Genomic DNA, 240,643 nt, shown 5'->3' on the forward strand with positions numbered 1-240,643 from the left:
GTGAGATTTAAGGATTAAGAGCAGGGGCTCTCAGTCAGACTGGCTGCATTAGCAAACAGGGCTTGGCTGTTTACTAGCTGTGTGACCTTGGGAAAGCCCTTAACCTCTTCTGAGCCTTGGTTTCCTCCCGTGTGAAATAGGGATTAGAATGGCCACCTCACAGGGTTGCTGTGTAAATCAAATAGGGTCATTGCTCAGCATAGCACCTGGCATTGGTGGCCATCATGGCTCTGGTTGGTAGGAGCAACCTCTCACTCTCTTCCTTGGCGTCAGCTTCCAGGGTTTTCTAATCGGCCACACCTCGTGGGTCTTTGCTGTCCTCTGGGTGGCGCAGCCACAGCCAGGGTCTAAGCCTTCCTCACAAGGACATAAAGGGACTCTTTACCAACAGCAGCCAGCAAAACCATTTGGGCAGCTGGGCCTTCTACAGCCTTTGGTCTGTCCAGCTGGTGGGGAGAAGTGGGTGGCCTTTGTCATGGAGGCATCGGGAAGCCAGGAACTAGAGGATGGCATGGGAGGGAGGGGGCTGGCTACCTGGACATGACTGGCAGGCCCTAGGGCCTCTTCCCCTCCTAATGGTGCCTAGGACAGGCCCAGAAATACAGAGATGCTTCCTCAGTTGGTCAGTTACCTGATGGATAAATAATGAGGGTGGATACCCCGGGTCATCCCTTCCCTCCTAGACCACAGGTAGATGATTGTTCTTTTTGGCAAGAGTGATATGAATGTGAGCAGAAATACAGATTCTCAAAGCTGGGAGTTCCCAGGACCTGAGAGGTCCCTCTCTTTGCACAGATGGCTCCCATCTGAGGCCCACAGAGGGTCAGGGGCTTGCCAAGGTCATCAGTGTCCTCCAGGAAGCTGAATTCAGCAGACACTGTTCAGTCTTTGACTTTCTCTGCTGATCGCTCCTTCCCCTCGAAACACTCTCTTCTCCTGGCTCCTGTGACTTAACACTGTCGTATTTTTCTTCTTGGTCTCTGTTGTTTTTGCAGATTCAGCGTCCTTTCTACAGCCATTAGCTGCTCTGCTCTCCCAGGCCCTCCTCTCTTGTAGTAGATGCTCTTCCTGGATGATCTCATCTACCCCGTTGGCTCTAGTTCCCCCCTCTGTGCACATGGCTCATAAATGCATGTTTGTTGTCAGCCAGGCACTGTTCTAGGCCCTGGGGTTATAGTGATGAGCTGACAGAAGGTGCATGGGTGGAGAGGGGCAGGGGAAACAAGCAATAAACAAACAAGCAGAAAATATCAGATATGGTAAAGTGCTAAAATGAGCATGAAGCAGGGTGATATAGTAAAGGATGAGATACTTTATGTTGTCTGGTCAAAGCTTTGCCAAGGAGGTGATATTTAAGGGGAGGGCTGGTAAAAGATGAGGTCAGAGAGGTAGCTGGAGGGGGCAGTGGGTGAATCATGTAGGGCCTTGCAGGCCATGGTGAGGATTTTGGATTATATTCTGAGATGGGAGCCATTGGAGAGTTTTAAACAGAAGAGAGGGAATGCTGTTATTTCTCCTCAGCTCATTTGAGCCTTACATGAAGAGTTACTCTATATTGATTGTGAGCCTATTGTGCTCTGGTCACTGGAGTGGGGAGGAAATAGGTAGGTCTTCAAGGAGCTTCCAGGCACAGGCATAAGAGGCACAAACAAACCTGGAGTCAGGAGAGGGTTCAAAGGATGGAGATTTTGCATCCAGTTGACCAAGGAAGGCTTCCTGGAGGAAGCAGCTTTGAGAAGGGCCTCAGAGAGCAGATTATAATAGATATGTAGGAAGGGGAATGGGAAACATTGCTCTTCCAGGCAGAGGAACAGCCTGAACCAAGACACAAATGCCCCAAATGTGTGTAGAGAAGTCAGGGGAAAGGAGACAGAACCCGTGGGGGGAGTGAGAGCCTGGCTAGGTAGGTAGGGAGTCCGCGCTCTTCAGAGCAAGGCCCTGGACCTGGCCATTTATTTGCTGTGTGACCTTGAGCCAGTTGCATTACATTTCTGAGCCTCAGCTTCCTCATTCCTAAAAGGGAAATAAATGGTTAAATGCTGGGGGAGAGAGGGAAGGAGGGAGGATTCCAAGTGTTGGGGATGGGTGAGTAAGACCAGGATAATGCCTACAAAGGAAGAAAACAGTCGGGAGGGGCTGGGGTAGGGGGGAAGATAGTGGCTCAGCTGAGTTTGGGTTCCCTATGAGACATCCAGGAGGGATGAACAAAGGACATTTGTGGCCAGAGGCACAAAGCACGGGGTTGGGGGACAAAGGTAAAATTGTCAGTGTGCTTCTTTCATTCATTCTTTGAGTAAATCACTACAGAACCACCATAAGTATTGAGCCCAAAACACACAGCTGTGAACAAAACTGGACTCTGCTCCAGGAAGTTACCATCTTGTGGGGAGAGAGACCCACAAGCACTGATTACAGGATGATGAGAATTGTACAGTATGAACAATGTCATGAGGCACCGGCTGGCACAGAGGAGAGAGGCCAACCCCACTTCAGTGGAAGGAGTGGACACGTTTCTGCAAAGAGAAGACAGTTGAATTTGATCCCGAGGGTGATATCAGAGTTGGATGGGTGAATGAGGCAGAAGGGTACCCCACACAGGTCCCTGGGCTTCGTGACACACGTGCCCCCCTCCCTTCCGGAACTCAAGTCCAACAGGGAGACAGGCAGTCAGCAAGTGAGCCCAGTCTAGGGCAGTCCAGTGCGATGTGTAATAAGGAGACCAGTGGGACAGGGAGGAGGGATGATCAATTCCATCGCTGGGGTCCAGAGGAACCTCCAGAGAGGGTGGAGGAGACAAGAGGAAGGGCATTCCAGGTAGAGGGAATAGCCCGTGCAAAGGCTCAGAGGAGTGAGAGAAGCACAATGTTTTGCAGGAGGAGGTCTCAGCCAAACTGGAGGTGGGGTCTCTTGCTGAGCGCAGGTCAACAGGAGGATGAGAGGAGAGGCCTGACCTGTGTAACCTCTGGACAGGTAAGCAATAGGAAATGAAGAAAAAGGATTTGGGGTGCATGGCAGGGAAGGTTTTCCCAAGCTGCAGTCCCGTGGAATAGGTGTCATTGGCCCCAGGTCCTCTTCACTTGCTAATTATATTTGTCCTCTAGTGCTCAGCTTCAAAGCCACTTTCACCTGGGGATCTTAGGGTTGCCGCAGGTTACGTGTCCCCCCCTATTTTACCGTGGTTCCCTGCATGCACCACTGTCATCCTCTGTGGTTCCAGGTCCCAGGAGGGTTTCCCCAGGGCCATGGTGTCTCCCTAAGAGCATGGTCCACATCTGTGTTGCTCTTGGCAACATGTGATAGGCCTTTTTTTTTTTTTTGGCCGCACAGCGCAGCTTGTGGGATCTTACTTCCCCAATCAGGGATTGATGAACCCATGCCTCCTGCGATGGAAGCACGGGAGTCCTAACCACTGGACAACCAGGGAATCCCTGTGAAAGGCTTTAAGTAATTAGCTATTGAATGGATGAGGAAACAGGCTCAGACAGGTTGAGTAACTTGCCCAAGGTCACAGAGCTAATAAATGGCAGAGCTGGGAAACAAATTCAGTCTACCTAACTCCAAAGCACTACCTGACTCCAAAGCTTATGTTCTAATCACGGCTGTATTGTGCCTCCCAGCAGGGAAAGCAGATGGTGAATCCTGTAAACACCAACAAATTCAGTGTTTAATTTCTAGGAAATGAATTCCTGTTGTTAGTACCCGGCTCATCCAGTCTGGAGAAGACAGCCTCTCCCCCGTCCTAAAAACAGTTTCACTCCATCGGCTCAAGTGCTTTCTGGGGACCCAGATGTGTAGCATCTGGCAGGGAGGGGCAGGTTGAGCTCCAGGACCAGGGGATGCAGCCCTAAAAGTTTCTTGCAGAGTGTGGTCTGTCCTGCCACTCTGCTCCCAGGATTACTCCTCTAGGATGGAAACTCAGATGGGAGGCGGGGAGAGGATTTGAAAATGCCAGAAGCGTACGGTGTGAAATGGGCATGAGAGCGTCTGGATACTCCTGTCCTGGATGCTGCTGCAAACAGGAGACAGTGGATGGAAAGGAGCATGGATGGGAGTCTGAAGACTTGGTCTCTGCCTGTAATTCACGGTGTGACCTTGGGCAAGTGTCTTACCTTTTCTCTCCCTATCAGCACCATCAGGGAGTTGGAGTGGATGATTCCTAAGAGTCCTTCCTGCTGTGACACTCAGATCCTTCTTGAATCCCAGGGCTGACATTACTATCACCCCTCACACAACTCAGTGTGGCCGGTGGAGCGGCAGCATCACCTGGGAGCCTCTCTAAAATGCAGAATCTCAGGTCCTGCTCCAGAACCCCAGAATCAGAATCTGCATTTTATAAATTTATTTATTTTTATTTTATTTTATTTTTTTAATTTTTGGCTGCGTTGGGTCTTTGTTGCTGCGCGTTGGCTTTCTCTAGTTGCGGCGAGCGGGGGCTACTCCTCGTTGCGGTGCGCGGGTTTCTCATTGCGGTGGCGTCTCTTGTTGTGGAGCACGGGCTCTAGGCACGCGGGCTTCAGTAGTTGTGGCACGTGGGCTTCAGTAGTTGTGGATCGCGGGCTCCAGAGCGCAGGCTCGGTAGTTGTGGCACACGGGCTTAGTTGCTCCGCGGCATGTGGGATCTTCCTGGACCAGGGTTTAAACCCGTGTCCCCTGCAGGCGGATTCTTAACCACTGCGCCACCAAGGAAAGCCCAGAATCTGCATTTTAAATAAGATCTTAGGTAATGCATGTGCACGTTCTTAACCACCTTCCCACCCTTCTCTTCGGGCCGTGCTGGAAAAGCAGGCAGAGGATTGCGTGCTGAGTGCGGGATGAAGGTGTCTGTGCACCCTCCCATCACTGGACCTGGCAGAGAGAGACCCCATTCAGGTGAGAGTGATGGAGCCCAACTCATAACAGGGACCCAGCAGAGATTTTTTTGAATGTGTGCTGGCACATATGGTTAAATATTTGTGAATGCAGAAGGGAGTGGAACTGATTTGACTCGGCACCTTTTATGAGTGATGGAGCTCGGAATTGAGCAAGCCAGCTTCCAATTCTAGATCTATAGTGTCCTAGCTTTGGGGCCTTAGGCAAGCCATTTCTCTGAGCTTCAGATTCCTTCCCTGGGAAATTACTATAATAGCACCAACTTCAGAGGGTTGTGGTCGGACTTAAATGAGTTGACATAGGGGAAGTGCTTAGAACAGTGCCTGGGACTTCCCTGGTGGTCCAGTGGTTAAGACTCCGTGCTCCCAACGCAGGGGGCCCGGGTTAGATCCCTGATCAGGGAACTAGATCCTGCATGCCACAACTAAGAGCCCGCGTGCCACAACTAAAAAGATCCCACACACTGCAACTAATACCCGGCACAGCCAAATAAATAAATAAATATTAAAAAAAAAAACCTGCCTGGCGCATAGTAAGCTCTTAATAATGTTGGCCATTAATTTACTACTACTGCTATTCCAGCCCTTGCCCACACAGCACCGGGTACTGTCCCAACCCCTTCCTGGGATTGCATTAAGTTTCATGAGAACAGAGTCCCAAAATGACCCCTAGGGGGCGATATCACCCCTGTTGTAAAGACCCGGTTCTAGAACGGTGCTATCCAATAGGAATACAATTCAGGCCACAAATGTAATTTTAGATCTAGAAAATTTAGAGGTAGCCGCGTTTAAAAAAAGTGAAATTAATTTCAATTGTATATTTTACTTACTCAATATATCCAAAGTATTATCATGTAACTGATATAAAAATTATTAATGAGATATTTTACATTCTTTTTTGAACTAAGTCTTTGAAACCCAGGGTGTTTTACACTTAAAGCAGCACATCTCAGTGGCCACATTTCAAGCTCTCAATGCCCACATGTGGCCAATAGTGACTATTCTAGAGTTTCTCAGCGCTGGCTCTGAATCCCAGCTGTGCCACATATTGCCTGTGTGGCCTTGGGCTAGTCATGTCACCTCCGTGGATCTCAGTTTCTTCATCTGTAAAGTGGGGAAAACAACTCTGCCCCAAGGAGTAGTCTTAGGGGCAGATGGTGAGAGTTTAAAACTTCTTTGACCTCTTTCTCACAAGCATGGGAGAATTCAGTGAGAGCCTTTGTACAATGCATTTAGTCATTCAAGGTGGTCCCTTCCCTGTTGAAGGCTGGTAATTGACCCAGCGCAAGGCTTTGGAAACAAGCTTTACCTGTCTTTGACTTTTTAAAGATAACAAGCTTGCCAGTGATGAAGATAACCAGAGATCATCCAGACCAGTGGCTTCCAAACCTGGCTACATCCTAGAAACATGTGGGGAGCTTTGAATAATTACAGTGTCTGGGCTGTACCCCTCAGGGGTTGAAGCCTGGACATCTGTTTGTTTGTTTGTTTGTTTAACAGCATTTGTATTTTTTTAAAGTTCCCCCAGGTGATTCTGATGCACAGCAAGAGACTCCCTGATCTGGTCCAACCCTCTCATTTTCAAGATAGAGAAACTGAGGCCCAGATGAGGAACTGTCTTTTGTAAGGTCACAGAGAATTAGTGGCAGAACCAAGCTAAAGCCCAGGGCTCCCGTCTCTCAGTCCATTTCTCAGGGCCCATTCCTCACCAGTTCATGGAGCCTTTTATAAACACTTATTGACCTCTTGCTCTGGGCCAGCTGTCAGGACTATAGGAGCTAAATAAGATATGGTCCTGGCACTCAATGTCCAGGGATGGAGACAGTCCTGTGCGGCTTTGGGCATCCAGAAGAGGGGTATCTAACCCTGGGGAAGCTGTCCTGGGGAAAGCTTCGATAAGGCTTCATGGGGAGATGCCAGAGCTTAGTCCTGAAGGGTGACTTAATTTCCAGACAGAGACAAAGGTGTAGAGCAGGAAATAGCACTGGGACATGGTTATGGCAGCAGGATGCTGGCAGAAAAACAAGCAGATCTGTGCTGCTAGAGTGTGAAGGTCACAGCCAGCTAGGTTCAGAGGTGATGCTGGAAATGTAATTAAAGACCAGTTCATGAAGGGTCTCTTAAACCAAGCCATGGAGCTGAGACTTAATCCCGGGTGCAGTGTGAGCCACTGGAGGATTTTAAGGGAGTGACATGGTCAGAGTTTTAGTTAAAAGGAGGATTCTGGGGACTTCCCTGGTAGCTCAGTGGTTAAGACTCTGCGCTCCCAATGCAGGGGGGCTGGGTTTGATCCCTGGTCAGGGAACTAGATCCCATATGCATGCTGCAACTAAGAGTTCACATGCCACAACTAAGGAGCCCACGTGCCGCAACTAAGGAGCTGGTGAGCCGCAACTAAGACTCGGCACAACCAAATAAATAAATAAATTGTTAAAAAAATAAAAATAAAAATAAAAGGAGCATTCTGGGTGTGATGTGGTAACAGAATGGAAAGGAGTTGAGGCAGGGAGACCATTTAAGCCAGAGAAAATTTTGGCCTGAAACAAGACAGTGGCAACAGGGATAGAGAAGAAGGAAAAGAGCCAAGGCAGAGTTAGCTTTCGGCAGTGGAACTGATAGAGTTTAGTAATTCAGTGAAAGAGGGGACTATATCAGTCAGCTATGGCTGTGTAACAAGCCACCCTCAAACTCAGTGGATTAAAACAATAACAGTTATTACTACAACTCATGCATCTGGAGATTGACTGATTTAATCTGAAATGGGCTGGGCATTTTTGCTATATTAGCTGGGCTCACACATTCATCTACCCATCGGCTGAGGAGCTCTGTTCTCTGTGGGGATTTGCTGGGGCCTTTAGTGTGAGCAGCTCTGCTCCACATGTTTGTCTCCTCCTCTTGGGACCGGTGGCTAGCTCACACACGTTCTTCTCATGGAGATGGCAGAGTGCAAGCAGAAACATGCACAGTGTCTTGACTAGATTTGGAATCGGTTCACTGTCACCTCTGCCTCACTCTGTTGGCCATAGCAAGTCCATGCTGAGCCCAGAATCCAGGAGCAAGGAAATATACACCTCGTCTTGACAGGGTAAGATGGAGGCAGCATGGGGTAGTGGAAGCATTGAGCTGAGCTGGGAGGAAGGTGGAACTTTGTGATCTTGGGCAAGACACCCACCTCTCTAGGCCTTAGCAATCTCAGCTGATTAGATTGGATTATATCATTTTTTAAAATTAATTATTTATTTATTTATTTATTTTTAATTTTTGGCTGTGTTGGGTCTTCGTTGCTGCACGCAGGCTTTCTCTAGTTGCGGCAAGAGGGGGCTACTCTTCCCTGTGGTGCGCGGGCTTCTCATTGCGGTGGCTTCTCCGGTTGTGGAGCACAGGCTCTAGGCGCATGGGCTTCAGTAGTTGTGGCGCACAGGCTCAGTAGTTGTGGCGCACAGGCTCAGTTGCTCCGCGGCACGTGGGATCTTCCTAGACCAGGGATCGAGCCCGTGTCCCCTGCATTGGCAGGTGGATTCTTAACCACTGCGCCACCAGGGAAGTTCCTGTTATGAACAATTCTTGCACATGCCTTTTGGTGAACAGCTGTACATGTTTTTATTGGGTATATAACTGGGAGTAGAAGTTCTGGGCCAAAGGTTTGGCTACTTGTTTGTTTGTTTTTTTTTTAGCCATGAGACACATGGGATCCTAGTTCCCCGACCAGAGATCGAACCCGTGCCCCCTGCCCTGGAAGCATGGAGTCCCAACCACTGGACTACCAGGGAAGTCCCTTGGCTACTTTTTATTTTTTGACATTTTCCAGATTTTATAATTGGAGAAACTGAGGTGAAAGGTTGACTTGCTCAAGAAACTGATTAAATTTCAAAACTTGCATTCATTTACAGATAGGTAGACTGATTGATTGATAGACACACACTCACATTAAAACTTCTCAGTCTTCCTCTCTTATTTATTTCACCTGCATGACACCCCCGGGAGATAGACTTGATACCCTGATTTTACAGAGAAGACCCAGACTGTGGGAGGTCCCATGAGATAGAGAGAATGAGATGAAATAACGGCTGTGGATGTACTTTGTGGAAATCATTCTCAGATTTGTGGAGAATGATTTGCCCGTCTAGGGCTCACTCATCCGTACCACACAGCTTCCAGAGAAAGAACAGGCATGAATTCCTCTGTGGGGGATTGATTCTACTGCAACAAATCTTTATCACAGCCTTGGTTTTTTTTTTTTTTCCTCCAAAAGGATGGGACTGGCTTCTGAGAATACATGAAACCCATACATCCTGTTTGTTTCTGGCAAGGTTTTATGACTCGCTTAGTTAAAATAAAGATCCTTCCGAAAGGGGAGGTGACTGATCTCCCTGCAGGCTGGAGGAAGCCTTAGTTAAGAGTGATAAAAAGGACACCTGTGGTATGGCAGCCACTGTGCCTTCCTGGAATCCACACAGCAGTTCTGGGAAAAAGGTGCTGGGACCCCCATTTACAGATGGGAAGAAAAGCGCAGGAGGTGAAACGACTTGCCTCCATCCCACGGTAGGGATTGTTTGGTGGGAAGGAGCCGAAAATCCTCTGATTTCTTTCTCAGGGCCTGGTGTGTCCATTTGAACTGGCTCAACTAGGAAAAAGTGCAAGTTGCTACAAATGAAGTTTCCTGGGTCTAGGGGCTGCTCAGGGACATCTAAGGATAAGGAGTATCACTGGGCTTGGAAGGCTCCTTCCTCCTCTCCTAGGGCAGGTGGCTCCCCTCTCTCTGCTCCTTTCTGTGTCTGCTCCGTTCTCCTGCCTCTCTCTGCAGACCTGTTTTTGTTTTGTTTGGTTTGGTTTGTTTACTTATGGCTTTTCTGCTCCCCGCCGCCGCTTGTCCTGGTTTTGGTCATGGCTGTGACCCGACTCTCGCCCCAGCATCCTTAGCTTTCAATTTGCTTCCCCTCCATCATCTATCCACCCAGCTGCTTACAATCTCCAATCTAAATTCCCCAGAGAGAATCTGCTGGCTTGTTTTGACTCACATGTCCACCCTGGTCCAGTCAGCTGTGGTCAGAGGTGGTCTGTGGACCAAGTTGGGACTGGGACCCAGGTCTGTCTGCCTGCTTTTTCCCCTCCACCCCTCTGCAGAGATGCTGGAGCTGGAGGATGCATGGTATGGCTAGAATCTGTGTGATCTGGACTCCAGGGAAGATGCTGCTGGGCTCTGGAGAGGCTGAGGAGGGTCCTTGCTGCTGCTGTGATGGCTCTCAGAAGTGTGGTGGGCAGGGGAGAAGCTCCCTGGTATGGCTGGTAGTTCTGACAGTGGCAGACGTCACTCACTAAAATGGACAGTGATGCCTTGTTTCTAGTGAGGGAAGAGACCTTGTTGCCTGGAGACCTGAACATGGTTGGATACATCGTAGAGAAACCAGAGAAGTCATCATTTACTATGTTGGGCATTTGGATCCATGTTCTTACCAGTTCTCCCCAAACTCCGGTGAGGTGTGAAGTATCACCTCCATCACTGAGGCTCGGAGTGCTTAAGTGACTTACCCAATGGCCACAGCGAGGAAGTGGAGAAACGGGGATTGGGATCTGAGCCTGCCTGACCTAAAATGTATGCTTTTAGCTACTCCCCTCCAGCTCTGTTACCATGGTTACATTTGTTCAGGATGCTACAGTTACAGCACATCACATACATGATCTTATTGGAACTACTAAACACCCCTTTGGGGCAGCATAGCCATGCTAATGTTCCCATTTTACCAACGAAGAAACTGAGGGTCAAAGAGAAATCATGTCTTGCCCATGATTACCCCGCTGGTCAGTGGCAGAGATGGGATCAGAACCCAGATCTTTGGGACCAGGATGTATGGATAGGTATTAATGTATCAAAATCAATGTATCAGTGCTGGTAGTGTGGTTCCAATACTACCAATGCTGGTAGTGTGGTTCTCTTTTTTTATAATGTACAAAATTAAGAAAAATTACAAATATGTCATTCCCTACAAAAGAGTGTATATAAATCTATATAAAACATACTTACAGATTAAAGACTAACAATAAACATCCATGTACTCACCACCACCTTAAAAACCAGAACATCATTGATACCTTTAAAACCCTTCCACGGGGGCTTCCCTGGTGGCGCAGTGGTTGAGAATCTGCCTGCTAATGCAAGGGACACGGGTTCGAGCCCTGGTCTGGGAAGATCCCACATGCCGCGGAGCAACTGGGCCCGTGAGCCACAACTACTGAGCCTGCGCGTCTGGAGCCTGTGCTCCGCAACAAGAGAGGCCACGACAGTGAGAGGCCCGCGCACCGCAACGAAGAGTGGCCCCCGCTCACCGCAACTAGAGAAAGCCCTCGCACAGAAACGAAGACCCAACACAGCCAAAAATAAATAAATAAACAAATTTAAAAAAACAAAAAAACAAAAAACCCTTCCACAATGATTACATCCCCTCTTCCTTTCCCCTCTAGTGGTAACCACTATCCTGAATTTTATTTTATTATTATTATTTTTAATTATTTTATTTATTTTTGGCTACGTTGGGTCTTCTTTGCTGCACGCAGGCTTTCTCTAGTTGCAGCAAGTGGGGGCTACTCTTCGTTGTGGTGCGCAGGCTTCTCATCACGGTGGCTTCTCTTGTTGCAGAGCACGGACTCTAGGCACGCGGGCTTCAGTGGTTGCAGCACACAGGCTCAGTAGTTGTGGCGCACGGGTTTAGTTGCTCCGCGGTATGTGAGATCTTCCCGGACCAGGGATTAAACCTGTGTCCCTTGCATTGGCAGGCAGATTCTTAACCACTGCGCCACCAGGGAAGTCCCTTTATTTTTTATTTATTTATTTATTTTTGGCCGCACCACGCGGCTTGCGGGATCTTAGTTCCCCGACCAGGGATCAAACTCGGGCCCCCTGCAGTGAAAGCCCTGAGTCTTAACCACTGGACCACCAAGGAATTCCCCTGAATTTTATATTTAACATTTCCTTGCTTTTCCTTATGGCTTTGCCACATATGTTTATATCCTTAAACAGTTTGTTTCTTCTGGCATGTTTTTGACGTTGGCACTGTTATGTTTGTGAGAATCATCCACTTTGATGCGTGTGCTTTGGTTTGCTCAGTCTTGCTTCTCTGTAGCACCCGTCATAGGAATATGCCATATTCTGCCATTCTGCTGCTGATGGACGATTGGGTGGTTTCCAGTTGTTTGCTGTTACAGTCAGTACCACCGTAACTATTCTCGTTCCTCTCTGGTGGGGAACACATCAAAGAGTTTCTCTGTCTTATATACCTGGGAGTGAAATTACTGGGTCATGAGGTAGTCATTACATTTTTAGATTTACGACATAAGGCCAAATTGTTTGCTAACAAGGGTCCTCTAATTTATACTCTGCTAGTGGGAGGTGACAATTCCTGTTGCTCCACATCTTTACCAAACTGACATGACGTGATCAGATTAAAATTTTTTACCTATCTGCTGGATGAAGATGTTATCTCATTGTTGTTTGAATTTGTATTTTTTATCTTATTATTTGAAGTGTGATGGGAAAGAGGTGGTTGACTCTAGAGCTATAGTCTGTATCTCCAAAGGTAGCTGGATTGTGGGAAATTCCCCCCAAATTTGTTCCAGTTGGAGAAAGATGGCAGTCAGGAGATAGCCTCAGAATCGTGTGAATTCCTGCAAAGCTCCAGCCCAGCATTCCTGACCGAGGCAATTCACCCTGTCGTTCTTCCCAAGATGTCACCCACCAGCCTCTCAGGCCTTTCTGAGCCCACGCCTTTCACTGGAATGAGGTCATTGGAATCCCTGGAACCCAAGGAGTGACCGCCAGGGTTTGTGGGGCAAGCACACCAGCCTTCCGTGACAAATGACGGCACCTCGCTCACCCAGACCGTCTGGAGGGAAGAAAATTCCAAGCAGTCCAGCCCGACTTCACATTTTCCCTGTGAACCGAAGTGGGAGGAAATCTTCAGCCAGAGGCCTTTGGGGAGGAGCACGGGGCAAGGAGAGGGCTGGGGTGGCAGGAGGGAATCACTGTTTTCACTTATCACCATGAGATCCCAAACCAGCTTCTCTCCTAGAAGCAAACGTGCCTTAAGGCTTTGCTTCCTGAATTGAGGCAGTGTGAAGAAGAGTGGAAATTTCAGAGCTGGCCCTGGACCTGGTTTTTCCACTTGCACGTGGACAACCTTGGGCAGGTGACTTCACCTTTCTGAGCACTGATTGGTTTATTTGTAGGTTAGGGGTCCTAGGTGGAGTTGGCCCCAGGGCTAACTCAGTGCCTGGAACATACCAAGAGCCCCATGAAAGATAGTATGATAATATTCCTCAAACTTTGGGAATGTTTTAGAGCAGGTGGCTTAAGATGGGTTTTCTTAAACTGAAGCTGTTTCCCCTCCTCTAGGCAGATATTTTTTAAAGATGAAGCATGATTTTGGGAAGTGGGAGGGAAACTACCACATTCCACATTTAGCTTCTTAATGTTTTAAAATCAGTCAATCAATAGACATAGACTGAACCTTCCCAACAAAGCCCTGAGCCAAGCAGAATGAAGGAAATAGGATGATAATGATTCTTGACACTTCTCAGCATTTTAGTGGGTTTCAAAGACCGACCTTGCCCAGAGCAATGAAAGCTCCACAGCAGCCCTGGGTGGCATATGGGGTGGCTCCTGTTTGGGGAAGAATCTGAGACCTAAGGACTTGCCCAAGGTCATACAGGAAGGCTGGGGTAGAATAAGGATTAGAGCCCAGATTGCCCCAGTCCAAGCCAAACCCTCCCCTGTGCCCTGCTGCCTCCCACGCCCGGTGCCAGCCACCTCCTGAGCACTGTCCCCTACCCACCTCTGCTCTCTGCACTCCAGCCTCTGGGCCTTTACTCTTGCCTTTCCAGCCACCAGGAATGCCATCCCTCCCGACCTTGACTACTAAAACCCTTCTCCTTAATGTAGGCAACCAGTAGAACAATACACAGGCCTTAAGAATGATATTGTGGGGACTTCCCTGCTGGCACAGTGGTTAAGAATCCGCCTGCCAATGCAGGGGACATGGGTTCGATCCCTGGTCTGGGAAGATCCCACATGCCGCAGAGCAACTAAGCCCACGCGCCACAAATACTGAGCCTGCGCTCTAGAGCCTGCGAGCCACAACTACTGAGCCTGCGAGCCACAACTACTGAAGCCCGCGTGCCCTGAGCCCACGCTCCACAACAACAGAAGCTACCGCAATGAGAAGCCTGCGCACCCCAATGGAGAGTAGCCCCTGCTCGGCGCAACTAGAGAAAGCCCACACGCAGCAACGAAGACCCAACGCAGTCAATAAATAAATAAATAAAAATGAATAAAATTATTTAAAAAAAGAAAAACAAGGGACTTCCCGGGTGGTCCAGTGGTTAAGATTCCACGCTCCCAATGCGGGGGCATGGATTCGATCCCTGGCTGGGGAACTAAGATCCCGCATGCCCCACAGCGTGGCCTAAAAAATAATAATAATGAATAAATCAATCAATCAAAAACATACAAACTATGAAACAAATTCATACATAATAATTCTGATCACATTTTTAAAAAGTACGTGTATATATATATATTCTGCCTTGCCAGCTCCATCCCAGGGTCCTTGAAGCTACATGTCTGCTTCCCTTGCTGGGCTGTGAATGCTTTTAGGGCAAGACCTGTTTGCTAAGCTGACCTGGAAGAGATAAAATGAATCATAGGGATTCCTGGTGGAGTTGTAGCATTCCACACAAGGCAGGGGGAGACACAGTGGGGCTGTGGACGAGGCTAAGGGGTCTTGGCATTCTTCTTGCCAACCCCATATACCCAGGGGCTGCCTGCCAGGCCCCATGGACTTCAGACCCCAGGACTTGCCCCTGTCCCAAATACTGAAACCCAGATTCAAGTCCCGAGACACAGAGGAGAAAAGAAAATGATTCTTTAAGATTTTTTTTGTGACTAAATTTCCAGTTTTCATTTGGAAAGCCAAATGTATTTTCTGGATTTGGACTTTCACCATGAAAAATGCTCTGGGGTTTTTATTTTGGCAGTTAATTTCTTTGCTTAACGAAAAGGTGGTTTTGTTGTATTTTGTTTTGAGTCATGCATGCTCACTCTAGGAAATTTGGAAAACTCATATGAATAGAAGAAAGTTCACTGCCCCCTCCCCAATTCATAGAGAAATAAATTGTAACAATTTGGTATCTTTCCAAGTGGCCTCTGTGTGTGTGTGTGTGTGTGTGTGTGTGTGTAATTTTGTTTAGTTTCCATTGTTGCTGAATAAATAGTATGATTTCTGATTCACAATTTACAGAGCTGGTTTCATGTCCTTGTAACAAGCCTGTGATGCTTCCAACAGCTGTGACACTTTGCCCCCTCTGGGGATTGTGGAGGTGGGCACGTGGCCCTCCCCTGTATTCTCCTGACACTTGTGAGAGCGCCAGTTACGCTGCACCGCTGCCAGCACTAAACAGTATCCTTTTAATCTTAGAGTTAATCTCAAGTGTCTAAATTGTCCTTCTAGAACCTAACTCTACTTTTTTTTTTCCTTAACCCGCAGAACTTCTGAACACATGCCCTTCTCGATGAACCCACAGTGATCTCTTTGTTTTGCCTTCTCCCAGCTCATGCATTCTTCGAGTCTTGGTAACCGGAATGTTTTGTCTGGGCTCCAAACGTTCAGTGGGACAGGAACCAAAGTTAAGTACCTTATGACACATCCAGACGAACCTGAGAAAATTGTGAGCTGTTGACTGCACTTCCTCTCTGAATCAGCTGGTACTTCTTTTTGTCTCTAGTTTTAAAAGCTCCCCAGAGGGGACTTCCCTGGTGGCACAGTGGTTAAGAATCCACCTGCCAATGCAGGGGACACAGGTTCGATCCCTGGTCTGGGAAGATCCCACATGCAGTGGAGCAACTAAGCCCGTGCGCCACAACTACTGAGCCTGCGCTCTGGAGCCCACGAGCCACAAGTACTGAAGCCCTGCGCACCTAGAGCCCGTGCTCCGCAACAAGAGAAGCCACCGCAATGAGAAGCCTGCGCACCGCAACGAAGAGTAGCCCCCGCTCGCACAACTAGAGAAAGCCCAGGTGCAGCAACAAAGACCCAAACACAGCCAAAAATTAATTAATTAATTAATTAATTAATTAAAAAAAAAAAAAAGCTCCCCAGAGGCGACCTGAAATCCAGAATCTCAGAATAGGATGGAGGAAATTATTCTGAAGTTCTCATTAAACACATTTATCTCTCAAGCTTTGGAAGGAGCCAAAATGCCAAAGGCAAGAATTCCTGAGCACTGCCTACACTGTTTTGATATCCTGATAAATGTCTAACAAATCCAGCATGTGCCCTCTAGGCCTGACCAGTTGCTGGGCAAAGTTCCAGAACAGTGAGACATCTTGGGATTCATCTGGTTTAGGAAAGACCTTTAACTACCAGGTGGTAGTCACCTCAGTGTTCTTTAAATAGTCAAGTTTGGGGCTTCCCTGGTGGCGCAGTGGTTGAGAATCTGCCTGCCAATGCAGGGGACGTGGGTACGAGCCCTGGTCTGGGAAGATCCCACCTGCCGCGGAGCAACTAGGCCCATGAGCCACAACTACTGAGCCTGCGCGTCTGGAGCCTGTGCCCGCAACAAGAGAGGCCGCGATAGTGAAAGGCCCGTGCACCGCGATGAAGAGTGGCCCCCGCTTGCCGCAACTAGAGAAAGCCCTCGCACGAAACGAAGACCCAACACAGCCAAAAATAAATAAATAAATAAATAAATAAATAAATAAATAATCCTTCCCTCTACTTAAAAAAAGAAAAAAAAAAAAAGTCAAGTTTGGAGGTCTCTTCACTGGGGTCTGTTCTGGTGGCTGCCTCCCACTAGCGTGAAACAGAAGGATGACCTTATTCTGTGAGAGGACAACTGTGAAGGAAGGAGCTGCGTGTGTGAAAGTCTGTGGGAAGAGAGAGCCACCTACACTGTCCCCACCAAACCAGTCAGTGGAAGGCCTTCTGCAGGGAGCTCCCAACAGATCCCTGAATGCCACAGAAACTCCAGGGGCTTGGGATCCAGGGACCCTCCAAGCCCTCAAGATTTCTCTTGCTGTGGTCCTTTCCATCATCACACTGGCCACAGTCCTTTCCACCATCTTACCACCATGCTTACCACCATCTTCCTGACCAGGAAGCTCCACACCCCGGCCAACTATCTCATTGGCTCCCTGGCCATGACTGACCTCTTAGTTTCCATCTTGGTCATGCCCATCAGCATTGCATATACCACCACCCACACCTGGAGCTTTGGCCAACTCCTGTGTGACATCTGGCTGTCTTCTGACATCACGTGCTGCACAGCCTCCATCCTGCATCTCTGTGTCATTGCTCTGGACAGGTACTGGGCCATCACTGATGCCCTGGAGTATAGTAAACGCCGGACAACAGGCCATGCGGCCGCCATGATTGCCATCGTCTGGGCAATCTCCATCTGCGTCTCCATCCCACCACTCTTGGCGGCAGGCCAAAGCTCATGAAGAGATGTCGGACTGCCTGGTGAACACGTCTCAGATCTCCTACACCATCTATTCCACCTGTGGGGCCTTCTACATCCCGTCTGTGTTGCTCGTCATCCTCTATGGCCGGATCTACACGGCCGGCCGGAACCGCATCCTGAATCCGCCATCCCTCTACGGAAAGCGCTTTACCACAGCCCGTCTCATCACAGGCTCTGCGGGGTCCTCGCTCTGCTCGCTCAATCCCAGCCTTCACGAGGGGCACTCTCATTCCGCCGGTTCCCCTCTCTTTTTTAACCATGTGAAGATCAAGCTTGCGGATAGTGTCCTGGAGCGCAAGAGGATTTCTGCTGCCCGAGAGAGGAAAGCCACTAAAACCCTAGGGATCATTCTGGGGGCCTTTATCATCTGCTGACTGCCCTTCTTTGTTGCATCTCTGGTCCTCCCCATCTGCCAGGACTCGTGCTGGATCCACCCGGCGGCCCTTTTTGACTTTTTCACCTGGCTAGGCTATCTAAACTCCCTCATCAATCCAATAATCTATACTGTGTTTAACGAAGAGTTTCGGCAAGCATTTCAGAAAGTCATCCATTTCAGGAAAGCCTCTTAGTCTTGTTTGGTGGTGACTCTTGTTATCTTTTATGTCCTGTAACCCAACTGGAATTGTCTTTTTTATTTTTCCTGAGAGTTGGGTTAGTCCTGATATCTTGGGTTTTGGTTTAATCAATAGAATTGTTCAGCGTTCTTTTTTGCTGTTGTTTTCTTGACCTCTGAGCCACCAAAAGCTGGCCAGCTGTGTAAAATGGGACAAGACTTCACTTAGTATAATATTTTCACAGTTCATCCATGTTGGAAAGAATGTGACCACAGGTTTCCCCACTGATGCAATTCAGGCAGAAAGCTGCCTGACTCTTAGGAAGACCCCAGGCTCAAAGGGGGAGGCTTTCTGGTCTACGTAAGTTTTGTATGGAGCTTAAAAGAGGGTAGATGAGATTAATGACCTGAGTTGAAAGACAATTTGGAGTCACGTGGATGCATTTCCATTCCATGTGGCACCTTAATTGGAAATTAACACCCAAGTATCAATATTTCTTCCACTGAGTCCTTCTTAGATTGAATCTTCCTTAGTTGTTCATGGGGAGAGATTCAGCATTGGAGGTGCCAATGATACAGAGTGACAGAGAGATTCAGAAGCCAGGGGCAGGGGAGTGGGATGGTTGGAACCAGATAGCTACCCTGTGCCTCTCCTCCTTCCCCAGTTTCTCTGCACCATCTTAATGTTCTGAAGTTAAAACCCACAGTTAGGGCTTCCCTGGTGGCGCAGTGGTTGAGAATCTGCCTGCCAATGCAAGGGACATGGGTTCAAGCCCTGGTCTGGGAAGATCCCACCTGCCGTGGAGCAACTGGGCCCGTGAGCCACAACTACTGAGCCTGCGCTCCGCAACAAGAGAGGCCACGATAGTGAGAGGCCCGCGCACCACGATGAAGAGTGGCCCCTGCTCGCCGCAACTAGAGAAAGCCCTCGCACAGAAACGAAGACCCAACACAGCCAAAAATAAATAAATAAATTAAAAAAACAAAAACAAAAACCCCACAGTTAGCCCCATTGAAGTAGATTGACAGGATTTGCACCTACCAAGCTTGGAATACCATTCTGAATTTTTTTCCTGAATTATTTTTTTATATCCCATTCTCTTTAGAGATCTTAAGCTGTTGAGTATTGTCAAATAAAAAGCATGAGACATCATGATCAGCAAAGCCTCAAAGGGGTAATTTTTCCCCCCGTCCCTGGACATAGAAACCTTTCAATTCAATTCAGTCTCTGGCACCCTGTGCCAGAGTCCTGGTAGTTATTATTTCATTGGAGCCTCATAACAATGAAGTTGGTGTAACATGATGATTAGAGCTGAGGACCTAATGCCTCAGTTCAAATCCAAGTACTACCAATTTCTAGCTGGGTGACCTTGGACAGGTTTCTTAATCCCTCTTTGCCTCACTTTCCTCAAATGTAAAATGAGGAAAATAATAGGTATATTATTGTATATTTTAATACAGTGCTTGGCCTAAGAGCTCTTATCATTTTAGAGATACAGAAACTCACCCGCCCAGGGTCAAGCAATGTAAAAATAACAGCTGCTATGTATTGAGTGCCTGCAATGCTCCTTACATACAATTTCTGGTTTGCTTTTCATCCTCATTTTGCAATAGAGAAACTTGCCTATGGTTAGGGAAGATTTCATAAAGAGGTCACACACCAGCAGAGTCCCAGAAGATGAGCCTTTTTGGGATGGGAGACTAAGGAAGGGGAGGTGTGATGAAGCCTCGTGGGGGAGATGGGGCAGAGCAAAGGAAGGTAGGGAAGGTCACGCCAGGTGGAGAAAAGAGCAGGAACAGAGCCTGGGAGGCCTGTAATGCTCCGTGGGGTCTCTGGGCACAGGGAGAAGGAGAGTCAGGAATATGGAATATCAGAAAGGGAGAGAAAAGGAGGGATGCCAAGATAAGGGTAGGGGAGCACCCAGAGGAGTCTTGTGCTGACCTTGAAGTTTCTGCTGGACATCTCACAGTGTGGTCTCTGGACCATCTGCATCAGAATCTCCCAGGGGGACTCCGTCAACGTTGAATTTCTGGTCCCCAACTCAGACCCACTACATCAGAATCTCTGGCAGTGAAACCCAGGAATCTTTTTTTTTTTAATTTATTTATTTTATTATTTATTTATTTATTTATTTTTGGCTGTGTTGGGTCTTCGTTGCTGCACGCGGGCTTTTCTCTAGTTGCAGTGAGCGGGGGCTACTCTTCATTTTGGTGCGTGGGATTCTCATTGTGGCGGCTTCTCTTGTGGAGCATGGGCTCTAGGTGCGTGGGCTCCAGTAGCTGTGGCACACAGGCTCAGTAGTCGTGGCTCGCGGGCTCTAGAGCACAGGCTCAGTGGTTGTGATGCATGGGCTTAGTTGCTCCACGGCATGTGGGATCTTCCCGGACCAGGGCTCGAACCCGCGTCCCTTGCATTGGCAGGTGGATTCTTAACCACTGCGCCACCAGGGAAGCCCCCAGGAATCTTTTAAATAAACCTCTCTCCACTTCTTGCACTAGGTGATTTCTAGGCACTAGATTGTTCCCAAATTTCTAAAACCACTGTGTTAGTGACTTGCTCACCCCGTGGGGGCCCTCCCTGAGCCCAGAGACACATCTCAGCACGCTCACTGCTCCCCTCTGCTCCCCGCGTGCCCTTCCCTACTTTCCTTTAAGGCTGTGCTCTTCCCCACCTCCTCCGTCTCGCTTTGGGCCATCTGCCTGATCTGATCTGGGAAAGATCAGGAATCCAGAGACTGGACAGGGAACTATGTACATACAGTGTGTCTCAGTGGTTAAAGGCACAGGCTTTGAGGTCAGAAATACATGGGGTTGGATCCCGGTTCTGCCATTTATCAACTGTGTGACCTGAGGCAAGTCCCCTAATCTCTCTGCGCTCCAGTTTCTTCATCTGTTAAATGGAGTTGTCAGTATTTAAGCCATAGGATCTTTGTGAGGATTAAAAGAGGCAGTGATTTGCAAAATGCTTCACACAGTGCCTGGCACGTAAGTGCTCAGTAAAATGCCACCTGTTACTATTTGAGAACTTTGAGCCAATTACAAAAGAGGCTCAAAGGCCACCACCTCGAGGCCTTCCCTAACTGTCTAGAACAAAGGTTGGTAAACCTTTTAAAAACAGCTTTATTGGGACATAATTCATATACCATAAATTCACCCATTTAAACAGTACAATTCCATGCCTTTTAGTATTTTCACAGAGTTGTGGAACCATCACCACAATCAGTTTTCATCACCCCAAAAAGAAACCGTGCACCCTTTAGCCATCATTGCCCAACCTCTCTCTCCCTAGGCAATCAGTAATCTATTTTCTGTCACTGTAGATGGACTCTTCTGGATATTTCATACAAATGGAATCATACAATACGTGGTACTTTGTGACTGGCTTCTTTCTTTTTACAGTTGATCCATACTGTAGCATATATCACTATTACATTTCTTTTTTTTTTCTTTAATATTTATTTATTTATTTAGGTTGCGCCAGGTATTAGTTGTGGCACGTGGGCTTCTTAGTTGCAGCATGCATGCGGGACCTAGTTCCCTGACCAGGGAGCGAACCCGGGCCCCCTGCATTGGGAGCGTGGAGTCTTACCCACTGGACCACCAGGGAAGTCCCTACATTTCCTTTTATTGTCAGATAATATTCCATTGTATGACTATACCACATTTTATTTATTCATGTATCTATTGATGGACATTTGGGTTGTTTCCACTTTTTGGCTACTATGGATACTGCTGCTCTGAATTTTGTGGTATAAGTTTTTGTGTGGACATATGCTTTCATTTCTCTTAGGTATATAACTAGGAGTGGAGTTGCTGGGTCCTATGGTAACTCTATGTCTAACCTGTTGAGGAACTGCCAGACTTTTCCAAAGTGGCTGCACCATTTTACATTCCCGTTATCAGTGCGTGAGGGTTCCAGTTTGTTCACATCCTCACTCTTATTTGTTATTGTCTGTCTTTGATTATAGCCATTCTAGTGGGTGTGAAATGGTATCTACTTGTGATGGCAAACTTTTTTTTAAGGGCCAGATAGTAAATATTTTCAGCTTCACAGGTCATAGAATCTGTGTTTTAATTATTCAACTCTGCCATTGTAGCATGAAAGCAGCCATAGACAATACATAAATCAATGAGCTTGGCTATATTCCAATAGAATGTTATTTACTGAAATAAGTGGCAGCTCACAGGCTGTAGTCGGAAGACCTCTGATCCAGAAGAGCAGGCACCCCTCCCCTCCATCTACCCAGCCATCTCTATCCCCTTCTCTGACTTTATTATATTTATTACTGATGATGATATATATTAGTTCTTGCTTATTGTCTGTCTGCCACCTCTAGGGTGTCAGCTTCTTAAGGGTGGGGATCTTACTTATCATGTATCATTGTTTGATCTCCAACACACTTCAGTGCCTAGACATGGTAGACACTCAATAAGTATTTGTTTGAATGAATGAATGAAACACCATTTCCAGGTTTATAAATGACTTATTCTCAATGTCTTTGTCTTTAAAGTTTTAAGAGAAGGTGACTGGTTCCTGTGGCTGGAACCTCACGTATCATGAGATTTGGTGTCAGGTAGACCTAGGTCAGACTCAGGGCAGTTCTGTCCTGAGTGTAGCTGAGGCAAGAGGTGAGTGAGGAGGCTGGGTGACCCCAGTGTCCCCAAGGAGCCAGGGCTGGGCTGACCCCTTAGCCTGCACTCAGCCCAGGCCCTCTGCCCTTCTGCTCAGATGCCCCCTCCTCCACAGTTTCTACCCAGGGACCGTCAAAGGATAGGCCAGCTTAGGAGAAAGATCAGCTGTTTTCTGCTCTTTCTTATTACCTGAAAGCTGCCCATGCCTGGAGAACCGCACACTAATTAGGCCACATGAAGATCAGATTAAAAATAAACTTATTTCCCATGACCACAGAGGAAGCCGGTATTTGGGGCTTTACTCCTTCCCCCTCTGCCAACATCCTTGTCGTGCTCCTAATTCTTTCACAGTTAGTCACAAACACACGCACAGCATGATGGTGCTGATGCTGGGGGAGATCAGAGCCTTGTCTAGGACAGGAATTTGCTAATTTCTGACGTACGCAAGTGTGGCAGACACTGCAGGATTCCCGTCTAGCAGCCAATCCTGCTTCCTGCCATCAATCAGGTCAAACGGCAACATGCCAGTTCCCCCAGGAGGTGAATCCTGATTGGTTTAAACCAGTTGGAATACTTCCATTCCCTTTACTAGGGATTGGTCAAGGGATGGATATGTGACCCAGTTCTGGCCAATGGGATATAAGTAGGGAAACCAACGGGTCAGATCTGCCAGGGACCAAGGGGGTTCTCAGGATCTGCGAATTTAGGTACAAAATGGAGAAGTACCTTGCCAACCCGGAGAAGCTAGTTATTCAAGATATAAGGGGAAACAGAACACTGTAAATCAACTATACTTCAATTTTAAAAAATAAATAAATAAAATAAAAAGATATAAGGGAAAGTTGCTAGGGCCTTTGGAAAGATACTCCTTGCAGGAAAAGGGAGACATGCGAGGAAAAAAAAGTTCTTCCTTCTTGGGAGCTGTCCGGTGAGGATGGGAAGCTTGGGCAGCCATCCTGTGATCCTGCAGGAAAACATTGTGGATGCCCTGAGGATGGCAGAGGAGAAAAAGCAAGCCCACTTCCTTGACTGCATCACTGAGGCACCGAAGCTTCCCTGGGACTGCCTGTCCCAGATTACTTGTTAAGTGAGCAGTAACCATCCTTATGATTTAAACACTGTTCGCTGGATTTTTCTGTTACTTGCTACTGAACGCATCGAGACAGGTACCAGGAGGACACACGTCTCTCTTGCTACCCGGTCCTCTCATGGGTTGGATGGCAGCAAGTCTGGGCAGCACGAGGCACTCTCGGGTTGGCACGGGCTTGGCGCCTTGGGCAGGGAAGTGAGGACAGCCAGAGGATGTTTCTCAGTGTGAGCCAGCCAGTGTGGTAAACAGGTTATATTCATTGGCTGCTTTAAGAGGCAACCCAGGGATTTCCAGTGCAGCGCGAGTACTCCCTGAGGTCCATGGGCTCAGGGTGACTCATCTGAGGTCACACTCACACTAACTAGTTTGAATCCAGGTCCATCCCATCCAAAGTGCATGCTCTTTCTCTTCACAGCACTGTCTTGGTTACATCGTGAAGAAGGGATAACTCCTAGAACATTCTTGGTGACAGGGAGATCAGTGCCCATGAGACACCCAGGCCATCTTGGTCAGCACTGACTGTTCTTCCCACTGGGCCCAAATCTGATTTCCAGTAACTTCCATCTGCCCGTCCCTATCCTGCCTTTTTGAAACCTGGAGGCCAGGGCTGTGTCTCCTCAGGCTGATCAGCCTCAGGCCTCGTCAGAACTTAACGTAACCCAGGAAGGAATTGGCCCATATTGCACTTGTTGTCAAACTAAAGTGCCAAGTCTTATACACACCTAGTGCTTTTCAGCTGGCTACATTCTCCCGCCCCCTGGTCCCTGATTCTATCTCTGCACAATTGAGCCCAAGGGGAGGACTTTTCATTGATCCATGTTACATTTCTTCTTGTAGGTTCCTGCACATCATTCTGAAGATTAAGTGGGTTTTGAATCCTGATTCTGTCAGCCTCTATATGTGCTATCTCTCCCAGCTTTGTGGGATCCTCGTAGTAAATGCATCCCAAATATTAAAGACAGTTACATCTATAAGGGAGAGGGTCAGGGCCCTTGGACAACCTTCTCCGGGCTAGCACTGCCAAAGGTATTGGTACTACCCCCCCTCTTTTAGTCAGGGTTCTCCAGAGACATAGAACAAATAGGATGTGCATTTATATAGAAAGAGAATTATTTCAAGGAATTGACTTACACAATGTGGAGGCTTGATGAGTCCAAAATCTGATGGGGAGGATGACAGACTGGAGATTCAGACAAAAGGGTTCCACCTTGAGTCCAAAAGCAGTCTGGTGCAGAAGAGCCAATGTTGCTGGTGAAGCCCAAAGGCCATCTTCTGGAGAAGTCTCTCTTGCTTAGGGGACATCAGCCATTTTGTTCTATGCAGGCCTTCAACTGATTGGATGAGGCCCACCCACATTATGGAGAGCAATCTGCTTTACTCAAAGTCCACTGGCTTAAATGTCCATCTTATTCAAAATCACCCTCACAGAAACTTTCAGAATAATATCTGACCAAATGTCTGGGCAATGTGGTCCTGACAAACTGACACATAAAGTTAACCACCACCCCCCTCTTGCTGCCACAACCAGGCTCCCTGACAGCACATCCCTCTGGCCTATGATCTCTCATCTTGAGCCCCACAGGGACTCTCATTGATCTTTGTACTCTTAGTACCTGGCACGCAGCCAGTGCTCAATTAATGATAACAATAACTAGCATTTATTGAGCTCTTACTGTGAACCCAGGTGCTGCCCTAAGTATTTTATGAGCATTTAACTCATTTAACCCACATGAAGATGGTCCTTTTCCTATCCTCCAGATAAAATACTGGAAGTCCCAAGAAATTAGATAATTTGCCCAGTGTCACACTGCTAGTAAATGCTAGTAGAGCTAGAATTCTAACCCTATAGTTAGTTATACCTCAGAATTCACACTCAACCCCAGTGGATGTGGTCAGGGCCAAAATGGCATGCGGCTGTGAGGGAAAAGCACAGGTTTGGGAATCAGACAAACTGGGCTATGCATGCCAGCTCTTCCATTTACTTGCTTAATATCTCTCTGTGCCTCAGTTTGCTCTTCTGTATGGTGTGTATAACAATAACGCTAGCCTCACAGGGTGATTGGGACCTGGCACTGTGCCCAGGACTGTAGCATTCAAAACCAGGGAGAGTATTGAATGAGCCTGGGCCGTGGTATACTCACAAAGAATTTTTGTTGAGCACCTACTATATTCCAGGTGCTTTACAGACATTTTCTTAAGTAATCTTCATATCAGCTCTGGGAGGGATCTGTGTCCTTATCCCCCTTTTACAGATGCGGAAATGGAGTTCAGAGCACTCATGAATCACATAACCAGGCTGGGATTTGTCCCATTGTCCTTAGATATTGCTTAGATATCCCTCTATCCCAGGGATCATAAACTCAAGGGACTAAGGCTCAGAATGGTTAAGTAATTTGCACATTCATAAGTGAGTGAAGCTGACTGGTGTGATACAACTGGGAGGTGTGGGGACTCTGGTGACTGGAGCTCATATGCCCTAACTAAAGGCGGCAGCTACTACTCATCTCTCACTAACTCGTGCCATACAGAAATGTGTCAACTCTGCTGACTTTGAAGAGAGTAAGGAATTGGGATTTTTAATGCAATCCCCTTATTTTTAAATGTTGACAACTAACTTAAAAAACAAACCACTGTGCAACTATGCAGACAACAAAACAAACCTGTGAGCCAGATCTGGCCCCTGGGCTGCCAGATCCTCCCCAGGCTATTGGCTAATTTCTGATCCTCCCCAGGCTATTGGCTAATTTCTGTACCCTGTACTGCAGTTGGATCCCTCACAGAGCTCACAGTTTATCTGGGGACCAAAGTGCATAAGCAGATTAGAAAACCAGACAGCCTGTCCACCACTGTCCTGTCCCGTACCCCATCCTGTGTCCTACCCCCTCAGCTTCCTCAGATGCCATCCTAGCCACCTTCCTGTCACAGGAAGGGCTGGCTTGTGGGGGAGGGAAAGGGACAGTGCCCTGTTTACACTGCTCCTGGCAAGGAGCGGATGCAAGAAGTCCTCTGCATCTGGGAGTCTTAGGACAGTGCATTTACCTGCTTCCCCAGGGCCCTCTGCAGTCTGCTCCCAAGGGCAAGAGCCGGGATTCCAGACCTGGAGAATATCAGATGGGAGGGGACCTTCAAGGCCATCCAGGACAATCCCAATCAGATCACTAACATCAGAGAAGCAGCTCACATTTTTTTTTTTTTTTTTTAAATTTTATTTATTTATTTATTTATTTATTTATTTGGCTGTGTTGTGTCTTCGTTTCTGTGCGAGGGCTTTCTCTAGTTGTGGCAAGCGGGGGCCACTCTTCATCACGGTGCGCGGGCCTCTCACTATCGTGGCCTCTCTTGTTGCAGAGCACAGGCTCCAGACGCGCAGGCTCAGTGCAGCTCACATTTTGATTGCTTCATCCCCCAGCAACTCGGTGAGGTGGGAACCACTTATCCCCATTTTGCAGCTGGGGAGACTGAGGCTCAGAATGGTTAAGTAATTTGCACAGCAATTAAATTGCAAAGCCAAGATAAACATCTAATCATTGTGACCAAAAGCCAGTACTACTAGCTACCAGCCTGCACCACTTCCCTGAGCCACAGTCCCACTAGCTACTTGACTCCTTCCCATTCCTACCAAGTTATCCTCGAGCCTCTGCTTACACTTCCAGTGGCAGGGTACTCACTCCCTCTCTATGTTTTTAACCACAGCAACACTCCCAGCACTAACCAGGCACTAGGCCTCGCACTAGGCACTTTAAAAATGTTTTGTATCATTCTATCCTCGCAACAGTCCTGTGTGCTCCACATTATACCCATTTTACAGATGAGAGAACCAAGGCTTAACGTGATAAAGAAACTTGCCCAAGGTTACAAAACTAGTTAGGGACAGACTGGGATTCAAATTCAGGTCTGTTCGTTATGTAGCTCAGACTGAAAACTTCTTTTGGTTTTGGGGAAAGAAATATCTGTTCCCTTAAAGTAACAACCCTAATTCCTAGTTCTCCCATTTCTTTTCCCCAGATGCCCTCTTCAGATATTTGAAGGAAGATGCATGTACCCCATGAGTCTTTTTTATACCAGACTCAATATTCTGGCTCCTTCAACTGTTCCCCCATACTGTGTAGTTTTGTGGTCCCCCTTTCAGCTATTATTTTCTTCATCCTCCTATGAATGAGTTACACTTTCTCCATGTCCCTTTCAAAGTTCTGATCCCAAATGGAACTCGGAACTCCAGACATGGACAGGAGTATCACCTCCTTCATTGTACATACAGTGCTTCTATTAATACAGCCTCAAACCCAGTAAAGCATCTATGTTTGAAGCACTGCCCCATACACTTGTGATAGAGAGTGAATAAGCCAGCAACTTCCCTGCCCTCCTGGAATTTACATCCTTCCCATTGAGCTAAAGAAGGAGGCAGAGCCACAAGTCACTTAAGTGAACTTTATTTATTATTATTATTATTTTAAAATTTATTTTCTTTTTCTTTTTCAGTTTTTTGGCTGCGTCAGGTCTTCATTGCTGTGCACAGGCTTCTCTCTAGTTGTGGCATGCGGGCTCCAGATCACGTGGGCTCTGTAGTTTGCCGCACGCCGGCTCTCTTGTTGAGGCGTGCGAGGTCAGTAGTTGTGCGTGGGCTTAGTTGCCCCGCGGCATGTGGGATCTTAGTTCCCTGACCAGGGATTGAACCCGCGTCCCCTGCATTGGAAGGCGGATTCTTAACCACTGTACCACCAGGGAAGTTCCCGCTTAATGAACTTTAGACACAGATCCTAGAATGTCAGAGCTGGTAGGGCCCAATTTCTTCAGGTCCTTTTTTATAGATGAGGAACCTGAGCCCAGAGAGCGGCCGTGACAGACCCAAGATTCCACAGTGAGACAGAATCAGCTTCTGCCTTTTTCAGGACCTCAGGCACAGGTGAGCCCTGGGGTCTCAGAGGGGAATGTAGACTGAGATGAAAATGCCACCCTGGAGAATTTGGCTAAGGGCACCTACCCTAGGCTTCCTTCCTCAGAGCTGTCGGCAGAAATCCTGGTCTATTCCAGGTATGCCCACCAGGTGGCACAGGGGCACCAGAGAAAGGCACAGGAATCAACGATGAGTGGGCGCCTTCCTCATTCAGAGCAATTATTCCTAGCAAGTGGGAATAATGAGGTGGGAAGACTGCCTGCTTTGGGACAGCACTCAGGCAACTGTATACATTGTATACATATACAGAGGTGAATTCTGCCTCAAATAAGGAGATTGCCTTGGGGAATTGTTAAAAACTTGGATACAGGCGTCATGCAGACTTGGTAGGAAATCTAGCTCCCCATTGCTGCTTTATCATGTCACCTCTTGACACCTAGCTTCCAACACATAGAGTGGATGCAAGATAAGGTCCTCATTTCCCAGGGCTCTACACAGAGCCCGAGTTGCTTATGCCCTCTTCCTGACTGGTCCCTTTTCCAGGTGGATGGTGGGCAACTCCTGCTGGCAGAGACGTCTCTGTTAGAGGGCAGGGAGAAGATGAGGTTAATGGAATCTGACAGTCTCACAGCACAGCTTAGGCCTGGCAGCTCGTTCACCTCACATCGCACAGGAACCGCATGTGCAAAGGCTCTGGGGCTGGGAACTATGAATGTTTGGGGTCATGGGGGCCAAGGATGCCTGAGAGCAAAGAGAGGGTTGGAGAAGTAGGCTGGGCCTTGAGGGCTATACCAAATGATTGACTTTGAACTTTATCCTGGGAGCAATAGGGAGCTACTGAAAGTTACTCAGAAGGGGGATGACTTGGTTAGGTAAGTGTTGAGAGCCATCACCCTGACTGCAGGTGAAGGGAGGAATGGAGGTGGGGGAGCCTGGAGGCAGGGGAGCCTGGAGGCAGAGAGAGAGACCAACCAGGAGGCTGAGCAAATGAGAGCTGAGACTGGACTCGGTGATGGAGATGGTGGCGGGTTTTCCATCCACTCAGAGCTTCTGACCAGCTTAAGGCACACCATTAACACTTGTCTGTCTTGTCCAGGAGATAGTTCTCAGAGGGTAAGGGGCTGCCCAGACAGGAGGAGAAGGTGGTCCCTACAGTGGGCGTTTCCTAGAAGATCCTTGAGGAAAACAGACAGCCTAGGCTAATGAGAGAGACAAGATCCTGGGCCAGGGTGCAGGGAAGATGCAGTGTGGTCTAATGGTTAGAAACATACATCTCTCTCGTGTCCCAGCCTTGCCAGTTCTTAGCGGTGTGACCCTAGACAGGTCACTTTGCTTCTCTGATATTCAGTTTACTCATCCATAAAATGTGATTGCTAGTAGGGCTCACCCCTTGAAGCTGTTGTCAGGGCAAGGTAATATGTGAAGCTCAGTGCAGTGCTGGGTACCGAGGAAGCACCCAACACATGGAAGCCCAAGGGGGAGCTTCCGGTCCTCAACTCCCCTCAAAAACAGTCTTTTGCTGTGGCACGGTGGTCATTTTGGCTCTGCAGCACCTCATCAGGCCAGGGTGGCTCCAAAAACAGGCCAGCCTGGGCTGCACACCACACTGAATTAAGCCAAGGGAATTCCAGCCAGAAGCAAAGAAATGATGCTTTGGTCAGCCCAGGGCCACATTCCGGGGGAAATTACCATTTCTGTTCCACTTTTTGAAAAAATTTTATCTTTATTTATTTATTTATTTTAGCCACACAGCATGCAGGATCTTAGTTCCCTGACCAGGGATCAAACCCATGCCCCCTGCAGTGGAAGCACGGAGTCTTATCTGTTCCAATTTTTAAAGCATTAAAAATGATTCTCCGTACTCCAGGGGTCTCAGGTGAGATTCCTTATTTTAATTTTGTCAGTTTCTCCCTTATTTTGTGAGTGCTGGTGTAGTACAATCTTCCCATAGTTCCGGTCATTGTGGTAAGGGTTTTGTATCTATTCTTTCATGTAATCTTTATAGCAACTCTCTTAGGTAGGTACTATTTGTTATTGTCTTCACTGTATGGATGAAGAAACTGAGGCTTGAAGAGGTTAACAAATGTACCTGGGTCTGACACCAGCCCCTTTGCTTGTCCCCACGACACTTACCTGCCTTGTGCACAGGTCATCAGAAAGGCACTTAGGGCACCCGAACAATCTGCCCCCAGAGTTACCTAGTGAGTAGAATGCCAAGACTTGTCTGGACCAAAAGCCAATAAGAGAAATGACCATGGGATACAGGGCCCAGCAGTCATCATAAGTTTGATTGAGGCACAGTCCATTGTATTAGTTGGGGTCCCTTATATAATACATACCTCTGAGAGTTTAGTACAGGGAAAAAATTGTCTCTTCCAAATCACTGACCTGATTCTTCCAATCAGACTGTAGCAATAGCTAATTCTTATATAGAATTCACCACGTGACAGGCCTGTTATAAGAACTGAATATGCCTTGGCTCATTTAATCCTCCCAATGACCCTAAGAGAGGGGTATTATTATTATATCATCCCCATTTTTCAGATGAAAAACAGAAGCACATAGAAGTTAAATAACTGCCTTAGTAAGTGGTAGAGTTGGGCTTCAAAACAGCACAGTCTGGCTCTGGGGTTTGTGTGCTTAATCACATGCTTACTACTTCCCATATAATTTGTAACTCATCCTGTTTCCCTCTTTGCTTTGACTGCCAGGAAACTCAGAGCCATGGTTTTTGTTCTGTCACAGTTGCTGTCCTTAGAAAACTTGACCTAGCATTTCTGCTATTATTAGTCAATTTTTCACCTTTTTTCTCTCCTTCTCCACTGTCCTTTGGTCCAGGCTTTCATTACTCCTTGATTCTTGCTCTTTAATTATCCATCAAATAGGCTTGCAGCTGCAACGCAAAACCCTTTTTGGAATAGACAGGACATAATGCATCAGTGAGATGAACAGACTATTTCTGCCTAGCTGAACCAGGGGGACACAGTCGGTGCTAGACGGATGTCTTTTTTTTTTTTTTAATTTATTTATTTAGTTATTTATTTTTGGCTGTTTTGTGTCTTCGTTTCTGTGCGAGGGCTTTCTCTAGTTGCGGCGAGCGGGGGCCACTCTTCATCGCAGCGCGCGGGCCTCTCACTATTGCGGCCTCTCTTGTTGCGGAGCACAGGCTCCAGACGCGCAGGCTCAGTAGTTGTGGCTCACGGGCTCAGTTACTCCACGGCATGTGGGATCTTCCCAGACCAGGGCTCGAACCCGTGTCCCCTGCATTGGCAGGCAGATTCTCAACCACTGCGCCACCAGGGAAGCCCGATGGATGTCTTTTGAGCAACTTTTCTGTGACCAACATCATGCTTTGTGAGGTGGAGGACATAACAATGAACCCAAGTTGGTCCCAGTGTTAGTTATGTTATGCTAACTGCCGTAATAGAGAAATCCTGAGATCTCAATGCCTAAACACTAAATAGAAGTTGGTTCAATGTGGGTACCATTCAGTCAAGCGACTTGAGTGAAACCCAGCCTGACCAAGGCTCTGCTGTGTTCAACATGTGGTTTCCCAGGTTCACGTGGTGTTGGCTCCAGTTGGCAGATGGGAGAGAAATGAGAGAGCTTTGAGAAAGCATACATAGTTCTTAACTTGGATTTGGCCTGGACACGGCACACATTGTCTCTGCCCATATCCCATTGTCACGTGCTTAGTTGCAAGAGGTGCTGGAAAATGTAGTCTGGGCTGGCTGCTTTGCTCTGAAACAACTCTACACATGAAAGGAGAACAGCTCTGGTAAATAGCTGGCATTGTTCCAGTTCACAAGGACTTAAAATTATTGAACCCTTATAAAATGGCTAAGGATACCATGCGGTGTGTATTATGCCCAAGAGGAGGGAAATGTTCTTCCTGTGTTTACAAGGAACCACGAGCAAAATGAAGTATTTACATTTTAGACCAAACATATTTGTCCAACAGGGGAATGGATTATGATGGGAGAGAGAGAGTTCATCATGACAGGAAGTATTGAAGCAGAGGCTGAATTTTCACTTGGCTGAAGGCTCTAGAAGGAGTCAGGCTAGATGCCTCCTACTAGTCCTTCTAACTTTGAGCTTCTGTGCTAGGCTCCAGAGTCATCTCCGAGTGCCTATTTTGTGTCAAGTTCCAAGTGGGGTTTGGGGGACCCAAAGACAAAGGAGACAGGGTTCTGATTCTCAGGTTACTCACTGTAATGAGTTGAAATAGGACATCTGGGACGCAGGATAGTGGAATGGCCTGAGCTCTGGAAACAGGAGACTGGCGTTTAATTCCTAGCTGTGAGACATCGGAGAAGCCACTTGGCTTCTCTGGTTCTCAGTCTCCTCATTTATAAAATAGGGACAATAGTTATCTTCATAGGTTCTGAGGACTCAATGGTACAATTACATTTTAGAGCATTTGTAGCACAGCGCCTGGTAGGTAGTGAACACTTTATTTTATTTACAGTAATGTTTTTATGAAGGCCTTGGGTAAGTCACTTCAATTTTTCAAGCCTCAGTTTTCTCATCCGTAGGATGGAACTAACTTCCATCACGGGGTTGGAATCTTGCTGTGTTGTAGGGTCTGGGGTCTGCCTTTTCATCTCTCAGCTTCCCGAAGCGGTAAGCGGGTCGCATCACACCCAGTGGGTAAGTACGAGAAGATTACGGACCGCAATCGGCACCGTCCCGGACAGAGGAGGAACCTGAGCGAACCAGGACGCGATTTCCTGGCTGCGCTCCCAGGAAGGACGTTTGTGCTGGGTCCCATCCCCCGGCCGGTCCTGCTCAGGAAACGTGGAGAGAAAGCCAGGAACCAGGCCTGCCGGGCCCCGCGGCCCCTCCGCGCCTCCCCCCTCCGCTGCCCCCGACTGCAGGAAGCCGGCCGGCGGGAACGCCCTGCCCGGCGGGTGGGAACGGCCCCGCCGGCTTCCCAGGCCCGCGGGGGCGCGGCGCGGCGCGGCGCTGTCACTGCGGCAAGCGCGCCGCCTCCCGCGCCGCCCGCACTCCCGCTGCAGTCGGCCCATTAGCATTGCAGGAAAGTGCTACAGCCCCGGTCCCTCCCGGGCGCCGGAGCGGAGAGGCTGGGTCCCGAAGGCGCCTACGCCCCACCGGGCCCGGAGCCCACGCCGCGGGGGCTGGACTGGGGAGGGAGAGGTGTCCGACCCTTTCTTTTGGGAGGTGAGACGCTGAGGCCTGAGGGTTTGTAGGTGAGTGGCCCAAGGTCATGGCTAGTAAACAGCAGGGCCAGAATTCGACCCGTGGTCTGTTTGACTCTAGAGTTTGTGCCTTGAGTCTGTGGTCCTGGTCCAGGTTCTTGAGGGGCTTCAGGTTCTTGTGGAGGCCCAAGAACAGGAGGCCAGATTCTGGGGGTTACTGATGGCCTCCTAGAGGTCTGTGAACGCCTTGATTTTGTGTACAGCATCTTGTGTGTTGCATTTTTCCTCAGTTTCAAAGGTGTCAGTGACCCAAGAAAGGTCTTACCATAGCTTTCCAACGCCCATGGGTTCCCCTGTGGGGACACCAGCTTTGTCCATGCCTGAGCCTCCTCTGCAATCTATGTGGCATCTTAAAGTCTCTGCAGGGGAAGGACTTGGGGTCTCTACAGGATCCCAGGACCTTTCGCCTGGATCTTGAGAATCTTTTTATAGAATCCTGGGGTCTGTCTCTGAATTTGAGGTCCCCATGGGGCCCTGGTATCTCTTTCTGAGGTTCTGAGCATCTCACTATAAAGTCCTATGGTCCCCATGGTGTGAGTTCTAAACCTGGGCCTCAGGATGCCTATGAACCCTGAAATTGCAGGCAAAACTTTGTCGGTCTGTCTGTATACATGTATACATGGGAGATGTTTCATGGATTTCACCAGATTCTCAAAGGGGGCCCTGATCCCCCAATCTGGGAAAAACATTGCTTTTGAGCATCCCGTGTTAGACAGACCTTGCTCCCTTTCACCAATAAGAACCAGGGAAGAATAGGAGGGAGGAGATAAAAGACAGTGTTGTCTAGTAGAAGAATATGGGTGTGGAATCAGGTGTTCTGGGTTAAAATCCCAGCTTTTCCACTCAACAGCTGTGTGACATTGAACAAATTTCTTAACGTCTCTGAGCCTCAAGACCACCTCCTCTAGGAAGCCTTCCCTATATCCTGGATTCACTTAGGTCCCCACAACACATCCCCCAAGCTCTCATTGCACCTGGGCTGATACTTTGTGAGATTTTTATTTTTTTTTTAAATTTATTTTTGGCTGCGTTGGGTCTTCGTTGCTGTGTGCGGGCTTTCTCTACTTGTGGTGAGTGGGAGCTACTCTTCATGGCGGTGTGCAGGCTTCTCATTGCGGTGGCTTCTCTTGTTGCAGAGCACGGGCTCTAGGCGCCGGGCTTCAGTAGTTGTGGCTCGCGGGCTCCAGAGCGCAGGCTCAGTAGCTGTGGCGCACGGGCTTAGTTGCTCCATGGCATGTGGGATCTTCCCGGACCAGGGATTGAACCCGTGTCCCCTGCATTGGCAAGCCGATTCTTAACCACTGCGCCACCAGGGAAGTTCCACTTTGTGAGATTTAATGCAGTTAATTAATGAAGTAGTTAACTGTGCTTAATATTTTCTTGTCTCTCCACCCCACCAGTCTTAAGGTCTAAGAAGGCAGGGACCTTTGCTGTCTTACACATGTTAGGCTCTCAGTCATTTGTTATGAAATAAAAAAAAGAGTGAAGGAATGGAGGGACTGCCAGACACTGCACTAGGGGCAGAAAGGAATTAGAAACGAATAAGCATTGTTCCACTCCTCGAGGAGGTCCCAGGCTAGTGGGGGGTATAATATGAGTTTGTGCAAGGAAGACTGTCCTAAATGTGTTAATGGGGGATAAATATTAATGGGGATAAACACTAATGGGGATAAACACTAATGGGGAAAGCACCAAGAGATCCAAAGATGAGTGAGAATCAGTCTCAGAAGAGCTGATATAACGACTTCCCTTTGAATTATGTGTTACAACTTACAAAGTGCTTAACTTACGTAAAATATCCAGGTATGTCCTTACTCCACAGAGATGGGGAAACTGCTGCTGGGAAGAGTTCAGTGACTTGCCCGAGGCCACCCAGCGATCATGGCTGCCTAAGTGCACAGCACACTCACTTTGGAATTTAGCCCTCACCCTTTAGGAATTGAGTTTTGATGTTGTGAAGGTCTTGGTTTAGATCCCAATAGATGTGAGACTTTGGGCAGTTTACTTTACCTCCTTGAGCCTTGTTTTTCTAATCTGCAAGATAGGAATAATGACCTTCATAACCTATATGATGCTTGGTTTATAGTAAAGGATCCATAAGTGTTTGTTGAATGAATGAATGAAATACATGTGTTGGTGGGTGGTCTGAAATGTGAGAGGACTTAAAATTAGGCCATTTGGGGTGTGGTAGGAGAAATTGAGGGTGATTCTATCCCTTCCCACTCTTACTTTCTATGATTCCTGTGAGACTTAAGCATTGGCCTCAACCACATTGTTCTAATTTATTGTTTGGAAACCAACAAAAGTGAACCAGCGCGGGCTTGGTTAGCTTTCTTATTATATACATCTTTACTGCCTTTTTTCTGATGACCAAGTAATACATCCTCCTTGTAAAAAAATTTAAATTGCAGAAAGATATAATGAGGAGAAATGAAAGTGCAGGCAGGTTTAGGCACTGTAGCCATAAGATGCTGTCAGATTGTTACTCCTTGGGAGGTAGGGATGGGGCACAGGACAGGGAGCAAAAAAAGATTCTTCCTGTTTAAAGGTCTCTCCTACTGGCCTTGCTATGGTTCCTGGGAGTTCTGTTCAGAGTCTTGCCTCTGGCTATACCATTGAAAGTTCAAGTGCAGCTAAGGGCTGGGGAGGCGGGAGAAGATGAGAATTGTCTGGGCTGGGGCTTTCCCTGGAATGCCATGAAGAATGAGATGGAACCTGTAGAATTTTCTATGGCGTATGAACAGTTGGTTCAGATGCCCATTGCTGATACACCTTGTAGCTGTGTCTTCATCCTCTTTCTCCCTCTTAGCATTCAGTAGAGTCTTTTTTGAAAATTCCTGCTATACACACACACACACACACACACACACACGCAAAGAAAAGCAAAACAAAAAGAAAGGAAAAAAGGTGAAGGCATCGTATTTAGTTTCCTATAGTCTCCATTTTGTAATGCATATACTAAGCATATAAGTTATAATTATGGGATCCTACTACTTCTGTAATTCTGCAACTTACTCTTACTCTTTTTTTAATTTAACAATACCCAGTAGACACCTTTTCTTGCCTATTCATGAAAATCTATTCCATTCCTTTTACCAAATGAGCTTCTTATGGTTGGGACTATTACCTCCAGTCCAGAGGCCAGCACATGAGAGGCCTTACTGGGAGGCCATGTTGGAATAGTAACAGCAGCCACCATATCCTGGCATGAACTAGGTGCCAGGCTCTGAACTAAGCTCTTTCACATGTTATTTCATTTGATCCTCACAGCCCCTGAATGAAATAAGTACTATTGTTATTCACATTTTTCAGATGAGAAACTGAGGTGCAGAGACTTGAAAGCCCAAGGTCGCACAGCTGGTAAGTAATGGAGCTGAGATTTGAATCCTGATCTGTCCTGTGCCAAGGCTTTTGCTCTGAATGAATTAATAAGTGGCTGATCGGTTCATGGGTCGCAGAGAGAAGGTTCTGTCTTCAGAACCTCCCCTGTATGTCCTGGGTTCTCTCTTCCAAGTGTCTGCAATGCTTGGAATCAGCATATAGCAGGGACTCAGTAAAGGCCCTTTCTTTGCCTGCAGCAATCCTGTGGCCATGCCTTCCTTTCATGGGAAGTTGAATTTTTGAATCTCTTATTCTAGAAATAAGCTGCGATTTGTTAGGGGTTCTTGAGGACCAGCCCAGGCAATTCAGAACAGCCATTTGCCTGTCCCCCCTCGCAGGAAATTAATCAGAACCCCAAAGCCCTTTCCCTCTTCCCACAGGCCAGCACTATGGAAACTCCCAGTGCCTTGCTGCAGTTCTGCTAGAAGACTGCGGAGTTGCCAAGGGCAGTTTAACACAGATCCATCTCTCTGTAAGGAAAACGAGAGGAGAGAGGCACAAGGGAGAACCGGGTCAGCTCTGCTGCAAAGGATGAGAACTCGAAGGCGTCCCCAACCTGGAGGGGGGCTGAGTGACAGAGACACTCTGGGGTATCAGCTGTGACTCTGCAGAATCCACTTGGGGTCTAGAAACTGCAGTTTCTATTCCAATGGCAATGCTCTGCAGGGCCCCTTTCAGTGAGCCTCTTCCTCTCTCAGCACCTCACAGTCTTCCACTACGAAATGATTAGGTGGATTATCACTAGGGATGCTATCTGGTGTTAGGAACTAGACATAATATTGATGATAATAACAATAAGAAGAATGAAGGGCTTCCCTGGTGGCTCAGTGGTTGAGAATCCGCCTGCCAATGGAGGGGACATGGGTTCGAGCCCTGGTCCGGGAAGTTCCCACATGCCGCGGAGAAACTAAGCCTGTGCTCCACAACTACTGAGCCTGCGCTCTAGAGCCCGTGAGCCACAACTACTGAGCCCACATGCCACAACTACTGAAGCCCACATGCCTAGAGTCTGTGCTCCGCAACAAGAGAAGCCACCGCAGTGAGAAGCCTGCGCGCCGCAAGGAAGAGTAGCCCCCGCTCGCCGCAACTAGAGAAAGCCCGCGCCCAGCAATGAAGACCCAACGCAGCCAAAAATAAATAAATAAATAAAATTAAAAAAAAAAGAATGAAAAGAAGAATGACAGCTACATCGTTTGTGGAAAACTGTGCCTGGTGCTTTCCACACAGTGTCTTATGTAATTTTAAACCAAACACCACAAGGACTGTATTAATATGCCCATTTTACAGATGAGGAGAATGAGGCTCAAAGACAGCTAGTACGGGCCAGAACACGGGTATATAATCCCAGGGTTTTCTGGCATCAGAACCTGAGCTCCACAAACATGTGTGGGCTCTGACCTCAAGGAAGTGAGGAAGTGCTAAGAAACAAAGGGGAGGTCAGTTTGACACAAGTTAAAATGTGTTCATGCCCACATGAGAGTTAACACAATGCCTTGGGTATTCAGAGCAGGGAGAGTCAGCTTCTGGCTGGGGGAAACTAGGAAGAGTTGTAAACTGAGAAGAGACAGCAAGGGAAGAGCATGAGCAATGCGCAGATGTGGGAAAGCAGTGGGTGTGCTAGGGGAAGTTTGGATAAACTTTGTGTGTGTGTGTGTGTGTGTGTGTGTGTAAAGGTAGGAAGAGATCACACCAGGCCAGGCATTTGGCCTTTATTCCATAGGCAATAAGGAGCTTACACAAGAGATGTCTCAAGAGACCAGCTATGCTGCTGCAGTCAAAGAGGAAGCAGCCCTCAGAGCATCTGTGTCCGGGCTTGTGAATGCAACCCTGTGTCAGTATGTGGGAGGGCATCTGAGGGGAGAGTGTCTAGAGCTGTGTTCTGTACCATGCTGGATCTGGGTCTTGGGCTCTCTTCAAAGGCCCCCCCTCCCTTCTCTGGGCTCTAGGTACCTTGCACATAGTAGGTCCACAGGAAAATGTCATAGAGTTATTGGCGGGCCCTTTGAGATCATCTGGTCATTGCCCCTTCCAATTTTAATAAATTTATTTATTTCATTTATTTATTTTTGGCTGTGTTGGGTCTTCGTTGCTGCGCGCGGGCTCTCTCCAGTTGCGGAGAGCAGGGGCTACTCTTCACTGCGGTGGCTACTCTCGCTGCTAGAGCACCGGCTCTAGACCGCAGGCTCAGCAGTTGTGGCGCACGGGCTTAGCTGCTCTGCGGCATGTGGGATCTTCCAGGTCCAGGGATCGAACCCGTGTCCCCTGCATTGGCAGGCAGATTCCCAACCACTGCGCCACCAGGGAAGTCCGCCCCTTCCCATTTTAAAGAAGGCAAAAGGAGGGAACATAGATGGCAAAGGACTTGTCTAGGATCACACATGGAATTAATAGCAGAGCTGGGGACTCGAACTCATGCCTCCTGAGTTCAAGCTGAGCTCCTTTTCCACACTTTGCTGAGTAATAGAAATAGTATTTTTTGAGGGATTACTCCATACTAGGCCTTGGGCTAAATACCTTTACATGGATTATCTCATTTAATCCCACAATCCCCTGAGAGTGCCCCTTTTGAAAGCAGGACGTCTTGTCTTCCATTTCGATTTTCCACCGCGCGTAGCACAGGACCTGGGCACCTAGCTAGACAGGCGATAAAAACTTGGAAAAGTCCAAGTCCCGGGAAGGGGGAGAAGACAAAGGGGGCGGGACCGTCCATCAGCTCCGCCCCCACAAAGACCCCGCCTCCCAGGACGCTGACGTCACCTTCTGGCTCCGCCCCTCATTGTCAGTCTTGGGAGCCGGAGGAGGCGCCGGCCGCCGGGAGCCGAGCGCCGGAGCCCTTGGCGGGCGGGAGCGCGGGCCGTAGCCGCCGAGGTGAGGAGTCTGCGGGGAGGTGGCGGGAGCGCGGCGCGGGAGGCCGGGCGGGCGGGCGGAGAGAGGAGGACGCCCGGAGGAGGCGGCCTGCCCCGCCAAGGGGTCGGGGCACCCAGGGGTGACCGGGCAGAACCGGAGGGCGCACCCCGGCGAGGGCTGGGGGGGTGTGGAGTTGAGGTGGGGGTAGAGTTTGAGCGGAATTTCGGAGAAGGAGCTCGGAAAGGGAGATCTTTGGAGAGAGACCTTGAGAATTCTTTTGGAGTTGGAGATTTTTCCTTTGAAGGGGGAGGGAAGGTTCTGAGAGACTTCTTGGTGGGAGCGAGAATCTGAGGAGAAATGTTTGGGGCCAAGAGCTGAGCGGAGGAGAGTTTTAGGGTCGAGTTTGGGAGTTGGGGGGTGGGGAGGCGCGCGGGGCCCGGTGGGGGCGGGGAGCGGTGCGGCCGGGCGGGGGGCCGGGACCGCCGGGGAGGGGGCTGCGCGGGGCCCGTGGGCACCCGGGGAGGAAGGAAGTGATCTTACAGGAAGAGCCCGGGAGCTCCCGAGGAGGAGGAGGAGGAGAGGTGGAGAAGGAGGAGGAGGAGGGAGGTTTGGGAGCGCTCAGGCTGGCGTGCGGGCCGGGCTGCGGGGCCCGGCGGCGGGGACGCGGGATGGGCGAGGAGGGGGTCGCGCCGCGGCCGCCGCAGCTGTCCGCCCGCAGCGCCAGCCCGCGTCCCGGCCGATGCTGGTCTCGCAGCCAGACCGCTGGGCCGGGAAGGAATTCGAGGCATTCGCTTTGTTTAAGTTGCCAGTAGACAGTCCTTAGGACTAATTAATGGTGGAATCTGCTGGGGGACGCGGGCGAGCCGGGTCGGGGCCGCCCCCGCCCGCAGCCGCGGTGAACTTTCCGCAGCGCGAGCGGCCCGCCTCCCTGCGCGCCCCCACCCCTGCCCGGGCGGGGAAAGAGCCATGGCTTCCCGGAGCGCTGGAATGAAGTGCGGTTTCTGGGGCCGGTGGCCTCGGGCTGCGAGGGCTGCTGAGGGGAACCTGGCGTCCCGGAGCGACCGGGCTGGGGGTTCGGAACCCGCTGTAGAGCTCCCTGGGGTGCCTGCGGTTTCTGTTAATAACCTTGGAGGAGGCTCTGCGAGCCGAGAAAGACCATCTTGCTTTGGAGCATCTGTTTCTTCATCGCGTCAGCCCCTTTCCTAACACTGCAGAGCTTGTTGTGGCTTGTTTCGGAAATGCCGAGACCAGTGCTCACACTTGAGGGTGGGAGAGGGGAAGAGAATAGGCAGCCCCCACTTAACAAAAAAAAAAAAAAAAGAATCCCTGCAGTATGATCTCCAGAAAGCCCAAGAGACTGCAGATTCTCCGTCGCACCTTCACTGACTTGGATGACCTTGGGAAAGGAATTGTGCTTCTAGTGTTTAATCTGTCCATTAAGGAGAAAATACTATCTGGACCTGCCTGCCTTTTGCGGGTATTTTGAGAGGTGGGGTTTATTCAGGGCGTTTTACGGACTGCTGCAGTTCTGGCCTAAGGAGTTGGACTGGTGTCAGAGCCGGGGGAATTCAGATCACCTATTAAGATTTTACTACCTAAGATTAGGGAGGGAGGTGTTTGGATTTTAGGGGGATGTTTCCCTTCGGAGAATCTATACGGTGTGTTCCAGACGGCTTTCTGTTACTTTGCGTGCAGCTTTGGCGGCATTCATGTGGTTAAATTGAATAACCCCCATAGAAAAAAATTCTTTTCTTGTTAGAAATAATTATTTTGCTCAGAATTCCCCTTGGGGCAGATGAAGGTTTTGCTCAATTTACTCAGAAGAATTTTCCAGGTTTCTAAAATTAAATCACTTCTAAACATAGTAACTGAAGTTTGAAAAACTGGAAACGGTGGGATGGGAAGGGAGTTGATCTAGAGTATGAACAAGGAGCAAATACAGGTTCATTGTTGTCCTGTGATTACTAATAGGGATTGTGAATTAGCCTTGATTAATAGATATTTTCTTACTCTTAAATATTTAAGACCAAGAAAGGGAACTAATATTGTTGAGTTGCCTACTCTGTGCCCAGTAATTGTGCTACGTGGTATAGTTCTCATATAGTCTTCACAACAATGTTGTGAGGTGGTAGTTGGCATCCCTGTTTCACAGATGAGCAAACTGAGGGTGACTTTCCTAAGTGTATGCATACAACTAGTAAGAAGTGGAGCTGGAATTCAAACCCAAGTCTGTTTCTAAGGTCCACTCTGCATATTGGGTTGGGAGCCAGGAGGCCTAGTTTCCAGGCCTTTGACTCAGCCACTGGGTCACTATGGATGCTAAAATGAGTCAATTAAGTCTGTTCCCCAATAATATTACCTTTTCTTCCAGCAATGTTATCAGTAAGCTTTTGAGATATTCTAATTTTTTTGATAGAAAGACAAACATATAAGGCTGTGGTAGAGGTATGTTCTATATGCTTAGGTGCTTAATTTTTTTCTTATGATGGAAGCATTTGTATTACAATAAAGAGCATAGATTTCATTTATGTAATGGAAGATGATGGATAGCTAATGGTCCTTCTGCTGTAGAGGGCATCATTAAGGAGACATTCATAATCAGAAATGGAACCATTTTTCATGGAACACGGCTTTTTGGGACAGTGTTAGTTTATGAGTAGAGCACACACATTTAATACAGGTAGGACCCAAGTAGTCAAGCTGAAAGATTTGGTATAAACTTTGATGCGCATAATAGATGCTCAGTAAATATTGCTGGATGAATGAATGCATTCATTCTCTTTAAAAAAATCAGCTTTATTGAGGTATAATTTACATACGATAAGATTCACCAACCTGAAGTGTACAGTTTAATGAGTTTTGACAAATGCATACAGTTGTGTGATCACCACAACTGCCCTCATTTGTTTAAACTGTGTGTTATCTCTTAGGTGTTGGTTAGCAGAGTGATCGTTGGGAATGTTGTGAAGTTTCTATGTTCGGAATCAATACTGGTGAGATCAGAGTGAATACTAGAGAGTCAGTCTGCCAACTTTGTAGGAAACAGGGAAACCTTAGGTATCTAATGGTGAGGTGCATGAGAAGAGTAAGAGAGGTAGAGATGAGGACACTTGTCAGATCAGCAGAAAGATAAATTCATGAGGAACCGGGTTTTCATTACTTTTTAGGATAGGGGATACACTGTGGGGAAAATAAAAATTACCCGAAGATTTATTAACAACTTGAATTTCTATTTTTGTTTCTTTTTTGAAACAGTAGCTCTTGAAATATAAAACTTAACATCTTTGGCTATACTTAAGTGCTTTACACAATATGGTTGTTCAAATAATTCTTAAGGGTGGGGATGCTATAAAATGATTAAAGGCCTTGCCCTTCCACCTATGACAGAATATCCTTAGTGTTAATCTCTAACTTGTTTTAGCTAATATTCCACAAAGGGAATACATTAGGTAAGAATTGTGTCTTGCTGGGAAAACAGAGATTATTTTCTCCTTCTCATAATTTCTGAAGTCACTGAACCTGTCCCAATCTGCTTCAGCTCAAGTCCCTGTCTTAGAAAATGCTTGAAACTGCTGTATCTGACCTGCTAGAAGAAGCCCCAGTTTTATCTTTGACTCCTCATTTTTCTTTTTTTTGGCCGTGCCACGTGGCATGCAGGATCTTAGTTTCCCGATCAGGGACCAAAACCTGTGCCCCCTGCAATAGAAGCTCAGAGTCTTAACTACTGGACTGCCAGGGAAGTCCCTTTCTCGTTTTTCTTTATTCATTCTATATCTATATGTTGACTCTTACATAATCCTCTTCTCCCACCTATGAATGTTGAGAATGGAAACCCATCAACCATCGGCCCTCCATATACCATTAGGAAATGATAATTAAATTAAAATACCAGTCTACCAATTCAACATTTTGGGTGGTGATAGAGAGAAAATAACAACTATGAGGTAGTCATTATCTTCTTTATACATGGGGGAGCTGGGCTCAGAGCAGTTACTGTCGGAGCTGTGAGGGTCAGACCATTGGTTTCAGCTCAGATGTGATTGATGCTCAAGTTTAGGATCTTTCCGTTTCATTACACTGTTGTATTGGAGTTAGGGTGGCAAGCGAAGAGCTTGAAAATACCATATTAAAATATAAGCTAAAAGATAACGAGCATGGCTCACCTTAAATACCATATTAAAATATAAGCTAAAAGATAATGAGCATGGCTCACCTTAAATACCATATTAAAATATAAGCTAAAAGATAACGAGCATGGCTCACCTTTTTAGGCATTGCTGTTTTCATCTATTCCTTTTTTAATTTCTAGAGATACCTTCTCACATTCAAAGGAATTTATAGCTCATCCTTTATTGTATAACTCCCTTTCTAGACCCAGCATTTATTCTCTATAAACATGGTACTTTGTATTCACTGGCTGCTTGACTTATTTTATGAAAAAGCTCCTCCTCTTTTATATGGATCTGAAAGCTTCCACCAGGTTAATATGTCAATCAAGTCCTTCCATATTTGCATGTGCTCCTCTGTTCCCATTTTATCTGGACAGAGTAATATTTTTAAAACATATGTTACTAAAAACTTGCAAAAAATTAAAAAAATTTTTACAACTTTTAATTGAAGTATATAATATTTATATGTAGAAAAGTACACATAAGTGTACAACTTGATGATTTTTTTCACAAACTGAATATACTCACGTAACCAGCACCCAGATCAAGAAACAGCATTGCCAGGACCTAGAAGCCCCTGTTGAGTTCCCTTTGGGTTCTTGCTGCCTTTCCACCCACCCAGGGTAATCACCATCCTGACTACTTCTAACAGCATAGATCAGTTTTTGTACTTTTGTAAAAATGTTTGTAAAACATTTTTACAAAAGTACAAAACATTGTAAAAACAATGTTTTTACAAACAGTTTTTGTACTTTTGTAAAAATGGAATCATGCAGCATATACTCTTGGGTCTGGCTTCTTTTATTCAACAATGTGAGTATGCAGAAACTTTTAATGGTTTTCTTTGGGGCTTGGAATAAAATTCAAACTCTATCTTGGCCTATAATGCCTTGTATAACCTGGCCCCTATGTACCAACGTCTTATGTTAGTTTCACGGTCCGTTATGCTTCAGTCACCCTAGCTGCTTATTTATTTTTAAACACAAGTTCTTTCCTACCTCAGGACCTTTGTACATGTGGCTCTCTCTTGAATACTCTCTCCCCTGCTCTTTGGCTTCCTCCTTCAAGCTTCAGCTTATGATTCAGAGATACTTTCCCTCATCACTTTAAAAAAAAAAAAAAAAAATTTTATTTATTTATTTTTGGCCGCGTTGGGTCTTCGTTGCTGAGCGTGGGCTTTCTCTAGTTGCTACTCTTTGTTGTGGTGCGTGGGCTTCTTGGGTCTTCGTTGCTGAGCGTGGGCTTTCTCTAGTTGCTACTCTTTGTTGTGGTGCGTGGGCTTCTCATTGCGGTGGCTTCTCTTGTTGTGGAGCACGGGCTCTAGGTGCGCAGGCTTCAGTAGTGTGGCACGCGGGCTCAGTAGTTGTGGCTCGTGGGCTCTAGAGTGCAGGCTCAGTAGTTGTGGCGCACGGGCTTAGTTGCTCTAGTGGCATGTGGGATCTTCCCAGACCAGGGATCGAACCCATGTCCCCTGCATTGGCAGGCGGATTCTTAACCACTGCGCCACCAGGGAAGTCCCTTTCCCTCATCATTTTATCTTGCTAATCCTTTCCTGTTATTCCCTATTAACTGGCATCTGTTGCCTCCCTTTATAACACCTATTACAATTATAATGATGTATCTGCTTGCCTGATTATTATCTGTCTTCGCAACTAGACTTCATGGGAACAGGGAACTCATCTGCTTTGTTCACCAGTGTATATCTAGTACCTAACACAGTGAGTGACATGTAGTAGGTATTTAATAAATATTTAATGACCACATTCCCAATTCAGCAGCTTTATTTCCATTATCTTCTATCCTTTTCTTCTCTTATGCTGTTTAATTATTTCATTTTTTCCATCCTTTAAGACTCAGCTCAATTCCCCATCTTTGAAGTCTGTCCTGACTTTGCAATAGTAAGTCTCTCTTCTCTAAAATTTTGTGACATTTATTGCCGATACGCCTCATGTTCTTGGTTAAGTCACACTAGCATGTATCTTATGTCCTTAGTTGGGTCAGAAGCTTCTCACGTTCTCAAAAATCTTGCGGCTTGTTACGCTAGTACCCCTCATGTTCTTGATTAACTTTATTAGCTTGTATCTTAATTACCTAATTTTATCAGAAGCTTTTTGATTAGAAGCTAAGTTTGTCTTAGCTGGTACTCCCCTCAGTTCCTTTCACTGAGCTTTGCACATAGTAGGCCCTCGGTACAGTTTTAGATGATTGATCATAATGATGCTTATGTATAAGTAATAATATAATTTCTCAGGCTTATTAACATTTTAATTAGAATTCTGCTTAGTGTTTTCTCTAATCAAAAGGCTGAGAGTGCCCCAACTGCTTCAGGTGCTTAGGGTGTGAAAGTACAGGAGTCTAGTCCTGCTGCAGATACCTCTCTGGAATCTGTCACTGGAAAAGAACTATGCACAGTTTCTTCTTGGAATGAAGCTTAATCAAATGTTTGTCTAATGCTCTCAGATTGGAGCTATTAACTGAAATGAGATACTAGGTACTACCTCATTTGAATTACTCTGTTGAGTAACATTTTATTTTGATATCAACAATGAAAAATTTAAGCCAGTTAAATCTGCTTCAAGCTACCTTCTCTGACTTGCCAATAAGCTCTCTCAGTAGTTATTTTTTCTCTTTTATTAATGGTAGAAGAATGTATGTACTAATTTCATATGTACGTTGAGCCAATTTAAGTGCAAGTTTGAATTAGTAGTAACTGGGATGGTTTAACTTAATATACGTGTAACACAATTGAGTGATAAATGTAAACCTATTTTTTAAGAGATGCCTACTGTGTATTTTAAGTTTCTTTTTTTTTGGCCATGTGGATTATGGGATCTTAGTTCCCTGACCAGGGATCACACCCGCATCCCCTGCATTGGAAGGCGGATTCTTTACCACTGGACCACCGGGGAAGTTCCATGACTGCTTTTTAAAAACAAATATTCGAAGTTTACAAAATGAGTAGTCATATATTTATTTTAGTGAGATTTCCAAACTGAAATATTTGGTATACTTCTTTTGAACTTGTCTGTAGAGCGTATTTCATGTTCTTAATGCTGATAAGTGTTCATTTGGGGGGAGTTATATTTAACTTTTGGAGATAAGTCTGGTGAATGAAGTGAGTAGTCAACATTGTTTTTGGTCATAAATGAGATGTAATTCTAAAAGGTGGAGACTAGGATTTTTTTTGTGTATGAGGCTTGTCTTTGAGACTCTTACAAATGGAGTTTCAAAAAGGTTTTGAGCCTTGGTGGCATTGTTGAAAACGAGTCTTGCTTCCCAAGATGACTTGAATAACAGCACTCATTTTGAACCTCTATAAATAAAAATAATTGCTTGACTATAACTTGTTTAACTTGTATTATGATTGAACTGAAATTCTCTCTAATAAAGCATTATGTTGTATTAATATCAACATGGTTTTATTTGTAGCCTTTTAAAAATTAGTCCTTTTTTTGTCTAAAAAAGAAGTTTTTAAAAAGGGGGAGAAAGGAACATTTTTAGTTTGCTGAGAGGCACATCTGTATGGGAACAGATTTGAAGTTAATTACAGTTAAAAGGTATTTTCCTTTCCCACTTACCAAGGCATTATTTGTATAGGTTTTCTGCAGAGGCTAAAGAGTTTAGATAGAAAAATGACAGTATTTTCCTGTTTCTAAGTGTAAAACTCTGCTTTTATCCAGTTTCAAGCATTTAACTGGAAAAGTTAAATGCCGAACAAGATAATAGAAGTAATTTTTTGGCTCTTTAAATCCTGAAACAGCTTTATCATAAATGTGCTGTCTTTCTAATTACCTGGGGTAATTTATCTGGTTTAGGCCATCTGAGTGATTTATATCTAATATCAGTGAATAAACAGCTCATTTAAGTCTTATATCAGTACTTGAAAATTTTTCTAAGGATTCTTTCTTATTGAGGACTAATAATAAAGCCTAACATTTATTGACTGTGTGCCAGCCACAGTGCTTTTCATGTCTTTATTTAATCTTTCTCTTAACCTTTTGGGGTACTGTTAATTATCCCCATTTAACAGATGAAAAATCCTTAAGATATGAGCTCAGTTTGCCCACAGTCAACACAATTGGTGAATGCCAAGCTAGGATTTGACTCTGCGCTTGTTCTTGAAAATTACATTGCTCAAACCAGAACACAAAATGATTTTATGAACTGTGTGCATTTAAGGTCATTATTCCTTGAGTAAATGAGGTTGACGTTGGCTTATGTTTCTTAGGATAGAAAGAATACCATTTTTAGGTCATGATAAACTTAAAGATATAGTAAATGTCTTTAAAATGGAATACTGTTACAGAATACACAGAAGCTGGTTGAGCATAGAATATTTTACAAATGTAGTTACGCTGTTTGTGTAACAAAGCAATGGTCCCTGGTAGGTTTATATCAGGAATACCAGTTTTAATGCTTTTTGCCACAGCTGTACTGGAGTGCAATATGAGATAGTCTTAATATAATTTGATAAAATTATATACTTCCCAACATAAGCTAAATTTTTTTTCGGTAGGAACCTTGAGGACTGGTGATTATGTTAGACTTTTGTTTTAAGACTAGGTCGCAAGACAGTTTGAAAGAGACTATCAGGATCTTAAAGTAGTATGATGGAAAACTAGGTGGGTGGGTAGTGAGGCAGTTAATGGAACAGGGAGAAATAATAAGGTAACTGAGGTATAAAATTTCAGATCATAAAGAGAGGCAAGAGGAGTGGGATTTGAGCAGAAATATTAGAAGGTAGTGGTTGTTCACTAAATAGGTACAATCCACAGAGATGCAGAGAATCTTTAGGGAAGAGGAGTGGAGAGGAGACAAACACAGGTTTTAGTTACGTTTTTGGTCAGTTTCACATCAAATTTAAAAGCCAGGAATTTTGGGACTTCCCTGGTGGCCCAGTGGTTAAGAATCCGCCTGCTAATGTAAGGGACACAGGTTTGATCCCTGGTCGGGGAAGATCCCACATGCCGCGGGGCGACTAAGCCCATGCACCACAACTACTGAGCCTGCACGCCACAACTACTGAGCCCACATGCCAAAACTACTGAAGCCCGCGTGCCCTAGAGCCTGTGTGCCGCAACTACTGAGCCCAGGCACCTAGAGCCCTTGCTCCACAACAAGAGAAGCCACTGCAATGAGAGGACCCTGCGCACCGCAATGAAGAGTAGCCCCTACTTGCTGCAACTAGAGAAAGCCTGCACGCAGCAACGAAGACCCAATGCAGCCAAAAATAAATAAAATTTAAAAAAACCCTGTAGGGCTTCCCCAGTGGCGCAGTGGTTAAGAATCCTCCTGCCAATGCAGGGGACACGGGTTCAATCCCTGGTCCGGGGAGATCCCACATGCCACGGAGCAACTAAGCCTGTGTGTGCCACAACTGCTGAGCCTGCTCTGTAGAGCCCGTGAGCCACAACTACTGAAGCCTGCGCACCTAGAGCCCGTGCTCCGCAACAAGAGAAGCCACCACAATAAGAAGCCTGCACTGCAATGAAGAGTAGCCCCTGCTCGCTGCAGCTAGAGAAAGCCTGAGCGTAGCAACGAAGACCCAACGCAGCCAAAAATAAATAAATAAAACAAATAAATTTATATTAAAAAAAAACCCTCTAAAAAAAAAAAAAGCAGGAATTTTGTTAATTTTATTCAGTTTACAGTACTTGTTATATATTTGATCCAGGCCTAATTAATGTGGAGAAAAGAAAAAGGCAAAAGAAGTGCAGTATATAGCCCTTGTTCTTAAGGAATTTAAATTCTCATTGGGGAGACAGTACCTAGTTTTTAAAATAGTTCCATAACAGTCTTGGGCCATATATAAATGCCAAAATAGGGGATGTAGACTTGTGGTTCCAGAGCTTGGGTTTCATAAAACCAGTCATATTTCAAAAGAGGTTTTTGTTTTCCAAGTAAGGACATGAAAACGAAAAGCAGTCTTTTCATCTAATACCACCATTTTGTAAAAGATGTAACATTTATTTATTTTTATTTTTTATTTTTTTTTTAATTGGGGTATATTTGTTTCACATTGTTGTGTTAGTTTCTACTGTACAGAAAAGTGGAGTTCCCTGTGCTATACAGCAGGTTCTCAAGAGTTATCTATTTTATACATATTAATTAGTGTATATATGTCAATCCTAATCTCCCAGTTCATCCCACCCCCCCCCCTTTCCCCCCTTGGTGTCCATACGTTTGTCCTCTACATCTTTGTCTCTATTTCTGCCTTGCAACAGGTTCATCTGTACCATTTTTCTAGATTCCACATATATGTGTTAATATACGATACTTGTTTTTCTCTTTCTGACTTACTTCGCTCTGTATGACAGTCTCTAGGTCCATCCATGTCTCTACAAATGACCCAGTTTCGTTCCTTTTTATGGCTGAGTAATATTCTGTTGTTTATATGTACCACATCTTCTTTATCCATTCGTCTGTTGATGGACACTTAGGTTGCTTCCATGACCTGGCTATTGTAAATAGTGCTGCAATGAACATTGGGGTGCATGTGTCTTTTTGAATTATGGTTTTCTCAGGGTATATGCCCAGCAGTGGGATTGCTGGGTCATATGGTAATTCTATTTTTAGTTTTTTAAGGAACCTCCATACTGTTCTCCATAGTGGCTCTATCAATTTACATTCCCACCAACAGTGCAAGAGGGTTAAAGATGGAACATTTTAAAACAGAGAAATGAAAAGGCATCATCTCAGATGAAAGGAGTTTTTTATACTGAATAATTCAGCCTTATGAAAACTTTACTTAAGTTTTTTTTTGTGTGTGTGAAAATGCCATTGAATCTATGGTATAATGGTGACTGCTCTAGGAGGTCTGTTGTTATGCTGCTAATTTATGTCAAAGTGACAGATCATAGTTTACTGAGATTAGTCTGGGCTGAAGTGATCTGTGAGGGCTTCATGGAGGCAGTTAGACTAGAGTTTACAGTGATGGATGGATAGGATTTGAATAGGTGGAAAGGAAGGGGATAGTTTTTCAGGCCCGGGCAGAGCAAGAGAAAAGACACTGAGATTGGAACAAACTTGTATTATTGATTGGACCTGAGAATACTTGTCTGATCCTATAATAGAGTTTAGATTATGCACTAGGAGGAGATAAGATTAGTGAGGTAATGCTCGGTCAGATTATGAACAGTCTTGAAAGTTATACGGAGGAATTTGGACTTGATCTTGCCAACATTTGGGAATCATTGAAGGATTATAAATAGGGACATGACTTGATAAACTTGGAATTGTAGAGTGATTAATCAGGAGATATTATGTAGATTATTAGAAAGGAGGCCAGTTAAGAATTGTTGTAGAGGGGGGCTTCCTTGGTGGCACAGTGGTTAAGAATCTGCCTGCCAATGCAGTGGACATGAGTTCGAGCCCTGGTCCGGGAAGATCTCATATGCCGCGGAGCAGCTAAGCCTGTGCGCCACAACTACAGAGCCTGTGCTCTAGAGCCTGTGAGCCACAACTACTGGGCCCGCGTGCTGCAACTACTGAAGCCTTAGCGCCTAGAGCCTGTGCTCCGCAACAAGAGAAGCCACCGCAATGAGAAGCCTGCGCACCACAACGAAGCATAGCCCCCGCTCGGTGCAACTAGAGAAAGCCCACGTGTAGCAATGAAAGACCCAATGCAGCCAAAAAAAAAAAAAAAAAAAGAATTGTAGAAATTCAGGTGTGAACACTATTGAGACCTGAATTTAGGGAGTAAAAAAAAAAAAAGAGAGGGATATGTTGGAGAGAAGATTTGAAGAAGGAAGAGATAGGACTTAATAATGATGTAGAGAAAGAAAGAAATGATAACTCTAAGATTATAGGATTGGTAAAACTGAGGAGCATTTGTGATATTAGTTAACTGAAGTTGGGAAAAGGAGAAAGACATAGCCTTTTGCTTTGAATTCTCTGCTAACTACTTTACATCCATGTGTTTTTACAATTCCATTTATTTGAGATATGTTGAGAGTCTCTAATATTGCCCTGGGATTTAATTGGAAGTTAAAAGATTTCCTCTATTTTGGAAGTAGTGCTTATTTGGGAAAAAAAAAAAGTATGTTTCAAACCACTAAGTTCTTAGTTATGGAAATTATACCCCAATAAAAAAACATCATCATTAGTTAGATTATCAAGTGCAACAGAATTTTTGGAATGCTTTTTTTACTTTAGGATTTTTTAAAACAGAATTTGTCCTATGTAAATTAACAGCAGTGTAGCAGTAAACTGGTTCACCTTGGATGGCTTAGTTTGTAATGATATTAGGTAAAATAGTCTTCCAATTTCTGTTATTGCAGCATGTTTTAGTAGAATATATTACCTGCCATTTCTTTAGCATCTGCTCTGTATCAGATACCTGATGTCTGTTAACTCTTTAATCTTTACAACTACCTCATTAAATAGGTACTATTATTCCTACTTTATAGATGAGGAAACTGAAGCTCATAGGGGCTTAAGAAATATCCCTGGGGGACTGGTAGCGTTAGGACTCTAGATTACTGTGACACAAAACCTGTGTTCTTTATACTACTCTGTTTTTGGGTTAGACGTCGTAAGAATAGGAATGAAGTGTGGGTCAGTTGAGATAATTGATTAGGCAGTAATTCAAATCAGTGAAGTGCTACCCAAATTTAACTGGTGTTATCTATCCTTTTCCATCCTGTCTGTGTGGGTGGGGGTGGGATGGAGTCAGCTTAAAAGACCAAATAGGATCTGTAGCCCTAGTTCTAGTCAATTACATTCATTTATGTTTTGGATAATGTCTCTCTTATCCTTTTGTAGAGCTCTCAACAAATCCTTATTAAAAACAAATGTTTGATTCAGAAAACAAAAAAAATCCCCAATTTTGACACAGTTCAGCAAACTGCTAATCTTGGCAAATGAAATTAAAGGAAGTTTCAGGGTCCAGCTTCTGGGAAAGTGGGACTGAAGATCATTCTACTTGAAACTGTAGTTAGTACTGGAGACTCACTGTCAGTGATACTTAGCAATTTTTTGGTCTGTTCCTCTCTCTTCATTCCTCTATCATCTGCAGCCATAAAATTCTTTAGCTTACTCTTCATGTTTGCCATTGATAATTACTTCAAAGTTCTATTTTTACTATCTCCTCAACATTATAAATCTAAGCCCCATCCCTTTCCGCCTCATTCATGATGTTCCTTTACCAGCTGCTTCTACTGGGTCTGATAGAACCTGTGCACAAATGTGAGTCAAGTCCTAGGTTTTTAATCTTTTCTCCCAATATTTCCTCCATCTCTTAACCTATAACTGAAAACAACTCTTCTCTGTAATGAATACTGTTATTCCTGTTTTTGCTGGTTGAATACTCTTCAACTCCTTGGACAGCGGGAATCAATCAGTGTATGTTTTTCTGATTCTTTACTGTCGCTTCCAGACCACCGTTTTGCTGTTTTTGTGTGGCTTTTGATTTTTCAAAGCCCCTACCATCTGCTCTCTCCATTTCCATTGCATTTGTCTGGTGACTTTTAGGATCTACATGGATCACTATTCCTCTCCATCCCATTCCCTAGTATCCCCTTTGTTTAGTACCTCCCTCTTACCAGTTATTATCTTTCTCTTGTATTTTTAGCTTCACTCTTTATTGAGTCTTTCCTTTCACATTATAAATACACTGAGGTCTTTTCCATCCTAAAACAAAGAAATAAAATCCCTCTGCCTTTCTATATCTCAGAGTTATTTCTATTTTTTTTTCTTTCACTCTGAAACATCTTTAAAAAAAGGGCATTTTGTATGCAGCCTTTTCTTTTATGCTCACTTGCTCACACTTTAATACCTTTCCTGTCTTGTTTCTGTCCCTAACACTTTACTGTAAAGGCCCTTTCAGAAGATCCATTGTCCTTATATTCAGGCATTTTCATAGCCTTAATCTCTTAATCCCTAATCTCTCTGCAATGTTTAAGCTATTGATCATCTTCCTCCTTGAAGCTCTGTTCTTTGATTAGGAGTTAAAAATGTGTGTGTCTGGCTCCATCTAGCCTAGTAAGGCCATTTTGCCTGGAACTTGGCTTGTTGTTGGACTCTGGTGTTCATCTTGTAGCCTGTACTGACTAGCAGAGAAGGGGTGGAGCAGATTGGCCCTGTGCATTTTATAGGGCTCTGTACCCCTGTGGACTTCTAAGAAAATAATTGATTTGACTTGCAAGTCTTCCTTTTCTTTCTCTTTCTCCCTGATCCGTCTGTGGCTTGTGTGTAAAATGGATTCTAGTCTTGACTCTGGTTAAATACTTATAATACCTAAAAACAAACATGTCCTTTTTAGAGCAGACTTGTGGAAAGAGTGATATGAATTGAGTTCTTTGGTAAACTCATGTGAGATTTGAAATGCTCCAAAAAATTTGGGAAAGTTTAATGAATATCAATTAGTGACCTTAATGAGAAAAATTTTATGTCTTCTCTCTTATTTTGGTATGATTTGCATGGAAAGTTATTTCTGAAAAAACAGATCGGCTTCTATCACAGCAAAAATAACTAGACTGAGAATCTCAATATAATAGAATTTCTAAGCCCTACTTATTTTCAGGAGTATTTGCTATAATAACGCTGCGCTGTGACAGTTGCCAGGAGTTTATTAGGATTTTGACCTGACTTTGCCAAGACAGTTTCAGAAAGTTGCAGAGATAGCTGGGAAGGCATAGCATGAGCAAATGTGGGTTAGCCTAATACAAATGCAGTAGAGCAAATTTTTGAAATGACATGATTTTTTGAGAAGGAAACAGTACTGAGTAATGCCACTTTTTCTGTTGTAACACAGTCTTGTTGTGCTGTGTTAAACGAACGTTGAAGCCTTGCATCCTGAATTTTTTTTTAATCCTTAGAGGTTTTGAGTCATTCTCTGTCCTCTGATATTTGTCACATTGCCCTGTCAGGAAATGGAATGATTCAGCCTAGAGAGATGATAAAGAGCTTTGGACTGGGTCTGGAGGTTCTGGTTGAGTCTTTGTCATTACCTAGCTATACAAACTTGAGCAAGTTACTTTACAGTTTGGACTTCAGATTTGTCAAATGAGAAGGTGGAGTAATTAATTTCTAAGAAGACACTACCATTTTAATTTGAGGGGTTTTGCAATGTGTCATTTGACATGTAAGAAATACAATGTAGCTTGTATTCTTTGTGGTAGGTGTTGTCGCTGTTTTACACATGAGGACACTGAGGCACAGTTAAGTAACTTGTCTGTGCTCCTATTAAAAGTGACATATTGTCTGTGACTCCAGCTCTTCTGTCCCACATAAGTGTATCTGTTACATGTTAATCTCAGAATGCGTACAAATGATGGCATATGGTGGTGGGAACAAAGTAGAATTCAAATATTTGTTGAATGTTTGACTAGGTTATTTATTGTGTTGTTTCCTTAAGCCATGTGCTATTAATATCCTAACATAATTTTCATTACACATTACATTAGTATAGAAATATATACTCACAATTATTAACCAATATGCCTGGGTTTGAATTTCAGCTCTACCATATGATATTTGTGTAAACTTGGAAAGAAACTCTACCTCTTTGTGCCTCAGTTTACTCATCTGAAAAATGAGGTTAATTGTATCTGCCTCATGGCGTTGTGAGAAATAAAGGAGTTCACGCGAAGGATTTAGACTGACACGAAGTAAACATATAATCAGTGCTAGCTATTGTTATTATATTACGCTTTTAACTTTTCCAAGTACTTTAAATAACATTTCCTTCAAGTAACATTCCTATGAGGAAGGTAAGGTCTAGAGTTAGCATATTTAGTCCCATTTTACCAAGAAGAAATCCATGAAGAAACTTGTGTAAGGATACCAGAACAAAATTAAATGGAATAAAATTTAAAAGATTATCTAACCCCAATCTGAAAGAGAAAAAAAATGGTTTGGGATGAGTGTCATAATAGTCACCTCTCTTACAGAAGGAGGACAAACCTGAGGTGTTTGGAATGAGAAGGAAAATCATACCCAGCTACTCTTTTCTTCTGGTCCCTGATTCTCTTCCTGCTGTTAGAAGGGAGCTGGGGAGGATGTTGCTGCGTCATTCCTGTGTCCTAGTCTAGCCACCTAGCGAGCTGAGAGCATTTGAAGGGTATCGGATTTGCTGCGAACTGAGAAAAGAGCTTACCTTTTCTATGTTGGAAAACAAGGTAAAATGAGTGGGAGACGTGAGTTACCAGTGTGAGCTGTTGCTGTCATGTGAGTAGTTTTCATGGATTTAACTCTTGAACTGCTTCAGCTTAATACCACATCCCACTCTTTTGTCCTGTGTCAGTTTCCTGCACTTGTTTAGATCTAAGTGCTTCTGTGTGTGTGTGTGTGTGTGTGTGTTTTCTTTCCTTGCACAGCTTGTTATCTCTTAGCTGTCAGCACCTGATTTTGCTGCAGTATGTACTGCATGATCTCTGCATTGCTGTAACCAGATCGTGGTCAGACTTGCCCTTTCCGTCTTTTTGATGAAAAGATTTCTTTGCATCTCTCCCTCAGGGGTCTGCTGTAGTGTGCTGTAGCTTTGGAGGCTCTTCCCTACCCCTTGGAAAAATCTGAAGACAAAAGAATTTTTGAGAAGTCACCTTGTTTGGGGGTGTCTCTTGGCTAGGATTTCTCCTGTTAGCCTTCCCTTAGGTCTAATACATAGAAACAGTGTCTTCAGCAGATGTATATTGTGCCTGTTCACGTAAGAGACCACTATTCCTAGTCACAGGAAATGCAAAGTATGAACATTGAAGGATATTGAATTAGACTGAATAATGATTAAGGATAGATGAAGCAATATGTCTAGTAGTAGAAAACTTTAGGATCAGGCAGGCCTGGGCTTAATTCCCAGTTCTGCCTTTTATTGCCAGTGTGATCCTGGGCAAATTGCTTAAATTCCCCGAATCTCAGTTTTCCCATCTACAGAATAGATGTACTAATAATACCTGGTTCTTAGGGTTGTTTTAAGGATTAATTGAGAGAATGAATTTATGACACCGAACAGAATGCATAGGTATAGTCCTGTGAGCTGTTACTAACCTTTCTGAAGTTGAGTTCCTTGTTAAAATTGGTATTAGTACTTAGCTCAGGTATGTTGTAAAGATTAAATGAGGATAGAAAGATAGACATCTGGCACATAAATTTTACATGTGCAAGAAACATCTGAGGCAACTGAAATACTACAGGCAGTATTTCTTTGGAAGAAACAAATTAAAATGCTGCCCAGGTCATACCAACACCAGCACCTAGACAGTGCTACTTTAGCGGTCTATCTAGGTTACTCTTGCTGTGCTGAGCTAAATATGTGCATTTCTAATTGTATTTTGCCCTTGCTTCATTGTTTTCTCAGTTTATCTCAGAGTCCAGTCCCTTCTTTTTTATACATTATCATATTCTACTCATTCTCAAAGATAAGCTTAAGTTTCACCGTGAAGCTCTTTTAGATCACTCCAGAGAAATGATTTGTCCCACTTCTAAATGCCATTATGACACAGCTTGGACCGATATGTATAGCATTTTTGCTCCCATTATCTGCCTGGAGATAATCTAGATTAGACATCTTCTATGAAACCTTTCCTGACTCCATAATAAATCATCTTCTGTACTTTGTACACCTTTTGTTATGGATGTATCACATTGTGTTATAATTGTTTGTTTACCTTTGTATACTTATAATCTTATGAATATCATAAGAACAGAGTATCTCTGAATTCCCACTTTGTAGCATATGCCTTGCTCAATGAATATTGAGACTGATGCATTAACCTTGTGTTGGTATTTTTCTTTTTCCAACCCGAGAGGGAATGAGTGGGAAGTTCAATTTGGTGTCTCTCTGTGTGTTTTAAAACAACACAAACAAAAATATGTATTATGTAATTCACATACTATAAGATTCACAATTTGAAGGTGTGCAATTCACTTTTTAAAAAAGTATATTTACAGGGTTTGTGCCATCATCATCACTATCTAATTTCAGAACATTTTCATCACCCCAAAGAGAAACCCCATGCCCATTAGGAGCCACTGTCCATTCTCCCCTGCCTCCAGTCTCTGGCGCCCATGATCTCCTTTATATCTCTATGGATTTATCTCTTCTGGACATTTCATACAAATGAAATCATACAATATGTAGACTTTTTTGTCTGGCTTCTCTCACTTATTACAGTGTTTTCAAGGTTCATCCGTATTATGGCATGTATCAGTGCTTCATTCATTTTTAGAGCTGAATAGTATCCCATTGTATGAATATACCATATTTTGTTTATCTGTTCATCAGTTAGTAGACATTTGGGTTGTTTTAATTTTTGGCTATTATGAGTAAAGATTGCTGTACAAGTTTTTGTATGGATATAAGTTTTCTTTTCAGTATATACCTAGAGTAGAATTGCTGGATCATATGATAAATGTGGTTAACTTTTTGCAGAGCTACCAAATTTTTTTTCACAGCACCTGCACCATTTTGCATTCCCACAAACAAGGGCTCCAGTTTCTCCACATTCTCGCAAGACTTGTTATTGTGCTTCTTTTTGATTATAGCTATAAGGGTGGGTGTGAAGTGGTATCTCATTGTTTTGATTTGCATTTCCCTAATGACTAATGATGTTGGAGCATCGTTTCATGTGCTTATTGGCCATTTTGTATATCTTCTTTGGAGCAATGCCTGTGCAAATCCTTTGCCAATTTTTTAATAGGTTGTCTTTTTTTTCTTTTTTCTTTTTTTTTGGCCACCCCGCACGGCTTGTGGTATTTTAGTTCCCCAACCAGGGATTGAACCCGGGCCCTTGGCAGTGAGAGCGCCGAGTCCTAACCACTGGACTGCCAGGGAATTCCAATAGGTTGTCTTTCAATTGCTGAATTATAAGAGTTCTCTCTCTATTTTGGATACTAGTCTCTTATCAGATATATGATTTGCAAATATTTTCTGTGAGTTTTTGGACCTATTTGCCTAGAATTCGTTGCCCACCTCAATACATATATATGATATAGTAGAACTAGAGGTCGTGAAAGAGCATATATTGATTGAAGTGATTGCTATACTACAGGTAGCACTGCAGTTAGGCAGTTCTAGAAGCCTTGGGTTACAGGAAAGGTAGCAAACATTTGACTGGGAACTGGGGAATTTTGGGTTTTAGTCCTAGCATTGCCACACCCAGGTAGTATGACCTTCAGCATATCGTGTAATTTTTCAGGGTCTCAGTTTTCTCTTCTGTAAAGTGATTTGGACTAGATAGTCTTTAAGGTCACCACTAAAGTTGTTTGAGTTGGTAAGTTCCTTGGGGGCACATGTATTTTTTTTTTTTTTAAATTTACTTATTTATTTTATTTTTGGCTGTGTTGGGTCTTCGTTTCTGTGCGAGGGCTTTCTCGAGTTGTGGCAAGCGGGGGCCACTCTTCATCGCGGTGCGCGGGCCTCTCACTATCGCGGCCTCTCTTGTTGCGGAGCACAAGCTCCAGACGCGCAGGCCCAGCAATTGTGGCTCACGGGCCTAGTTGCTCCGCGGCATGTGGGGTCTTCCCAGACCAGGGCTCGAATCCGTGTCCCCTGCATTAGCAGGCAGATTCTCAACCACTGCGCCACCAGGGAAGCCCCACATGTATTTTTTTTATTCTTATTTTTATTTTATATTGGAGAATAGTTGATTAGCAGTGTTGTGTAGTTTCAGGTGTACAGCAAAGTGTTTCAGTTATACATATACATGTATCTATTGTTTTTCAAATTCTTTCCCTTTTTAGGTTGTTACATAATACTGAGTAGAGTTCCCTGTGCTATACAGTAGGTCCTTGTTGGTTATCTATTTTTATTTTTATTGAAGTATAGTTGATTTACAGTGCTGTGCCAATCTCTCCTGTACAGCGAAGTGACTCAGTTATACACAGACATTCTTTTTTTACATTCATTTCCATTATGGTTTATCACAAGATATTGAGTATAGTTCCCTGTGCTCTACATTAGGACCTTGTTGGGGGCACGTGCATTATAAGTCAGATTATACTCCATCTCACTTGTTCTTAAAAAGATCTACATTTTTTTACTCCCTTCCCACATGGTTTGTGTGTTTTTTGTTTTGTTTTTTTTAATTTGTCTTTTGGCTGCACCACACAGCATGTGGGATCTTAGTTCCCCAACCAGGGATCGAACCTGTGCCCTCTGTGTTGGAAGTGCGAGTCTTAACCACTGGACCGCCAGGGAAGTCCCCATGTTTTGTGCTTTTGCCGTCATATTTTATATCTTCATGTTTATCCCTTCACTGTTTATTGTGATAATAGTTGCTTCCTGCCAGTTTCCAGTTTGTTTTCAGTGAGACTTGCTCCACATGTGGGTGTATTTTTGATGTTTTCACTGGGGGAGGTGAGCCTCCTACTCCACCATCTTGATCTCCCCTCTATCTTATTTGTTAACACAGAACCCTTCTGCATGCTCTTACCTTTGGGGGAAAACTTTGTGTTTTTTTTTTCTCTTTGATCAAGGACCCTCTCTTTTTTTAAAACTAGTCATAATTAATTCTGACCACCTCCAGTCATATTAATAAACCTGGGTTTTGTTAAAGAATTTGTAGCTTAAAAGAGACTGTCAGAGATCTTTTAATCCAGTGTTCTCTATAACAGATGAATTAGAGGTTCAAAAAAGTTAGGTTCATGGATTTAACATCCCATTTGCTGGGTATTTACTATGATCCTGGCTCAGGCTGTGTAACTAGTTAGTGGCAGAATTGAGATGAGAATTGAGGTGTAGTATCAGGAATTTGCTAGTGTTTCAACTAAGGGCAACAATAATTTGTCTCCAAATTCTGATTCCTAATTAATGTGTAGCATCAAGTAGAACTAGCATATTTGTTACATACTTTAGGTGTAAATTGATGCATAGTTTTAATTTTTAATCATCTTTCCTTCAAGGGCCTGTTTTCAGCCTTAGAGAGTTACTTATGGCTCTAAGGTCTTGAAGTGGCTACCTGTGATTTATTATAACAATTCCAATCCAAGACCACTGGTTACAATTTCCAAAGCTATGTTCTTTCTGGTTACTTTCACTCCTGATGAAAATGATTTTATATTGGCACTGTGCCTCTTCCTGACCACCTGTTCCTGTTAATGTGATTTTTCCAGATTTTCAATGGAATATGCAGCTACATTAGAATCACAAATAAAACTTTCTTGAAAATCTCCAAAGTCTCTACCTAACCCCCCTCTCCAATAAATGGGTATGAGGATAGGCTGATGAAATTATTTGAATAGAAGTATAGCATATTCCCAAGGAGCCCACAGTTCCTTTGAAATATGCAATTTCAAAAACCAAAAAGTAACTAAAAATGAAAAACATAATCCACTTCATGGCAAAACCTGACCTGAACTAAAGTGAGGCTATTTATAATTTTATTTATCCTACTTAGTATGACTATTTAACTGTAAAAATATTAGTGTGTCTACCTACTGGGTGCTGCCCTGGTCCCTATTGTATTATCTTTCCAAAATCTAAAAAATTCTGAATTCCAAAATATATTTAGCCCAAAACATGGATCTGTATTTGTTTTGTCGGTGATAGTTCCTTGTTACATGGATTCTTTTGAAATAAACCCAGGGAGTCGAAATTTTATATTGGGCCTTCATTGGTTAATAAAGCCTGACAGCTAATTTCCACTACCGTTCTTTGTTTTTCAAAGGAACACTGCAGTGCCGTGTATTCATTATTATTGGGGTAGGTATTTTCTTTTGCTCTTTAAAATAGTTGAGAATTTTTATGGTTTCTTTTTTTCTTCTTGAGTTATTATTTTTTTGAAATTCTAAACCTACTGAACAGTTGAGTAAATAGTATTATGAGTACTCATATATCTTTCACCTACATCAGTGGTTCTCAAAGGGTTATTTACAGATTTCCGGGGGTACCCAAGACCCTTTAAGGGGATTTGCAAAGTGAAACTATTTTCATAATAATACTAAGACATCATTTGCCTTTTTCACTGTGGTGACATTTGTGCTGATGATATAAAAGCAATCAATGGTGGATAAAGCTGCTGGTGTATTAGCACAAATCAACGTAACAGTATCAAATTGCATTAGTAATAATTGTGTTTGCAACACACTTGCAGTAAAACAGAAATGCCAGTTTTACTTAAGAATGTCCTTGATAAAGCAGTAAAAATTATTAATTTTATTAAATCTTGAATCTTGAGTACACATCTTTCAATATTCTGTGTGATGAAATAGGAAGTTCTATGAAGTACTTCTTTGCATATCAAGGTACAGTGGTTATTTGAGGAAAAACACTAGTATGAGTGTTTGAGTTGCAAGCTAAGCTAACCTCTTTTTTCATGAATCATCATTTTTTACTTGACATAATGATCGACAGATAAACTGGTTATGCGGATTTGGGTATTTGGCAGACATTTTCTTGGAAATGAATGAGATGAAGCTTGTTACTTCAGGGAAAACAACTGACAGTATCTGTTGCCAATGATAGGATTAGAACTTTCAAGCAAAAATTAGAATTTGCATAATTTTATTTGCCACTGTGAGCTTGGCAGCTTCCCAATACTTAGTCTTTTTTGATGAGATTGATGATGATATTAACAAAAGTGATTTTTTGATATTGTACAATGAAATGTGTCAACATTTAAAAGATCTGCACATCTGTCAACTTAGTGAACCAGTATTTTCCAAATGACCAATGCATGGTTTTATAAGATCATGCTTGGGTAAAAGATCCATTCAAAGTGCAAGATAGGGGGCTTCCCCGGTGGCACAGAGGTTAAGAATCTGCCTGCCAATGCAGGGGACACGGGTTTGAGCTCTGGTCCAGGAAGATCCCACATGCCGCGGAGCAACTAAGCCCGTGCACCACAACTGCTGAGCCTGCGCTCTAGAGCCCATGAGCCACAACTACTGAGCCCGTGTGCCACAACTACGGAAGCCTGCACGCCTAGAGCCTGTGCTTCGCAATAAGAGAAGCCACCGCAATGAGAAGCCACCGCAATGAGAAGCCCGCGCACCGCAACGAAGAGTAGCCCCCACTCGCCGCAACTAGAGAAAAGCCCGCGCGCAGCAACGAAGACCCAACGCAGCCAAAAATAAATAAATAAATAAATTTATTTAAAAAAAATACTAAATCACTAATTACAAAACAAACAAACAAAAACATTGGCGTGCATGTATCCTTTCAGTATTTTTGTTTTTTCCAGATACACACCCAGAAGTGGAATTGCTGGATCATGTGGTAGTTCTATTTTTATTTTTAAAGGACCCTCCATACTGTTTTCCATAGTGGTTGCACCAATTTACATTCCCATCAACAGTGTACAAGGGTTCCCTTTTCTCTACATCCTCTCCAACAGTATAGTTTTTTTTGTTTGTTTTGTTTGTTTGTTTGTTTTTTTGGCTGTGCCATGCGGCATGTGGGATCTTAGTTCTCCAGCCAGAGATCTAACCCGCACTCCCTGCCTTGGAAGCATGGAGTCTTAACCCATGGACCACCAGGGAAGTCCCAGTATAGTTGTTTTTTGAGAGATATTGTCTTGAAGAACAGTAATAGATGAGAGATTGATATATAATTGAATAATATGTGGTCTCTGACATAAAAAATAACTACAATTGGCCTTCTGCATCTGCAAATTCAATCAACCACAAGTGGAAAATATTTGGGGAAAAAAATTCCAGAAAGTTCCAAAAAACAAAACTTGAATTTGCCATGCATGAGGCAACTATCTACATAGCATTTACATTGTGTTTACATAGCATTTACACTGTATTAGGGATTATAAGTGATCTAGAGATGATTTAAAGTATATGGGAGACTTCCCTGGTGGTCCAGTGGTTAAGAATCCATCTTTCAATGCAGGGGACATGGGTTTGATCCCAGGTCGGGGAACTAAGATCCCACATGCCTCGGGGCAACTAAGCCCACAGGCCACAACTACTGAGCCCGCGTGCTCTTGGAGCCTGAGCACCACAGCTAGAGAGAAGCCCGCGCCCTGCAATGAAAGATCCTGCATGCCGCAACTAAGACCTGGCGCAGCCAAATAAATAAATTTAAAAAAAAAGTATATGGGAGGATGTGTGTAGATTATATGCAAATACTATGCCTTTTATAAAAGAGACTTGAGCACTGGCAGATTTTTGGTATCCACAGGGTGGGTGATGGTCTTGGAATGACTGTACTAAGTTTGTATGGTGCCCTGCAGGTAGCTGCAATTAGTTGCACTTCATTGGTCAATAAAATGAGGTCACCTGACTGTGCAGAGGGGGTTCAAGCCTTCCTTAGCTTATGATCAAGTGTTGGACCTTTCAGAATATCAATTATGAACATGATAAATAAAAAAAGTAAGAAATTAGAATGATGCCTAGCCTAGTGCCTGACTCATAATAGGTACTTAATATTTGTTGACTTAATTAAATATGTAACTGGAAGGGTGTGCCAGAAAAGACTATACTTGAGGATTTATTGAGTGATTTAGTGCATTTAGTCTGCTAGGTGCTGCAGGAGGTAAAGAGGTAGAAAACAGTATTTATGCTCTTGAGGAGAACCTACAGCATTAGCTGAGAGGAAACAAACTCATTTAAAAAATATATTTATTTATTTATTTATTATTTGGCTGCACCGGGTCTTAGTTGCGGCACGTGGGATCTTTAGTTGTGGCATGCGGACTTCTTAGTTGCAGCATGTGGACTCTTGGTTGCAGCATGCATGCAGGATCTAGTTCCCCAACCAGGGATTGAACCCGGGCCCCTTGTATTGGGAGTGTGGAGTCTTACCCACCAGACCACCAGGGAAGTCCCCATTGCTGTCCTGATAAATATTTATTGACTGTTTCCTACATGCCAGGTAGTGTTTTAGGCACTGGGATACAGTGGTGAACAAAATTCTTGCCTTTATGGAGCTTACAGACTAGTTGGAAGAAATAAGCAGTAGACCTATATCAACAAAATAATTTCAGATAGATATAAAGGAAAATAAAACAGTTTGATACAGTAGGGAGTAATGGGAGGAGAGGAGTATACCTTTAGCTGGGATTGTCAGGAAGGCATCCTGAGGAAGTGACATTTGAACTGTGACTAGAATTACGAGGAGGCAGCAGCCATGGGAAGATCTGGGAGAAGGCAGAGGAAGCTGCAGGTACAAAGATCCTAAGGTTGTGATTGAGCTGGCCTTTGTGAGAACTCAAGGAGGCCGGTGTGTATGGAGGAAAGAGAGGGATCAGAGAGAGTGGTAAAAGAATATGATAGGAGACGAAGTAGGAGAAGAAGGCAGTGACCAGATTGTGTAAGGTTTTTATTTTTTTAATTTTTTATTTATTTACTTTTTGGTTGCGTTGGGTCTTCGTTGCTGCGTGTGGCCTTTCTCTAGTTGCAGTGAGTGGGGGCTACTCTTCGTTGTGGTGCGCAGGCTTCTCATTGCAGTGGCTTCTCTTGTTGCGGAGCACAGGCTCTAGGTGCGCGGGCTTCAGTAGTTGTGGCGCGTGGGCTCAGTAGTTGTGGCTCGTGGGCTCTAGAGCGCAGGCTCAGTAGTTGTGGTGCGCGGGCTTAGTTGCTCCGCGGCATGTGGGATCTTCCTGGACGAGGGATCGAACCCGTGTCCCCTGCATTAGCAGGCGGATTCTTAACCACCGTACCACCAGGGAAGTCCCAGGCTTTTTATTTTAAGTGATGGGAAACCATTGAGAAATACAAATTGTACTATATAAAACAATTGAAGGATTCAGGTCATCGATAACGACTTGATTTTAATATTAACTTGATATATCCTGAGGATACTGCCCTCTCCTTTCCTTTTTTTGCTGTTTTCCTTAAACAGATTTTTATTCAAAAACTGTTATATTCATAACATTGTACTAGTGGAAATACAAAGAAACAGTAAGTCCACACTACATCTTTGAAGAATTTTGCATTGTAGTTGGAGTGATATGGTGTAAATGCAAAAAATATGTCTATGAGTGCATTGTATAAGAGGACAATACGGGACTTCCCTGGTGGCGCAGTGGTTAAGAATCCACCTGCCAATGCATGGAACACGGGTTCAATCCCTGGTCCGGGAAGATCCCACATGCTGTCGAGCAACTAAGCCCATGTGCCACAACTACTGAGCCTGCACTCTAGAGCCCGCGAGCCACAACTACTGAGCCCACGTGCCACAACTACTGAAGCCCACGTGCCCTAGAGCCTGTGCTCCGCAACAAGAGAAGCAACCGCAATGAGAAGCCTGCACACCACAACGAAGAGTAGCCCCTGCTCGCCGCAACTAGAGAAAAGCCCAGGTGCAGCAACGAAGACCCAGTGCAGCCAAAAATAAATAAATAAATAAAATAAATTAAAAAAAAAAAAAGAGGACAATACATCTGTCATATAGTATATGAGTATATGCTAAACAGCAGAAGGTGCCCCAGAAGGGAGGAGTTAACGTGCAGTGGGTGTGGAAGACCTGCACTGAAGAGGAGATGGCATTGAATTGTTTCTTGAATAGATTTGATGAGATGGAGATCATTCCAGGCAGGGGAAATATCTGAGTAAAGGTAAAATGTGAAGGAATTTGTCCTCAGGAAATAATGAGTAGGTCTCTCCAGGGAAGGAAAAAGGTAATGGCTGGCATGCCTTGAGTAACAGACTAAGGAATTTAGACTGTAGTCTGTAGTTGTAGTGGGCGCTCCTCACAAATCTGATTTGTGTATTAGTCACTTGTATGCTAACTGTTTATCCAACTAATATTTATTGTCTACTGTGTGCACTTGTATTCTTTGAAATTCTAACAGCCTTGATCACTTGCAGATGTAAAATTGAGTTGTGATTCTGGTACATGGCTTGTACATAGATATAAAAACATGCAGAAAATGAATGAACTGGGAAAAAAGATTCTTGTAAGTGATCTTATTTCCTTAGGCAAGTTTGACGGGGTGGGATTTGTATCACTAGTAGGTGGTGAATAGTTGGAGGATTTTGTTGAGAGACGGGTTGGGGGAAATGTTGAAACTGTAGGAAGGCTATGCTGATGTTAAAATGTGTTACAAGATTCCAAGTCTCATTGTCATATTGATATTCTGGATCTTGATAGAGCAATGGTCATTTATGTCTGAGGGCTGCAAATAAGAGAATGGTGAGCCTAATGATGAGATTTTCCTATCTTGTTCGCTATTTAAAATACAACCACAGGGGACTTCCCTGGTGGTCCAATGGTTAAGACTCTGTGCTCCCAGTGCAGGTGGCCCGGGTTGGATCCCTGGTCAGGGAAGTAGATCCCGCATGCCACAACTAAGAGCCCACATGCTGCAACTAAAGATCCCACATGCCACAACGAAGATCCCACATGCCACAACGAAGATCCTGCGTGCCACAACTAAGACCCAGGGCAACCAAATAAATAAATAAATATTTTTAAAAAAGAAATGGATTGTTGGAAATAAAGATTGTTTAAAAAAAAATACAACCACATACACATACAGTACACAATCCCAGTAGCTCCTTAACTAATTCATTCCCTCTCTCTTTCTCCCTCCCTCCCTCTCCCTCTTTTTCTCCCTCTCCCCCTATCACCTACCCAAGCCCCACTGGCTTTAAAAAGATTTTTACCATTCCTGACCGATCTCAGCATACCAATCTCAGCAATGTCACGGATAAATGTACTTTATGGCATTAATTAGGACCACTGCTGTAGTCTTTTATTTAAGATTACTGAAAGTCTTTACTCGCTTATTTTCTCTTTAGCTTATGGAGGAAGCCAATATATAGGCTTACGCTGATAGTGTTTATCAGCTGTCCCTAAGAATTACAGCTTTTATAACTGGAAGAAATCATCTGGACTCTTTTTTTTCACCCCATTTTATAGATCTGACAACTGCTGTTCCTTAGCCTGAAGGAGGGAATTATTATTTGGATATAAAGGAACCTGTCTCTCCCCACACCCCAATGCATTGTGGTGAGGTCATTGTTGGTCCTCAAACAAAGCAAGATATTGATGTTTATATCCTAGTTCTCTGTCATCAAGAGACTTAATATTGCAGTTGGAGACGTAGGACTTAGACATAAAAAGATTGCTAATGGGTAAGCTACAACCTTTCTTTATTAAGGATAAATTAGTTAGAGTTTAGGACATTTACCTCTTTCCAAGCTTGAGATATAGTGGGACTTTTAATAATGCTGGCCTTAGAGGTTAAGAGTCTTACTTATATTAGGTGTTTATTCTGTCATCAAGGTTCAAATTACACTAATAATTATCTTTGTATAGCACTTTACAGTTTTTGAAGTGTTTCTATAGGCATTAACACGTTTGAATTTTAGGGCACCATTGTTAGGTGCAGGGACGAGAGCATTTGTCACTACTTTGTAGTTGAAACTTGAACTCAGATTTTCGTTCATATCCACCTCTTAGCGTGCTAAACAACACTGCTTCTGTGATTTCACTTGCTTTATATTCAGGTCTCCATAGTAATGAATTATGTTTTGATAAGTTCCATTTTGGAATAAACCCAGTATTTTTTAAACTGAAAAAGCTATATTTTCCATTACTTTTTATTATTCATAAGAATGAATAAAATGAATAAAATCAAGAATGAACTTGATTTTTTGTTTTTAAAAACTGAAGGACTGAAGAATTTGATATTAGGTGGTTTCTTGAGTTTGAATTAAAATATCCCATTTAACTCTCATTGATTCAGCAAACATTTATCAAATGTCTTTTATGTGTCAGGCTTAGTGCAGGGGGAGGGAGATGTTTGGGGTGGGGCGGGGTTGAGGGGGGAGCCTTAAGAATGAAAGTGTTATCATGAAAAAAGCAAGAATTTAAAGTCAAGTAGACCTGCATTCAAATCCCAGCCTGCTGCTTATTTATTAGTTGCAATTGCTTAACTTCTCAGAGTTTCAATTTCCTAATCTATAAAATGAGGATAATAATACCTATTTTGTAGGATCGTTTTGAGGATTAGGGTGATGTTTATAAAGCATGTAAAGTACGTGCTTTATAGGATATTATTTCCCATAACGAATGAATAGACAAGTGTGTGTGGTGAGAGCTGAGTTTTGACAGAAAGTGTTTGGCTGACCTAATGTAGAATAGAGTGAGGTGATTTTGGCTGCCAACATACTATGTTCTGCTTTTATTGAAACTTGCAGCTCTCACATTGGTGTTTGCCAACGTTGCATTTGACTTCTCATATAATAGAAGCCAAGTCATTCCCAAGGAGGGTAAGTCATTTGGAAACATCTGTAGGCTAGACCTTTAAAATTCTGTTGTAGTTTAGTTGGAAAAAAATCTCACGTTACCATAGGGTAGTGAAAGTCACGTGGCGGGGAGCCTCCCTGGGCTGACGCCTAGATTTAATTTTCTGAATGATGTAACCATCAAAAGGAAGAAGAATTACCAACCAGGGTGTAAAGTCCTATGACAGTAAGTATAGCTGGTAAACTGAATAGGATGAAAGACCAAGCCTGCTTTGTTTTCTTTTTTTTTTTTAATTTAATTAATTAATTTATTTATGTTTTTGGCTACGTTGGGTCTTCGTTGCTGCGTGCGGGCTTTCCCTACTTGCAGAGAGCGGGGACTACTCTTCGTTGCGCTGCGCGGGCTTCTCATTGCAGTGGCTTCTCTTGTTGTGGAGCACAGGCTTCAGTAGTTGTGGCTCGCGGGCTCTAGAGCGCAGGCTCAGTAGTTGTGCACGGGCTTAGTTGCTCCGCGGCATGTGGGATCTTCCCGGACCACGGTTCGAACCCATGTCCCTTGCACTGGAAGGCGGATCCTTAACCACTGTGCCACCAGGGAAGCCCCTGCTTTGTTTTCTGAAATGGTGCTTTATTCAATTATAAACATTTATCGAGTACCTACTGTATGCTAGGCACTGTTATGGTGCTAGGAATACAATGGTAGCAGGGTTCAGGACCCCCTTTTCTTTAAAAAAAATTTTTTTTTATGTGGACCATTTTTTTTAAAGTCTTTTTTGAATTTGTTACAGTATTGCTTCTGTGTTGCGTTTCGGTTTTTTGGCTGCCAGGCATGTGGGATCTTAGCTCCCCGACCAGGGATTGAACCCACACCCCCTGCATTGGAAGGTGAACTCTTAACTACTGGATCACCAGGGAAGTCTTCCTCACGACTCCTCCCCCCATTTTCTAATAGAACTTACATTCCAGTGAGGGAGAGGGTAAATAAATATAAAATATAATGAATCTCAGGTAATGCTAAGTACCATGAAGAGAAATAAAGCAGGGGAAACAAGTAGCAAGTTAGAGAAGGGGTGCCTATTTTTAGATAGGCTCTCTCTTTAGGTAGGATGACACAGAAGACTTATCTGAGAGGTTTCAGAATGAAGCCAGCGAATGACCCTCTAAGATAAGGAGCAAGGCTCTTTGGTATAAGGAGTGGAGATAGCTCTGACTTGAGAAGTTGCTTTAGAAGGTGGAAGGGAGGATTACCTTGTTAAGTGATTGAAATCAGCCCATATTAATTCTCAACTGTCTACTGAAGGGAAAGGAGTAGGTCTAGTTCTGTTGAAAATCAGCCTGCATGCCATCTTTGGAATACATACTGTAGATTACACCGCTCCAGAAAATGTACATTTAGGTGTCTAGGAGACCTAACAATTTTTTTCCCCTTATAGTATTTTTAAAAGTATAGTGTTTGGGCCATCTGTATCAGAATACAAATGCAAACTGATGTGCACAACAGGTCCAGTTAACCAGAATATTTGTGGATGGTAACTGGGAATTTGTGATTTTTAACAGGTAATTCCATATCCATACTGAGGTTTGAAAATTACTGTTTGTTATCTTGCTGATAGAAATCATCTTCATTTCAGGCTTAGTGGGTGGGCAGGCAAGTCCCTGCTTTTTTAAGATTCATTACTTTTCATAATCTGTGCTGGAGCTTGCGTTTCCTTTTGCCTTGATTTAGTTCTTGGCTTTAATCTCTGATATACTACAGCTTCCTTATTAAGGTGTGTTGATGTGACAGCAGAAAATGAAACTCTTGTCCTCTTTGCTTACATTATTTTGCATTTTCACCATCAGCCACATCCCTGGGAAGGAGCAACCACTGAACAAGAACACTGCGCTGGTTATATAGACTGATATGATTTAGAACAAAGCTTGCTTACGCTCAATACTGTTTTCATTTTCTGTTAATTGAAAATTCTAGTTTTTTGTGGTTAAAGTTTTTTATTTCTTTCATAGGTCTTTAAATCTCTAACATGCAAGATGCTAAATGAAAGAAAAAACAAACAGAATGAGGATATTGAGAAAGTATTTAATATGTTTAATAGTAGACACTCAGTAAATATTCAGTTTGATTTCAAGGGAGGGGATGGAAACAATCAACAATGGCAAATTTAAATCATCTGTAGATGGTCAAACCAGCTCCTAAAGAGGCATCACAGCCAACATTCTAGTGGGCACGGTGTAGAAGAAAGTGTGCACTGTTTCCCCCATGTTTAATTTTAGTGATACCACTGATGTTCATTGTCAGGTTGTGGGAAGACTGGTAGCTGGGAAGCCCGTCTGTCAGGACCCATCTCCAGGCCGGTGGTCAGGCTTAAGACTTTTGTACCTTGCCTTTTGGGTACTGTTATGGCTAATGTCTTCCTTTAGTAGGGACCTCTTGGAAAGAGGTTGAGCCTTTTAGAACTTGAAAAGGGTCTTTGAATGAATGAAAGTCTATACTTTTCATTTTACTGTTAAAGAAAAAGATTCAGAGAACTGAAAATTTCTCTAAGGCCTAGATACAGAATATGATCTGATAATGTGGTTTCTTTCAGTGGTGTCATACAATTGAGTCGTCTTTTAAAAATGTGCCCTCTTCCCCTAAAGGATGCCATCTTTCTATTTAGGGGTTCTTGTAGTCGTTCCATCCTAGTATTTGGTTGATTTTGATTTTGCCTGTCCAGTGATTGGGAGGCCCCATTAGGGTGTGAGTGGCAATTTGTATCTTGCTTTTAGTAAAAATTATGTAATGTTTAAGAGACAAGCTCTTTAATTTATTTAATTTAATTTATTTATTTTTGGCTGCGTTGGGTCTTCGTTGCTGCGCGCGAGCTTTCTCTAGTTGCGGTGAGCAGGGGCTACTGTTCGTTGCAGTGTGCAGGCTTTTCATTGCAGTGGCTTCTCTTGTTGTGGAGCATGGGCTCTAGGCACGTGGGCTTCATAGTTGTGGCTCGCGGGCTCAGTAGTTGTGGCTCACGGGCTCTAGCGCGCAGGCTCGGCAGTTGTGGTGCACGGGCTCAGTTGCTCCGCGGCATGTGGGATCTTCCTGGACCAGGGCTTGAACCTGTGTCCCTGACATTAGCAGGCTGATTCCCAACCACTGCGCCACCAGGGAAGTCCCTAAGAGACAAACTCTTAAAGTTAAGGCATTTGGAGGAGCAGTAACTGGTCCCCTGAATTCTCCTCCTCCAGTAACAGAGGAGGAGAATTCACAAAGAATTGGTCTCTTTGCTTGGTACCTTTTTTTCCTTTCTTTTCCCTCCCTTTTCCTTAGCTACTTGACTCCCATAAACTCAGTCTTCTGCAGAGGTATGGTGTGGCATAAGAGGCCTGAGTTGGGAGTCTGGATACATAGGTCTTAGGTTCAGTTTTGCTCCAAGCTTCCATTTCCTCTCTTCTGGTCATATTTTCTCCATCATTAAAATGAAAATCAGGGAATTCCCTGGCGGTCCAGTGGTTAGGACTCTGCACTTCCACTGCAGGGGGCATGGGTTCGATTCCTGGTTGGGGAACTAAGATCCCATAAGCTGCAAGGTGCGGCCAAAAAAATAAAAAATAAAATGAAAATTAGGACTGGATAATTGACCCCCAGGGATTTTTCCAGCTTTGATATTCTTTGATTTCATGAATCCTGGAAGGACCACAACTTGCAGTTTGCTTTGACACACAGCATAGATTCTGCACTGGAACTTTACCACAGTGCACCTTGGGTGGTCGCAGGCTAAAGTTTTCTTTTTTCAGGAGGAATGTTTCTGAGAGTGTGGATTTTATAGATAAGACAGTTTTTGTTTTGTTTTGTTTTAAAGAAATAAAAGGATAAAAATAGGAGTGAGAGAAGACTTGAAAGTTGGATCTGTGGGAAGTACATTATGTATATCCCAAGTAATTGTTTTACAATAGCAAATGCTTTGTTACATCTATATAGGGTGGCAGAGTATTGTGGCATTCTCCTGAGGCTATTGCAGGGAACAGGGGGCCATAAGGAAGTTCAAAGTCCATGTTAGTTTCCACCTTTGGAAAAGGAGTGTTGGTTTACCCCAGGGCCTGAGAGGAGGAGAGCTGCTGATGATTTGAGCACCTGTCTCAGCACTTTATGACTAGAAAATCTGCAGTTTAAGCCTGACTTGTTTGGCTTAAATTATGGAAGCTTGTTTCCCCTGAAAATGTCACTTCAACCCTAGGACAGACTAGTGATTCTTGTGGGATACTCAGAGCTCTTTGGGTATTTATCTGTCCCCAGAGCAGGCTTGATTGTTATGTTGTAAGGTGGTAAAATACAGTCTGCTCTGTACTGGAAACCATTCACCCTTATGCTTTATTCTTCTAAGTGGGTGGGGTTCCTTCTATTCCTGCCTGAATGAAAAGCATTTAGCCAACTTCCTGATCATGCCCTGTCTTGTCCTTCATTTTTTCTTTGCTTTTCATTATTCTTTGCTGCAGCTCAGCCCATCATCCATTTGCGGCTCTACACAAGACAGGAGCCACAAGCTTTGTACATGCTTATTATTAGAAAAGAAACTTAAAAAGCTTGAGTTAGGAAAGGGTTTTTGTCTCTTGCAGTAGTCACAGGATTAGGATGAAGGGGGAAGCTGGGGGACATCGGGAGACTTGGATCCAATAAAACACTGTAGATTAAATGAAGGATTTGAGGAAATGGAACTTCGGGTAGCTGACAGGGCAAAAATACTTGAGGAATGCTCCGGATTTGATAAATAGGTTATTTTTAGTTTGCAGAAAAAGAGTAGTTTCATTAGTGTAGTGGAATCTTGCAGTTGTGTTTGTAACCTAAACTAATCAGCTTAGGCTGTGCCAGAAAAGTGTCAGGTGGCATGCTAATATCCTCCTCACTTTTAGTATTGCCTGGTTTAACTCCTGCAGTCCTGTGCCTGGACCTCAGGGCAGTGGTAGTGGGGAGTAATTACCCTAATGCTTGCACTTGGGCTATAGATCTCTGCTGTGGGTGTAATGCAGTGCTTAAATCCAGTGTTCCCTTGTGGGACCCCAAGCATGACTTTGGGTGGTACTGCCTTAGAGTCTGACTTGCTGTTTTTCCAATTAATTTGGCATTCTCTATCCATTTCTCTTGGTTCCTGGTTATTTCATTCTGCTTTAAGTGATTTTTAATGGATTTTGAGCTCTCAGTTATCATTCACTCAGTTCACCTTTGTTGAGTTCGCACTCAAATGTGTGCCTGCCATTATTGTAGATGCTGTGTTCTTTGGTGTTTGTTTCTTAGAGACTCTAGATTTTATATGTTATTCTTTTGAAGAATGTCAGCTTGTTAATTACTTAAAGTATTTAATACCTTAAGTACTTAAATTAAAAAAGTATTTAAATTTTTAATTTTGGGAAAGACAGTTTATGTAAATTACAGGGTCAGAAAAACATGGCCCAGTTTTAGTTTGGGTACAGTATGCTCGTTTATATAGGAGATGGACCGTCTTAACTGGAAGATGTGACCTTTGCCCTTGAAGAATTTGCAATGGTGGGGAGAAAACAATAGACAGTACAAATTATTGAAGAAAATATAAAAACAAGTACAAACTAAATCAGTTGTGCATAACTGCCTGAGTATTGCAGGGCTGTTTGGTTAGTAGGGTTTATACCTCCCTGCCGGAGCAAGTTTTGCTCTTATTTCTTTAGCTTTATACACAAGGATGTCAGCTAGAAGCTTTTGAGTGTGGCTGTTTGTAGACTTGGGATTTTTCTCCTTGGGCTGGACTTATTTTTTGCTTAACATAAAAATCATATAACTGATTCTCATAGAGACAAGGAAAATTTAAGAGGTAGTCAGCTCAATAAAGCAAAAGCAGCTAGTGGACTGATCCATCTCACTTGGGGAGGCCAGGGGAGCAGAGGTAGTGATGTTCCTATGTCTCCTCCTTCTGGGCTCCGAAGAAAGAGGGTACATATTGAAAGCCCTCCTTTAGTTGATTTCCGTTTACCTTAGGTTGGCAAATTATTTAAAATATGAGCCTCAGTTTGCTCATTATATAAAATGGATTTGATAATACCTCCTTATAGACTTGTTATGAGGATTAATTGAGATTATGGGACTGAAAGTACTTTGAACTATGAAATAATGTATAAGCATTAGGTATTATTAGGAGGTATATTATTTGGGGAGGAGGAGGCATAGACTTTTGAGGCCTTCTGGTAGGACATCACTAGGGAGCCTTTCTGATGATTCTGGGTATTTTAGAATCTGGACTCCCTTTAGTTGGTATCAGTAAGGAAAATAGGGCTTCCCTGGTGGCGCAGTGGTTGAGAATCTGCCTGCCAATGCATGGGACACGGGTTCGAGCCCTGGTCTGGGAAGACCCCACATGCCGCGGAGCAACTAGGCCCGTGAGCCACAATTACTGAGCCTGCGCGTCTGGAGCCTGTGCTCCGCAACAAGAGAGGCCGCGATAGGGAGAGGCCCGCGCACCGCGATGAAGAGTGGCCCCCACTTGCCTCAATTAGAGAAAGCCCTCGCACAGAAACGAAGACCCAACACAGCCATAAATAAATAAATAAATAAATAAATAAATAAATAAAATTAAAAAAAAAATAAGGAAAATAATATTATTCAGTGTTATTTGAAAGGGGTGTATATGTGGGAAATGAATCATTCTTTCTTATAAGTCTATATAAGTATATCTGTACTTATAAGAACATAAGTATAGGCACTCATAGTTTTCAGCTATTTAGCTATTGAACATTTACTGAGTTATTATTATGTGCCAAGTGCTATGCATGTGCTTGGATTCAGAGATGATATACATAATCCTGGCCTTTTAAGAGCTCTAGGTTTGGTGGGAAGAGATAAACCAGTAGATAATTATAGTACAGAATGATAAGTGCTATGCTAGAGATAAACCTAGGGTCCTTCAAAAGGGCTTGTTCTTACTTGATTCCTCTCACTTTCGTCTCCAGACTGTTTAAAAACTGTAATAGATCTTAGCGGGGCCTGGAGAAATGAAGCAGTTTGCCTAAGGCCAAGCCCATAGCTAGCCAGTAATAAGCTAGAACTAGAATCTGAGTTGTCATACTCACTGTCTCTTTCAGCTATGTTCTTAGCTCCATCAGCACTGACCTCAATTTTTCCTCCCTTGTCCTGAATTCTTACTCTTCTAAGAGGTGCCTCTCGCCTTACTCCCCGCACCACCATCTTTCCAAGCTTCTGTTTTTATTACCTTGTTTCACAGTTACTATTGCAGTGGAAGTAGGAAGACCTGGGAGTCTTTTTTTTTTTTTTAATATTTATTTATTTATTTGGCTGTACTGGGTCTTAGTTGCCCCATGCGGGATCTTTGTTGCCCCGTGTGGGATCTTCGTTGCCATGTGCAGGGTCTTTAGTTGTGGCATGCGGGATCTTTAGTTGCGGCATGAGGAATCTTTTGGTTGTGGCAGGCAGGGTCTTTAGTTGCGGCATGTGGGGTCTTTAGTTGCGGCATGCGAACCCTTAGTTGCAGCATGTGGGATCTAGTTCCCTGACCAGGGATGGAACGTGGGTCCCCTGCATTGGGAGTGTGGAGTCTTAGCCACTGGCCCACCAGGGAAGTCCAAGACCTGGGAGTCTTGGTAGGTAGAAGCTTGTTGAGGTAGAAGAACGGTTCTTAGCATTGGCTGTACGTTAGGATTGCTTACAGAGCTTTTATAAAACACTGGTACCTAAGATTCTGATTTTTACTCTAATATTTGTTGGTTTGTTATTGAATGTATCTAAAGTACACAAAATTTTTAGTAAAATACTCAGTGAATTTTTATATGTGTAAATAGTCATGTGATGACTACTCACAGGGATTTACCTGGTGGCGCAGTGGTTAAGAATACACCTGCCAATGCAGGGGAGAAGGGTTCAATCCCTGGTCCGGGAAGATCCCACATGCCATGGAGCAACTAAGCCTGTGTGCCGCAACTACTGAGCCTGCATTTTAGAGCCTGCGAGCCACAACTACTGAAGCCTGCATGCCCTAGAGCCCACGTGCCGCATCTACTGAGCCCACGTCCCTCAACTGCTGAAGCCCGCGTGCTCTAGGGCCTGCGTGCGGCAACTACTGAGCTCACGTGCCGCAGCTACTGGAGCCCTTGCACCTAGAGCCCGTGCTCTGCAACAAGAGAAGCCGCCACAATGAGAAGCCTGTGCACCGCAACAAAGAGTAGCCCCCGCTCACCACAACTAGAGAAAGCCTGTGCACAGCAGTGAAGACCCAACGCAGCCAAAAAAAACCAAAAAAAACAAAAGACTACTCACATCAAGATATGCTCTGGATCAAAATATAGAACATTTCCAAAACTACAGAAGGCTCCCTCATGCTTCTTCCTCATCAGTTACTGGCTGCCCAAGTAATCACTTATTCTGACTTCTATTTCCATTGATTAGTTTTGTCTATTCTTGAGTTTCATATAAGTAGAATCAGATAGCATGCACTCTTTTTGGGTCTGGATTTTTTTGCTCAGGATCATGTCTGGGTATTCATCCATGTTGCATTCATTCATCTAGTATGTAATAGCTCATTGTTTGGATGTACCACAATTATTTATTTATTCTACTGTTACGGGACTTTTGGGACAGTTTTGGCTATATGACAAAGCTGCCATGAACATTCTTAGTCTTGTACATGTCTTTCTGGTAGACAGGCACTCATTTCTGTTGGATATATACCTAGGAATAGGATTGCTGGATCATATGCTCAGCTTTGGTAGATGCTGATAAAGAGTTTTATAGTTGTACCTAGGTGTCAGCATTAAAAAAAGTATTTTTTTAATTATGAAAATTTCAAACATTCGCAAAGCTGGAGAGGCTAATACAGTGAACCTGTATGTATCTATCTAGATTCAGTAATTTTCAAGATTTTACTACATTTGCTTCATTCCTTTTTTTTTCATTTGTTGAAGAATTTTAAAGCAAATCCCATATATCATGTAATTTTACCCCTACATACTTCAATATGCATCTTTAAATATGGACATTTTCTCACATAACCGTGCCATTATGAAATTTAATGATGTTAACAAATCCTTAATGTCTAAGTCCTAGGTCATAATCAAATTTCCTTGATTGTCTCAAAAATGTCTTTGCAGTTAGTTTGTTAGAATAAGGATCCACCCAGAGTCCACACATTAAGTTATGTTTCTTAAGTTTCTTTACATCTAGAGTGGTCCCTCTTCCCATGCTCCCCCATCCCCTGCCTTTTTCGAATCATTGACCTCTTATAGAAATTGAGTCAGTTATCAGACAGTAGTGATAGTTTTGAAAGGTCCCCAGGTTTTTCTAATATTTAGCCGGAGTTGAAAACCCCTCAGATAGAGTATTATCTCAGGACTATTCATAAAGAGAGGGTGAAGAGTAGGGGGTAGAATATAAATATTGTGTGGGTGATTGAAGTTATCATGACAGATTAGAGCTTGGACATCTTATACAATAGAAGTGGGATGTGGCAGTAGCAATGGTGATGTACCTCAAGGAAGAGTGTGGGAACTAGTTACTGAGTTCGCATTTGTCTATCCTCATTTTACTTTATTGTGTGAATCTTCTTGTTTAGTAGGAACTTCAAAGATTGATTCTCTAACCTAAGAATCAGAGACTCTGACAAGAAAAAGCAGATATGATTTCTTTCCTGTTGAAATTCTTTTCTTGTGGAACTGTAGACCATGAGATTTTCTTTTTTAATTAGCTGAACAAAATTGGAAATTAGAAAATAGGTCATTCATACCAATTGAGATACTTGAGGCGTAATGAAAGAAAACTGTAAGGGATTAAAAAATCAAGTTTGTACACAGCATAGGGAGGAAATGTTAAAATACCTATACTGGCCAAAGGCCGGTGTGTCCTAAGGGTGGCCACAATAAAGTACAACAGGTGATGGTTTCCTACACGAGGAAGCCCTAGGGTGGTTCCTTCTACTTTGTGCCAAGTACCTTCTAGCAATTAGCTATCGTATCACTCGATTCTCTTCACCTACTAGGGCCAAATTGTCCAAGTAATCTTATTTTAACTAACCTATCAGATGCGGGTGCTCAACAGAGTTTTTGTGGGAAAGTGATAATGTAGGTCACTGGCATGGATTGAAATGGTATATTCAGTTCAGGAAACCTAGGGAAGGTCAGAGCATAGGATTTGAGGTGTTGTGGGATCGTAGATCGTCGGAACTTAGAAGGGCCCTTGGGTTCTTGGATTTTACCCATCCCTCCCCGCAAGAAGGCTTTTTGTTATAGAGAATTTCAAACTTAAACAAAAGGAAACTTCATAACGAACTCCCATGTACCCACACACAATTGCAGCAGTTATAAACTATGGCTGATGTTGTTTCATCTATACCCTCATTCACTTAACCCCATCCTGTATTATTTTGAAGCAAATTCCAGACTTATCATCTGTAAGCATTTCGGTATGTATCTTTAAGAGTTAACAGCTTTTTAAATTTAAAAAAACCCACAACATCACATCAAAAATTTCACAAGAGGGACTTGCCTGGTGGTCCAGTGGTTAAGAATCCGTCTTCCAATGCAAGGGACACGGGTTTGATCCCTGTTCGGGGAACTAAGATCCCACATGCTGTGGGGCAGCTAAACCTGTGCGCTCTGGAATCCGCATGCCACAACTAGAGAGAAGCCCGCCTGCTGTAACAAAGAGTCCGCGTGCAGCAACAAAAGATCCCGCATGCCGCGGCGAAGGTCCCGTGTGCCACAACTAAGACCCAATGCAGCCAAATAAATAAATATTTTTAAAAAATTTAACAAGAATTCTTTAATGTCATCAGATATCTAGTCATTCAAATTCCAGTTGTTTTATCAATGTAATGATTCTGTTTTGTTTTTTACAGTTTGTTTGAATCTGGTCCATACATTGTGATTGATTGATATGTCTTTTAAGAATCTTTTAATCCATAGGGTCTCTCCTTCCACCCACCCTGCTTTTTTTAATATACAGGGTGTCTTAGTTATATGTTGCCGCATAACAAAATTTAGCAGCATAAAACAATATACATTTATTATATCACAGTTTCTGTGGGTTAGGAGCCTGGGCAGGGCTTAGCTGGGTCCCCTGTTTCAGGGTTGCAATCAGGGTGTCAGCCAGGGCTGCAATCACCTCAAGGTGTGCCTGGGGAAGGACCAGCTTCAGAGTTCTCTCAGTGGTCATTGGTAAGATTCAGTTCCTCCAGGGCATGGGACTGAGGCCCTCAGTTCCTTGCCAGTTGGTGGGTGGAGGCCACCTTCAGTTCTTGCCACATGGACCTCTCCAGCATAGCAGCTAGCTTCATCAAAGCAAGCAAGAGGTGGCGAGAGCAAGAGAGAGGCAACAAGAAAAAATTCAGTCTTTTATACCTAATCTCAGAAGTGACATCTCATAACTCTTGCCATATTCTCTTCATTAGAAGCAAGTCATTAGGTCCAGCCCACACTCAAGGAAGGAGCCCCCATAGAACATGGATACTAGGAGGTGGACATCACTGGGAGCCGTTTTAGAAGATCCCCCCCCCCCACCCCGCCCCGAGATGAACTTAAAGAGTCCAGGTCTGCTAGGTGTCAACATATTTGCCTTTTTACCACATTATTGATGCCACTGGGGAGAAAAGGGCCTTTAACTCCTGCATTCCATTTGCCTCTATCCGTGTAATAACTGTTATACAGTTTCCTTCTATGACGGTCTGATAAATGTCATGTTTATATATGTCAGTAACCAGAGGCAGTAGTTAAAAATCGTAGGTAGGATAGGTTGATTGGCTCTGAGCTTTTTTCACCTTGATCAAGAAATGAACCAGTCACCAGTCCTTAAAAAAATATAGACTATGTGTTTCACATTTTGCCAGGCCTATGGAGCTACAAAAGGAATATAAAAGGATAAGAAGATAGTCTATAATTATTGTGTGGTATGGACAATAAGTGCAAAAAATGAGAAATCAGCAATAAATCAATTCAGCCAATACTTTTTGAGTACTTTCTGTGTACAAAGCTCCATGTTAAGTGCTGTGGGGAATATAAAACTCAGTTAAGACAACCTTCTGCTCTCTCCTTAGGAGATGATATAAGATAAAGCTATAATGCAAAGTAGAGTGGAAATTGCTCAAGTAGGGAGACAAAGTGCTTTGAGAGTATAGGATAGAGAGGCTTAGAATGTCCAAGCCAAAAGGGCCCTTAGAGATCATCAGGTGTCATGGTCTTTACCATTTTGGGGACATGGAGCCATTTAGCCAGAGAAGTTCAAGAAACCTTGCTAAGATAAGGGAATCAAGTGGAATTAGAATATAAATTTTTCAGCTGCCAGGGACAGAGGGACTTGGGTTGGAAATAGGTAGCCTTGGGTCATAGAATAGAGTACTCCAGAGCTGGGGACTTTTTCAGTCAAACTTACACCTAAACTGGCCAAACGTAGACTCTGTAACTGCTTTGTGTACCTATAATATAACAATAACCATGTTTTATGGTGTGCAGAGTACTTTCACATACATTATTTCATTTGATCCTTTCAGTCTTGTAGTGAAGACAGATTGTTATTTTTGTCTTACAAATGAGGAAACTTTGAGTAAGAGTTTCTCTGAGTAAGAGAATTAGAATAATCCTACAAGGGTCCAGAACTAATAAATTGGAGAGTCAAGACTAGAACTCAGGATTCCATTGCCCTTTGTACAGCCCAGTATGTGTGTGAGTATGAGTGCTGTTTTGCTTTTTTTTAATACTGAAGACATTGACTTGAGACTTGTTGGCAAGCATGACTTACTAAAAGAGCATGATACAGAGACACAGCCTTAGCTGCAAGAAGGAACTTGGAGGGGGACCCAGGAGAACCTGGCAGGGAGCCTGACTGTTTCTGGAATCCTCCCTGCCCTTTCAGATGCTGCTTGGTTACACCTCTGGCCCCACCCATCCACCTCTCTTAGTACTTCTTTAAAACTCTTTCGGTTGGAACTGGGCAAGTTAATTTCTCAAGGTTCCTCTCCTTTTCCTGGTACAACATAGACAGAGGGAAAAAAGAAACTAAATAAACTTGTGCAGAGGATGTAAGGCTTAATCAGAATGGTAATGAGAAGAGAATTGAATTAACATTTATAGGATGTGTTTTATGATAGGCCTTATGTGCTTAGGCACTTAATGTATATTTTCATATAGCCCTTACAACACCCCCATGAAGTTTAGATATTATAATCTCTATATCCACTTGAAAACACTGAGATTGTGAAGTTTAGTCACCTAACCTGATATGTGACTGAATTATAGTGGGAACCCAGATTCTCTCACTCCCAAGACCGTTGCCATTATACTGTGTTGCCTGGGAAGCAGGCAGGGTGGACAGGGCGTGTGGAATGGAGACAAAGGGAAGTGCTCTAGGGGCTATAAAATGGAAAAAAAGCTTCTTGTTGGGGTAGAAATAACAGTGATCCCCAAATATGCCTTGAAGTTAAAATGGCAGCAGAAAACCTTTTAAACTCAGGCCCTTTAGTAAGAAAGCCCAGTGTTCTGTCTTGACAGCACTAAGTGAAAGAATATAGAAGGGTGTTTTTACCTTCCATTGTATGTAGTAAGGGAGATGAGATGTACATGTAAACAAAAACTTCTAGATACTCTGGGCATTTAGGAATCAGTCCAAGGGAAATGGCATCCTAAGTTGGGTGTGAAGGTGTGAAACCTTTGGGTGACTTGCAGCTTTGAGTGCAGCAGTACTCGGATGAGTGCCCCCATTAAACAGAAACAGAACAACTCTGCTTCCTCAGCCCTGCATTCTCCTTAATCCATCACCTTCACTTTCAAATAGCCAAACTTTTGTAAAAAGCTGTTTATACTCACTGCCTCACTCTGCTCACTCAGCCTGCTCTAGTCTGGCTTCTGCCCTTATCATTTCACTGCAACACCTCTTGCTAAGGTAACTAATGTCCTCCATGAAGCTGAATTCAGCAGATATTTTTCGTCTTTAATTTTCTCAGTGAAGTTGACACTGTTGGCCGCCCTTTTTTTCTGGAAGCACTCTCTTCTCTTGGCTCCAGTGACATAACACTCTCTTGTTCTTCCTCATAGTTCTCTGTTGTTTGTGCAGGCTCCCCTCTATTCTTCAGCTATTAAGTGTTCTTCTCTCCCTGGCTCTCCCCTCTCATAGTGGACACTCTCCCTGGGTGATCTCATCCACCCCATTGGCTTTAGTAGCCACACCTCTGTGCACATGACTCATAAATGCATGTCTCCAGCCTAGATCACTCCCCTGTGCTGTAGACTCATCTATTTATTGTCAGTCAGGCACTGTTCTAGGCCCTGGGGATATAGTGATGAGCTAGACAGGGAGTGTGGAGGAAGAGACAAGCAATAAACAAATAGACAAACTGTCAGATAAGGTTGAGTGCTAAGATGAGCATAAGCCAGGGTGATATGTTAGAGGGTGAGAGCTACTTTATATCGGCTGGTCAAGTCTTTATAGAGGTGGTAAAATTTAAGCTGACTCTTCAATGAACAAAAGGAGCCAGCTGTACGAAGGGAAAAGGGAACAGTGCAAAGGCCCTAAGGCAAGAATGAACAGTGTGTGTGCAAGGAACAGGAAGTGAGGAGGGGACCTGGTAGGAAATGAGGCCGGAGAAGTAGATAGGGGTCAGATCATGTAGGGCCTTGTAGGCTATGGTGAGGACTTCGGATTATTCTAAGTGAAAGGGAAAGCCATTAGAGATTTTGTTGTTTTTAAGCAGGATAGAGTCTTGTTCTGATTAAATTTTTAGAAATTAATTTGCCATTATTTGGAGAATGGGGACAGTTGGTAGTAGGGAGGCTTAAGGAGAGGCTATTGTAATTGGTAGGGTGAGAGTCCAGGAGCTTGGACTAGGGTGCTTAATAACAGTGTAGAGGGCAGAGGGACAGATTCGAGAAAATTTGGAAGTAGAGTTGATAGGACTTGCTGATGGATTTGCATGTGAGATGTGAGGGAAAGAAGAATCCAGGATGATTCCAGGTGTTTGGCCTGGACAGTTGGGTGAATGGTGTGGCTGTGGACTGAGATGGGGGAAGATTTGAAGAGGAATGGGTTTGGGGAGAGAAGAGTAAAAGGTGAAGGCCATCAAGCATATGAGAATACATGGATTTGTGATGTCGATTAGACGTCTAAGTAGAGATGTTAGGTAGCTTGTTGGATATGCTTTTGGAGTTCAGGGGGGTCAGTTCTGGAGGTAAAAGCTTTGGAAGTCATTGATATTAAGTCATGGGACTGGGTGAGATTACCCAAAGAAAGGAAGGGTACAGATAAAGAAAAGAGGTCCAGGACTGTCCCTTGTCGAGCAGAGGAGAAGGAGCCAGCAAACATGAATAAGGGTGAGCCAGTGGAGTAGGAAGAAGATCAGGAAAGTATGTTATCCTGGAAGCAAGGAAGAAGGTGTTTTGACGGAGAAAGAATGTTTATTTGTGTTAATGCTATCTAGAGGTCAAAGAGGTGACCTTAGAATTTGGCGATATTGAGGCCTTTGACCCTGATGAACAGTTCTAGTGGAATGTTGAGGATAGAAGCCTGGTTGGAGTGAACTGAGAGAATGAGAGGGGAGGAAATGAAGAGTGTAGACAACTCTTCCAGAGGTATTGCTTTGAAGAGAAGCAGAGACATTGGGGCTGCAGCAGCTGGAGGAAGTGAGCTCAAAAGAGAGTTTATTTCAGTTTTTTTTTTTGTCTTTTTTTTTTTTTTTAAATTATTTATTTATTTATTTATGGCCGTGTTGGGTCCTCGTTTCTGTGCGGGGGCTTTGTCTAGTTGCGGCAAGCGGGGGCCACTCTTCATCGCGGTGCGCGGGCCTCTCACTATCGCGGCCTCTCTTGTTGCGGAGCACAGGCTCCAAACGCACAGTCTCAGTAATTGTGGCTCACGGGCCTAGTTGCTCCGCGGCATGTGGGGTCTTCCCAGACCAGGGCTCGAACCCGTGTCCCCTGCATTGGCAGGCAGATTCTCAACCACTGCGCCACCAGGGAAGCCCCTGTCTTGTTTTTTAAGATGGGTAATTCTAGAATCTTGCTTCTCAAATGCGGCCTCTGGATCTAATCTGTCCGGGATCTACATATGCTAGTACTGTGTACGATTTGTACATAGCTTACTTCACACATGACTCACTATTTGGGTTCACCAACTTACTGGTCTACCATTTGAGAAGCCCACTGATCATATGCTTGGATGTTGCAGCAATGTCACCTTGCTACACAAATGTCTATATGCTTACTCTCAATTTCTGTACCTATAATGGTAACAGCTTGTGAGCCAGTGCCAGTTTGTGGACCACTCTTAAGAGTAGTGCCATTCTCAAGCATGTTTGTATGCTGATGGGTATGAGTCTGTAAAGAGAAAAATGATGATGTAAGAGAGAGTGGGGATAACTGCATATGAAGATAAGAGGGAATTGGATCCATAGTAGATATGAAAGGTTGTACTTTATATACCAGCGAAGAGTCTTCATTGTAGCAGTAGGGAAAGCAGAGTGCTCGTGTGTTGTTAGATTTGGAGTGGAAGATGACGGTTTGATGTTGCTTCTTGGTGGCAAAGTCATTAGCTGATGGGAGCTGGAGGCTTACTGAAAGGGAAGAAGATGTGAAAGAGTCATTTTGGGGGAATAGAAAAGTGAACCTACTAAGGGAAATGTAGCGGGATTGCTGGCAGCATTGAGGGGGCCCGTTTGAAATTTGTGGTGGTAAATTAAAATGATACCAGTCAATGTAGTTTTTCTCTAGAGATACAACGTAGTTTATAACTTTGCTGCTTTGGTGTAGGCCTGGAGAGGTTGTTAGTTTGGTTTAACAAGGATTGAAGTTTTACTAGTTGAATGTGAAAAATGAATTAAAGTTGTTTGCAAGGGACTGATTATGAGGGAAGTGAGGACACCAAGTGGGGGCATGGAATTCCGTTAAATTACTTAACCTTATAGTAGTATCTGTTCAATACTGATAATAGTATCTGTTTTGCAGAGTTGTTACAAGGATTAAATTAATTCATATAAATTACCTAAAACAGTGCTTGGTGCATAGTGAGTGCCCTGTATGCACCCAGTATTGTTAGCTATTATCTCTCCTGGACCACAGAACTAGCCTCCTTACTGATCTCTTGGCATCATCCTTACCTCCTTCCATCTGTTGTCCACACTAAAGCCAAAGTAATCTTTTTGAAATGTACACACGTTACATCTTTTTAACACTTAAATGACTTAAATTATTTGGGTAGTTTAATAATTTGGGCTCCAAAGGCCTGCATGGTATGGCCCTCTCCAGTCTCATCTCTTGTGTCTATTGGTTCTCCCTTCTTTGGTTACACAGATTTACTGTAGTTCTTCAAGCTCACTGTACTCCCTCTTCTACTTGGAACGTTCTTACCGCGAATTGGAGCCTTCCTAGACCTCCCCCAGTGGGTCACTTTCTATTAATTGTACTTCACAGATTTTATATTTAATATGATTCTTCAGTCAGTGCTTTTCTGTTGTACTATACAAAATGCCTCGAAGACAGTCTGTTTCTACTCACTGTTTTATCCCCAGTGCTTGTTCCAGAGCTTGATGCACTGTCAGTCAATATTAGAACGAATGAATGAATGAAAGAAAAAATGAACAAACTACCCATCGACCTCATGTAGGTTTGTGATGTTTGGACTGGGGATCAGGACTGACTTTTTTGAGGGTGAGATCTGAGAGATGATTCCTTAGAGAGGAGGTATAATGGAGAGGAGAAAGCAAAATTTGGAGCAGAAATAAGTAGGTGAGAATCCACTTATCAGTAATCACTTATCAGCTATGTGACTTCGAACCTTTAATTTTTCCTCATTTATAAACTAAACATGATGGTATTTTCCTGATAGGTTACCATGAAGATTAAATTAGGTAATAAAAGCCCTTTGGTTCCTTTCTCCTTAGGGTGATTTCTGTGACTTGCTGTTTAACTACATTTGCCATTACTTGCTGTAATCCTTGTGGCCCCTTGATACCCTAATTATAGACTTCTAGAGGTTAAAGGCAGCCAGCATGTTCTTCTGATTCAGCCAACTTTGTTAAAGCAGGTGAATAACCAACAATTTCAGGCATGTGGTTCTGTTGCCAAACCCCACAAACATGGGCTAATTGCAAGGAAGCCTGGTCTCAATTATAAACTACTAGTTAGGAAAGGAAACAGCAGAGCCAGGTGGCCTCCTTGAGGGCCTGCATTTACATAGATATGCTGATCACAAAGGAGTCTTATCAATTGTTTATTAATACTAAGTTCTTAAGTCCTTTCTTTCCAATTGCAATTTTGTTTATATTTTTGGGTCTGTGTTGGGTAAGGCTTCTTTAGTGAGGTGAAGAACCCTGAAGCTCAGAGATGGGATTACTGGATGCCAGTCCTGCCTCTGTTTCTAGCTTTCCTAAAAGGGTCACAAGTCTCTCAGTCTGTTTGCTCATCTGTCATATGGGGGATAAGAGTATCTTCTTCTCATCTTAAGAGGTACAGGGGTAAAAAGTTATCCTGGGAGAATTAAAAAAAGAAAGACATTATTTTAGTAGCCCTCCATCATAGATAAGTGTTGAAACCTCTATTATTAACACAATTTAAGAATTAATGACAGGACTTGAGAAAAGAGCACTTGCACTGGATTCTCTTCCCTGTGGGCAGGTGTATGGGTGGGGAGGAAGGGCGTGAGAAAAAGGCAGGGTTTACAGAAATGGACGTGTCTTTTGTAGCTGAACTCCAACATGGTAACCTGAGTGTGGGACGCTGGTCAGTGGTGGTGCCAGGTTAGCTGCTTTCGCCAATCCAGGTGGCACTAGGTTGACTCTCACCAAGCTGCTGGTACTCTTCAGCTCCAGACCACCAATTGGTCCCACCCCATCCTGCTAGCAGCCTGTTTACCAGGTTGGATTTTTGTTGAAGAGACTACATAGGGCAGAAAAAAATGTTAAAATCCCTCCTGGCTTTTTTCGCCAACAATCCTGAGAATGCTACCTCAGCAATTATAGGGGAAAACATGACGATCTCCTTGCTTCTCAGTACACACAGTGGGGCACTAGATTTGACTCTTAGCACTTTGGATATTATGGTTATCTCAGGTGTACATTTTTATCCTGCCCTCTCATTTTCTACCTTTATACTTTCTTCTTTGCTTATGTTTGAAAGAGTTAATTAGTAGATGAGGGGTGGCCTGGTCCAAAAGAATTGCAGGTAATGGTTTCTCTGTGATCCCTAGTCATTCTGGTTCTCTCTGATACCTATTTTTCTGATAACAGAAAGTAATCATTGCGTACACTTAGGTGAAAGGCCTGAGGGTGGTTTTTCTAGAGACTGCGGATGACCCAGTTATTTCAGTTTGATCTGCAAGTTTCATTGACTCTTTTCTCTGTCATCTCCATTCCGTTCTTAAGCCTGCCCATTCAGAGAATTTTAAAATTTCAGATGCTGCATTTCTGTTCTAAAATTTCCACTTAAATTTTTTTCAATTTCTCTGCTTTTAATAGATGTTATAATAGCTGCTTTAACATCCTTGTCTGATAATTCCAACATCTGGGTCATCTTAGAGTTGCCCTCTCCTGATTGTCTTTTCTCTTGCAAATGGGTTTAGTTCTTTTAGTTCTTTATGTAATTTGGGATTGTGTCCTGGACATGGATGCATGTGAATGTTATGTTGTGGAGACTCTGGTTTCTGTTGATGTTTTTGTTTTAACAGGTCGTTAAGTTGGTTAGACTCAAAATTGCACGTTCTGTCTCACCTGTGGTGGGTGGCAGTTCAAATCTCAGTCCAGTTCTTTTGTGCTTAGCTGAGGTCCTTGGACTCTGCCCCGTGCGGACATGGTTCAGAGGTCAGCTGGAGATTGGGCAGAGTGTCACACAGAACCTAGGCTCTCCATCTCAGGCTCTCTTCTTTCTTCTTATTGTCTGTGGCTTCTCTGGTCTCTCTGTCTTCTGGACAGAAAGCCTAGGGTTTAATTTTTAATTGGAACTTCAGCTGGACAACCCTCAGGTCAAAGCTCCAAAAATGGGGAATTCTTCCCCTGCCAGTCAGTTCTTCCAGTTTTTAACTTTTCTAAAATCTGCCAGCCATTGTTCACTTCAGATAGTTGTTTTTTATATTTTATTCAGAGTGTTTAGTTGTTTATCTGTGGGAGGAGTGTACTGGAAGCAGAACTCCCCACTAGCATTTTTATCTGTTATCAAAGTGTTTTGGGAACAAAAGTGATATACATTTAAGAGAGTTTTTTTTTTTTTTTTTTTTGGTTACATAAATTAACCCATTTAGGCTAGCAGTGTTTCAAATGGTGGTGCTTCTGCTGGTCCTTCAATTCCTTCACTCTTCTGATGGCAGACTTTACTGTGGCGGCAGAAATGGTGTAGGTCCAGGCACCACCAGCTACTGTTTCATGCAGGAGCCACAGTGCCAAATGCCCACAGCTCGTCTCTTCATCTTGGCTTTGCCGCAGAAGGAGCAAGTGTACTTGGCGTGCTGGCTGATTTCAATTTTCTTCACCATTTTCCTGAGGGAGGCACCATAATGGGTCCCATATTTACCCACGATTCTGACCTTCTTGGTGCGTTTAGCCATGTCGCCGCAACCTAGGTCCGAGCCCAGAGAGTAAGAGAGCTTTAATCTTCAATCAAATGAGGATGGACTGATGCATTTCCTTAATGTGGCTTGTGAACTATCTCAGGTGGACTCAACCGGGTTCACTTCAACCAGCTTTGCAGCCTTGGGCCAGTCTCTTCTCCTTGCTGGGACTCATTTTCTCCTCTGGAAGATGAGGCAGTTGGGCTCTTCCATGATCTGTAAGGGTCCTGTTATCTCTTCTTCTAGACAGAGAGCACATGCACACAGAACCCTCACTATCACCGCCAACAGTAATAGCCAGAAGCACCAGAGGAGATGCCTGGGGAAGTGATGTGGCTGGATCCACTGGGGTGAAAGGCTCTGAAGGGGCAGCACTACAGAGTTTGAGGATGTTTACAGTCATCCTTTGTTTCTGGGGACAGAGGACCAGTACACTGAGGATGCAAGAAGTAAATGACATTCAGAAGCGAAGGAAAGAAATCATTTGCCCTTAGAAATAAGGAAAGGCTGTATGATAGTTGAAAACAAATCAGGATCATCTGGAGTTCCTGTTTGTTTGATTTTTGGCAATGTATTCTATCCTGTTTTGAAGAGAATAGGCTTCTGGGCTTTATTACTATGCCAGCAAATTTGGCAGTTGGTGGATGGGGCAGCAGCTTTCAGTAGAGATGCTGCTGTCACTGTTAGTTTAGAATTTTTACGTAGGAAAGGTTCTAGGCTATGCAAAGGAAGGTGTGTGTGTGTGTGTGTGTGTGTGTGTGTGTGTGTGTGTGTGTAAGGTGGGTGGAGGGGCAGGACAGAAGGTCTGTGGGCCAGTCCTGATGCTGTTTGAATAGCAACCACACTTAATCTGCGTAGACTGATTCTTTTTCTGAAGTGTGTGGTGGGGGGGAGAGAGAGCTAAAGCTTCTGCCATGCCCACCCAAGCTATCCCTCGGGTGCTGCCCCTGGTACAGATCCTTTTTTCTACTTCTCTTCTAGCTGTTTTCATTGCTTATCAATAATTCTTCTCTCTTAGGTCTTAACTGGCTTGAGACTTCAAGCCCTTGTCTTTTTTAAAGCCAGTTTTAAAAAGCTATCATTTTATTACTACTTCATCTTAATTCTAGCCTTCTAGCTCCCTAGGAGGATGGAGGTAGGGGTAGATTCTGTATCTGTATGTATGTTACGGGGTTGGTGGTGGAGGTGCGGAAATTGGATTAAAGGGACCAACAGCTTTGGAAGGAGGTCACAGAGTGGTCTGTGGGATATGTAAGGGAGGGATGGGCAGTTGTGATGAAAGGAGGGGGATAGTGTGAGTGTAAGCCGATGTACAAAAGCTTTAGTTTTGCCACTAGCTTAGAAGACATTTTTCTGTTCTTCCTCAGGACTGGGATGGACAGAAGTTTGACCCAGATCTTCCACCTTCATTTACTCTTCTCCAATGTTAGGGGTAAGAGTCAATGGGTTAGGAGGCTTTTCAGCCCTCCTGGAGAAGGCTTATTACAAAACCAGGGGTAAAGTTTGCAGACAGGCTCTGTTTTTGTTCTAATTGATATTGAGTGGTTCAGGGCTATTTTGAGTACCAAGTCTAGAAGGCACCCAAGTGGGAGTCAGCATGATGACTTGGCTTTTTGTAGTTGGACAGACTTGGGTTTAAACCTGACTGTCACTTACTCACAAGCTGTGAGACCTTGGACAAGTCACTTGACTTGTTGAAATTTAGATTCTTCATCTATAAGGGGGTAACGTTATTGTGTTATTGTCTGGTGTAAAACATAAAACATATTGCCCAGGGTGTGGTGGATACTTCACAGATGTTTGGTTTTATTATTTTTTTTCCTTACGCATATTCCAGAACATCTTATTTTTAGTAGAATCCCAGCTTTAGCCCTAAGCAATTGTGTGACTCACCCTTTCCAAGCTTTAGTTTCCTTCCTTAAAATGAGGGCATTTAACTAGTTGATTTCTGAGATCCTTCCTGAATGTAAGCTGTCATACGAATTTTTAGACTGTTGAGGAATATATAGGTCTGTTGATTTCAGGAACGACAGTGTAGTCTATCCTGGGACCATATCATCCAGTAGGAAAGGGGAAGTCTCCTAGAGCCAAACTCCCTCTCTCCCCTGAGGAGAGAGTTAGCCAGCTTCCTTCAGAGTCAGGATCTGACTCTCCCTTATCTCTTATCTCCCTATCTCACCCAGATTCTCCCTTATCTCTTTCTGACACTGCAGTGTATGTGAAGGTTCTTTGGGATAGGCCTTTGGGTCAGCCCAGTCTTGGTGCAATTCATGTTTTACCTATCTTTTCCCTTCTGTTTATATTCTCTCCAGGTCAAGAGGCAACTGCCATTAAAAGATAGTGAGTGACTGTTGCCAAGACAACAAGCATCAGGGGAGCAGCCAGAAGCATTGACAGAAAGCTTAAATTACCTAAATGGTAAGTATGTTGTACAGTGTTGTGGAGCCACACTGACAGGATTGGGTGGTTTCTGAAGTCTCTACAATTTTACCACCATTACAAGAGAGGGAGGAAAGTCAGTATTTGTTGATGACCTATTCTGAACCAAATACTGTGCTAAGTACCTCACATGTTTTCTCATTCAATCCACCCAGCCAACCTTCAGAAATAGGCCTAGCTACCATTTACTGAATACTTACTATATGCTAGGCATAGTCCTGTTCGACAGACATTATCTCCCTTAATATTTACACCAGCCCTATGAGGTAAGTGCTGTTATTTTCACCACAAGGAATTGAGCTTAGAGAGGTTAAATGACTTCTTCAAGTTCATACAAGTAGTAGATGGTAGGACTAGATTTTAAACCTGGGTTATTTTCATTGCACTATAATGTTTCTCTTTTGTGAAAGTTACTTTTTGGTTGAGGCAGTGACTGACAACTAGTTCCTTTTCCTAACCCTTTCCGGATTGTGTATGCCAGTATCTTATTGGTGTTGTTGACTGAGGCAGTGGGGAGTACTAATGAAATAGAAGAAACTGGAGCAGTGAGTGGCCAGAGGACCTAGTGGTCTTGGTCATCAGCGGTAGCTGTATAATAGTTAGAACAAGGTTCTCTGGGAAGGAAGAGCAATGGGGCAACCAGAGAATGAGTCTGGGAAATGGGTTCTAGGCGTAGGAGTGATTGGACATAGGAAAGGAATCTTAGCAAGACCTCTCACTCTCATGGGAACCCCTCCTGGAAACAGGCATAGTTTGGGACAGGCTCTTCTTGAGGGAGTGGGAAACTTCGAGGCAAATTCTTGCCCTGTTAATTGGTTCAGGACTCTGGTTCTGTTCCTTTCCCTGGAGCATTTTTCCTACCCCAGGGAACTGGGTAGGTAATGAAATTCATTTTTGGTTGGGTGGAGTGGCAGCCCGTATTCATTAGTTCATTGATCTTTCTGAGGGTAGTTTAGTCTCTCTTTATTGGAGCACCAATGTTTTTTCAGTATACTTGGTGAATTTGGGAGGGGGCAGTAATCATTTTCATCAACAAAATTTATTACACATACCTCTTATACATAGAGTGTTTTGCTATATACTGGGACTTATGTTCTGATGGTACCATTTACCACGTGTCTAGCATGGTTCTTGGAGCTAAGTGTCCAGCCTTAAACAAAACAGGAAAAAATCCTTGTTCTCAAGGATTATATTCTAATGGGTAGAAATATTTTAAAAAATGAATAGCTAGATATAAATAAATAAGTAGATAAATAAACAACACCCATAGGTGATAGTTGTTCAGAAGAACCAAAGCAGGGTAAGGTGGTAATAGGGAGTGATGGGGAGCTGAGAGATTGTTACTTTATGTAAGGTCATCAGGGAAGGCCTCTGATGAGGTGATATTTTAAGCCAAGATCTGAAAGAAGTGAGGAACACACCCAGGGAGATACCTGGGAGAAAAGCATCCCAGGCAGAGGGAACAGCAAATGTAAAAGCCCTGAGGTATGAGTGTGACTTGTTCTGTCCAAGGACCGACAGGGCCGCCAGTGTGCTGGAGTGGAGTAGTCGGGAAAGAGCAGTAGGGGATGAGAGCAGAGAAGTAATGGGACTCAGATCACCTAGGGCCTGAGAGGTAAGACCTTTGGAGTGGATTTTATTTATTTTAAAAAATATTTATTTATTTATTTATTTCCTTCCTTCCTTCCTTCCTTCCTCTTCCTCCCTTCCTCCCTTCCTCCCTTCCTCCTTTCTTTCCCTGGGTCTCAGTTCCAGCACACAGGATCTTTCGTTGCAGTGCGCGGGCTTCTCTCCAGTTATGGCGCATGGGCTTCTCTCTAGTTGTGGCACGCTGGCTCCAGAGCTCATGGGCTCTGTAGTTGTGGTGTGTGGGCTTAGTTGCCCCGCGACACGTGGGATCTTAATTCCCTGACCAGGGATCGAACCAGCGTCCCCTGCATTGCAAGACGGATTCTTAACCACTGGAGCACCAGGGAAGTCCCTGGAGTGCATTTTATTCTGAGCGAGATGGGAGCCACTGGGGAGGGGACAGCAGAGGAGAGACATGATTTGACTTATGTTTTAAAAGGCTTACTCTGTTTGCTCTTGGGGAATAGACTGTGGAAGGTGGGGAAAAGTGGGCATCGGTGGAAGCAGGGAGACCAGGTAGGAAGCTTTTGCCTTCTGTCAGTAGTTAGGGCAGGGATGATGGTGGCTCAGACTAGGGTGGCAGTGCTGTGTAGCCAGAAAGGAATGGTTTCTGGACATATTTTTTTTGAAGCAGAGTCAAATTCTAATTCTCTCTGTAGAGATGTTTGATTTATCTGGAGTTAACCTCTAGGTCACATGGGCCTGAGGGTATCATTGGAAACTTGACAGTGATCTCTGGTAAAATTCTAAACCTGATTGAGCAAAGGATAAGAACACAGGGATGACCGTAGAAGTCACTAAGAGTAACTCAAGCTAACTGATAATTTTTTTTTCTTTAAGTTTTGCCATGATTTTACTTAAACTGTAAAATCAGTACAAGTTTGTTTTTGAAATATTAGAAAATAAAGGAAAAAAATCATACCATCCAGAGGTAATTACTATATATATGGCACTTTGGTGTATATTAGGGCAATTCATTTTTGAAAAGGTTCCTAGGCTGGGGGATCAGGAATATGCTACAAAGGTAATATGTCTTAAGTGCTAAAATTAGGTATTTAACATTTTCTCATGTGATCCCAAGACAAAGAAAATTTGGGGCTGGCTTGCATGCAAGTAATATACAAGTACTGATTAATGGATTGATGTTTATCTAGAGGGGTTGTTTTTAGTGGCATTCTGGACGGCTGTTCTTGGTTATATTTTGTTTAACAATTTGAAAATCAATTTGGATGAAGATACAGAAGAGACATGCCTATTAGATTAATAAATAGTGAGTGAATGCTTATAAACTGGAAGTTGTAGAAAATATTTAGACAATTGAAACTATTGATTGAAACTAACTTTCAAGTTGAAATGAAAAAAAAAAAAGGTAAATAATGTAAGCTTAAGATGGACCAATCAACCAAAAATATTAAACAAAAAATTTCAGAAATAAATAATTTATAAGTTTTGAATTGCATGCTATTCTGAGTAACATTATGAAATCTTGCTCCGTCCTTTTGTCCAGTTGACCCTTGAACAATGCGGGTTTGAACTGTGTGGGTCCATTTATATGCGGATGTTTTTCAATAGTAAGTACTACAGTACAACACGATCTGCAGTTGGTTGAATCTACGGGATGCAGAACTCAGGATACAGAGGAACTGCATGTATGGAGGAACTGCCTATATGAAGGGCCAAGTGTAAGTTATACATGGATTTTGAGTGCTCGGAAGGTCGTTGCCCCTAACCCTCACATTGTTCAAGGGTTAACTGTATAGGAAAAAACATAATACATATAGGGTTCTGTACTGTGTGCGGTTTCAGGCATCCACCAGGGGTCTTGAAACATATCCCCCGTGGGTAAGGGGGGATACTCTATCTAGAGGTTTTAGGGCTGTGCACTTTTTGTTGGGGGAGGGCCTGTTTGAAAAGGCTTCAGAAAATTGCAGTGACAGATGATCACCATCAGAATGGTGCAGGGGAGGCTTGGAAGGAAGAGGAAAAGGGAGAAAGGGGGAATTCTAAACTTGGTCCTAAAACATTACCACCTCAGCCTCTGCACTTGCTGTGAGATTTCAAGGGCTTCTATGTTGCACTCAATCATATCAGTTACCTGCTCTGCTCCTCCCCTTGTGCCTGTCATGTCAGTACTGCTGAGTTACTTAAAGTTCCCCAAATGCAGCATTGTTTTGTTTGCCTGCCCTCCCTTCCTTCCTCCCTGTAAACAATTACTTTATACCCTTTATGTACCACTGTTCAAAGTGCTGGAGAGACAGCAGTAAAAAACAGCTGCAAATACAAAAAAACATGTTTCTGATCTCATAGATCTTACAATCTAGTAAAAAGAGTCACACGGTAAATAAATTCTCAAGCAATTAAGTGGTAAAATGTGCTAAGAAGAAACAAGTAGAATATCTTACCTTAGAGCTGTCCGAAGATGAAATGAGCTGCCTTGGGAGGAAATGAGTACCCTTCCTGTCATTGAATAGGAGCTGAATGACTACTTGCTAGATAATTTCTTCATTGAGTGGGAGGTTGGATCAGATGATCTCTAAATCCTTTCCAACCTGGAGAATCTCTACAACTAGTTGGGCTCCCAACCCTGAGGTTTGCATATCTAAAATACATGAATTTGTGATTCTGGGAAAAATCATTTAAGTCCAGAAATTAAATAGAAACACTCAAGAAGTGCTGGTGAGATGTGGACAGCTGAAGGTTTTAAGACAGGTAACTAGAAATTGTCAGGAGGAAGCTGCTTTAAAATAGTTTTCCCATTTTCCTTTAGATCAGGGACTGGCAAACTGTGGTCCACAGGCCCATTGCCTATTTTTGTAAATAAAGTTTAGTTGAAACACAGCCATGTCATTTGCTTATGTATTGTGTATGGCTGCTTCACACTACAATGGCAGAGTTGAGTAGTTGGGACAGAGACCTTAGGCCTTACAAAGCCTAAAATATTTGCTATCAAACTAAGTTGTATACTTATATGGATACTATCAAACTTTACAGAAAAAGTTTGCTGATCCCCTACTTTTAATGACTGTTGGGAACAGGAAGGTGAATCATGGCAGCTGTGTTGGGGGAAAGGGCAGGGCAAGTTTGATTCTGTACTATTTCAGACCTTCCTGGCCCACTAGGACAGGAAAAAGAGCCAGCCTCCAAAATGCTGGATAGGGCCACTTGTAACTGGGTTCAAGACCTTTGGCAGAAAGGAGGTCTGAATGAGAGACAGTCAGTGATGTATCTTTCTAGTATGAGTTGGAACTGAGTTAGACACTGGTGTGTGTGTTGGGCGGGGGGAGGAAGTTGGCATTAAAGAATGGACTACTCATCCCTTTCTTCACTTTCCCATGATTTCTGAGGCTTAATATAAACAATTTCCTTCCCAGACCCCACTCTTGGGCACAATTAATCACTTCTTCTGAGCTTCTAGTGCACATACATCAGGTGGTGAAATGTACTAAGTGAAAAGAAGCAGGGTAAGAGGGCAGGGAGCAGAAGAGTGGGTGCTGTTTTGTGAGATGGTCAGGGAGGCCTCTTTTTTTTTATATATATATATAATTTTTATTTCTCACTTATACCTCAATAAAGCTGTTACAAAACATATATAATAAAAATATTAGGAAATAAATCCAGCAACATATAAAAACAAAATAACACATAATCAAGTTTGGTTTATCCTGTGAATGCAAGGTTGGTTTAACATTTCAAAAAATCACTTTAATTCACAATATTAATTGAATAAAGGAGAAAATCAACATGATCATTTAAGTTGATGCAAAAGAAAACCATTGGATAAAATTCCACACCCTACATGATTAAAAAGAAAAAAAAATCAGCTAATTAGAAATGGAAAGGTATGTCCTCAATCTGATGAATGACATTTACCAGAAAACCTCTAGTAAACATTATAAGTAACATTGAAATACTGAATCCTTCCCCCACCCAAGGTCAATAGCAAAGCAGTATGTCCACTCTCATCATTTTACTTCAACATTGTAACTGGGGAAAATAAATCTCACAATTTGGAAAGGAAAAGTCTAAATAGTCATTATTTGCAGAAGACATACCATATATGTAGAAAATCTAAAGGAATCTGCAACAGTTACTAGAAATGGTAAGTGATTTTAGCAATGTCACCTAATATAGTTAATTTTTTTTTTCAGGTGCACTTATTTATTTTTAAAATAAATATTTATTTATTTGTTTTTATTTATTTATTTTTGGCTGCATTGGGTCTTCGTTGCTGCGCGTGGGCTTTCTCTAGTTGCGGTGAGCAGGGGCTACTCTTCGTTGCGGTGCACGGGCTTCTCATTGTGGTGGCTTCTCTTGTTGTGGAGCACAGGCTCTAGGTGCACGGGCTTCAGTAGTTGTGGCTTGCGGGCTCTAGAGCGCAGGCTCAGTAGTTGTGGCGCACGGGCCTATTTCCTCCGCGGCATGTGGGATCCTTCCGGACCAGGGCTCGAACTCATGTCCCCTGCATTGGCAGGCGGATTCGTAACCACTGCGCCACCAGGGAAGTCAGGGAGGCCTCTTTATTCTTATTTTATAATTGGTTCTAGCTTTCTGATTCCTTGAAGGCAAGGGTTGGGTCTTAATGATCTCTCTCTAGAATTTGGCAAAATGCTGGGTGCATTATAGATGTTCCATAGATGTCTACTAAATAAATGCATTTTACCTGGATAAACATACTTGATGGGGAATGCAGGAAGACTGGAAAGAGAGGCATCTGTCTCTTCCCTTTGTGGATGGTCCTGCAGGTAGCAAAGCATTTCTTTCTCTGGCTGTGCTTAGGGCCAAAAGGTCAGAGATAAGTGAAACTCTAATCTCATTTTCGATCCATTTCCTTATTTACCCTGGGTAGAAGGGCTGATTTTAGTGAGTCTCTCTTTTTAGGAGGATTCTGCCTAGTGAAACTTACCTTAGGTATGCATAGGACTTTTCAAAGAGCTTTTGCTGACTTTAACTTTTGCTGTGAGGTAGGTGGGGTTGATATTCTTTTATTTTTTCAGAGGAAGGGTCTGAGACATGGAGAAGATCAATGACTTGGCCAAACAGGGTAGCATTCTTAAAGGAATATGGTCTTTGGAACTAGACTTGGGTTCACCATCTGGCTGTCCTTACTAGCTGTGTGACCTTGGGCAAGTTTGAGGGTACCGATCCCATACGGTTATTGTGAAGGCTGAGTAGAATAATAGTAATAGCTACTGTTTGTTGTGACTTATGTGCAAGGCATTCTGCTAAGTGCTTTACGTGCCGGGGGATTACATATTGTCTTTGTATGGATGAGAAAACCTCAGAGAAGTAATTTGTTCAAGTAGATAGATCTGGGATTCCTAGAGAAAGCATGTATAGTAAGTCCTTACGATATTGTCTGTAGTATAGTCATGCTCAATTTGGGGTTGTCCTTTATTTGTTCCCTTTATACCTTTCTGTTTTTATTGGTCTATGTATAATCAGAATGCCTCACTTCGTAAAAATGCTCAAGAATTTGTAGGGAAGTGCTTTTACACAATGGGAAGAGTCCTGGGTAGAGTCAGGAGACTAAAGTTCTTGGCTTTGCTAAGTTGCTGGAGAAATCTTGAGTCTCAGTTCCTTCATTTTCAAAATAAGGGGATTGGGCCAAACAGGCAGTTTTATTTTAAATAAAAGCGGTAGAACTCTTTCGTGACAGTCATTTGGGGCAAGACCAATATGTTAAGAAGCTAAAATCAGTTGCTTTGGTTGACTGAGTGAGAGAGGGAGCCTGACTCAGCCTGCTCAGACCTTCGCCCCTGCTCTCTTTTCCCAGGTGACTCTGGAAGGGGTTTGCTCAGTCTGGTTTGAAAGTCAGTGGACTAAATGATCTTTTAGCTGTGTTTTGGCTCTGAAATCCCATTCTAAGGAGTGGAAGAAGATCCAGAAATATTTTCTGCTTCAACACTTGCTCCAATAATTAGAACCTCTATGAGTGGTGTGGTTTTCTGGTATTTATGTCATATTTCCATGGCATAGACCTGAAAGCCAGATGGGTCATTGTCCAACTGGGAGAAGCACTGTGCAAGTGGCTTGGGGCTTGGGACGAGACCTTTCAGAGCATTACCACGGGACCTGATATCTGTGCTGGCTGTATCTGTTATTGTCAGTTGTTTTCTCCATTGTAATCCATGAGTAAGTAGCTCCTTGACATCATTTTTATTATTTTCTGTTAATGGTTAGTGCCAAAGGGCTGACCAGCCATTTAATAATTAGGGGGCTCATTCAGCCCTATTCATTCATCAAATTTTAAGCATTAATTTATGTGCTGGGCTTCCTGCTGGGTGCTGAGAATACAGTGGTGAAAAAGAAACAAGTTGGAGAGATAAAATGAGTAAATAAAACTTGAATACATTGTGATAAGTGCTGTGATGGGACCAATACAGCAGACTAAAGCTCAAGAGAGAGGCACCCTGATCTAGCCTAGGGTTTCAGGAAGGAGGTGCTCCAGGAGCTTCCAGGAGGAGGTATTGCCTAAGGTGGGATTTGAAGAAATGAGAAGGAAGTATTATCAAGCTAGTGAAGGCCTGGAGGTGAGAGAGAGTGCAAGGTTTGTGGAACGTCGAGAGTGAAGAGCTACGCGGGAGTTTGAAGACGAGGCTGAAGAGGTAGGCAGGGCGGATCGTGAGGACTTCACATGCCGTGTGGGGAGTGTGGGCTTTGTCCTGAGCAATAAGGCCCTTTAAAGGATTTTGAGTAGTGGCGTGTGATAACTCTCTTCTCTATATGTTTCAGTAAGTATTTGCTGTATATTCAGTGAGTTTTGCTTTTTCATTCCTTGTGCTACCCTGGTTGATTCATATCAGAGTCTTGAACAGAACATATAAAATTGGCACTAAAAGCCAAATGAATAAAAAAGCAGTGTAATTCCTGGACTCTACTAATTCAGAAATATAATTTATAGATGGGGCTGTACTTAAGTTTAACATTTTCGTCTCTAAAGAAGAGATTTGTTTACGTAGTATAAATAGACTTGCTGAGGAGAATGTTTCAGTTTGGGGTAAGCTGTTTTTTTGTTGTTGTTGTTTTTTAAACAGCTTAAGATATAATTTATGTATCATAAAGTTCCTCTCTTTAAAGTATACAATTTAATAACTGTCTAGCATACTTATGAGGATAAGCTGTTTTAAAGCTCTTTGGATTATAGAAGCATCATATATCATTTGTCCTCCAGTAACTGCTATGCCAGTACAGATCTTTTGTTATCTACTCATTTAAAAGTGGTTTATGGCTCCTGCTTAGTTCAATCCCCCATCCCCTCCACCCTGTGTATAAAATTGGTAGTTAAGAATTTTTTTTTGTTTTACTGTACCACTAGGCAAAAGGCCAAAAACAAGTTTTTTTTTGTATGTAGGAAAAGTAGATGGGAATAAGGGAAAAGGTTTCTTTCTTATAAAAAATATATAAATGTAGGTGTTTTTTTTCCTCTCCATTTTTGGGAATGAGGAAGCCTGTAAGCTGGAAGAAGGAGGAGAAGGGGAGACCAAAGGAGGCACAGGTGAGAAGACAGAGAAAGACAATACCTAGGGAAGCCGAGTGGTGGAGAGGGAAGAATAGTCAGGGAGCTGGGCGATGGAGAGGCTGAAGGAGGGAGGCAGGCCCTGTTATTTCCAACACCGTGGAGGCCTTGGTGTTTTTTAAAAGCTGAGCATTGGCTCCACCTGGTGGCTCTAGGCTTTAAGTGCAATTGATGGAGGAGATCTTGGGGTTGGAGAGAAGTGGCATTTAGCATCTCCTCAAATCCTGCTTAAGGTTGTTTCTCTTTTGCCCTGGGCTTTCTCATGGGATCATTGTTGAGTCCATTTTTCTCTCAAATGGAGGCTGTTTTTCTCTTATGGCTCAGACCTTGTTCCCTCCATCCTTTCTCCTAGGCTTAAATCTAATATCAGACTACATCACCCAGTGCCCTTATTGTTGCTGTCATATTGAACCCCAGGGTCACCGCCTCTCAGTTCTCGATGACTGTAGTTTCTTGTTTAATGTCACTATTTGCAGCACTAGTCCTGTTAATTTGTGGGCTTTCAATGTACAATTCAGGAATCCTTACAACACCTTTGCCTCTCAGTATTTCTCTCTTCCAGTGATCTCACCCCTCTCTGTACCTGGCATTCCCAGAATCATGCTTTAGTTTTTTAACTTTCAAAAAGTTAAGACTACTTTTTTGGAGCAGTTTTCGATTCACAGCAAAATTGAGGGGAAGGTACAGCAATCTCCCATATACCCCCTGTCCACTTCCCTCCTCAGGTTCCCCCCCCATTATCAACATCTCCCGTGTACGTACATTTGTTACAGTTGATGAACCTCCACACACATCATGTTCACCCAAAGTCCATAGTTTGCATTCGGGTTCACTCTTGGTGTTGTACATCCTGTGAGTTTGGACAAATGTATAATGACATGTATCCACCATTATAGTATCATACAGAGTAGCTTTACTGCCCTGAAAATCCTCTGTGCTCTGCCTACTCATACCTTAGTTCTTGACATTATCAATTACTGCAACTCCTTGATAATTTCAGTTCCCTGAGATCCCTCTCTGATTACCGTCTCCTGTCTTTCAAGCTCATTCCTCCTAGTACCCTGACTCCAACAATCCTTCAGTCCTCATTGGTACCTTCAATTCATTGGTCCTATTACATTTTCACTGTTCTTCACATGTTCTTGATGTTCGTGTTTCTCTTTACTGAAGCTCCCTTGTGCACACCTATAATTTCCTCACTCTTTTCTTGCTTTGTTACATTTGCAAACTTCCAACTCTATTTTCAGTCCAATTCTCTCTCTCCTCTGTGCCTTCATCTGGTCAGCAGAACAAGACTGAATATAAAAATACAACCTTGCTGATTGGTTTCACTTTAAATCATAACCATGAATTTCAAGTGGGCCCTTAATGTTGCCTGGCAATCATTCTGTTTTCCATTCACCTAGATGACCATTTCTGAAACCTGTACTACTCTACCCCCTGCCCTTGTCATCATTTTAAGATGATGATCTTGCTTTCTACTTCAGTGAAAAAGCAAAAACAGTCAGAAGAGAACTTTATTAGACTACTACCACCACACCTTCCGGAATTCCTACCTACCCACTAACACTTGTACCCATATACTCTGCCTTCCTGCCTCTTACCATAGATGAACTATCTGTGCTTTTTTTGTTGTTTTTGTAATATTATTTTTAAAAATTTGTCTTATTGAAGTATAGTTGATTTACAATGTTGTGTTAGTTTCTGATGTACAGCAAAGTGATTCAGTTACATATATATATGGTTTACTACAGGATATTGAATATAGTTCCCTGTGCTATACAGTCGGACCTTGTTGTTTATCCATTCTGTATATAATATTTTGCATCTTATCTGTGCTGCTATTGGCTGCATCATATGGCTGAGTATGTTTAGTTTTGTAAGAAACCACCAAACTGTCTTCTAAAAGTGGCTGTACCATTTTGCATTTTCACTAGCAAGGAGAGTTCCTGTTGTTCACATCCTTACTAGCATTTGGTGTAGTGGTAACTTTAAATTTGCATTTCCCTGATGACAGGTGATGTTGGAGCATCTTTTCGTATGCTTATTTGCCACCTGTAGATCTTCTTTAGTGAAGTGTCTGCTAAGGTCTTTGGCCCATTTTAAAATCAGATTTTCTTATTGTTATCAGATGTGTCCTTTGCAAGTTTTTTTTCCTTCAGTCTGTGGCTTGTCTTCTCATTCTCTTGACATTGTCTTGCAGAGCAGTTTTTAATTTTAATGAAGTTCATTTTATCAATTACTCCTTTCATGAATTGTACCTTTGGTGTTGTATCTAAGAAGTCATAGCCAAACCCAGGGTCACTAGGTATTCTCCTTATGATATCTTCTAGGTGTTTTATAGTTTTATGTATTACATTTAGGGCTGTGACCCATTTCAAGTTAGTGTTTGTGAAGGGTGTAAGGTCTGTGTCTATATTGATAGTTTTGCACGTGAATGTCTAATTTGTTCTAGCACCATTTGTTGAAAAGACTGTCTTTCTGTTGTATTGCCCTTGCTTCTTTGTCAAAGATCAGGTGACCGTATTTCTGTGGGTCTATTTCTGGGCTCTCTGTTCTGTTCCATTAATCTATTTGTCTTTTCTCTCACCAGTATCACACAGTCTTGAATATTGTAGCTTTTATAGTGAGTCTTGAAGTTGGGTAGCATCAGTTCTCCAACTCTGTTGTTCTCCTTCAATATAGCATTGGCTGTACTGGGTCTTTTGCCTCTCCATGTAAATTTTAGAATCCATTTGTCTATATCCACAAAATAACTTGCTAGGATTTTGATTGAGATTGCATTGAATCTAGAGGTCAAATTGGGAAGAACTGAATTTGGATAATATTGAGTGTTAGAATCCACGAACATGGAATATCTTTTTATTTATTTAATTCTTCATCAGAGTTTTGTGGTTTTCTTCATATAGATCTTGTACATATTTTGTGAGATTTATACCTGTGTATTTCATTTTAGGAGGTGCTAATACAAAGGGTATTGTGTTTTAAATTTTGAATTCCACGTGTTCATTGCTGGTATATACAGGAAATTGATTGACTTTTGTATGTTAACCTTATATCCTGCAACCTTGCTATAGTTATAATTGCTTATTAGTTCCAGGAGTTTTTTTGTTGATTCATTTAGATTTTCTACATAAGACAGTCATGTCATCTGTGAACAAAGACAGTTTTATTTCTTCTTTCCCAATCAGTATACCTTTTCTTCTCTTTTCTTGTCTTAGTGTGTTAGCTAGGACTTCAGTAAATTTTGAGAAGCTGTGATAGGAGGGGACATCCTTGCCTTGTTCTTGATCTTAGCGAGAAAGCTTTGGACTTCCCACAATTAGGTATGATGTTATCTGTAGGGTTTTTTGTAGATATTCTTTATCAAGTTGAAGAAGTTCCCCTCTGTTCCTAGTTTACTGAGAGTTTTTATTATGAATGGGTATTGAATTTTGTCAAGTGCTTTTTTGCATCTATTAATATGATCATGTGATTTTTCTTCTTTAACCTGTCAGTGTGGTGGATTTCATTTATTGATTTTTGAATACTGAACCAGCCCTGCATACCTGGGACAAATCACGCTTAGTTGTGGTGTATAATTATTTTTATACAGTGTTGGATTTCATTTACTAATATTTCATTAAGGATTTTTGCACCTGTGTTCATGAGAGATATTGGGCTGTAGTTTTCTTTTCTTGTAATGTCTTTGCTTTTGTTGTTAATGTAATGCTGGCATCAAAGGACAAGTTAGGAAGTATTCCCTTTGCTTCTATTTTTGGAAGAGGTTGTAGATACTTGGTATAATTTCTCGGTATAATTTCATCAGTGAAATGATGGGCCTGGTGCTTTCTGTTTTGCAAGGTTATTAAATATTGATTCAACTTATTTAATAGATACAGGTCTATTAAGATTGTCTTTTTCTTCTTGTGTGAGTTTTGGTAGATTGTGTCTTTCAAGAAATTGATTTCATCTAAGCTATCAAGTTTGTGTGCATAGAGTTATTCATAATATTCCTTTATTATCCTTTTAGGGTCCATGGGATCTGTAGTGATGTCCCTCTTTCATTTCTTTTTTTAAAAAAATATTTATTTCTTTATTTGGTTGTGCCAGGTCTTAGTTGCGACAGGTGGGCTCCTTAGTTGCGGCAGGTGGACTCCTTAGTTGTGGCATGCGAACTCTTAGTTGTGGCATGCATGTGGGATCTAGTTCCCTGACCAGGGATCAAACCTGGGCCCCCTGCATTGGGTTATTAGTAATTTGTGTTTTCTCTCTTTTTTTTCTTAGTTAGCCTGGCAAGAGGCTGATTGATTTTATTGATATTTTCAAAGAACCAGCTTTTGGTTTCATTGATTTTTTTTCTCTATTGATTTTCTGTTTTCGGTGTTATTGATTTCTACTCTAATTTTTATTATTTCTTTTCTTCAGCTTACTTTGGTTTTAATTTGTTCTTCTTTTTTCTAGTTCCCTAAGATAGGAGTTTATTGATTGTAGATCTTCATTCTTTACTAATATATTCATTCAGTGCTATAAATTTGCCTCTAAGCATTGCGTTTGATACACCCCACAACTTTTTATTTATTTATTTATTTATTTATTTATTTATGGCTGTGTTGGGTCTTCGTTTCTGTGCGAGGGCTTTCTCTAGTTGTGGCAAGCGGGGGCCACTCTTCATCGCGGTGCGCGGGCCTCTCACTATCGCGGCCTCTCTTGTTGCGGAGCATAGGCTCCAGACGCGCAGGCTCAGTAACTGTGGCTTACGGGCCCAGTTGCTCCGCGGCATGTGGGATCTTCCCAGACCAGGGCTCGAACCCGTGTCCCCTGCATTGGCAGGCAGATTCTCAACCACTGCGCCACCAGGGAAGCCCCCACCCCACAACTTTTGATAAAGTTGTATTTCGTTTTCATTTGGTTCAAAATACTTAAAACATTTCTCTTGAGATTTCTTCTTTGACCCATGTGTTATTTAGAAGTGTGTTGTTTAATCTCCACATATTTTGGAATTCCAGCTATCTTTCTGGTACTGATTTCTAGTTCCATTCCATTGTGGTCTGGGAGTAGACACTGTATAGTTTCTTTTAAATTTGTTTGGGTGTGTTTTATGACCCAGAATGTAGTCTGTCTTGGTGAATGTTCCATGTGAACTTGAGAAGAGTGTTTATTTTGTTGTTGGATGAAATAGTCTATAGATGTCCATCATATCCAGATGGTGTTGCTGAGTTCAGCTATGTCCTTACTGATTTTCTGCCTGCTGGATCTGTCCATTTATCATAGAGAGGTGTTGAACTCTCCAACTATAGCAATTGATTTATCTATTTCTCCTTGCAGTCCTATCAGTTTTTGCCTCACATATTTTGATGCACATACACATTAAGGACTATTGTCTTCTTGGAGAATTGACCCCTTTATCATTATGTGATACCCCCTTTACCCTTGATAACATTCCTTGTTCTGAAATCTGCTATCTGAAATTAATGTAGCTACTCCAGCTTTCTTTTGATTAGTGTTAGATGGTATATCTTTCTCGATCCTTTTACTTTTAATCTATATGTGTCTTTATTAAAGTTTAAAGTGGGTTTTAAAAAAAAATTTATTTATTTATTTTTGGCTGCATTGGGTCTTCGTTGCTGCACCTGGGCTTTCTCCAGTCGCGTGAGTGGGGGCTACTCTTCACCATGGTGCGCAGGCTTCTCACTGCGGTGGCTTCTCTTATTGCGGAGCATGGGCTCTAGGCGTGCGGGCTTCAGTAGTTGTGGCATTATTGCTATTATTATTTTTGAAAAATTATTATCTGTTAGATAAATTAAGAATAGGAACAATTAAAAATTTTATTTTACTTGGACTTATTCCTTCTGTAATGCTCGTCCTTTTTTTTATGTGTTTTGAGTTTTTGACCTATATCATTTTCCTTCTCACTGAAGAACTTATTTTAACATTTTTTGTAAGGTGGGTCAACTGGCAACAGATCCCCTCAGTTTTTATTTGTCCTAGAAAGTCTTTATTTCTCCTTCACTTTCGGAATTGACTTTTTTTAAATTTATTTTTTATTTTTGGCTGTGTCGGGTCTCACTTGCAGCATGTGGGATCTTCGTTGAGGCATGTGGGATCTTTTGTTGTGGCGCATGGGTTCTCTCTAGTTGTGGCGCATGGGTTTTCTCTCTCTAGTTGTGGCGCATGGGTTTTCTCTCTCTAGTTATGGCACACAGGCTCCAGAGCGCATGGGCTCTGCAGTTGTGGCATGTGAGCTCCAGAGCGCGTGGGCTCTGTAGTTTGCAGCACGCAGGCTCTCTAGTTGAGGCACACGGGCTCAGTAGTTGTGGCGCACGGGCTTAGTTGCCCTGTGGCATGTGGGATCTTAGTTCCCAACCAGGGATCAAACCCGCATCTCCTGCGTTGGAAGGTGGATTCTTTACCACTGGACCACCAGGGAAGTCCCTCTCCTTCACTTTTGAAGGATAATTTTGTGTAGGGTATAGCAATCTAGATTGGTGGTGTTTTTCTCTCAACATTTAAAATATTTCACTCTACTGTCTTGTCCCTTGCATGATTTCTGAGAAGTCAGATGTTAATTCTTATCTTTGTTCCTCTGTAGGTAAGGTGTTTTTTCCTCTGGGTTCTTTCAGGATTTTTCCTTTATCTTTGATTTTCTGTAGTGTGAATATGATATGCCTCGGTGTTTTTGTTTTTGTTTTTCTTTTTAGCATTTATCCTGCTTGGTGTTCTGAGCTTCCTGAATCTGTGGTTTGGTGCTGACATTAATTTGGGGAAATTCTGTCATTATTGCTTCAAATTTTTCTTCTCTTCCTTTCTTCTTCTAGTATTCCCGTTACGCATGTGTTACACTTCTTGTAGTTATCCCACACTTCTTGGATATTCTGTTCCATTTTTTTTGCAGTCTTTCTTTCTCTTTGCTTTTCAGGTTTAGAAGTTGCTACTGACATATCCTCAAGCTCAGAGATTCTTTACCAGCTGTGTCTAGTTTACTAATGAGACAATCAAAGGCATTTTTCATTTCTGTTGGTGTTTTTGATCTCTGACGTTTCTTTTTGATTCTTTTCTATAATTTCTATTTCTTTTCTTACATTACCCATATGTTCTTGCATGTTGTCTAATTTTTCCATTAGAGTCTTTAGCATATTAATCATAGTCGTTTTGAATTTCTGTCTGATAATTCTAACAGCTCTTCCATATCTGAGTCTGGTTCTGATGCTTGCTCTGTTTCTTTAAACTGTGTTTTTGTCTTTTAGTATGCCTTGTAATTTTTTGTTGAAAGCTGGACATGATGTCCTGGGTAAAAATAACTTAGGTAAGTAGGCCTTTAGTGATGTTGTGGTACACTGTTGGGGAAGGGGAAGTATCCTGTTGTCCCATGATTAGGTCTCAGTTTTTTAATAATCCTGGGCCCCTGGGCTACGAATTTCACAAGTGCTTCTCAGTGTCAGGTCCTACGTGCCACCCCTCTCCCTACCCCATCCCCTAGGTGGTACAGGATGGCTGGAGTTGGGCATATTCCTTCCACCATGTAGAAAGTTAGAGGTAGCTGGAGTTGGGTATTTTCCTTCCCCCAGGTTAGTTAGGCTCGGATAAGACTCTAATAGGTTAGACCCTGGTTTCAAAATGGTTAATTTACCCTCCTCCAGCTGGAAGCATGAGGGGATTTTTTCCCATCTTCACTGTGGGAACCTGGTACAGCTCCTGGAGGTAAAGCTCACAAAGTGTGGTGCATCCCCCACCTAAGACTGAGACACCCCCTGTTGTTTTTGACTCCCAGAGTTGTCCACCCTGAGCCTCGAGAAGTTTGTCAGTTGCAGTTTAGGTTTTCCTACCCTGGTATTAGTTCCCCTGGAGGTTTCTACTCCTGCATTTCTGCTCTGGTAAATTGCGTTCTCTGTATCCACTTGTCTGTTTAACTTTGGGGGAAGCAGTTTTCTCTGTAACCTCAGTTCTCTGATGGATCTAAGAAGAGTTGTTGATTTTGTTTGTTCAGCTTTTTACTTGTTAGGAAGAAGTGATGACTTTAGAAGCTCCTTACATGCTGGACCAGAAACTGGAAGTCTACCCTACCATCTCTATGTATTTTACTTCTTTCGTGCCTTAACGTTTTTAAAAATTATTTTTTATTTTGGCAAAAAATGCATTAACATAAAATGTATCATCTTAACCATTTTTAAATGTACACTTTTTTAGTAGTGTTAAGTATATATACACACTGTTGTCCAACCAATCTCTGGAACATTTTTTATCTTGCAGAACTGAAACTCTATACCCATTGAACAAGTCCCTATTTCCTGTTTCCCTCAGCCTCTGGCCATCACCATTCTACTTTGTTTCTATGAATTTGACTATTCCAGATACCTCATATACGTGAAATCATACAGTATTTGTCTTTTGTGACTGGATTATTTCACTTAGTACAACGTCCTCAAGGTGCATCCATGTTGAAGCGTCAGAATTTCCTTCCTTTTTAAGATTGAATAACATTTCATTGTATGTATAAACCACATTTTGTGTATCCATTCATCCACTGATGGACATTTAGGTTGCTTCCACCTTTTGGCTCTTGTGAAAAATGCTGCTATGAACGTAGGTATGGGGACTTCCCTGGCGGTCCAGTGGTTAGGACTCTGCGCTTCCACTGCAAGGGGCCTGGGTTCAATCCCTGGTTGGGGAAGTAAGATCCCGCAAGTTGCACGGCGTGGCCAAAAGAAAAATTAAAAACAACAGGTGTGCAAACATCCCTCTGAGATCATTCTTTCATTTTTTGGATATATATCCAGAAGTGGAATTGCTGGATCATATGGTAATTAGTTTTTAATTTTTTGAGGAACCACCATCATGTTTTTCCATAGTAGCTATAGCATTTTCCCACCAACAGTGTACAAGGGTTCCAGTTCTCCACATCTGTACACTTTTTGTTTTTTGATAGTAGTCGTCCTTGGATATCATCTTTGGAAAAATGTCTATTCAAGTCCTTTTCCCATTTTTAAATCAGGTTCTTTTTCGTTGTTAAGTTGTAGGAGTTCTTTATATATTCTGCTTATTAATGCCTTATCAGATATATGATTAATATCTATTCTTAACAAGGTCTAAAGTTAGTTATAATAACACTATCCTCTTCACAAAGAATGTAACATTCTAAGAACACTTGAATTCTGATTTCTCTCTTTATGATTTACATGTTATTGTTTAGTGTTTCAGTTCCACTTTGGGGAGAAGGAGCAGGATAAAACCAATCCCTAATTGATTTTTATTGTTTAACTGAATCAGTGCTTGTTTGGGTTAATTTCTTTTCCTTCTTGCATCTAATGCCTTCTTTAAATGATCAGTTTCTGTATTCTGAAGTATGTCTATCAATAGTTTTTTCAGTGATAAACACTTAAGTTTTTATCTTCCTTTTATTTGTTCTCAAAGTGTTTCTGACTAATATCTTTCTTTCATAGTTTCTCTTGGTATTTACTTCTAGGAGATTTACTTCTAGGTTACAGTTATTTTCTCTTAGAACTTTTAAAGATGTTATCATGTCTTTTATCTTCTTGACGTCCACTTGAAAGTTTCTGCTGAGAATTCAGTTCAGTTGTTATTTCTTCATAGAATATTTGCTCCCCCCCACCCTTATTGCTTTTAAAATATCTTGTGGTATTCTGCTGTATCCTTATGATGCTTCTAGGTGCAGATTTTATTTTTATCCTTCTTGGGTTGGACTTTGCTTCCTGAATATCGAACAGTTGGTCATGTAAATGAGGCATTTTTCTGTGTCTTTTTGCCATGCTGCCATTGGTGGCATTCTTCATTAGGGTGAAACTAGGCATCAGCCATAAAGAACCAGTGTTTTCCTGCAGGTTTAGTCAAATTCAGTCATTCAACAAATTTCAACACCTGCCATGTTCTAGGCACAAGAATTACATATGGGAACTCTTTACAACTGGGAGCTGAAGTGGAGATTTTAGATTTGCTGCCTGACATGCTTTCTGCTTTTCTTCTGTAGACTGATAATGGTCTCCAGCTGCCAAAGAAGGTTGTGGATGCCAAGAGAAAGGTAACCGTTTCTCATCCCCTCGAGTGGAATTGGGTGCCTCTAGGAGCCCACATTGGCTGGCAGTAGACATGGCTGAATTTACAAGCTACAAGGATACTGCTTCCAGCCGCCACCTGCGGTTTAAGTTACAGAGTCTAAGCCGCCGTCTTGATGAGTTGGAGGAAGCCACAAAAAACCTCCAGAAAGCAGAGGATGAGCTCCTGGATCTCCAGGACAAGGTGATTCAGGCGGAAGGCAGCAACTCCAGCATGTTGGCTGAGATTGAAGTGCTGCGTCAGCGAGTGCTGAGAATCGAAGGCAAAGATGAGGAAATTAAGAGAGCAGAGGATCTCTGTCAGCAGATGAAGGAGAAACTTGAAGAGGAGGAAAACCTCACCCGGGAGCTAAAATCTGAAATTGAGCGGCTTCAGAAACGAATGGCTGAACTGGAGAAGCTAGAGGAGGCCTTTAGCAGGAGCAAGAATGACTGTACCCAACTGTGTTTGAGCCTGAATGAGGAGAGAAACCTGACAAAGAAAATCTCCTCTGAGCTGGAAATGCTCAGGGTCAAAGTGAAAGAACTAGAATCTTCCGAGGACCGGCTGGATAAAACTGAGCAGAGTTTAGTGTCAGAGTTAGAAAAGCTGAAATCATTAACTCTGACCTTTGTAAGTGAGAGAAAATACTTGAATGAAAAGGAGAAAGAAAACGAGAAACTGATAAAAGAGCTCACTCAAAAATTGGAGCAGAACAAAAAAATGAACCGAGATTATACAAGGAATGCTTCTAATCTTCTGGAAAGGAATGACCTACGAATTGAGGATGGTATCTCTTCCACACTGCCATCCAAAGAATCAAGAAGGAAGGGCACTCTGGACTATCTAAAGCAGGTAGAGAATGAAACAAGAAACAAATCAGAAAATGAAAAGAACCGAAATCAGGAAGACAACAAAGTAAAAGACCTTAACCAAGAGATTGAGAAACTTAAGACACAAATCAAACATTTTGAATCTTTGGAGGAAGAGCTTAAGAAAATGAGGGCCAAAAATAATGACCTTCAGGATAATTACCTAAGTGAACAAAATAAAAACAAACTCTTAGCCAGCCAGCTGGAGGAGATAAAGCTACAAATCAAGAAACAGAAAGAATTAGAGAACGGAGAGGTAGAAGGGGAAGATGCTTTCCTGTCCAGCAAAGGCAGGCACGAGAGGACTAAGTTTAGAGGGCACGGGAATGAGGCACCTGTGTCCAAGCACACACCCCGGGAACTGTCCCCTCATCATAAGCGGGAAAGGCACCGAAACAGGGAATTTGTTCTCAACAATGAAAACTATCCTCTGAGCAACAGGCAGGTTTCCTCTCCCAGCTTTACCAACAGGAGGGCAGCCAAAGCTTCCAACACAGGGGCAGGTGCAGACAGTGGGACTCAGGAGACAAAGAGAACTGAAGATCGATTCGCATCTGGCTCCTCTCAGAGTGAAGGGAAGAAGTCCAGGGAGCAGCCGTCAGTGCTTAGCCGCTACCCGCCAGCTGCTCAGGAGCACAATAAAGTTTGGAAGGGCACTCCCAAGCCAGGTACTGAGAGTGGGCTGAAGGGGAAAGTAGAGAAGACAACACGAACATTTGGTGATACCACCCATGGATCTGCTCCCAATGACATACCAGGGAGAGGTGACAAGGCTTCTGACACCTCCACCGAGGCCCTCTTTGGCAAGAGGGGGCAGGTGCCTGGCAATGGAAGTCAATTAACTCAGGCTGCAGACTCTGGCAGTTCTAAGGCCATGGGAGCTCTGGCAACATCTAGAAGATCTTCCTCAGAAGGGCTCTCTAAGGGGAAAAAGGCTGCCAACAGCCCAGAGGCTGATACCAGTTTCCCAAATTCCAAGGCTCCACCTTTATCAAAGTATCCTTATAGCTCCAGAAGCCAAGAGAACATCCTTCAGGGCTTTTCAACCCCAAATAAAGAAGGAGTTGATCAACCCATAGCAGTTGTGATGGAAGACAGTAGTCAGCATGAGGCCCTGAGGTGTCGAGTCATCAAATCCAGTGGCAGAGAGAAGCCAGACTCAGATGACGATATGGACATGGTGTCTCTTGTTACTGCCAAATTAGTAAACACAACCATTACTCCAGAGCCCAAGCAACAGCCCAACTCTAGAGAAAAGGCCAAATCCCGAGGGGGACTTAGAACCTCCCACTTTGAGAATGATAAAGATGTGGGAACAGAAAATGAATCTGGGAAACCTGTCAGAGCCTCCACCAATGCTGTGGAGCTCCCAGAGGCCAATGGTGCCGGGGTAAAAAGCCAGCGGCCCTTTAGCCCCAGAGAGGCCTTGCGATCTAGAGCCATCATCAAACCTGTCATCATTGATAAGGATGTGAAAAAAGTCATGGGAGGATCTGGAACCGAGGCCACATTGGAAAAACAGAAGTCTCCTTCCAAACCAGGGCCAAACAAAGTGACAAGCAGTATAACTATCTACCCCTCTGACAGCAGCAGCCCGAGAGCCGCTCTAGGCGAGGCCCAGCGGGAGAGGCACACATACACCAGCAACATCCAGGTTGGGCCACCAGAGCTCACGTCGGTTAGTAACCATGTCAGCTCCCCCTTTGAGCTCTCCATTCACAAACATGACATCACCCTGCAGTTCACAGAAGCTGAAAGAATGGGAGATGGGGCCCCGAAGAACAGGCCGGAAACGGTGGTCTCTCGGAGCAGCATTATAATCAAGCCATCAGATCCTGTGGAGAGGAATAGCCATGCACCCACGGCGGAGACAATCAGGTGGAAAAGCCATAGTGGCCCTTTAGAAGCGGGCTCTTCAGATGCCAGACACGTTACTGTGAGAAATGCCTGGAAGAGTAGGCGAGACTTGAACTCTTTAGAAGACCCCCCAACTCGAATAGGTAAAAATGTGGAATCTACCAACACCTACATTCAGAGATCTTCCACAGACTATTCAGACCTTGAACAGCCCAGCTCCTACCTTTTTGAGCAGGGCACTCGAAGGGTAGGCAACTCAGGGGATGCCCCCGAGCTCTCCTCCAGAAGGACCCAAAGCAGCCTCACCGTGTCAGAGGCACTCACTCGTCGGAATCGGGTAGGAGATGCTATCACAGCTGAAGCCTGGAACCACTCGGCAGGCATGGTAAGTCCCACTTCTTTCCCTCTCTCCTGTTCTCCTTCCACTTTCCCCTTTTCTCCTTTACTTTCTTTTTTGTTCCCCTCTGCCCTGGCCTGTGTGACTCAGGATTATGGAGACTGTGGGGCTGGGAAACACTGAATAGAACTGGGTAGTTCAGAGAACTGTTGAAAATAAGGTGGATTTGGCCTTAAAGAAGAATGAAGTACCTTGAAGAAGGTATTTGGCAGAGAGCAGCATGAATTTCCAAAATCTTTTTCCCAATTTGTCCCCTTCATTTTGCCTTCATATATGAAGGCTACAAAAAAGGAGAGAGATGTGGCCTCTGTTCTCTTGGTTTGCCAGGGTCGCCAAAGGAGCTCGCTCCCCTTATAGCCCCACAGAGCAGTACCTAGAAGCATAAGAATCAGCTGCAGCTGTTGGGAGGTTCCGGGTAAAAGGAGGAAGCACAGTGACTTTCTGTAGAGCAGAGATGGAGCCAAGGAAATGAGTTCTTTGGCTGCCTCAGTTTAGACAGATCTTTGCCAGCTGCTGGCATGTAGGGGCTGAGGAGAGCTGGGGCTTATACTGGGCCTACTTGGATAAGCTTTATGCCCGAGCATCACTTTTTGTCCCAGACACCTATCTAGCCCATTATGTCATCAGTCTGAGGGGAGGGCTGGTTCAGTGTGGCTTGTTACTGGATAGACAAATCTAGAATCTTTCCTTATATGAGGGTCAGAGTGCCAGAACAACATATGAAGGGGAAGCCCCCAGGAGTGTCTTTTAGATGTGAGTCCTGTGATGAAGAAGGATATTTTTGACCTAGAGATTGTTCCCTTCTTTTATGATTTGTTTAAATATTTATTTATTTTTGGCTGTGTCGGGTCTTAGTTGCGGCATGCGGGATCTTTCGTTGCGGCGTGTGGGCTTCTCTCTAGTTGAGGTGCGCGGGCTCTAGAGCATGGAGGCTTAGTTGCCCCGTGGCATGTGGGATCTTAGTTCCCCAACCAGGGATCGAACCTGCGCCCCCTGCATTGGAAGGCGGATTCTTAACCACTGGACTACCAGAGAAGTCCCTGTTCCTTTCTTTTAAAAGGCAGGTGGTGACTGTGTGTTAAGTTGAAAAGCCCTGAGTCCTTACAGGGTACTTTAAATAAAGCACTTCCCCACCTGCTATCTTATTCAGTCTCTCCAACGGCCCTGGTGTGTGTGGGGGGATATTATCCCTATTTTTTAGATGTAGAAACTGAGGGTCAGCGACACAAAGGGTCTCTTCACCAAGGCCACCCAGGTGAATTACTGGAAGAGCTAAGATTTGAATCCAAGATTCTTGTCTCTAAATCCAATGCTCTTTTACCTTGCCAACCAGACTTTCTCACTCATATTCTTTGATCTGCATTAGCTGGGGAGGAGCAACAAGAACATTAAAAAGGCAGAATTCTGGTAGAAGAGGAGTGCAGAGAGTTGGATGAAGCTGAAACTGTGGATGTCTGAGAAATATAGGGTGAGGGGCACATATGAGATGAGATATGGTAGGAAAGGTATACGTGAGCTTTTTGGTAGTCTGTAGGTGGGAAGTAGGATAAGAGCTGTCCAGCTTCCTCTTCATACTTCCCTGCCTCTCCAGCGAGCAAATGGCTCTGACCCTGAGAGGCCTGCAGCCTGCACGTGCAACACTCCAGTAATGCTGGCCCCTACTTGGAGGTCCCACTCCAGTGGCCCTGTTCCCGGTCCTGTCCCTTTTTAGGGCTCCTGTTCAGCTGTGAGCCTCCCAGTCTACCCTAGGAGCTCTCAGCAGCTTGGAGTTGGTAGGTGGAACTTTTATATTGGCCAGTCCTTTGCAGTTCTGCTGTGGTCGGTCTGCACTCCATCTCCCTCTGTTAGAGAGGGCCATTGGGGTGGGGAGTGAGGGTGTCTTATTATTCACTGTATTGTTCTCTGCAGCTGACTTTTGTCATCTATTGGCACAGGAGGAAGGTGACGACTGCACACTCAGTGTCTACAGGCGACTGCACAACTCCCTCGAAAGGTCTGAACTGTCTGCAAAGCCGGGGCTGCCAGAGCCTGGGCGATCCCGGGCTGAGGAACGGTTACGGCCAAACAGGCCCTGTGCTGAGGAAGACTGAGCCAGCTGGGTGAGGTCTGCCGTCTCCTCTGCTCCTGCTTCTCAGCCCTTCTGCCTTCCTGCCCTGTGAAGGAACCAGGCCAGAAACCAGGCCTGGGCTGGGAGACTGGCAGAGAGCCAGGCTGTGGCTCATTTTTTGCCAGTTGGCCAGAGGGAATCAGAAACTACAAGCTGGACACGGTCACCCAGGGCCAGCCTTCCCTGATGCATGAGTCTTCTCTCCTTGTCCCTGTCCCCGTCCCCCAGGTAGGATGGGCCACTCTGGACCCCAAATGAGGAAAGACATAGAAACCCCTTGTATCCCCACCACACAGCAGCAGCCAAATCTCTTCTCTGCTCCTTGGTGGCTTCTGTGTCATAGGGCAACCCCTTCTGTGGTTAATGTTCTGATTTCTTAGTCTCCTCACCACATCCAGTTTATTCCTCATTTGCCCCAGGGGCCTATGCACCCACCAGCCATCAGCTCCATCTAGGGGGTTCCATTTCTTCCCCTGTGGAGTTCCTCAGACTTTTACAGGAGTTTAAACTTCAACCTTTAGGTTGAAGTTTCTCTGACTTGGTCCCCGGGCTGACCATTGTTTCCTGGGGGCAGAGCACACGGGTACCCACCTACTGGAATGACATCACCCCCCCCGCCCCAACCCCGGCTCTCTGTTCACCTTCCAAAGGCACCTGGAAGTGCACAAGCCTCATGCATCTCCTTCCCTGGGCAGCAACATGCTGCTGGCCTTGCCTGCTCCTCTCCTGTGGCTGGAGACTTCAGGCTGACTTCGTTGTTTTCTCCTTTGGAATACTCCCAGACTACCTGGGCCTGACCCAGCATACTCTGCCTTCTAGGAAGCGCCAGCACGGGGGAAAGTAGACAGGAAGAAGCGATTTCCCCTTAGTCACTCCACAAAGCAATGGCTCCATGAAAGGCAAGGACTTTGTTCCTCCTCCTCATCCCCCGTGGAGGAGGTATCGCACTTTACCAAGCTGATGCATTCCTACAGAAGTGGGCCCATGATTTCTGCAAACCAACTATCATTATGATGACTTCATTGGAGGAAAGGTAATACGTGCCCATCAAGGGCCCTAGATTCATACAATTCAAAATGCAGCAAACCTTCCAGGAAGCCACATAAAGAAAAATTGATTAGATTCCTTATACCAATCACGTGGGGAAAGAACCGTACATTCTTGGCACTGCTTTTTCTATAGCATTCTCAGTTCAAAGAAGGGATCCCCTTTCAAAGGCTACCTTTATGAAGCAGACACTGTTCCTTCATAGTGAAAGAGCATTAGAGTGGAAGTCAGGAAAGCTGAATTTTCTTCATGGCTTTGTACTTCCTTGCTATGTGACCTTGGGCAAGTCATTGTCCTCTTGGGGCCTCAGTTTCCTTATCTGTAAAATGAATTCTTTGAAATGGATGGTCTCTAAGGATCCTAAATCTGGCATTCTAAGATTTTTCTGTTTCCTCCCTGTGGGGGTGATTCTCACTTGTGGAAGGTATTGTCCAAATGGGTTTACATGTGTCCTTCCCATCACCTTTGTTTTTCTGGGCCTTATTCTTTCCAGTTCCCCGTGTTTTAATGTCATGAGGATGAACTCAGAGAAGTTCCCTTGGCCTCACTTTTCCAGTTTATAAAATGAAAGGGTGAGGTTAGATGGTCTCTGCGGCCCTTTTCAACACCAACCTTGCCCAGTGCCACACAGCAGGTCACATGCTTTCCACAGCACAAGGTGTGTATCTCCTGTTCCAGTGCTTCTTGAATCTTCTCTGCCTCCGCTCAGGGTGGGAACCAGCGTTCGCCCCTCCCTTGTCTGCATCAGATTTGGCGATCCTGGAGGAGGCTTGGGGAGCACCTACCTGACTTTCACGGACAGGAGTGTTTTGCTTATACTTCCATTTTCTGGAGTTTTGCCAATCTAAGGGTATTTGTCATGTGGCTTGCCTTTTCTTCACATTGCTGCCTCAGATACTCAAGATGCTGTTTTCAAAATCTCTTCCTGCTGCTTTTCCTGGGTCATTGGCTCAAGGCTGCAACCTCTCACTTGTAGCCTCCCTGCCATTCTTCTTAACTGGTTGTCAACCCTGAGAGTCCAAAGGAAACAGACCCCTGTGGCGGTCAACTGAGGCTATAGGAAATTAGGTCTGTGGTTTGTTGCTGGTGGAAACAGAAGGGCGCCAAACGATGCCTACAAAGATCTCGCCAGTAATTCTTGTCTTTTTGGGCGTTGGAGCCCTGGATTCTGGTGCTGTAGCTCCTGGTGCCAAAGTCTGGATCTTTCCACATTTTAGCAGCACCAACATCTGCCACCACCCAGAATGCTCTGTGGAAGAGGGACAGCTGTGGTGCCCTTTTGCTGGGGCTGCTGTCTTAAAATCTGAGTGCAATAGGGTTTGATTGTAACGGTTATTTCAGGATAAATATTTTGTTTCCTTAATCTGCACACTTTCTAGAGCCGCTGTAAAATAGATTTTATTTTTAAATGTCCTCAGCATTGCAGAAAATATATTTGTAATAGCAAGTGAACGCTAGAGGCTCAGTTCCTCTGGGCTTCAAATGGCTGGCAAGGCTGGCTGTCAGATTCCAAAGTTGGAAGGCCTGTTTCTGAAAAGCAACCTAGGTGTGACCGTCTGGACCCAGGCCTCACCATCAGGGGTCCTGGAGGAAACTTCCAAATGGGAGACCTGGTAGTTGAATTGTTGTCTAATCAAGCCAAACATTCCCTCTGTCCCAGCCAACAAACCCACTTTTATGACCAGCCTCTTCTGCAGCTTGGCTCTAACTCGGAATTTTACTGGCAGGTGTATGGTGTGTGGGAGGGTTCCTAGTAAGGTCTGGGAAGCTGGCACTCCAGAGCTGCTTGCTTGGAGGAAGTAGAGCTGGCTCAGTGCTAGGAGCTGGTCTCCTCCACCTGCCGCCGCCTGTCTCTCACCACTCTGGTACTAGAAACAACCAGAGAAAGCTGCAGGGACGGTGGGCAGAGAAGTCGTGGCTGTTTCTGCTTTTGCGTAGCAAGGAAACAGTTCCCGGGTGGGCCACAGGGATTTGCAGTGGGGCCAAGGATTCCAGCCTCGGCCACAGGCAGGCCTGCATGTGACGCCGTCACCCTCGTGGGGTGTGGTAGCGTCTGTGTTGGTCTTGGACTTGCCATCCTGGGGCAGTTTTAGTTCTTTATATTTAGTGGGTTAGTGCCATGTGCTATCACTTCCCAGTAAAGGAACAGGGACCCAGCCCCTGGGTCCCCAGCTGCCTTTGTTGGTGTGGGGTGATCGTTACTCTGACAAGACTGATTTGGAAGAGCTGCTTTTAGGGATTACCTTTTAAATACCCCAGGGTGGGGAACAACAGGGTTCTCCTCAAAGCCTCGCAACCAAGATCATAGGAAAGGGGCCCTACTTTCCTGCTGCTTCACAGCTCAGAACACGTACTGAATGGAATGTATTTTTAAGAGAATAAAGTCTATTTTTTTTTGTATTTTAAAGATTGGGAGGGCTAGGGAAGTAGCCCCCAAATAAACTCTTATTACATTATAGGCCCCCTTGCTAGGGGACACATCAGTATCTGTCAGTCCACACCTACTTGCTCAGGCAGGTGCTCTGGTCTCTCCCCTGCTCCTTGGAGTCTAGGTGCAGCAGCTTCTCCTACATTCCTGCTCCAAGCATGGGACCAAGGAGGCCAGACCCTGTCGCTGGAAACCAGGGCGAAGCCATGAGCAGTGACTCAGGGCTCCTTGGGTGCATGTGTATAGTTGAAGCTGCCTGTCTGCATGTATCCTCTGGCTCTAATGCTGTCTGTTGGCTCTGCAGCACAATATGTAACCAATAAAGCTCCCTAGTTTCCATGTGCTTTGTGTGAATGTGAGTCAGTCAGTGATGCCATTTTTCTTGATGTCATCTCTGTGTACAGCTGTTGCTATGCACTGGTGCAGCTAGTATATTTCATTTACATTTACTGAAAATACTCAGCCAATTACTGATTGCCGTAAGGACTGGAAACATAGCTGAGGCTTGGGAAAGGACATTTCCTCGGACTCATGTAACTGGACTTAGAATCATATAGCAGTTATTTCATTGCTACATTTTACTTTTAGGTTCTTCTATCATCACACACACACACACAAAACAATCAATCATCTGTGTCATCTCCCAAGCTGCCTATGTCGTTTATTTAAAAAACAAAAACTCTTCAAAGAAAGACCACAGACCACTGGATCAGACACCCTAACCTCCTGAGGTAACAATATTCATGGCAAAGCTAGGATTCAAATATAGGTTGTGGTCCAAAGTCAATATACTTTCTACTACATGCTCTTCTCACCTTTACATCATAGTTACACCACTTGCCCTGATCCTGGTGTGCAAATTTTTCCCATGGTTGTCACTCATTCCAGGACGAGGGAAAAAGCCCTCTCCATCTTCATCTTCCAGTCAGAACACCAATGTAATGTTCCTTAAATCTTACTAAGAATAAAACCTCATTTAAACTAATTATAGGGAAGAATTGACTAACAGGAGTAAAATCCAACTTCCAGAAGCAGATTATGTACATATACTTACAGTAACATAGTCTGTTAGGAACCCTTTGGAAGAAACAGGCACTGTTCCCTTTTTGTAAAAATGTTTTAACCTTACATGGCAGAAAGGACTTTGCAAATGTGATTAAGGATTTTGAGGTGGGAGAGAGATCTGGGTGGGCCTTAAATGAAATCACTAGTATCCTTATAAGAGGAAGATAAGATCTGACTACAGAACAAGAGAAGGTGATAATGGAAGCAGGGATTGGAGTAATGTGCTTTTAAGATGGAGGAAGGGGCCACAAGCCAAGGAATACAGTCACTAGAAGCTGAAAGAGGCAAGGAAATGGAATCTTCCTTCAGAGTCTGCTATGATAATTTGTTACAGCAGCAACAGGAAATTTCCACTAGGTTACCTAAACCCTTGATCTCCTTAAACTTTTATATCAATACCTTGGACAGAAGTGGAAAGTTAGCACATACCCATGGAGGGAATCTAGGGGAATAAAGCCAGGATGGTCTGCCAGAGGCCCACCCAAACTTTGTGTCAAGGCTTGTGTCTTATCTTGAAAATTCATTGTTTCCTAATATCCATATGCTTGACCTGCAGCTTCCTACCCCTGGCACACGGTCACCCCACAATCCCAATGGGGAAGTCTAGCCCCACAGACCAGGAAGCCCTTTGCTTCTATGGGAACCCCCCTCAATCCTGTCTTCTGACCAGACCAAACCATTTTCTCCTTTAATATAAACATCCTCTTTATTTAAACATGGATAAAACTGGCATTTTCAAAGGAGTAACACCCTGCCTTATATATAACTCGAACCCTAAGGGGAAACAAAAAGATAAGACTAATTTTCTATGAAGTTTTATTCTCAAAATATAAAAAACCACCACACACAAAGAGACTAAGATGTTCTCTCGCAGCACTTGCTTGCCTCAGTCCTAATTAAGAACAGACTCCCACACTAATGGACAAGTGCCTCCCTAGCTCTAAGTCACTTAAAGGAGGCAACCTCCTTGGCCACCTGACCACCAGGAGCTCTAGCAGTTGATCTGGAGCCCAGATGCCAGGGTGAGTTTCTCAGTGGAATCTAATATTGCTAGAAGAGCTTTGCTTATGCAGCAAAAGACACAAACACATCGGCCTCTTCCCTTGGAACACATCCATCTCACATGCTCGGGGACTGCTGTGCAGGGACGCCTGGTGTGGCCTGGCGAGGCAGGGTATACATGGCCCCCAAGAACTGGTCTGCAATCCTTCCTGCTTCTCTCAGCCCACTCAGCAGGGCACCATGGACCGTGGCTGGGTAGTTACGGATTGTATGTTCTCCAGCAAAGAAGAGTCGTGGAATAGGCTATTGCAGGAAAAAAAATTAGAGAAAATCAGCAGGCTGCAAATATGCCTTATTGTTGTGTTTGAACTGCCAAATTCCTATTGGCCTTTGAAGGCTCACTACCTGCCCTCCCCACCCCATTAATGGTCCATCATTCTCCCAAAAAGGGTCTCCCTTATCAGCAGGCATTCTCCTAGAACAAACAGAAGTAGAAATGGGGCAATAAAACTCAGCCCAGCCTTAGTTCTAGGGTGATGCTTAACTGCATCTGTGCTTATTTATCGGTTTAATTCCGGGGGATACCCAGTTGTAGAGCTTCCTTTGCCTAATGTATCCCCTACTAGAGGTGTGGTGTTCCCGACTACTCTGAACCAGAGAGAACACAGCACTTGTTCTCATTCTGGAACGCTTCTGCCTCTCAGCTTAGAGCAGGCCTTACTTACCACAGGGTCCTGAGAAACCCTGACTACTCATAAAGACGTTAGGTTATTTCTCAGGGGCACGTCCTGGAGGCCCCTAAGTAATTGGGATCCTGCAACAATCCTATGAGCCAGTACAAAATGGGGCACAATTAGAGATGGTTTTGTTTTTGTTTTTTCGGAACAAAAATCTGAATAAGGAAAAAGTAATTGGTTTTTACTCTGGACTCTTGCATTCTGAACACAGACTGTCTAGACTGACAAGGCCAACATGTAACAAATTAGACACAAATAATATTGCTCCTCCCTTTCCCTCTGCTCTTGGTTATCTGAAAGGGTCCAAGGGTCCAAGACTGACTAAAATCTAAAAAGAAAACCAGTGGCACTATTTTTACCCTGAAATCCTGGGATACTGGCCTGTTTCCAAATAAGCCCAGGTACAGTTTGCCAGTTTCTCACCTGTGGGGCACCTGGAATTGAGGGGCCAGGAGTGATTGGCTGAGCCATTAAGTCATAGTCATTTCCAGATGATCCTGCGGCTACATAGGAATAGGAGCCCCGGGCCCAGGGATCAGCACGCCAGCGAGACACCACAGTTTCCTTGGGCTAAAGGAGAAACCATGAGTGGAAGTTATTACTGGACACCAAGGACAAATCGGTCATTTCTGAAAGGTGGAAAAGCTGTGATGGGTGGGGATACAAGTGAGAGAAAGGCAACAGACACGAGAGTTAGCCAAGTGATGAATGCTGCTGCTATAAAATTAAAAAAATGCCTTCAGGCTGCAAGGAAGCCTCCAGATTGCCTTCTCAGCTATGAATCCAGAGATCTACCCAGGGATTGATCTCTATTCCCTTTTAAAATTCACATGAAGCATTAATATGCCTTCTCTCAAAGGAATCATAAGGGACTAAAAGTGTTCAATGGACCTAAAGAAAGAATAACAGAAAAAAGTACCAAGAGATTCTCTTGAGACTTCCCTTGGGGAGTTGGCCACTTCGTCTGAAAGGTGGTTGGGGAATGGGGGTGGGGATGATTCCACAAGTAGAGACAACAGACAACACAAGCAAAGAAATGAGGCAAATAGCCTTCTCGATCCCCTGGCCCATGTACTGGGGGCTTTTCTCAATCCCATACTTAGGGCATGAACTCTAAACATTAGCATTAATGTAAACCCAGCACACAGTTCTGGCTGAAACTGTCCTGACGAAGAATCTATGCTGCAACTCGAGACACATCAAACCCTGCTTTAGTCTAAACCCCAGATCCTCGCCTGCCCCCGCCCCTTACTTACTTACCTGGGGCACTGCACTGCTACCAAAAATCCCTTTGAGAATGGCCAGGCATCGGCCAACAATCACATCATCACTTATGTTTTCCATGATGCCAGCAGCTTCTCCTGCCACTAGTGCCAATAGTATTGGAGCTAGAGAAACAGAAAGGACAATTCCAGGGTTTTCCTACAGACTTTTCTCAAGTACCTCCTTATCAGGTCTCACATTATTCTTGGCTGTTTGAAATCTGATGACCAATAGACAGACATGCACCACTCATACTAGACACATGTTTCTGAGCCAGCAACTTGAATCCTATCCCCAGAAGGGTGCTGGCAAACCATAGTGAAGTGTGACTCATGTACTTCACTGCTTACAACCTGGCAGAATACAGAAGTCCTGAAGATATAACTTCAGATCTTGCTATCAAGTGTCCCTATATTTAGGCACAAATTCTTAGACATCTCCATGACCAGGGCTGCATCCTCTTAGCTGTCATCCCAGGCCCTTCCATACTCATCATCACCCTTACTCACCCATTTCGTGACTCTGTGTGCAACAGGCTTATGTGATAGCCACAGTACTAGATGCTAGGGATATAAAAACTATAAACTAGACTATATACTCCAGAGATCAACAACAACAAAAATAATCATAGAGATAATTACAAACTGTGATAAAAGCTATGAAAACACAGAATATAGAGAAAAGAATACAAGGACATAATTTCATTTGAGGCAGTGGGAATACATGTGTCCTGGAAAGTCTCTTTGAAATAGTGACATTTGGGCCAAGCCCTGAAGCTGCGTAGAGTATGCCACGTTGGGAAGGAAGAGAAGGAGAAAAAAGCGCCCCAGGCCCAGGGCACAGTACAATGCAGAGGACCCAAAGTAGAGGACAGCATGGTACATTTTAGGATTCCAGGAGGGCAGACAAGTGTGCCTGGAGGCTGGGGAGGGCATGGACGATGAAGAAGCTGAGAGAAAAGAAGGGTTATTCAGCCTTCATGATGGCCACGATAATGAAAGCCATCAAAAGAAAGAAGCGGGGATAGCAGTCAGTGGCTACTGGCAATTGAACAGGTATGAGGTAAGAGTGGCGTGGACTGGGAGGTAGGCAGTGGGAAGAAGTAAACAGGTCTGAGAGAGAGAGTGAGGCCCTGACAGGACTTGATGGCCTAGATCAGGAAAGAGAAAGAGCACTCAGCTGTTGTTGGAAACAATGTGCTCAGGGAGCAAATGGCTCCTCTGTGGAGTTAGTGGCCCTGGCCATGTGAAGGATGTTCAGTACCAGGCAGTGAGGAGTGATGGAAAGAACCACGTGTCAGTCAAACTGGTTAACTGATGTGTCTGCATTGTCAAGGCCAGGCCTCCTGATACTGCTGCAAAGGAGAATGTCTTACATCCTTTTCTTGGAATGAGGTAAGATCTAAATATACTTCTTTTAAAAAAAAAAGCTCTATATAGAACTAAGAGCAACCCAATTACAGAAGAATGTAAAACAGGAGGTAGGAGTTTGATAAATACATTCTAGGGAAAGTGATCAAAGATTCAGGGGCAAGTCAGATACAAAAGTCTGAGAATGAGGAATACAAGTTTCCCTTTCCAGGAAGCTTCCCTGGGCCTGACCCCCTGGCTGAGTTGATTTCTTCTTCTATGTTTTCTCTTGCAGTGCCCTGGGCTTTCACTCTCACTCCTCCACTTCCTGCCCCGTTCTGAGGCTGCCAACCTCCTTACTGTATCCCCCACTAGGTTGTTAGCTCCTTGAAGGCAGGTATAATATTCCTAATTCTCTATTCCTATAAGGATGTAGAAAGATTAAAACTAGAAAGCCGTTACCTTTATAGAGGTTCCAGAAGAGGAACAGCTCACCCCTACTGGCAGTCGTACTGCCAACATGTCCGAACAAATTGACACTTGGATCCCAGAATACCCGGTCAAAACACAACACGACCTATTGTAAAAAAGGAGCACATAAGCTGGTGACAGCGCTCAGAGAACATGGCTTTAAGCACAGCTGTGCCTCAACAGGAAGTACTTCTTCCTCAGACCTTACTAAATAAGTTCCTTCTAATCTACTCTCAGCATAAGCCTAGAAATCCCTATTATAAATGTACTACTTAGGAAGACATTTAGCACTCTCTTTTTATAGGCTTGGGTTTGAGAAGTGACCCCCGAAGACAGTCCTCATGGATACTTTATACATAATTAGGTACTAAAGTGAATGAACTGACAGGCCTCACCCTGATATCACAGAGTTGAGAGCACAGCAAAATGTTCAAAAACGCAAACCTCTCTCCTCTCTAAGTGGAGGGCAATCAGACTGGTATTTGTACACTGGGCATGTAGAGAGGTACCTAGGGCAAGTTACCTTGTTAAGGTTGCCAAATCCCATCCTTTGGACTGCAGATGTTTTCCACTCAGGAAGAGGCGGCACAAACTGAACAGCTGGTGGCTGCTGCTTCAACACACCCAAGGGAAGGGTACAGAGAACTGCATCACACTTATAAATAAACGTCTGGCTCGTGGAGCGGGTATTCACAGCTATCACTTCACATCCTAGAGAGAATAGAGGAAAAAGGCTTTATTGGTGATAAGGATGATACTGACAAGGGTATTGAACATTTAGCGCACAGTAGAATCTACAAGCTATCTCAGTTAATTCTTACTACAAGTCTGTGAAGTCAGTTCTGCTCATTTTCTACAAAAGAAAACTGAGGCAGAGGTGAAGTAACTTGTGTAAGGCCACACATGTAACAAGTGCCAGGATTTAAACCCAACAGTCAACCTCAGAGTCCTCGATCTCTACCACCATACTACCCTACCTTCCCGACTGATACACTGGGGATCTTTTGGACTAATAATAGGACCTTATCATTTACCAAAGTTAAGTAAATTTAGACCAAAATTAAGAGTAAAATGCCTATCCCGATAGAACCAATACCTCTCCACTGTGGTTAGGCGCTCACTAAGGACCAAAAGAAGAATGATATCAGAAGACTGTGGTGCCGATCTAAGGGATGCAGCCTAAAACCACAGAGCATGCTATCCTTGAGAATACACGGTGATGCTTAGCTTGCCAGGATGTGAATGAGCTCAAAGCTGACCACAGAAAAGGTACTGAAAGTAAGTTAATGTACTTTTCCCTCAATTGTGTTCAATTTTTTCTTCAATAAATGCCTCTTTACATAATTTCTGAAAAATACAGAGAAAGCTCAAAATAAGTATGAGAGCTCCATACATGCCCATTTTCTGTGGCCACAGAACTAGGGAAAATGACACAAAAGCTAGTCTCACTGTTCTCCACCTGCCTGCAAATGGCTATTTAAGGCTGTAGATCTTCTCAACACCAGCAGCTAGAAGCTGCCTCTGAAGGGAAAGCTAAAATCAAAAACTCTTTCACTGGTTGTTAAAAAAATTATCTGTGGTGATCTCAGCAACTCTAGAAAAGGGGCCATGGAGGGCAAGACTGGTGGCCACATCTCCACTAGTCACGAGAGCCCTTAGAGAGGAGGGGTGACTAGCTTTCTTAAGGAGTTCAAGACTATTAATTCCAAAGGTGGGTGGATGATGGGCTCTCTGCACTCCACATGAAATGTACCCTGAAAGCAGCAATAATGAGCACAGAGCCTACTGCCATAGGAATCACAGGGCAATTCCATCTCTGAAGTCAACCTATCAGCAAAACTGCTCCCAGAACGAGAAACCAGCCTAAGCAGTTAGCCCACCTGAATAGGAAAAGCCAAAGACCAAGACGCAGATGGTGAAATACAAGGGGTGGGTCCCACTGGAGCCCTAGGGGCCCAAATCCTGGTATTTAAGACCATACTTAGCAAAATTAGATCCAAACTCCCTGGCTGTTTACTATAATACCAAACTAATATGCACAAACTGGAGACTCTAAAAATTGCCCCAATTTTCTGGTTTATACTATGATGGGGTCAGAGCCTCTAAAGGCTCTACAGCCTCAGTACTTTTGTAAATGCAAAATTTTAAATTCAGGAATCATAGTTTATGAGACATCTATCAGGAAATGTACCTAAAATTTTTTCTGTAGGTCAAACTCAACAAAAGATCAGTACCATGTTTCAAAGTAAGAGATTTATCTTACCAGTAAAGACGTACCTGAAGCTGTGTAGCGAACCTGCCGAACTGCTGTGTTCAGTTTAATGTCCAGGCCTTCTGCTAAAGCCACAGGCACACATGAGTAGCCATTCCTCACTGTCAGGTGGCTGCCAGTAAACTCAAAGTCATCATCCTAAAGAAGACAGAAAAGGACATATTTTCACACTTTCTTAATCTAACTTATGCCATTTATGTTGAGTCCTATAAAATAACACTGAAAAAACACCAGCTTGTGGAAAGTCAATATTCTAAGACAGAAATTAAAGAATAATCACTCAGTCTTCCACTACAGCTGCCCCAAGAAACTAAAGGGAAAACGGAAAAAACACCAGAATGTTGCTAATGACTATCTCTGGGCAGTGAGATTAGGGCAGTTTCTTTTTTTCTGTGATAGACTTTTTATCATCACAGTCCTACACCACCAAGTCCAGACTACCCATGGCGGGCAGGAGACGGAAGGGAGCTTATTCAGTAAATTCAGATGATACCATAAATGTTTGTTTGGCTTTTGTATGCACTATAGATGTGGTCGGATATCAGATTCACCATCCTAATTACATTTTCTTCTACATAACAGCAAAATCAGTTTTTATGGCTTAAACTTACAGGTTTTAAAGTTGAGGAAGACTTCCAAAACTAAAGTTGGTCAAACCAGACGAAGGTAATCTAGGATTATAAAGACTCGCCCAAGATAATCCATAAAGAAGTCAAGATTTGGCCTGGAAGAATTCCCAAAATGATTTCATGTCTTTGAATTTACTGAAAAATTTTCCAAATAGAGAAACTTTTGAAGACTGGTTGATATTTCTAATTTCATGAAACTCCTGGGGAAAACATACCACGATTCTTAGGAATTAGATAAAAATATACTGGGTTGGTAGCACAACTCTCACCACTTAGTGACTGACTCATTTGTTCCCCATATGGATCAGTTCACATCACCCACATTCAAAATTTAATACGATTACAAATGAATACATATTGCAACATCAAATGATAGATCAGTGACTAGAGGTAATTTAGTATTTACATGAAAAACCATAAAGAAACTGGAAATTCTACAAGATTTGTACCACTAGCAAGTGCAATCCTTCCCATAATTCAAATTCTAAAGAATACCAGGACATAATCTGAAGATGAAGAAGTAAAAATAATTTTACTAGGAAAATGTATAATGAAAATGAAAATATGTAAGTAAAATATAATATTTACTTCTATACAATCTTAAGTCTGGCCAAAGTCTCAGATTTAGAGATTGGTCCATTCAGCATCTAAGAAACCTGGTAATTTCTCACCAGTTCAAAAGTAAATCACACTGAAACACTTAAGAATAATTTAACAAAAGATGTGTAAGACTGGTACACTGAGAACTATAAAGTATTGCGGAGATAAATTAAAGGAAACCTAAATAAATGGAGAGATATACCATGTTCAAGGATTAGAAGACTCACTATTGTTAAGATGACAATCCCAGAAGGTATTTTTTTTGTAGAGACTGATAAGCTGATTCTAAAACTTTATAGAAGATCTAGAATAGTCAAAACACTTTCAAGAAGGAACAAAGATGAAGAACTTACACTACCTGATTTCAAGACGTACTATAAAGCAACAGTAATCAAGACAGTGTGACAGTGGCATATGGATAGACAGATATTGAATGGAAGAACTGATTTTCAACAAAGGTGCCAAAACAAATAAAGAAAAAAGATGGTGCTAGAATAGTTAACTAGATAACCATATGGAAAAATATGAACCCTACCTCACCTCTCACTATACACAAAAATTTAACTCAAAATAGGTCATAGACCTAACATAAGAGCTAAGCTCACAAAACTTCAGGAAGAAAACAGGAGAAAATCTTTGCAGTCCCAGTTTAGACAAAGATTTTTCAGGACACAAAAAGCACAAAGCCTAAAAGAAAGAGTTGATAAACAGGACTTCATAAAATTAAAAACTTTTGCTCTTTGAAAGATACCATTTAGAAAATGAAAACGCCAGTTGTAGACTGGAAGAAAGTATTTTCAAAACAAAATCTGACAAAGGAACTGTATCCAGAATTTACAGACCATAATGAACTCTTACAAAAGGACAAACAACTGTTTTTTAAATTTAATTTTTTTAACTTTTTATTTTATATTGGAGTATAGTTGATTAACAATGTTGTGACAGTAGACTTTTTTAAATAGGCAAAAGCTTTGAACAGACTTTTCACCAAATAATCGACATATGAATGGCCAATAAGCACATGAAAAGATGCTTCACGTTACTAGTCATCACAGGAATGCAAATTAAAACCACAATGAAAAACTACTATACAACCATTAAAATGGTTAAAATTTTAAAAACTGGCGATACCAGGTGTTGGTGAGGTTATGGAGCAACTGGGGCTGGCATACACTACTGCTGATGAGAATGAGATGTGGAAAACCGTTTGGAAGTTTCTTATAAAGTTAAAAATCTACTTCCCGCAGACCCAAGAATTTTACTTCTAGATATTTACCCAAGAGAAAGACATGAACGTTCACAGTAGCTTCAATCATTTATAGCCAAAAACGAAACAACCTAAATGTCTGTCCATGTATCAGTGAATGGGTACATTCTGTGGCCGTATCCATACAATGGATATGAATATTACTAAACAACAAAAAGAAACAAACTATTGATATACACAACAACAACGAATCTCAAAATCAAAAAAGGCACACACAAAAGACTATATACTGTACAATTATATACTGTATGGTCCAATTTACATGCAATTCTAGAAAAAGCAAAACTATAGTGACAGAAAGCAAATCAGTGGTTGTGTAGGGCCAGGAGCAGGAGGGCTGGGGACTGACTGCAAAGGGACAAGAGAACTTTTCAGGGTGACAGAAATGTTCTGTATCTTAATTGTGGGCGTGGTGGTTCATGACTATGTAAGTCTGGCAAAACATCAAATTGCTCACTTAAAATAGGTGAGTGTTATTGAATATAAATTATATCTTAATAAAGCTGTTTAAAAACACACATACAAACAAATTAACAGTTTCTCTTAGGAGCCCTCTCAAAGACATGTGCAACAAAATACATGGTAAGGGAATTTTACCTGATCCCAATGTTTAAGGGAAAGTGTAGAGAGAGGTGTGGCATTAGCAAATTCAAGATTTGCAAAATGCCAGTCAAGTATTTGTCTGTCTCTTGACGAGAGATACACATCACTGCAAAATGAGAACAAAGGAACACAAGGTTATTAAAGGACATTACTACGATTCTCAATGGGCTGATGTGGATGATCTCAGTGGGACTATGCCTTATGTGAAGAAATTCTAAGTCAAAAAGCAGGACCTTATCTGTCTTATTAAGCCCTTTATTCCTGCTGCCTAGAGCAGGCCAAGCTTACTGCATAAAGCAAAGGCCTGACTGTAATTCCGGGAAAAAAAAAAGTCTTCTTTATACTGTTACCTTGCATTATAAAAGCTTACTTAAAAATTTTTTTTTTTTTTATATCTTGAATAAAGCATGGACTTTTTTTTTTTAAAGCAAGAATGGGTAGCATCCCTGCCTACAGAAAAGAGTAGATGTATGTGGAGGCCGGATGCAACATGCAGCACACTGTCACCATATAAGAGTTCACTATCAAAAACCCAATGGAAATAAAGTGTAATACTTTCCTAGTCCCCAGAATTATGAGAGTTTAAAGCAATACCACCTGCTACGCCACTCAAAGACAATTTTCATTCATGTACCAAATCTTATGGGAAAAGGCTATCTTTTAAAAAAAGATACCTAGATTCAAGTATCTAGGACACCGTTACACATTAAAATTTAAGAGCAGAGGATTAAGGAACCTGACAAATAGTCCTATGTGCGCAGATACCTTCCGTTCATTAAACAATTTACAATACATTCACTGAACATAAATAAAAGCCCAGGGTGCTTTGTAATTTTTCTTTTAAATCTAACAGAAGGAACAGTAAAAGCTATCTTTCTGAGCATTCGTGTTTTCCTTACCTTGGGGGATTGGCTTCCAATTCTTGAAGTTTTTCTTCTAGCTTTCCTTGTGTTTCAGCTAATTCATCATATTCCTGATAAAATTAAGAGAACTGGGTTGATCTTGATGGGTCAGAGACCCACCTAGTTATTTATACCACAAAGTGTAAGGCCTGGACCATATCCCTGTTCAGGTCAATCTACAAGTGTGCCTTAGCTGAAGGCTGGAGGTTGGGTCAAGGCTCAGGGATGGTTGTTCTTGGAGACAAGTTACAATGTTAGCCTAGAATTAAGACTGAGGGGGGTGGGGGCGGGGAGGTGGGGGAGGATGCAGAAGGAGGAAATAAAGAAAGATACTAGTATGCTACACAGTAAGGATGAAAAAGAATAGTGACTACCACTTCTGGTGCGTTTACTGTGTCCCTAGCATGGAATAAGCACTTCAGACCCCCTACAAGTGAGGTAGTACTAACACCATGTCACAGATGAGGTGACTAAGGAGTCTAAGGTCACATGGCTAGGAGATAGTAAGTTAGGGATTTCAACCAGACAGTTTGACTCCATTCAGTAACTCTGAAGTCCATGTTCATTATCATTATTTTAAATTGTCAGAGATAAACTATGACAGAGGGCTAAACTGAGATGTAGGTAAGCTAAAGGATGACACTGTGAAAACAAGGCAGGAATTCTGCAGAAAAAGGGGACAAAATTAACCCATTAAGTTCCCACAGCTCCTGTGTACCAAACCCTCTTCTTCCTACTACAGGCACCTGTGATTGGCTAGTGGCTCTCTCTTTTCCAAAGTTTCCTGGATCTATACTATTTCTTAGGATTCCAAGTAAAAATCAATGAGGCATGTATGTATACCATACCTTGCATAAGGCAGTTAGATCCCTGTGTTTGCTTTTCACTAAGAACTCAGCAGTGATATCTCTGGGTGGCTTGACTTCAGATGCTTCTTTGTATTGCTGATGGAGTTCTTTAATTTTCTCTTTTAAATTTACCATCTAAGAGGGAAAAATACAAATTTACCATCTAAGAGGGAAAAATAAAAATTTACCATTCCAGACAGTAATTCATCACCAAAGCATGTACTTTGGTTCCTCCCCTAAACTGCTATTATACCAAAACAGGGTTATACTGCAAGGTCTATGGAATTCTTAAATACCTCTTCCAAATCATGACATTAAAAAAAAAATTCTTTTAATGACATTTTAAAACAGGAAAAAATCCTATATGGCTCAACACAGAGGTATCACATCACTATCAGATAAGTAGGATTGGCTCTGTCTTCCAAAACAAATGGGAGAACTAGGAATGTCCCATTAATAAAAATATATAATTAATTAAAAATTAACTACCAGGAAAAACAAACTGTCTCCAATTAAACTTATTGCTTTGGGAAACAAACTGTCATGATTTGTTTTTTAAATATGTAAAAGGTCAAATCATCACACAAAGAACCTTAAAGAACCATTCCCAATGTTAGTTTTTTCGGATTTCTGGTGGTACTACACAAGACTAGGGTGAAGGTTAAAGCTTGAGACTGGGAGCTTCACACCAGCTGGCCATGTTCTAGCCACTCTTCTCACTTCATCCGTACCACAATCCATGAAGAAGGTGTGCCAGAGACCTCTTCATTTGACAAGATGAAGAAATGAGGTACAGTGAGAGAATGAGGCAAGAGTCCAGTCACAAGATGCACCAGATTTTGCATCATAAAGCCCCCAAGTTTGCAGCTGGCAGGATGAGGAGAAACAAATGGTTTCCCAGTCTGGAGCTAGGGCTCTGGAAGGTGGCATAAACAAGGGCCCCTTTATAGGTACCATTGGGGAATATCCCCATATTGGCACCTCAAGTGAAATAATTATGCCAATGAATTATGGTACTGGCTGCTGACATGTTGTCTTCATCAGTGGGAACTTAACCCCAGCACAGCTGATCTCCCTCTCATCCTAGACTTCAGCAGAGGGCACTAGGCCAGCTTTGCAACAGTCAACAGCAACCTGACACAGGAAAGATCTATTTCCCCCAGCAACAATTTACCAATAATGCCATACTGAAAGACTGACAGATAAACAGTGCCTTTTGCTAGTCATTATTTTCTTAACAATAATGAGCTGTGCAGACTTTCTCTCCCATGGAGAAAAAAAATCAGAAATGCTTTTAAAATTTCTAAATTAAAGGCCTTTTCCCCCTGATGCATCTTCAGCTATGAAAAAAATATAAAATTTCACCTTATTAAGAAGTTCTTTCAGTTCCTCCTGAGTTTTCACTATCTTCTTCCAATGTTCAATCTGCTCATCTTTGACATGCTTTTCTTGTAACCTGAAGAGACAATATATATGCTCTGGCCACACAGCCAGCCTTGCTGCATAAGACAGGTGCCCATCAGAAACATCTGATGGCATCAAGGCCCTCTAAAATTTCTAATACTTTGGAATAAGAAAGTTGGCTGGTGGCAAATTATTTTCTAGGCTATGTTAAATACAGTTAATTCAATACCATAAAAGACATGAATTTTACAATCGAGAGAGCCTTAAGGATCATGTAATTATTTTAAATAGCTTTACTTTTGGATTTAACTATTTCACAAGAAAATAAGTGAAAACTAGCTCAAATAAGATTTGATGAAAACTTTAAACATTAAATAGCAAATCTATAAACGGAATCCATAATACAACAAGCAGTATCAAAGTACTTACTGAATGACAACTTCCAATGCCTGGCCAAGGGACACAGGCTTATTGTTGAGGACATTGAAGTCTAGTTGATGACTAAGGTAAGATGTAGCTTCTAGCAACCGGTTAAACTCTTGCTCTACCATTTCATCTTTCTCTTTAGGAACCTGAAAATTTGAAGTATGGCAGAGTTGGTCCTTACACGACTAAACATACCCATCCATGAAAACACAAATGCTCTACAGTTTAAAAGGTCAAAATATGTATCTCAAAGGGGAAACCTTTGAGGACAATGATTCAAACTGTCTTTTCTATGAAGTGGTCAATTCCATTAAATGAGATATGAAATGTTTCAGCCCGGATATTTTCCTATTCTCATGATTTTGCCCTCAGAGCTGGGACTCTACCTCTATTAACAACCACAGGATTCACATTGGTGCTGAGTGAAGTCATGTGGAGCACAAGGTGCCCTGGAGTTGACATGCACTGAGATAAGCTGGGCTGACATGCAGACAACACACTGGAGAAGTCCCAGAGAACAAAGACTACGTCAACACACCTGAGCACCTTCCAGAATAAGGACAGGATGAAAAAATAAGAAGCCCAAGGTATCTGCTTCCCCTCAAAGACGACAATTTCAGGTAGGAGTAGGGAAGAGAGAAGTGAAATTCATGGCTATTAATAAGAACACAACAGCATCTTAATTCTTTCTCAGAGTAATAGTGTTTTATGGCACCAATTAAGTTCAGAGTTGAATATCCAATGCTCTTAGACGATGAGTGACTGAGGTACCAGGTATGGCTCACTACTGTGGAGTAAGAGAACAGATTGCAAAGCAGATCATCAAGCTGCAAGACCATGCTCCTAATCCCTGCTGTGCCCCTACCTAGTGATACCATCAGTTAGCTGACATAAATTTGCTACTGCTTAATTCAGCCCCAAAGTAAACTGTATCTACAATCCTATTGCTGAATTCATGGGAATAGCAAGAAGGAAAAAGCATGTCTAAGGCAAGCATCTCTTGCCATAAAAAGCTAGGCATCAGGACTTCCCTGGTGGTCCAGTGTTTAAGACTCCGTGCTCCCAATGCAGGGGGTCTGGGTTCAATCCCTGGTCAGGGAACTAGATCCCGCATGCCACAATGAAAGATCCCACACGCGGCAACGAAGATCCCGCATGCCACAACCAAGAGCCGGCACAGCCAAATAAATACATTAAAAAAAAAAAAAAGCTAGGCATCAACTGGGAAACGGGATTCAAAATTTGGATTTTCACTTTACCATCAACCTAAAATTGGTAACAAGAAAACAAAACATGAAAGTAAGTCCTAATAATCACTAAGGCTGAGGAAGAATGATCTACAATTAGAGGTAACTATTATGGACAAGATCATCACAGTAAAACTCTGCTCCTCATCTGCAACTCCTTCAGTTTTGCCCTTCCCAATTAAATGGATGCTTTCGAAGCACTAGCCTCTGCCCCTTCACTGATGAGTCACACAAGTAACTCTTATCAGATGAGCCATGGTATAGCAAAAAAGAATATGGTGAGAAGTATAATCTGCACCAAAGCAAAGGGAAAAGGACTGCAACTCTCCTTTGGAACTGTAAATTATGACAAGACACTATAACTAATTCAATCAAAATAATATTTTAAAGCATCAAGTTCTAAAAGATCACACATGAGAGAGATCAGGAAATCTTTATGAATTAGAGAATCCCCCTTAGCCTTAGAAATAGAAACCCCTGAGTACCTTTTGGTTTATGTTGAGAAATAAGGCAGTGAATCAGGCTTTGGATGCTTGGTGCCATTTATATATCAGGGTGATACCCAGGACTTGGTGGATCAAACACATCTGACCTACCCATTCAAGTCCAGGGCCAAAGAAAGGAGCTCTTGGTGACATCGCTACTTGTTCTGATTACACAGCTATCAGAGCTGATGGAAGTGACCTTCTTGTCAGGAATTTCATTTACTTTCCCATCAGTTACATGTACTCTATATATGATGGTCACATACAGAACAGCTCAAAGCAATGCTGAAATTTTACTTGGTGTTAATTCCCGCAGTGATGTTACAAAAGATGGTTCTAAATTTGGTGCTCCTTTAAAAAGGAAACAATCACATTTTCAATATGAAATCTACATAGTTATGAGATCTTCACTATCACAGATGCAATGTGAATGACTGCTTTTCCTGGAGTACAAATGGTGATATTTCTACATGTGGCTTCTAAAATGCCTAGCAGGAGGATGCTATAGCAGCAAGAGGGACCAGATCACATATCCCTCTACAATAGGACAGAAAGTGCCAATTCGCCAAGTTTGCAAATGGTACAGATTAAAGCTCTTCCAGTGTCAACTGGATGGCTTGCTTTAGACAAGCTCTAATCTTTACAGCTAGAGTGACAGTCACATAGGGAAGTTCATATTGAAAAAGTACACAGCACTCAAAGGCTCAGGATCTGGGGTCCAGGGTGTGTGGTACAGAAATATTTAAAGGGACACTGTCAAGGTTAGAGAGACCAAATTTGACCTTTTGTTTCTTCCCTCTGTTTGCTGAGCAGCCCACTTGATTCGTTACACTTTCCCCTTTAGTCCACCCACACCCCCCACAAAAAACTTGACTTTTTACATGCGCTTTCAATGACAAATACTCAAATGGCACCAGCCCAACATACAGGTGCAACTCTACAACAACAAACCAGTGTGAATGTATGATGGACGGGATCTTTGGAAGGGAAAGATTTAAGTTGCAAGCTTTTAATGGGTTACTGTAAACAGTGAGGAAAATGATTTGAAAAATTATGAAAGAAAAATACCTTGACAGTGTCCTTTTAACCAGTGCAGCAGAGAGAGAAATAAACTGTAAATAACAGCCCAACAGCCAAGCCAAGTTTAGTTTTGTAAGACGGCAGTAAAATCAAGGCTTTAAACACACAGCATGACAGAAGCATTGTGAGCTCAGAAGCAACTACCACAGAAATAAGGAACAGACTGTACAGAGACTAAAATGAGAGAGTCAAGGCACAGAAATGGGCAAAAGAAAGGCACTTTGGATGGGGGTGGGGGTGGGGGTGGTAAAGGGAGACGGTGCAGAAAGCAGAGAGGAATAAGCAAAATTCAATACAAGAGAAAAAGAACAACAATCAAACCAAACAAACAAACACCAAACCAAAAGATCACTGCCGAATCTGACTGATACCAGAATGACATGACTGCATCTCCAGGACACCCCCTCTAACTCGGGGCTCCAGTCAGCAGTCAGGTCCCATCCATTTTCTGCTAAGCAGTTATAGGAATGTTGTGAGTGACACCAGGGATAGCTTTGAAACCTGGATTTTTTCCCATTAATTTTAAAATCCCACTTTAAAATTAAAGAAATATTTGGAAAATAGTAAATAAAACACTTGTCCATTAGGACACCAATACTGACTGGGAGAAAACCAAAATGTGTTTTTGATGTATTTAAACCTTGAATCTGTTTCTAAAATTAATCTATTAGATATATTCTACTTGACACACTCAGACAATGACAAGAATTTTAGCAACTGACTACCTTAAGCACCCACTACATACCTGTTTCAGGTCATTTCTTTCCCTTTGGTGAGAACCCTTGGACTCTGTTAGTTCCACAAATAATTACGAAAGGATGTTGAAATATTGGCAATCTCTAAACATGTCACAATAATTTTAGTTTAACCTGACCATTCATTCTTTTTTTTAAAAAGTAAATTTATTTATTTATTTTTATTTTTGGCTGCGTTGGGTCTTCGTTGCTGCGCGGGCTTTTTCTAGTTGCTGCGAGCGGGGGCTACTCTTTGTTGTGGTGCGCAGGCTTCTCATTGTGGTGGCTTCTCTTGTGGAGCAGGGGCTCTAGGTGCGTGGGCTTCAGTCGTTGTGGCATGCGGGCTCAGTAGTTGTGGCTCACAGGCCCTAGAGCACAGGCTCAGTAGTTGTGACACATGGGCTTAGTTGCTCCGCGGCATGTGGGATCTTCCTGGACCAGGGATTGAACCTGTGTCCCCTGCATTGGCAGGCGGATTCTTAACCACTGCGCCACCAGGGAAGCCCTAACCTGACTGTTCTATTCTATAGTCTTAAATTGCATCCTCAGAAAGGAACTCAGCAAATGATTACCAAGGCTTAAGCACCACATTTTACGCAGCTGGATTTCTATATTACAACACAGTGACAAAACATAACAACAAATGAAGAAGCAGTCTTTCGGGAAAGGACCTTTGATACAGTTTCCTAGCAAAGAATCAAACAAAAAGGCTATTGCTTGAAACAGATTTTATGATTTTTCAAAACCATTTATTTCTCAATGAAAGGCTCCAAATAAATGGTTCCTTCAAGACTAAAAATTTGGTGAGTCTCACTCCTCTAAATGGGGTATAATCCTGACTGTTTTGATCCTATTATATGGAGCATCCATATATGGAGGATGGATTATATGGAGCATCCCTGAACATGGTCGGGGTGGGGAAGCCTGTGTGACTGGCTCATGCAGAATAAATTTTGGGAGAGCCAAGCAACTTTCTGGACAGGGTCCCTGATTCTGTAAGAAGTCATCTCAAAGGAAGGACAGCTCTCCTTAGTTCTACCTCTGGTTGCATTCTATCATCACAAGCTTGGTAGGTCTTCAAAAACATTGCTCATCTGTCATACTTCCAGTCTGCATAAGTTCTCTGGCAGCAGAGCAAAAATGGAGTTAAGTGTACCTAGGTTCCAGGTACTCAAAGTTCTGAGATTTAGCCAGAGAAATCCTCAGGAAGAATTACACATTGAAGAAAGTTGTAATGGCCAAATCTGGCCAACAGAGGCCACAGTCAACCTCCACCTCTCCCATCCCCATGCACTTCTACAATTACAGTAAAACGAAAGATTAGCTCCTTTGGTAAATCGTGGAAAAAGAAATTTACATCTGAGGAGTTTCTAACCCAGATTCCCAAATAGCTAAGGGAAATGAGATATTGTTATTAACCCTGAAGGGAGAATAAGGACAACAGGTATATCCTTAATTTAAATAAAATTCAACGTGATTCTATAAATGGAGACTGTTGCCTCCCTCTCCTTCTTTTACCTCATAAGGAATCTTTTAGGGGATGTAAATAACTGACTTTCCTAGAGCAGGGACTAAGCCCTGTGGAGAAGGCACACATGGCATGTCTAAGGAGTGCACTCCAGCAACTTCTAGCACGTAGCAGAGGTGCTCAGTAAATTCTTGTTAAATAAATTAATATAGGTTGGAAAAGAAAAGTCAGTATTATAACTATATTTGAAGGGAAAAAACTATTTTGCAACTTCAAAAACATTAAAGGAAGGCATGAGATTTCTACATTTATAAAAAGCAGGGATTGGCAGTCATGATTTTAAAGGGTAGAGAAAGACTGCCTTAAAGATACCAAAGATGTTTCCAAAAAGGAAGATGAAAACTGAAACGGCCAAGATGCCTCTGTCAAAAGTATAACCACCTAAGCACCACTCTCTATGAATAAAAGTGGAAACTTGCTAAGTTATGATAGGTACTGAGTGTATCCAACCAATGGTATTTGTAAGAAGACTGGCATGCGTTACCTTTCAAGTGTTATCTTTCTTCCTCATAACAGTTGAGCCATTCCCAAGTAAAACTCAGGTTCTGTTTCTCTAAGTAGTTACTGAGTCTTTGGATCTCACTTAATAATCACACACGCACGCACGCACGCACGCACACACACACACACACAGTCTCTCTCACATACTCAGTCACTTAAGATACCTCTTCATTACTCAAAAAAAGTCAAACACAAAACTAGAATCTAAAGCCCCCAAGTTACTAGCTGTATAGGAGATGCAGAAAACACTGACAGTCATTTCTCCAGTCTCCCCCACCAATCCATGTTTTCAGTCCTCTCACTGGTGACTCCCAAAATGCTCCTAAAATATGAATTACCCTATTTCCCAACCTTACCCATATCTATTTAAAACTGCATAATTCAGAGGATAACTCCATCATCAGTTAATCCGAGGGCACCTGCTTTATTAGCTCTGATTATTTTTATAGGCTTGGAAGATACTTCTATGTATAAGAATATCCTATAGTAGAACCAGATTAGAAAGCCCTGTTCTAGTCAACCAGAGCCATAAAATAAGCTTCCTTTGTCAAAAACAAACATACAAGCTCAACATCCTAGCTGTCAGTCCAGGACCAGAGAGAAGAGAGAGGCAAACTCTTTCAGGGATTCTTGTGACTGTTATTAAAACAATAATAAGGTAACAAAACAAAAACCACTTACTACATGATTTTTTTTCTATAGCAGCAAAATGGCTGAGTATGGTGATATGTCCTTAAGACAATATTACAAAGGATATTAATAACTCTGAGTTAACTGCTGGCCTTGTATAGGATGAAATAATTAATTTCTATGTACTAACAACAGAACCATCAAATCAATCACCTTCTTTTCCACTGAGGCTATCCACAGAGAATGGAGGAACACATCCCATTTTGTTCAACAGTTCACTGAAGAAAAATCAATGGCTGAGTGAATATCATCACTCTACATGGGTCTCCTTAGAATAACTATTAAAAGAAAGCTGTCTGAGAAGGAGACTCAGCTGATGCAGTCACACTGGCAGTTAGAACTGCACACTCACCCCTGCCCCCACCTTCCCTGAACTATCAGCCAGGCTGAACAGAACAAGTGTGGGTATTAAAGCTGGAACACCAGACAACGGACCTTGGCTCTACAACTTACTGACTATAATGACCTCAGGGAAACATATGCATGTGCTTTAGATTCTTCCCCTGCAAAATGGGAGAATGAAGCAACTGACTGAGTTATTCCTTAGATTTCTAAAGCCATGACACATATCTGTGATTATAAGCATAAATTAACCAGGCTATAAGCTCTTAGTACTTGTCATATAAGCCAAAAGCCAGTCTACTGGTCACTGGTTGTCCATTCCTACTCTGAGCTAGACTACTGGGAACAGCATGATTAAGAAATATTAATATGTCTTCTTATGTTTGATTAACTAACTTAAGGCAAGCAGAACTCAAAGCTGCAAAGAATTTTTTCCCAAATTTGAGAATGCTTAAAGAATCCTCCTTACCATTTGGCTGCTTCACCAAATACAAACAAACAAACCTAGAAAAATCCTATAAAGATCAGAGTTGAATGACAACAAAATGCTGAAAACCACACACCAGCTTAACAACTGTGTACCAAAATGTTACTCAAAGGGCTGGTCCTGGTGAGATAAGGAGCTTATGCCAGAACATAAACTAAATGCACCACTTCTTCCATTGACAAAGTCTTGCTACAAAAAAAAAAAAAAGTCATCATCTGAACAAACATCGTGGTTAAATGATGTGGTTTATTTACATTCTGGCACAAGATATTAATCTCATCCCATACTAGTAACCAACAGTTAGTTCATGGATTGGCAGCTGGCTGTAGGCCACACTTGAGCGAATATTGGTATGTTATTTAGAAACAAGTGTTTTAAAAAATGTTTTACAGCTTATCTAATACCAAGAAAGCAGACAATTTCTTTGGATATCTCTACTAGGAAAAAAAACCCTCACTTTTTACTGTTAGAAAGACTAAATGAACCTGCTCTACATTCAGGAAAGTCTAAAGAAAAAGATAGTGTCTCAGAGATCAGTGATAATCTTTGGTTTGGATTCCATTACTTCTTGAGGAGTAATGTAATATCTACTTCAGAGACCATGCTGCCTCAATGCAATTCTCTAAATTACTGTCTATCTACCTAAAACACCTATCTGGTCATGTCACTTCCCCTGCTCTCAACAAGACTGGAAAAATGGGAGTCCATTATAGTACTCTTTCTACTTTTGTATATGTTTGAAAATTTCTATAATAAAAAGGTGGGAAAAGATAATTATTTGTGTACAAGTACCACCAGACTGTGGGGTCTTACATGGCAGGGACTGTCTTATCTCTTTATCTTTTACAGGTCTTTGCAGGGTAAATAGAAGTTTATAGAATTGTTGAATTAACCTCTACTTCATCCTTTTCCTTTCTACTTTGTTTATTTTGCCAGAAGGCTGCCCGCCCTTTCCCCTCACCCCCAAAAAAGCCCTGGGAGGAAATATGGATCCAGAATGGTGGGGATGGGAACCAAAACATTTCCTAAAAGTTTGTACTTCTCTGATATGAACTGCATAAATCCTAAAGGTAGACAGGAAAAGGTGAGGATGTCCCATGGGACCTATCACACAAAATTCTAGAGTTGGAATCTTACCACTTTTCATAACAGTAGGCTAAACTGCCATATACATAGCAAACTTTCCCTTCCTTCAAATATAAAGATGATAGTGTGTTTATAGCCTGAGAATTGTAGACTCCCTCACTCCTAACAGGGGAGTTGGCAAAAATTCTGCTGAATACAAACTTTTGAGTTTCACAGACCCCTAAAAATTAGGACTGACTTACATAACCTATCATACAGCTGTTAAAACACTCTCACTCTCCCATACTGAATATCACTTCCATGCTACTACCATACCAGCCATAGGAAGCTCCTATGCCTCTGATCAACAAATACTTTAACCTACCTAAGCATCAGGTTAGTACCACCACTTTGCTATTAGCCCATCAAAAACTAAAAAACTTAACAGCCTAGCTAGCCTAACCTTCATTAAGTATTTAAAGATAAATGCCTCAACAGGCATGTATAACCCCTTCCTATATAGCTCAGAGTTAAGAAACAATCACAATAATGTCACATCATTTCTACTCTCAGTTCATATTTATATGTGTGTATATTCATTCACATATTTCCCCAAAATTGTTTTCGACTGAGCCAAAGAAATTGTGAAAAGTAGTTTGTTGTCAACTTACAGCTTGTCCATTAGCTTCATAAAGTGGGCATTTTTGCTTGATCTTGGCCAGTTCCATATTTACTTGCTTGCTAACCACAGCCATGGGATTCCCTCCTAGAAAAAACTCCAACAATTAAATTCAACATACCTATGAAGAGAGAACAAAAACCTCAATGCAAAAATATTTTTACTCAAAATTTAAAATATCAAAGCTTAGGGTACATGAATTATATATCAACAAAATGCCCAAAGTAAAATAAATATTTAAGTTAAGCATAAAGAAGAAAGCGAAACATTACCTATTACCAAAAATTAGTTAACATTACAGACCCTTCTAGATTTTATGTGCATAAAATTACAGACATATACATACAAAAGGATCATAACACATGCACTGTTTTGTGATCTTTTTTCAACTTAGCAACAAATGTGGACATAATTTCATGTTAATATGGAGCTACATAATTTTTAGTGGTTGTATAGGTCTCATTGTATAATAATTTAATCTTCTAATCTGCAGTTTCTAACATTCTGCTACGTCACTGTCCAGTTGTCTATTTTCTTAGGATAATTTCCTAGAACTGGATCCACTAGGTCAAAATCTATGTACATTTTAAATTATGCTCATATTGATGTATCTTTTCAGGAAGACTATTTGTCAATTTACCTCTCACTAATACTGAGAACAGTATCCTAACCAATATATTTTAAAATTGTATCTATGGCTTTAAAATATAAGATTAAACAGGGACTTCCCTGGTGGTGCAGTGGCTAAGAATCCGCCGGCCAATGCAAGCAACAAGGGTTTGATCCCTGGTCTGGGAAGATCCCACATGCCGCGAAGCAACTAAGCCTGTGCGCCACACTACTGAGCCTGCGCTCTAGAGCCCGTGAGCCACAACTACTGAGCCCGTGTGCCACAACTACCGAAGCCGGTGCACCTAGAGCCCGTGCTCCACAGCAAGAGATGCCACTGCAACGAGAAGCACGCGCACCGCAGCAAAGAGTAGCCCCCGCTCGCAGCAACTAGAGAAAGCCCGCGCGCAGCAACAAAGACCCAACGCAGCCAAAAAAAAGAAATACATACATACATATATATATATATGTAAGATTAAACAATTTTATGAGTCTCAGACCTTGTATTACAGCACAAAACTAAGAACTACTTACCAAGACCTGTTACTACCATGGCTCCAAGATCAGCTACATAGTTTCCTTTGCGAAATGTAGCAACTCGTCCACCCACACGATCCTGTTTTTCAGAAATTAAATGGCCAAAATCATAAATTCTAGTTTAACCATAATAACCTGGCAAGGTACCATCTCAGGGCTCTTTGATAACTTAAAAAGAAAGGTGTAGTTAGAGTTTACATGGAGTACGATGTGAGCACAAAGAGCAAATGAAGTTTAACTATTTGAGAGAATGGTAGGTAATGAATGACATATAAAAGGAACAGAATTAAGTGATGTGAGGTAGGAAACAATTTTGACACCCAGAAGACATACTTAGTTACTGCCACTATTAGCCACCTACTCCAATGTCTCTAACACCAGTTGTACAGGCTGAGCAAGGGCCACTCACATAGAAAACATTTGTTCACAAATTTCAACACTAAAGGCCATTTTTCTACCATCATGTTCTGACTCTTGCCCCACAGTGTCAAAGTCAGCTGTGAATGATTTGATAGATGACTTCTCTGACAAATGCCTCTCCAGTGCAGCCCCATGCCCGAGGGCAGAGTGTCTACTGAGCATGAACTGTTGACAATACCTCTCATTTCTATACAGGCCCAAGTGTTATCTTTGCTGACTGTAGATTTTCAAGTATGGGGAAATCTTACTGAGCTGCAGTGATACTTCAGTCATGGATTACATGAGAGTACTCTGTAAACTCCAAACAAATGGAAAAAAGCAAAACAAAACAAAAACCTGCACACATGGGTAGGAATCATAATGATCCCATTATTCCTTGCTGTATTCTTTGTACATAGGAGGCAGAGAGCACACAAATGTTTTCTGAATTAATGAATAAAATATTAAAGTAAAACTGTATCAGGAATTATTTAATTTTGATCTCCCCATACTCTATTTGAAAAGAACATTTTAAAAAATTAGGAATTTGTAAAAAGCAATTTAGATTGCCCTGCACAAAACATTTTGAAAGCTTTTATAAAATTTTAGATTGTTTAGGTTATGTGAGAAGTGTTTTGTTGTTGTTTGGTTTTTGTTTTTTTTAAATGGTAGGAGTCAAGGGAGGTCTTTAAGCCACTGAAAGATAATTAAATCTCAAAAATTACTCATGAAAATGATTTGAATAGTAACATCCTAATGGGATGTTCTTTTTTTCCACTCTGTGCCATCATCCCCATCCTCTTTCAGTTTCCATTTCTCTCTCTAGGACTAATGATAAGGAGCCAATATCTTGGCTTCACCAGGCTGTAAAAGATGGCTGCTGTCTGAGAAGCAACTCCTTTCTGTTTACAATCAAACAGAATACAATTCACTCTGTCCCACCACTAAAAATAACTGTACCCTGTAAAGGGTATGTCCGAGAAAGCCCCCTAATTGGAAGTTAGCTGCAAGAAACAATGACCTGAAAATATACATAAAAGGGCTATATGGATTATTTATAAACTCTAAATACTCACTGAGCACTTTTCAAAGTTTTACTGTCAAAAATGCTTTATCCAATGTAGTTAACACTATCAAAATACTTTGAGTATTATTTAAATCAGTTTGGTTTAGTTCAATTTGTATGATTCCTTAATTTGCAACAGATAATTTCCTTACCATATTTCCATTAGGCTGGGCTTCTAAACCCAAAATAAAATTCTTACCCTGGCTTCCAGGAGTGTGACATCCATTCCAAAACTTTGTAACTGACGAGCTGCTGCCAAGCCCGAGACCCCAGAGCCTATAATGATTACCTTTCCCGTCTTTTTAGCTAAAATTAAAAAATGAACAAAAATTAAAATACTTTGTTGTAGGTTTAAGAGCTTTTGTCATTTTATCAAGAAAATTTCTAGGTTCTTAACATGTTATGACGTCTCACAAAGTAAACAATTCAGAGTTATTTTCAAAATATGAAAACTATATGAATACAAATTAGCAAATATCTGAAACTTATAAACTTTAATTCAATGTTGAAAATTCATAAATGAAATCCTTTATCTTAAGATTTACTTTCTCATTACCTCAGCCATGTGCTTCAGCATCTGTGACCCTCGGTTAATTTATTATGAATAATCTCCCACATTTACCTCACAATTATACTTAGGACAATTTGAGCAGTCAACCAATCGATCCTTAAAGCTATTTTCTTTAAGCTCTACTTCTGCAGTCTTTAGTTTCCTTTTTTGAAAAATTATTAAAGCATAAATATAAATGTATTATAAATAAATAGATAGATAGATGTATTAATTCTCAAAATATCCCTATCTTCTGATTCCTGGCAGACATTATCCAGACACCATGAAAGGGGTAAAAAGCATTTAAAAAATAAAAATGCAACCTTTAGCATTGCATTAAAGAACTGGTTAATGACAGAAAACAAACTTCCTACTTTATAACTGATTTTTTCATTTTTAATAAATTTTATTTTTAATTGTTTCTTCTTAAATTGGAAATTCAGTATCTTTTACCAATTATTTATCAAACCAGAAATTATAGGAAATTCACATTTACAAAGAGATTTTACTTTAAATTTGACTTATAAGAAGATAAACTTGGGAATATTTTGACTCTAAATATGGATTTAGAAATCAAAATAAGATGCTAAAAAGCCTCCTGGAACCTAATTTAAAACCATAAAATTCATTGGCCAGGTCCTTACTTGGGAGGGGCTTTATCCTCTTATAGATGCCGAAGTTGATAAGACCGTGACGCTCTAAATAACTGTGAACTCGGTGGACAAGCACAGTATCACCTACAGAAAAATGAATTTAAAAACATGTTTATCTTTTTAGCACTTTAAATGGAAAACTCTTTTAACTCTTCTTCTACTTCTCCATCATGAAGTCATTCTATTCATCTTTTCTATAAGCTTCAAGTCATGTGACTCCTTTAGAAAAGTGATTCTTAGAACTATTAATCTGTGTGGTAGTCCAAAATGCATATCACATAATTTCGAATTTTTAAAAATGACATCCCATTACAGATGAAATGAAGGACAAAACCAACCCTTTTAAAAGTAGTATTATGCTCATTTACTTTGGCAAAAACTTTACAAGACTGCTGGTGGCAAGTGGGAAATGAGAAAGCCATATAGACAGCCAACTGAATGCCACCAAAGTACTCTATGGATTAAAGCTGGAACATAGGTCTGGAGAAATTATTAGCAATCTGTGAACTCACTCACCTGTCAATACAATCAAAAAGTTAGAAAAACAATTACAAACACACAAAATAGTTTTTTTTGTTTGTTTTTTTTTACAAAATAGTTTTGCTGCAAGGCTCATTTCTGCATAGCACAAGAAGATGAAAATTCATTATCAAGCAACCATGAGCTTCTGGAAGGAAGTATCCATTTTCAAATCCAGTTCAAAACCAGTCCTACTGAACACACTACTTACTGTTGTAAGGCGCTTCTAATTGTTGGAGAGTAGCCTCAAAGGTCAGCTGAATCTTTGGATTATCCAACCACAACTGCAACTGTATTTAAATGATAGAAACTGTATTACAATCAAATAGACATATACCATTTGATCACTTTAAAATATCTTTTTAACTTTAAGGCCTCAAATATAGGTTTTCCTTTCAGTGAAACAGTAAGGGTTATATTCCTGACAAAGAAACTAATGAAACACAAAACTATGTCAAATGAGTGAATTATTAAAGAAGCTAGGAGATATTTAGCCTGCCTAGTAACTTGCCAAGATCATACAGCTGGGGAGCAACAAGAATTTAAACCTGGGTTAGATAACTCCAGAGATCCTGAGTAGATACAAAATCAAATGATCAATCAGATATGTGGGGAGGTGTGTGTGCAAAGGATAACTCCTCAGTTTTGGGCTTGTACAACTAAATGAGTTGGTATGCCATTCACTGAATGAGGGACACTGAAATAAGAGATAATGAGTTAAGTTTCAAGACAACAAGAGGAGGTGAAAGACTGGCATCTGGACACATAGCTGGGGTTCAGAGGAGAGCTAAGGTTTAGAGCCACTTGCTTATGGGTGATAACTGAGGCCAAGTGTGTAGAAGAGGGCTCCTAGTGGGAAAGAACAGGGGAGAGAGGAGAGGACCTTAAGGAACTCTAACCAGTTCACATAGTGGCCTGTTGTTAAGGATAAGGCTATAAAGCATTCAGAGAAGACAACCAGGGAGGCAGGAGAAAAACTAGAATAATGTGTTAAGCTAAGGGAGCTGTGTATTTAGGAAAGGAGAAGTCAATTATTTTGAATACTGCTGAAAAAGCAGTAAGATGAGGAATAAAAAATATTATGGTACAATCAACGGGCTCTAACAAGAATTCTTTTCAAACTGAATATATATCTGCAAAATGCAAGACCAGCTGAATACCATCATACTTACGTCTTAGCTAAAAGTTAATAAAGACTGCTCCATAAACAAGTTTCAAAGAAGGAATTAAAGTGTAAATAAATTCAATTACAAAGAGATATGACCAAATCCATATGGACCCTCTGCTTTTCTCTGTGGCCACTGTCAAAGGAAAATGGAATTCCTCAAGCACACAGTGGGCCCAAGTCCACCACCCCTCAACACAAGCCTTCTTCCTCCTTCCATCTTATAATATAAAGGTCAGGTCATAGGTTCTAGTTGAATAATCCTAAAGTTGTGGTTTTAAAATCTGGAAGCAAAAGATGCAGTTTAACACGAGAGAACTGACACAATTCTTACAGGAAAGAATGACTTAAGTTCTGTTTTATAGCCAGAGACCACAACTCTAACCTGGGCTAGTCCTTCCCCAAATCTGGATTTCTGGTCACAGGTAATGAATCAGAGAAAATAGAGATCACTATAAATCCACCACTCAAATTCAAGTAAAAAGTAAAAACTCCCCTCAGGATGAAACAAAAAAATGACAATTTTGTCTGAAATCCACTTAGAACAAATGTTGACATGCTACACACAGAAGCTGATTCAATTATAAATCAGCCTCAGAAATGCACATTAAGAATTTTCCATTCACTTTTAAAAAATCACCCTATTTTCCTTCACAAAAAAGAACTTTTATTCTGTACTACAAAAACCTACCAATCACTCTAGATGAATGGCATTTAACAATCCAAATTTAGCAGTAGTTTTGCAATGTAATGGTCAAAATAAAGACGTTAGTGGTGGCTAAAAAGACATCTCTGAGCTATATCCAAAATAACTGAAATTACAACATGAATTTCTTCTACTTTGTATCACTCCAGAGTACAATGAATATGTTCTGAACAGTATATAAAGAATTTCTGATGAATAAAGGACATTAAAGAAAAATTCACAGAAGAAATACAAATGACTAATAAATGTGAAAAAGCAATCAGTCTAAGTAATCAAAGAAATGGAAAATAAATGAAATGATTTTGGTCTACTACAGCAGCACAGATTATCATCATTTTAATCACAAAAACAGGGCAGGGTAATGAGGGTGTCAACTGGGTCAGCCTCTCTGGGAAGCAATCTGACAACATGTATCAAATCTTTAAAAGCGTTCATACTTTTTGACCAGGTAGTTTTCCTTCTAGAACTCTATCCTAAGGAAATAACCAGAGATAAGAGTCAAGAATGTATAAAGCTGTTCAGAGCTTCATTATAATAAGCAAAAATGGACATTTCAATGCCTAACAGTTAAAGTATGACCCAACTGTCAGACAAAAAAATATTTTGCCAATATTAAAATCAATCATTTAGCCAGAGGAGGAAGATGAACTAGATGAGTAGAACAGAATAAGGGTTTCTCTTAACCTGGGAAGGAAAGACAAAGTGATTATTTTTAATGTATATTTTTAAAAAAAAGTCTATAAAGATTCTTATTGTGTGTTTATGAGGTTATGAGGAATGAAAAGGATCCAAAGAATGCATGGAAGTAGGATCGCAATTTTGTAAAAACAAAAATTAAATATACATTTAAAAAAATACCTGGAGGAAAAAAAACCTAATTTTTAACAGTGGTTATCTCGGAATAATAGTATTACAGATAACTTAAAAATTCTTTCCTCTCTTTCTATTTTTCCCCCCATATTCTATATAAAAGTAATATGTACCTTTTACAATTCAGGTGGAAAAAAGCTGACTGGAAACTTACTGTGCGGTTTCTAATGAACAGAAAAACCTTCTGGGTCTGCTGTGGTCCACTGATGATATCTGGAAAACAGGCTGCTTCTTGAGAAGTCATCCGGTCATGAGGAAGTCTACTCTGGAAAGCTGCACCCTCCACACCTAACGAAGAAAAGCAAAGGACTTCTGGGAAAAGTGCAAGTGAATACAAAACTAGGGATAATGATTATGCCTCAAACTCCTTTCTTGCCTGAAGAACCTCTGTAAAGCTTTGCCTTACTTGCAGACTGACCTCACTTCCTTTTTTAAAAAAACTTTCAATTTGCTCAAAAGCTGAAACATCCTTAGGATTTAGTCATTCTTTTGAGCTTAACATTCCAAAAATCAGTTTACTAATGAGTGAAACAATATACCTTATAAAGCACAAGGCATTTAGAATATTTTCTTCATCCACAAAAAAACTTTAAAATATTGGAGGATACTCTAATTAAAATTAGCATTATTGATAATATACAATAAATTTTAAAACTAAAGAACCAGAGTAAAGGAAAATACACTAACAAGAAAGCAAAAGAGGCTATGGAGTGAAAAACACAATCACATGCCTTCTTTTAGGACTACAGCAGGGAACATGAAGAGGACTCTAAGTTTTAATAACCAACACATGATCTCATCAATGGCACCATCCATCAATTCTCATAATTCAGTGCTGGCAAGCAGTGAGAGAAACTAAGTAGACTACAATGAAGAGAGAAAAGAAAGCAAGGAATTCGCCTTTTCTGGCAGAAACATTAGAAATGCTTTACTACATATTGCAAGTAAAATATTTTACTGCATATACTATATAGTAATATATATACATAGTATATATATAACTTATATAACAAGTATAATTCTTAAAATTGGGTATTAAATTGATATTTGTATAAGCTGATGGTTAAGTACATCTTTATAAGATGTCCTTAGAAACATTCACATATATTTTACTTTTATTTCTAAGATGATCTGTCCCTGGTGGTCTAGTGGTTAGGATTCAGCGCTCTCTAAGATGATCTTACAAATATATACTTAACCATCAGCTTCTGAACATATCAAGGCACAATTTAAAGAGTTTCAAAATTCAATACCACTGAAGTAATTATATAAGTAACAAGATAGGCACCAGATATCCATATTTAATCATTTTAAAGCACATAAAACAAGAAGTTGGAAACACTGATAATGGAAGCAACATTAAAGGAAAGGCATTAGTAAGATTTGGAGAATAAAAAGAACAAGGCAGAGACCTTCAATATGGCGGAGGAGTGAGACGTGGAGATCACCTTCCTCCCCACAAATACATCAGAAATACATCTACATGTGGAACAACTCCTACAGAACACCTACTGAACGACGGCAGAAGACCTCAGACATCCCAAAAGGCAAGAAACTCCCCACGTACCTGGCCATGCGGCTGACAGGGTCTTGGTGCTCCAGCCAGATGTCAGGCCTGTGCCTCTGAGGTGGGAGAGCCGAGTTCAGGACATTGGTCCACCAGAGACCTCCCAGCTCCACATAATATCAAACGGCGAGAGCTCTCCCAGAGATCTCCATCTCAACGCTAAGACCCAGCTCCACTCAACAACCAGCAATCTACAGTACTGGACACCTTATGCCAAACAACTAGCAAGACAGGAACACAACCCCACCCATTAGCAGAGAGGCTACCAAAAATCATAATAAGGTCACAGACACCCCAAAACACACCACCGGATGTGGTCCTGCCAACCAGAAAGACAAGATCCAGCCTCATCCACCAGAATACAGGCACCAGTCCCATCCACCAGGAAGCCTACACAACCCACTGATCCAACCTTAGCCACTAGGGGCAGACACCAAAAACAATGGGAACTATGAACCTGCAGCCTGCAAAAAGGAGACCCCAAACACAGTAAGTTAAGCAAAATGAGAAGACAGAGAAACACACAGCAGATGAAGGAGCAAGGTAAAAACGCACCAGACCAAACAAATGAAGAGGAAATAGGCAGTCTACCTGAAAAAGAATTCAGAGTAATGATAATAAAGATGATCCAAAATCTTGTAAATACAATGCAGAAAATACAAGAATCGTTTCACAAAGACCTAGAAGAACTAAAGAGCAAACAATGATGAACAACACAATAAATGAAATTAAAAATTCTCTACAAGGAATCAATAGCAGAATAACTGAGGTAGAAGAACAGATAAGTGACCTGGAAGATAAAATAGTGGAAATAACTACTGCAGAGCAGAATAAAGAAAAAAGAATGAAAAGAATTGAGGACAGTCTTAGAGACCTCTGGGACAACATTAAACGCACCAACATTCGAATTATAGGGGTCCCAGAAGAAGGAGAGAAAAAGAAACGGACTGAGAAAATACTTGAAGAGATTATAGTTGAAAACTTCCCTAATATGGGAAAGGAAATAGTCAATCAAGTCCAGGAAGCACAGAGAGTCCCATAAAGGATAAATCCAAGGAGAAACATGCCAAGACACATATTAATCAAACTGTCAAAAATTAAATACAAAGAAAAAATATTAAAAGCAGCAAGGGAAAAACAACAAATAACATACAAGGGAATCCCCATAAAGTTAACAGCTGATCTTTCAGCAGAAACTCTGCAAGCCAGAAGGGAGTGGCAAGACATATTTAAAGTGATGAAAGGGAAAAACCTACAACCAAGATTACTCTACCCAGCAAGGATCTCATTCAGATTTGATGGAGAAGTTAACACCTTTACAGACAAGCAAAAGCTAAGAGAATTCAGCACCACCAAACCAGCTTTACAACAAGTGCTAAAGGAACTTCTCTAGGCAGGAAACACAAGAGAAGGAAAAGACCTACAATAACAAACCAAAAACAATTAAGAAAACGGTAATAGGAACATACATATCGATAATTACCTTAAATGTAAATGGATTAAATGCTCCCACCAAAAGACACAGACTGGCTGAATGGATACAAAAACAAGACCCGTATATATGCTGTCTACAAGAGACCCACTTCACACCTAGGGACACATACACACTGTAAGTGAGGGGATGGAAAAAGATATTCCATGCAAATGGAAATCAAAAGAAAGCTGGAGTAGCTATTCTCACATCAGACAAAACAGACTTTAAAATAAAGACTATTACAAGAGACAAAGAAGGACACTACATAATGATAAAGGGATCAATCCAAGAAGAAGGTATAACAATTGTAAATATTTATGCACCCAACATAGGATCACCTCAATACATAAGGCAAATGCTAACAGCCATAAAAGGGGAAATCGACAGTAACACAATCATAGTAGGGGACTTTACCACCCCATTTTCACCAACAGACAGATCATCCAAAATGAAATAAGGAAACACAAGCTTTAAATGATACACTAAACAAGATGGACTTAATTGATATTTATAGGACATTCCATCCAAAAACAACAGAATACACTTTCTTCTCAAGTGCTCATGGAACATTCTCCAGGAAAGATCATATCTTGGGTCACAAATCAAGCCTTAGTAAATTTAAGAAAATTGAAATCATATCACGTATCTTTTCCGACCACAGTGCTATGAGACTAGATATCAATTACAGGGAAAAATCTGTAAAAAATACAAACACACAGAGGCTAAACAATACACTACTTAATAACCAAGAGATCACTGAAGAAATCAAAGGGGAAATCAAAAAATACCTAGAAACAAATGACAATGAAAACATGATGACCCAAAACCTATGGGATGCAGCAAAAGCAGTTCTAAGAGGGAAGTTTATGGCAATACAATCCTACCTCAAGAAACAAGAAACATCTCAAATAAACAACCTAACCTTACACCTAAAGCAATTAGAGAAAGAAGAACAAAAAAACCCCAAAGTTAGCAGAAGGAAAGAAATCATAAAGATCAGATCAGAAATAAATGAAAAAGAAATGAAGGAAACAATAGCAAAGATCAATAAAACTAAAAGCTGGTTCTTTCAGAAGATAAACAAAATCGATAAACCATTAGCCAGACTTATCAAGAAAAAAAGGCAGAAGACTCAAATCAATAGAATAAGAAATGAAAAAGGAGAAGTAACAACTGACACTGCAGAAATACAAAGGATCATGAGAGATTACTACAAGCAACTATATGCCAATAAAATGGACACCCTGGAAGAAATGGACAAATTGTTAGAAAAGCACAACCTTCCGAGACTGAACCAGGAAGAAATAGAAAATATAAACAGACCAATCATAAGCAGTGAAATTGAAACTGTGATTAAAAATCTTCCAACAAACAAAAGCCCAGGACCAGATGGCTTCACAGGCGAATTCTATCAAACATTTAGAGAAGAGCTAACATCTATCCTTCTCAAACTCTTACAAAATACAGCAGAGGGAGGAACACTCCCAAACTCATTCTACGAGGCCACCATCACCCTGATACCAAAACCAGACAAAGATGTCACAAAGAAAGAAAACTACAGGCCAATATCACTGATGAACATCGATGCAAAAATCCTCAACAAAATAATAGCAAACAGAATCCAACAGCACATTAAAAGAATCATACACCATGATCAAGTGGGGTTTATCCCAGGAATGCAGGGATTCTTCAGTATATGCAAATCAATCAATGTGATAAACCATATTAACAAACTGAAGGAGAAAAACCATATGATCATCTCAATAGATGCAGAAAAAGCTTTTGACAAAATTCAACACCCGTTTATGATAAAAACCCTCCAGAAAGTAGGCATAGAGGGAACTTACCTCAACATAATAAAGGCCATATATGACAAACCCACAGCCAACATCATTCCCAGTGGTGAAAAACTGAAACCATTTCCTCTAAGATCAGGAAAAAGACAAGGTTGTCCACTCTCACCACTATTATTCAATATAGTTTTGGAAGTTTTAGCCACAGCAATCAGAGAAGAAAAAGAAATAAAAAGATTCCAAATCAGAAAAGAAGAAGTAAAGCTGTCACTGTTTGCAGATGACATGATACTATACATAGAGAATCCTAAAGATGCTACCAGAAAACTACTAGAGCTAATCAATGAACGTGGTAAAGTAGCAGGATACAAAATTAATGCACAGAAATTTCTTGCATTCCTATACACTAATGATGAAAAATCTGAAAGAGAAATTAAGGAAACACTCCCACGTACCACTGTAACAAAAAGAATAAAATACCTAGGAATAAACCTACCTAAGGAGACAAAAGACCTATATGCAGAAAACTATAAGACACTGATGAAAGAAATTAAAGATGATACAAACAGATGGAGAGATATACCATGTTCTTGGATTGGAAGAACCAACATTGTGAAAATGACTATACTACCCAAAGCAATCTACAGATTCAATGCAATCCCTATCAAACTACCAATGGCATTTTTCACAGAACTAGAACAAAAAATTTCACAATTTGTATGGAAACACAAAAGACCCCAAATAGCGAAAGCAGTCTTGAGAAAGAAAAATGGAGCTGGAGGAATCAGGCTCCCTGACTTCAGACTATACTACAAAGCTACAGCAATCAGGACAGTATGGTACTGGCACAAAAACAGAAATATAGATCAATGAAACAGCATAGAAAGCCCAGAGACAAACCCACGCATATATGGTTACCTTATTTTTGATAAAGGAGGCAAGAATATACAGTGGAGAAAAGACAGCCTCTTCAATAAGTGGTGCTGGGAAAACTGGACAGCTATATGTAAAAGAATGAAATTAGAACACCCACTAACACCATACAAAAAAATAAACTCAAAATGGATTAAAGACCTAAATGTAAGGGCAGACACTATAAAACGCTTAGAGGAAAACCTAGGCAGAACACTCTATGACATAAATCACAGTAAGATCCTTTTTGACCCACCTCCTAGAGAAATGGAAATAAAAACAAAAATAAACAAATGGGACCTAATGAAACTTAAAAGCTTTTGCACAGCAAAGGAAACCATAAACAAGACCAAAAGACAACCCTCAGAATGGGAGAAAATATTTGCAAATGAAGCAACTGACAAAGGATTAATCTCCAAAATTTACAAGCAGCTCATGCAGCTCAATATCAAAAAAACAAACAACCCAATCCAAAAATGGGCAGAAGACCTAAATAGACATTTCTCCAAAGAAGATATACAGATTGCCAACAAACACATGAAAGGATGCTCAACATCACTAATCATTAGAGAAATGTAAATCAAAACTACAATGAGGTATCACCTCACACCAGTCAGAATGGCCATCATCAAAAAAATCTAGAAACAATAAATGCTGGAGAGGGTGTGGAGAAAAGGGAACCCTCTTGCACTGTTGGTGGGAATGTAAATTGATATAGCCACTATGGAGAACAGTATGGAGTTCTTAAAAACTAAAAATAGAACTACCATATGACCCAGCAATCCCACTACTGGGCATATACCCTGAGAAAACCATAATTCAAAAAGAGTCATGTACCACAATGTTCACTGCAGCTCTATTTACAATAGCCAGGTCATGGAAGCAACCTAAGTGTCCATCGACAGATGAATGGATAAAGAAGATGTGGCACATATATACAATGGAATATTACTCAGCCATAAAAGGAAACGAAATTGAGTTATTTGTAGTGAGGTGGATGGACCTAGAGATTGTCATATAGAGTGAAGTAAGTCAGAAAGAGAAAAATAAATACTGTATGCTAATATATATGGAATCTAAAAAAGAAAAAAAAAAAGGTTATGAAGAACCTAAGGGCAGGACAAGAATAAAGACACAGACGTAGAGAATGGACTTGAGGACACGGGGAGGGGAAAGGGTAAGCTGGGACGAAGTGAGAGAGTGGCATGTACTTATATATTCTATCAAATGGAAAACAGATAGCTAGTGGGAAGCAGCCACATAGCAGAGGGAGATCAGCTCGGTGCTTTGTGACCACCTAGAGGGGTGGGATGGGGGGGTGGGATAGGGAGGGTGGGAGGGAGATGCAAGAGGGAGGAGATATGGGGATATATGTATCTGTATAGCTGATTCACTTTGTTATAAAGCAGAAACTAACACACCATTGTAAAGCAATTATACTCCAATAAAGATGTTTAAAAAAAAAAAGAAGAAGAACAAGGCAGGTAAAGACGTAACTTAGAAAATTATAGCTAAGCTATTGAGGTGTTGTTTCCACAAAGACATCCAAACACTATCTAGGAAAAAATAATGGTTAACAAGAGGTTAACCAAAAATGTCTAATGCTACTGTGACTGTACATTAAGAAATACTGTTGTTGGAGACAAGAAGAAAAATTCATCCATTCACAGGAGATTATGAGGGCACAAATACTGTATTCACAACAGTAGATCAAATCAATAATCCTCACATTTAATGAATCTCAACCTAAAATTAAAGACTGTCAGGAGAATTAATTACTCCTTAAGGACAAAGATAATCAGTAACAGCCATACTGTGGAGGGTGAAGCATGAAATTAAGGCATGTAAAGAAGAAATGCTGACTATCAGACGTATAGGTTATTTCAGTAATTTGAAAGTTTCTAAAACTATACAGCTTTTTTTTTTGGCTGTGTTGGATCTTTGTTGCTGCACGCGGGCTTGCTCCGTGGCATGTGGGATCTTCCCGGACCAGGGATCAAACCCATGTCCCCTGCGTTGGCAGGCAGATTCTTAACCACTGCGCCACCAGGGAAGCCTCAACTATACAACTTTGATGTCCCCAGTCCTGTACCCCCAAATCAAAATAAATAAACAAAAATCAAAGCCAAGTCCCAAAACATGTCACATTTATAAGAAGCATTATCTACCCAATAATCCTGAGTATTTGGACCAAATACCTCTTAATAGGTTACTTCTTGGTATATTTCATGTGTATACTATTAATAAGACAACCAATGAACTCTGTAAACTCTACTTCTCCCTCCCAAAAATAGGGTAGTCTTCTTTCTTAGCTATATTATCTTCCATATATATGTTTAATAAGTGGTCAATGGACATCAATCCTACTGCAAAATACTATTGTCAATGACAGCCAGAAAAACCATGTGGGGAAATAGCACTAAATTTTACATTATATTTGGTTCCTCATTCCAAGTGTTCTTATCAACAGAAATCACTCCAATATAGTTGGCTAATTTGGGAAATAGGTAACAATTAAGAAATTTTATATCAGTCATATGACAGTTTTAAATTATCTTTGAATCAAACATCAAAAGTTTAACAAAAGGAATTAAAGAAGCCAAAAGTTGTAACATTAATGTATATGTGGAATAACACTGTTCTCCATCTCTATCTTCTATATAACATCTTAAAAAAACCCCAATTATTCTTAAAAATAAATTTTTAAAAAATGAAAAATGGTCCCTAAAAACTCAGTAATTTTTGCCTTCCTTCTGGTTTTTAGGGATGAAAATTACTATTTCAAAGAAGGAAACCATTATCAAAATCAAGGTGACAAGTGTGCAAGATTAAAAAATCTAACTTTTTTCCAAGGAAACAAAAAATGTTAATTTGGAACCTAAACTGCTCAGAAGCTAAATCAAAACATTCTTTCTATAAAATATTTCAAAATGAACTAACAAACCACTCTGGATAATCTAACTCAAGTATCTCCTTTAGAGGGAAGAACCTTACAGAATACAATTGTCTTCAGTATAATATCCTGATTAAAAGTAGCAGTAGTACATATAATTCAGAAGTATTTACACTTGGCTCTGGAATACAGTTTTATACTTTGGTGTTTGTGTGTACTTAACAGAGTCTGGTATTCTGGAAATCTAGAATGTTTCAAAGATGCTACCTTAATATTTTAAAAGCCCCAAGGCTGCCTACATACCAATCTTGCCCTCTGTTCAATTCCTCTTTCTCACCACTTCACACAGGAAATTTCCAGCATCACCTTTCAAAATGCAGTCATGCTAAAGCATAATTGCCTTTTCTAATGGTCTGATTGGCTCATGCTTTCTCTCTAAACACAGTAAAAGTAGTTAAATATTTAAGGGACTAATTTAGACCTTTCCGGATATATCAATTAGGCAGAAAAAAGGAGGGGGGAAGTGAGGATATAGGACCGCTATTCCATGAAATCATTTCCCCCCTGATTCTGATATGACACAGGTAGCATCTTGAATGAAGTAAGAGAGATATAACAGAAAAGAAGGCCTCCATGAGTTTCTTGCCTTTTTCCCCCTTTATTAACGTAGATAAAATTACTACAATTAGATTTCTAGCTAAAGAGGGAAAACAAGAGCCTGATAGGACGTACATATAAACTTCCTAAAATTAGTAAGTTTAGATGCACCATATCCAGTCCTACAATAGTTTAAAAATAAAAGAATAAAGAATAGGGGGAGAAGAGAGAAAAAGGAAAAAGAGGAGGATCCTATGATTTCTTATGCTTTAGATTTTTTATTTTTAGCACAAACGCACACTTTAAATGATTCTATGAGGGAGGGTGTAAGGAATAGTCTACGCATAATAAACGAGACCTCTGGGTTCTCACTCCTCCACAGTTGGGTATATTCCTGGTCGAGTCATTTAACTTTGTGTTTCAGGACCTGATAAAACAGGGGTGATACAAATACCACCTGTTTGAAGGCAGAAAGCTAGGCAAGATGATCTCAAGTTCCCTTCTAACTTTTAAGATTTAGGATGTAAACACCAACTTGGTATGATTTTTTAAAAGTCAAGATGTGATCCTGGTCCCAAGATACTCATGACGGTCATTTGGTTTTGTTAAGAGAATAACGTTGATCACTTATAAGCATACGTTTCTAACTCTGATCATCTCACAAATGCATGCTTCTGAACAAGGTGAAAATCTAAAGAAGAGATCTTGAAGGGTTCAGAATAGTCACCACCATTCCTGGAAACACTTAAAACTCATGTTCTACTAATATTAAGTCAGTAGCACCACAGTTCTATATGAAAGTCTGCTTTTACTTTCAGCAATACAACATGTTGTTTACTTAAGCAAAAGAGTAAACTTATTTATTACTCATGTAAAAACAAAACAAAAAGAAACAAGAAAACTCAATTTATTTCTTCAAGATTAAAGCTCTAAAGGCTATCCCTGACCCTCAACAGTTCCATGGAAGATCCAATTGTGCATCATTTGATGAAAAGCATTCTTGAAGATTGATCTGCCAGATACAGACTCTGAATGAGAATTTTAACTCCTCTAAGACAACCATGTACTGATTATCAACCTCCAATCCTTTGAATAGCATTTAAAGAAGTCTACTTCTAACATTCTGGATCCCCTAAGTACTAATTTCTGTATTAACATTGAACTATTTTTGATCCAAGAGAGTAAAATACAAATATTCCCTGGACCTGCTGTACACAAACTATAATAAACAAATAATTTTAAAGTAGACTTAAGAGTTCAAAAGTGACAAACTCCAAAAGTGATACCTATTCCAAGTCTATCAAAATGTATATATAAACTAGTTTTGAGCACTGGCACACAAAATAACATCCTTTAAGAGGTAAAGGATGAAATCCAGATATTCTACTTTGGATTCTTGGAACAAACTTTAACTGTTCCAGATGGGCCCCTATAAATCATTTAACCCTTTACTTTTTCCAAAAGTTAAAATCTCATAGTTTGGTCTGAAAAGAAACAGCACTTCAAGCAGACTTTTTAACAAAGATTAATTTTCATGTGAGAAACAAAATGTTTAAACTGCAAAATGATTAACTATGTAATGTTAACTGAAAAAACTGTATCCAATACCACTTAACAACCATTTCTCTTGCCCACATAGTTCCTCTGACTAATCCTAGAATGCCTTTCCATCCTGTTTTTCAGCCTATGGCTTCCCCTCTGTGTATAAAGTTATTTTTCTTTGTAAAGGTCCCATGATTTCTAAGTCTATGTTTTATATCATGTTTACTTTTACTATAAAGGCTGCTGGGGAGAAAAGTACCCGCCATCTCCTCAAAAACATGAAGAAGAGTGGAGGGCTGAGATCGGCCTGAGGACTTCAAAAGGTTTTGCTTGCCTTTGTTCTGGCTACACTTTCTCCTATTATACTACTCTGTCCTGTGGGTTAAAGCTCCCCTGCGCTTCTGGCTAAAATGTGGGTACTACAGCCAAAAACACTTGCAAGCATCAATCCCTGACTTGGCGGCTCTTGCTAAGTGGCAAGCATCTAATGCCACCCTCACCTGATGCTTGGCCGTCTCCATACCCTCCAGAACTGTCGTCTTGAAGTCCTCCTGCTTGCCCTGTGGAAGGAAAGAGGAGAACTCAGGGACCTTACTCCATAAATTGAGATAATATCTGGACATAAAGGCCTAATAGTTGGCGACTCACGAATTCACCACCAACTAGTAAACGCATATTCAGAAAGCTCCTTCTTCTGGAATCAAGGCCCAGGGAATCACATTATAGTCTTCCAAATTCTGGTCAGGAAACTTCAACTTTACATGCTGATTCTTGTTGAAAGGTAGGAGAACAAAGTATGTAGTATTTCTAATTGCTAAATCCTTGCTGTCAGTCTTAATAGTCAAGGTTGGATGGGGGAAAAGGGATTCCAAATGTCTTTTACTACTTGTTGCTAGGCTGAGAGTGGGTGTGACATGGGCTCTAGGATCTGGAGTTGCAACAATTCAGCATCCGCTCAATGTCTCTTAAACTTTACCTTTCTATCTAAAAAGAATATATATAAGACAACAAGCAAAAGACATAATTTTAATGAAAAATTCTCCCCTTGACTTCAAAGAAGGGATGATAACTAAGAGATTCAGTTCCAAAAGAAGTTTCATTCACTATACATACTAGACAGTGCCAGATCTGAACATGCCAGTGCTTCCTCAGTAACACTTTAATTAAACCACCATAAAACACCTCACAGTCATATGCCAAGTACTGTAGATAGACATAACACAAGGGGGAAGGCTGGAGCAGGCAAGATGGTGGGGGAGCTTCTACCTCAAGCTTCACAATAAGCCTGCTAAGAAATTTTCCTCATTGATTAATGTACAGAAATAACTTTAAGAAAAGTATCACAGCTTGAAAGTTCAACCTGAGAAAGTCAGGATAGATCATCTTCCAGACTCTTCCAAAAATCAATCACCAAGACAGATGCAATGATCCTCTTAAGCCTCTCGCCTCCTGATATACTATGGGAAAACTACAGTGTGATCTTTGGAAGATATGAAACACCATCCCCCAAAGATCTAAAACTGGACACTCTTCATTAAACAGTTTATTCTACAAGAATCTCAACTAGAAAGCAGATTGATTATTCTACCATTTGAGTTAAAAGGCAGCAGGAAAGTAAAACTAACATAGCCCCCTTACTGTAAGAATGATCCCTGGTCTGTGAGACCTAAAATGACATTTTCATTTTTAAGTATATGAAGGTATTCATACATAAATGATTTCTGACAATATTATAATGTGTTGCTAGATGGTATATGGTCTACTGAAAGTAGAATAGAATCCCATCCTAAAATTATTTCACATTGCTCTTGTATAAACGGTACTTTAGGTTCTAGAAGGTTATGCTTCTCAGACAAGGTACAAGGTATATGATTTGTTGTTTACAGCCTTTGGAAAGGGCATATAATTATGAAGAGATAACTCCAATTATGAAATCCAATCTGTAAACTTATCTTGAAAATGCAGGCTGTACATTTAAAATTATACTTTTAAAGTTTAAATTTAAAAATGTTCATTCTTAATAACTTATGGATTTATTCATTTAAAAGTCTTTCAGAGTTAAAAAGTTTCAGAGTTAAAAATTGTTGTCATTATTTTCTTTGGTTCCAAATAGAACCAAACTAGACCAGAAGATTAAGCTATTATTTTAGAAGCGGGGAAAGGGGCTGAAAACAATGAAAGAGTTTCCAAGAAGAACATTTAGGCATTAGGAATAATATAGCTCTTCTTTCTCAAATTATGTTTCTGGCTTCTTTAAGAAAGAATGAAAACAACAGTCTCTTCTAATGATGGCATCTCACCACTTCTTAATAAGTAAAAACAAAACCAAAAAACACTTTCAAGCTTGCCATTAAGACTGAATTATTTTACCCTTTCTATTTCTATCATTTTCCTTCTTCTCCCACTACATGTCATACAATATGCTATTTACTGTACTTATTTTTTTTTCCTGTCAATGTTTTTTCTTAATAGAAATATGGATTTCTTACCCCTGACTTATGTGCTCAAAAGGTCAACAAGGCTGCTCTTTTACAACAAGGTAAGGCAGTCTTTTTTGCTGTCTGCTTTTGAAAAGAGGTACTAACAAAATTCTTAGAAGGACACTGTCCTTTGATGAAAATACGCAGGAGAAACATGGAAAGTATTCAATACTCTGGAAAGATTTTTAAAAGGTATCTCTCATAGCAACAGAAAGTCAAAAAAGAAATGAAACTCTAAAATACTACTTAAGCAGAGAAACAGGAGAAAACCAAGCAGAAGATGATATAAACATGAAAGAAATGATGGAAAACAAAAAGTGCTTACAATTAAGTAAATGAACAATATATTTGTCTCTTGAATTGATGAATATTTATAACCTGCTTGAAAGTAAAGTTGCTATTTTCTCTCTAATCGCAGTATACTCATGAGTATTTTGAGGGTGCCTACTTCTCCAAAGACAGCGGAAAACAGCACCATTTTTATTAGTGGTATTCTAGACCAATTCTTCCTCTTTTTTTTTTTGCTTTACCAGCTCTCAGATTCTTTATTTTGCCAGCATGCTATAATGTTTAAAGCACAAAATCATGCAATACAATTGGCATAAGAAACAGTCTTATAATTACATATTAATTTCCTTTATTCTTTAACAGAATATTCATTTTATTAAAAACAGCACACATACAAATGTTTGCAGCTAACTTTCCATCCAGGTAGTGTCTCTGATTAGAACATATAAAATGCCATATTCATTTGCTCTTCGGGTCTTTCGGGCCTAGAACTCTGCTTCTGACAGTGGCACAAAGACATGGAACAGCAGGCAAATGTGGTTGTTATCTTCCATGAGCTCAAATTCAAAACAGAAGATGAAAATATACACAAGCAACTTTTTATTATCACCTTGATTTTGGCACTACTGAGCGAGCAGACTTCCTTTTGTTTTCACACACCCCCGCCGACAACACACACACAAAATCCTCAAGTTTGAAGTAGAGACCCTAATACAGTTTATTTGTGCATATCTTCTCCAAGTTGAAAATAAAATCTTTTCGGTTTATCTTACATAGCAGCCTTTCAGTTGTCCTCTAATAAATCTTCTACAGATCTGTTAAGTTATTCTTGAAGAACAGTTAGGTATTTTAGTTATAGTCACACTACTGAATTGCTTTTTCATCTTGATTCAAACTCTCAAGAGACCACTCTTTCAGCATCTTAAGAGGAAGTCTATTACGTTCAAATACTTTTATCTGGCAGGCATAGAGGTGAGAATCATTGGTGTGTTGTTCCCAGGAACATACTGAACAACATATTCATCCCATTTTGACTATTTAGTTTCTTGGAATCACATTAACTGATAACTTTGTAAACATTTTGAGGAATTACTAAATCTTCTAGGAAGCAATGCTCTTTAAACAGAAAATCAATTCATCAAAATTTATTTAATCAAAATTTTACCAAATTTACAGAATAAAAATAACTGCCAAGGATTGACTTCAATCGAACCTAACAAACTAGCAAAGGAAAAAAACATCTCAAAAGTTAAAACCATCTTTGAACACACAAGTTTGCACTATATTAACACACTAGTTGAGTTTCTTACTTAATCATCTCACAAATCTAATGTTTACTGAACACCCATCCAAACTGCCAAGCACAAAATCAAAAGTAGAAAAGGCTGAGTCCCTATTTTCAAAGGGCTTATAATCTAATTGGGGAAAGATGAAAAATATCCAGAAAGAAACTTTTTTTTTAAAGGAAACAAGAAACACACACTTGGGGGGATCAGGGAAGCTTTTCCGAACAAATCCAGAAATTTGGATAGACTGAGGTGGGGGGTGCGGGGGACGGTGAAACCACAGCATGGTCCAGAACATTTACAAAAGCAAGGAGAAAACCACAGACATGGTATGTACGAAGAATCGCACACAGCACCCTGCTTAATGAAGGAGATGATCTCAAAGAGCAGTGGGAGACACAAAGAATAAGCAAAACTGGGGCACTTTCAGGGCCAAAATTTAAACTTGATCTTAATAGTAATGCAGGAGAATAGTATTTTTACCAGGAAAGCAACAAAACAAGTGATATTTTAATCAGTTTGTACTAGATGGATTAGAGGAGAAAGGTGATCTAGATAAAGGAGATCCAGTCGAAAGACTACTGAAATAATTTAGATGAGAAGTGAAATCCAGCAGAAAAAAAAGGTGACAGTAAAAATGGACAAGGTGAAGAGGCTGTGCACAGGAAGACACATGACTTTACAAGAGACTTGATGAAAGAGATACGGGACTTTCAAGATGACTCCAAGCTTCCAAAGTTCAGGAGAATAGTAATACAATGGACAAAATGGGAAATCTGGGAGACAGGTTAGTAAAATTAAATGGAAATACTCTAAAGATGGTTGGAAATTAAAGACTAGAACTCACAAGTGAGAATGGGTATAAGAAATTTTAAATCAACATGGAGGTAAAAAATCTTGAAGCAGCTGTATGATTAATCTCATAAGGAAAGTCACAGTTTCAAAGAGGAATTGGTCAACATAAATGATAAAAAAAGTAAAAAATAAGAAAAAAAATTGAGAAAAATGAATTATTGGTGACCATCACCAAGTCGTGCTGCCTTCCTGTCCCTGCTGTAGTGAGAGGCGGCTTAAAAACACCTTCAAGTATACCACTCTTGCTTGATACATCTCTTTCCTGCTAACTTTTTGACTATGAATTTTGGCAGAAGAATAAATGATCTACAGCAGCTCAAAGAAACGCAAAGCAAAGTAAACTGGGCTCAGAAAGGTAGACTAAACTAGCCTGAAGGAAGAGCCTCGGGGGTTCCTCTGAAGCACATTAGAGGCATTTTAAAACACCTAACACCGATCAATACTCCCCAACAAAACTAACCAAAATGAAACCTCCAATTAGAGCAGCAATTCTAGGGTTACACTGTCGTTTAAAATAATGAACTGGGACTTCCCTGGTGGCGCGGTGTTTAAGAATCCACCTGCCAATGCAGGGGACACGGGTTCGAGCCCTGGTCCGGGAAGACCCTACATGCCACGGAGCAACTAAGCCCGTGCGCCGTAACCACTGAGCCTGTGTTCTAGAGCCTGTGAGCCACAACTACTGAGCCCGTGTGCCACAACTACTGAAGCCTGCACGCCTAGAGCCTGTGCTTCGCAACAAAAGAAGCCACCGCAATGAGAAGCCCACGCACAGCAACAAAGACCTAACACAGCAAATAAAATAAAATAAAATAAAATAAAGAACTAAAATAGATAGCCTTAAAGTCTAGAAAGCAGGGAAACAATGCTTCCTGAGGTAGGAGCCTGCCTGTAATTTTCTCTCTGTACCACTGGAGGAGCTGTAGCACTGCTTTGCTCCTGAACTTAACACTGGGGCAGAACTGAGAAGCTCAGTAGCAGGGATCCTATATAAAAGAAAGTAAAAGCCCTACAAGCTAGGGAAGAAAGCAAAGGTTTTGTAAGCCAACTGAAAGAACTGACTTTTTCACATGCTATTTCCCTCCACATTCCATAGATTTTCCTTACTTATTTTGTTGCAAAATCTTGGTTTGTAGTTTACTTTTCAAAATGTTGCAAAGAAAGCCCACAATTCAGATGCTATGTTATGTTGCTCAACTGCCAAGCTTAAGCTGTGTTTGAGTACAAGTAGTTTTTTAAAAACAAAGCTTATTTTTCTAGTTATTTACCTGTTTTTAAAAAGGCCAATATGGAACTTTATTCTGGAGCTGCTATTAAAAGAACCATTATAACTTTTCACAACTGATAACCATGAATGTATTTCCCAACAAGAGAGTCCCCTTTTCCTGCTTATGTAACAGTTTTTCAGAACTCTGGCTATCTATATCTTCCTGGGCTATGATTAGAGGCTCCTTCCATCTTAAACATGATTTGAGTCTACAATGCTATGAAAAACATACAACTTCTTAGGCTTTAATTAATCATATGTATTCGTCTATCTTCAAATATCAGAAGATGCTAAAAAACAGCAAAAGCAAAAATAATCCTATTTTCAAATGTTTAAAACCTCTGTGATCAGCAAATATGGCAAAATTTAATGTTATATCTTGATAGTTGATATATGGATTTACACTGTTATTCTCTGAGGAGAGAAAGTCTTTATTAGAAAGTACCAAGATTTGCCACTCCTCCTATGATTTAACATATAAAAGCTTAAAGAATTATCTATTTTGTAAAAAATGATCTATTCACATTATTGAAAATGGGCTACCACATACACTTCCCAGTTTCCAAAAGTGACAGAGTATGTATGTCAACCTAGTCCATTACCTAACCTGATTTCTTCCTGACTAGAACACTGATCTGATGCAACTAGAGATTACCATACTAAGTGAAGTCAGAAAGAGAAAGACAAATACCATATGATATCGCTTATACGTGGAATCTAAAATATGACACAAATGAACCTATCTAAGAAACAGAATCATGGACATAGAGAACAGACTGGTGGTTGCCAAGGGAAATGGGGTTGGGGGAAGGATGGAGTGGGAGGTTGGGGTTAGCAGATTTAAGCTTTTATATACAGAATGGATAAACAAGGTCCTACTGTATAGCACAGAGAACTATATTCAAAATCCTATGATAAACCATAATGGAAAAGAATATTTTAAAAAAGAATGTGTGTGTGTGTGTGTATATATATATACGTATAACTGAATCACTTTGCTGTGGAGCAGTAATTAACACAACACTGTAAATCACCTACACTTCAATAAAATAAATAAATTTAAAAAAACAACACCAACCCACCGTATTCCTGGTTCAACTGTGTTTAATAAATGCAAGACATCTGTACACAAAAGTGGAGCCCATATCTTCTCATATGATCCTCATATCAAGCCCCATTTTTCAGATGAGAAAATCCTCAAAGTATCCTGTTCTTCTATTATCCATGATCACACCAAATAAAGGATGGTAGCAAAAGAATACGAGGAGATTACAAAAATAAAGTTGCTCAGCTAAACAAATTACTATTTTGCCTTAATAAAAAATAAAGCAAAATAATCAATAAAATAAAATCATTAAGAAAAGCAGGTCAATCTCTAAAGACCAAACATAACTTGGTAGCATCTCATTCAATGGTTCTTATCAGCCAAAAGCATAAACAGTTAAAAATCAGGGCTCTCAAACTGCTTCATAAAAGCCTACCTTCATTCCTTCATGTTTAAAGTAAAACTTCCAAAATCCAATTTTGGGAAAAACATCTGAAAACAATTTCTGCAGTCTCACCATACTTTGTATATACTTTTATTGTATTGTTTCTTCATTGTTGTCAATTAATATCTGTAACCCTAAACTGGACTGTGAATTCTTAGCAGGAGGACTTAGTCTTCAGCCTTGAACCCTCAGAATCCAGCACCATGCCTGGAACAAAGCAGTCTAGTTTTACAATTAATGTATGTAGAATAAAGTGAATGAGGAGCTGCACATTTGAGAAAATCTTTTGTGTAGAAAATGTCTGTATAAAAATTTTCCCCTCCACACCAGCAATCCCCTACCTTGTTGGGTTTCTTTTTTTAAAATTTTTTTTAACTCTTCCTGTAAGTAAAGAAGGATCTGAAGACTTCCTTCCTTTCCACCCTTTCTGCCTCTAAGTCTCTCCACATTTTTACCCTGAAATGTAACATCTAAGAGTATTTTGCCTTCTATTATACATTTATGTATACATCTGTATCTCATACTAGGCTATAAATTGTCTGAAAGTGGGGACCATGTGTTGGATAGTAATATACATCTTAGTCCATTTTTAGTAATCTCTCAAAATACAAAAATTTTGTTGTATTGATCTAGGTTACCTTTTCGGCCTGTGACATTTTCCCCCAGCTCTCTAGTAAGTTATTCTGGAGCATAGTTCCAAATCAGAACACTGAAATGATGCTATACAAAAAAAAAAAAAAAGGTTGGAACTTCCCTGGTGGTGCAGTGGTTAAGAATCCGCTTGCCAATGCAGGGGATACGGGTTCAAGTCCTGGTCCGGGAAGATCCCACATGCCGCGGAGCAACTAAGCCCGTGCGCCACAACTACTGAGCCTGTGCTCTAGAGCCTGCAAGCCACAACTACTGAGCCCGCGTGCCACAACTACTGAAGCCCGCACGCCTAGAGCTCGTGCCCCACAATGAGAAGCCACTGCAATGAGAAGCAAGCGCACTGCAATGAGAAGCAAGCGCACTGCAACGAAGAGTAGCCCCCGCTCGCCGCAACTAGAGAAAGCCCGCGTGCAGCAACGAAGACCCAACACAGCCAAAAATAAATAAATAAATAAATTTATTAAAAAAAAAAAAAAGCAAGAAAATTAATCCTAGGTCTGTTTTCTAAATGTATACATCATACTTCATATGATGAGAAAATCAAATGATTTCAGGCACTTAGTTGACACTAGCAGGCCAAAATGGCAACATAAACAACTCTTCAGGGATCAATTTCCTAGCAACTTCTACTAAACCTACAAAAGAGGGTCTCCTGCTGGGTATGGGGGCTGTGCACTTGTAGGCATGGAGAGAGAAAAGGCTGGGATGTGCCACTTCAGAGTACTTACAGCCTGATAAACGAAAGTATTCACCTGAACTCTGACCATAACTATCCACGCTGCCAAATCCAGCACTTTTACTGACTGCAATCAGTATGACTGCCTCATAGGAGAGATGATCAGGGTACTTTATAAACAAAGAAATATGAAAATATAAGGACCACTGTACAAATATTGGGACCAACCACTGATTTTTTTCTTTTAAAGTAAGGTCCATCTTCAGCTCTCCTCTGGTCAAATTCTATTACACCGAGTTCTAAAGGATAGTCCAAAAGATTCTGCCTTTTAGATTTTTGCTAAAGCAAATAAAGCAACTCACCAAGTTTTAGGTCAATCTCTTGTCAACAGTATTTATCATCAAATTTCACTGAGTTTTAAGCTAAATTCTTCTACCCATACACGTACATTTTGTATATTTTATATAAATTTAGTATTTTTACTAATTCAGGTTGCATCTCCTTTTGTGTGATTTTTAAAAATACTTTCAATCTATAGCATGACTATTACATGAACAAGGCCTCCAAATTATTAAAACCACACAGAATTTTTTGTCATAGCAATCTCTCACATCTCATTGTTTTGTAATTTGTTTAAAAGCCTACATCTCTTTCAAACACATACACCAAACACATCCAAAATTACCATGCACAACAGAGAAGAGAGCAAATACTTTCCTTTGTTTATATTCTCACCAGAATCCTTATTTTAAACAAGGAGATAAAGTGATTCTTCCCACAGTCATTCAATAAAATGGAATATAATAAAGTCGTCACCAACCAGCTAACAATATCTAACAAAATTGATTTGAAGAGTTAATAATGGTTAATGGAAGCCTTTGAGTTTCATTAGAGTATTAGCACAGCACTGAGCCTGGAAAAATGGTACACATACAGACACATGCACATACATACACATATTTCAAACATACTTCTGACGTCTCTATTGAGAAATCCATTAACGTGAAGAAGTCTTAAGAAAGGCATCTTAAAAACCCATTTCAAATTTCATTTTATTTATTTTAGAGTAAGTTTCCATACAAATCTTAAGCTATACACAACTAAGCTACTTCTAACCCCAAATGTTAGAGTTCCTAAACAGTAATCCCAAACCAGAGTTCCTAAACAGTAATCCAATACAAAATTTAAATCCAGGAACTACTAGTGAGATTTTTCTGGAAAATTTCAACTGCTGAAAGGCAGCGAAGGGAAAAAAACTATGTTTTGTATGAAAACAAAAAAGCTAAGTGCTAGCAAATTAGTTAACTTAGTAAAACCTCACCGAGGAATAATCTAAGGTATACAGGGTAACAACTGAGTCAAGAAGGGAAGAAAGCTTTTCTCCAATAGAAAGCTACTTTAACAGAGCGGCCATTATTCTAAACCAGTATGTAAACTCCAACCGAGATTTTACTCTTATTTTATAGACGCTCCACTATTATGTGACACCACTAATAACCAAATACTCAATTCCAAAGACAACCTGTTCAGGCTCAGTTGCCACTTTTATCTTGATAGAAAAGGTACTGGAAAACCAAATAAAACCATTGTTTGTTAAAACAAATATATTCAGAAGTGTATAGTAAATATAAAAATACATGGAAATGTTTAAGAAAACAAATCAGGTGAATTTTAAACATAAGCAGCAATATTTAGTATGAAAAATACATTTACCCATGTGACTACCACAGAACTAAATGCCACATTGTTATAATTAAAAACTGACAAATCTACAGTGTTTAACCCAGAACAGAGAACTTTTTCCCAATTAAATAAATCCAAACAGAAAAAAACCCAAACCTCCTTTTTTTTTGGCCACGCCGTGCAGGCTTGCAGGATCTTAGTTCCCAGACCAGGGATCGAACCCGGGCCCAGGCAGTGAAAGCGCCGAGTCCTAACCACTGGACCACCAGGGAATTCCTGAAACCCAAACCTCGTTTCCCAAAAAATTCAACTTTGATATTGAGAACATTTTTCCATTGATCAAAATCCAGTAAACTCAATTATCAAAATAGCCTAAATCATCTCTCCAATCCCAGTCTCTTTACTCCTTTACTTTGCCCTTATAGAGCACATAGACTGATTTTTCCAAAACACGTATTTTGGTACAGCACCTTCACTCAAAAAACCTCAGTGTTACCCATGACCAGATCCTCCCAGTGCTTAAAGGACATCAAGTTCAAATTCCTTAGCCTGGTAACCAAGGCTCCAACCTTCCTTTCTGGCCTCCTCTTAGAACTCTCCTAGAGGAATCTTCTCCAGTCAAATCATTTTACCCACTGACTTCAGAATACCTTGTGCTTTCATAATTAACAAAATATTTTATTCTTCTTAAGATTAACACTTTGGAAAGCAAAGCAAAATTTTCTAAACATGTTTAAAAGCCGGTAAGAATGAAATGTATTCAAACCTTATATATTTTAAGAGAGTAAGTTAATGTCTAGTTATCACCTAAAATAACTGAAAAGATTTGGTAAAGAACCAGACCCACATCTTCTCTCAAGATTTTAAGATACGCATATGGCAAGGCTTCCATTCAATTTTTGAATGAAAACTTAAGTGAAAAAACTAGTTCGGATAAGACAAGAGATTTTGGAAACCCTGGACAGTTTCTACATACTTGAACTTCCCTGATAATATTTATTCACCATGAGGACCCAAACTATTTCTAAATTCTGCAGGCCAGTAAGCTACCACTACTTTTCCAGGCTAAGTATTCCCTAATTCACCCTACAAATGTTTAAAAAAATGTTTTTGAGTTGTTTTAGAGGAAAAATAACTTTATTTTCATAACCACAAATAATTGGTAAGTTTTGGCTGTTATCAGCACACCTCTGAGCACTGAAGATATCCTAAACTTAAGAAACAAAACTTTAACTTTCTCCAGAATATTAAATAGTTTAAAACTTAAACTAAACCACTGGATTAAAATTAACTAGAACATAATGGCATAAAGACAGTTCCCCAGATCCTAAATCCCTTTGCTAAGATATTTACTTTTGGGGACTTCCCTGGTGACGCAGTGGATAAGACTCCATGCTCCCAATGCAGGAGGCCCGGGTTTGATCCCTGGTCAGAGAACTAGATCCCACATGCATGCCACAACTAAGGACCCCGCGAGCTGCAACTAAGGAGCCCGCCTGCCGCAACTAAGACCCAGCGCAATCAAATAAATAAATAATAATTTTAAAAAAGATATTTACTCTTTGTAGGAACAATATCTGACATTTATGGAAGAAGGAAAACAAAATAAAAAGCCTCTTTCACAAAAAAGAAAACACCAAGACTTGGTTTAAAATTTTCAGAGGACAAAGTGTATATCAACTTGATACCTTATGGTAAATCAGTTTCTTACTGGAGACACTGACAACTACACAAAAAAAGAGGGTGAGGCAGTATCTGAGATATCTGATCATCTACTGAATAATAGAGTCCTTAAACTAAGAGATCAGCAGCCTCTGGAGCTATATAACAGCTATCAAAAGGATTATCCCCATGTATCTCATTAGCAAATCTACAGCAAAGGTAGAAAAAAAGAAAGGCAAGAATCAAAGTAGAATATAGAAGAAAGGAGTAGAGAGTCAAGGGAAGAGTTGGGAGTAAGGACAGAAAGAAGGGGAGAGAGCTAAATGTAAAAGACTAGGAAAAGGAGGAAAAAAAATCAACAAAAAGAGAGGAGGTGTTGTTGAGGTACATTTGCCTCAGGGACATTACTCCCAAAGGTAATATACCACTCCCAGTAAGTAACTGTCCGATAAGTTATTTTAAGAAAATTTTAGGAAAACCATTTTTAGAAAATCTGATTCCTGAGAAGATTTAAACCCAGAATCTATCTTTTTCTAAATGCTCTCAAACTGTATTCTTTTATTATATTTTATTACAATTACTGTAAATTATAAATTTTTATTTTTGAGTTTTAGCCAGAATCTGTTTGATAAGTTCTAAATCTAAGTTTAAATTAACACCTGATTGTAATGCTCTCTAAAAGAATTGGTGGGGTGAATGGGCCTGGTGCTACTGGAAATACAGAAAGTATTTTAAGGAGAAGAACTTAGTAAAAATTCAAACTCTTCAAAGAAGAGTTAAAGAGTAGCCATTAATGGCAGAAGATATGAAATATTAATTAAGATTCTACTTTTGTTTGGTCTCTCCAAAACAAAAGGGTATTCCTAATTGGTCTGGGTATCCTCAGTAGGACTCACTGAGGGGATGTTAGTGAGAATTCTTTTAAGATGTTTGAACCTCTGAAAACAGTACTATAGGCTCCAATAATCTTTCAATGTCATAGGGAAGATTGTGTGACCTTGGAATCTCTTCATAGCCTTTACTTATACCATTCTTTTGACTGGAGGGCTCAATAACTAAACAATAACAGGCACTTAAGTCTTTTCTTTTTGACTTCAGAATGTATTTTTATCTTTGTTCACCAGGAAAAGACCCTTTTCAAAACTGATCCACACCACGAAGGTTTTATCTGAAAGTATCTAACCATGAAGTAAATGGCATAATTTAGCCAGAATAATTTCTGAATCATTCTATCTCTAAATTCTGAATCAGAGTTATCACTGAAAAGTTTGGTTCTTCGGGTTTGGCTTTCTGTGCATTTTCTCCAACTTTCCAGCTGCCTTACACAGCCATTATCCTTCTACCCTCATTCTTTACTTTCCTCCTATATGTACAGACACACACAAAAAGAATGTCAGTACCACTATGTATATATGCATATATATTTACGTGTGTATACATGTACATGTGCACACACACAAAAATACACATGGCCAATATAAGAGTATAAACCAAAGACATAAAGAACATTGCAGAATAGGAATAAATTCATTTATTCTTATTTCTAAGATAAAACAAAACTGTGGTTAGTTACTACAACTCACCAGATGGTTCCTCAGGCTCACTTTCATTTTCTTCCTCAGGTGGGGCTTGAGGGGGTGGTGGGGGAAGCTTCTTTTCCTTCTCTGCTTTAGCATTTCTCTCTTCTTCTGAATAATACTCATCTTCTGAGAGGTTGGCCAAACTTTCATCCATCTCTCTGTACTCTACCTATATGGAGATTATACCAGGGAAAGCTAAATACAATGGACATCTAAAGTCAGAAACTCAGTTTGGAACCATCAGTAAATATGAATTGTTTTCTAACTTTAATTTTTAAGGAAAATAAGCAAATAACAAGGAACAAGCTAGCTCATAATAGGTAACCATTAAAAACAAAATCTCTCATGAAATAATCTTGTGTCAGTTCAGATTTAGCCCAAACTGTAACTTTTATATCATAGTATTGAAATTCAAATCAATGACTCTGAGGCTCTCTACAAATAAAAATTAATTGTGTGTTTGTGTGTGCATCTATACGTATGTATATATCATGTTCACATACTGGAAGTTTCAACAAAAGACTAAACTAGCCCTCAGTCAGACAAAAATACAGTTAGCTAGAATAACAAGCCTGTCTAATGCCAATCTGTACTTCTAACTACTATTCCACAGGTAAATAGCAAAAGAATTCTAGAAACCAAATTGAGGAGTGCGGAGGGTGGGCAGGGAATAAAAGTTGCAAATGGCAATAGTCAAACTGAAACAATAAAAAGGTACACTTGCTTAAAACAAAAACAAAAACAAAACACTGGTGACCTAAGAGAGTTGAATGATGAGAGCAAAGAATCCTTATTACAACAAATTAAGGAATAAGTCATGTGGAAATGGAGACTACAAGCCTTACTACTAATTCATACAGGTTACAAAGGGGAAAACCAGGTAATAAGTAGAAAGAGGAAGCAGTCTTAATGAATGTTTTATTGGGGGGTAAAGCAACTTAGGATAGGGAAGATTATTATGGACCTCTTTGTTAAAATGTGTATTACAAATAGTCATCGGGCTTCCCTGGTGGCGCAGTGGTTGAGAATCTGCCTGCTAATGCAGGGGACACGGGTTCGAGCCCTGGTCTGGGAAGATCCCACATGCCGCGGAGCAACTGGGCCCGTGAGCCACAACTGCTGAGCCTGCGCGTCTGGAGCCTGTGCCCCGCAACGGGAGGGGCCGCGATAGTGAGAGGCCCGCGCACCGCGATGAGAGTGGCCCCCGCACCACAATGAAGAGTGGCCCCCGCTTGCCGCAACTAGAGAAAGCCCTCGCACGAAACGAAGACCCAACACAGCTAAAAATAAATAAATAAATAAATAAATAAATAAATAAAGTAGCTATTAATTAAAAAAAAAAAACAACAAATAGTCATCAACCTTGGAACACTGTCAAATCATCATTTTGACCCCCACCCTAACAAGGAAGCCACAGAAACAACAGCTCTCTATTCTGGATTCAATGAAAAGATAAAATGAATAAAATAAAAAGTATTTATTGGAGGTGGAGACACGGCAAAGACAACATGGCTTCCAAATATAATATATTAGATTTCTGAAATGCATCGTCCTGTGGATTACAGTGAATGTAACCTATTTTAACTTTCGAAATATCTTTGAAATCGCTCCAGATGGCTGGCTGCTATTATCTGTCTTCTTTTTTTTTTTTAAATGACATGACCACAGGATTTGGGTGGTGGGGGAGTAGGTAGCTAGGGGAGTTAAGAGTTTTACTGAAAACAGGGATTGGGTTAGAAAATGGAAACAATTATGGATAAATTGAATAGCTTTGACCTGTGCTCTAAGAATTTTATTTAACACATGAATAACTGTATTTATCTATCAAATACTGAACTGAGAACATGGCACAATGGAGAAAATGATTATGAATGAGTATCTCTGCCCTTAATAAGCTGAAACTCTAGTTGCAAACAAAAAAACCTGATCAGGTAAACATCTCAGAGACTTTACAATAAAATCTCCCAAAAATGCAGATAACAAACTTTATCCTACTTGACTGAGATTAAACTGTTAGGAACAAACCTCAGGATAATGGGTAAAGCAGCAAGGAGGGAAAAAAGTTTCAAAGAGGGAGCTGGGTTAGAAAATGTAATACATGTTTACAGTATGCAGCTCCCTTTCACCTTTTACCCCTCAACAGTGCTTGATCTCTCCCTGTCCCAAAGATTCAGCCCTTTAATCCCCTGCCCATCAATCCTACCCATTCAATCAATAATCACTTAACAAGTGCCTACTGTGGAACTGGGCAATGTGCAAATTCTGAGACAAACACAAACAATAATATACGATCCTCTCTACTGAAGTAGTTCAGCTTTTGCCTAAGACACCATGCCCTTTGAAGGAAAAATGAATCCAAGATTAAAGTTAGGGAAACACTGCATTCTTTATAGGCCCCCTCTAGGAGAGTCATAATACATGTTAAAAGTACTGAGAAGTTTCACAGCAAAAACAATCTTTTTTAATATTTTTTAATCCAATGTTTTGATGTAATAACTACTAACAAGGAATACACTTGGAAGAGGCTGGTCTAGAGTTCTTAGCGTTCAAGAAAAAAAGGAGATCAGAAAAATACCTAGAGATAGGAGTAAGAATATCTAAGGTAGTATTTAACAACAATAGAAAAAGAACTGTGTTCCACAGAGCCCTTGGATTTTTTTGGGATTTCATTTACTAACTTTAAAATGTATTTTTAACATGAGTACTCGTATGTGTTAAACCAAACCATAACCCTTTAGAGATCACCAACACATGAAGTTGTACTACTTAGGTAACTCAATTTTGGGTAGACTGAAGAATAAAATTTCTTCTGCCATCTCTGTTCAACTGAGAGAGTGTCCTGAGATGGAAAGACAAGCTAAAAACAAAGGAAACAACATTCTGCACTACCACTACTTGTCAATCAATACAATACTTCATAAACAAAATACAGAAATTATTGAGGCTGCAACTATTATGCTTAACCTCCACTCTCAAATTTGGCTCTACCAAAAGAGCCTCATTGTCTCAAAGACTGACAACTAAAATAAATGTTATAAATTTAAACTTGATATAAAACAGGCAAGTAGTATTTTATTTTGGGATTATGCATAAAATTATATTTTGTAAAAATGGATTTCTCCACTTATGAAAAAGTTTAAAAACCATCTGAAAGAATCATACAAACTATAAAAAATAAAAATTATTCCCCTGAGAAAAAGAATGGATGCTATGAACATAAAGGATTGGGAATCTTTTATCCCTAAGTAAAATCCTCTGAGACTTCAGGGGTTCTACAACTACTTATAACCAAGTACAAAAAGGTGTCCCAACAGGCAGATGAGTCAGTAGGGTACTTGTTCTTACCTGTACACCCGTGACTCTCAAATTTATATCTCTAGTCTCTCCTATCTCTTCCACACCCTTGCTACAGTGATTCATTCACTTCCCAACCACCTTAAAGCTCCAGTCTTTTTTTTTTTTTTTCCCACACACACTGTATTTTATTTTTACAAGAGATAAATAGACTGACACCAAGCATTGTACATGGATGACCACAACAAAAGCAACAATGATTGCAATTACCAAACATGAAACACACTCATACTATGTCATAATATTGACATTCAGTCCAGTAATCCTCCACTGTAACAGCTCCTTTACTTTGCAGTGAAAATTGATTTGTATATTCTTTGCCTCTGAGTCCTTGTGGGATTTTTTCTTTTTTTAAATTCAACCAGAAAGTCACAAAAATTATACTCATCCTCATCAGTTCACTCAGTCCCATGTAATTAATTTTTTTTTTTTCATCTTGATCTTTTGTTAGCACTTTTATGAAGCTCCAGTCTTTTAACAGTTCTTCCTTGTAATTCACCTAGGGCACAACCGCCAGATTAATTTTCCAAATACACTGTACGTATTTCCAAATACATTCATTTTCCAAATGAATGCCAAAACTGTCAAACCAGCATATAAACTCTCTAGCTCTAACTAGTCAAATTTACCTCTAATCATTTTCTAACACACTAGTCAAAATCATCCCTAAACTTCCTAAAAGCTACTCCCACCTTTTCTGTAAATCCAATGCCTAAAATTCAAGGCCCACCTCCTCTGCAAATTACTCCCTAAGTCTTCCAAACTTACAAATATATCTTTCCCTTCTCTAAATTCTCATAGCACTTATACTTCATAATCTAGTGCAATGCTGTCTGACAGAATTTTCTGTGATAATGGAAATGTTCTCTATCTGTGCTTCCATTAAGGTAGCACTAGCCACCTGTGGCTATTGAGCACTTAGCATGTGGCTATTTAGGATTAAATTAAAATTAAAAATTCAGTTCCCTCAATCTACTAGCCACATGGTAAGTGCTCAATAGCCATAGGTGGCTAGTGGCTACCATCCAGGACAGCACATATCTAGTATTTGGCTCTCTACAACCTAGATACAACTCTACAACACTACTGATCCCTCCAACTTATCTTGCTCCTAGAAGAACCTCATTTCCAATTAAATTCATTTGCCCATTGTTCCCAACATTCAGTTGTCCACTCTGGACTCCCTGTTGCTTCTCAAACCACTTTCTATTATATTCCAAGCATTTTTCACTTCCTTTTCTTCCCTAGTAGTTCTTAATTACTGGGTACCTACTTACTTATGCCAGACACTGCAATAAGCATTTTATTTACATTATATCTAAACCTAATAATGTTACAAGGTAGGATTTATTTTTCTGAGGAAAAGGAATCACAGGAGGATGACTTAACTCCAGAAGCCCAGAACACTTTTCCAGAACACTTTTAAAAATTCTGTCCTTGTTCAAGGCCCAGCTCAAGACCGCCATTCCTTAAGCTGTGTGGTGTTCCCAAAGTCTCAGCCCAATTTAACAATTTCAAACCTTAAATAGTTTGCCATAATGTTAGCATAGACATTCAGAGGTGAATTTATTCTGAAACTAATGAAACTTAAGCCTCAGGGACCGTCAATTGCATGGACTCCTTCCAATACCCTGAACCTAATTTTGATTACATAATTATATATATATTTACTTATTTATATAATTATATACATGTTTATGCATATAGAAATTTTTTTTAAAAGAGGGTCCCCCCCAGGGACTTCCCTGGCAGTCCAGTGGTTAAGACTTATTGCTTCCACTGCAGGGGGCATGGGTTCAATCCCTGGTCGAGGAACTAAGATACCATATGCTGCACAGTGTGGCCAAAAAAAAAAAAAAAAGAGTGTCCCCGCCCCTCAAAATGAATAAGCTCCCAGGCTATAAAATATAGATATATCCCCTGCATAAACTCTTGAGGCAAGGCCTTGAAGCAAGGTCTATCTACAGCGGACTCAGCTTCCATTTTACTCCTTTATGGATACTCTATCCCTTGAGGTCTGTTTCCTCTGGTTCCCAAGACTAGCTATGAATACGTAGGTCAGCTTCCCCAGTTCTTTACTTCCTAGTTGCTCACCAAATAAACACATAACCCATTTTTCTTTTGAGAGTTTCAGAGCTAATCACAAAGGAAAATTAAACACAGGAGAACTACAAAGAAATCTTATAACAAGCCCCAAATTAATCTAGATTCAACACAATCCCAATCAGAATTTCAGCTGCCTTTTTGCAAAAATTGATAAACTGATCCTAAAATTTATATGGAAATGCAAGAGATACAGAATAGCCAAAACAATCTTGAAAAAGAACAAAGCTGGAGAACTCACACTTCCCGATTTCAAAACATATTGCCAAGCTACAGTAATCAGGACAGTGTGGTACTGGCATAAGAACAGAAATATAGGGCTTCCCTGGTGGCGCAGTGGTTGAGAATCTGCCTGCCGATGCAGGGGACACGGGTTCGAGCCCTGGTCTGGGAAGATCCCACATGCCGCGGAGCAACTAGGCCCGTGAGCCACAACTACTGAGCCTGCGCGTCTGGAGCCTGTGCTCCTCAACAAGAGAGGCCACGACAGTGAGAGGCCCGCGCACCGCGATGAAGAGTGGCCCCCGCTTGCCGCAACTGGAGAAAGCCCTTGCACAGAAACGAAGACCCAACACAGCCAAAAATAAAAAATAAATAAATAAATAAATAAATAATAATTAAAAAAAAAAAAAAAAGAACAGAAATATAGATCAATGGGATAGAATTGAGAGTGGAAAAATAAACCCTTACATTTACGGTCAATCAACAAGGGTGTCAATCATTCAAAGGGGAGAGAATAGTCTTCAACAAATTGTGTTGGGACAAGCGGATACACACATGCAAAAGAATGCCACGTACAAAAATTAACTCCAAAATGATCATAGACCTAAATGCAAGAGCTAAAACGATAAAACTCTTAGAAGAAAACATAGGAGTACATCTTTATGACACTGGATTAGGTAATGGTTTCTTAGATGGAACACTAGAAGCAAAAGGGACAAAAGAGGGGCTTCCCTGGTGGCGCAGTGGTTGAGAATCTGCCTGCCAATGCAGGAGACACAGGTTCGAGCCCTGGTCTGGGAAGATCCCACATGCCATGGAGCAACTAGGCCCGTGAGCCACAACTACTGAGCCTGCGCGTCTGGAGCCTGTGCTCCGCAACAAGAGAGGCCGCAACAAGAGAGGCCGCAACAAGAGAGGCCGCGACAGTGAGAGGCCTGCGCACCGCGATGAAGAGTGGCCCCCGGCTCGCCACAACTAGAGAAAGCCCTCGCACAGAAAAGAAGACCCAACACAGACAAAAATAAATAAATAAATAAATTCAAATAACCTTTAAAAAAAAAAAAGGGACAAAAGAAAAAATAAACTGGAAATCAAAATTTAAAACTTTTGTAATCACCATATATATAGAACTCTAACTACTCAACAATAAAAAGACAACACAATTTAAAGATGAGCCAAGGATATGAATAGACATTTCACCAAAAAAGAAATACAAATGGCCAATAAGAACAAGAGAAGATACTCAATTCAACATCTTTAGCCTACATATTAAAACCACAATGAGATACCACTTCACACCCACTAGGATGGCTATAATAAAAAGACATTATCAAGTGTCAATAAGATTGGAGAAATCAGAACTCTCAAATATTGCTGGTGGGAATGTAAAATGATGTGGCTGCTATGGAAAACTGTTTGGCAGCTCCTCTATAAGTTAAACAGAGATACCATACCACCCAGCAATTCCACTCCTAGGTATCATACCTAAGAGAACCAAAAACATGTTCACACAAAAAACTGTACACAAATGTTCACAGCAGCATTATTCACAATAGCCAAAAAGTGGAGATGTCTATAAAAGGATGAATGAATAAACAAAATGTGGTATATTCGTACACTGGGATATTAGTTGGCCAGTGAGCTATCAAGTACTGAATGGAAGCACTACAACATGGATGAACCTTGAAAACATGCTAAAGCCAGACACAAAAGGCCACATATTATATGGTTCCATTTACATAAAATGTCCAAAAAAGGCAAATCCACAGTGACAGAAAGATTAGTGAATGCCAGGGGCTGGAGCCAAGGACGAATCGAGAGTGCCTGCTAATGGTACAGGTGTCTTTTGGGGGTGATGAAAATATCCTACAATTGACTGTAGGATATTGTGCTGGTTGTACAGCTTTGTGAATATGCTAATAATCACTGAATTACATACTCAAAAATGGTAAATTTTATGGTATGTGAATTATCTCAATAAACCTGTTTTTAAAAAAAATATATGAGGGACTTCCCTGGTGGCACAGTGGTTAAGACTCCGTGCTCCCAATGCAGGGGACCTGGGTTGGATCCCTGCTCAGGGAATTAGATCCCACATGCATGCCGCAACTAAGAGTTCACATGCCACAACTAAGGAGCCTGTGTGCTGCAGCTGGCAAGCCACAACTAAGGAGCCCGTGTGCAGCAACTAAGAGATCCAGCATGCAGGTATGCCTGCATAAATAAATAAGCGATGCCTCATTCTCTTAAAAAAAAAACAAAAACTGATCATCTGGTTTCTGGCCAAATTTTCTATTGAAATAGTTAAATCAAAACCCAACTGGGCTTCTGCCCTCTATTTCATTTCAGAGAGTTGGGAGTTGCCAACCTATGCGTTGGTTAAACCCCCCCCCCCACACACACACAGACTTCCCTCCTTTATACTTGGAGCAGAGTATTCTTGGAGAGAGATCTCTCAAAACTGGGCAATTCAATCTGAGGGCTCTCAATCTGGGCAACACTCAAGAAGCTCCTCATACACACTGACTTGGTATATCCACTTAAATCATATAGAGATAGAAAACTTGTAATATGCATAAATTACATAATTTAAAATATTTAGTTACTTAAAATTATATGTACATATACTTCCAGTTTTTTCAACTGTACCATGAAATCTCCAGAAAAGGGCCAAGTCTAAAGTCTGTGCCCTAGTACTGCCCCAGTGCCCTGCTCACTGTTGGTGTCACATGTGGTCCTTTGTTTCAGAGGCTGATGACACCTTATCACATTGTAAGTGTAGGGCTTACATTCCAGTTCCACCACTTGCTTAGCTTCGCGATTCTGGGCAAGTTGCTTAAACTGTGTGCTTCAGCTTACTCATTCCTGAAATGGGGCTAGCAAAACCTGCCAGTTGGTGTTTAGCAAAAATAAAAAGTTGGTGACGCTTTGAACACAGCATCTGGCACCCAGAGATGTGAGTCTGTATATACCGTCCTGTGACAAAGCCTTTTCTTGCCGTATATTTACACCTTGACTAATTGATACTAACCCTCTTAATCAGCTTCCTCATTTGTAAAACTCTACATCAAAAGATCGTTGACAAGATAAAAGGACAAAGAGCAAAACACTCTAGCACACAGCAAAGGGCTCAAAAAAAAAAAAAAAGTTCCTTTTTTTCGGTCTTCAAGGCTAAGGCAATTTCTTTAGCATCACCCTACAGCTTCAATGTGCTCCCGGCCGAAACACATAAATATTGCTGAGCAGCTTCCAGACACATCTGTGGACAAACAAATGATATATGTCTCCAGCAAGGCCAACCATAACTCCACGTCAGGGAGCCATTTTTCCCAGTCAAGAAAATGAAAAGGTGTACGAGATGTAAATGAGTAAAATACCCCTCCCCGAGATCCCCCTTTCCCAGGACGGCCCGGTCCCGGCATGAAGACGCATTCACCACAGGCAAAGACCTTCCCTTCTCCCACCTCACCCAGCCAGCTAGTGGGGAGGTGGGTGGAGGTCGGTGACTGGGGAGGTCGGGGGGCATGGGGCTCAAGGTCCAAGACCGGGGCTCGCGGGGGTGGGGGGTAATGCGGGCCGGACAACCTCGGGGAAGCTTGGCACCGGGATTTGCAGTTCGAGGGCGGGGGTCGGGCCTCACCTTCGCCCGCTTGCGCCGACTGGTCCGTCGCCCCTCCGGAGTCTCTGCGATTCCCGTTTCCATGGGGGTCGCAGACCCAGGCACGACGGTAGGCCCAGCTTGAGGCCCGGCGGACCCCGGCGGCTCAGCCAGGCCCCCGGGGGGAGAGGCCCGCGGGGGCTCCTTCTTGCGGGGAGTGCGCTCCCCGGCCGCCCCCGGCCCGGCTTCGGCAGGGCCGGACAGGCCCGCGGGCGGCGCGGCCACCTCAGAGCCGTTCTCCGAGCCGCCCGCTGCCCCGACACCGGCCTCCGACCCGGCCGCCGCCGCCGCTGCCGCCGCCGCGGCCGCTGCCTTCTTCCCAGACAACATCTCGGGCCGCCTGGCTGCAGACGGCCGTAAGGGCCGCTCGGTCTGTCGGTCCGTGAGTCCGGAGTCGCCTCGCTTCACTTCACACAGTCCGCGCGCTGCCAACCGCCGCTGCGTATGCACGCGCTAAGCGCGCTCCGCGCGCTCCCGCCGCGCCCGAACAATAAAACCGGAGACGCCCACGGCCCCGCCCTCCCCGCTGCCATAGAGCGGCGTCCTCGAGGCTAGAGCGGCGCCATGGCAAATTGCACGAAGCTTTCCTAGAGCGTCTCCTTAGCCTTCGGGGTCGGTCCCAGCACGGTCCCCATTCTAGGGCTTCTGGGCCAGACTGTACCTCCGAGAGCAACCATTTCCTCCAGGGACTTGCGTGTATTCATAAATTCATTCGTTCATTCACTCATTCATTCATTCACCTACTCATTCGTCAGTTCAACCAATATTTATTAATGCTTACTACGTGACAAGGGTTTAATTATGAAGTTCTTGCTCTCAAAGAGTTTACAGGGGAAAACACTGATATGTAACTGGTAGATCATCGTATTTACTATTCATAATTGTCCTGCTGCGACTGGGGAAATCTTGGAGAGCAAATGAGTTTCGAGGTAATAAAATGGACAAAAGTTAGGAAATCCAGATATGAGTCCAAACGGGATTGCCATTGCCTCCGGGGCTTTGTTCATGCTCTGTCTTCTGTCTGGACCCCCTCCCCATTTGCACTTCCTCACTCGCACCTCCTCCCACTCCTATGCTCCCATCCCCACATACATGACAGCTTTCCACTCCAGGTCTAATGTCGCTGATGGTGGTGGCGGTTTCTTCTTTTAATACCTCCAGGAATCCTTCACTGACCCAACACTGGAACAGGCCTTGTGTTCTTCAAGTTTATTTCCTCTAGGACACAGAGCTGTAATCGCTTTTTTACAAGTTTGTGTCTTCAAAGTATAATTCTCAAAAAATACTTCCATTTATACGTGAAGTTCAAGAACTGGTAAAACTAATTTCTAGTGATAGAATCCAGTCAGTGGTTGCCTGGGATGAGGGTGGGGGTTGACTTCAAAAGAGCTGGAAAGGACTTGCTGGGGGTGATGGAAATGTTTTCTATCTTGACTGGGGCGTGTATACATTAGTCAAAACTCATTGAACTACACACGTAAAATAGGTGTATTTTATTTTACGTCGATTTTACATCAAAGAAGTTGAATTTTTTTTTTTTTAACTAAGCTAACAGAAAAAAAGAGACAATTAAGTTCAGGAAAACTAAAAGCTATGCCAGAAAGAAAGTGTAATCATAATACAACACACGGTTCAGCTGTGAACTACACTGACATGTCTATAATAACATAAGCAATGAATATTGTTTTAACCAAAGGGATAGAATTATATGGGGAGAATGGAGGAAAGAGAAAGTTTGTGGAGGAGAGGGGTGAGAGGGGTTTACACAAGAGGGGACAAAGTAGGAATGGAGGCGGTTCTACCTCGGAGCTAAATGCCCAGATTCCATCATGAAAAGATAGTATATAATTTCAAAACTGAGAAATTCAGAAATAACAGTATAAGCATACTACTCAGATATATCAAGATAAATACCAGGAGAAATAGCTAAAAGAGTTGAAATTGGTTGTTTGAGTCGTAGAATGTGAGGGTAGGAAGGGATGGGATAAGAGATGGAAACTTGTTTGTTTTAAACCCTGTAGTTCTATCTGACTGGCTTGCATGTTTAGTAGTTTGATAAAATTTAAAATTAGATTTAAAAAATATGCATATCCTTTGACCCAGCAATTCCACTTTCAGGAAAACATTCTAGGGAAAAGTTTAAGTATGTGTACAAAAATTTAACTTTAAAGTATTGGGCTTCCCTGGTGGTGCATTGGTTAAGAATCCGCCTGCCAATGCAGGGCACATGGGTTCAAGCCCTGGTCTGGGAAGATCCCACATGCCGCGGAGCAACTAAGCCCGTGTGCCACAACTACCGAGCTTGCGCTCTAGAACTCGCGAGCCACAACTACTGAGCCCATGTGCCACAACTACTGAGCCCATGTGCCACAACTACTGAAGCCTGCGCGCCTAGAGCCTGTGCTCTGCAACAAGAGAAGCCACCTTAAGGAGAGGCCTGTGCACCGCAACGAAGAGTAGCCTCCTCCGCTCGCTACCACTAAAAAGAAAGCCCGCATGCAGCAACGAAGACCCAAGGCAGCCAAAAATAAATAAATAAATAGATAAATAAATTTATTTTTTAAAAAAGTATTTATCTCAGGTTCCTAAGGCCCAACAAGTGGCAACTAATTGAATATATTAGAATAACATAATCATTAAAATTTACATTTGAACATAAAGAACTCCCATACAAAATAGTGAGCACATGTCGAAGATTTATTTAATTCATTCTTTGTTTTTTTAACTTTTTAAAAAAATTAATTTATTTATTTTTGGCTGCGTTGAGTGTTGTTGCTGCACACGGGCTTTCTCTAGTTGCAGCGCAGGGGCTACTCTTCATTGCAGTGGCCTCTCTTGTTGCGGAGCACGGGCTCTAGGCACCTGGGCTTCAGCAGTTGTGGCACGTGGGCTCAGTAGTTGTGGCTCGTGAGCTCTAGAGAGCAGGCTCAGTAGTTGTGGCGCACGGGCTTACTTGCTCCACGGCATGTGGGATCTTCCCAGACCAGGGATCGAACCCGTGTGCCCTGCATTGGCAGGTGGATTCGTAACTACTGCACCACCAAGGAAGTCCCTTAACTCGTTCTTGAGAGAACAGCAGGATGATAAAGATGGTTCAAAGGAAACTATGAGAAACTGATAATATAGTCACCGGTCAGTGGAACACAGAATGCTGGAATAAGACTGCAAAGTTGAATAAGAAAAAAAATAATGTCCTACAAGACCATAAAACTGTAAACTTTGAGGTTATCTTTTCTGTCAGACAGAATTCATTTGCATCTATTTGCAAACAAAAATCATTTGCAACTTATCCATTTTTTTCCCAGAAATAACTAATTCATTAAAAAATTTTAATTTAATTCATTTTAAATTAATTTTTAAAATTGTAGTAAAATACATATAGCATAAAATTTACCATCTTAACCATTTTTAAGTGTACAGTTCACTAGTGTTAAGTCCGTTCACATGGTTCTGCAAACAATCCGCTCACATGGTTCTGCAAACAATCTCAAGAACTCTTTTCATCTTGTAAAACTCTGTACCCACTAGACGACAACTCATCATTCCCCTCTGCTCCCAGCCCCTGCCAACCACCATTCTACTTTCTGTCTCTACAAATCTGACCACACTAGATAGCTCATATAAGTGAATCAAATAGCTTTTGCTTTTTGCTTATTTCACTTGGCATAATGTCGTCAAAGTTCATCCATGTTGTAACGTGTCAGAATTTCCTTCCTTTTTAAGGCTAATCCCACTGTATGTATATACAACATTTCGCTTATCCATTTATCTGTTGATGGATTTTGGGGTTGCTTCCACCTTTTGGCTATTGTGAATAATACTGCTATGAACGTGGGTGTACAAATATCTCTTCAAGACACTGCTTTCAATTTGGGGGATATACCCAAGTGAAATTGGTGGAGCAACTTTTCCATCTGACTTTACAGAGTCAGGACCCTAATCAATATTAAATATTAAACTCAATAAAATTTCCTTCCCCTAAAGCATCAGGTGACAAACAAGTGGGCCAGTTAGACAATATCCTAATATGACTGTGAACGAGCTTGCAGAAATCTTTTTGTCTTATTTCCAAGTTTTGGATAATTTTTCTTTGCTGTTTCCCTCTCTACAAGGGTAGAGGCTCTGTACTGCGGGCCATTTTATCCCCAGCGACTAGGCCCAGAAGTACTGTTGAATGACTGAGGTATCATGAAAGCCTACATCACTTGGCTGTTGTGAGGATGTCATGAGATGATGCTTGTGAACTGCCTGTCAAAGTCTGGCACATGGTGGCTGCTTAAGACCTAGGAGTAGTTAATATTATTGTTATGCGGCAGCTGGGGGTGGGGGCCGGTTATGACTCAGAGGAGGGGGCAGCCATGACTCCTGTCATGGAGGGCAACTGTCCTAGATAGGAGACAGGCAGGGCCTTGGGGCCTGGGTGCTTCCAAGCCATAATGCTGGGGGAGCTAATGTCTCTTTTTAGGAATCTCCACGGGACACTTGCTTCCTCAGGCACCACAGGAGCGTTGATGGCTTGGCTGATCAGCTATAAGCCAGCCTTGTTTGGGTTCCTATTCCTTCTGCTGTTGCTTAGCAACTGGCTGGTCAAGTATGAACTCAAGCCCACGCCCCCAGAGCCCCAGCAGGTGAGCAAGAGGGACCTTAGCTTCAGCTGAGGGTGATGGGATAGTCACAGCTAGATTGGGGGGTGGGAAGACAGGGAAGGTGTCAGGACAATGCGGCAAGACTAAGGAATCCAACTCTGGTCTAAGACCTTGCTCTGCAGCTCCCTCTTGGGTGATACAGGACAAAGCCCTTCCTTCACAAAGTTTCAGTTGCCTCAGCTGAAGAATAGGGCCCATCCCAGACTCTTCTACTTCATGTTTGATGACAACATGCTTTGACAACAGTAACAACTGCTTTAAAGTGGGAAAAATTAAAATGGATAAATTTAAAAACATGTATAACATAGATAAATCTCTAAAACTGAATAATGAAGACAGCAGAAATGTACCTAGATTATGACGTCTTTTATGTAAAGTTAAAAAACATGCAAAACAATATCCTGCCTTGTTTATGGATGCCTATGTATAGTGAAAGTACATTAAGGCAGGATTTCTCAGCCTCTGCACGATTGACATTTGGGGCTGGATAAGTCTTTGTGATGAGAGACTGTCCTGTGCAATGCTGGATTTTTGGCAGCATCTCTAGCCTCTACCCACAAGATGCCAATAGCACTCCTCACCCCTCTTGTGGCAACAAAAAATTTCTCCAGACATTGCCAAATGTCCCCAGGGGAGGGCAAAATAGCCTCCCACTGAGAACTGGTATAAAGTGGTATAAAGAAATGCAAGGAAAAAATAAATACCACATTCAGTATTGCAGTTGAGATAAGGTTCAGGGAGGAAGGGGAACAATCTAGGAGCAGAACACACAGAGGACTTCAGTTACCGTTGTGATATTTTAGGGATCATGGGTATTTGTTGTAATATTTACTTTTTTTGCATGTCTGAAATATTTAATTCTTAAATGGTTTTAAAGGCTAGGAATTTGTAGCTGAATCCCAAAAAAAAATTGTGTCCTTACCAACTGCATGCAGTGGCGGGGGAGGGAGCAGATAAAGATGACAGAGATAAGAGCATTTCATGAGACCACTGAGACTTGGAGATTTTATGAGGCCTGACTAAACTCTCAAAGAGGCATGTTGAGAAAAGCACAAGCTCTGGAGACACATACATCTGGGTTAAGGGTTTTAAGTCCTCGGTGGGTGCAGATTAGCGGGCCATTTCACTTATTCCTGTGAACCAAAGGCAGCTCTGGATCCTGGGAGTTTGGGGGCTTTCATGCAGGCTGGGTGATGCTGAGAAAGGGACCTTCCCTCACTGGGCCCCATTCTCTCACCCACAAGATGTGGCAAAGAGGCTCTCCTTAGATGCTGGTCGTGAAATTGATTAAGATGATTGTAACTCAGCTGGCATGGGAAAGGATTATCACTATTAACCAACTTTTCCTCTTTTCGTGGTGATGGGGAGTTTAGGAAGAGAAGACAAAGACTTGCGAAGCCAAACCCAAGAGCAACTGCCTGAACACAAAAGAAGTAGAGAGGCTGCACACCTGCTTTGCCCTCCAGGACAAGATCCTTGAACGGCTTATGTTCAGTGAAATGAAGCTGAAGGTCTTAGAAAATCAGATGTTCATCGTATGGAATAGAATGAATCACCACAAGCGGTCAAGCCGACAGCGGACTTTCCCAGCAGGGAAACACAGAATGAGGAGACGGGAGTCTATGTTCTCCATCATCTCTGACTGCACTTCCAATTCCCCCTAACGAGGTCCCAGAGACTGCGGTGGGCTAGCCTCTTCTGTTGTTACCTTTCCTCAGTAAAGCCCAGTCAGAGACTATTGAATTTTCTTAGTAAATCACACTGGAGAGGAGGATTAGAGGCTGAAATCTGTCGCCTCTTGAAAACAAGTTTGTACTCACCAGGTCAGCCGCATAGCACCCTATGACACAGCCTGATGGGAGCTCTTGAACCCAGCCCTTCCTCTCTTTCAGTTGGACCACCTTGACCCTGGTCCAGGGCCCTCTACTTGTTCACCTTGAGTCTTTCAACAGCCTCCCCAGTGCTGTCCCAGCCTCCAGTCTCCCCCTCCCCCTGCACTCAGAGGCCACAGCAAGCCCTGCCAAGCACAGCTCTGAGCATGATCATTGCCTATTCTTGAGCCAACGCCTTGCCGTGATTGACAGAATAAAAGCCACACTCCTCACCATGATTTGACCCCCTTCCCAACCTTTTTCCCCCATTATTCTCCCTCACATGCTTTTTACCCTATACCAGAGTATCCTAAACATCAGTCAGTAGTGTACCACCTTTGTGATTTTTGCCATAGCTGTGAACCCCCTGAATGTGTAACTAAATATTGTCCCTTTAAATCAACTATATTTTCCTTAATAAATTTATCTGTAAAGGAAAATAAAATAATAAAAATAAAAAATTTATCTGTAAATTAAAAAGAAGACCAGTATCATTGTTTGAAATAGAACCTAATGGTCAAAATAAAGACAGTGAAAACAAAACAATTTTGTGAAGTTCCAACCAGAGCTTGGTTGCCCACTTGAAGATCTGAATCTGTAAAATTTGGGTTAAAAAGGGAGATTAGTTAGTGTTAGCATTTGCAAGATATGCCAGCACTCAGCTGAGACTTTTCTCCATTAAGGAGAATTGAGAAGGAAGTCTCTGCCTCGCTGTGGGATCCAGTGTGGCTTAATGCCTTATTGGTGTCCCACTTAAAATCATCTCTCTTAGCAAAAGTCTCCTGCGCTCTCATCAAATAAGGTGATCAGCCATCCCCCAAATGCAGCCACATCTTTGTTCACATGGTTTCTTCCCCTGGAATCCCTTATCTTCCCCTTTCTGCTGTTACAATTCTTTGCTTCTTCCAAAGCCACCACCTCCAGAAAGCTTCCCTCAGCCCAGCTGTAATGAGTCTCTTTCCTTAGTGGTCACCCAGCATTTTATCTGTAATTCTACGATAGAATGTATGACGATCTGCTGGGATTTGGTTTCTAAATGTTTCTATACTCCCTCCCCACTCTCCAACTAGATTATAGACTCTTTGAGGGCAAGCACAGCATCATTTTTTTTAAATAAATAAATTTATTTATTTTATTTATTCATTTTTGGCTGCGTTGGGTCTTTGTTGCTGCGCGCAGGCTTTCTCTAGTTATGGTGAGCGGGGGCTGCTCTTCGTTGCAGTGCACGTGCTTCTCATTGTGGTGGCTTCTCTTGTTGTGCAGCACAGCCTCTACACACACGGGCTTCATTAGTTGTGGCACGCAGGCTCAGTAGCTGTGGCGCATGGGGTTAGTTGCTCCGCGGCATGTGGGATCTTCCCAGACCAGGGCTCAAACCTATGTCCCCTGCATTGGCAGGCGAATTCTTAACCACTGTGCCACCAGGGAAACCCAAACACAGCATCTTGTTCATCTGTATATCCCTCTCATAGCACCTAACACAGTGGCTCGTATACAGTCAGTGCTCAATAAATAACATCTATGACTGTCAATCACAGTCTTATATGTCCTGACATTTTCTCTGCCCTTTCATTTTATGATGATTTTTCTATATCCTATTTTGTTTAGAGCAGGATACCTGGAGCTAAACTCTCTGGCTTTAGATCCCAACTCTATCAACTCTTAGCTGTGTGATCTTGGACGATGAATAAGCTGAGTGCTGTACCTCAGTTTCCTCAACTATAAAATGGCCTTATCAATTGCTGTGAGGATTCGATGAGTTACTACACTTCTTCAGGTCTTTGCTCAAATGATCCCTTCCTAGTGAGGACTCCTGTGACTGCCCTATCTAAAATCGCAACCCTCCCTTGCGTGTTGTATCTTCTACTTGCCCTCCAGGCCCACTCTCCATCCTTCTGCCTTTTCTGCCAGGGGGCCAACCTGCATCATCAGGTTCCTTTACCCTGTGGCTTCCAGTTGAGTTTGGCCGACAGGGATCCCTGGCAGAGGATGAGAGGGAAGGAGGAGGTTGGGATGCTTATTGCCTCTTGTGGGGTTGCCTTGGGCTGGTTTAAGGCTGGCTGGGTCATCACAGAGGAGGCTCTCTCTACAAGACCTTCTTCCAGTTCCCTTTTGGCCCAAGGGCAGTAGCATCCCCCCAGTTACCAGCCCAGGGGTACTGCACCACACTTGTGGGTTCCCTATAGCCTGCCCACACCTTTGTAAATAGTCCCTTTTACACAGCTTCATGGGCCATTGCTAATGGTCTTGCTCTATGGCTAGGCCTTTGGACCACCCAAAACGGGACCATTAGGAGAATGTCCATATGGTAACCCCTGCTGTGGAGATGGATACAACAATTCAGCCACAAACTCAATCTATATGTGACATATGAATGAGCCCACAGTAAGGCACTGCATCTTGAAGAGAGCATCCGGAATGAAAAAGCTGATTAAGACTATGTGGCCATCATATCCACTTTAGTGCACTAGATGCATGCCTGGACCTATCACAACAGTGAAACTACCACGGCAGTTTGAGGGAGTCCAGTGAGGACTCATTTGACCTATGAAGTCACTGGTGTTCATGGAATGTGTACTACTTGCCAGGAACGTTGGCCTGTGGCTCAAGGTGGCTCAAAGTGGCACAATGACCTTTGGATCTGACTAGTTCACAATTGCCATGGATTCTGACCACCATGAACATGGTTTAGGTACATGGGGTGACTGTTCTCTTCCACCAAGCAGGTAGCACCTAGACTCTTAAGGCTCTGATGAGCATCTTTTTCATGTGCTGGAATTCCCTGGTATGATATAATATGATGATGGAATTATCTTTACGGCACTGCCCTCCATCTGTCCACATGGAATTTGCTTGCTCTTCCACACTTGCCACCTGCAGGTGGTGGGTACAAATGAGCCTTGGTATGGTTGGCTCAAGGAGCAATTACCTTAGCCACTCCCTCATCCTCTGTGGGCACCTAGGAGGGGAACAAGTCCCCCTGATGTGTCAGGCAGTATGGTGACTCCTGGGTTCCTATGGAGGTAAATGTTCTGAGAAAGGACAGATCAACTAGCTCATCCCAGGCACACGACAGATCCCAGCAAATCTAGCAAGAACATAGGCAAGCAATCTCAGGAAATAGACTGGGGTGGAGGGGTAAATAACCTCTCTCCTCTTCTTCCAGATCTGAACAGGCAATGCTAAACAACCTCGAGCAGCTGCTCAGGCCAGGGCCTGTGGCATGAACCTGTCACAGTACTGAATATACCATTCCTACCCCCTCCCACCATGCCCAGCTATGGGAGACCTTATTGGTATCTCACTCTCTGACAATGGCAAGGACATTGCTCCCAGCTGCTGTGCCTTGGGCCTTCACAGTCATGTTCTCATCCTCTTCATGGATGATGTTGAGGCCAGCTGGAAGAATATTGAGCAGTGCGCTTTGTAACCCCAAAACTGTTTTGTATTCTAGATATAGGTCCTTCCTTGCTTTCTCCTTGGACATAATGCCACATGCATATCAACCTTCATAATAACCCAAGATCTGTGGGCAAGGCAACATTCCCAGCACCAGCCTCTGGTACCATTGACAAGACACTCCTGGGTATTAAGTACATGGGTTTCCCTATTTTATGCAGGTTTTCCTCCCCTAGATAGGTGGAACCATAGAAAGGAAATTACTATGGGGACAGCCAGGGTTCTCACTGTCAAGGTTATCATGAATCTTTAGCTCAGGAGATAACCACATAGCTTTGGACTATTTGCTGGCCAACCAGGGGAGTAACCACACTCACTGGCCAATATCTCCTGCTGCTTCTGGGTTAACACCTTCAGACAAGTCAAGAAGCTCATGCAGCTACTGTAGGAGCAAGTCCAATGCCTCCAGACTACTCCTCCATCTGAACCTGGGGCTCTCTCCCCAGGCTTGGCACAGACTCCATGGCCAGATGGCTCAGGCCTCCACAATGGGCTTTGTACTATTACTCCAGGCCTCCCTCTAGCATTAATGTCTCCTCCAGCATTGCCAACACCATTGGAAGTGCCTTATAAGCTCAGCTGATTTCTCCCCTTGTTGATTTCTACGCCCGTTGGGCAGGCTTATGTTTCATGAGCCCCTAGGTCAGGGGGTGGACCTTGGAAAAACAATTTGGACTTTACTGGAAGACCCTGGGGACTCACTCCAGGTTCCTAGCAGTGAGATAGCAGGTGGGCTCCAGAGGGGTCTCCCTTCCCAAAGCAGAAATGATTCCACTTGGTCTCTACTTTCCCTGGGGTCTCCAGGGGCCCTCAGCGCTGCAAACAATTCCCCTGGTACCTGAGCTCAGACCACGTCTTCTTTACTTGCAAGACTGACCTCACACTTGCCCAAAAAATGTAGTGAAGGGGATGAGGGATCCCTCTCCTGGAGCACATTCCAGGATGTTTCCAGCTATGCCCTGACCCCCGTATCTCTCTCCACATGATGACAAGAACTTGGACGGACAACCCAATGCCTCATTCAATGGCTGACCCTCTGCCTCCAAGTTTTTCCAGTAAAGCCCCATTTGCACCTGTGCTGCGTGACTTTGTGATATTCACCTTCACCCAGTACTCAGTGCTTCACCCAGTACTCTCCTGGACCTCAGGGCTCAGTCCTCAGATCCCTTCTTTACTCCTTCTCACTCCCTTGGTAATGGCTTTAAATATCATCTACTGTTACATGTCAATGATTTTCTAAATTGTATCTTTGTTACAGATCTCTAAGTCCCAGACTCAAATGTGCAACTGCCTACTTTCACACCTTCACTCAAATATCTCAAAATCCATACAGTCAATCCTGAACTCTGTCCCTCCACTCAAACCCCCTCCCACGTGCAGGCTTCCCCATCTCATAGTAAAAGTCAATTCCCAGCTTCCAGTTGCTCAGGCCAAAAAGTTTGGAGCTGATCCCGACTCCTCTCTTCTTCTCTCATATCCAGCTCTAATTTACTGGCGAGTCCTATTGGCTCTTCCTTCGAAGCATATGCAGAGTCTGGATATTCTCCCTGCCTGAGTGCACTAGGCCACCACCATCTCTCAGCTGAACAAGGCCCTGGTCTCCCTGCCCCCACCCTTGCCCTCTAGTCTGCTCTCAACACTGAAGCCGGAGCGCTCCTTTAAAAATGTGTCATGTCCATAGGAAGAACTCAAGAGGTGTTAGAGATTATTCGTTCATTCATTACTCAACAAAGAGTGAGGTTTTAATTAAAAAAATTTTTTTTAAAGAGTATGTGTGTTGGGACTTCCCCGGTGGCATAGTGGTTAAGAATCTGCTTGCCAATGCAGGGGACAGGGGTTTGAGCCCTGGTCCGGGAAGATCCCACATGCCGCGGAGCAACTAAGCCCATGCGCCACAACTACTGAAGCCCACGCGCCTAGAGCCTGTGCTCCACAGCAAGAGAAGCCACCGCAATGAGAAGCCCCGCGCACCAAAACGAAGGGTAGCCCCACTCGCCGCAACTAGAGAAAGCCCGTGCGCAGCAATGAAGACCCAACGCAGCCAAAAATAAATGAATGAATAAATAAATAAATTTATTAAAAAAAAAAAAAGTGTCATGTCTTCCCTGGTGGCGAAGTGGTTAAGAATCCGCCTGCCAATGCAGGGGACACGGGTTTGAGCCCTGGTCTGGGAAGATCCCACATGCCGCGGAGCAACTAAGCCCGTGCACGGCAACTACTGAGCCTGTGCTCTAGAGCCCACGAGCCACAACTACTGAGTCCGTGTGCCACAACTACGGAAGCCCACGTGCCCAGAGCCCATGCTCCACGACGAGAAGCCACCGCAATGAGAAGCCCGCGCACCACGACGCAGAGTAGCCCCCGCGCGCTGCAGCTAGAGAAAGCCCGTGCGCACCAACGAAGACCCAACACAGTCAAAAATAAATAAATAAATAAATTTATTAAAAAAAAAAAAAAGTGTCAGGTCATGCCACTCTGCTCCAGACTCTGCAGCAGCTCCCACCTCACTCAGAGTGAGAATAGTCCCTCCTGTGGCCTGGGAGGTTCTCCATGACCTGGCTCCCCAGCTACCTTTCCCACCTCGCCTCTATTCTGCCCCTCACTTAATCTGCTCAGCCACTGGCCTCTTCGCTTTTCTGTACACTCTCACCCTAAGACCCTACCATGGACTCTCTTCCTCTGTTGTCCGTATACCTAACTCCCTTACTTCCCTTAGGTGATTTGCTAAACACTTCTTTCTCAAGGAGGCCATCCTGACCGCCCAATTTAATACTATAATCTACCTCCCCTTACTTGGCTCTACTTATTTTTCCATAGCATGTATCGCTTTCTAATATACTATTTAACATGCTGCCCCTGCTAGAATAGGTGGAGAGGCAGGGGAGAGAGTAAAGGTAGAAAAAAACGTGGGGAGAAGGAGAGATGGAGAAAAGGGAAAAGAGAAGGGGAGATTTGTGGGATCGTGAGGGGGAGCCCTCCAAGTCTAATGGTAATCAGAGTGCTTATTGTGTGCACTTACTGTGTGCTTTAGGTGTCTTATCTCATGTAATCCTCACTCTCACCCCAAGGGGGTAGGTTCTATTTCATTACCTTATTTTACAGATCAGCACATTGAGGTCCAAGAGAAGCCAAGAAATCTGACCAAGGTCACATAAATAATAAGCGGTGGAGCTGGGTTTTGAACCCCAGCAGTCTGACTCAAGGGTCCAGTGGTTAGGGTTAGACTATGCAGGTAAGAATTTAGATTTTTCCAAAGAGCAGTGGGCAGCCTTGGAAGGTTATTTAAGCAAATGACTAATATGATCTCTCATCTATAGAGAGAATGAATGCATGGGGCTGTTGCGGGGATTATCTTGGTTCATGGATGGAAAGCCCTTGGACAAATGCCTAGAGCGAGAGAAGCATTTAGTGATTAAATAAATGATCCTTTCCAGGAGGCTGGAAGATTTTACATGTGGGCATCTGGTGCCACCGTGTGGCCATTGTCCTCTATGACATGATATGGATTCTGGTCTGGCTAAATTTGGTAGTGGAGGGGCTGGTCTGGGTGGAGAGAAATGGCTGCATTAGGACTGGGGAAAGGGGCAAGGGAGGAACTCCCAGAGAGGAGCTGGTGTCCTGGGGGTGAGGGTGTTTGTCAGCAGAGATGCAGAACCCTGGAGTGGATTAAATGATTCAGATATTTAGCCCTGGTTTGGCAGCACAAACCAGAATGAGACGTGGTCTTTACCCTAGAAAACCTTATAGTCTCATGGGGAAACAACATGGGAGATGCATTAGTGTCTGGGAAGCAGAGAGGACTCCTGGGTTGGAATCCCACTCCTGCCACTTCCGGGGACTTCATTTCTCAGAGTTTCAGTTTCCTCACTGTCAAATGGGGACAGAATAAAACCTGCCTCATGGGATTGTTGTGAAGACCACAGGGTGTAACACAGAAGGCACTAAGCATCTATATGGGGCACACTGTCTGCATTCAATCTGTGACCCAGAGGCAGGCTGCCCAGCCTGCTCAGAGCCTCACTAAAGATGAACAAAGCAGCCAGCTACAATGGGAAAGAAAACCTGGGTCCCAGCTCCATTGCTGTCACTAAATTTTCTATGTGACCTTGGCAATTCATCTCCCCTCTCGCAGTCTGTTTCACCAGCCATACAATGTGGAGCTTGGACAAGATTACTCAGATCTCTTCTCTCTCAATTTATCACGCCCCTTTTCCGGGTCAGCCCAGATTTTTGGCCTTGGGGGATACAGAATAAGATCCAGAAGGCTGGGCTTCCCTGGTGGCTCAGTGGTTAAGAATCCGCCTGCCAATGCAGGGGACACGGGTTCAAGCCCTGGTTGGGGAAGATCCCACATGCCGCGGAGCAACTAAGCTCGTGCGCCACAACTACTGAGCCTGTGCTCTAGAGCCCGCGAGCCACAACTACTGAGCCCGCGTGCCACAACTTCTGAAGCCTGCGTGCCTAGAGCCCGTGCTCCGCAACAAGAGAAGCCACTGCAGTGAGAAGCCCGCGCACCGCAATGAAGAGTAGCCCCTGCTCACCGCAACTAGAGAAAAAAAAAAGCCCGCGTGCAGCAACGAAGACCCAACACAGCCAAAAATAAAATTTAAAAAAAAAAAAAAAAGATCCAGAAGGCTTGCCTCCACCATTCACATACCTGACCCTGAGCATCAGCAAAATAGAATAATTCAAGCCACGGGGTGGCTGGGAGGCAATTGTGATGTTCTATTGAGATAATGAAGTAGAAGCTGGTGCAATCCCTGAATTGCAGAGGAGCCTTGCTCCTCAAAGTGTGGTCCACAGACCAGAATGGAGTTTGTTTGAAATGGACTCTCAGGTCCCACCCCGACCCACTGACTCAGAACCTGCAGTTTAACTCTATCCCCAGGCTATTCCTACATGCATTTAGAATGAGATGGAAACACAGTGGACTGGGGGCTATGATTCTCAACCTTAACCACACACTGAGGAGTTTTCAAAAAATCGTGATGCCCCGGGCTGCACCCCTGGGGACCTCTGGGGTGGTGGGATCCAGACTAGCGGTTTTTACAAGCTCGCCAGTTAATTCCAATGTGCAGCCATATCTGGTGCCAAGAAGGCAAATATATTTTCTCTTTTGTGCCAACTAAAATCAGTGGATAGTGACTTTCTAAAGTTGTGGCGTAAAAACCAAGTTACAAAAAGAAGCTAACTTTGAGACTTCCCTGGTGGCACAGTGGTTAAGAATCCTCCTGCCAAGGCAGGGGACACGGGTTCGAGCCCTGGTCCAGGAAGATCCCACATGCCGCGGAGCCACCAAGCCCGTGCGCCACAACTACTCAGCCTGTGTTCTAGAGCCCGCGAGCCACAACTACTGAGCCTGCATGCTGCAACAACTGAAGCCTGCGCATCTAGAGCCCATGTTCCGCAACAAGAGAAGCCACCGCAATGAGAAGCCCGCGCACCACAACGAAGAGTAGCCCCCGCTCGCCGCAACTAGAGAAAGCCCGCGCCGCACCGAAGACCCAACGCAGTCAATAAATAAATAAAATAAAAAGAAGCTAACCTTAACAGAACCCTTACTAGGTGTCAGGTCCTGGGCTACCTGCTTTGCATACACATTGCAGTTTAATCCTCACAATAACATAGATATCATCCCCATTTTATAGATGAAAAATCAAAGAGGGCCTGACTTACCCAAGGCTACACAGGTAGTTACAGAACTGGGATTTGGACCGAGTTATCCGAATATGTAACAACTAGGCTGACCCCAGTGGTCTTCAAACTGTGTTCTTTGGAGCCCAGGGTTTCTCAGAGGTAGCTGAGGAGCTGGTGTGGGGGTGGCAGGTCTGGGAGGCCTGTGGGTTGGGCCGAGGCTGTTTCCTGGCAGTTCCCATCATCTCTCCTCCGCACACTGGGCTTGGCAGACACTCCTTCTGGAGGGAGCATACCTTTGCCCGCTAGCCTGGAGCATTTTGGGTCACGTGGCACCGCACTGTCCCCCTGACAGATGTGACCCCCTCCCGGCTGCTCGGGGACCCCAGGAACTAATCCCCATGGCGTAAGACACACGGAGGGATTAGCGCTGGGAAATCAGGCACCACATCTGCCAGCCCCTGGGGAGCCTGGGTGAAGCCTGCGCCTCAGAGCCCAGGATGTCATTCCTGTCCCCTGGAACACAGGGGTTCCTGGAGGCACTGGCCAACCATGGCTGGGTCTGAATTGCCCCGTCCTTCCTGAGCCTTCCAGAAGAGGGTGAGTTGGGACCAAGCACCCACGGGTCTGACAGGGCTGTTTCTGAGGCTTGAAGAAGGAGGAGGAGCTGGAAGCAGAGGCAATGGCAGGGAGGGTGACCAATTGTCCCAGTTTCCCCTGGACTGAGGGGTTTGGGACTTTCAGTGCTGAAATCAGGACAGACTGGGCAGACCTGGACACTTTTTTTTTTTTTTTTTAAATTTATTTTTAGCTGTGTTGGGTCTTTGTTTCTGTGCAAGGGCTTTCTCTAGTTGCGGCAAGCGGGGGCCACTCTTCATCGCGGTGCGCGGGCCGCTCACTATCGCGGCCTCTGTTGTTGCCGAGCACAGGCTCCAGACGCGCAGGCTCAGTAATTGTGGCTCACGGGCCTAGTTGCTCTGCGGCACGTGGGATCTTCCCAGAGCAGGGCTCGAATCCGAGTCCCCTGCATTGGCAAGCTGACGCTCAACCACTGCACCACCAGGGAAGCCCCTGGACACTTTTTTTGAGTTTGTTTCCCTTGCCTTTGAGGTGGAGCTTCATGAAATGGAGACATGGTCCTTACCCTAGAAAGCCTCGTAGTCTGATGGGGAAACAACATGGGAAGATGCATTAGTGTCTGGGAAACAGCGAGGACTTCTGGGTGCATATCCCCCATCCTTGTCTTCTTGCATTTCTCCAGCCCCCTCCTCTCTTTTCCAGCCTCCAGGACCTCTCTTTGCCTTCACTCCACTGACTCAGTTTCCTGTTCACAGGGTCTCCTGGGCTGTAGAGCTGACTCCTCAGGGGGCTGGAATCTTCCACGCCATGGAGAGAATGAAGACTCAGGTGAGGCATAGCCCCACAAAGGCTTGCTTCAAAACATTGACCTAAATCATAAATCACCCCTGTATCACCTTCATTGTCATCACTAACGTTTCTAGAGTTTGTACCGCAGGCCAGGAACCATTTCAAGTGTTTGCTGTGTGTTAACTCATCAAATTCTCAGAACAAACCAGAAACAGATCCTCTTCTTTTTCCTGTCTCAAGGGCCCTGACTGGGGTGCCCCCAACTCATCCCCAACTACCTGTTCAATGAAGCTTTCCTCCCCCTCCCACCCTGAGGCTGAGCTCATGGGTACCTCAGAGCCCCCAGAGCCCTCTGACATGATCTGTTTACATCTCTCTCCCAGAGAAATTATTACGACCACACTAGCTACCAGTCTGTGAGTAGCTAGTTTCAAAGGGCTTTGCATGCATTTTCTCATGTACCCTCATCTAAATTCTGTGAGGTGTAGGAATGATGGCCATTCCCATTATACAGACAAGGAAACTGAGACTCAAAGAGGGGAAGTCATTGGTCCACAGCTAATAAGGGCGGAGCCAGAATCAAGTCCCAGGCCCCAGAGCCCTTGTGTCTGACCTCTTCACCATCCTGCTGGCTCCATGAGGGACAGATGTTAGCCAAAGGGCATAGCACTGTGCCCAGCACACAGCCAGCTCCTGGAGATTGTATTCTGAATGAATGACTGGACAAGAAGTGCTGTCCCAGAGTGGCCAGTCGGGAGAAAAAAGGTGAAGGTTTCTGGGCTGCAGACCACCAGGGGAAGGAGCTGGGTGAACCGTGTTATGGGTGGGGTTTGGGAGAGCCTGGATCTCCCTGAGCAACCCCTCCGCCAGCGTTTTCCAGCTGGGAAGAGAGAGAGGAGAGATGCCAAGTGACATCTGCAAGTGTCAATGTGAGCAGCTGGTGAGCACCTTAGGCATTAAATACTGACCCCACCTTTGTGTCTATTGGAATAAATTCTGAGACTGGAGACAGACATGAGATGAGGCTGGGCCCCAGAGGAGGGCTGCACATTGGGGATGCAGAGAACCCAGTCACAGGTTGGGGTGGGGGGGATGCATAGACAGGGCTAGAATCCCAGCTCCATCATCCACTGCCCATGACCTCATCGAGTCATCGAATATCTGTGAATTTCATTCTGCTCCTGAAAATGAGAGGATGATGCCATGCCATAGGTACTTGTTAAGTGAGATCAGGCTGCCCTCGACCAGGGCACCCTCACAGGGCTTGCCCCAGTGGCCCTTTGCTCATGCTCAAAGAGGGGCACCTTCTGACTCCCCTTCCACACAAACCCACGGCAATGCCAGAGAGTCTCCCCGTTCACTCCTGTGGCTGAGGCACAGACTTGTGTCTGGTGTCACTCCTCTGACACCCAGCTGGAGACAACCTAATGCTCTCGGGATCTTTAATGGCTTCATTTAAAAAAACCTGAAGTACAGTTTATATGCATTACAATTCACTCTTTGAGGTGTACAGCTCCATGTGTTTTGACAAATACATATGGCCCTGTAACCACTGTCACAATCAGGATAGAGAACGGTTTCATCACCTTCCCAAATTCCCTTCTGCCCTGTTGTAGTCTACACCATCCCTACTCCCAGGTGGCCATTGATTTGTTTTCTGTCCTTGCAGTTTTGCCTTGTCCAGAGTGTTATGAAAATGGAATCATATAGTCTGTAGCCTTTTTTAAAAAAAAATGTTTTGTAAATTTACTTGTTTATCTATTTGGCTGTACTGGGTCTTAATTCTGGCACATGGGATCTTTGTTGCTGTGGGCCAGATCTTCGTAGCGCGTGCCAGATCTTCGTTGCTGCATGCGGGATCTTTAGTTGAGGCATGTGGGATCTTTAGTTGTGGCATGTGGGATCTTCAGTTTCGGTATGAGAACTCCTAGTTGTGGCAAGTGGGATCTAGTTCCCTGACCTGAGCCCCCTGCATTGGGAGTGCAGAGTCTTAGCCACTGGAACACCAGGGAAGTCCCTATAGTCTGTAGCCTTTTGAGTCTGGCTTCTTTCACTTAGCATAATGTATTTAAGATTCATCCACATGATTGCGTATATCAATAGTTTGTTCCTTTACACTGCTGAGTAGTATTCCATTGCGTGGATGTACCATAGTTTGTCTATTTATTCACCAGTTGAGGGACTTTTCCAATCTTTAGAAATTATGAATAAAGAATGGCTTTAATGTGAACCCTAAATTCTAGAGCTGGAAGATACTTCTGAAGTCAAATGAGGTTTCCAGATGTAAAAGTAAGCTCTTTGTAAATAACCCAGCCCTCTCCAACAGTTAAAGAAGTGGAGGCTCAGAGAGAGGAAGGGACTTGTCCAGAGTTATAACTGACTCAGGAGGTAGGGCTGAGATTTGAACCCAAGTCTTTCAACTTGCAGGACAACATAAAGTTCAAAACATACTTCCTGAGAACCTGCCAGAGCCAGGTGGAGTGCCAGGTGTTGCAGGCATCAAAGCCAAGATCTTGGTGCTGGAGACACTCACCACCTTATCAGTAATCAAGAAAATGCAAATTAAAAGTAGCAATGAGAATCACAGGTGGTGAAAGTATAAACTGGAACAACTTTGGAGAGCAACTGGATAGTATCTGGTTAAGCTGAAGATGGCCATATCTTACCACCCAGATATTTCACTCCCAACTCAAATGTATAAAATACTCACGTCTTTAAGGCAGCCTGGTTCCAGAGTCCATGCTCTAACTATTACACTATGAAGTATAGTCATACAGCAGCATACTCTATAGAAGTTAAAATGGATAATCCAGAACTACATGTATCAAATTGGAAAAAAAGTAAGTTGAAGGAGGATAATACAGTAGGATATCATTTATATAAGTTTTAAAATGTGAAAAACAATACTACGTGCTGCTTATGGATCCATAAACACATAGTAAAGGAATAAAAACACGCATGATAATGATAAACACCAAGATCAGAATGGGTGTCACATGTGGGGAGAGGGGGAGAAGATTGAAATCTGCAAAGGGGACAGAGGGCTTCAACTCTACCTAGAATGTTTTATTTTCATGCATTCATTCATTTAACAAATATTTTTTAGGGACTGCTATGTTCCAGGGACTGTTCTAGTCACTGGGAATACTACAGTGAACGAAACAAAAAAGTCCCTGTTTTCTAATGGGATGGGATGAATAGACAACAGACTAAACAAGTAACTAACGTAGTATTTTTTATTTTTTAAATTTTTTATTATTTTTTAAAAAAAAAATTTATTTGGCTGCACCAGGTCTTTAGTTGTGGCACGCAGGATTTTTTTTTTTTTTTTTTTGGTTGCAGCACGCAGGATCTTTGGTTGCGGCATGTGGGATCTAGTTCCCTGACCAGGGATCGAACCCAGGCCCCCTGCATTGGGAGCGCGGACTCTTAATCATTGGACCACCAGTGAAGTCCCTAGTATTTTTTAAATATGAGGAAAATATGGTAAAATGTTAAGATTTAACAAAGTTGGATGGTGGGTGCTCAAGTGTTCATTATATTCTCCATATATTCTTCTCTATGCTTGAAATATTTCATAACCTTAACAGGCCATCAGGGCTTGGTGAATGGCTGGGGGTGGGGATTGAGGGGCAAGGAGAGACCAGGGAAGACCCTGAAGTTTCTAGCTTGTGTGACTTGGTGGAAGCAGGCGCCATAAAGTGATGTTGAAAATATTAGAGAAGGAGGAGGAGGGAAGATAAGCAAGTTTTGCCCTGGATGTTGGGTTTCAGAGGCGTGGGGACTTCCAGGTGGAAATATTTGGTAGGCAGTTGAAAATGGTAGTCTCAAGTTCAGGGGAGAGGGCTGGGCAGAAGCTGTAGAATCAGTAATCATTAGCACGTGGCTGGTATCCTTGTGCATGAGATCACCTGGGGAAATTACGTCTTTCAAGAAATTTGTCCATGTCATTTAAATTGTCAAATGGATTGGTATAACATTGTTCACAATACTTTCCTGTAGGATCTGTAGTGGTGGCCCTCTTCCACTTCTGATTTGGTAATTTGTCACCTAGGGATTGTGTGTGTACTGAGGAAAGAGGAGGAGGGAAACCAGGTACCCTATGTTTGTAGGACAGAGGTGAATGAGGAGCCCTTGGAAAGGGAGATGGGGAAAGAAGAGTGAATGCAAGATTTGGTTAATACCCACCTCCTCCGAAAACTATAATCCCCAATAGGGTAGGAAACATTTTTTTCCCTGTTTATCAGTATATCTCTAATATCTGGCTCAGTGCCTAGCACATAGTAGGCATTCAATTATAGCTAATGCATTATATAGTGTTTATCATGTGTCCAGCACTGTTCTAAGTGATTTATAAATATTAACTCATTTAATCCTTACAACTGAATACAAGTAGGTACTATTATAAAAAATCATTATTGTGATATAATTCACATACCATAACATTCAACAATTTTGTGTAGAATTCTGTGGTTTCTAGCATATTCACAATGTTGTATAACCAGCACCACAATCAATTTTAGAATATTTTCATTACCCCCCCCAAAAGAAAACTACCCGTTAGCAGTCACTCCCCATTCCCCTGTACCTCCAGCCACTGGCAACCACTAATCTACTTTCTGTCTCTATGGATTTGCCTATTCTGGACATTTAATATAAATGGAGTTATATAACATGTGGCCTTTTGTGGCTGGATTTACCATGTTTTCAAGGTTCGTCCATGTTGTACTACTTCATTCCTTCTTATGGCCAAATAATATTCCATTGGATAGACCACATTTTGATTACCTATTCATCATTTGATAGACATTTGGGTTGTTTCCACTTTTTTTCTATTATGATAATGTTGCTATGGACATTTAAGTACACATTTTTGTGTGAGCATATGTCATCTCATTCACCAGGGTCAGTAGAGATAGCCTAGTGGTTAAGGATGCCAGATTCTGGAGCCACCCTGTATGGGTTCAAGGTCCAGTCCTGCCACATAATACTGTGTGGTTTTGGGTAAATGGCTTAGCATATGTGACACTCAGCTTCCTCACTTGTAAACTAGTGGTAATAATAATACTATCTCATGGAATATTGTGAGAGTTAAATGATTTAATGTGCATAATGTACATTAAAGTCCTTAGAATATTGTCCCTCACATAGATGCTGTCTATGTTTTTTGTCTCAAAACAACTTTGCAAGGTTATTACCTTTCCTACTTTACAAATGAAGAAACTGGGAGTTGCCGAAGGTTTTATGGGTCTTAGGGTGATGTATCCTGGATTTGAACGTGGGTTTTGCTTTGCAAGGATATCTTCTGTGACTGAACATTTCAGAGGCCCGAGTTTGAGACCCAGCTCTCCAGCAGCTGGCTGTTTCTCGCTCTTCGATGATTTGTACTACTCTCACCCACTCACTCAGCAAATCCTCACCATGCCCTGAGCACAGGTCAGCCACTGAGCACAGCAGAGAGATTGTGCAGAGTTGGGCTGGCCAGGAGAGCTAGGCCTTGAACACCAGCATGCCAGCTCCCCGAGGGCAGGAATCCTGATACGGGTTCACTGCTGAGCCCCCAGGGCCTGGAACAGTGCCTCTCACCTAGTAGGTGCTCAATATAGAGTTGCTGAAAGGATGAATAAATGAAACAGAGCCCTCAATCCTGGGACAAGGGTCCTGAATCTTGAATTCCTTCCCAGCTCTCTCATTCTGCAGGCCCTCTAGGAGGGACAGAGAAGGATTAGGGGAGACCAGGGAAGAGTCCTTTCACATCACAGTTTAGGTTACAGCAGCAATGAACATAGTTCAAAAGAGATATAACACACATTAAGACATACAGGTGGAGAGTCAGGCAGATTGGATCTGAATCCCAGCTTCGCCACTGCCTTGCTCTGTGACCTTGAGCAAGTCACCTAACCTCTGTGAGCCTCATTTTATCACCTCTAAAATGAAAGTTCCCAAACCAACTTCATGAACAGACTATGAAATGTGGTAAGATAATACCTGTTAAGTGAATAGCGCAGGGCCAGGCATAAAGCTGGCACTCAACATATGATGTTTATTATTTTTTAGACAAGTCCTTTCCTTCCCGTAACTTAAGTTTGCAGACCTGGAAATGAGAAAGTTCAACAAATGACTGTGAAGGTTCTTCCAGAACTTTGGTTGAGCAGGCCAGAGACAGAGATCAAATGCTAGCTCTGCAACTAGCTGTGTGACCCTGGGCAAGTCACTTAACTTCTCTGAGCCTCATCTGTAACATCAGGGCACTAAGGGCGCCTACCTCACAGGGTGCCATGATACGCCTCTTAAAAGGCTTTTAGCACCGTGTCTGGGACACTAACTGGAGGTGGTACTGTGTTTCCAGGATTCTAAGTTGGCTGTGAGGGAATACACGGTTCTTCCTGGGGGCCAGGTCGCCACACACACTCTCTCTTTAGATTCCTTGCCACCTCCCCACGCGGCCGCTTCCTCCTCCCTCTCTTGGACTTTAGGCCTTGGTCTCATCGTCTTATGCTCCCTGCTTCCTGCCCTCGCCCACCTCCCAAGCCGCACTTGCTCAGCCCCCGCACCTGTCTAAGGAAAAGGCCCCAGTTCTCTGAGCTCCACCCTTTCTTGAGCTTTCCAGGCAGGTCCCTTTTCACTGCAACGGTTTTTATACTCCCTTGGCAGAGAAACATGGGGGGGGGGGGGGGGCGTGGCGATGAGACCAGCCACAGCTGGGAGACACCAACCACACATTGGGAGCCTTATGCAGGCCCGCTGCAAGAACCCACCATTGGTAGAGGCTTGGGAAAGCGGGTGTGTGGCGAGGCATGGGGCGAAGCAAGTCTCCTGGGAAGCCTTGTCCTGTGTTCTCAGGACCCACACATTCCCTCCACAACATGTACCGAGCAACCAGGATAAACCAGAGGCCGTGGAGGACAGAGAGTGAGGAAGGGGCCCCTCCCTTGGAGAACTCACACTCCGTGAGGTGGATCAGCTAACAGTTGTAGAACAACTGTATTAGAGAGAAAGCTGGATTTGCACCACAACGGAGGCTTGTGCCTAGTGCCCTGTTGGGGACTTGGGTGAGGAGAGTTGGGGAAGGCTTCATGGAGGAGGTGGCATTTCAGCTGGTCTTAGATGTTTCACTAAGTACATAGGAGAGAGAGGGCATGCCCAGCAGAGGGAACAGGCTATGCAAAGGCACAGAGGTGCAGAGGTACATATGGGGCAGAGCTGTTGAAGGGGCAATACTGGGAAGGCCCTTGGCTTTACAGGTGTGAAACTTACCCCAAGCTGTGGGCTCTCCTGATGTCTGGGTGAACCTAAGGCATAGGAGGGGCCAGGGCAGGGGTCCCTCTCTCCTCCCTCTTGCTGACCCCCTTGGGGGTGTGCCTTGTCCTTCCCCTTGCAGGCTGGCTGGCAGCTCAGCCTGCTGAAAGTGAAAAAGAAGTGGCTCTTCCCGGCTTCCTGCAGCTTCTTCTTCGTGCTCTCTGTGCTCATGACTGGCTGCTTCCTGTGGCAGTATTACCTCCCCAAGCTGAAGACTGGTGAGTGCAGGAACATCCTTGAGTTTCCCCCCATCCCCGGAGGTCCCCGTGGGCTTGGAGCTGCCGCTCCTGATCTGAGGCAGGAGGGAGGACCATAAGATTCAGACTCAGAAGCTCTGGCGTCCGTTCTGACTCCAGCTCTCACTAACTGTGCATCTTCGGGCCAGTCATGTGATCCCTCTGCGCCTCTGTAGTATGCCCTTCTGTAGTAACTGAGGATCTAATACCACTGGGGGTTCCTTAAGCCACCGACTCCAGGGGTAAAACTCAGGGTCCCCCCAAAAGTGCAAACAGTGTTTCTCTTGCTCTTCCTTCAGCCCCCAAGGTGGGATCTCCAGGCCCTACCTCCCTTTAAAGGCACTGCCCCAGCTATATCTAAGACCCCGGGAGGAACGTGTCCACGTGTCCATGGACAGCAGCTGCCATTTCTTGGTCTCTCCATCCTGGGCTGGTCAAGGCTCAGCAAATGAACCACCACTGCTGGTAACGCCAGGCTCATGCCCTAGGGCCAGCCCTCCCAGCTGGCACAGCCTCACCACAAGATACCAGCCATGGGCAGCCAGGGGCAAAGGGCAGAGCATGCCCAAGAGGAGACAGCACAGTCCCACACTCACTACCTGCTGCTTGGCCTTCGAGACACCAATCAGGCCACAGGTGCCTGTTGGTAGCCCTTCTCTCTCACATGACGAGCTTCCTCCCTCCATGTGGTCAGCAGACTTAGACAAGTTCCAGCTCTGTGGGGCAGGCTCAGCCACATCTCTCCTGTCCCCCTTTCTCCAGTTCTGATTATATATTTGGGTGGAGAAGTGGACTCAGGGCCCCACTTAGGCTTCAGGCTTAAACCACCAGGAACAACTCATTTCATCCCCAGAGCTGTGCATCCGGGCATTGGGGTTTGAGTCCCATCCTACTTTTGTCCAGGTGTATGGCTTCCTTGGAACCGCAGGGGGAAGGCGTGGACCTTGGCAGGGCAGGATTCAGGCTGTGAGACCATCACGACGGCCTCCAGACCTCCCTGCATCCTCTAAGGACACTGTGGGGTGGTAAGGGTGTGAGAACCCCCCAAGAGTGCAAGAACCACTCTTCTCTAAACCTTCCACTGCCTCCTGAGATCACCCAGAACTGGGAGAAGACCCAGTGGGCGATGGTCCCTAGACCACTAACCTGATCTCCGTCCTCCACTCACCATGTGATGTGCCCTCCAGGTTCCTTGGGACCAGAGGTGACCTCTGCCCCTGTGAGGATGTGTCCCCAGCACCCTGAGCCTGTGCCCCTGGCCCACCCCCTCCCTGTGTTGAAGGAGGCCCTGAAAAAGGTCAGTGATGACGCAGGAGAGAACTGGCTGTGTGGGCTAGGCCTGGTTGATGAGGGGGAGGGCATATCCTCTGCGCTGGTAGTGGCATTCATTCATTCATTCAACATATAATTCTTTTTTAAAAAAATTAATTAATTTATTTGGCTGCACTGGGTCTTAGTTGTGGCACACGGGATCTTCGCTGTGGCATGCATGCGGGATCTTTAGTTGCAGCATGTGGAATCTAGTTCCCTGACCAGTGATCGAACCCAGGCCCCCTGCATTGGGAGTGCAGAGTCTTAGCCACTGGACCACCAGGCATGCCCCCCCAACATATATTTCTTGAGCACTTACTCTGCGCTACGCACCAGGGATATGGCAGGAGAAGATACTGTCCTGCTCTCAAGAAGCTACTAGTCTTGGAATGAGGGGAACAGTCAAGATAGTAAACATTTATAACACAGGGGTAAGAGTGAGGATAGGGAAAGTTTAGGGTACATGGTGACACAAAGGAACTGGACTTGGGGTCAGGGAAGGCTTCTGGAGGAAGTGGTGTCTAAACTGAGAGGTGAACAAGGAGTAGATACCCAGAGGATATGTGTGTGTATAATGAGGGAGCTTGGGGGTGTGAAAGGTGTGCTTTAGATAGAGGGAACAGCATGTGCAAAGGCCCAGAGGCAGCAGAGTCAGTATGAGGCATATACAGAGAGGAAATTTAGTCTGGTGGGGCCATGGTGGGGGTGGAGAAAGATGAGATGGGAGAGGATCACAGAGGCCATTGAAATATGGTTAGAGACCCCATGACACAACTTTTACCATTGCAGAATGGCTTAACACTAGAGGGGGCTGTCAGCCAGCTCTTGTCTGTGCCATTCTGCCATTCAGACCCTACCCACTTGGGTCACTCACCTTAGGAGACACACAGATCAGAAGTGTATGTGCAGCAGCCTGGTGGTGGTGGTGGGAGATGGTTTGAAACTTCATCCGAGGAACAGCTGAAGGGAAGGAGGTTGACGTGTCCACATAAGAGCAGGCGTGGGCCAGTGCAGAGAGACACAATCACTGCCCGCAAATACACAAAAAGCTTTTGTGAAGGAGAGAGAGCAGAAGCGTGCTATTTGGCTCCCAGGGGTCAGAGTAATTTAAAAAAAATAAAGCAACAATAATAACCATAGCAGCCTTCTAGTGAGCACCTGGTACATGCCACGCACTGTGCTAATTTCTCTGTGTTACCACCTCGTGAATCCCTAGCTACAGAGGAGGAAACTGAGGCTCAGAGAGGCAAAGTTAGTGCAAGGGTGGAAACTACAGGTAGACTGAGCTCAATTCAGGGAATGTAAAATCTCTTGGCAAGGAGGTCCTGGAGTTAGCATAGGGTTCTAATCCTGATTCCACTAGCCATTAACCACCGGGGCAAGTCACTTCATATCTCAAATTTTCTCACCTGTAAAATGGGGAGAAATCAGCACTGACTTATGAGGATTAAGTGAGACAATGTATGAAAATCATTTTATACTGTGTCTGGCATGTTGTAAATGTCCAGTAAATGTTAGCTGTTAATCACCATCATTATACTACATAATTGAAAATAATGAGCTATTTTCAATAAATGTTCAAAGACAGTGTTAGGGGCCTTCTATAAATACTGAATTCTCCAACACTAGGGGGTCAGACTCAGCTTGTTGGAGGTTTTTTAGGGCATCAGACACAAGTTTGATTAGATCAGGGGTTTTAACCCCTCCCTCCTCTTACGTATTTCCAAGGAAATGTTTCTTTGAACAAAAGTCTTATGAGGAAAACTTACATACAAAACAGATTCCAGGGGATCTGCTCTGATTGCAGCTGGGTGGGGTCCCCACCGCATGGGACACGGTCTGAGAACCTGAGGTCTGGAGGCTCACTGGGCTCCCTTCCAGCCACTAGGGGGAGAGAATGGAGGGGAGCCAGGCAGAGAGTGCTGTGTACAGGGTGTGGTATGTGAATGGCATGGTGTACAGAACCACATGGGGCTTGTGGGTGGGGAGAGGGGCCTGTCTCTGCACCTGTACTCTGAGCCACCCGCTCTTCTCTTCCAAGGTGGACGGGATCCTGCGCCAGGCACTGTCTGCCCCAGGCCTGGCTGCTATGTCTGCAGTTGTCATCCACAACGACACTGTGCTCTGGACCGGGAACTTCGGGAGGAAGAATGGTTCAGACCCGGCTTCTGGGCCCCCCAATGAGTACACCATGTACCGGTCAGCTGGGGCACCACCAGGGTCTTGTGGAGGGGGCGAAGGGTGGTAGGACAAGGGGGACTTAGGAGGTAGGGGGACTCAAGAGAATCATGACGGGGGGTCTTAGCTACCAGGGCCCTTTATTAAGTCTTGGCAATTTTATAGATGAGGAGACTGAGGTCCAGAGAGGACCAGTGAGTGCCTAACATCACACCACAGGGTAACAAGTCAGGAAGGAATCCCTTCTGGAGAGCCCTTATCCTAATGCCTCCCAAACTAGAAAAGGCTCCCTTATGTCCCACCCCACACCCCTTCCACGTGACACTAAAGAACCGTAACCAGTTCCTGGGCCCTCGACCTGGGTCTCTGCCAGTTGGCAGCGGTGGCCCAGATGGAAGCAACTTGGGACAATCTGCTGCACACTCAGAGTCTCCCCTCCTGGATGCTGCCTGTAGGATCCTCAAAGCTCACAGTGCCAAGTGAACACATTTGCTCCCTGAGATACTGTGAGGATTGCAGGGCTTCCATTCACACTGCACCTGCTATGTGCCAGGCACAGGGCAACAATTATATTTGCTATCACTTATTGAGCACTTACTACCTTCCAGGTGTGTTGCCAAGCACTTTGCAAGCACAATCTTGTTCGATCCTTTCTACAACCCATAAAACAGACAATGAAACTGAATCTCAGAAAGGTCTAGCACTTGCCCAAGGCAACTCAGCTGGTGAGAGGCAGAGATAGGATCCCAACCCAGGTCTGTCCCAGAGAGGGAAGTGCCTGGTGAAGGGCCTGGCATGGGGGAGGTGCTCGAGAGTGTCCATCTGGCCCAGCCCCACTGCCCCTGGTAAGTTCTCAAGCATCCCAAAGGCATTCTACAGAGGCTGGTGGATTTCTGTCTGAGATGCTGAATAAGGGTGGACTCAGTGCTTTCCTAATTATACTAGAAAGTTGGAAGCTAGGGGTGCAGGGTGGAGGTGGGTTGTGAAGCCAACAGGATGCCCTCTGCACCCTTGTGCCCCCCACATTGTCCAGGATCTCCAGCATCTCCAAGATCTTTCCCGTGCTGATGCTGTACCGCCTGTGGGAGGAGGGCATCGTGGCCTCTCTAGATGACCCTCTGGAGCGGTACGCCGGCACCTTCACCATTAACAACCCACTGGGCATGGCATCAGCCCCCGAACAAAAGAGCCTGATGGATGGTCTGGAGGAGGTGGGCCCAGCCCCAAGGCCTTCACCCGTCACCCTCCGAAGGATGGCCAGCCAGCTCTCAGGTGAGTGGCTCTGAACTTAACGTAGCTCAGTCCAAACCATTTCAGATAGGGGAACCAAGGAGCAGGTTCTCATCCAGCCAGGCTGGGCCCACTCTCTGCTCTGCTTCCTGAACTGGCCATAGCTCCCTCTCATCCTTCCTGGGTGGTGGGCCAGGGGTATAAAGATCTGGTGAGATAAAAGCTGAGGTGAAACCTGGGAATTTAGGTTCAAGTGGACAAGTGAGGATCTGTTGGAAGGTCAAAAGCAAGCTGACAGGTCAAGATCTGCTTATTAGATCAAGAACAAGTCAACAGGGCTTCCCTGGTGGCGCAGTGGTTGAGAATCTGCCTGCCAATGCAGGGGACACAGGTTCGAGCCCTGGTCTGGGAAGATCCCACATGCCGCAGAGCAACTGGGCCCGTGAGCCACAATTACTGAGCCTGCGCGCCTGGAGCCTGTGCTCCGCAACAAGAGAGGCCGCAATAGTGAGAGGCCCGCGCACCGCGATGAAGAGTGGCCCCCGCTTGCCACAACTAGAGAAAGCCCTCGCACAGAAACAAAGACCCAACACAGCCATAAATAAATAAATAAATAAACACTTTAAAAAAAAAAAAAAGAACAAGTCAACAAGTGAATATGTGTTGACAATTCTACAAATTATATATTTTCTATATAATTTGAATATAATATATAGTCTACAATTCTACGTTAATTTCCCTTGATATATAAACCATTACAAAGACCAGGAACCCAACAGAAAAATGGGTAAAGGATAGGAACAGAACAGACAGTTCACAGAAAAGGAATATAAATGGCTCTTAAGAATATTAAAAAATATTAAAAGATGCTCAACCTCATTCATAACAAAATAAATGCAAATTAAATCTCCTGAGAGACATTTTCCTCTTATCAGATTGGTAAAGGCCATAATGGTGGGTGTATTGAGTTGGTGAAGTTATGGCGAAATAGGCTCTCTTATACATCAGTGGTGGAAATTTAAATTGGTGCAACTTGGGACTTCCCTGGCGGTCCAGTGGTTAAGACCCTGTGCTTCCACTGCAGGGGGCACAGGTTTGATCCCTGGTAGGGGAACTAGGATCCCGTGTGCTGCGCTGCACGGCCAAAAAAAAGAAAAAAAATTGGTGCAACCTGTGTGGAGGGCAATTGGTAATACCTATCACAAAAATGTATATATCCTTTGACTCAGCAATTACACTTTTAGGAAATTCTCTTACAGATGTATTCACACATGTGCGGTATGAGGTATGTACACAGTTATTCACTACAGCACCGTTTGTGATAGTGAAAAAAAAGATTGAAACAACCTAAATATAAATAGGGGAGTAACTAAATAAACTATGACACAGTTATACAATCAGATTCTACTGTAGCCCTAAAAAAATGGGTAATAACGTTCCTTGTGTACTGAGATGCACATACAATCTTAAGTGGGTAAAAAAGCTCATAACAGCGTATATTGTAGCTACCATATGAATAAATTATACACATATAATGTATATATGTATATGAATGTATATGTATAATCCATTTGTAATGTACCTGTTATATAACATATATATTTATATACACATATATTATGTGTGTGTGTATATATACAGGTATATATATAAAAATGTGTATCACATATTTTTGGAAGGGAAAGGAATTGAATCACTGGGCTGCCTCCAGGGAGGGGAACTTGGTGGCTGCGGAGAAGAGTGGGAGGAAAATTTTTCATTGTATACCCTTTGGTGTCTTTGGACTTTTGAATCATGTAAATGAATTACTTATTAAGAACAAATTATATAATAATAATGATGATAATAAAAGATGTGCTAACAAGCCAAGATGAAATCTACATGGTGGAAGGGCAAGGGCAGGCTGGGATATTGGAAGACAAAGCCAGTGAACAGGAATTGGGCAGGAACGGGTGGGAGGGGGGCTGTGCTGCATGGTGACTGACCCAGCCAAGGAGGAGAAGGCAGGCACCAGCTGCACCCCAAAACGCCTTCTATTGTTCATATTTGCAGTCACCAACCCATCAACTCTAGATGGTAGGAATCCATCATAAGTGCCTACTATTTCATCATTTTACAAAGTGCGTTCAGGCCTGAGGTCACAGTCTATGGACATGGCTGGTTAGCACTCCCATTAGCAGATGGTGAACCTGAGGCTCTGCCAGATAATGGAACCTCCTGAAGTTGCCCAGGCAGGACAGGATCAGAACCTTGGGGGAGGGCGGCCTAGTGGCTAAGGGCATGAGCACTGAAATTAATTCCAGCTGTGTGATCTTGGGTAAGTCACATAACCTCTCTGAGCCTTGTTTTACTCCTCTGTAAAAGGACTGGTTCATGCTATTTTGCTGTATTAAATGTGCTATTGAATGTCAAGCACTTAGCAGAGTACCTGGCACACAGCAGGTACTTGTCAATGTAGCTCTGGTTATTACAGCCAAGGGTAGACCTAGGTTTATGGAGGCCTGATGTAGATATAATTTGGGGGGGGGTCCTCTTTAAAAATACAGTATTATAAATTCAAACTTGGATACAGGCCTTGGAAGGGGTCATACAGGTGAGGGGCTCTGAGGCTTTTGCTCCATGAGCCTCCTATTAAATACACTCCTGTTTATAACCTGACCCCAGGGCTCCCTCTAGGGGTACACTGTGGATTCTTCTTCATCTGTACCCAAGGGACCCAGAACAGGGCTCTGTGTTTGTGGTCAGTTTAAAAACACCCTACACGGGCTTCCCTGGTGGCACAGTGGTTAAGAATCCGCTTGCCAATGCAGGGGACACAGGTTCGAGCCCTGGTCCAGGAAGATCCCACATGCTGCGGAGCAACTAAGCCCGCGAGTCACAACTACTGAGCCCACGTGCCACAACTACTGAGCCTGTGCGCCGAGAGCCCATGCTCTGCAACAAGAGGAAGCCACCGCCATGAGAAGCCCGCAACCGCAACGAAGAGTAGCCCCTGCTCGCCGCAACAAGAGAAAGCCTGCGTGCAGCAACGAAGACCCAATGCAGCCAAAAATAAATAAAAATAAATAAATTAAGAAAAATGCAACCCCCCCGCCAAACAAACAAAAAAACCCACCCTACGTGTCCCAAAGGGACCAGTTGAGCATACGGCTGCCTGAATGACTCTGTTATACGTTCCCAGTATCTTTTAGATTGACCTTCACCCTAATCTAGAGCTTTCTCCCATTCTTGGAGCTTTTCACCCATTCTTAGTTAAGTTTTGTAACACCTCACAGGGAAACCACTGCAGGTGCTTCAGCCCACTTCAAGGTGAGCAAGTAGAGGCTCAGAGAGGTAAAGCATATGGTTTGGGCCACACAGCAAGAAGTGTTAGAGTCAGAATTTAAACCCAGGGCTTGGGACTCCATCCCCCAGCTGCTCAGGCCAAGAGCCTGGAGTTAGTTATCCCTGATTTCTCTCACTCCCACACCCTCCACATCCCCTCCAGTAGCAAATTCTGTTGGCTCTATTATCAAAATATGTCCAGAATCCAACCACTCCTCACTCATCCAATCCACCAGCATTTAGACATGGATTTTTGCAAGTCTCCTTACAGGCTTCCCTGTGTCTGCCATTGCCCCCCAAAGTCTGTTTTCACGTAGCAGCCAGAGCAACCCTGATATATGTCAGATCACATCACTCCTCTGCTCAAAGCCCTACAGTGGCCCCACCCCAATCAGAGAAAAGGCCAAGTCCTTGCAGTAGCCTATAGCACCCTACAGGATCTGGTGCCTGCACCCCAATATCTCTCACCTCCAAAGTCTCCCCTTTTCTCAATCCTCGCCAGCCACACTGGCTCTTTCCTGCTGATCCTCAAACATGCCAACAGATTCCTGCCTCAGGGCCTTTGCACCTGCTCTTTCCTCTGCTTGAGACATTCTTTCCTCACAGAGCTGTGTGGCTCTCTCCCTCACCTCCTCGAGTTCTCACCTGCTCAAGGGTCACCTACCCTGTGAGGCCTTCCTCTGACCACTCTGTATAAAATAACAATCCCTCCCTTCATACATGGAATTATCTCCCTCCACAGCATGAATATTTATTTGCTTCTTGTCTGTCTCCTCTGCTAGAATGCAGATTCCACATGGGCAGGGACTTTTTGTTTTGTTCACTACTGAATTCCAGTACCCAGAACAGTCTTTGGCATGAAAGAGATGCTTGAACACTATTGTTGAGTGAATGGGCGGGAAGAATCCTAATCCTGTGATCCTTTCAATACTTGTCACATCCAATAAACAGAAAATTCCAAGTGGCCAGAGGAGCCAGTTCCACAAAACCTATTTGGGCAGTGACCTCAAGAATTTTATGGAATCAAATATCTATGGTTGATGATAACAATTATTTTTTGAGCAATTACTACGACCAGGAACCATGCTAAGCATTTGATTTCACCAAATCCTCACACCAGCCATATGACATAGGAATTATTTCCCTCATGTTACAGATGAGGGGACTCTGGCTCAGAGAGGTTAAATGGCTTGCCCAATGAAACACAGGCAGGATTAGAGTCCATGCTAGAGCTTTTTTTTTTAAGGTGATTTTGTTGTTATCTCTCAACTCATGGAAGGTGGGGGAGGGGGTACAGCCAGGGGCCCATCATCCCACCATCAGCTGACCCAGCAGGTCTGACCGCTGCTCCTCCCTAGGGCTGCCCCGAAGGCTCCGTTCCACTTCGCTGCTGTGGAGGGGCAGCACCCAGGAGGCCCTGAACCTGCTCAAGGATGATGTGCTGGTGGCAGACCCAGGAACCAGGTGAGGAGTGAGCCCTGATGCCCTACCAATGTTAGGAACCTCACAAGGTGACACACCCCTCCTGGGAGAGAACCTATGTTACCTCATCCTAGGTGGTCAGAGCCAGGAAAGACCTCGCAGATCACTGATGACAACCCCTGTTCCACAGCTGGGGGGACTGAGGACCATAGAGGGATGGCAGAGCAAGGCAGCAGGGAGCTGGGCCCAGATCCAGTCCTGTTTGAATCTCATGTTCTTCCCATTAATCAACTCAACATTTATTGAACATTTACTCTGTGCTTGGAATATGTTAAACTGAGATATAGCAGCAGATGAATCCAACCAGGTCCCTCCTCGTGGAGTTTGCGTTCTTCTGAGTGAGCAGTGAATATTCTTATCAGTGAACAGATAAACAAGTTAAATACAGATTTTGCCAAGTGCTGGAAATAAATGGGATGCTGATGAGATAGGGAGTGGGTAGCTGGTGTAGCCAGCCACTGAACAGAGAAGCCCAGCTTCTGGAGCAGTGGGGCTGTAGAGCTGGACAGAGGACAGTGGCACTCCCCTGCCTCAGATGCCCCCTTCCAGGACCTGGGCAGTACTCTTTTTCCAAATTTGCCACTCTGTTTCTCCAAATGCTGAACCTCAGGCCCCACTTCTCTTAAGGAAGAAAGGATCCAGGTAAAACTTAGGCGTCTGTAGGCTAGAGTCCTCCTTCCAGCTTTGTCACTAACCTCCTGAGTGACCTTGGAGGAAGCATTTGCCTCTCTGAACCTCACCTTTCTTATCTGTAAAAAAAAGGAGGTTGGGCTAGAGTTCAGGAATATCTAAAAGGATTTGTGCATTTTCACCCATTCTTGTGCCTTCCTGAGGCACTATTTTATTTTATTTTTTATTTTATTATTTTTTGGTTGCGTTGGGTCTTCGTTGCTGCGTGAGGGCTTTCTCTAGTTGCGGCGAGCGGGGGCTACTCTTCCTTGCGGTGCACGGACTTATTGTGGTGGGCTTCTCTTGTTGTGGAGCACAGGATCTAGGTGTGCGGGCGTCAGTAGTTGTGGTGCACGGGCTCAGTAGTTGTGGTTTGCGGGCTCTAGAGCGCAGTCTCAGTAGTTGTGGTGCATGGGCTTAGTTGCTCCTCGGCACGTGGGATCTCCCCAGACCAGGGCTGGAACACGTGTCCCCTGCATTGGCAGGCAGATTCTTAACCATTGAGCCACCAGGGAAGTCCCCTGAGTCGCTATTTTAGAGATTCTGAAACTGCATCTGCTCTGGGAAAGAAAGGAGACTTCTTATTGATTATTTGTGTCTGGCAAGGGAGGGGTGAAATCCTGCCTCCTATTTGTTATCCGTGGGCTAAATGATCACTATCATTATCCCCCCCCCACCGTACCAGTCTGAGACTCTAGTTTTCCATTTGATAAAGTAAATTATACTAAAGTGTATAGGACCAAGAAGATTTGTTTTACCACTTTCCCAGGTGCATTGCGAAGCCTAGGTCTTCTCCAACCTGCTGTGTGACCCTGGGCAATTCTCTGCTCCTCTCTGGGCCTTCCTCTTTCCAGAGGTAGAATAGTGAGTTGTATTCAGTGATCTCTGAAGTCTCTGCTGGGTCTGACCATCTCCAATGCAGTGAAGCAGGTTCCTTCCCTGTCCACCCAGTCCAATGAAACTCTGATGGCTTTGCAGACAGTCTGAGCAGGTGGGAAGGGGTTATTTAGGGCCTGGAGATGTCCATCCTAGGCTGCATCCTAGCTTCCACCCCTCCTCTTCCAGATGCCATTACAGCACGCTGGCCTTCTCGCTTCTGGCCCATGTCCTGGCAGCCCACACCGCCCAGGGTGACTACCAGCACTGGATCTTGGAGAACGTGCTGGAACCGCTGGGGATGGAAGACACAGGCTTCGATCTGACGCCTCCTGTGCGTGCCCGCTTGGCAGCTGGCTTTTACGGCAGCGGGCGGCCGGCGCCGCTGTATGACCTGGGCTGGTACCGCCCGTCGGGCCAGATGTACTCCACCACCGCTGACCTGGCCAAGCTGGCCATGGTGCTCCTGGGCAGCAGGCCCCAGCGGCTTCTGCGGCCTGACGCGGCTAAGACATTACTGGCACCGCTGCTGGCCTGCCCGGGCGCCTACTTCGCCAAAGAGACTGGCACACCGTGGGAGTTCCACGCGCAGCGGGGCTACCGCGTGGTGCGCAAAGACGGCGACCTGGACGGCTATGCCGCCACCTTCTCCCTGGTGCCGCCGCTGCGCCTGGGCCTCGTGCTGCTCCTCGCCGGGCCGAGGCCGCCAGGGCCTGACCTGGTGGCTCAGGCCTACGACGTGCTCTTGCCGGCTATGGAGAGGGCCCTTCGGGAGGCCGCGCTCAGCCCGGCTCCGCCGCCCAGCGCGCGACCCTTCGCCGGCTACTTCACCTTTGCCAATTTGACTTTCTACGAAGTGCGCGCCGGGCCGGCGGGCGAGCTGCGCCTGCGCCAGTTCGGGCCCCGCGTGGAGGCGCTGGTGCCCCCGGCGTTCCGCACGTTGGCGCTGCGCCACCTGCGCGGCCGCGTCTTCCAGCTGCATGTGGCCCGCGAGTTTCCGTGCGCGCTGCCGCTGGGTGACTCCTGGCTGTCCCTCGAGGCCCAGCACGGGCAGCTCGTCAACTTCTACCCCTTGGACCACCACGGGCTTTCCCCCGGCTTCGACGTGCCGGGCCTCAACACGTACCGGGTGTTGCGGCTGTCCCACAAGCCAGTATTCAAGACCCAGTGACCCCCGGGCTCTGTTCAGAGCCTCCCCTTCTCTCGCCTGGCAGCTTTCCATCCTAGTTCTGCAAGGTAAGGCTGCAGGGATGTCTATTAAAGAACTGAGGAGTTGGCAAAGTGGGGTAGGGCCGTGCTACTCAAAGTGTGGTCTGTGGACCACAGCCGGTGGCGAACTGTTTGTTATCCATGGGAGAGGAAGAGTTTACAGAAATTTAGTGAGCACTTAGAAACTTTAATAGCGAGTTGACAGAGTACTTTGATGTCTGTCGAATCTAAGAATATGGTCTAGCATTGTGTCTTTTAAAAATCAATCTTATATGTATGGAAACACAAAAGACCCCAAATAGCCAAAGCAATCTTGAGAAAGAAAAATGGAGCTGGAGGAATCAGGCTCCCTGACTTCAGACTATACTACAAAGCTACAGTAATTAAGACAGTATGGTACTGGCACAAAAACAGAAATATAGATCAATGGAACAGGATAGAAAGCCCAGAGATAAACCCATGCACATATGGTCACCTTATTTTTGATAAAGGAGGCAAGAATATACAATGGAGAAAAGACAGCCTCTTCAATGAGTGGTACTGGGAAAACTGGACAGCTACATGTAAAAGAATGAAATTAGAACAATCCCTTACACCATACACAAAAATAAACTCAAAATGGATTAAAGACCTAAATGTAAGAGCAGACACTATAAAATGCTTAGAGGAAAACCTATGACATAAATCACAGCAAGATCCTTTTTGACCCACCTCCTAGAGAAATGGAAATAAAAACAAAAATAAACAAATGGGACCTAATGAAACTCAAAAGCTTTTGCACAGCAAAGGAAAACATAAACAAGACAAAAAGACAACCCTCAGAATGGGAGAAAATATTTGCAAATGAAGCAACTGACAAAGATTAATCTCCAAAATTTACAAGCAGCTCATGCAGCTCAATATCAAAAAAAACCAAACAATCCAATCCAAAAATGAGCAGAAGACCTAAATAGACATTTCTCCAAAGAAGATATACAGATTGCCAACAAACACATGAAAGAATGTTCAACATCATTAATCATTAGAGAAACGCAAATCAAAACTACAATGAGGTATCACCTCACACCAGTCAGAATGGCCATCATCAAAAAATCTGCAAACAATAAATGCTGGAGAGAGTGTGGAGAAAAGGGAACCCTCTTGCACCATTGGTGGGAATGTAAATTGATACAGCCACTATGGAGAACAGTATGGAGGTTCCTTAAAAAACTAAAAATAGAACTACCATACGACCCAGCAATCCCACTACTGGGCATATACCCTGAGAAAACCATAATTCAAAAAGAGTCATGTACCACAATGTTCACTGCAGCTCTATTTACAATACCCAGGTCATGGAAGCAACGTAAGGGTCCATCGACAAATGAATGGATAAAGAAGATGTGGTACGTATATACAATGGAATATTACTCAGTCATAAAAAGAAACAAAATTGAGTTATTTGTAGTGAGGTGGATGGACCTAGAGTCTGTCATACAGAGTGAAGTAAGTCAGAAAGAGAAAAACAAATACCGAATGCTAACACATATACATGGAATCTAAAAAGAAAACCCCAAAACCAAAAAAACTGGTCATGAAGAACCTAGGGGCAGGACGGGAATAAATGCACAGACCTACTAGAGAATGGACTTAAGGACATGGGGAGGGGGAGGGGTAAGCTGGGACAAAGTGAGAGTGGCATGGACTTATATATACTATCAAATGTAAAATTGATAGCTAGTGGGAAGCAGCCACGTAGCACAGGGAGATCAGCTCGGTGCTTTGTGACCGGCTAGAGGGGTGGTATAGGGAGGGTAGGAGGGAGGGAGATGCAAGAGGGAAGAGATATGGGGATATATGTATATGTATAGCTAATTCACTTTGTTATAAAGCAGAAACTAACACACCATTGTAAAGCAATTATACTCCAATAAAGATGTTAAAAAAAAAACCTTATAGAGTTATAATTTACATAAAAGGAAGTGTACACATTATCAGGGTACATTTTGATGATTTTGACAAATGTATACCCCTCACCACAATCAAGATATAGAAAATTTTCATCGTCCCCAAAACGTCCCTCCTTCTGCTTTGCAGTCAGTCCCCTCCCCTGCTCTCAGGCCCGGGCAGCCACTGATCTACTCTGTCACTTTAGATTAGAATTTCTTATAAATGGAATCATATGGTGCAGGCTTTTGTGTCTGCTTTCTTTTGCTCAGAAGGATGTTTCTGAGGTTCATTCATGTCTTTGTGTATATCAATATTTTGTTCCTTTTTATTGCTGAATAGTATTCAGTTGTATGGATATGCCACCAAATTGTTTATCCATTCACCTTTTGATGGATATTTGGGTTGTTTCCAGATTGGGGCTTTATGGAAAAGCATTCCTGTATAAGTCTTTTTTGTGTGTGAATACATGCTTTCATTTCTCTTGGGTAAATATCTAGGTGTGACTGCCATGCAGTATTCCAAGGCACTGGTACCGTTTTATGTTCCTGCCAGCATATGCAGTGGTTCCATGTCTCCACATCTTTGCTACCACTTAGCATTGCCAGTCTTTTCAATTTCAGTCACACTAGTGGTTGTGAAGTCCTGTCTCACTGTAGTGCTGTGGTTGTTTTGTTTTCTTTTGTTCTGCCAAACTGCGTGGCTTGCAGGACCTTAGTTCCCTGACTGGGGATGGAACCCGTGCCCCCTGCAGTGAAAGTGCTGAGTCTTAACCACTGGACTGCCAGGGAAGTCCCACTTTTTCCTTGTATTAATGGTGTCTTTTGAAGAGCAAAAGTATTAAAATTTTGAGGAGTCTTATGCCTGATGAATCTAATACAAAATTTGGGCTTGCATTTTGCATGTCCTTTTAAAAATTAAACATTTAATTTTGAGATAATTGTAGATTCACATGCAGCTGTAAGAAATAATCAGTGTACCCTTTATCCAGGTTCGTCTCATGGAAACATCTTGCAAAACTATAGTACAGGGCTTTCCCTGGTGGTCCAGTGGTTAAGACCCTGTGCTTCCTATGCAGGGGGCCTGGGTTTGATCCCTGGTCAGGAACTAGATCCTGTGTGCCACAACTAAAGATCCCGCATGTCCCAACGAAGATCCCGCGTGCCGCAACTAAGACCCGGAGCAGCCAAATAAATAAATAAATAAATAAATATGAAAAAAACTATAGTACAATATCATAAGCTAGTTATTGATGTTGATACCGTCAAGATACAGAACATTTTCATCAGCACAAGAATCCCTCTTGTTGCCCTTTTCTAGCCACACCCACTTGTTTACCAACTCACCCTGTCCTTAAGCCCTGGCAGCCACCAATCTGTTCTCCATTTCTGTAATTTTGTCATTTCAAGGATATTATATCAATGGAGTGATGGAAGAAGTTTTCACATATTGAGGTATGGGGAAGTCATTCTGGCTTATACATACATGGTTTAGCTTGACTTTGTGGCCTGTCAAACATACACTGTTTCTTTCCTCTAACCATTAAAGAAAAGGGTGCATTGTCCAGAAGTAAAGAATGTCCGTTTTGAAGACAGAGATAAATGCCTCCCTTCCTGGGATGTCAATGCTACTACTTCTTCGATGATGAGTCTCCCTCCCCAGGCACCAAGGCCATACTGACTTCCTATGTATGTACAAATCTGTATTTTGGGAGAAACTTTGTAGGAATATACCCCTGTCATGTTTGATGTTCTTTGTTCTGACAAGATATAAAATTACGCTGAAAACATGCTCTCTGGAGCAGTTCCTCAGAGCTATCTGAGAGTCTGTCTCCTGGGCTTTGGTCCTCAGTTTGGCTCAAATAAAACTCTCCTTTATTCTTTTTTGTTTTTAATTAAATTTATTTATTTTATTTATTTTATTTTTGGCTGCGTTGGGTCTTCATTGCTGCGTGCGGGCTTTCTCTAGTTGCGGCGAGAGGGGGCTACTCTTCCTTGTGGTGCGTGGGCTTCTCATTGTGGTGGCTTCTCTTGTTGTGGAGCACAGGCTCTAGGTGCGCGGGCTTCAGTAGTTGTGGCTCACGAGCTCCAGAGCGCAGGCTCAGTAGTTATGGTGCACGGGCTTAGATGCTCCGCCGCATGTGGGATCTTCCTGGACGAGGGATCGAACCTGTGTCCCCTGCATTGGCAGGCGGATTCTTAACCACTGCGCCACCAGGGAAGCCCCCTTTCCTTTATTCTTGTTACAGATTGGTTATTGATTATTTCTGTTGACAGGAGTCACACGGTGTGTAATCTTTGGGGTTTTTTTCTCACTCAGCATAATTCTCTGGAGATTCATTCAAGTTGTTGCAAGTGTCAATAGTTTGTTTCTTTTTGTTGGAGAGTAGTGGTTGGTTGCATGGTATCGATGCACCACAGTTTATTCAACCATTCGCTTGGTAAAGGACATCCAGGTTGTCCAATTTTAGATTGTTACAAAAAGCTGCTTTGAACATTTGTTTGCATGTATTTGTGTGAACATAAGTTTTTATTTCTCTGGAATAAATGCCCAGGAGGGCAAATGATGGTTGAATGATAGCTTTTAAAAAAAAGAAACTGCCAAACTATTTTCCAGAGTGGCTGTACCATTTTATATTCCAATCAGCAATGTATGAGTGATCTAGTTTCTCCACATTTTGGCCAGCATTTGGTATTGTCACTATTTTTATTTTTGTAATTCTAATTTCCTGATGACTAATGATATCGAAAATCTTTTCATATGCTTTTTTTGCCATCTGTATATCCTCTTCAGTGAAATGTCTCTTTATGTCTTGTCCATTTTCTAATTGGATTTTAAAAATTCTTGAGTTTTGAGAATTCTTTACATATTCTAGGTACTATTCCTTTGTTGGATATATAGTTTGCAAATATTTTCTAGTCTGTAGTTTGTCTTTTCATTGTCTTAACAGGGCCTTTCACAGAGCAAAAATTTTAAATTTTGATCAAGTTCAATTATGGTAGGCTGAATAATGACCCCCCAGAAATGTACACATCCTAATCCTTGGAACCTGTGAATGTTAACATTATATGATAAAAAAGAACTTCATGGATATGATTAAGTTAAGGATCTTGAGATGGGGACACTACCTTGGGTTATTGGTGAGACAGGCTGGGACATGGGACACTTTGCTGGGACCTGGGACCCTTTGCTGCAGTGCTGCAATGCTTGCACCTGGACACACCTCTCCTTGAGCAACAAAATACAAAGAAACTGTGTGGGACTAAAAATAACTGCATGCATGGACAGTTGGGGCAAATTCTGGACCCAAAAGATACAAAGAGATCAAAAAACCCAACTGTCACTTTTGAAGAGCCTGGAGCAAAAACAGGGTGTTGGGAGCAAAAGCAGGGTACTGAACATGCCCCCTGCACACACCACCTCTAGAGGGGTGGACAAAACACCTAAGCCACCCCTCTGGCCCGACCCCTGGACACATCCCTACCCTTGTAAGGAACAAGCTCGCCCCCGCTCAGGGAGTGAGCAAGCAAGGGAACCTGTTGTTTGTTCTCGCCCCCTCCTGCTGCAGCAGGGTCCCCAATAAATAATGCCTGAATTTCGTCTTGCCTCTAGTCAATTTCTACTGATTGGGGAAGGCCAAGAACCCTGGTCCGTAACGTTGGTATTAAGTATTAAATGGAATCACAAGTATCCTTATAAAAGAGAAGCAGAGGAAGATTCAACACAGATGGAAGAGGAGAATGCTGCGTGACCATGGAGGTGGAGACTGGAATAATGCCACCATAAGGCAAGGGATTCTACTAGCTGCCAGAGAGTGTAAGAAGCAAGGAATGAGTTCTCTCCTAGAGCCAAGGGGGAGAGAGCATGGCCCTCCCAACACCTTGATTTTGGCCCAGTGATACTGATTTCAGGCTTCTGGCCTCCAGAACTGTGAGAGAATAAATATCTGTTGTTTTAAACTACCAATTTTGTGGTCACTCGTCACAACACCTCGGGAAACTAATATACCAGTTTATCAATTTTTCCTTTTATGGATCATGCTTTTGTTGTCAAAGCTCAGAGCTCTTTGCCTAGCCCTAATGCTCAAAGATTGTCTCCTGTGGTGTTTTCCTAAAAATTATCATTTTATGTTATGCATTTAAGTTTGTGATCTGTTTTGAGTTGAATTTTGTGAAAAGTGTGAGATTTAGGTTGAAATTAATGTTTTGCATATGGATGTTCAATTATTCCAGCACCACCTGTCTTTACTCCATTGAAATACTTTTTTGCACCTTTGTTAAAAATCAGTAGGGCATATTTGTGGGGCATATTTGTGGGTTCTCCATCCTCTTTCATTGTTCTGTATGTCCTTCCACCAATACCATGCAGTCTTGGTTGCTATAGCTATATGTAAGTCTTGAAATTGGGTAGACTGATTCCTCCCACTTTATTCTCCTTTTTCAAAGTTGTTTTACCTATTCTTCGTCTTTCCATATAAATTTTATAATAATCTTGTCTATATATACAAAAAAGTCCTGCTAGGATTTTGATAGGAATTTTATTAAATCTGTATAACAATTTGAAGAGACTGGCATCGTTACTCTGTTGAGTCTTCCAATCTATGGATACACTAAGTCTATTTATTTACATCTTTTTTTGGTTTCATTTATCAACCTTCTGTTATTTTCAGCATAGAAGTCCTGTATATGTTTTGTTAGATTTAAGCCTAAGTATTTCATTTTAGAAGTGTTTGTAAATGGTATTATATTTTTAATTTTAGTGTCCACATGTTCATTGCTGGTATATAGAAAAACAATTGATTTTTTTGTTAATCTTGTATTCTGTGACTGTGCTGTACTCATTCATTCTAGAAGGTTTTTGTTTTTACTTTTGTTTTTGTTTTTTAGATTCCTTGGTATTTTCTACGTAGACAATTATGTCATCTGCAAATAGGGATAGTTTTGTTTCCTCCTTATTAGTCTGTATGCCTTTTATTTCATTTCCCTTCCTTATCTTGCTGGCTAGAACTTCCAGTACTATGTCAAATACGAGTGATGAGAGTCTGTGTCCTTGCCTTGTTCCTGATCTTAGAAGGAAAGCATTCAGTCTTTGACCATGAAATATAATGTTAGCTGTAAGTTTTTTGTAGATGCCCTTTCTCAAGTTGAGGAAATTCTCATCCTGTTCCTAATTTTCTGAGAGTATTTCTTTTCTTTTTTCTTTTTTTTTTTTTTTGGCCACGCTGCACGGCATGCGGGATCTTAGTTCCCCAACCAGGGATCAAACCCGTGCCTCCTGCAGTGGAAGTGCGAAGTCCTAAGCACTGGACTGCCAGGGAAGTCCCTGAGAGTATTTTGAAGAATCATAAAAAGGTTTGAATTTTGTAAAATGTTTTTTTCTGCATAAATTGATATGATCATGTAATTTTTCTTCTTTAGTCTATTATTCTGGTAAATTACATTGATTGATGTTTGAATATTGAGCCAGCCTTGTATCCCTGAAGTAAATAAATAAACTTGGTCATGATGTATAATTTTTTTATAAATATTGCTGAATTCTGTTTGCTAATATTTTGTTAAGGATTTTTGCATCTATATTCATGTGAGGTATTGGTCTGTAGTTTCTTTTTTTTTTGGTATTTGTCTGGTTTTGGTATCAGGGTAATACTAGCTTCATAAAATGAATAGGGAGGTGTTTTTTCCTCTCCTATTTCCTGGAAGAGATTGTATAGAATTGGTATTAATTCTTCTTAAAACATTTGGTACTGTTCTTCAGTGAAACTCTCTGGGCCTGGAGATTTTCTTTTTTGGGAATTAAAAAAGACTATTAACTCCATTTTTTAATGGTTATGGGGTTAGTCAAGCCATCTGCTTCATGTAAGTGAGTTGTGGTAGTTTGTGCTTTTTCAAAAACTGATCATTTCATCAAAGTTGTCAAATTTATGCATGTAGAGTTGTTCATAGTATTCTCTTATTTTCCTTTTGGCATCTGCAGGGTCTGTAGTGATATCCCATTTCATTTCTGAGATGAGTCATTTATGTCTTCTCTCTCTTTTTCTTTGTTAGTCTTGCTAGAGGTTTGTCAATTATTAATCATTTCAAAGAACTACTTTTTGTTTCATTGATTTTCTTTATTGCTTTTCTGTTTTCAGTTTCACTGATTTCTTCTGTTATTATTTCTTTCCTCTGATTGCTTTGGGTTTATTGTGCTTTTCTTTTTTCTAGAATTTTTTCCCCTAGATTCTTGAGGTGGAAGCTTGCTTTATGGACATGAAGCTTTCCCTCTTCTCTGATGTAAGCATTTAGTGCTATAAATGTTTGTTTCAGCACTGTTTCAGCTATGTCCCACAAATTTTAATATGTTGTGTTTTTATTTTCATTAAGATCAATGTATTTTTAAATTTGTTTTGAGATTTCCTGTTTGACCACATGGATTATTTAGAAGTGTGTTGGTTGGTTTCCAAGTGTTTAGAGATTTCCCTGTGATCTTTCCACTGTTGATTTTTAATTTGATTCCACTGTGGTCAGAGAACACACTTTGTATGATTTCAATTCTTTTCAAATTTGTTGAGGGTTTTTTTTTTTTTTTTGGTGGCTCAGGAAATAGTCTATTTTAGTAGATGTTCCACGTGCACTTGAAAAAGATGTGTATTCTGCTCTTGTTGGGTGGAGTGCTATATAGAAGTCGATTAGACCTGTTGGTTGTCAGGTAGAGTTCTTCTCTACCCTTGCTGGTTTTCCATCTAGTTGTTCTGTCAATTGTTGAGAGAGGGAAATTGAAGTCTCCAATTATAATTGTGAATTTGTCTATTTCTCTTTTGATTCTGTCATTTTTCACTTCACATATTTTGCAGCTTTGTCGTGTGTGCCTGTTAGCTTGAATGCTTGATATGGATTAGACCAGAATTTTTACAACTTTTTTGACCTATACCTTCAATGGAAAATAGATTTTACACACATACACATTACTATAACTGAAATAATTTTAATGCAACAATGTTTACTCTTGTCACATACAGCTGGAGTTTGATCTTCTCAATTCTATTATTTTTTCTTAAGACTTAATTTTTAGAGCAGCTTTAGGTTCACAGCAAAATTGAGAGGAAGGTACAGAGATTTCCCATTGACTCCCTGCCCCTACTCACGCATAGCCTCTCCCATTATCAACATCCCCCCGCCAGAGTGTTACATTTGTAAACAGTTGATAAACCTACATTGGCACATCATTATTGCCAAAAGTCCACAGTTTACATTAGGGTTCCTTCTTGCCGTTGTACATTCTGTGGGTTTAGTTAGATGTGTAATGACATGTATCCATCATTATAGCATCATACAGAGTATCTTCACTGCCCTAAAATTCCTCTGTGCTCCACCTTTTCATTCCACCCCCGTCCTAAATCCTGGTAACCACTTATCTTTTTTTTAATTTTTAATTTTATTTTTATTTATTTATTTATTTATTTATTTTTGGCTGCATTGGGTCTTCATTGCTGCGCATGGGCTTTCTCTAGTTGCGGCGAGCGGGGGCTGCTATTCGTTGCAGTGCGCAGGCTTCTCATTGCGGTGGCTTCTCTTGTTGCAGAGCACAGGCTCTAGGCACACGGGCTCAGTAGTTGTGGCTCGCGGGCTTAGTTGCTCTGCGGCATGTGGGATCTTCCTGGACCAGGGATTGAACCCGTGTCCCCTACGTTGGCAGGCAGATCCTTAACCATTGCGCCACCAGGGAAATCCCTTATCTTTTTATTGTCTCCATAGTCTTGCCTTTTCCTGAACTTCATACAGTTGGAATCATATAGTATGTAGCCTTTTCAGATTGGCTTTTTTCACTTAGTAATATCCATTTAAGTTTCTTCCATGTCTTTTTGCAGCTCAGTAACTTTTTTTTAAAGAACTGAATAATATTCCATTGCTTGGATGTTCCACAGTTTATCCATTCACCTAATAAGGACATCTTGGTTGCTTCCAAGATTTGGCAATTTTGAATGAAGCTTCTATAAACATCTATGTGCATGCTTTTTGTGTGGACATGTTTTTAACTCCTTTGGGTAAATACCAAAGAGCACAATTGCTGGATTGTATGGTAGGAGTATGTTTAGCTTTGTAAGAAACTGCCAAACTGTCTTCCAGAGTGGCTGTGCCATTTTGCATTCCCACCAGCAATGAGTGAGAGTTCTTGAGGCTCCACATCCTTGCCAGCATTTGATGTTGTCAGTATTCTAGAATTTGGCCATTCTAATAGGTATATAGTGCTGTCTCATTGTTGTTTTAATTTGCATTTCCCTGATGACATATGATGTGGAGCATCTTTTCATATGCTTACTTGCTATATGTATACCTTCTTTGGTGAGGTCTGTTAAAGTCTTTATCCATTTTTTAATTGGGTTGTTTGTTTTCTTATTGTTGAGTTTTAAGAGTTTTTTTGTGTATTTTAGGTAACAGTCCTTTATCAGATGTGTCTTTTGCAAATATTTCCCCCAGTCTGTGGCTTGTATTCTCATTCTCTTGACATTGTGTTTTGCAGAGCAGAAGTTTTAAATTTTAATGAAGTTGAGCTTATCAATTATTCCTTTCATGGATTGTGCCTTTCGTGTTGTATCAAAAAAGTCATCACCATACCCAAGGTCATTTAGGTTTTCTCCTATATTATCTTCTAGGAGTTCTATAGTGTTGCATTTTACTTTTAGGTCTATGATCCATTTTGAGTTATTTTTTGTGAAGTATGTAAGGTCTGCGTCTAGATTCTATTTTTTTTTTTTTTTGCATGTGGATTTCCAGTTGTTCCAGCATCATTTGTTGAAAAGACTATCTTTTCTCCATTGTATTTCCTTTGCTTCTTTGTCAAAGATCCGTTGACTATATATATATATATTTTTTAATAAATTTATTTATTTATTTATTGGCTGCATTGGGTCTCCGTTGCTGTGCGCGGGCTTTCTCTAGTTGCAGTGAGCTGGGGCTACTCTTTGTTGCGGTGCGCGGGCTTCTCGTTGCAGTGGCTTCTCTTGTTGTGGAGCACAGGCTCTAGGCATGCAGGCTTCAGTAGTTGTGGCTTGCGGGCTCTAGAGCGCAGGCTTAGTAGTTGTGGCACACGGGCTTAGTTGCTCCGCGGCATGTGGGATCTTCCCGGACCAGGGCTCGAACCCATGTCCCCTGCATTGGCAGGCGGATTCTTAATCACTGCGCCACCAGGGAAGTCCCCCGTTGACTATATTTATGTGGGTCTGTTTCCAGGCTCTTTATTCTGTTCCACTGATCTATTTGTCTATTCCTTTGCCAATACCACACTGTGTCTTGATTACTGCAGCTTTACAGTAAGTCTTGAAGTTGGGTAGTGTCAGTCCTCCAGCGTTGTTCCTCTCTCTCAATATTGTGTTGGCTATTCAGGAATTTTTGCCTCTCCATATAAGCTTTAGAATCAGTTTGTTGATAGCCACAAAACAATGTGCTGGGATTTTGATTGGATTGCATTGAATCTATAGATCAAGTTATTTTTAATTCTTTTATATTAAAGAAAAAATGTTGGTGTGGTAAGAGATGGTCACAAATTCCTTGCTGTTCCTTTTATTGAGAGGTGAGATCTGTTTCCTATTCTTGCATCTGGGTGGTCTCTGGCCGTGCTTGACCAATAAAATATGATAGAGGTGATGAGATGCCAGTTTCTGGACCATGGTGTGAGACACTGACAGCTTTCACTTCCTCTTTTGGACACTCCCTCTTGGGGCCTTGAGCTTTTAAAGTCTGACTACTCTGATATCCACTGTATTGGGGGGCTACATGTAGACACTTAGGGTTTACAGTCCTAGAGGAGCCTAGCCTCCCAGCCAAGTCCAGCCTCCCAGCCATGCCTGCCGAGACTCCAGACAAGTTGAGTAAAGCCGTTTTGGATTTCCAGACTGGCATATCCACCTGCTGTAAACCCCTGCATGACTTCTTTTAATGCCATGTGGCATCAAAGAATTGCCCATCAAAGCCCTGACTCACAAAATGAATAACTAATTAAAATAAATAATAATACAATAAAATTAAAATAGTAATCATCAATGAATTGTTAATTAAAAATTGAATAGTTATTTTAAATGACTAAGTTTTGGAGTCCTTGTTACACAGCAAGAGATAACTGGAACAGTGAGTCATGAGGCACCCAAAGGAAACTGAGTCATGGCCATGGTTTGAAAGCACTGATATAAACTGCACCGAGCCTTTACACTCCTGTCTGTTCTTATGGAGATGAGTGTGGAGCTAGATAATATATTAAAAGTTAATTTGTGTTTGTTCCCATCATGTTTTCTCTCTACTTTTAAAAAGGAATCCAGGGCTTTAGTATTTTTCTTTTCTCTCTGGGAATTTTGCTAGGTGAAAACCAGAAGATGCATAAAAGCAAACACAGCCTGTGCTAGGTGGGGCAGGAGGTGAGCATCTCTGGGACGGGAGAAGGGAGACATCCCTAGGCTGGAGAGGGGATGGAGGTGGGCAGCTGCCAGAGCAGCACCCTGAGGGCTGAGTAGGCACGTAGGGGCCCAATTCTAGCCCCTACATGCCTATCACAAATGTGCCATTTGTCATGTGCCTGGTGTTAATCTGTGTCCCTGCCAGAGTGGGCACCTTTGTCTAATTCACACCAAGGCACCATATGGGTCAGTGGTAGCCATGCAGAAGCCCCCTGGACCTTTGCACAAGTCTGGGGAGGAGTCCCATAGTTACCAAGGTCAAATTTTTGACCAGCCTGGTAGGACAGGGCCTCACTGGAGTTAAATTGTTTCAAAGGACATAAAGATGTGTCCTTTTTCTTACACCCGTGCTTGTGAACTGGGACTGTGGTCATTCTGGCCATACATAAAGGACAGATGTTTTGCTCTCTTTGGGCCTCACCAAGGTGGGGCCTGGATCAGGAGTGGAGGCAGCTCCAGGCCACGCCTGGTAGTGGGGGTGGGCAGTCCGTTGTCTCATGTGTGTGTGTGTGCGGGGGAGGAAGGGGGACCACGCTGGGGCTGAGCCTGGAGGTTTGAAGCCGACCCTGTAGTGGCCCGTGGGTTGTGCCCTCTGTGCTGAACATTCCTCCAGTTATTCCTGAACCTTTGGTAAAGTCTTGTCAAAAATGACAGTATCGTGTGTGCCTCCAGAATGGTGAAGAGGCTCCTGGGGCCTGTGTCGGGGCAAGGCAGTGTATTGTTAGGGCTTGTGGTTCTAAAGCCAGGCTGCTGGGTTCAGTCCTTGCTCCCCCATGTAATGGTTCTTGCATAGATTACTTAATCTTTCTGTGCCTCAGTTTTATTACCTACAAATTGGGAATAACACTAATACTGCTTCCTTTGTGGGGTTGTGAGGATTAAATGAGGTCATGTGTTTAAAGCATGTAGCGTGCTTCCCCCCCTTTTTTCTTTTGGGTAAATGGATGGATGAATGGATGGTTCAATGAATGGTTTTATGGATGGATGGATACATTAATGAATGAACAGGTGGATAAAAAGATAGATAATAGGTGAAAGGATAAGGGAATGAATGAATAAATTAATGGATGAGTAAATTAAAGGATGGATGGATGGTTCAATGGAGAGTTCAGGAGATAGATGGATGGACAGATGGATGGATAAATTAAGGGATGAATGGATGGAGATGTTTGCCAGACTCCACGCAAAGCATTTTACATACATTATTTTGTTTTAGCCACACAGAAATACCATAAAGAAAGGGACATTTCCTTTTTACACACAAGGTGCTTGAGCTTCAGAGGTAGGAAAAATCACTTTCCCAAGATTATACAACTAGAAAATGGTGGAGCAGGATTCAGGCAGTGTCTAGCTCACACAGGAATTTAATATGCATAGCTTCTATGGCTGTTTGAGGCACCTTAAGGAGAACTGGAGTGTACAGGAAGAATTATGGGTTGGGGGGACTGGATGGGGGGCACTGGCAAAATGATACCACTTCGGCCCTTCCCCAAGAGATACTGGTGTCTGGTCCCAGAAGGAGCATCAAAGGAGAGCCTGTTATTAATCAGGTTGGAGAATGCTCTGAGCATCAGAATGTTGGCTGTTAATGGGAATGTAACCCACTTTCTTAAGCAGAATACTGGCCCCCCAAAGATGTCCATGTCCTAATCTCCAGAATCTTTGAATGTGCGAGGGTACACGGCAAAGGGGAATTCGGTTGCTAATCAGCTGATCTTTAGAATTGAGAGATTTTCTGGGTGGGCCCAGTGTAATCACAAAGGTTCTTAAAAGTGGAAGAGGAAGGTAGAAGAAGGGAGTTAAAGGGGGATATGAGATATGGAAGAACAGTCAAAGAGGGATGCAACATTGCTGGCTTTGAAGGTGGAGGAGAAGGGGACGGGAGCCAAGGTGCGGGCAGCCTCTGGAAGGTGGGAAGGCAAGGGAGCAGATTTTCCCCGAGAGCTTTTAGGAGGAACACAGCTCTGCTGACACTTGATTTTTAGGCCAGTGGGCCCTGTGTTGGACTTCTAAACTCCACAACTGTAAGACAGTAAATGTGTGTAGTTTAAGCCGCTAAATTTATTTAGCAATTTTAGGTAATTTGTTACAGCAGCAACAGGACACTTATACACCTGCAGGTCAAGGGGGCGGAAACTGAGATCCAGGAAGGTTTAGCAAACCACTCAAGGTTGCACAACTAGGAGCTCTTTGAGTTCCAGAATCACCGCTCATGTAGCCATGGACGAGAGGTTTGCCTGCCCTGCCCCGTCCTTCCAAGGGCATTTGCAGACTTCTCACTCCCTCTTCTGTGAACCTAGCAGTCACCCTTTACGTCATGAATGCAGAGATCCTAAGATTTAGACCTGGAAGAGTTCTTCGCCATCATCTCATCACGAGTGAGATGAGTTTCTAGTGGTTTCTGAATATCTTTCAGCTATATCATTTTTGTTTCAGAAACATCCAAATCCAATCTTTAAAACAGTTAAAAGCAGAATTATTCTGGAGGAGGTGGAGTTGGAGGTGGAGGCGAAGCTCAGCCCACCAGGCCCTCCCTTTTCTCCTGTACAAGGTCTGCTGGGCACCTCCTTGGGACTCAGGGCTGCGAGTTGCAGCGTTTGAAGTCTCCTTCCATGGTGAGGAGTCGGGGGGCCTGTCGCATTTCTGTTTCTGCTGGTTTTCACGTGCCTGCCTTCTCCTCACTGGTTAGCTGTCTACTCAAATTCTCCCTCGGGAAACCTTCCCTGCCACTCTGTCTAAAGTCTGCTGCCCTCTCTGACTGGCATCATGAACACCTGCTGGTTTCCTTCCAGGGACTTGTGACAATTTGCCTTTATTCCATTTATTTGCTTAAATAAGGGCTGTCGAATTCACAAAGGCAGAGACCTTGTCTCTCCTGCTCCCGGGTGTAACCCAGTTCCCGGCACAGTGCCTGGTGTGAGAACACACTCAAAAAATGTCTGCTGATAGAAGAATGAAGCTCAGAGAGTGAAAGCAACTTGCTGCGATCACACAGGGATATAGTGGCAGAGCCAGGATGAAGGTCGAGTCATCTGGCATCTTCCATCAGTCAGCCTCTGGCCTATGGTTAGTGGTTGCTGTGGGCAGCTGGGAGGGGTCAGGACTGGTCAGGGACAGACACATTAAGGGCTGGTTGCAGTGAACCATGAGCCTTTCAGAATGACCTAGAAGGACTGCAGATAATTTGGTGGGATTTCCCTTCTGGTAAGATTAAGACTCATGAAGGGAAGACCCAAGCCAGGGCATCTGGTTGTGGGCCTCGTGCCAGGGAGGCCATGCCACAGCTTCCCCGCCTACAGCAGGAAGGGAGAGGGAAGAAGGGAAGAGCCCAGGGCCTCAGTCAGGGAAGAAGCCTGAACAGACTCCCTCTTGAGGGAGTACCACTCAGAATACCACTCAGAATTGATCACCTGTTTCTCCAAGCATAATGGAATTAAAAAGAACAGTTGGAAGAAGGCAATGCTGAAAACCCGAGGTGCGACCCTTTATGATGGAATTCCAGGCCTCAGGGACAAGCGTGGGGCTCCCTGGCATCCACTCAATCACACCATTTAAGGAAACTGGGAAAGAAGTCAGGCAGTGTTTAGATAATTGTCATGGCAACCCTGAGGGTAGGGATTATAAGCCCCATTTTACTCCAGGAAGTGAAGTGACTTGCCCAAGGTCACAAGTTTATCAGTGGGGTTCCACCACAGCTCTGCAGGGCCCCATAGCTCTTTCTACCACTTAGAGGTGTGAGCTAAGGGTGAGCTTTTTGGGGCAGGTCACCCGAGCATGTGCCGGCTGGGCTGGGCATCTCTCACTCTCCCCGGGACCCAAGGGCTCCTTCTTTGGCCTCAGAGGCTCCAGGGTTTAGTGTCCCTGGAATAGTATGAGGGGAGGGTGCAGCCTCAGGATTGGTTTTGAAGAGGGAGGAGGAGGAAGAGGAAATTCTGTATATTGTGCTGAAGTACCCTAGGAACGCAGAAAAGATGTGGAGAGAGAAGATGCCAGATCTTCCTGAGCAGGGAGTTTGAAAATCTAGGAAACAGTTGAAAGAACTCAGTTTTAGAGTAAAATATACCTGGGTATTACCCCAACCAAGCCCCATTCATCTTGACCTTGAGCAGTTAAGACACCCCATCTCTGTGAGCCTCAGTTTCTACTGTTGTAAAACAGGATAAGGGCCCAGGGTAGTGCTGGAACCAGTTCACACTGGCTGGTGAGAGCCAGTTGTTATATTTTCAGGAATTTTGTGAAGCAGTTATTAAACAATGCCATCATTAAAAATTATATAAATTTACAATAGCATAAAGTATATTAAAAACAAAGACAACACTCAAAACAAATCGCTTCCTAATTATTTTACTATGTATTACTGTTATTTGTATTCTTTAGGTTATTTACATCTATTGTATCTGAATTTTGGAAATATTATGTAACCATGTGTTGCTGAGCTCTGCTCTCTGCCACGTGAGGACACAATGAGAAGGATGAGAAGTTCGCAGTCTGCAACCCAGAAGAGAGCCCTCCCCAGAACCAGGGCCATGCAGGTATCCTGATCTTGGACTTGCAAGCCTCTACAACTGTGAGAAACACATTTCTGTTCATAAGCCAAAAATAAAAAAGATATGTTGGGCTTCCCTGGTGGCGCAGTGGTTAAGAATCCGCCTGCCAATGCAGGAGACACGGGTTTGAGCCCTGGTCTGGGAAGATCCCACATGCCGCGGAGCAACTAAGCCTGTGCGCCACAACTACTGAGCCTGTGCCCTAGAGCCTTTGAGCCACAGCTACTGAAGCCCGCGCACCTAGAGCCCGTGCTCCGCAACAACAGAAGCCACTGCAATGAGAAGCCCGTGCACAGCAACGAAGACCCAACGCAGCCATAAATAAATAAATAAATAAATTTATTAAAAAAAAAAAAAAATATGTTACTGAGCATCTCTTCCAAAGTCTGTTGTTCAGTGACTCACACTGGTAGTTTGAAATTGGCCTTGATGGCCACTTATACCGTAGAAAATTGCAGTTGCTACCCATCAGGGCTTGATTTATTTATCATTGTGTTGATCGTCCAGACCTAAGAAGGTAATGGATAACATGTTAATGCAGATTAAATCAAAAACTGTGACGTGGTGAATAGCACAAAAAAACTAAGGAAATATTCTTCCAGTATTTGAAAACTATTATCAGATTCAGCAAAGAAGTCACCCATGTCATTGTGGAATGAGAGAAGTTCCAACATAAACCTTCGTTGTTTCACTTTAAAAAAAATTGAAGTATAGTTGATTTTCAGTGTTATTTTGGTTACAGATGTGGAACACAGTGATTCGATGTTTTTATAGATTATACTCCATTTAAAGTTATTATAAAATATTGGTTATATTCTCTGGGCTGTATATTATATCCTTTTGTATATCTTTTGTATTTTATATCTGGTAGTTTGTATCTCTTAATCCCCTTCCCCTGTCTTGTCCCTCCCCCCTCCCCCCTCCCCCATTGTTTCACTCTTATCTCACTCCTTGACTCAAATAGAGGTGTCAGCCAGCATTCCTGAAGTATGCTTGGCGAGTTGGTTGGTACACACTTACTAGCACACCCCTGGTAATATGCCTCTCTGGTGGCTGCGGGCACTCAGTGACACAGTGTGGATGGTGGTGCCGGGGGTGGCAGTCTCCATCAGCTGCCTCCTCCCCGAGCCATGCCCGATAAACTCGAGATCTGCGGATAAAGAGCATGCTGGCCGAGTAACTACAACCTCAGGAGAAATTTCCTAGTTCCTCATCCCAACTAGATTGGTTGCTCCTGGGTTCTTACTGTAGAGAAATTCTGGGGCCAACATCCTGGACCCGAGACACAATATTAATATTAAGTCAGGAGTTGGGAGTTGGGAAGAGGCATCTAGGGCAGCTGGTAAGGGGATAACCTTTGGTTCAACGTCTCTGCTTTCTGCCCCATCACTGTGCCTCTAGGTCCCCACCCACTGGCCAGGACCTTCGCTGGGGTGGGGAGCAGGGGGCAGAGAGTCAAATACTCACCACACCCCACCAGCCCAGGATGCCAAGCTTCCCCTGGGGCTCAGGTCTGGCCTGTTACCAGCCTCAGCCCCCAGGGGGCAGAGTGGCTCCATGGAAAGAAGGCATAGCTCATCCTTCAGTCCATCCCCCTGCCTTCCATCCCGACTGGTGTGGCAGGGCTGCTTCTGGGGCAGTAAGGGAGTAACTACTTACTGAGCCCCTGCTATGTGCCAGGCTCTCTGCTGGGCACTGTGGCACCCGTTAACTATCTAAGCTTCACAGAGGTCTTGCAAGGTAGGGTCTGTTATGCTCTCCCTGGTTGAATGTCAAGCCATCAGGTAGACCTCCCGCTACCCTCCCCTCTGACATCTACCCCCTCATGTTTACGGGCCCAGCTTCAGCCTCAGCATCGCTCTCCCTCTGAGCACCAGGGCAGTACCCAGACGCTGGTGAACTTCTCCAAGTATACTCCCAAGGACACTGAGAGCTGCTCCCTCCACAAGGGGAAACCCTGCAAATGATAACACTTTTTTAGAGATTCACGTTGTGCTTTTGGCATATTTAAGGCTCTGCAATATCCCGAAGTAAAGAAATCTGATCAACTTGCCCAAGCCCAGAATTTGCCTAACGTATTTGAC

The 240,643-nt window shown here is 42.7% G+C and overlaps 5 protein-coding genes and 1 pseudogene across 9 annotated transcripts; 4 read left to right on the forward strand and 2 right to left on the reverse strand.

The window, feature by feature from the left end:
- The first annotated feature begins 15,184 nt into the window (after positions 1 to 15,184).
- HTR1D (5-hydroxytryptamine receptor 1D) lies at positions 15,185 to 18,071 on the forward strand. The gene is given in 4 exon segments (XM_061187012.1): positions 15,185 to 15,316; positions 15,404 to 16,981; positions 16,984 to 17,333; positions 17,335 to 18,071. Coding segments are annotated over 3 exon segments (1,218 nt in total). The 5' UTR covers positions 15,185 to 15,316; positions 15,404 to 16,726; the 3' UTR covers positions 17,948 to 18,071.
- A 21,863-nt stretch (positions 18,072 to 39,934) lies between these two features.
- Positions 39,935 to 120,509, forward strand: LUZP1 (leucine zipper protein 1). 4 transcript variants are annotated; one of them, XM_061184766.1, is made up of 6 exons: positions 39,941 to 40,015; positions 91,132 to 91,196; positions 92,077 to 92,182; positions 93,716 to 93,818; positions 111,313 to 114,491; positions 116,438 to 120,509. In XM_061184766.1, the coding sequence occupies exons 5-6, from the start codon at positions 111,432 to 111,434 to the stop codon at positions 116,591 to 116,593; spliced, it is 3,216 nt and encodes a 1,071-aa protein (XP_061040749.1). In that variant the 5' UTR covers positions 39,941 to 40,015; positions 91,132 to 91,196; positions 92,077 to 92,182; positions 93,716 to 93,818; positions 111,313 to 111,431; the 3' UTR covers positions 116,594 to 120,509. The 4 variants fall into 4 exon arrangements, with proteins under 4 accessions (XP_061040748.1, XP_061040749.1, XP_061040746.1 ...); XM_061184763.1 differs by lacking the exon at positions 93,716 to 93,818; XM_061184765.1 differs by lacking the exons at positions 91,132 to 91,196; positions 93,716 to 93,818 and having other exon boundaries at positions 39,935 to 40,015.
- On the reverse strand, positions 89,460 to 89,761 carry LOC133087244 (large ribosomal subunit protein eL43-like; annotated as a pseudogene).
- Positions 120,510 to 121,556: 1,047 nt separating the features above from the next.
- On the reverse strand, positions 121,557 to 185,331 carry KDM1A (lysine demethylase 1A). Of its 2 annotated transcripts, XM_061184768.1 has the most exons (20): positions 184,851 to 185,331; positions 175,535 to 175,700; positions 162,114 to 162,173; positions 150,990 to 151,123; positions 148,306 to 148,384; positions 147,567 to 147,659; positions 146,572 to 146,678; positions 144,905 to 144,986; positions 143,754 to 143,848; positions 134,927 to 135,069; positions 134,459 to 134,549; positions 133,094 to 133,228; positions 132,243 to 132,316; positions 131,338 to 131,449; positions 128,250 to 128,382; positions 126,496 to 126,683; positions 125,964 to 126,078; positions 124,150 to 124,277; positions 123,313 to 123,459; positions 121,557 to 122,455 (listed from the first exon to the last, which is right to left on the reverse strand). In XM_061184768.1, exons 1-20 carry the CDS (start codon positions 185,196 to 185,198, stop codon positions 122,270 to 122,272), a joined length of 2,616 nt encoding a protein of 871 aa, XP_061040751.1. In that variant the 5' UTR covers positions 185,199 to 185,331; the 3' UTR covers positions 121,557 to 122,269. The 2 variants fall into 2 exon arrangements, with proteins under 2 accessions (XP_061040751.1, XP_061040752.1); XM_061184769.1 differs by lacking the exon at positions 162,114 to 162,173.
- A 3,973-nt stretch (positions 185,332 to 189,304) lies between these two features.
- On the forward strand, positions 189,305 to 191,178 carry TEX46 (testis expressed 46). Its single transcript, XM_061184063.1, has 2 exons — positions 189,305 to 189,496; positions 190,981 to 191,178. The coding sequence occupies exons 1-2, from the start codon at positions 189,305 to 189,307 to the stop codon at positions 191,176 to 191,178; spliced, it is 390 nt and encodes a 129-aa protein (XP_061040046.1).
- An 18,070-nt stretch (positions 191,179 to 209,248) lies between these two features.
- LACTBL1 (lactamase beta like 1) lies at positions 209,249 to 221,622 on the forward strand. Its single transcript, XM_061187014.1, has 6 exons — positions 209,249 to 209,363; positions 210,569 to 210,678; positions 212,734 to 212,891; positions 213,904 to 214,142; positions 218,783 to 218,888; positions 220,641 to 221,622. Exons 1-6 carry the CDS (start codon positions 209,315 to 209,317, stop codon positions 221,620 to 221,622), a joined length of 1,644 nt encoding a protein of 547 aa, XP_061042997.1. The 5' UTR covers positions 209,249 to 209,314.
- The last annotated feature ends 19,021 nt before the right edge of the window (positions 221,623 to 240,643 follow it).

The sequence above is a fragment of the Eubalaena glacialis genome, chromosome 3 (assembly GCF_028564815.1).
Source record: "Eubalaena glacialis isolate mEubGla1 chromosome 3, mEubGla1.1.hap2.+ XY, whole genome shotgun sequence".
In the NCBI taxonomy this organism is placed as follows: domain Eukaryota; kingdom Metazoa; phylum Chordata; class Mammalia; order Artiodactyla; family Balaenidae; genus Eubalaena; species Eubalaena glacialis.

Bases quoted from the DNA above. Each gene is read 5' to 3' on its own strand.
- LACTBL1 (XM_061187014.1), top strand. From the start codon at position 209,315: ATGACTGGCTGCTTCCTGTGGCAGTATTACCTCCCCAAGCTGAAGACT. The intron at 214,143-218,782 runs GTGAGTGGCTCT...GCTCCTCCCTAG, and splicing joins GATGGCCAGCCAGCTCTCAG to GGCTGCCCCGAAGGCTCCGT. The intron at 218,889-220,640 runs GTGAGGAGTGAG...CTCCTCTTCCAG, and splicing joins GTGGCAGACCCAGGAACCAG to ATGCCATTACAGCACGCTGG.
- TEX46 (XM_061184063.1), top strand. From the start codon at position 189,305: ATGCTGGGGGAGCTAATGTCTCTTTTTAGGAATCTCCACGGGACACTT. The intron at 189,497-190,980 runs GTGAGCAAGAGG...TTTGCCCTCCAG, and splicing joins CGCCCCCAGAGCCCCAGCAG to GACAAGATCCTTGAACGGCT.
- KDM1A (XM_061184768.1), bottom strand. From the start codon at position 185,198: ATGTTGTCTGGGAAGAAGGCAGCGGCCGCGGCGGCGGCAGCGGCGGCG. The intron at 148,385-150,989 runs GTAAGTTTCCAG...ATTTAAATACAG, and splicing joins TGTTCATTAGAAACCGCACA to TTGCAGTTGTGGTTGGATAA. The intron at 135,070-143,753 runs GTAAGTTGACAA...TCAAATTTTCAG, and splicing joins ATGAAGCTAATGGACAAGCT to GTTCCTAAAGAGAAAGATGA.
- LUZP1 (XM_061184765.1), top strand. From the start codon at position 111,432: ATGGCTGAATTTACAAGCTACAAGGATACTGCTTCCAGCCGCCACCTG. The intron at 114,492-116,437 runs GTAAGTCCCACT...CTATTGGCACAG, and splicing joins GGAACCACTCGGCAGGCATG to GAGGAAGGTGACGACTGCAC.